Source organism: Strigops habroptila, chromosome Z, assembly GCF_004027225.2.
Source record: "Strigops habroptila isolate Jane chromosome Z, bStrHab1.2.pri, whole genome shotgun sequence".
NCBI lineage: Eukaryota > Metazoa > Chordata > Aves > Psittaciformes > Psittacidae > Strigops > Strigops habroptila.
Genome location: NC_044302.2, coordinates 62,430,181 through 62,673,973, shown reverse-complemented (window position 1 = coordinate 62,673,973; position 243,793 = coordinate 62,430,181). Strand labels below are relative to the sequence as shown.

The following is a 243,793-nucleotide window of genomic DNA, read 5'->3' as shown; positions in this document are numbered from 1 at the left end:
ACACTTAAGTTTTGGAAAAGTGCAAACCCTTTGCCACTGGCGAGTCTTGCATGGGAAGTACATAACCTCTAGGATCTGCTAAGTGCTTGTTTGTTTTTACAGTATTTACTGTGACAGTGTTTGCTTTGCTAGAACATGGATGATGAAAAAAGAGTCTTATTTCTTTGGCAGATAAATAATTCCCACCCTATTAACATTTTTCTAGGAACACAAATGCAACTTTGTAGTAAATGCTAATAAATTTAGTTGAAGTTGCTTAAAAAATAATTGATCAATTAGTTCCAAATTCATTCAGTATAGTTCCTAAAAATTAAAAGCCAAAAATCAATACATATCATATTAACATCAAAGACATTGAGAAGGACATCTGAAACTTTTAATATCCCAAATGGTGAGGTTTAAATGATGAAATATACAACAAGATTTGAGAAAAATATATGTTCCAACTGTTTCTGTTTTCAGACATTCACAAGGTACTTCTGGTCTCTTGACCCCATGCTACTTTAACATCCAGGATTTTATCATCATCATTGTAGTCTGTGAAAACCCGATATCCTTCAGCCACTAGAACAACCATCACTGCACTTAAGACATAAGATATGAAGAAACTCAGGCTCTTGTAGAAAACACTTTTAAAATAAACTTCGGTTTAATTTAAAGAAAAACAAAAACAACAAACAAAACACAACTTCTACTTTTCATTAAAATCTATGAAATTACAACAGTTTTACAATACCTTTCTGGAAATTCTTTAAATAGGTAAGCATTATATGTAAAACTTTGGCACTCTCAGGCATCATAAAATGTCTGATATGCTTGCTATGCCATAGAAATGTGCATGTACATACGGAAAAATGACTTACAAGTGTTTGTACCTGTCTGTGATGAAAGATGTAAAATTGTGTAACCTGGCATCAGCTTGTGTTAAATTTTTTATATATGCCATTTCCTAAGCGTCACAGCTCCTGCCTTTACAGATAGGTAGTATATGGTTTTACAGATACATTTGGAACTTGTGTTTTAATGACAGCCTCAAAATCTTGGAAAAATGCCTCAGATTTTACTTTTTTGTATTTTTGAAAGATTTTTTATGAAGTGGTATGATGATTTCCACATTGCTATTTTCTCAGTGTAGTTTTGGCACAAGCATTAAGTAGTTACTGAATTAGTAATTAGTATTCCACAAAAAGAAACTCCTCTTCTCCCACATCAGTAACTTTAGTGTGTGGATACTTCACAGTCTAGTGTCCTGCTTGTTCTCCCTGTAAATCTTAGTACATTGTTAATGGCAGTCTATCATCAATTACTTCTTTGCTGGCTACTTGAGAAGTCGTAAACTTGAAACCAACTTTTACAGTATCAGTAAAGGCATCTTCCTTAAGTACAAGGGCTATCTACATATTGAATCCCACCACACATTACAGGCTTGATGTTTTAATTACAGGCTCAAAATTAAAACCAGTGATCATACTCATAAACCTATCGCCCTTTTGAGGGCTCAAAGACTACTGAAAACTGTTGTCTGGAGTGAGGGTGTAGGATGTTGCTTGCCTTCCTGGTTCCCTTGGAAGCTGTTTCTTTAAATAAAAACGAGAGAGAGGGAGAGGGAAAAACCAGAAAGTGGGTAAGGTGTATCTGTGGTAGAGAAACTCTATTCCAGTAAAGGAACAGCAGAATTGCTCTTGCTTCGAATGCTGACACATCAGACACTAAACTGTTCTGATAAAATTTGCACCCTTTGGGACCCTGGGTTCATAGGTGGCACAGCGATAGCGGTGTACCATGTGGGAATTTCCATCTATTCCCATTTTGAAATAATGCCACATTGGCCTGAGTCAGTCTGCTCCAGACTGCTGTTGGTGATGGCAATGCACTTTCTTTACACTAATGCTTTTACCTCTGTTACTTACAGATCTTAAACTAGCAAATTTATGGGGAATGGGAAATATCAGTGACCAACTCTAACAGAAGCCTCCTCTAAGAAGTAGCTTTCTTTTTCACAGATCTCCATGGAGTCAAATTTTTACTTCAACACCTCCAAGCAGACAAGTGAATCTATTTTGCTTCTGCTAACATGTATTTAGCACAGAATTACTGAAAGCGAAGATTAAAATAGTGTGAAGAGATTGCAGAAAATGAAGTTTTGCAGCAGCTAAACTTGTCTGCCATTTCATTAATTTCTGGTGGCAGAGACCTGTCTTTTTGCTTGCTGTGCACAGAAGACTAAATAAAGGTCACACTTAATGGCTCGCTAAAGTAGCAAACCAGGGCATACAGTGCTGAAGAGCTGGGGAAAGGAATTCACCTTCTCGTTTTGTAGCCTAGTGTAAGCCAATTGTTCTTTCATATTTCCATCAGAACGATTGAAGAGTGAAGAATTAAAATGATCATCTGCTAGGCTACTCAAGTCAGAATAATATTTTCTAATGCTAAGACATATTATAGTGATATTACTGATTTATGTGTTGAAAGATCATTATGCAAGGGAAGTATCCAGTTTGATTATGTTTATATCTGGCCTTTTGCCTCTCAGTTACACTCAGGTTGCTTGACTTCAGTAAAGTCAGATAAAATGTTTATGTTCTAAAGTACCTGAAGAAAAACCTTAATGATACATGGTGGTCAATGTCTTAAGGTAAAATAAATCAGGTCCTATCAGTAACTGTGAAGGTTCTCTAAGACATGCTAAGAAAGGCAGCAATCAACATAGTGATACAAAACATTCTTCTGCTTCCAAAATCAGCTTTTAGAATAAACCTAATATTCTACAGCCTGTGATAAAAGATTGTAGTAGTATACACTTGTGCACAGTTAACTGACAGTTGTTAAGAGACTCCGGTACTTCATCTTGAGATAACTGGAATTTTATTTTTAGGGAGAGAGTGATTCCTCTTTATAATAACATATAAAAGTGCAGTGTCTTAACTACTTACTGCATGTGTCTTTGTTAGCATCATATAGTCTTATGCAATAACTTATCTCTGCAAGAATACATTTGAACTCATCGTTCAGTTAATACCTCTCCTTAGTTGAGTGCCAGCCTGATCACTGCATTAACCACCTGATACAGGACTGTAGGATAAAATTTTCAGTAATTTCTTGGCAAACAAGTTCTCTATTGACAAGCCAAATTAACTTATTAAGACAGGTACTTTGGCCCAACTTGGTGCATGTTAGCCTACTATATCCTTCAGTTGACTGTATCACAACTATAGTGTTAGTTTTGTTTTCCGAAATGTGTGTCTACAAGACTAACTGGATCTGCCCCTGATTACAGGAACTTTTGAAAGTTATTCTTATTCACAATTTGTCTTCAGCCAGTATAATCAATTCAGTAATGATAACCAGAACTGAATCTGATGTGTCAAACAACCTTCTCTTTATGGCAAACAGGATAAAGGAAAGATACAGAAAAACAGTCAGAACAAAATCGCAGAAGGAACATGAAGTAAGATTAAGCAAAAAGTGCAGCTTTCTTCAGCTGTATTACACTTCATAAATTGTTCAATTTTAGCAGACCAATTTACATTTAATTCACAAGGATCAGAAAGTATTTCAGAGTGTACACACATAAAGCAGTACTGTAAAAATATTTCCTTTCAATGGCAGGAAGCAATTAATCAGTGTGATAAGACAAGTGTGAATGGAGAAGGAAAGAGTGCCTTGGACAAGGACACAGTAAACCTTTAATGTCATGCACAGTGACATGGCATTTTAAGCATCTAAAAAAGAAGACCATTTCCTCCATCCCTCCTCCCTCCTTTTTAAGATCTTACTGGAAACAAACAAGAACTATTTATTTGTTTTTCTGTGAGATGAAAGCCCAATTCTTGTACTTCTCCACCCCTAACACCAAGCCGAATTGCCTGAAACTTCTTAAGATTAGACCAAACGAGCCAAGCAAGAGCAAAAATGAGTGGGGTTTTTCACCCAGTTTATTGGCTGGACAAGTGGCAGGGCTGACATAAATGAAAGGGAAAACCCAGTGCAGCTGAGAACTGGAAACTGAGAACTGAGGAGGTCTTTGAGGCTAGTTCTTTTTGTAGCAATGAGATATAAAAGGAGATTACTTGCCTTGATACCAGGTACTGACAACAGATGTGTTCCTGAGGAGCTGGCAACTGTGTGATTTATGGCAGCCTAAAAGTACTCTGGAACTCCCAGGGTTTTGGGACAGTATCCTACAAAGCGGGTGGCAATCGGGTGATACAATCACAGTATGTGATGTAAGGTTTTATCACAACTACACACAATTTATCACACAGATACAATTTCTACATCTATTTCACATACCTAAAGATCACCACTTACACTGTATTTTTGTTGACATTATCTTCACTGAGACATAAAGATAAAATAAGTCCTTCCCCACTGACCCTTCTCCTTTACCCTCTGCAACAGCAAAGAAAAATCAGGAACCATTCACTCAAGTCCTTGCTTAGGCAAACTGTTTGGACTTCAGCAATCTTACTTAAAACTGTTGCGATCACGTAACAAAGAACAAACTAATTTTTGCAACTGGCCTGAAATTCTATTTCTTCAATAATGAAGATTTGAGATCCACTGACTGCTGATCAGATACAAGACATGAAAAGCAACATGCAGGCATCTTTCCATTATTCCTATCGTGGCATAGGTGAACATATAGATCAAAAAAAGTTGCTCCTGCAGTACTACTGCAAACAGCCAAAATGCTCAAGAAATTCACCTTGCCACCTACAAATTCTGAAAGTTTTCTATTAGTGAGATACAAGTAGTATTTCTTTCCCCTCATGCTTCCAAGTTTCCATTGTAAACAAATCAAAACCCCCCTTTATTAATACTGTCTCCACTGTAACAAACCTTACATATTTTGAACATTCTGGCTGTAATCTTCTGGAAATTTTAATATTTAGACAATGATGACAGAGCATGTGTAATTAAAAAGTAATAATGGAATAATACATCTATCCAACATTTATCATAAAGCAGCATTATGGGAGAACAATAAGCCCAAATAATATTTTGGAAAAGCTAAACTTCAAAGAATGAAGATACTATAGTACGAAGTTATGGCCAAAAATATTGTATTTTTAACCAGCAACATTTTTGAGGGGCAGTAACTGTACAATATTAGTTTTTTTTGTCAAAACCCCTATTTCTGTCCCTCAAACACCACACAATACATGCATTTAAATGACACTTTAAGAACAGCAAATATGATCTTTATTTTTAAATACTGTTTAAAAACATATCTGACACTCCACCCTGAAGAAAAAAGGAATTGGTCAAATAAGGATTTCCTGCAGCACAGTAAATGAGGAATCCAGCAACAGACTTCACCTTAGACTATTTTGAGAGAAAAAACCCAAACCAACAGATTTACAGAAAGATTGACCTGGCTGACTTTCCATTTTTCACACTATCTTCAAAATCTCCCTTTACTCCATTCCCTGCAGCATGGCTACTGTGAAAAAGCTTAAGTGAAACTTACAATAAAATCCCTTTAACTAGCTAAAAAGTGACCCTCAATGTATTGTTGACTACACAGAAATGTTTCTAGTTTGACTGATGAAACTCAAAATGTTATGGGTAACCAAGAGTCAAGAAAGAGGAAATATCAGTAGCTCCTCTTAAAACTAAACATATGGTTTTGCAAGATCCCCACTAAACTCACAAACTGGACAGGGACAGATGGCTTTACATGTTTAATGCATTTTAAATTTTAGAATTTATGGTTTATGTCAGAAGAGGGACTGTATTTACAAAAGTGTGAACTTCTAAAAGCCATAGTTAATTACCTACACATGACATTTTAATTTCCTAACTTATGACGGTCTCTCCAGAACATATTTACTCTCCTGGTCTCTTAGCTAGAGGTAGGTCACTTTTAGGCCTTGTTAATATGCTGTGCACACTTCATTAGTTCACTAATGTATTAGTCTGCAGGACAACCATGCAGAGAGCTCCAAGAACAGCAGCACATATAATAAATTAATTGGCTAAATTTTATTTTTTCATGTGGGTTAACATGTCTTTATTTTCTCCTAATATTTCATTCTTCTGTGAAGAATGTGTAACAAAGAAAGGGTCATGAGGTTGAGTAATCTGAAAGTCTTCTGAACCTTACAAACAAATGCTGGGAGTCCAGCAATGTCTTCATATGCAGCCCTTTCTCCCCATTTAGAGTTTTTGCAAATCATGCAGTCAGTTCTGACTGATATCCAGCATAAAGAGTCTCTTCTCCACTTCAAACTTTAAAAAGTGATTCACAATCATGTGGCAATATGATTAAAAACTACAGTCCATACACCTTGACAATCAAAAGAGTCTGAATTATAAAAAGTAAACTGCCCTTATAGCTGCGTCATCCTATATATGCAAGGACAGTGCCAGTTAATTTGTGAAAAAGGCAAGTTTAAGGTTTCTGTAAAACACGTATTACAGCTTTCTTGTGCTAGTGAACATCTAGAATACACAGGTTCCCAAGACGTTTTCCTTCTCCCCCATATATGACATTCAAAGAAATCACGTAATTTTGGCAAAGTTAAAAGGGTTTCTGTCTTGATATTTCTGCCTTAGCTTCATATTAGAGGCACAAACTTCTGGACTCAAGCACTGTAAGGCATAGTAGAAACCACCAATTAAAACAACAGCACCACTACTACAACTGAATACACTGCAGGTGGGAACAGCTGCGTCATTTAAAAAGTAAATGTCTTTGTAAACTGTCACACTGCAATGCTGTGTTAGGTGATTCATGTAAAGCTTGCCTATTTTTTGTGTGTTTTTTTTTTTTTCTTCCAGAACATGCTCAAATGATCTAAACATTGCTACAAGTTCGACTTATCTAAAACATACCATAAGTAGCCCAGTGGCACACACTCTTGAAAACTTTTGCAATCACAATGTAACTATAAAGCATGAGTAAACTTCTGTTTTGTTTTTATACAAAACTTAGAACCACGTTTCCTTCTCCCTCACCCAATATCCCATAACAAAACAAAACAAACTAAAAATCCCCAAACAAACCCAAACCTTTGTTAGACACCACTGTCTGGGGTTTTTTTGTTTGTTTGGGTTGGGTGTTTTTTGTGTGTGTGTGTGGTGGTTTTTTTTGCTACAGTTCCATTTGTAGCACTAATCCCACATGGGCAATGTATTCCTAAGTTAAAAGAAGGGGTATTATCAACAGTGGAACTGTGTGAACAGAAACTCTATTGCATTTATAGCAAGAATAGGACCAATTTTGTTATGCTGTATGTAAGAGTCACTGCTCTGATCCCCTATTCAGAATGTCAGTGTCACTTTTTATAACCTAGATATACCTGCTTTAGCTTTATTAAATAAAATGCTTTAACTCCTTAAAATCATTAACAATAGTGACTTTTTGGATGTTGTTGTTGTATTTAAGTTTTCCGCAGTTTCTGAAAAGCCTGTTTGATTGATATGATGTTTTGTATTTTTTCATGGTATTTTAGGGTAACAGCATACACTCATTAGTACTTATGTACAATGATTTGAAATGCCTCTAAATTTACTTTTCTAATAAAGCTGATTAGAAAAGTAAAAGTAACCTAATGTGAATCTGCCAAATATAAATTAAATTTGTATTTAAAGCTTATGCTCCAATCCTAGACACAACAGCATAAATTCTAGTAAGACTGGTTTCTACACCTATATAAAGCCCTGACAAGATTTAAGCATTATTCTGAATGCGAATGGCCTCTGACTGGGTGTCTCAAATTTACTTCTATTCAGGAATGTGCAAATGATTTTATACAGCACGATGCTAGTACCGCTCTGTACTATAGTAATTTTTTTTGTTTTGTAAATAAAAAACAACAACAAATCCCTAGTCAGAAATAAACTGACAAAATTTACATTCTTCTCTCTTAAAAAAGTAAATAAAATAACATTATTTAAAATGTGAATTAGCTATAAGACATACAATACAATTACATAGATACATATCAATACAGCACATTCAATTTGCCAAAAATTAATGATTACAAAGCCAATATGGATGCTGCCATATATATATATAGATGTATGTACAATGATTATAGCATTCATAATTGCACTATACCTACAACCAGTTTTAAATTACAAGGTGTTTTAAGACGGAGCAAAAAATAGCAACTGTTATTATTGTTGTTTTGGATTTGGGAGGATTAAGGATTAAAAAAGGTCTTATTAGTATTTATTGTTCAACTTTGGTGATTAATTAATAAGCCATTCTTTTTTCCACCTCCCATCTGCTGCTATGAGCAGCAACTTCTGTGTTAAGTGCACTCTAGTGCTACTTGGCATTGCAGATAATCAACCCAATTATATGTCTGAGCTCTGAGTTTTCTATTGCTTGCTAGCAATCATGCACCTGGTCAAAAAACACCTTTCAATCTAAGCTGCAGAATAAAGGATCATCACTGTGTGCTGCATTTTTGTTGTTAAGAAAATTGCACATTTAAATTTCAAGAATGATTTTGTTTCATTTACATTAATAAATCTTTTCTAAAGAATGTTGAGAGAGGCTATTTTGCATGAAAGCCTATCAAATGTCTGCAAATCAGTTAGTTAACACGCAACCTTATCAAGAAAGGTTCCTGAACATGATTTCTCATCAATGATTTCTTGTTATACAACTAAAGGTGCCTTGATATTGTTACAGAAAACAAACTCATGCCATATCTGACATAAGGACTTGAACTGTCTTTAAACTAGTAGACCACATGCGTGTGCATGGGGCACCTTGTAGCATATTCATTCACACTGTTGGTTTTGGCATTAGAAAATAGAACAATTTCTAAAAAAGGGAACATGAGAGCTGAAACTATGTTTGTTTATCATTTGGCAGTTGACTCAATCAGGTCAGTTCCCAACCCATCAGTTTGGCATTTCAATCCGTATCTTATGTTTCAAGAGTATTGTTTTTATAAAAAGCCAGATTTGGCAACATTAATCTTATATAATAAAAATAATTTTTCTATTGTGGAAAAAGAACACTTAAAAAAGCTCTGACTTAAGGAAAAAACCCCACACAACTGAAAAAAAAAACCAAAACCAAACCACCCCACTGTTTCAGGCTGTAGCCACTGGGGAAGATGTAGTGTCTATGACATTTCTATTTGGCATTTTTGAATCAAAGAAGAAAAAGAAATGGCACATGGCAAATAAAAAGAGATTCTAACATACTCCACATATACATCCCAGGTTGTGTCTTAATTTCATTACTGTCTTCTGTGCACCTTAATGAACTGTGAAAATATGGTTAAATTTAATATCTTAGACAACTGTAATTCCATTTCACAATCCAAATATTCTAGTCTCAAAAGAGAAGACAGAATTAAGACACCTGTGTCAAGAATTTAAAAATCACAGTATCAATACTTTTAATCCTTCAGAGAAAGTACATACTATAAAATTAGAATGAATGATGATTTGAATTCGTATGATAGTATTTTCCTGACCAAATCACTCAACAGAAAATATTTCAGCCAGGAATGCAGGGGGAAAAAAAAAAAAAGGCCATTGTACCTCGTAAAAGACAAGAAGGAGAGGAAAGAGGGAGAGAGAAACGGTCAGGGAAAGAAGAAACCAGCTTGATTTTGCTTCAATAGCAAAACTTGCTATCCTTTGTAATGTACGACTGAGAATTTAAAACACATTGAGTTACAAGGTTTTGCCTAAAAAATGAGGAATGTGCTGTGAATGTATTTCAGCATCCTTTTTTTTTCCCTCCATATAGTTTAAATAAAATCATAATATTAACTACAAACTCTGTGGACATTCACAGAGTCCAGGCCGGCAATAAATTAGTATTATGCAAATTGTTTTCACAGATAATACAGTCCCTCTTGTATATCTTCAATCACACAAGCGTAGTTTTGGAGGGCCTCCTAGACACAGTTAGACCAAGTTGTACTCCTTCAGGTTTAACTGTAGGATTGTGTCCTTGACAGCAGCAAAGACGAAGCGGATATTCTCTGTGTCTGTAGCGCATGTGAAGTGGGAGTAGATAATTTTGTCACTGTCTGGATTCAGATCTACAAACATCTTCAGGATGAACTCTCGTGCCGCTTGTGCATCCCGTTGTGGTCCTGATAATTAAGAAGAGGAGGTCAGTTTTCTTAAAACCAATTCAGTACTTGAACTTCTTTTAACAGAAAACAAGAAAGGCTCAGTCTATAGTCCTCATGTAAAAGGGTTAATCAATAGCATCATACGCTGGCTACTTTCTTCCTGGCAGGAACTATGAAAAATAAAGATGGAAGGAAATTCCATAAATTCCATCAAGTTAGAGTTATCATGTCAAAGCTGCTCTTTCGCTGATGACTATCCTCTTTCTTTGACAAGATAATGTTTAAAACAGGGAACTCAGAACTGCACAGAATGAAAACAGAGAAATTAGCTACACTAGTAAATCTTTAAAGAAAACGTTAAGAGAATTGACTGAATGTTCAGTCTACATGTACTGTATTTAAATTATATTTCAGTTGTTTTAGTATGGTAACACTAGTTTTATGAGTATTTTAGTAGGTAGTGTAATGAAGTTAGATCCTGAACTAGACTGACATCGTTACCAACAGAACCTCATTTACTTTAGTGATAATAAAATACACATGCTCTCCAGCTGAAGCTGTTTGACTGCAGAAGGTTCATGTTCTAACAAATCACTTGTTATCTAAATTATGTATAATAATGATCCTATCAGATCTAAATTAAGGTTGTAATTCTCAGAGGGACAGAGCTAAACCACATGTTCAGCTTTACAGAAGAGAGAAGGTAAAGTAATGACTTCCAAGCTGGAACAGTGAGGATTCATTTACATTTACAGCCAAAAGAGCAGTGCAGAAGCACGAACGTAAGTCACAAGCTGTTAAATTCTGTTGCATTATTCCAGGCTACCTCCGAAGGCCATTACTGCCTTGCTCTCCTGTTTCTGAAATTTGCATTTCTACAGAACATGCATGTTTTCTGTGTTGCCTCCTACTGTTCTCCTCCTTAGGCCTGTCATTACATGGTAATATAAATATCAGCACTCAGCTGCTATATCTAGCTCTGTCCTTCAGTACTTATGAAATCTGTACTCTGGGGGTTAGCACATGCCCACATATTTTTCAGCTGGATGATAACCTTATCTTTAGTACTTCAAGCTTACAATTGATAACATTTCCAATTTGGGTAACTATAAAATTTATGTAGGGAATGCATGGAAGAGAAATAATGTACCTTCTGGTGTGCTGCAAATCCATGTGGAGGGGGAATTAAGATTCTGCAATATATGTATGCACATGAACACATATACACATATATGTACGTACATACACATACACAGATAACATAGTTCCTGAGATTTGGGGATGTAAGCAGATCATATGCTCTCTAGAAGACTGTTCAATGCTTCTACAGCTTCTAACACACAACAAACTCTAACCTTTGGCTTGGTCACCCAGGCTCTATATAAACAGCAGCAATGATAAGTCTCACACTACCATGAGTAAATTTGCAGTATTTGTGAAGGAAACTCTAAGACTATGAAAGACACTGATTTCTTCAAAGTAAACCACTTACTATTTTAAACAACCTGCTAGAATTTTCAGTTTCATAGTAGCTAGACACAGCACTCTCTCAAAATCTACTGCACTATTCAAAGACTATACCCAAACTTATTTATCTAATCAGATCTCTACTGACCATCATGTAATTTAAATTTTTGTTTGCCTGAAATTCAAGAATGGAAAATTGAGGTTTGAAAGAACATTTAATATCTCAGGAATTCAGAAAAAATTGAAAGAGTTAATGTTGAATTTAGACTGCGAAGTGGTTGTGATCTGCAGACTGTTCACCCTCTCTTCCCCTTAAACAGGAAACAAAATGTACATTTTCCCTATTATTACTTTCCATATTTGAACATAAGAGATTTACTCTTTTATTCAGCTTTGAAATATGCTACTCACTCGTTGGTGGGACAAAAGATGTTTATTTATTTTTTTTAAATAGGAGCATTTAGTTCTTTAGACCTCTAATTATACGAGTTTTTCTGTTACCAAGGCTACCACCCAGTTACCTCAAAATACTTAGCTTTTTACCTCAGGAGAACTTTCTGAAAGTACAGGTTTAGTAGAAACAGCTGTATGATCCACACAACTTTTTATGGACAAGCATATTAAGCTTCACATAAATAATGTAAAATCAAAATACAGGAAAAAAAGAGGTACAATAAAAGGGTGGAAAGAGTGGTACTGGTTTTTCTGAGTGGCACAAGGAATGCATTTTTTTTCTTTTTAGCTTTTGTACTTCAGTCTAAACCTCCACCCCAATTTATAAAATGAAATCCTAGCAGTCTACAAAATCCCACAAGAATTCAATCACATTTTAAAAATTTAGATTATTAAAAATTGCAAAGCACCTTTTTTTTTAAGTGCAAAATATATCAAATTATCTATCTGTCTAGTATTTGCACAAGCCTATTACGATTTCTCATTACTGCAGTGTAAATAGGGCATGAGCTCTGATGTCTTTATACTTACCATCATACTCTGGAAAATAATCAACTAGATGGGAGTACATAATTTTCTCCTCTAAGAGATCTTTTTTATTTAAGAACAGAATGACTGAAGAGTTCTGGAACCATGGATATGTGATAATTGTCCTAAAGAGTGCTTTGCTTTCTTCCATTCGATTCTGGAATAGAAAAGAGAGTGGAATTTTGGTGGACATGAAAATACTTTTTTAAAAAATAAATCAGTGCAATTTCACTTTATTTGGTAAATTTATCCATTTCATGTTTTGCATCTTCCTACCAGTATGTTAGGTTCAAGTAATTGAATTACAATTAAAAGGCAAGAAGTTAATTAAATATGCAGGCGTATTTTTGCAAATTCAACTGCTCAAGCATAAGTGTTCTTTAAAACACAGGCCACGTGCATGAAAGCTCTAACAGGTGCATTTCAAAAGTCTCAGTATGGACAGTTATGACCAGATCAGCTTTAAAATAGCTGCAAGTAAATATGAAACCTGAGAACTTTTCATCAACAGTGAAGACTTGTGACATCATATCTTTAAAATCTGTGAATTGCTACATTTTTTTCTATCATTGGGTTAGCCTTTAATTACTTAACTGCTCCTAAAAATACTTTGCATTATAGCTGAAATGTTAAGTGAAGCTACAGTTCTACTTGTAACACTTTTTTGTGGTCGTAAAACTAAGTTACAATTTGATAACAGTTCTGAAGAACTGTTACGCTGACATGATGTGGTTAATACAGAGAACAAACTGAGTTCAAAACAAAGGAATTACCTTATTCTTTTTATTGTTATTATTTAAGGCTGCAGCCCCCTGAAAAATACTGCTTCGCCACCACGCTGTGCTGCAGAGAACAGCAAGGAGGTGAACCACAGAATCATAGATAACTGAATTTGTCAGATAACTGTAAATGTATCTTTACTTGCACTGATTTGCATTTTAAAGAGACCAACATAAACATGAACTTCAAACCAAACCAACAAAAAAAAAAAAAAACCACCCCACAACCAAAGAAAAAAAAAACCAACAAAAAAAGTAACAACCCAAAATAACAACCCCAAAAGAAACCAACAAACCCAAACCAATCACCAACAAAAGACTCAAAAAACAAATCCTAAAAAAATTCTGTTTTGTAACAGAGGATTGTTTGGTCTCTTATGTCACCAGAAAATCTTCAGCAATTTGTTAAACTTTAGTTCATGCTGGTGTCCAAATGGACACCATCTCAGGTGTCCAAATATATTGATAGGTTTGAGAAACTAATGCAAAGGAGTAAAACCTTTGCTTTCTTGCAGTGAGTAATAACTCACATTGATTTCAATGGTGCCAGGACTTTATTCAGAAAAGAGAAAAACTTAAATGTCAAGAAAGCTGAGCATAAAACCTAAGTCCTGAGACTAATTGTTAATCAGACTGTTTTCTTCTCAACATTCTAGATAAACTTCTTTCTCTAAACAAAGCCTTACAGAACAGCAACGGGAACTACACAGGATACCTTTCACTTTCACAGCTTGATGAAAAAGAGAAGGCAATGTAAACTTACAAACTACCGTTTAAATTATAAATATTTACCTAAACTAATTAACACTTGTTTCTTCTAATGTGACACTTAGAAGGTAAAAAAGCAATAGCAGCATTCTTTCACAGTAAATTTATAAGCTCATGAAAACCTCTCAGTAAGAAAAGTGCACACCAAACACAAAGAAATTATTTATCTAAAGTAAGTGTTTCTGTTTTTCACAAAAATCCTTCAATACAACCGCCTTATTTTCATCTATAACACTGTTGGGTGGGGTTTTTTTCCTTATATGTAACACAGAATTGCAAAGACAAAATAAATAAATCTATTCAGACACATTTATGACCCTTCCTCTAGGAAAGCTCAAGAAAATTGTGATCCCAAACATTGTTACTAGACCCAGAATACATTTTGTTTTTCTGTTTTAAAGGTATACCAACAAGATGAAGCAGAAAAGGTGTGCAGACAAAAGCTACACTGATATCATGCTTAACATTTCTGTCATCCCATCAGCTAAAAATTTAAAATTGTGCTGCGTATCATAAAAATACCAAGAGGCCTACAAAATAAAGAAAAAAAAATATTGTCTTCAAAGTAAGAAGAGTATGTCTTGCATTATATATTAATGATGAATTCCATATGATATGAATTGCATTCCAGAGAGTCACTTTTTTACAAATTTATATACGTCTCTCAAGTCCCTTCAGACTTGAATTGAGGAATCTGACTTAAACCTCTCCTTGATGACAAATCTCCTATGGATTCCACTCAGACAGATCAGAGATAAAGCAGGTTTTCATGACTTAAAAGAATAGTTCAAGTAATTAAAAACCAATCTGGGATGCCGAAAAAGGATACTGTTAAGAAGGCAGTGTAAAAGAGCAGAAAAAATTAATGTTATATCAAAGGAAATAATTACAACCTTCAGGAATTTTCACGAACGGTCAATATATGCAGTCTAACACAACTGAAAGAAACTCAACTGCTTTGGAAAAAATACATAGTTCAGGATGTCAGTAACTGAAGTCAATAGAACACTACCAGATTATTTCACCCTCATTCACTTCACTGTATTCTTTAGTATAATCGAAGTGTAATTTCATACAAAAGCCACTTGCCTCCAAGTGTCATCCAGTTAACTATATTTCCAGAAAGACCCAGGCTAAATCTGAATCTATTCCTGATTCTGAGAGAATAGGCTTTGAAGAGGCAACAGCAGTAGACTGTTGCCCATGCTGATTTTGTATTAAATTAGGCAGTCATAAACAAAATTAACTGGAATTCAGAGACTTGTGTGAAATTATAAAAAATGAACATTGTATTGCCAGAGCCCACTGAAGTAGAATTATTTCTTATGGTATGAGGATCTTGCCCTGTATTGTCATATCAGATGAGGCTATCGGGAAGGTAAGATGGTAAGGTCTGTGCACGAAATGGTAGCTCTGAGGAACACTATCTTGGCACAGGGATTATCTCAGAGTGGAACCACTACAGAATGGCCCTTATGCAGCTCCATTTGAGGAATGAAGCGAACAGCAGGGATTAAGACATCAAGAAGGCTGCATACACATTTTCTAAGGAGCTGGCAAAGGATGGCAAGCTGTCAAAAACAGTTAAGTAAAAGGTCACTCTCCTTAAAATCCATAATTGACAGGTCTATGAATTTTCATGATCCTTCTCAAGGAAAAAAACACAGAATGCTATGTTCCGTCCCTGTAACAGAAGCATGGAAAAAAGACTTAGGATATCACTGTTTACCTCCTCTGAACGTATGTCACATTGCAATGCTCCACAGACAAATGTACCTTCAGAGAAGACGCAGGTAATAAGATCAGTTAATTCAAGGGATTCAATACAAATTTCATATAATTTGTATATTTAACAAGTGTCTTGCAAAGCTTTGTAAAGATATTAATCAAGAACTTGACACCTGCCTTTAACAGGATGCACTGCTTATGTATGAAACAGTTTCACATTACAGTGTTTTTACTGGATAGGGATGACAATGAGCATAGAAAAAGTTCAGCATTGGGGATCTGACCTTCTGTCAGATGCAATGCGAAGAAAGCCTTGCCAAACCAAGTAAGACAGTGTGGCTCTTTAAAACGAGGACAAGAACAGTGGGGAGCAGGCAGTATTTAACAGTTTGTTCAAGCACTTGATCTGACTTTATGAGCCAGCTCTACTTCACCAAATTGCTTCCAGGAAAACCTTACTTAAACTTCAATGGAAAAGGCTGCAGAAAGAAACTTGTGAATTACTAATGTACAGAAATGTACAGCTGGAGCTGGCTCAAGGCTCTCTCAAGTAGCTGACAGCCATTCTCAGAAGCGATGCCAACCTTCTCAGCAACTCCCCTCTGACAGCAGCAACAAGCTCACCATGGCACCCCTGGCTTTGCAGGCAGCTGGCACAAGGAAAATGAGCACAGGATCATTGTTTTCACCATCCCTCAAAATCTGCTCACCTCAGAAACTTCCCTCCTCTGCTTGTCTGCAGTCAGTCCTAAATTTCATACTGGTGTTGCCAGCCATTACTCCATTTTCCTCCTTATGACATAGAGATGCCAGCATAAAATTCTCCCATCCTCCACACAACCTGACACAAATATAACTAGACATAAAAACCACCTTTTGTCACATTTTATATCCAAACGCAAACTTCTCCTCTTCCTCATTTAAAAAAGAGTATACTTCTTTCTACCTTTTTTTTTTCTTTTTAATCCCATACTTCCAGTTTTCATGTTAAAATTATGGATTTCTAGTGGAGTTTAGGTATTGAAATTCTCTTCGCTATCTGTTGCTCTGAAAAAAATATGTGATTACTCCCACAATTATAGAAGTAATAATTTGTAAGTGCTTGACACTAATTTGCCAAATTCTGAAAAATACCTGAAAATAGGATTTAAAAGCTACATCAGTTGGTACGCAGTGAAGGGAAAGCTAACACAGTGCTTTAACAAACAGAACAAATACAATATTAATCGGAAAAATACAAAAGTAGTAGTGGAGTTTCACCCATTACTGTCTTTATGATTGTCTAGAGTGGCATCTAGCGGGCATATTATAACTAACATATCAAATAAAAAATGTAGTAATTAATTTTCATCTTAAAACTTGTTAGTAACTTACATAGTGTCTGTTAACTATATTGGGATTTCACAGACTTTGAGGGACTGAATTTTAAAATGATGTGAGGGAAGGCAGTGAGGAGGCAAACAAAAGGCAATTTTTAGTCAACAATTTGCACTGTGTGTATAACTACACTTATGCTGTTAACAAACGTTTATTTGAGTGAGAGGGCTTTCAGAGATGATAATTCTAGAAGAGGAGGTACTGACGCAAGAAAGCTTTAGGAAAAAAAAGCAGAGGTTAATACTTCGGAAGTTCTTTAGTATCACAGTGATGGACTCTACTACTTTACCTGACAAAATCTTGTGCGTGTGAATGGTTTTTGTGCAAAAGTCTGATTAATTAGGAATGTCTCCATTCTCCAAATAAGACTTCCATCAATTATTTAAGTAGGAGCACAGAAAAGTAGCTACACAGTGGCTGCACAGAAAGACCTACAGTGTATTCCTTGGCTATAAATTTAACAGAGCTGCTACATAAAAGCTGGGAAATAACAGAGGAAATCAGGAAGTAGGAGGTAAGTACTGAGTCCTCCAGTATGTGAAAAAGTAGCTACAGTAACAAAATTGGAAATGCTTCAGATTTTTGCCACTAGTACAAAGTATAATCTTGCAGCTACACTGCCGTAACTAGCCATCTAAGAAAAAATCTGCAATGGTTGTGCAAATATTTTGATGAGTAACTCAAATGCAGTAAGAGACACTTCAAACACAGAACTCAGGAATAATCCATCAAAGCAACATGTTCAACAACCGTCAAAGCACAAAATCACTGTCCAGACAAAGTGGCCGAAAAAGTCGCTCCAAAAAACATGGTCAAACATTGCTATAAAATATCCTTAAAAAAAAAAAAAAAAAAAAAAAAAAAAGGTTGTTTTTATGAAATAACATGAATGCCAGAATAATCAGTTTTTCATGAATATCTTCAGATTATTTAAAAAAAAAAAAAAGGTGAAAACATTTTAAAATTGAATTGACATTGAAAAAAGTCCTTTTCTGGACAGTTTTGATACTGATTATTGAAAAAAAAAAGAAATAGAAAAAAAAAAATAGAAGCGGTTATCTTTGCCAGCAATTGCTGCCAATAGCAACATTTACCAGCAGTGTTTCTGGCAGCCTCTGCAACCATGTTCACAATCATTCAACCTCCCATTTCCATTATGAACCACCCACTTAAACAAAAGACAGAGAGGCTCTGACTCTTCCTTATGCGAATACTTCCCAGTACTGATACTTCACATTCAAAAGGTTCTTTATCCACAAACCAAAAAGGAAATACATGCGCATATATGTGTGAACAGGTATGAGCAGATAAAATACATATAGCAACAAGGTTTGGCACAGATGGTTAATGTGTTATTTTCTCTAGTTTCAAAATAAACAGTGAGTTCTGGAGATTTTATTCCCATGGAAATAACATTGTTAAATAATTCTGAAGACCATTTGAGGATTTTAATTCTATCTGAGAGTTCATATTATGCTGCTGACCTATGCTCAATTGTTCTGGATTGCTGAATGTTGATGAAAAAAAGAGACAACTAAAGTATTACGTTTATTCATGATGCATAAAAAGAGAAGTGCTCTGATCTCAACATTGTTTTCTTTCAGCCCTCATGCTAAGCCATATAGGACTAGGCTGTGAATAAGGAACACAAAGTGCTGGAAGAGAAGTGGAAGCATGCCCAGATGTGAACAGCAAGATAGTTCCAATGAAAAAATGAAATACATGCTTGAGATAATTGCCTCCACAAAGACTGAAAGTATACTGAACTTTGTGGCCTCATGCCATTTCTTATTTTTGTCCCATATAAAAAGAAAGTGTGATTGGAACACTGTACCAATTTGCCACCCATTAACAGATTGCACTGATGAATGGTACAGAAGTTCCATCTATCTATTCTGCAGATGCACTTCATCCAGATTCAAAACATGAGTATGTATGCCTACATTAATAAACCTGCATACACAAACAAATGCAAACACAGTAAAAATACCTATCCTAGGTTTCATTTAACTATTTTAATGTAATTTTAAATATTCTTTTAATAATTTTTAAAAAACCAAGCAGCATCGATCCTTTCTACGTGGAACAACCTAAGAATATAAAAAGTTTCCACCAATTAAAAGAACTGACATCCTTGCACAGTGCCTTTATACAGTGCTTGAAACACAGAAACGTCACAGAAAACCACCCTACAAAGTTCCTTCAGTTTCAATTTGCAGTTACAGCTGAGGTACTGAGCCACAATTTTCTAAACAGCCTGTTTTGACTTCATGCAAATGTTATGATAAAATCACAAGACAGTTCTTCAGTGTAAACTGAGTACTGTGAAAGTAACTACAGTAATTCTGATATCCACCATGAAATAAAGCTTGATTCTTCAGGGTTTTAAAGCTTATGACATGACCACAAAGATGCTCCCCAAAGAAACAAAAAAATCTCCTTTCATTTGTGAAACAATTTTTCTTCTACTTAGAATCAGAGAAGAATTTATAGGGGAAAGGACCTGTGGAAGTCATCTGGTCCAACTCCCTGCTCCCAGCAGCACTAACTCTGTCATTAGATCAAGTTGCTCATGGCCATGTCTAGTCAAGCTTTGTACATTCTCTCTCTGGGATGGAGACCCTATCCCTCTACGCAACCAATTCTACTTCACTCCTATGTAGCTATCATCTTTCAGCCTTTATGACCTATGAACACCAAGCTAAACACGATCTTACTGAGGGGCACTGTAATTACAGACCATTAAGTCACTAGACAGTTTTAATGATTCCTTGGTGGTAATGTTTTGGACAAGCATTTAAGAACAGCTTTCTTCCCAGATTATTTAGCTCTACACTACTTCCAAAAGGGACTCCGCCAGTCACATGTCCCTTCTACCTTCCATCCCTCCTGTTCCACTTGTCTGAGAACCCCCTGAATTCCTGCAAGGTTTGTGCAATGGCTTTCGGAACCATTGCTTGAATCACTTCCTGATCTACTGGTTCTGTTCACATCTCAAAATAAAAACATTATGTTTTCCTACTGCTAGTGCCATGCAAACATCTGCTACTGGCAAATGAACCTGCTACTCTACATTTCAGAAACCTAGAAGACTTAATGGGGATCACAGCTGCACTTTAATCCTAAGTAACAGCCACTACTTTGAAAGTTTATAAATGCAGGAGAAATCTGTAAGACAATGGATGCTGAACACAGAATGAGAGAGCGTCAAGTCATAGCAGCAGGATTCTGAACAGTGCAAGCACCAGTCTTCACACAACTCTGGCTGCTGCACCACCACACATTACACAGCAGCAATGGAGCAGGTTCAGACAAGCTTGTGGGGAACTCTTTCTGTTCAGAATGAGAGTGATGACACATGCAGAAGTATTTGAATATTTTAAAAATTACTGGTCAAGACTGGCACAAAAAAAAATTAAACCTGGTTATCATATCAAGTTAGATGACACAGGTCTTAAAGCAGACCAAGGGTTACATGTGGTAAGGAAGTGAAAGCCAGTGGACTGATGAACACAAGGCAAAAGCAAGAAGCTAGGAAAATTATCTTCATGACATAATTTCTGTGGATATCCATTGAGCAATATTGTTGTCAAGATCACAGGAAAGATTGATCCTAGATAATAGTGTAATGTGTGAAAGGACAACACACAACACACACAAAATTAACAGCAATATTAGGCATAGCTTGAAGGTGTGTATCTAGGATTTCTTAATCCAAGGGATGAATTTTGCTATTACTTTAAAAACTCAGAATCGTTAAGCCATTCCAGCCTGCTCCATATATTACAAACATTTTCAGAAAGAACTGCAATCTGAGATCAAACCAGTAAATACCTGAATTATGAGGAAGGGAATAAATCAGTGCTCCGGAACACCAACAAAATCCAGATAGACTGGCTACCGCTTGCTGAAAGCCGAAACTAAGCTGCCCAGATGAGTGCTTAGCTCTAGGACAATCTGGATCCATTCCAGAGCTAGAGTAACACAGGCCTAAGGCTGCTGGAAAGTGCTACTAGGGTACGCGCATATGACTCGAAAACAAGAACTGGTCTGAATTAAAGTTATGAATACATTTTAAACTGAAGGTTCAAAAAGGTTCAGAAGTTTTCCACTGTTAATGTTAATAAGAAACATTAATACTTTAGCAGTGAGGTGGAAGAAGCATCTGCAAGACAATGAGGAGTTTTACAACTTTTGCCTCCACGAAGTGTTTCAGAAGGTGAAATCTTGAAAAATCGAAACAGCTTTATATGTAGGTACCTTTTTCATAATCATTTAAAAATAGTCGTATAATATATAGTAGTTATATAACATGAACATCCAGGAATACCTGTTTTGCCTTGTTATTTCAACCATTCTCTTAAACAGAGAGATCAACATGTATGCAGCCATAAAGAACATTCAAATGTTTCGGTTTTTTGACCTAGTTTTTACAAGCATGTGTTAAAAGATGTGCACAGGACGGTGCCAGTGAGTAACCCACAGAAGTTTAGTGAGTAATTCACAATATCCCTCAGGAAAGGCAAAAAATCTAAATATTAAATAATTTCCCTACTCTGTAAACTGCCTTCAAAATATTGGATACAAGTGTGCTTTGCCCCCTCAGCTCACTTTCTTACCTCTGCTACTTTTTGAAATAAAAATACAATACACATCCTATGATTTAAGTGTAAGGAATGAAGTTTACTGCTTCACGGTCCATTCTAGCATAGAATCATGAAATGGTTGGGGTTGGAAAGGACCTTAAGGATCATCTAGTTCCAAATCCCCCTACCATGGGCAGGGACACCTCATGCTAGACTATGTCAGCCAAGGCTCTGTCCAACCTGGCCTTGAACACCACCAGGGATGGAGCATTTACCACTTCTTTGGGCAACCCGTTCCAGTGCTTCACCACCCTCACAGTAAAGAACTTCTTCCTCATATCTAATCTAAACTTCCCCTCTTTACGTTTAAACCCATTACCCCTTGTCCTACCACTACAGTCCCTAACGAAGAGTCCCTCTCCAGCATCCTTGTAGGTCCCCTTCAGATACTGGAAGGCTGCTATGGGCTGAACAGCCCCAGCTTCCTCAGCCTGTCTTCATAAGGGTGGTGCTCCAGCCCCCTGATCATCCTCGTGGCCCTCCTCTGGACTTGCTCCAACAGCGCCATGTCCTTTTTATGTTGAGGACACCAGAACTCCACAGTACTCCAGGTGGGCCCTCATGAGAGCAGAGCAGAGGGGCAGGATCACCTCCTTCAACCTGCTGGTCACACTCCATTTGATGCAGCCCAGGATAAGGTTGGATTTCCGGGCTGCAGGCACACACTGAAGCTGGCTCATGTTGAGCTTCTCATCAACCAACATCCCCAAGTCCTTCTCCTCAGGGCTGCTCCGAATCTCTTCTCTGCCCAACCTGTAGCTGTGCCTGGGATTGTCCTGACCCAGGTGTAGGACCTTGCACTTTGCATTGTTGAACTCCATCACATTGGCGCTGGCCACCTCTCAAGCGTGTCAAGGTCCCTCTGAATGGCATCCCTTCCTTCCAGGGTATCACCTGAACCACATAGCTTGGTGTCATCAGCAAACTTGCTGAGGGCAAGGAATCTGTAAATTTTGTCTTTATTTCCACTGCCTATTTTTGTGGCTCTGCTACTTAGCTACACTAAGAACATTTCTCTATATTCAGCTGTATTCCCCTTCAACACAAAAGAGATAGGTTTCTCTGAATCCTATAGTGGAGCTGATCAGGTCTGCCATATTTGAAGACTGATCCTCTTCTCCCCTCTTGATCCCTGTAGTGCTTCTCACTCCATTAGGTGCAGTTGTACATGACTGCTTGTAGACGCATTTGGAAAACACCCGGGACTAGACAAGTGAAGTTATTTTTTCATTAAAATTGGTGCTTTTTGCTGATGCTTGCTTACCTCATTATCTGACTCCACAAGCACTTGATCATATTCACTAAGAGCTACTAGGAACATGATAGATGTGACGTTTTCAAAGCAATGTATCCATTTTCTTCTTTCTGATCGTTGGCCTCCTACATCCACCATTCTGCAAAATTAACATCCATATCAACTCCATGAATACCTTAACAGATAAACACACAAGCACACACACAGTGACAAAATTCAAGAATTTAGTTGAAAACAAAGTTCGGTTTGTTTTTCTAAATGTTTTTTTTATTGATATTTAACGGAATCTGTCCTAGGCAGACAGTTTGCTGAAGAATATGCTGCTTTGAAGTCTGATGTGTTTTCTGTATTTAGATTACTGTGGGTCTCAAAACCCTCAGACTTCTGAGATACAAAGGTTTCACGAGCCATGATTTGGCAGTGTATGCCCTGTGTACTCAGCAAAAACATATGTGAACAGAACAGACTCGGTGGCCTGCCTTTTCCTCTGCCAAATTACCAGAGTAAAACTTCCCAACTTGTTAAAGCTGCCCATTTTAAGAGGACAAATAGAATACAACATGTACCTACTAAAATTTTTAATAGACCAAATTAAAACTCAAATTTGCTCACATTGTATTCCCACCCCACCCTGTATCTCAGAGTAACTAAACACAGGTGTCTCACTTGCAATTGCAACTCCATAGATATTTTTCAAACAACTGCACTTGCACTCAAGCAGGGTTATTTATCTGTAGAGAAGAACAATTTCTCTCTAAAAATCAGCTGCACAAGTGGAAGCGTTGTATTCCATAATTTACATGAATTAAGAGGATAGCGTGACTGTATTTTCATATTGTTATTCACAGTCAAACTTTGGTACCTACTACTGAAAAGATGAATTGCAAGTTTTCAGAAGACAAATATGATTGCCTTTCATCCTTTTGACATCTTTAGCATCAACTCCTTGTTATACGTGGACAATTACATGAAAAAATAATGACAAAACTCAAATTTTAAAAACATAGACTAATTTCTTTTTATGCACTTTTAACCAATATCCTATATACGGTATTACTAATGTAAAATGAAACAGAATAAACTACCTGAAAATGACGCTTTGTAAGTCGAATGGATATTCAATGATCCCTGTCGTTGGGACTCGAACTCTCAGCACATCTTGCTGAGTTGGCAGGTAGGTGGAATCTGCTATGCGGTCCAAGTCATTAAGATAGCTATAGACAGGGAGAAACAAAAGGAATGCAAGACAGTGACACCATCATCCGACTGAGGAAAAGAGAAAGGAAGACTTGGGAAGGGAAATGGGCTGTGGGGTAGGAAGAAGTGCAACAGAAAAAAGAGTATTATCGGCATAAAAGAGGGGACAAAGTATAAAAATGTGCTCCACCCCCCTCTTCCTGTACACGCCCATAGCTTCAAGTAAATTCTATAGAAGGGTAGTGTAATTATTATGTTTTACTTTCAAACAAGTTTGAAAATAGCTTTCACATGTATATTCACCAAAGATTCAAAGTTTGCAATTATATAAGTCTAAGCAATGTAGAGACAAAGAATATTATAAGATGTGTGAGAAATATAAAATTGCGGTTTTATTTGAATATGCAACATACTTCTTACTCATTCTGCAATGTCTACACAGATACATGGATAGACAACCATGAATCTCCCAAGAACAGTGACCTGCTGTAGCATAGATCTCTGGCACCTTGAAGTCATGCATTCACAGTCAAACTTCTGATTAAGTTAATAAGCCTGTACTACATGAAATACATGCCAGTTGGTTAGTAAGAAACCCCGAATTGCTTAAAATTGCTTGTAAATTTTCATTAACTACAACACCAAAATCTTCTGCTACTGCTTAATGATAGGTTTCAGTCATAAAGCAACAGAGTATGGGAGTTTTTAATTAATTCTCATAAAAGAGATGCTTCAACAAATAAGTGTACCAATGTGTGTTATAGTCTGTCTGGGTCCAGGAGCTGGACAAGCAGGGCTTGTTCAGTCTGGAGAAGATAAGGCTCAGGGGAGACCCTGTAGCAGTGTTCCAGTACCTAAAGAGGGCCTACAAGAAATCTGGAGAGGGACTTTTTACAAGGGTCTGTAATGGCAGGACAAGGGGGAATGGATTTAAACTGAAAGAGGGGAGATTTAGATTAGACATTAGGAAGAAATTCTTCACTATGAGGGTGGTGAGACACTGGAACAGGTTGTTCAGGGAAGCTGTGGATGCTCCATCCCTGGCAGTGTTCAAGGCCAGGTTGGACGGGGCTTTGAGCAACATGGTGTAGTGGAAGGTGTCCCTGCCCATGGCAGGGGGGTTGGAACTAGATGATCTGTAAGGTCCCTTCCAACCCAAACTGTCCTATGGTTCTATGATAGCTCATGAAATTAGTGTACCAGGAAGCTTGGGCTCTCCCCGTGGTAGATATCTGAGAGAGACTGCTGCGGGACATGAAGTTCTTGGGCATTTGGTTACTTCCCAGCCCAAGAATGACCTACAGTTAGCCACTGAGAAGATAAATTAACCTATAGATAACCATTTACACAACCATTTTATTGCATTCCTTTGGCAAGCTTCATTTTTGTTCTCCAATGTGAGCCTGGTGACTGCACCTCTGCACAGCGGACATGTTACTAAGATATCCTAAAATGCACATCTGACTGATTTTAGAAAGGCAATAAAACAAAGGGATAATAGTACACAGTTAAATCTCACTTGTGTTACTGGAAACCATTAAATGGGCAGATGAGTATTTTTTTGTCCTAACACAAATCACTGATGTCATTAAGTTCCAGATGCATTAATTTATCCTTAAAAATACTTACCTTTTCCTCACCTTCATTCAGTTCTGCTCAAGTTAGCTCATTCAATTACTGAACAGCAACCTTCCCCCTCATTTCATAGTTTGTATTTTACAGAGCCTACACAGTCCATAGAAGACTCCTTATGCGTCCTGATGGAGTCCTACTTCTTTCTCTAGATTTCTTCACTTAGAAATCAAAGAATGTTGGGCTCTCTAAGAATTAATGTCCTAAATTATACACTCAAAGCCAAAATCAAGAAACCAGTATCAAAACCACTAATAGTACCTTACAGAAAAAATCCCCAAACCAAAACAAAATCAGATAGCATGCAGGAAATCCTTTAAAGGATCATATGACAAATCATAACCAGAATCTATAGTCCAACAAAAGCAATTTAGAATAATCCTGCATTTTTTATTTTCAAATAATGACATTTAACCCCTACTACTTTCCCTTCTAACTTAAAACTTAATAAAAAAAACTTCTGTATCCATTTATTTAAATAAAAATGTCCCAGTTCTTTGTTGTGCAACCTTACTTTTACATCTTTTATGATTGCTATTTTCATGCTGTGAGTATAGAGCAGTCAATGAAATTCTTTTTAAGTAGAAAAAAAAAATTTCTTTTAAGTTTTGATTTGTTGTGGTTTGGTTTTTGTTTTTTAAACAAAAAAAGCGAAGACATTTCTGTTGAAAATTACTTGCGCTGGAATTCAGGTTTTAATGAAGTTTGTGCATTGTTGCTTTGAAGCAAAAGAGTAGATATTTTCTGCTACTGACTTTAACAGTTCTGCAGATCAGATACACTTTCTGTTACTGTAACAGGATATGTAACTTCACGTTCTGCTATCAACTTCAGTGGGATTAAACATGTTTCTGAAAATCAGACTGAAGGCTTTGACTGCATCAGTAACACAAAGCTCCCTTCAAGATACTCTAAAATCACTAAAAATGCTAACACATTTCTATTAAAATTATTTGGAATAGCGAAGAAAGACTACTGAAATTGCTCAAATTAATCTAGTTTATTTGATGGATACAGCCTGGGGTGTGGGAAGTCCATAAGCTCCCACAGGAAAGCAGGGTGGAGTTACTTCCTCCACTGACTTATCTGCAAGCAGATAAGAGAACTTTATGAACAGAACTTTATGAAGCCAGGGCTATGTGCAATGTCTCGAGTCTCTGAATTCAGATGGGTGAGAAGTGAATGAAAATGAAGATTTTCACCGATTTTTTCGTACATCTGCCTATTAAAAAACTGATTCACCACGGCTTTAAAGCAAGTACTGACAAACATATCGCTTGCCTGGGCAAATAAGTCCTGTGCATGTGCAAAAAATTTAAGCACGTAAAAGATACGCACTAGGTACTTTAGGATCAGTGCCTAACTCAAAATGTATGCCCAAATACTGCAATGCCACTAAATTTTCAGTTCATACCAGAAAATGGCTGCATGTGCACTCTTGCTAACAAACCACAAGACTTGTCATAAACATGAACTTCCACAAAGAGTGCGGCCAACAACTGCCCAAAGCAGATGTTTCCTCAGCTTAACAACTTCAAAATTTAAAATCATAATAACAATATAAGTATTATATTAGAAATACTCTGGCATTGGTCCTGAGGGCCAGTGCAAAAGCAGGTAACCACCACCAGCATTACCTCGGGGAGTTCAGCTGTGTAGGTAGCAGCAACCGTGGAAGTTGTAAAGGTTTCAACTAAATATCATGCTGAGCACCTGCTAAAAACTGTCTTAACTTTGAGGAGACACACTGTAGCTATACGGCCTCTCACCCAAACATTACTTACTCAGCTAGGCATTATATAAAGGAACAAAAAAGGGAAAATCACATAAAACTACTCAAAAAAAAAAAAAAGCCAAAAAAAAACCCCCAAAGCCCCCGAAAACCCAAAAACAACAACAAAAAAAACCCCCTCAAATCCCCAGGGGAAAAAAAACCCTCAACAACAAAAAGCAAAAACAACACCCACTGTCCCCCCCAGAAAAAAAGAAACCACACAAAAAAAACCCAACTCAAACCACACAGGTCTGAGCAAATTTTTGTATGGTGCAGACTAAGTTTAAAAGCTTAATTTTGTAAATTAGTTATAAAAATGAGTTTTAGTGGCCGCTGAGGTAATTTTCCCGGAGGCTGCTATAGCGACAGGTAGGCAGTGCATTACCGAGGCGATGTGTGTGTAAGCAGCTGCTGGCACGACCCTCTCCCCATGCCAGGGGAACTGCCACTGCCTGCCTCGCAGCATGCTTGTGATCTGCACGCTGACCAGAAGCAGAGGAAGCCTTTTGTTTCCCAGTCAGCACTGAGAGAGAAGCACTTACTTTTAAGGCATTTCACATCACCTATGACAAGATCCAAGCCGGCAGCCAGCTCCAGGGAAGCTGCCAGGCTATGGAGGTGCTAACAAGGTCCTTGAAAGAGAGCGCGTCTCAAAGGAGCTGTTCGTCCACATTTCAAATTAAATAGCAGGAGTGGAATCATGGGAGTAGACTGACTGGCTCTGTACTTCCCTACTTGCCTTTCTCATAGAGAAATCAAGCAGAGAGGTAAGACTCCTAGCCTTAACAAACAGACTGGAATTGTTTTAACCAATAACCTCCTTCAAGAGGTTAAATATAACTCCATCACCATGAACAGGTTACTCAACATTCAGCCTTAACTCACTTCAAAAAGCTACATCACCTGACCAAAAATGACGATCAAAACTTACTTGAATTTACTTTCAGGGAATGAGGTCTTGAAGCACCTTCAATGTGAAAAAACATAGGGCAGGCACTTCAAACACCCTCCTCCAGCCATGAGCTACTATTTCCCCAGCATCTTTGAGGCCAGATTTTTGTGGCAAGTAATCAGGTGATAAAGTAGGATTTTCTCAGGAATGATTCCATAAGAGGGATTTCTGTAACTTTAAACTGTTTAGTGTAGAGCCTAATTAATCAAGAGAAGGCAGTATGGCATGGGCAGACAAAGGTAGAAAAGTACAACCCTCATCCATCTAACACTTGTTTCCCTTTCCAAGGTTAAAAATTAGATTGTTCTATTCATCAGTGTTGCCCAACAACTCTTCCCATACTCAGCAGGCAAAACTGATGTACCAAGATGCTGAATTACTATTCACTAGGACCTTAACAAACCCTGTGCTTAGAGGCAGTCTGCCTATGAGACCCTGTGAGCACAGAAGTCCCTGGGGAGCAGATTATCTCTGAAACTCCTTGCTGAAGAGAAGGGATCTGCCTGGCACCACACTGAGAAATACTAACAGAGAAATCACTAAAACAAAACCAAACATTGCAGGGGGGTTGGAACTAGATTATCTTAAGGTCCTTTCCAACCCTAACTATTCTATGATTCTATGTGGAGATAGAGGTAATTACTTGGCACTGATAAAAGGGTCAGTCAGTCTAAAACCAGACAAGATGACTTGTTACCAGCCAGTCAGCAAAAAACATGACAGCTTCTTGATCTGTATGGGGAGAATGAGAAAAGGGAAAGGACAAACCTCAAGAAACTACAAAGTTTGCTATTTAACATACAGCTTGTTGAACGATTTCAGTGTAACCACAGTTATAAAAGCAAGGCTTACCAGCAACTTCGTATGCAAATGTTTTCACTGTATTCAACCATGTATAAGACAGATATCACGTGGCTTTTTCCAGGTATGATAGTAGCCACAAACATTTACATCTTTTCAACCCTAAAGCTTATAGGTTTAATGCAAAAAGAAAAAAAAAAATCCTCGAAGTTAGGACAGTTTGTAAGCAGCATGACCCTCTACAAAATGCTCTCGTACACATACAGAGACTCTGCAAGTGAAAATAAAACCCTACCCAAAGCCTATGACTATGGCTAATGACGCAAGCAAATAGTATTTGGCATATCTCAGTCCTTTGCAGCCTCGCTGTTCTGGAATTGGTTTGGGCTACTCTCCATACTGTTGTGGGGTCTGGTGTGTTTTTGGGGAGGCTGGTTGGTTGTTTTGCAAAACTCTTAACTGGCTGATGAGACTACCCCAAAATTTGGCCATGTGCTGGAAAACCTTTGAAAAGGAAAAGCCTTTTTCTGCATTTCTGAAAATGCATACTACTTGATTGTCTTTCAACTCCACATTTGCAAAACGTTAAAGTTGCTGTAGCATGATTTTTCCTACCTCACAAAACTGCCAGAGTAACTGACACAAGTGGCCTCTTTGCTAACATGCAGCAGCAGCACAGTAAACAGAAACAATTTTCAGCGTACAAACACGAGCTGTAAACCAAACAAAGTGTAAACAAGTACTGGCCCCACTTTCAGAACTTCTCTGTAGGTTTGCATTTCTGAGCCTGTACACCATTGGTGAAAAGTTGAGGCACGTTTACCAGTTTCCAGAACCATCTAATCTTAATGTAAAGTAAACAGAGCAAACCTAAGATCTCTGCAGTGAGTTAGGAAGAAGTATGCACTGTATTCTTTTTAACCTTATCCCACCCAAATCCTACCTAGCTGTCTCTCTCGATTTCCTACATGGCTAAAAGCCAACCTTCGCAAATGCTAGAAACGAGTAAGTCATCAAATAAAAAAATGCTTGTGCAATCTTTTCTTAATAGGAAATGTGGTTTAAGAATTACACAAATATTAAAAATATGTTCAGTACTGCATGAAAAAAAAAAAACCTGGAAGAAATGCATAGTGTATACTCCTTTATATAACCCCACTTCTCTTTCTGAATTTCCCTTGTTCTGTTGCATAATCTTCAGTATTTCTGTAAGATGCATAGCTTTTGTATGCAGCAGATCTCATGTCCTATTTTCTTCAGACATTTATTTTATGTTTGGGAACTATATCTAAGACATAAGATAGGGTTAGCATGGTTCTGCTGTTAGTACTTCATCTTAATATTCAGACTCTTTATTTGCTGTTTTATCTTACCGCAAAGCTACATAAAAGCAGAATCTACCATTTTGCAACACAAACTGCCCCCAAATGTAGCTTTAGAACCTTCAAGTACGTTTTTACAAATGAAGAAAAATATCAATGAACAGTATTAAAATGTTTATTAAATAATGATGTTCTTATGTATCTTAGAGTATATTTATTCTTGCCCCAAACAAATGACTATTACAAAGATATCATATAGGCAGTTGTTCATAATTTGCTATACCAGTGACAGCCACAGAGCAGGTCTCAATTTAGAACAGTATTAGTCCTCCAGAAAGGACTCACAGAGACCCATGATATTCTAAGAATTCCCTACAGCTTTATGAAGTGAAAGAATGAATGTTCTGATCACTAGAGGCAATACCACCAAATGGAGTAAACTGCTATAGTATAAAAACTTAAAGATTCATACAGTGATTTTTCCTCTTGTGTGCCCCTAAGCACATCCTATTTAGCACACAGTAATTCCACTGAAATGCACCTGTTTCAGAAGTGGAACATGGAAGCAAAATGCCATTTTTTTTTTAAGGTATGAAGGAATTAATTGTTCATTTGAAGTTACAAAAAACTTCAAACTCTGACGGAATACCGTTATGTAAAATTACTTACTGACCAAAGCATTACAATTCATGCAACGGTTTCATGAAAGGTGGAACATGAACTTTGATGAGCAGACATCGTTAGGATTCATCTCTGTCTTCCATGTAAAAAATTAGTGATACTCTGAAGACATAAATGTGAAATCTTACTTATGACAACAGTAAGGCTGTTGACTCCCTCTTCCTCAGGTTTTGAAAAGCCATGATATAATCAGACTGTTGACTGGTAACCTGTTTATATTTGGGTTAAGGTCTTGACACCCTGTACAGTACATACTGAATGATCTCATCTCACACAGCTATTACTTAAGGCAATCAGCAGTTTGGTGTTGGTTTATAGTGGTCTCACACAGTGAATAGTATCTTAGAGGGAAGTGGTTTAGTGGGAAGTAGGTGGCTTAGTCATCCTGTAATTTACATGGGAAGTGAATAATCTCTGCTTACCTGATGTGTTCTTGACTCTACCACAGAGAAATCTAGAAATTGCTTTTAAAAACAACATTAACATCTAAACTTTGGAGCATTCAATTGTAAGGGAAGAGAATGGAATGCATTTGCTGAGCTACTAAGAGGTTCAAATCAACCTCTAGGCTGCAGGAAGTTTTCTTTCTTAGACCCTACCCTAACCTCTTGTGCTAAACACACATCTGATGTATTCTTCCAGGGTACTAGCAGTGGGTGTAAAAACATCAAAAGCGTAGCTAACAATGACAAAGCAGGTCAACAGATGACAGAAAGTATAGAAACATACAGGGTATATTAAAAACCAGAGTTTAGAAACCATAAAAAAACCCCAGAAAATACAGAGGAAGAGATTTAGGAAGACAACGTGGAGAAAAAAAAGCAATACAGGGAACAGACTGAAAATACTACTACTATAAAAAAACAGAGGAAATCTGCTGGGAAGACGAGAGGCCCATGCAAGAGATGCATGAAGGACATGTGTGATATTGACACATACGTTTAAAAATACTGACGCATTCTCACAAAGCATATAGACACGTGCTTACAAGAGATCTGGCGGACAACAAACCACTTTGGTTTATCCATCAGGTCAGAAGAAATTATCAAGACTCACCGCATCAGTGGCCACCAGGGCGCTTATTTCTAGTTTACTGCCTTGTGAATCTCAGCAGTAACTTTTAAGCATTTTGTTTTCTTGCTTTGTGACAGGAATTAAAGCTAGAAAATTCTCTTTTGGTGTCTTCTTGCTAAACATACATACTGTGTTTTTGAAACAACATTCCTTTGGTTTCTGCTAATTGCTTTTACTGGAAAAAACTCTACCTGCAAGCATAAATGTAAGAGAGGCCCTTCTAAAGACTTATATACAGTGATTCACAATTCTCATTTAAAACAGATTTTGCAGAAATCCATATTATGAACTATAACAGATTAAAGTTACCAAATCTGCAAAAACTCATCTTGAATTGCCAAACAAGTTGAGCTTGAAAAGTAACCAATTAACTAGTACATTTGCCTTTTGCAAGATAATGTACTGGCAATTTGCTTCTACAGCTTAGTGAATTATTTCCTACTATTTTTAATAAAAAAGATACACATGGTGACAATTTCATTAGAACTAGGTCAAAACTATGGTATTCAGCACAATCTGATCTGAAGTAGCATCAGATGAGTATTTGCTACTTTGGAGAGTAAGTAATTCTATTTTTATCCTATCACACAAAATACCTATGTGTATTTCAACTTTAAAAACAGCATCACATCTGTTGTGGAAACAAAGCTAGGACCTACAAATCTGAGAAATTCAAAGCATAAGACAAGCTCTGTTTCACCTTCCACTTATGCTTGCTGCTCATTTCAGTATGGAAACAAGAGTACACTTGAAACTGAATGTACACTGTCAGTAACTTGTTCCTTAAATTTCTTTTCACTTTTTATGCACCTTAGGGTTTTTCACTTTATGTAATATTTTATTTGTTTTCTTACCACTAAAGAACAAAACACAGTATGGTACTTTTACATGGAAAGTGAGAATCCAAACAACTAAGAGAGATCCCACTGTGCTTTGCACCACTCTGCACCAAAACACGCATACAGAAATGATAAAAGTGATAAGCTGAGAAGGTAACCAGCTCCACAGGACAGCAATCTGCATAGGATAACAGGAACCTATGCACAGGGCAAATGTAGCAGAAGAACATGGTGTGGTGACAGCACTGGAGCAAATCAGAGAAGACCTACGTCATGTACCTGTTGATCTTCAGCTGCCTAAATCGCATCAGCAAGGTACAAATGAATTCGTCTTGACTAAATCACATATAAAGTCTTGTGCTAGGCCAGAACCCTCAGACTACTCTGCAGATGTCATCCCAGACCTCTCATTTCCAGCTTGCATTTGCACGTGTATGTAAAAAGACAGCAAGGGCTTGAACATGTGTAACAAAACAAAACAAAACCATCAGTGACTAACCATTCCTAGTTAGAATCTTAAGACTTCAGATGATCACAGACTGACATCCTGTAAAACAAACACGTACATAACCCTGAACTAGATGTACTCCACTCCTTGAAGTGTCCTTTGAATTCAATTCACAGCTACAGGTTGGGCAGAGAAGTGATTCAGAGCAGCCCTCCAGAGAAGGACTTGTGGGTGTTGGCTGATGAGAAGCTCAACATGAGCCGGCTTCAGTGTGCGCTTGCAGCCCAGAAACCAACCGTAGCCTAGGCTGCATCAAAAGAAGCGTGACCAGCAGGTCAAAGGAGGTGATCCTGCCCCTCTACTCTGCTCTTGTGAGACCTCACTTGAGTATTGTGTGCAGTTCTGCTGCCCTCAACATAAGAAGGACATGGAGCTGCTGGAGCGAGTCCAGAGGAGGGCCACGAGCATGATAAGAGGGCTGGAGCACCTCCCGTATGAAGCCAGGCTGAGAGAGTTGGGGCTGTTCAGCCTGGAGAAGAGAAGGCTGCGTGGAGACCTCACAGCAGCCTTCCAGTATCTGAAGGGGGTCTATAAGGATGCTGGGGAGGGACTCTTCCTTAGGGACTGTAGTGGTAGGACAAGGGGTAATGGGTTCAAACTTAAACAGGGGAAGTTTAGATTAGATATAAGGAAGAAGTTCTTTACTGTGAGGGTGGTGAAGTGCTGGAATGGGTTGCCCAAGGAAGTTGCGAATGCTCCATCCCTGGCGGTGTTCAAGGCCAGGTTAGATAGAGCCTTGGGCGACATGGTTTAGCGTGAGATGTCCTTGCTCATGGCAGGGGTCTGGAACTAGATGATCTTAAGGTCCTTTCCAACCCTAACTGTTCTACGATTCTATATTCAGGTATGTTTGTGCTGCATATGCATACAAACATGTACACAGATACACAGTATAAGAACTTAAAAAGTAAAAATTACTTTGTCAGAAAGAGAGAATGATACACAGTTTTTTGTAGCCACCATGTACTTACTATTTAGTTGAATCTGACAACTGATACTCCCGTCGTCTATCATAACACTCCTGAATTCCAGGGTCATTCCATAAGCTTCTTATTGCATCTACATAAGGGTTCTCAAAAGTTGACACCTTCTCTACATCGACTTCTCGAACTAACTGTGCATGAGCCTAATTCAAAGCAAACAAAACAATAAAATTTATTTCATTTTCTACGTTTGCAGATAGCTCATATACAGTGAATGTGATTAATAGGACAAATTTTTCATACTGGCAATAGCACCAACATGTATATGCAATCTGAAAAAACAAGTACCACAAAGAAGGTTATGAAAACAGAAAAAAGAGACAACCTCAGTTCCTGAAATAAGCTAAAACAGAAAAAAACCTGACTTTTTAATGTAAAGTATATAGATCTCAACATGCATCAGCATATTATTTACTTTTCATGCTAAAAGACACTGTTAAACAAAATACCTAACATCTATTCTACCAATGAAACCACTTATTAGTGACAGAACCTGGGACACTTGAACAACATATATATAGAACAGACAGTAAACCTCCAAAATATTCAAAGATGGGTATTTTAACAAAATCTGTATCCATGTGAATGAACTTAGTGATGCTGTAGGAAGAAAACATTAATGTTGATTTATTGGGGAAGACTTTGAAGATAATAGTGAATGAATGAGAATAAATGAGAGTACTGAGTAAATTACAAATAAGTGACGATACAGTGTGCTGAAAGACAAACAGTGCTTAATATGGTATTTTGACAGAAAATTAAGTAATAAACTTAGGTTTTAAATAAAATATGGGTCCTGATTTCACACTATGCTTACCCCAATGCAATATTATTTAGATGAGGTAGATGACACTTTCACATTAAAATTTGTATTTAATTAGGATCATTTTGAAGAAAGGTTTAATTTTTAAATTTTCAGGTACAATCTTAGAGTATATAAAACATGCTTTTTAAATGATGACTAGTTAACCAACATGACAGATTTAGAATCTGATGGTAGATAAGAGAAAGCGAAGGAGGGACGGAATTTGCTTTTCAGAGAAATTGATAAAAAGTTCTTAATGTTACCAGAAGTGTAACAAAAGTTACCACTGAAGAAGAAAGGCAAGATTATTAGAAATTGTCTCTAGTTTCAATATGTACTATAAATTATGGAGCTTCTTAAAAAGTAAAGTCTAAAATTGGGAGTTGCTAATAGGAAATAATCCCTAACAAATCCATCACCCTTCTACTTAGAATGTAAGTAAAGCCTATGGAGTCAGAACTACCAAAAAATACAGCAACATTATTTCCAATTTGTCCTGGCAGTACTATATACAAAATTTGGTAACAAATACATGAACATATATATCTGTGTAGAGATATATACGTATGCAAATATACACGCACATGCAGAGAAGACAGCAGATGAAAACTTGGTCAAGGAAATAAACCTGAGGGATTGAAGTCTCATATCCAGTCTTTGAGGTGAGGACACAAACCTCCTTCTGTTTTAATTTAGGTGAAAATATACTGAAAGGACTGTTGTCATTTTTTAATAAACTAATCCTCTGTTTACACACATACAATCCTCACCCCTTTTTTGACAATCTAGGAGAATGATGCTACTGGTCATTACTTACCAAAATATTATACTGCAGTAGTTGTTTACTCAAGAAGAAATAAAACCCTCCAAGTTCAACATGAAAAATGTGTGTCTTAGAGGTGAGGAGAACATATGTTCTCCAGTATCAGAACCCAAATCTCCAAAGCCCTAACAAAGCATACTTTCTTCCAGATGATGTCCATGCATACCCAAAATGTCTGACAAATCATGAAGAGTCACTACCTTCTCACAGCAAATAACAAGAAATGGTACTCTACTAAACACAAGCGAACGTTCTTGTGAAACAGGGTAATTTTTTATAGTTATCTTCTATCTTATCAAGCTTAGTTCTGTATTCTGTTACCCTTATGTACTTCCAAAAGAATGATGCCCTGAATATTTTCCCACAGCTTGTGACAAACTGATAAAATAATATATTCAGGCATTTGTTTTCGTACTGAACTCTGAAATTACAGCCAAGTGATATCAAAATGCTAACAGAGCCAAAAGACTAACTTATTATTCAAAAGCTTTCATTTTGAATCTGTCATAACTTAAGTATTTCTCCAACGGTTCCCTAAACATTCTCTAATAGGTGCTCAAGTATTCTACATTGGTAGATGACAAGATCTTAACAGGTAATTGCTTTATTCAGTTACTTATCTAGACTTAATACTACATAGTTGTCCCAGATCTTGCATTGGTTTATCAGTTCTGTATGTTCTGCCATACAATTAATATGACTTTGCACTATGTGACAAGACTCACAAAATAAACTACGATATATGCCAAGAAGCTGCATCCATCAAAAAATTGATTAACCTTTTCAAAAACAAACAGCATTTGCTCAGTGCTTCTGCTTCCCTGGAGTTTTCTTGGACAGACTCAATGACCACTTGCACCCTAACAATATACTCCCCTTCATACCAGTGCTGCTTCTCTTAAGAAAGTAACAGCCCTTCATACACATTTCAAATCTTTATTAATATTCAGCTATGCCTTCTTGTTCCCAGAGGTACTATACTTTCCTGTAGACAACAATTTTTCTTTCTTTGCCAGTCTTTGCCAGGCAACATCTTTTGCTGACTTTCAATTTCTGGTGACAGACACAAAGATGAAAATACAGGAACTCATCTATTGGCTTAATTTTTCTCTCCATTTGCACTGGTACAAATCAAAAGTTAATTCTACTGAAACCTTTTGAGATGGAGAAGCATAAATTTAAAGCAGAAGAAGAATCAATTATGCACAATGTGTGGTGTTGCTATTGCTAATTACTGGCGTTAGTTTCCTTCCACTAATATAAATAGCAAATTTGGAACTTTTGATACTAGCACTCAAACAAAAAAATAAATCTAAAGACTCACCATTAATCCAGTTTATGCAACTACAAATGCTATTGAGTACTTCTTAGTCTTTACTAATCCTTTGACTTTACCCAAAAATTGACATTGGGGGGGGGGGGGGGGGGGGAGGTGACAGGGGATGGGACAAAACGAAAAAAAGTCAAGCTTATTCTCCCTGGGAAAATTGTACCTTCTTAAGAGTTCTCTCTTTTGGGACACCAGTAATTGTTATCAAAGCATTAAAACAAACTAACAAAACCAAAACAAAACTCTCAAACAGACAAAACTGAAGGAGTCTGTAAGTACCACCAAATTCAAACTGGTCATTAAAATGTAACTCCTAGTGCAGATGTAATGTTCCACAAACAAAATCTAGATGGTGAAGATGGCTTTCCAGTCTCAATACACTTTTTACATCAGCAGCCAACATTTTCCATGGGCCTTCTGGGAATAAGACTACTTGCAACAATTTCAATATTATTTGCCAGAAATCTTACAAACACACATTCAATTCTTTTTAGCAAATCACATCTCTCCCAAATATAAGAGATTCTTCACTGATTTCTACAAGTATTTTAAATACTTGCAGAATAACAAAAATGGAATGTTGGGGAATAATACTGGATTCTGAAACCAGGAAGTCTGAGAAGATATCAAAATAGCTATAATTCTTCCTTTTTCATTCACCTCATAAAACTACTGACAGTGTTAAAAACTAATTCTGAGTTTTGATTGCATTATAGTTTTATGCTGGTCTTTCTGGCAATATTTTTCTGGTCGCAACCCATTAATATAAGTACACTTTTTTTAACCTCTAGGCTTCATCACGTCAGTCTTCTTACTATCCTCGTAACAAAACACAGCTTTCTTGACAGCTCTGATGCTTCTTAAGGACTAACTAGGCCAGCCAATGGGACTGAGCCTGTATTCTCTCTATGTGCACATGAACCATTTTGAGCCTTGCCACCATGGCTACCATCAATGTAGCAAGCACGGGGAAAGGTTTGAGTTTTTATATTCTTTTTGATATAGCCTCTGTAATTTTCCCAAATTAGCAGTCCAACCTACCAGAATGATATATATGAGGGAGATCAGGCACAAATACACGGTCTATTTCAAAACAAATTCCTCTGGGATCTTAAATCTACAGGAGAAAACAATATGCTTGAGACACAGCAAGCAAGGTTGCTTTGTATCAATGTTTTCTCTAGATGATTTTAAGATGCCTTTTTTTGTTGTTGTTTTTGGTTTTTGTTTAGTAGGACTCAGAGAAAGCTTGGGAAGTAGCTAAATAAATAAGAAATTTATTTGTACGCTGCCATCAAAACCATTAATTTTCTTGCTATCTTGTTTACTTTTTAAGCTGCACCAGACATGGAAGACAAACACTGAAAGTCACTCCTATAGGGCTGTGACCAGGACATTCAAGCAAATTTTTATTGAGAATTCGATCAGAATTTCTATGTAGATAATAAATGTAATGGCCTGAATTACCACTTTTATCACTATTCACCCCATACCTATTGTAATAGTGGCATCAACTGAAACAACTTCTTCAGCCAACATTTCTGGCAATGAACATTTACAAAACTATCCAAGTTTTCAAAACAAAGGAGAAAATAGAGAAACATGGAAAAAACAGAAATGAAGCATCCATAAGCCACTCCCTCTCTACCAAAAGGACAAAGAGGCAGATGAAGTAAGACAAATCAGTCCTTCAGTGATCTCAGGTAACTTCAACTGTTAAAATCTTCACAATTTTTCCCTCTACGAAGAAAGCTAGGTTTTGGATAGTCATCCTAATTTTCTTTGTTGTTATTCTAAGCAGAGTAATTTACAAAAACTCTGGTAAAGAATTGATAAATCCAGATTTAATATGACAAAAATCTTCATTAATTCGTATCTCTGAGAAAACAATACTGACTTTTAGATTTTTGCGTTATATAACATGCTATTTTAATCTGAAGATCTCAAAACTGGGTTACATCAACAAGGGCATCACCAGCAGACATAAAGAACTCATTATCCCACCTACCACTTGTCAGGCCACACGTGGAATACGGTGTTCAGCTTTGCTCCCCACTATACAAAAGAAGCGTGGATAGGCTGGGGAGGATCCAGAGAAAGGCCACAAAGATGATCACAAGACTGGGCAGCCTGCTATATGAGGAAAGCCTGAAGAACTGGGTTTGTTTAGCTTAGAGAAAAGAAAGGTCAGGCAGACCTCATCACCATGTTCCAGTATTAAAAAGGTGGCTACAAAGAAAGACGGAGACTCCCTTTTTACAAGGAGTCACATGGAAAACACAAGGGGAAATGGGCGCAAGCTAGCCCCCGTGAGATGCCCGTTGGACACAAGAGGGAAGTTTTTCACAAAGAGAACAATGAGCCATTGGAATAATTTCCCCAGGGAAGTGTTGCAGGATTGGACAGTTAAGATTCAGCTGGACAGGGTGCTGGAACATCTAGTCTTGGTCATGCCTTGCCAAGAATGGCTGGACTAAATGATCCTTGACGTCCCTTCCAACCTGCTATTCTATGATTCTATAAAAACACTTCACAAAGGTAAGTACCACCAGGTGCAGCTGCATAAGATTGTCACAACACACAGGTTAGTAATTTCCAATGGTGAAAGTGTAATCATATTAGTATTCAATTAACAGCAATTACCACTAGATTATTATTATTACATTTGAGACTAAGATTCAGTCCTGTAGGAAAACTGTTCCCTTCAAATGGTAACACCTCTTCTAAAAGTGTTTCTAATAAGGTTACTGAGAAACTAGAAAACCTGAAGTGTCTACACCACAACAAATGGCTCTGCTCTCCGGCTCCCTAGGACTATATTAATTGTGGTTAGGATTTGCACAAGACTTCCTTTCTTTCAATGATTTGATATTACACTACTACAAAGTACTTGCTTGCTTGTTTAGCTATTTTTGTACATTTAAATTAAGCTAGGTTTTACAAATTTACTGAAAGTAGAAATTCACTGAATCACCACATGATTAACTATGGAACTCAGGAAAAAAACCACTTAATGCCGAATACCCATTTCATCTTTCCAGTTATAGGAGAAACTAAATCAGCCATCTTTTTTCTATAAAGCAGTATCAGTCTTCAGAATGAAACACTAGCCAGATCTCTGAGGAAAAGATCAATCAAAAAGGCATAAAATAGTAACACTGCTTTCTCTCTTCTACAGCCTTTGTCCAGAGCAAGAATGTCCACAGCGCGTCCCAAAAACTTGGAATGCAGAAGACTGGCCTGTCATCTTCTCCTGGACAATTCATGATCCCATAGAAAACAGAAGGATAAAACAGTCAAAAAGCACAGCATATTTTGCAATTGCCTAATTCATGATAAACATGCAAGGTCAGGAAAACCTGTGGATCCACTACAAACTGGATACATAAGGATGTTACAAGAAAAGACACAGACCTTCTTTTCTCTTTGTTTTGTTAGCTTATTTATTTACATGTCCCTCTCCTGTGAAGAGTGGGTACCTCCTCTGGAATGGGGGGGATAAACACCCCAAAAGTCTGATGTTGCCAAAGGCTCCTGTTGTCCCATTACTGAATTGAATTGAGTCAGAAATTGCTAGTAAGTCTGAAATTTCTCTCAGAAAAGCTCTGCAAAAGGTCTAGCAGACTGTCTAGCTGACAGTCAGAAAATTAAAAAACAGATTAAATAGCAGAAACTTTAAGAAATAAGTCATCTGCTTGCTGCCAAATACCTGAAATGGTGGTTCTTTTGTGAAGCACCCAAAAGATTGAACTTTGTCCTGGTTTCGGCTGGGACAAAGTCAATTTTCTTCCTAGTAGCTGGTGCAGTGCTGTGTTTTGGCTTTAGTCTGAGAACTATGCTGATAACACACCGATGTTTTAGTTGTTGCTCAGCAGTGCTTACCCTGGTCAAGGACTTTTCAGTCTCTCACGCTCTGCTGGTGAGGAGGGGCATGAGAAGCAAGAGGAAGCAGAGACAAAACACCTGACCCGAACTAGGCAAAGGGGTATTCCATACCACAGCACATCATGCCCAGTATATAAACTGGCGGGAGTCACCCAGAAGGACAGATCGCTGCTCTGGTCAGGCTGGGTATCAGTCAGTGGGTGGTGAGCAATTGTACTGTGCATGTGTTTATTGTTTCTTTCCTTTCCCCTTTTAGTTTTGTATTCTCTCCCCTTGTTATTTCCCTTATCATTATTATTATTACTTCTAGTAGTAATAATATTTACATATTATTACTTACAATGTAATAATTACATTGTACTTTAGTTATTGGACTGTTCTTATCTCAACCCATAGGATTTACATTCTCTTGATTCTCCCCCCCATCCTGCTCAGGGGGAAGGGGATGACTAAGTGAGTGGCTGCGTGGTTCTGAGTTACCAGCTGGGTCTAAACCACACCAGAATTTTAATGGACTGATGGACAATGAAGGCAAAGTAGAGTGAAAAACTACTTATTGTTTTGTTATACTATTATTTATTTTTATTGCTAAAAAAACACACACTGCCTAGCTTTGTCTAAGATCAGGTCACAAGACAAAGTAGGAAAAAGAGAACCTTACCAATACATTTAAAATGGAAAAGTTAATAAAATAAATCTAATAATATCACTTTTCTTTAGCAATTTATTTACATGTCTTCAGTCTCTGGATCACACTAGGTAATATAAAAAAGATGAATGAAACTAAATTTTCAGTCTCATGCATGAAGAAGGTTCAATTTTTCTGTGGCAGTTATTTTTAAAAAGCTGGGACCTAGCTGCAGAGCATATTTACTGAGTTCATTTCCAAGAACTGTATATGCAAATGTCCAAAATTAAAACATCCAAAAAATTACGGAAAGACTCAGAGATTTGAAATTGCTCTTGATCCAAACACTTATAATTTAACTGATAGCTAAATGGCTCCCTGCCTATTATACCATGCAATTTTCCTATACTTATATTATATTAAAATGCAGATGCAACTCTATGTGTTCATAAACACAAGCCTTATATGCTCCTGCCTAAAAATCATGGCACAATTTACATTAAACGTCTCTAATTTAGAATGCTTTACGTTTTGTTAAAACATATTAAGACATATTTATTTCATCTATGTATTCCAGATCTCAACTGCAGACAAATAATGCCACAGCAACTTTCAATAATCCCAATGGTTTCTGGTGGGTTGGAACTAGATGATCTTTAAGGTCCCTTCCAACCCAAACCATCCTATGATTCTGGGAAAATATTTTCAAATTTAATTCTAATCTGCAGTGACAGAAACTAACAAAATCATTTCAGATTTGAATCAGCATAAGCAAGAACTGGCAACAAGATCTCTCACAACAGTTTTTGTAGCTCACATGAATTATGCAAATTACTGCTCTATCTATGCAAAGATAGTATTACCAACATATTGTTTTCAAAAACACATTCAAGCATGTATACACAATTGAGTTTTCAGAAAAATATCCATGTCCGACGTTGTTGGGGTTTTTTTTTCTTCTTTTTCCTGAGGACCAGTTTTAATCTGAGATCTTCAAATATTCTGTATTAATCCTACAAATAATGATCGTACACACACATAAGAAAAGATACCACTATTTCTATTTCTTGAACTAGCTAAATGAGTTCATACACACAGAGCTTCTCAGTGCTACTTCAGTTGAAACTGCAGGTAAGTGTCCCTAAACTACTGCATTAAGCTTACATGCAGTAAATACATAGGTGGCAGGGGGTATACTTGCATCTGGTAAACTCCAAGAACTCTATAAACTGTAAGCTCACACAAAATACAGTCTGAACCTTAAACCTGAAGTCATCAAAATACACTGAGATATCTAAACTGGGTGAATTGATCTAGTTGAAGATGTCCCTGCTCATTGCATTCATGTCCTAGTGCCTTTTTTTTAAGAATGATATTCAATAACAGTATTGCAAATAATAAATTTTTCTTTAGCAGTATTTTTGTATAGTGGTACAGCTGAATTTACGGAAGATGATGTTATGCAAACATGGACATGCTGAAATTTTCATTCCATTTTCAAGCAAATAACTGGCTGTTCTTCATTGTCCTGCAAGAATCTGCTGCCTCAGTCAACCACTGCAATACGACAGTATGTGCTTTAAAAAAATAAACAGATAATGTTTCAGTATCTCACTGAAGCAGTGTACAGATGCACAGAACTCCTTCTGAGCCTTACTCCCGTACAAAGCCTGAATGAGTCTTGCACGACAGATGTTTTCAAGGATCAGAGGAATCAGCTTTGCTTGGCTTCAGGGATTCAAACAGCTAGAACTTAGACTGTATGCCTCTTTACAGAGTTAGAGGTTATGGCCAGTTGATTCAGGCAGTTCAGAAATTCACTCACCCATCCATTTGCTACATAAAGGAACTGCAGAAGTTTCACTGCATTTCCCATCTAGAGAAGAACCTGTGGTGAACATAGGACAGGCACAAGGTAACAAACAGGAAGGAAAGGGAAAAGAAAAAAAAAAAGGAAGCAAAAGCACTGCAAAGAAAAGCATTTTGCCTCTGTATAGTAAGCCGTCCATTTCTCTTATTTTTAAAGGAGGAGAGTGCCCTCTGCTGACTAAGACATAACAGCAAAGGCAGGTTTTTTCAAACTGGTATTTCTACAAATACCAAACAACTGATATTTCGAAAGGGAGGGTCCCTTTCAAAATAATGAATAATTCCAGCAGGAATTTTCCACTGCAAAAATTGCAACTAACTTAAATGTTTGCATTTGTGTATTGTCCAACCAATGAAGATTACCTCATTTCCTGGAAGTAAACTCTGAAAATCAGCTTCAGATTTACCCGAGGCATGCAAAGCTACAAGATACCCAATCACCTACTTCCTTCGGGTGCTTTTGTTAATCCCTTTATGTCTAAAGTAGTGAATTGGCAGCACTGAAGTAAGGGGTAAAACATAATCACAGATGAAAAGCTGTTGTTTAGAAGTGGGTCACACAAGAATGAATTTAGCCCCTAAGATGTTAAAGAGAGCAACCCAACATTATTTTCTCTAGAGAAACCACAGACATATTATACCACCGTGATGAGTAACTATCTGAAACATGCCTTGAGGGAGAATTAAGAAAAGTTTTATGCCATGTCTGACCTCAAAAAGTGATAGCTTCTTTATAGAATCATAGAATCGTAAGGGTTGGAAAGGACCTTAAGATCATCTAGTTCCAACCCCCCTGCCATGGGCAGGGACACCTTGCCCTAAACCACGTGGCTCAAGGCTCTGTCCAACCTGGCCTTGAACACCGCCAGGGATGGAGCATCCACAACCTCCCTGGGCAACCCATTCCAGTGCTTCACCACCCTCACTGTAAAGAACTTCTTCCTTATATCTAGTCTAAACTTCCTCTGTTTAAGTTTGAACCCATTACCCCTTGTCCTACCACTACAGTCCTTAAGGAAGAGTCCCTCCCAGCATCCTTGTAGACCCCCTTCAGATACTGGAAGGCTGCTATGAGGTCTCCACGCAGCCTTCTCTTCTCCAGGCTGAACAGCCCCAACTCTCTCAGCCTGGCTTCATACGGGAGGTGCTCCAACCCTCTTATCATCCTCGTGGCCCTCCTCTGGACTCGCTCCAACAGCTCCATGTCCTTTTTATGTTGAGGACACCAGAACCGTACGCAGTACTCCAAGTGGGGTCTCACAAGAGCAGAGTAGAGGGGCAGGATCACCTCCTTCAACCTGCTGGTCACGCTGCTTTTGATGCAGCCCAGGATGCTGTTGGCTTTCTGGGCTGCAAGCGCACACTGCTGGCTCATGTTAAGCTTCTCGTCAACCAACACCCCCAAGTCCTTTTCTGCAGGGCTGCTCTGAATCTCTTCTCTGCCCAGCCTGTAGCAGTGCCTGGGATTGCCCCGACCCAGGTGTAGGACCTTGCACTTGGCTTGGTTAAACTTCATAAGGTTGGCATCGGCCCACCTCACAAGCATGTCAAGGTCCCTCTGGATGGCATCCCTTCCCTCCAGTGTATCAACCGAACCACACAGCTTGGTGTCGTCGGCAAACTGGCTGAGGGTGCACTCAATCCCACTGTCCATGTCACCGACAGAGATGTTGAACAGGACCGGTCCCAACACCGATCCCTGAGGGACACCACTCATTACATGTTTCCAACTGGACATCGAGCCATTTACCACAACTCTTTGCGTGCGGCCATCAAGCCAGTTTTTTATCCACTGAGTGGTCCATCTATCAAATTGATGTCTCTCCAATTTAGAGACAAGGATGTCATGTGGGACAGTGTCGAATGCTTTGCACAAGTCCAGGTAGATGACATCAACTGCTCTGCCCCTGTCCATCAGTTTCGTGGCTTCATCATAGAAGGCCACCAAATTGGTCAGGCAGGATTTCCCCTTAGTGAAGCCATGTTGGCTGTCACCAACCACCTCGTTGTTTTTCATGTGCCTTAGCATGTTTTCCAGGAGAAACTGTTCCAAGATTTTGCCAGGCAGAGAGGTGAGACTGACTGGTCTGTAGTTCCCCGGGTCTTCCACCTTCCCCTTCTTGAAAATGGGGGTTATATTACCCTTCTTCCAGTCATCGGGAACTTCACCTGACTGCCAGGATTTTTTCGAATATGATGGACAGTGGCTTAGCAACTTCATTCGCCAGCTCCTTCAGGACCCGTGGATGGATTTCATCAGGTCCCATGGACTTGTGCACGTTCAGGTTCTTAAGATGGTCTCGAACCTGATCCTCTCCTACAGTGGGCCTAAGGTCTTCATTCTCACAGTCCCTGCATTTGCTTTCCAAGACTTTCGTGGTGTGGTCAGAGCATTTGCTGGTGAAGACTGAGGCAAAGAAGTCATTAAGAACCTCAGTCTTCTCCAAATCCATGGTAGCCAGTTCTCCTGGCTATATAAATCAGGTACAATCTTCTCATTCTTAGAAATACACTGTATTTCTGCTGGCTCCAATCAGGTGCCAAGAAGAGCTTATTAAAGCACTGCTGACTCCTCTTTCAAGGCTTCAGGCAAAATACCAGTCTCCAGAAACAGGCTGCCAAATTCAATCATTAGGAAGGAGGAAGAAAAATCAATAAAACATAGCATTTTTCCTACACATAAATCATGGAATCAAGTTTCATACAAACAAGAGCCTGAAAGTCATCTTTGCTGCCTGGTGTGCGTAAAATTGATTAATAGTCTGACAACCTAATTAATATGTATTCTAAATGATTAATTTTGCTTACTAACTATTCAGTATTTACAGAGAGAGGTCACAGTGGGCTTTTTAACAACCATTTGGAAAGGCTTATTTATCTGCCAAAGCACAAATAGATTATCTTCCTAAGACACTGGCCGAAATAAGGCATGGTCTTTGTAAATGTGCCATTAGTCATCAAATGAGGGGAAATAGGTTTCTGAAGGGTTTTGTTTGTTTGCTTGTAGCATGTTTTTACCCATCTAAATGGCTTCTAAAATGTTCTCAGTAAGAGTTAAATCTATGTGAAAGAAAGCAAAGCTGAGAGCTTTTCTGAATTAATTTTGATTAGATTGCATCTGGAAGAAAATTCGGGCAACTGAATACGACAGGTAAAAAAGTGACAACACAGCCTATTGAGAAGAACTATGCATCCTCATTATTAGTACAGCAAGCTTTCCATACTTGGTCACCTAATCCTGCTGTCCCACACACTCTGAAGATTCTCCAGGAAACAGCAAGGAGACAAAGATCTCAGGACAAAGTCAACAGCTGCATACTGACATATCGCATCAAGTCTCCTAGAGTCAACAGGTTCTACTTAGCCACAAATTTCTAAATCTACTCCCTCCCCTAAGTCTTTTTTTTTTTTTCCCCCCAGAAATGTCCAAGACAGTTTCCCAAAAAATCTTCAAGAAAAATTTATCACGTTGTATTAGGGAAGCTGTTGGTGTAGACAAAACAGGCTGTCTGTGTTACACTCTGCTATCCAGAAAATGTGCTTATTAACGAGCTGTATCTACCCTGTTCATAAGTACTATCAGAGACAAGCAACTACTTTGGAAATCAGCATGCAGCTGTAACGCACACATAGACAAACACTTTGCATTGGAATTACAGTATTTATGCAAATGCTGGTATTAAGACTGAACTAGCTAGTTAACAACAACAGTCTGTAATAGGTCTTTAAAACAGAAAATATCATTAATTCACCTTAAGAAACAACAAAGGATTTTGCTGATTAAGCCAGAAAAGCACTATTGCCCTGACCAAGTACCAGCTGATGTTATCATCAAGATTTCTGTTTTCTTCACTGCGCTTTAACCTCCCTCTCAATACAAAAATGACCGTAATTCCTTTTTGGGCAGGGTACCTAAGTATTTTAATTCAGACTTCTGGCCTAAAATTAACCACAAATTGGATTAAACATGAATGAAATTTAGCTTCACTGGATAACTGTAGTACTTAGATTTCATGTAATCACCCAGGATTACATGAACACGTCTCAGACCAGGAACACTTCTGCATGTTTGCAGGTAGGCCTGGACATTATTAAAAAAAATAAAGAGAGCACAGCTGGAGAGGATGGAACTAGAAGAAGCTTTATGCTGGTTTTGCAGCCACCTAACACTTTCTTTGGAAGTGCTGCTCACTATATCTTCTGCAAATCACTGCAGCCTCAGTGTCACCCCAATCTGAGACAATGTTTAGTGAACTGACAGAAGCAGTAAGCACCTGGCAGTCTGTGCATTTAGGTACGTGACCACTGCTCTCCGCAGTCTAACATACAAAGCAGCAGGAAATCTGTGCACGAAGAGACATCTTCCTTAACTGGCATGATCACAAACCCTTCTGGGAAATGTTATGAGGCTAAAATTTTAAAAGGCTGGAAGTTGGAGAGTAGGTAGTAAGGACATGGCTCTGCCACCTCCTCTATATGTTGGTGAACTTTACGTCACACTATTATATTGATACTAATATGTATTTTCAAATGGCTTACTTAAATTGACAGATTTAATTAAAAAGACTAACGCTGAGCATATAGAGGAGATTCTTAATGATGCATACTAATCATGTAGTTACAGGATGCAGCATGGAATGTCCTTTACAATAAAAGCTGAATTTCATGATCAAAATACAATCACATTTTGGTTCAGACATCAACACAGTGATGTCAGAGCACCTCCTGTCAGAGCATCACTCTACAGAAGTACTTCGTCCTGGGTTCAGCTGTAACAGTTGTTTTTCTCCTTCCTAGTAGCTGGTGCAGTGCTGTGTTTCAGCTTTAGTCTGAGAACTACGCTGGTAACACACCAATGTTTTAGTTGTTGCTCAGCAGTGCTTACCCTGGTCAAGGACTTTTCAGTCTCTCACGCTCTGCTGGTGAGGAGGGGCATGAGAAGGCAAGAGGAAGCAGACACAAGACACTTGACCCAAACTAGGCAAAGGGGTATTCCATACCGCAGCACGTTATGCCCAGTATATAAAGTCACCCAGAAGGGCAGATCGCTGCTCGGGTCAGGCTGGGTATCAGTCAGTGGGTGGTGAGCAACTGTATTGTGCATCACTTGTGTTTACTGGGGTCTTTTTTTCCTTTTCCTTTCTAGTTTTATATTCTCTGCCCTTATTTCCCTTATCATTATTATTAGTAGTTTTATATTACACTTTAGTTATTGGACTGTTCTCTCAACCCGTGGGGTTTACATCTGTCGTGGTTTATCCCTCCGGGAGCAGGTGGAAAAATAGGGAGTGAGCGAGCTGCTACATGGTTCTGAGTTACCGGCTGGGCTTAAACCATGACATACTCTCCGTTGCAATCTCTGTCATGCTGCCAAAATTGTTTTAAACAAAATCCAGTGGCTGTGGATTATAATGGATTTATAGTAGCAAAGTAATTCACTGCACTGGTGTCACACTGGTGAATTATTTTTACCTGTATAATAAAATAATAAAGATGACTTAATGGAAAGCTAGGAAATTCACAGTACAGTTTAAATAAAATATTAAGCTTTCTCTTACTGGTAGCACAGAACAAAGGAACCCCAGAATTCACAATTTCCAGAAGATTTCAGCATTGTTTCCCCTGCATCTCTTTCCTTTTATAGCACACTAGTTGCTATAACTGTTAAACTGCTGCCTATTAAACTTCATATTTTAGAAAACAGCTTTAATTAAAAAAAAAAAAAAAAGAAAAAAATCTTAGAAAATTGAATATTCAATTCTGCTATGAGATTTTTCCACCAGTCCTTTTCTTACTTGGTGATAAACTGCAAACAGTCTTAATAGTTTTCAAAATTCAGCTTTTTACAATACAGAAAAATCTTCTTTCGTTAGGTAGTCTTTAATGGAGAACACTACCAGTACACCCATAGGCCCCTGCAATTCACTACCAGGAGAAGTATTTATCAGCAATCACATTTACCTTTCACAAGTTGCTAATCACAGAGTAGGAAAATCATTCCATTCTTTAGGGGAAAAAAGTAAGACACCAGTTTGAGGTCAGCAAGACTTTTGCTCTTTGTAGGTCACCCTCTTTTCAATTTAAGCAACAAAAAGCCAGAAATGTTTGCAATGTTTCCTCCTGAGAGTCAGCACATGTATAATAGTATAATAAACGCAAATCACGAACAAAACAGTTTGGATAAGAGTAGGAGGGCCTCAGCCTCCCACATCACAGCATCACATGTACTGTATAGCGCTAAGGTCACAAATACTGCTTAGAGGTCACAAATACAGCTTCAGCTCTGACAAGCAGGTATGTGCATGCCATTTGGAAAACATGTTAGTGGGTAAAAAAGTTAACTAAGTTTCTAAAATGCAGACTTTCCAAGAGGAATAAAAGTTTAATTAAAAATCATATTCCAATCGCATAGAGACTAAAAGTTTGACTAGCAGAGCCACGAAATTAAGGCAATCACACCCTTGCAGTTGGTGTCTCAATGCTTTCAGAGATGTCACTGTTTGTTCTTCTCCCATATAATTTCTTATTTTAATGGGAATCCACAAATTCTGACACATCATACATACTATACCTCCCTGCAACTCCACTGCTCAAGTTGTAAGCAAAGCCTTTGATTAATTAATTAAAAAAAAAAAAAAGTAAAAAAAAAAAAAGAAAAAAAGTAAAAAAAAAAAATTGGTTGATTGTTATCAACCTCAGAATGTACCCACTCTTCATCTCTATGACTGTCAGGATCAATGGCAATGTCTTTGGTCTGACACTAACACTTTCATGTAAAGAAAGAAATGGAAGAGATGGGAAAGGAAACAACATCTTTAAAGACTATATCCTGTGGGCACTGCCATCTCCTACTGCCCTAGGATTACAATCACAACAGAAGGGGTATATACCCTCAAGTCAAGGAAAGTACTTAAAACATCCCTAGAACAGTATTTTAGAAGCATAATTAAACTTATGCTGCTATACCAGGCTCTCCACTTTTATGCAGAGATTCAGTGGGCAAGGTAAAGAATTTATTATTTAATAAGAGTAACTGTGAAACACAGCTGTAACCATATGGCTATAATTTTATTATTATTTTTCATGGTAAAGGCACCACCATATTGATTGTTTTCATCTACAACCCTCTTAGCACCTTATTACAGGTAAGACCAGTAATGTTTAATTAATGTACCAACAGTACCCACACCAACACAAAAACTTGACTGCTGAACCTTGAAGACTGCTAGTTGCTCATATCCAAAAAAACCCTTGAAGATAGATGCATAAGTACCTCCTTTCTCTTCATCAAGAGGCCTTGCCCAAACTAATGCTGGTTCTTCCTCCCAACATAAGAAACATGTTGAAAAAAGCAACAAACAGAACAAGTACTCTGGGAGTAACAAAATTACTCATCCAAGTGTCATAGTGGCAGCTTGCCATAAGCTTGTGAGCCATACACAAATGGCATCAAACAAAGCAGGAGACACCTGCCCCTTATAACCTGCATAACAATGTGACCTGAAAGTAATTTCAGAAACAGTTTAAAAGAAAATTACTAACAGAATATATTTTACTGAAAGGTGATTCAGATCTACACCAATCTAACAACAAACGGTGCTAGGTATATACTGCAGGTAACAAAATAGTTTTTACTCTCTGTTCAAGCTACAATATTGTGGACTGTTCTTCAAATTTAAAACAGACTGATCTTTCTGAGTTTGTACAAATCTTCATTTTTCATTTTCAGAAGTTGTCATGGAAATCACTTATTCTGGACACCATTTATCTGAATGAGAATTGCTAGGGTTTTTTTGATACAATCTGTATCACCAGCAAAGTCAGTACTGCACCATTGGCTCTGAGAGAGAAAACAAGGCTTTGGAAACTGCTGAACATAGAGGAAGACAATGGACGTAAGGAAAAGCAGAAGAGCAAGACTCAATACTCAGAATAAATGCCAGATAGAGCAGATGTGCTTCGCTACTTTAAAAGGGTGTAGCTGGAAATACTTCAAAACGTAGTGCAAATGACACTATGGAGCTATGTTAGACAGCAAATAGAGGAAATGGTGTGGTAGAGGACCTGAAACACTTGTGAAGAACATCACATCTCAATACGTGCACTAGAGTGTCCCCAAGACGGCAAAAAGCAGCAAGCAAGCAGCTTCAGTAACTTGAAGTAGGACCTTAAAATGAACTGTGTTTGATTTATCAGAAATATGCACATTTATAGCTTGAAGAGGATGATTAGGGGGGGAAAAAAAAAAAAGGCAAAAAACAAAGACTCCAGCAAAAACCTTTAAGAACTGCTTTCCTTGATATCATATAAAATGAAAGGTAAAAGGGCATTCTCCATCTTATAACTAGACTCCATGATTTCACTATTTTGATCTGTACAGAAAAAAAATCCTGTGTTTAATTAAGAACTGAAATTAGTGATCATGCATTCAAAATAGATCACCTTGTCTCTAACACAGTTACCCTGGAGATTAACATCTAAGATACCATTGATAGTGCTCAGCTGGTGAAAAGAAGACTTAGGCATGAAAAATTACCAAGAAAGCATATATAATTGTGTAAATGCAATGGAAGGCTGCTGGAGAAAGACAGCCTTCTGGCTACTTTGGAGCCAGACAGCAATCTTCTGAAATTGGAACTATTCCACAGACAAACCACCAAAACTGAAAGCTGTTCAGAAACAGCCCCCCCTCCCAAAAAAAAACCCCAAAAAAACCAAACAAAAAACCCCAACAAACCCCCCCCCCAAAAAAAAAAACCCAACAAAAAAACCAAACAAAAAAAAACCCACAAAAAAAAACCACACCAAACCACCACCACATGAACTCATCATTCATGTACCTTTCACCACTGAATCCTTATCAGTATTGTTCATATTTTTCACTCACACCATGCTCCTGGTACTCTTCTTCCCTCAGGACAACCTTCTACTAGCCATTACTTCTTTATTTTTATCCCAAATAAAGCACTTAAAACTAATCCAGATACACACAAATAACCATATATGAGTAGCTCTGATTAACACTGTAATTTTTAACTGCTTTATTTGCTGAAGGCCTTGTGGATAGGTTGATAAATTTGCCGTTTCAGAAAACAAAACAAAAACTAAAATGAGCAAGTAAAACTTTACTTTTTACTACACTGCGAAATCAACACTCTTTCACTTTCTGTTACAACACGGTTTAAGAGCCAGACATTTAAGCCTTTACTTCCTTTCAAGATGTTAAGCTGTTCTGGGTTCTTTCAGAAAGCTTGGAAGCCAGCTAGTTTTTATTGTCCTGAACATAGGTTTATCATATTAAAAGAGAAAAAAAAAACCAAAACAAAACCCTGACTTACATGGGAATAGACACTTTCTTCTCTAGACATACAAAACAGAGATTTAAACCGAGCTCATTCTTTGGCAGTATGAGAGCTTTTACTGGCTCACAAGCTTTGATGAATTCCAAAGCTGCATGCATTTATCATGCAGTTCCTGAGGAACTGGCTTTGAAATAATTGCTTGGAGTTTCTCTCTGATACACTATACAGGCTGTTTCATATCACAGCTATAGCTCCAATTAAGCACTATGCTTGTGGCAGTTACAGTCACTGATTAATTTTTATATGAATTTAGGCTACTGCTTATGGATCATATATTATTTTTATATTAACTTTTTTCTTTCTGTGCACACTTTTGTGAACAGTTAAGTAGAGCACTGGACCATAATTTCTAATTAATCTAGTTTAAGAATAAACTAAGTGGTTCCTATATTTTGATTCTACTTTAGAAAAATCTTCTTCTATATTACAGCACATTTTAGGTGCCATCCACTACTGAAACCAATGGTTTCTCCATATGTAAACACACGAACACTCAGAAGAATTAACTGGAATTAACTGATGCACAGACACATACTCATTCAGTAAATTGCCCTTCATTCAGATCAGCCTAATTCACTTTTGAAACTAGGTCTGCTCTTAAAAGCTGCCACAAAAGAAAAAAAAAAAAAAAAAAAAAAAAGGCAGGGGCGAGGTGGGGAGAGAGGGAAGTCTGTATTAGAATGGGTATTTGGATTGTATCTGGACCTCCCACCCCCAAGCTCATCTGTGAGCTATGCCCTAGTTTGAACCCTGACTGTGGGGCATTTGTGATGTTCACAGATGACATGCGTTAATGGAGACTGTTAGTTATCATTTTCTCAATTACTTGGCCCAGGAATGAGAAATTGCAGAAGACTTCTGGGTGATTTTTGTCTCTAGAGAATAAGGTGGATTACTGCCATTTTCAAGGTGCTAGATTGATTTCTCTAGAGAAGCACATTTCAATAAATGTTCTTGAATTTGTAGCTAAATTAGGTCATTTAGACTTACCACTCATGGGACTATACATACTCCTAAGTTAGATTCTCTGCAAGGAGAATCAACCAGACAGGAGGCCACAGGTACACAGTTTTCAAGTGGAGGTGGCCAACCACACAAAGCACCCTAAAAACTGTTCCACTGTGGAAAATTATGGGAGGTACAGGTAAACAGGAATATTTGGTCTACTGCGAGTCCCCACAGCCACCTTCAGTGCAGCAATCCTTGCCCACCCAATGACAATAAAGAAAGAAAGATGCAAAAAATGACTGGAACATTAATGAGCCAAACACTAAGAAACCTCTGTGGTGTCCATATCCTTCATTTGGTTTTGCCCACGAGATATCTGCTAGAAATGCTGCCTTCAAATGGCAGCAGAAAAACCCCATAGATTTCTTCTAAGAAGCGTAATTGGGCTGGTTATGTTGTGAAATATTTTACAGAATTTTAGTACAGACTGAAATGTATTAAAAATGTGCAATCCTTAGCCGAATTCCATAGGTGTTCTGATTTCCAACATCTGAACTACAATAATATCTGAATGAAGAGATATACCACACATCCTTTTTTGTGTGCATAATATAAACTCTCTAAAGCTGATCAAGGCTAAAGACCTGCTGCATAGATCAATCTCAGTTATTGTGCTTGCCATTTTTAAGTGAGATTGCAGAGTGAGTATGAGCAATATTATTATGCCAATATTGCTCATACTTCGCTTAACAAAGAACAAGTTTATTTATTCCACTTCTAAAACCTGAACATTTGTTTTTGAAAACCGCAAATCTTTAAACGGAACTTTATTGCCTTTGTTCTATTAGAAGTTATAGGTCAACAGAACAGTCCTGGTTAGGATTGGAAAAGACCTTAAGATCACCTAGTTCCAGCCCCCCTGCCATGGGCAGGGACACCTCGCACTAGACCATGTCGCCCAAGGCTCTGTCCAACTTGGCCTTGAACGCTGCCACGGATGGAGCATTCACAACTTCCTTGCGCAGCCCATTCCAGTGCCACACCACCCTCACTGTAAAGAACTTCTTCCTTGTATCTAATCTGAACTTCCCATTTAAGCTTAAACCCATTGCCCCTTGTCCTACCACTACAGCCCCTGGTGAAGAGTTCCTCCCCAGCATCCTTATAGGCCCCCTTCAGATACTGGGCGGCTGCTCTGAGGTCTCCACACAGCCTTCTCTTCTCTCTTAAGAGAAACTTCTTCCCTTTTTTTTTTTTTTTTTTTTTTTTTAAATCAGGAGGAGTCTTAAGAATTCTAAATGCTAGATCTCTCTTCCAGACACAATTTATTGAAGGAAATTGAGGTGTTCATTGTAGTTACTGGGATCTCCTAAAAAATCTGGAACCTGCCTTATACAGGCCATAAACACCTTTAGTAGTACGCAATAAAGAAATGGGGAGATGTAGTCATTTGTGGCTTTCCACAACCATTAAGCAGTAGATTTGACCATGTATGTGTATCTTACTAAAATACTACTGAAAAACATCTCCAAAATGTAGACACTGCTGAATGAGCTGAGGACTGTCTCCAACCTAGTCTAATTTTCCTGACACTGTTTCTCTTCCTATCACATAGCCCTATTTTGTGAGTTCTGAATATATTGGAAAATTTCAAGACACGGCATACTAGCCCCATAATAAAATGGCAAAATGAAAGTGAAATTAGCTTTGGAACTATCTTCCTAGAAAGCAAAACTCTGATTTCTTCCATCACATTATCAGTTATATGAGACACTTAAGACATTGCTGCCTGGTTTGGGCTGGAAGAAATAGTGTTATACTGTTTATTTGCATTACAACATCTGTTATGTAGGAAACATTACTGCAACATATATTCTGACAATCGAAGTAAAATGCAAGTAGAAAAACGTGTTTTAAAATAAAAAGGTTTCTCTTCATAGAGATGCTGTAATTCTATTCAAATTTATTTGGGCAATAAAAATATTTTCACTTGTGCTGAAGTACAGTATTTCAGTACAGAAAATAAAAATACATTACTTCCAAAACTTGCTAAAGTACTAAGTTATCTTATGAACAGCAACCTGTAATTGTTGAATGCAGAGTCTAACCGATACATATCAGCACAGACCACTGAAACCACTGGGGATTTGTCAGGATCTTCCAACCTTCACTAGCCTCATACCTGAAACCTTTTCTTACATTATCAAATAAGCACCACCTTTTGATCAGTATTACTCCAGGCCAAAAAACGGCAGACATATGAATGGTATGAATTCAGAATCTCTTCTGTCAAACAGATTTTAAGTGCTCACAGTCATTCTGTAGGGATGAATAAAGACAGGTCATTATTTATCAAGTAAATTTTTCCAATTAAGGGGATCTACTCTGCTATTGATCCATCCGAATTCTGCTGCATCTGAAATGCATGCTGATTAAGAGGTTGCATCTTCAACACAGTATTTATGCTTGATTCCATATTAGATCACCAAATGGTATATACTGCAATCCATGAAAACAGATTCTCGGTAACTTTATGAAGTAGTTAAATCAGAGTGAGATGTAAAGTTATACTGGAAAACAAATTTTTAGCCTCATCATGAATGGAATACTAAGGAAAAAAAACCCTAAGAAAATATAAAAAGGGTGTACTCTTTTGACATGACTTCAGCAGAATATTGCACCACAGAGCCAAAAAATTTTCAAGATATAAGAAGGATTTATTTTCCTAGGGAAAACATGGAACATGTAGGAAGGAGTAAAATATATGAAAAACTAATTCCTTGAATAGAAGTTATATTAACTTCCTAAAGAGTAAGGAAAGTATAATTTGAATTGTAAACATGAAAATACACCTGATTTGTTATAAAATATGATACTTATTTTTGGAGCTAAAGAGAGTAAGCACACTGTAGTGTGGATTTTGCTTCTCAGCATATATCTAAAGCAAGAGGAAGTAAAAAGTGTTGACAATGGAAATCATCACTACTGTTGGATCCATAAATTAAAAGGCCAACAGCCACTGGGCTCCAGAATAGGAAATCAACAGAGATAAGCATTATATGCAAATAAGGATAAAATCATCTTGTTAGGGAAAAAAAAACCCAGGAAATGAACATGCTTTGTTCATGTATATTGACTGCAATGACCTTAGTACAGCTATGAGGATCAGATGTAAATTCAGCCTCCAGCTTATTGGAACTGTAAATGCTGAAGTAAATTCATTCAAATTACACATCAGTTATCTTTTTCTTATGGCTGCAATATGGTAGTAAGAATTTAAAACCATTTAAAAAAATCATGGCTGCATGGATGGCATCATCTTAAAAGAATACCGAACTCAAAGTTTTTCACATATCTCCCATATCAAATTTTTTAAAACACTATTTGACTGCAAGCTTATGGACAAGAGTCATTCTACAATCTCAAATCTTTAGTCATATGTAAACACTGGCAGAATGCATATACAGTGCTCTGAGATAATTACATCTAAGCTTCAATTTTCAGGATCATTAACAGTTGAATTTAAGTTATGAATTTAAGTTAATGAATTCAGTGATCTACCCCTTTTATTACGAATTTTAAGTTATTTCACTAAGCAGAACAGTAAGAAACAGCACGCATAGGGAATTTCCTTCATTGTGGTCTGTGTCAATTACATACTGTCCCTCAAAAAAAAGGCAGATTTCCAAAGGCCAACAACTCCCAGAGCTACACATAATTTTCTGGTTTAATGGAAACCAAAAATTAAGTAACTTGGAATTATTATACAGTCACTAGTACAGTAAGGCTTTACAATAGTGCCGATGCAACGCATTTGGAGAAATATCAAATATAGGCAGAAAGAAAGAGACAGAAAGGTGCTTCACTACTTCAGAAGACAAAACTGCAAGTGGATAAAGAAAAATTTGCAGAATGAAGTTTTTGAACTGCCACAACTTCTTCATACATAATAAGCAAGGACACACATTCCCAGAGGGCAGCTTAAGGAAATAACATCAATTTGGACTTCCCCACGTAACTCCTTGCACACTTCTAAGTTTATTCCACCAGCAGTTTTGTGCTCATATATAACTCATCTACTCACTTTGAAGAACTCTTACACAGGAGATACCATTAGAATGAGAAAAAAACCCAAACAAACCAGTTTTGCTATCCTAGACTATATAACATTACGAACATTATTAAGAAGCTCCATTAAAAGGTCCCATTCAAGAAACTGAACTCTTCCCTACCTCCCTGCAACCCAGAAGGAGAAGTGCTCCCAATGAACTACTTTTTAGTTCCAAGCTAGATAATCAGCAAGCTTATCAGAAGAGAAAAATAATTTTCAGAGAACAAGTTGTATTTTGTCTTCTAGTTTGGATGTTCTTACAAGCATGTCAAGTCTGGTCTTTGCAACAATACAACTCTGAAGTAAGGACACAACAAGTTTGGCAAAAGGTTTACATTTTTAGGAAAGTGGGGGGAAAAAAAGGCAAAAAGGAGATGGCTTGAAAAGTGCTACTTGAGAATTTCAAGCACAAAAAGGTGCCAGTTCAGGCTAGCATTATATATAGTTAGGTGCATTTCCATTTGAATTCCTTTTGGATTCATCTGTGGCTGGCAAAGGTTTCCCCCTCACACACACACTCCCTCCAAACTCATTTGCAAACAAAATAAGTTTACTAGCCTGGGCAAAGGGCAGGAAACAACTCAAACTACAAACCTAACTAAAACTACCAGGAAAGGTGGAGAACAGACTAAATAAAGAACCAAAGACAGTGAGTTTATCATCGTCAGGGCTGAAATAAACTTTCCACTAGCTTCATCAAACCATATGAAAAGTAGCACAAAATGTCTTCTTTTTTCCTCCCCCTAACTGTAATCTGACAGATGATCAGATCTGGAAGATCCTGAAGGTTTCAGAAGAAATGATCTAATTATATCAACATTTCTTTTTTTGTAAACATTCAGTTAACAGTTGATACAACTTAGGGTTAATAAGTTTTATTCTGTTCTCCTCTGTCAAAAACATACTTAGCTAGTTTATGCAACTAGAATACAAAACTTCTTGTGAAAAACAGGAAAAGAAATAACTAAAATTTCCTAGGATTCCCATGGGTTGCCTTCTTGCTTCTGCTCACTAAGAAAAACAAAACCATTTCAACTCCAGTCCCTCCTGTCTAAAAGAGTTAGGACAATCCATTCAGGAATGCACACCCCAAGAATTTGCAGGCATAAAACTCAAAATGCATTAGGCAAGATTGTGGAGGGAAGATTTCTTTTCCTGAAATAAAGAGTTTCCATATAAATTATGAGTCTCATAGAGTTCTCGGCAGGATAGGGGTCCTGTGGCTGACATTATATTGCCCGAACAGCTCCACAGAGGACCTTGTGAATTCCACGCAGGCCCAGTGGGAAGGCTCAAATGGACAAACTGCAATCACATGTGAACCAAAAAACGGGAAAACAAAGCAAAGTGTAACTGTGAAGCATTAGAGACCTTCAGGAAGGAAAGGCAACCAGGAATTCATTTGCGGCAGGAGGGTAAATAGAGCTGTTCTGAGAATTAATCACATGACAGTCTCAAATTGGTCTCATGATCCACGAGGGCTGTTAAAGAACATTTCTTAATAAATTAAGGAAGGGGGGCTCTGCAGGATTCAAAGGCATGGAGCTTTTTTTAAAAAAAAAATGTTTGGGTTTTTTTTTCAGTATCTGCAAATTATCTAAAGGAAGAAATACCTAGGATGTAAGTGATTTTTCCGGAGCCACACAGAACTTGGGAATTCAAATCCATTCTTCTCTGTGTTAAAACATGTATTTTAAAAGCAGCATTAAAAATTTGATCCAGACACAGAGTGATAATGAAATATGATACAATGGTACCACTGCCCCAAGTAAAGGCAGCAAACACAAAGCTATCTTTATGCCATCAGGATTCTGAAATTATATAAACGATCTAAGCAAAATTAAGTTTGTTAATGGTCTGTAACACAGTAACACTACATGAAAGTAACCTGATCCTACAACAAATCACTCCAAAAGGACCATCCAACCGGAAAAAGAGGGTATCTAAATGTTTTCATCATGTTCTTATCGAACAGCCAATAGATCCATTTTCCCAAATCTATGAAGTTGCTTAAGCATTGTTTATCCACTGCAAATCTTCAAAAACAGAAGTAACTAGAACTAACAGTATCAAGGATGTGTACTGCACAATTTTAAGAACATGTTCAGCACAATGTCACCATTTTGTAAGCACTGCTGCCACAGAATTATCTAGCAGGAAAAAATACTGTAAATTTTAAACTTTGCTAGTGATGTTAACTTCCTCAAATGGAAGAGGATAAAGTTCCATCATGTAGTATCTTGGTCAATAGTTCTGTTTAATGAGAAAGTAACAACAAAACCAGCATGCAGTTTCTCTATTTATGGCTCTTACTTTAAGCACTTAGAACTTAACTAAAGCTCAGCAAAAAGGGGTGCACGTGCATATTTACAAAATTTGCATAAATGGACAAGATTCACTGGCACATACATTGCTGCTTTTCGTTTCCTGCATTAAATTTCTTGACTGAATATGCTCTGTTGCTAAAACTGAAAATGTTTGTTGTCTCTTTATTACTGGATTTAGATTCTCCAGAACAGATAAAAGGTTTTTTTCTTCTCCATGCAGTGAATAGTTAATGTTTTATTTCAAATAATCTTCATAATACTTGATTCAAATACTTCCCTGTTTTCAGATTCATGATGAAAATTGCAGGGTTTTGCATTTGGAAATTCATAGCCACTATGATGCAGTAATTAAAATTAAGTTAAATTTAAAGTGAAAAACAAGAGAATATGTAACAGAATATCACAGCTTTAGTGTTAGATGCATTGTACTGCAATTTCAGAAATTGGAAAAAAAAATGCTATGCATCTTAGCACTTGACACAGTTACTAGACGTCGATAACAAATCTATCAGCCTTTCTGTACAGTAAGCAGGTGAATTTCCAGACTGGACAAATAAACTATGAATAATTTTTTTTTTACAGTTCCAGTTACTTGTTAATGATACTGAAGGAAACCTGAAGAGCTGAACATAACAGTACAAATACAGGCTTATTTAGCATATTAGTTATTATCTAAGCAACATCAAAAAACTGCAAGCTTTACAATCCTAAATTAAATTCTATGAAATGCTGTAGGTTTTCTTCCTGAGATTTAGTCTTCTGAAACGTCACTGAAGAATAAAAGCAGGTATACGTTAAAAAAAAAAAAGGGGGGGGGGGGGAGTGGGGGGGGGGGGACTAAAGCAATTTTTACTTGACTTTTGGTAATTCAGCAGATGAAATGAGAAAGAGGAACCTGATATAATAACCCAGTTTGGGATCAACTAACTCTGGAGGCAGGTGTAGAATTATCTCTTAACAGAATCCTTCCTTACTGTGGAAGGGTATCTTCTGGTAGCATGGGAAAAATGAGAGAAATGTCATTACTAAACTCTGTACAGGGCAACTGTTCTTGGTTTAAAGACTCTGGAGATACGGGAAGTAAGTCTGCTGTCAACAAAAAAGAAACAAACAATACCAAGACCTTGACATATGGAAAGCAGATCATTAAAAGGTCTTGCAGAAGAACTTGGAGGCCCTGAATGCTGAAGCAAAACAAAACAAAATGTTTGAGGAAAGCTAAAAACTATATTCTGTATCTGATAATAGTTCCCTTTTTTTTTATTTTGTTGAGAACACTACTGGGAATAAATGGCTACTGAGCGTATAATTGACGTAAACAAACTCTAAACAACTCTACAACTGAAGCACATGAACTCTACGGAAATACTGATGAAGTTAGTGTGATCACCTTTCCGATCTATTTACAAAAAGAAACAGTTTTAATACAAAGGTCTTTAAAACAGCAACGAGAAAAACCTAAGTAGCATTGTATACTGGATCACATGCAGCTGTAACACAATTTGTCATTATTGTGTTTTTGCTACCTCTAATTTTTCCTTTTATTATTCGTTTCCATTGTTTCACATATTTTCCATTGCTCCATGAATTTCCTCTTGCATTCTCACCTTCTGCCCCTGCTGCCTGCCAAGATATTGCGTAGTGCTGCTCAAACTTGTTGAACAGTTTGTGTTAGTCCCCATACTACCTATGAACACTCCGGCTTCCAAGGGTGTGTCCTGGAAATTGGATGCAGGGGACAACTTATAGTTATATGACTGTATGAAGTTACAGTATCATATAGTACAACCCACAAATACCTATGAGACTTTTATTTACACCCTCCACCTTCTTTTTTTCTTCTTTTTAGTTAGCATTTCAAAACACACAATAATACACACTATGCTAATTTTCATGAGACTCTGAACGGAAAGAATGATTTCAGTGCATATGTCTGAATTATGTAAAAGTTAGCAAATTCTGTCATTCTGAATTTTATTTCTGAATTTATACGAAGTAATAGTTTTTTCTCTTACTTCCTGAACATTTACTCGTAAACTCCCTAAACAAATCATGCATGCATGATGCAAGCATATCTGAAGATTTGGTATGTAATTCTCCTGTGCAGCCCAACATACTTTTTTTTTTAATCAACTGGAATTTGGCCCTATTTTCCTTATTTTCTCATACAGCATACAGTGTGAAAGCTTTCTCTATGCTTTTAACAGATATCATCCAAGATGCTGGATTTATTATAATAGTGACACTTTTAGAAACAAGTCAACATAAAATTATTTTAGCACAGATAATTTAGGATTAGCATGGTTTTATCCAGTCTGTTCCAAAATTACTTTAACCACAAATATTTAAAGCAATATGGAAAAAAAAATATATTTCCACAAAAACATTTGTCAGAAGACACACTGATGCATACTTTCAAGATAGGTTTTCAAAATAGCTTGTAACTTTTTTATGAAAGTACTGAAACATTGCAGTATCACATTTTCTTTTAAAATGCACATGAATGTCTATACTAATAAACTTCATAAAACTTCCCAAGACCACTATTAATCAGTGTTAGCAAAACAGGATAATCAAGGAACAGTACAGCTATCCGGACCCACTGAGACAGACCTTACCCTAATTAAAATCCATCTCAGTCATGAAAACAGCTATGTTATTACAGCCTAATGGCTGCTTGGCCACCTGTATAGAGAGTTTCTGACCTCTGCCTGACTGTTCGCAATGATTCACTACACTGTTGTTGTCAGGCTAAGAAGTAAACAATTACTGACTGCTGCAGTGAATCCCTTCAGTGCTGTGCCACACCTAATGCTCACACAGGTCACTGACTTCCCCACATTACAGCCTCCCTCACCAGCATCACAAATACCAGAGCCCAGATTCACAACACTCTGCTTTTGATTTCTTTAGGGCTCCTTGACGCTCACTGAAATGATGTCTAAAGGCTTATTTGAACCTAAAACACAGAGAAAGCAGAGCTTACAGAATGGCAGATGGAGTTTGTGAACTAAGGAAGTAATTCACGAGGCATCCTTCTTGAAACATCTTCTTTGTACTGCAATTTCAGTAAGTGGAAAGTGGTCAAGAAGATAAGCAGCTTCTCTGACACGAGCAGTATTTTAGGCAGAGGCAGTTGCACTGACTACTTCTGTTGTAAAAGCCATTTAATCAGAGGAACAATGAACCACCATCCCCACCCCCCCATGACTGCATTAATTTACCAACATACATGTGCAAATTTATGAAACAGTGCCCATACATTACAGTGCTTGGTTTGTAACAAGGATCAGCCACTTTTGTAAGTCCCTTCAGCTACTTCTTTAGGTTCAGTTTTCGAGGCTATTTCATTAATAACTTGAGCTCTAACTGAAGTACTACTACTTTGCTTGCCTTCTCCTTTCATATTCACAAGATAACAAGCATGACTCGCATATTAAACCAGTGCTTTCTTCCTAAGTTAATAGAAAGCTGAGTTGCTTGTGCTGCTCTTCACAGCTCTGTCAAACACCAACAGAAGGAATTAACAAGTTTACAATCAGCTTCACCATTTTTTTTTCAGCAAGTCATACAATTAAAATACTGCGCTAACTGTATCCTGCTGCTAATGCTTAAGGGAAGTTATGAAATGCGGAACTGTTGTTCTTCTAGATTTGAGCTCTTAAGGAGGAGGAAAACCTAAAACATGGCCTGGCACAGCCATCAAGACACAGATGTACACAGAGGCTTTCAAAAATAAAGGCTCCTTCTACACCTACACTGAGCAGGACTGAAAAGGCCATCACCTTCTAATTAGAGCTTAATATAAAGGGAGTCCAAGAAATTCTAGTCTAGCCCCTCTAGGATATATAACAAATAATTAGAAGAATACCACCTTTCCTTCTCCAGCAGCTATTCACTAGGTATTGGCAAGATATTAAAATGTACCCCACTGTATATCTGTGGGGTATTTTTTTCCCTTGTAATTATTATTTTGTTTAATTCTGGCTCATTAGGTTTAGTCCCTGCTAAGTGGAATAGGTGTGAAGAGCCTCTGAAGATGAGAGTCAAAATGAACTGGTAGGTGAATGACTGTGACGCAAAGCTACATCAACCACCAGAAAGCAAGCACATGACTTTGCCAGGTAACCAGGAATCCCTCTCATTTACTTCACCTATTGGCTGCACAGATTCACCATTTACTTTGAGCCTCAGAAGCAACAACAGAAAATAAAGATACTAATATACTGAAATCATACAATTTACTCATCATTATAAGATTTAATTCAATCAAGATCTACAATAACTTTTCATTTCACACTTAGGAGACGGAGAAGTAATGAATGAAACAGACAAAAACCCCCACAATTAACTGGAAAATGACTCATCAACAACACAACTGTACATAAAGTAATATCAGTCATTCATAGTTTGCTTTCCATCAGGTATTCAAATCTCAATCCTTTTAAACATTTCTAATATACCGAGCCCATTACGCAACCTTCATTCATGCTCATAAATTCTTACATGAATAATCTGGTATTACTTTGAGCAAGCACTCATCAACATGATTAAGAGGACAACCACTGGACTCATCATATTAATGCTGAGTCATAAATGTCCTTGGGGAAGAAAGAGAAAAATAATTATGGTCCAGATCTCATTAAACTTATACTACAAAACTTAAAGATTACTTTGAATATTTGTTCACTGTAGTTTCCTTGAAAATGGTTTACATGAGGACTTCCATAAAGCATACCTGAAAAAATGCTTGGTATCAAAAGAGAGATGCCTGCAGAATGAATAAATGGAAAGAACACTTACATTTTTGGTTACAATTTCATAAAACCAGAGAAAGGTTTGGGTTGGAAGAGACCTTAAAGATCATCTAGTTCCAACGCCCCCTGCCATGGGCAGGGACACCTTCCACCAGACCAGGTTGCTCAAAGCCCCGTCTAACCTGGCCTTGAACACTGCCAGGGATGCGGCAGACATGACTTTTCTGGGAAACCTGTTCCACTATCTCACCACTCTCATAGTAAAGCAGCTTTTCTTAATATCTCACTTAAATTAACCATCTTTCAGTTTAAAGCTGTTGCCCCTTATCCTGTCACTACAAGCCCTTGTATAAAGCCCCTCTCCAGATTTCTTGTAGGCACTTTTTAGGTACTGGAAGCTGCTCTAAGGTCTCCCCAGAGCCTTCTCTTCTCCAGGCTGAACAAGCCCAACTCTCTCAGCCTGTCTTCACAGGAAAAGTGCTCCAGCCCTTTGATCTTAGTCATGGCCCTCCTCTGGACTTGCTTGAGCCAGTCCATATCCCTCCTGTGTTGGGGACACATCCCCAGAGCTGGATGCAGTTCTCCAGGTGAGGTCTTACCAGAGTGGAGTAAGGGGGAGAATCACCTGCCTCAAACTGCTGGTCATGCTCCTTTTGACGCAGCCCAGCATACAGTTGACTTTCTGGATTGCAAGTGCACACTACTGCCAAGTCATGTTGAGCTACTCATCAACCATTACCAAGTACTTCTCCTCAGGGCTGCTCTCAATCCATTCTCTTTTCTTATTGATTTGTTGAGGCAAATTAGTAGAAAAACCTTTTACCATCTCTGACTAATGTGAAATGCAGGTACTGCAGCTCCTGGACGAGTGGCTAACTACTACCTAACTGCCAAGAATAACTCCTATAGCAGATGATAGGTACAAAGTCAAAAGGTTTTCCATGGAACAGACAGCTCTGAGGTAAACCACCCATTCCTGTTAAATCACATGGTAGCTAAACCACAGGCTGCTTGTCTGGGGTGGTAGTGGGGTATTGTTTAAAGACCCATAAATGACAAGTAACTGCAAATTAAAGACAAAATATGCGTGCTTCCTGAGGCAAGCCTTTTTCATACCAGAAGCAGCTTAGCCTGCTTGCCTTGTGCACCCACTGTCAGTACAGCCAACTTAGATGACCTATGGACTACAGGTGATGTTTGTGCAAGCATACTATCTGTATGGAAGTCACATACCCTATTAATACATACAGCATACCAACACTGACAAGACAGAGGGGGTGGAGAAAAACACTAGTAAGCTGAGTCAAACTTTCTGGGGTGAGTCTGGCAGTGCAATTACAAAGAGGTATCTTCTCAGAAGTCTCACTGCACTTTCACTACTGGGCAGAAATACACTTCTGTTAACAGCATTCAATTAGAAGAGGTGGAACATGAGGAAAATAAGCTTTGCCTTTCTAACAGTTATGTCTGGTTTCTGTTCAGTTTCAAAAACCTATCCTCCTGTTTTCATATAACTGAAACAGTGGCAATGCAACATTAAAAACCAAGTAATTGAATTAAAAAGAGAAGAAGTGGTAATGCAGGGGAAATATAAGATGATAAGAGAAAGTATTAGCATTTATTTATTACAAATTGACTATGCACAATCCTGTGATTTCCAAAATTCGGACTCATTTGTTACAACTTCTCACAGAGGACAGATCTGCTAACACCATACACCCCCCCCCCAAAAAAAAAAAAGAGCAGGGGAGGGCAACAAGAAAGAGAGTCACTGGAAGTGAAATCAGCAGCCCAGGTATGTGTCCTCTTGTTGAATTGAGATTTAGGAATGAAAACATTGACATCAAAAAGCCCTTCCCTGTGTCTAGAAACAGCTAGTTCAATTAGCAACTCTATTAAAAGAAAGCTTTAAAATGGCATCATATTTCAGCAGAGTGGAGATTTTCTTTTTAAATATTAAAAAGAACTGATGCCAGAAAAGGCAGCATTAACTTCATCAAATTAAAGGAAATTTACTGCAGCTTGTCTTTTGGTTCTTCAGAGAAAAACTGCATTTGTTGAAGCTAGCATCTCTCTTCTGCTTTTTATACAGATAATATTAAAAGTATTTGCGAAGTAAAGTTCTTTATGAATTGCCTTACTTACAAGTTGAATTGTAGTTAAGTTACTGCTGTTTCATATCCAGAATAAAGAATTTCACTTCTTAAAAGTCACTTTGCCACCAGTAACATCAACCCCCTCTCTCAAAAAAAAAAAAAAAAAAAAAAAAAAGGGAAAAAAAAAAATCTCTGACATGCATGAAATTCCTGTTCAGTGACTAGTGAACAGAGAAAATTTCTGGACAGGCAACAGTTAATATCTTCAACTGCAAAACGAAGATAAAGAGGTACATTTTTTTTTTACCAGAACGAAACAAAGAAAGAAAGAAAGATTTTTCTACCCTGGTTTTGGTGATCATAGAATGGTTTGGGTTGGAAGGGTCCCTGCCAACCCTCTAGTTCCAACTCCCCTGCCATGGGCAAGGACACCTTCCACTACACCAGGTTACTCAAAGCCCTGTCCAACCTGGCCTTGAACACTGCCAGTGATGGGACAGGCACAGCTTCTCTGGGCAACCTGTGCCAGTGCCTCACCACCCTCATAGTGAAGAATTTTGTCCTAATATCTAATCTAAATCTCCCCTCTTTCAGCTTAAAGCCATTCCCCCATGCCCTGTCACTACATCCCCTTGTAAAAAATATTATACATGAGTAATATAAACCTCTATAAATTAAAGAGAAGTTTTCAACAAGCAAATCAGGGCTGAAAGAAATGAGACCTGGTAGCAAAACTTGAGTTGCTTACTTTAGCTTCAGGTAGACCACTTTCTGTTTAGCTTAGGGAAATAGTTAGTTCCTTATTTTAACCAGTGGAAGGCATATGTAATTACTTCCAATAGCCAAGGGGCCAATGAATAGATATACATTTAAAATCACCCCCCAAAAAGGTCTGATATTGACTTACTGACATTTTCTGTTATGTTTTATTGCTGCATCTGAGAACTGAGGTCAAACCCAGAAAGCTAGCCAAGCAATACATACTCAACACACTTAAAAGCTGAGGGAGTAGGGAGAAAAGAAAGAGTTAAGCATTAGGTAGTGATATATCACCTTTACACCCTCCTGATTGTTGGAGCTTTGAGTTTCAGGCGCTAGTCCAAATTAAGCTAGAACATCCTCTAGGCTGACCTAACTTTCATCAGCTGCTAATGGATCTGGCAGATACTGTTCTGCTCTCCCTGCTTCATCAAAGACCATGGTGGTCTAATCACATCTCTGTACAAAGTGATTGCACGGGATTGGAGCTAATGCGGATACCAAGGTTGGGCATGGATATTATATATACAAAAACTCCAAAGTTCCCATGTACGCAGAGCAGGTATGTCTGCATGCCTGCATACTGAGACAAGGCACTGAGCCACAAACACATGATTCCAGTATCCACTTCTGCAATCATACAGGATTTTAAGCAATGCGAAATTAGTATGATTAACACTTTGGTACAATGATGTTATAAAGGGAGGAAATAGCTATGTTTCATACAGAAGTCAAAAAAGGGGGGTAAGTGTGCTTATGTAAGACAACTAGCATACTCAATTTGCTTAAAGTTTTCTATCTGTAAAGTAAATAACATTAATGTTAATTTAAATGTTGTGGGATTCTATCCAAGATTCATATTTAGGTTCTTTGATATGCTGCTCCAATTTATCTACTGGCAGCTACGCTAGCTATTAAAATTAAGTAAATGAAGCAAGTAAAATAAATTAAGGCATTACTATAGGATATTTAGACCAAATTACCCAGACTTAGCAAGCATATTCAACAGTTCTAGCAAAACAGACTTTATTGTGGCCACATGAGCCAGTGCTCAAGTGTGAGGGATTTAAGAAGACAGGGTCCCTACAGCCTACTACAGCTCGCTCACAGAGACAAAAGAACATAGCTCAAAGAGACTATGTAGCTCACGCTGACCCACAGCAGCAGGTGCTGGACTTGCTACCATTCATGCTTGCTCTCCATTCACGACTCTCTGCTGTAAGTTGGATGAGGGGTCATTCGGAGACAGCTCGTGATAAGAGGGCTACTGCAAGCGTGGCAAAAGGGGTGCAAAAGCTGGGGCACTGGATGGAGCCACAGTCCAGCAGGCTAGAAAGGAGGAAGAAAAAGCTCCTCCTCTGAACAGTCTCCCAACAGCAGCTTTGAGCACTCTTCCAGCACTTTTCTTCATTTTAATGTCCAGTTACTAGAATTTCAGACCTACCCACCTGTCTCTTAACAGCACAGGTCTCTGCAGAGCAAGATGCTGCATGAAGATGAAAGGCAGGACAGACTAACACTCAGAATTGCAAGATTCCCTCAAAACAGACGAAACATTTCAAAGAGCACAGGCCTTTCCCTTATTCTGTAATTGGTTGTACTGAAGAAAATAATTTCTATGACGTTCAGAAGAAACTGCTTTGTCCAGTTACTGCCTTTATTTATAAACTGTAACAGTGCTGGCACCCAAACATATCATAACAGTGAAGATTTATCCTTGTTACTTTCACTACATTTATCTACTGATGCAGTGAGGCATAATTAGGAGATGGAGATGAATACAGATGTCTGAATTTTGGGTGCAGTAGGGTTCTGGTTAAGCACATTTTTATTCAGCCTTTTAAAGTATCTATGAACTTTATAAGACAAAATTACTTCATAGTAAAAGCATGCATTACATTTTTGCTCACTCTAAGGAAGATACAGTTACTGTCCTTTTTTTCATGTAGCTTATAAAAGGGATGTTTTGTATTTTGTGTAATGCTGCCAACTGTAGACCCAAAATTATGGCATTGTTTTCTGTTTGGTTCCTCAGACACTTGGAAATACTTAACTTTTAACAAGCACTGTAGCAAAAATCCCCGGAACTCTGTCTTTGCAAAGCAGGTCCTGGAAAACGCAACTGAATCAGAAAGTCTATATTCCACTGCCACCTTAACCACTTTGTCCAGCTGTATGAAGCTATGCCTAATAATGATCACTCCTGACTAATTCCAAGATCCATACTTCTAGCAGTGTCACAGTCTTGTGCAATTGTGTAAGAGAAGGATAATAAACAAGACTTCATAGGGGGAATATCCAAGGTGAAAGAAAAATAATAAAAGAAACAAACTTTAACACAAATAAAGAGATCTAATCACCAAAACCAGGACACCACCCCGCCCCAAAACAAAAAACAAACAAACAAAAAAAACAAACACCCCCACCAAAAAAAAAAAAAAAAAAACCACCCCAAAAAAACCAAACAAACAAACAAAAAAAAGGTGTTTAGGTAAAAAGCTTATCTGATACTCTATTGAGAAATAACTATGTCATGTTCAAAGAATAAAGACTTAGTGAGACCATCTGAACACTAGAGAAGCATTACTACACAAAACTCTCTTCAGGGACTAACACTTACTTTAAAAGTAGGTTCTTGACCACTCACCTACATATCAACTATATCTCTCCTTTCACGCACGTTTCTAATAAACCCCCTCCAAGCCATATTTATTTAAATTTCCTATCATTGTGGTAGCTTCATACGAGAAATCTAATTTTCATTCCTTTCCCAAGAGGAAAGAATTCTTAAAATCTAATTCTTATGTAGTTTGGAACAGTAATGCAGGACACAATGAAAAATTGCATTAAAATGTTGAACAGCCAGAATTTGATTGCATTTTATGTTGGCAAGGTTTCTGTAGATGGTGTCTGTTTCAGTACACCCAGACTGTTACAACATTTGCCTGAGATGTTCACAAAAGGCTGTTTTCTACTGCATATCCTAGTTGGTAGATGGTAAATCAAAAAATACCTACTGGGTCACAGGAATGCATCCCAATGTGAATTAAGAAAGTAACTCTGAATATTACTGACTTCAATGAAGAAGAATCAAAAATACTGGTGTTGCAGTTTTCTTATTTGTCGGAGGGGTAAAACAGCACCCACATTGCTGATTCATATGGTATCATCAGACAGCAGTGTGCAGGAAGCTCTACAGGAAGACCACAAAACATGACGAGTGTCCAAAAAGGGACAGATAGGCAGAAACATACCAGTAAGACCATACACAGGCCACTGGAATCAGGAAACGATGGAGCTAGCGAGTGAGCTACAGCTTCTCTCAATCATTAATACTAGATCCTCAAAAACTACTTCTTTAAAATGTACATTTCTTTTCTCAGACAGTGAGCAGTTAAAACTATCTAACTTTTTGCAAAAGAGAGTTGCTGTTTAAAACATTTTGCAATGCAGTGAATGAGAAGTCCACTATGGCAAGGGCAGCCCCTGCAAGTCATTGTTTATCACACAAGAAGGACATGAGCTACAAGGCTGTACTGCCATGCCCCTCTCTGATTAGGATGGTTTTATTTATAAACATTGCCCTGCAGAAGAACTTTTCGTATGAAATGAAGCCTTTCACAATGAGACTAATAATGAGGTTGCACAATTTTGTTTTCCTGGTCAGTGGCACCAGAACTACCCAGAAATGAAATTAAAAAAAATTTCAAGCCTCACCTTGGAAAAATGCTGACAGGTGTTTAGCTTCTTCTCAAAGAACAGGAAGACTTGGGCTGCAAGCAGTAAATGAACTATACACAACACATTATCACTACCCAAATTCTAACAGAACACACTTCTAAAAACTAGCAAGCCTACATAAATACCCCTCTAAACTGAAAAAAGATCCTTCAAAACTTCCTAAATGTAATTTAGAAACCACCTGCATGGCCTGTATTCTCCACTGCAGAAATGTATCACCTAATATCAGTGTGCAGGCTCCTTTGCAATCTCTGAGAAGATTTGTCCATTCATGCATTTCTCAGTTTCCTCATACATATCCTGAAACACCTTCCCTTATGAGCAAGATAGAACCAGAGAAGTAACCCCAACTTTAATAAAAATTCCTTTTATACTGCATACACCACAGTACATATGTGCACTAGTCAAATATTATTCACGTCATTAAGTGATAACTCAGTCCAAACCCAATGGCTCCTCCATCATCATCAAAGATGGACTATCAGCTTGATTAGTACCCTTAATAAAAATATACGGACAGTTCAAACCAAAAGCAGCAACAACAACAAAACCCCTCTTCCAATCTAAACTATATATTCTTTTCTATTACTGAAAAAGTGAATGTTTGCATCTACACTCAGTTCAGAAACTATGTTTTAGTAAACTACAGAAAATTGTATCGGAACTCTTAAAATTCTTACATGAGGAACAAATCCTGTTTCTGCACAACTACAAGTTGCCAGTGTAGTCTGAGAGAATACTTACTGAATCCTCAGGGTGTAAAAACTACTGTCTGTCTGTTTCATACTCAACAGATTTCTGCCTTAATTTATCCTTGCAAGAGCCATGAGTAATGGGTGCTACCATGCCACAATTCCAAGCACTGAGTTGAGCAGAACCAGCACTGAAGAAGAAACTACTGAGCTGACTCAAAAAATAATCATAATAAATTAAACAGGCACTAACACAAGGGCATACATAAAAATCTAATTTCACTTTGTTCTAAAGCCTCTTCACAAATACGACATAGGGTGGCCTTACACATAATACAGTTAGAAAAACAAGTCTGCAGTCAGACTTTCCAAAGTCAGGATGATGCTTTTCTTCCAAAACCCACAGAATCACAGAATCATAGAAAGGTCTGGGCTGGAAGGAACCTTAAAGATCATCTAGTTCCGACCCACAAGTTTGTCACATGATTGCACAAAAAGAACAAAGTAAGTCCCCCCAGGACTGGATCCCCTCAGCCTCCCTGGGGTGTAAATCTGTTGATTACAAATAGATATAGCCTAGATAATGACTCAACATTATATCCCATCCCTGTGTTTTTCTGTTCTTTGGATAAACAGAAACAAACATTTAAATAGCCACAAAGTGGTGTAATTAACCCCGAAGACCACAATATGATTTATACAGCTTGTGTAATGACTATGTCAATAGCTCCCCCTCTGTGGCACATCCCCACTGTTCCTCCACCCGGCATATGGCTGTGGTGGAGTCCAGAGAGAGGCAGGTGTGTCCAAGGCTTCTTTATGCTCCAGTAATAGGCAGCTACCTTTTTATCCATCCTGTACAACTGGCAGCATTTTGTTTATGGTTGGAAAAAAAAAAGAAGCTGGATAAAGACTGAAGACCAGATGCAAAGAACATCTTCACACACCAAAAGCACTCATCTACCTGCTTATACAACCAACAACATGTACATAAAGTTGAAGTTCTCAAACCAGCAGTTACAGTTTATCAAACAAAAAATACTTAAAAATAGAGAGCATCTCCAAACACAAAAATTATTCCGGACACAATCTGCCTTTTGGGAAATTTTCAAGAAGTAACACTCCAAACTAGCAAAACATGTACATGTTACCTATTACTTCACTGTATATACAAATTGGCTTAGAAGGTTAACAACTACACAATAAGCTAAATTTTAACTCTTGCCAATAGGTCACATTAAGAAAAATGGGAAGTTATTATTATGAAACAATTAACAAGAAAAAACCTTAATTGTAGCAGCTTTTCCACAGTACCACTTGCCCCAGCCAAGTGCCCAGAAACTCTTAAATATGATAGGGACTAAGGAAATGGAGAGACACATGAGAGCTAGAGAAATGGGATCTGGACTAGATGACCTCCATAGGTCCCTTCCAACCCTAACAATTATGTGATTCTGTGAAATGTTAAGAAGGATTAAAAGCAACTCCTGGTAGTTAGTACCCCTCTAATACAATATTAAGCTCTCTTTTGTCATGCTTGACACTGTTAAAGGAAGTGACTTGCTTATAATAAATTATTTTCCTACCTACCCAGTATCTTAGGTCCACCATAACATAAACCCACCTACAGTCAAGATTTGTACACTTTTTTGCCAAAGCTGAAGCATGCAACCACAGCCCTGTGTTTGATTTTTCTAAAAGCTATTAAAAAAAAATTAAAACATTACACGACTAATGTCATGCTCAGATTTCCCTTTGCCAACCTACTCTTCCAGGAGCAAAATGCTGGCCTCTTGCCTCCTACCTCACCTCTATGCAATCATTCAAACTGAATACGAAGTGTAAGAGTGGAGCTACATGGCCCTACAGTCTGAAACATACCTACAGTCTAGGCATGTGACTAGACTGGTGAAGCGTGAGTATGTAATCAACTCTTCACGTGCAGACTTTATACCTACTTTGATCAGGGAGGAAAAGAGCAAAATAATCTTTCAGAAAAAGTAGAGAATCAAAGGTATTATGTGAGTACCTCTCTCTGGCAATATATTCCACAATCTGAAACAAATAATACTTGAGAAAAAAAAGGGTGTGGAAGATGGTTGTGTTTTGTTGTCAGCTTTTTTTTTTTTGTTTCCAAACAACTCTTTTGCTTAACATGAGCCTATTTTCTAAGCCAAAGCTGAATTTCATTATAAGACAAAGTCTTCTTACGTCTCAGACATTTTAATTTTTACTGCACAGGAAGTACAATCTGAACAAGAGACTGACAACACCTGCAGAAAAATATGGTCCATTTCAGCTGAACATGTCTCAGTCCATTGAAGTAAACCTTATTTCAAGCAACTTCTGTGTGTTACTAGAAATTAACAATAAAGACATGAGATTTCAGTAATTTTTTGTCATTCTATGTTATATAACCAGAACACAACCAAAACAGAGTTCCCCAGAAAACTTTCCTGCCAGAGAGAAATGAAAAGAAAGTTTCAGAGGAAAACAGGACAACAAAATTTTAATCTGAAATTGCTTCAGAAATAAATGCTGGATAACCTTACTATGTCTTCTGTAGAAATGAATTAAAATAATTAGGAAGCTATTACTGTTAAGTATTTTCCTCTAGAAAATACTGAGATATGGTTATGTTTATATAGTTTCTGTATAAAATTATACTGTATAAATACCTATATTTACAAAACTGTTAATTATGGAGAAAGTCAGAACCATTCCAAGAGTATGAAATCTCATTACCTTAAAACAAACACCAAACTTCTTTTACATACAAAAATTGCTCTAAACATGTCACACCTTCATTGTCAGAGCACATGTTCACATGAGTATTTCCTAGCAGACACGTAATATCCTGTGCAAGCAAAATAACTAAGCAACAAACATATCTGAAATAAAATAGAAAGAAAGGAAACAAAAAAATTCTAGCAGCCTGTTCTGCTGTATTTGTGGTCCTTTATACAATGCATGAGTGGTCACAAAATTGACAATAATCTGCCAGCATTATTACCACCCATTTATTCTCCACAGTAGCTGAAACAGTAAAATGGTGGAACTAGAAAGATAAAACACAACCATCATGCCCCACACGAGTGTTTTTGTATGTTTATCACTTCCCGTTAGCAAAGGGCAGCTAATCACTTAAAATGTCCTATTTAGAAAAATAAAGAGTTTCACTTAAAGCAAAATATAAAAGGAGGAAGGAAGAAATCTTCTTGCTCTGCAAAAAGAGTTGCTAAAATTTATTTTTCAAATTTATGTTGAACTGGAGGCTAAGACAGTTTCCTCATTTCATATCAGTGAAATTACCTATTATTTTACTGCGGAAATGAAGAGTTCATTTATCTGCATGGTTATTTTAAATAAAGGTATTCTCAATTCTTCATGGGAACATTCAGCCCTGCTTGTCTAGCTCACTTTTTCAATCTCTTTTTCCCCCACACTTATAAAAAGTTATCTAAAACTTGCACTTCTGTTGTGGTGAAGTATGAAACAGTTAAGCAGAATCTAACAGAAGAAACGAGCAATTTACAAATCCATTGGAGCAATACAGACAAATGCAAGAGACCTCTGCTTTAAACAGGGAAAAAAAATCCTGTTAGGACAGAATGTAAACTACTACATGTTGGGATTTTTTATTATTACTATTATTTTATTCAAATATAAAGGAAGACAAAACAGCAGAGAGTAGGACAAAATGGTGAGGCCACAGGCAAGCAAATAAAGACCTGCTGAGGTCAAATGTAGGTAAGGCTGGAGAGGTGCCAAAGAGAAAGGCAGGGCATGAGAAGAGTAAATGACTCACAGAAGGAGACTGATAAAAAGACAGCTGGGGAGAGGCTGGGGTCTAGTTAGGACTATCAAAGTTCTCACGAAGGACTTGTTATGAAGCACTCAGAAGGAAACTGTTCATGGCTTTACTGATCACTGTCCTCACCAGAGGAAACACAGCTATCAGGGAGACAGGTATTACCTCACCTTCTGGCTCCTGAAAAAGCTATCTTCAGTTCCTGTATCTGAATACATGTTGTTAAAGGACCACAATATCTTAAATCAAACTATAGTGTCCCATGTTGGCTGGCTCTGCAGCAATCTGTTTCTTGCCAAAATAACGCATCTGGAGCTTCCTGGTATTAGAAGCATTTAACTCTTCTACAAGGCTCCTATTTATTGGGTAACTTTTGGTTTTGAGTACTTTCACATGTTCTTGTAACTGAGCACCATGATACATTAAATACTAACGCTATTAGTACAAATCTCTTTTTCTTGTAAGCTGCTTTAAGCCCTCTGTTCCAGGTTTGAGACTCTGCAGAATACTGTTTGTGCAGATGGCACCATTTGGGATTCTCCATGTGCTTGAAGAGCCACTTGATTATCCCTTCTCCAAACCAATAAGCATTTCATTCCATCAAACCAAGAACATCACTTTTCCTTTAAAAACCAACCAACAAAACAAAAACAAAAAACAAAAAAAACAAACAACAACAAAAAAAAAACCAACAAACAAAACCCACAAAAACACAACACACGAAACCACACCCCACCCCACCCAAAACATATTCCCCACAAAAGGCCAGGAATCCCACACATTCTGCATCATCTGACAGTAAATAACCCTCCCAATGATTACACACTCCTGCTCTGGGTTCAGTCCTTCACACTCTTTTTGTATCACGTGAGGTGTCTGCAGGAGGCCCTCTCCTCCAAACTAGGTTTGTTCAACATCAAATACATCAAATTTCACTGAAGAGATCTAGAACACTTAACACCCCTAACTGTTTACCCAAGAGAAAAATTTATGCAATCTGACTCCATAACCTACTTCTTTCTATCTGTATTTTTATTTGATTGCTCCAGTGGATTTGTCTGACTTAGAAGAAACAAGCTAACAAGGTAAACAGTGACTTGAAGATAATGCCAGTAAGGTTTTGGACTTTGAAAGCATTTCCCATATCTGCTTATTTTTTACTGTGAAACATTCCCCAAAGGAATAGGCATAAATACAGAAATGACTTCAGCATAAAACACTCTTAGAAACTTAACAGCAAATGTCTAGGTCTAAAATAAAATTTGCTTTTACATTTTCAGCCTCTTTAAAAACTTTCTTGTAGCCTGTTTGTTACCGTTACTCACATTAGTTATCTTGTAATGAATATTAAATAAGTCTCACAGGAAATTATGGGCATGGGATTCAAGTAAGATTTCCTGCCTGTTAATCACTAAGGGAGTGACACCTTCCTGATGCTGCCTGCTAGAGAGAGCTTACTTTTCTGAAAAGAAATAGTACAGGGTAACAGTGGTAGTCAGTGTTTAGCATAATAATAGATTTATTTGTTTAGTATAGTAATAGATTTGGTAGAGACAAGAGAGAGCGAGGGGGGAAGAAAGGCACCATCTCTGGTAATAGTAGACATAGTAAAAAAAAAAAAAAATTAAAAAAAAAAAAAAAAAAAAAAAGGGAAGAAAAACCCTAAAAAACACCACCACCACCAAATCCACACAACCAAAACCAAAAAAACCCAAAAAACCCCACAACCAAAAAACCAAACCAAAGAAAAAATCCCAAATAACCAAAAAAAAAAAAAAAAAACCACCCCAAAAAATCGACCCCCAAAACCCCAAAAAAAAAGCCACAAGAAAGACCCAAACCGGGGGGGGGGGGGAGAAAAAATGGACACTACATTATCTGAAGGAAAGGCTTCTAAAGCCATTTAGAAGAACACAAGGAATGTGAGAATGTAGAAGATTAAAATGAATGATCTTCTTATTTAAGTATTTGAAAGGAATGTCAAGCACGGATACACAGTTCAACTTTCTAAAAGTACAAATTGTAAAAAACCACAAACCTGTATTTTAATTTTTAAAAGATGTGCATGTGATTGTACGAGTTAGTACTGTACACTCCCAAAATTTTTGAAAGACAGGCAATTTCGAGAATTGCTTGTGAACATTTCTATGAGAAAACTCAGGCTTTCCCATATTTCATACAATATTTCTTACTCTAAATCCAGAGCCATCTGAAAACTTCACAACTTCACAATAACATTTACCCAAAAGGAAACTCGAAAAAATTCTATAAGCCACCATTTCCTACAACAGACAAATTCCTAACAGGAAAGATCAGCCTTGTCCATTACATTAAACCTCAGTAAAGCTCATCTTCTGAAGTTTAACAAGAAAAATAAATGTCTTTCAAGTTTTAATGCTCTACCATCAGTTCTGAGATACTCGTTCTGAACACTAATAGTTACCCTGGTAATAAATCTTTCAAAACAGCCTCAATTATTACAATATAGGACAATACATTTCACTCTGTCTCTTTAGTTATATTGGTGACTATGAAGCCAACGCAACTCCACAAGAACTAACTTGCTGGAAATAAACCTGCCTCTTGCTACATTGATCATATTAAAATAATCCAACCTAAATGTTGTGACATTGTATACCACACAAAGATCACAACTAACTTTTTGATATGAGAGCACTTCAAATTCCAACAGCATTCTGAGAGTTGAAAGGCTCTTAATTTTAATAATTACCTTTAATAATTAAAGGTAAAGAATTTGGTACAGTAAGAGAAAAACATTTCTACTGTAGTCCCAAAGTGTATCACAGAACATAAAGAATTTGACCAAAAAAAAAAAAAAAAAGGGGGTCACCTTTCTTTAGGCCAAACCAACATCTATACCAGCCTGAGATGCGGTTTTCTAAACCATTGTGCAAAACAACTACTGTGCTAAAAATATGTTCTTACTCAAACTTTGAGATATTCTCTCCAGAGATAGGACTTCCTGATAGGAGATTCAAATTAATAGGAAGTGCCCTTCCTGTGTTTTCTAGACTGCTAGGCTAATGAGTTTGTTTTCAACTGCTTTTAAAAAAAAAAAAAAAAGAGAGAAAAAAAGAGCAGATTGATTGGTGTTCACTGCTTTAAAGTGAAGTGATCTTCTATACAAAGTGTAAGTGTACTAGACTGCTATCTTCTCTATTCTGACATGATATTGTAACAAGTTTGGTTTTCCCTGTATTTCTGAAGGAATTAGTACAGGAATTGTCTTGAGACCCTGTCTGTTGGTGACTTCTATTTTACTCTGCATGTAGCCCTGTTAGAAACTGATGGGAATGTCTGAGAAGTAGCTGAGCACAGAAATGGACTCCCGCTTTTAGGAAAGTTATTTTTATACAAAGTGAACAGCTCTGGCCACGCATATACAACTATGCCGAACTTAACTGGCTCACTCCAACTATATAAATACATCTTATGAATTCAGCACTCTTAATTTGAATGGTATCTACAGAACATATATTCCATAGCATAATCCAAGGGGAAAAAAAAAAAAAAAAAAAAAAAAGGAATTTCCTCATTTATAATTAGGACTTCCAGATATTAAGGCATAGTGATGAAATAACAATGATTGCGGTCAGTATGTTGTATGCTTTGCACACAGCAAAAACATGGAGACAAAAGGCTGAAACAGACATAGAAATGCATTCTCTTTTTCATATTAATTACACATTTGATTTTGATTCATGAGGGATGAGAGGAAACTAGACAGCTTCAGCACAGACTAGGAAGTTCAACAGTCTCCTACACATTAGGACAAACTTTTCAATCTTTTTCAAGCGCACAAAAAGCCCCACCCACCATTAAAAAAGGTTAACAATACGGATTTTGACAGCCAGGATCCTCCTGACTTCCCACTGCATAAATCTAAGCCCCTGCAAAACTCTGGTTATTGCAACATTATGTCCGCAACGAAGTGATGACCTCTGCAGTGACTTTGGCAGATGGAAATCATGAACACTTCTTTAACCCAGTAATAAGCTTTATCTTTTCTACTTCTAGAATATATACAGCAGTTGAATTCTAGTAATTAAACTTCATCTATGTAGACACAAAAGATTTTCATCTTAACACAAGTTCATTTCATCCTGTCTTCCCCAGTTAACAGAAGCTTACTTCTTTATCATAAATGTTCCTGCTCTTTGATAGTTTCTGATGACTAAAAAAAAAGTACTAGAATAAAAGAACTTTTCAGTAATTTATCAGAGAAAGTATTATTTTCATCCAGGACTACTAAACTATTATTTTCATCCAGGATTATTAAACTATCATTAAATAGTCTTTCACAAGATTGAAAGAAAGGTGAGCCCTCCACTTTTGAGGGATCTTAACTCTCCACCTGACAACATTGCTGATAATGGCTCAAAAGTAAAAATCAGAACAAGTTCTCAGGAACTGTTGTCAAAGTCATACCACTCCTGTGACAAGAAGCGGGAGATACAGCCGTGTAATTCTGTGTCTTACTATGTACTCAAGTAAATATTAAGCATTTCACTCTCTTTCATGGAATGCTTCAATTATTTTTACTTATCTTTCTTTTAAAATGTAAAAAGAAACAAAAATTGGGAATAAGGCTAGTCAGAGACGAACCTTTCAAACATTTCAAATGCATTTTATCCTTTTAAATTTCAGTAACAGCATCAACCTCAAAAGGATCTGACTGTTCCCTTGTCTTGTATAGAAAATTTTATTTCACAGTTTTCACAGGATGTTCACACAAAACCAGGTATCCCCACCTACTTTGCCAATAATTTGAATTTTTTCCACATGTAATGTTAATGGCAAACCTTAAGCCATAATGATCTGCTATAGATCAGAAGAATGGCTTAACTGTGCTCTGGCCACAGCATGACCTGGGAGGAAAAGACAAGGGGTAACTAAAGATACAAGTCAAAAAGCAGCCTGCCATTAAACCTCTGCCCTGTGCCAAACCCCCCAGGCATCTTGTTAAGAGCAGTTCTCTTGATAAAAGCAGCACCTCTGTGTTGTTAAAGTAACTAGAAGAGCAGAGAACTAAAGGCAGGACTGGGAAATGCCCTTTTCTTGAGAGCTTTGAGAATAATTGGGAGATACGTAATTCTTTTGAGACCTTCAGTATATTTCCTAAAATAAAAAGACAAAAAACTTCAGCTACAGAAATAAACAAATACCTCACCTTGTTATGTTCATGCTTGTACGGGATTTTGAGGGTATCCATGGCTCTGATCATGGCCTGCATCGCTGTAAATATATTCTGGTACACCAGTTTCGTAAAGCCCCTTTTGTCTTCATCAGAGTAACCTGATCCATGAATGATTCTCATCTGCTTGATAAACGTGCTTTTGCCACTCTCTCCTGTGCCTGCAAGACAAATAAGGAGGATATGCTTTAGCCGCTGGACACAAACGTGACTTTTTATGCACAATGCTGACAGCTGGTTTAGTGCAGGGCTGAGCAGTGCCAAGTGGCTCTTGCAAGTAACTACTAGGACTAGTTCAGAGTCAAATAGTAGCATCAGTATCAACTGAAGTACCACTGAATTAGAACTTGCATGTTAATATAACAGCTAAACCAATGAGTAAAAAAATCCACTCCAAAACACACACAACTGCGTTCAGTTCTTGAAGATACAATTGTCCAAAACATCTAACTTCAGGTGGTTATTATGGGACATTTTTACAAAAATTCAGAAAGTAAAAAAAAAAAAAAAAGTTATCTTCCTTGGCCAACTTTCAGGACATTATGGTAGGGAGTGTACAACCAATACGTACCTTTGTGTTTTGGTGCTGCGGTTTCTGGTGTGTTTTGGTTTTTGGGGGGTTTCGTTTTGTTTTTAAAGCAAGTATTGTAACAATTACAGCCCTGCAAACTTTAACCTCAGAAACATGCAATATCAGTGCTAATTAAAATTTGGCTCATATTCATTAATGGGAAGTCATTCCTTCCTTCCTTTAAATTTCTTTGAATCTTTGTACTTTGTACTAAAAGTAGTTTGTTACTGAACATTTCTGACTATTTGTTAATTTAAAGTTAAGATCTGCTTGTTGGAAATTTCATGCATGATACATCAGTTTTCCTTTGCTCCAATTCAGTGATCTCATCCTCCTTGACAAGAAGAGCTTATCTGTATTATTCCTGTGTTTGCCTACGAGGAGGAGCTGAAATTCAGAATGAGCAGTTGCACAGCCACATAAATCCTGCATTCACCCAGCTACTCAGCCCTGCAGGAAACTAAATGCAGGTACCAGGGTGCACTGCTCAGCACTGTGCTTTTCAGCCTTTCAGCCTGGGTTTTATTCTAATAATTTCTGTTAAGCTTTAATGCCTCACACCATGATACTCTTGTCCCAGGACAAAGGCAGCCTTATACCCCTCGATTTAGGCATCTTGTCAGAGAAGTGTGTTTCACAGCACTGCAGTGCAAGGTTAAAGGAGCAACCCGTAAGCATTTCTGAAATAGCACACACTGCAGAAATCTAAGCTGGAAGCCTTTAAAAGCTTTTCCCTTTACCAAGACCATCATTTTAAAGCCTTCAGTTCCACTTCCCACATGTGCAGAACAAACTTCCAACACAAGTATTACTTACACACACAATCAAGCACTGTGTTACATACTGACCAATTTCACTTTCTCCGGGGGTGGGAGGGAAGCAGTCATTGCTGTGATGAACAAGAACTTGCTCTGAAGCTGAAAATTGGGAACCAAGCCTGGTTCCACCCTCAGCCCTCACTGGGATCCTCAGCCTGTACTGCGGTTAGGAGCACGCAGGCCACCTCTGCAGAGGGTGTCCTAGCCACGAGGAAGAACCTGCCCCACACAACCCGACAAATTCACACTAACCAGGCATGGGTCTCTGCAGAAAGTCATGCTCTATGAGACATCCTGGGTCAATGATACCTGCCTGACTTTCAGCTCCTCAGAATCAGAGGTGAGATCTTTACAATTCTGCAATCTACCAGTCTGCAGAAATCATTACTTAACACTGTACAAATTACAAACCTATACAATACAGAACTATTAAACAGTAAAAAATACCTTAGGCTACCCTTGAAACCACCACAGTTTTTCTCTTTTTTTCTGAAACCTATGACACCAAGTCATACGTCTACTTATATAAGAAGTGCCCTACCACATGTTTTTCAGTAATTCTGTAATACTGTCCAGCTTTTCTAAAGATAAGTCACACATTTAGTACAAAAAAATTTATTCAACATGAACCTTTAAAGCACAGAAAGATACATGAGGTGCCTTTTAGACATGATTATTCGTTTACTGAAGATTCTGCTTTAACTCATGCCTAAGAAAATAATTTCCACCAAACACCTCTGAATCATTACAATACAAACTGACTTCCAGTTTTGGTCCTAACACTTCTACCTACAGGGAATCCAGATTCCTTCAAAATCCCCAAATGCAAATTTAGCATAGAGATAGGAAGAACATACTTGTATTATCTACTCTGTTCTAAAACCTGAAGCTTCTCATTCTTTCAATTCTTTATTGGGAGCTTAGGTACCCACATGATAACCACACAGAAGAAAATATGGTGGTAAACCAATCTGTTATGTTAGAGAAGACTGGATTTCAGACTATTTACACCTTGAAAGTGATGTCTACAAAACTACAATATATAGAAAAATGAAATTAAAATCCAAAGAAGAATCTAAAACTTAAGTCTGTGTCTTATTCAGCTTTGTGGTTCTGTAACTGGGTGTCACTGTACTAAGATTTTGTCAGCCAAAGACCACTATTTCCAAATTATATCTGGAGATCTAAAGACACAGATGCATACATACTCTATGTATTTTTGAATTTTTTCCATATACATACATATATGAAAAAATATCTATTGTATATAATGAATGCATAACTACCCATACATATACAAAAATGGTATCTGTCTCTCTTTTTGAAGGCCATCTCAGTTTCCTCAAGTCTGTCCCTCCCAGGTCAACGCTTAAAAGTACTTTCTTGTGCCCACTGATAAGACAAATTTTGTTTCAGCCAGAAGCAATGATGACAACAATTCTAGTCCCCCTTCACTGCATGGAGCGACACACGTGCAGCAGTCTGAAAGTGTCCTGGCAAAAAAGGAAATAATGGAAAATTTCCAGCACAGAATGCACAAAAAGAGGGTAAAAGAATATGAATGACAGAATAATAAAATTTACAGGGGTGACCAGAAATTACTAAGAAGTGAAGATGTTTCATTTTCAGCACAATATAAAACTCACAGAAACTTCACACTGATAGCTCCTCTTAAGATTGTTACGATCAAGGGTAGTAAGTATTTTTATATTGTTGCTGACAAAAAAGCATACAAAGAAATTTCAAGTATGATTTTAATATATATAACAAAAAAGAAAAACCAACCACAAAAAACCCCAAAAAACCACCACCACCCAAAACCAACAAAAACAAACCAACAAACAACAGCGCATCAAACCTTTAAAAACATCCTGTTCACGTGAAAACTTTAATAGTGATAGAACACCATTTGAAAGCATGTCACAAGAGATCTGCTCACATACTTCTCCCCAAACCAAAATAATTGGAAAGAAAAAAAAGCACTGTTATTTAGTATCAGAGAAACAGGGAAAGAAAATGCATAATTAATTACCAAGGTTAGTTAAGAAAAGCTGCACTCATTATAGCATTATTCCTGTTGGGGACTGGGATTTTAACTCAGTGTTACAGTACTGAGTCAAACCTACGTGTGATTATTTTTATATATTTTTTGCCTTTTAAAATCTCATGACTGGCATTGTAAGAAGATCAAGACATTAATTGATACACCACCAACTGTACTTTCTATAGCCTCATCTATTACAGAGCAGGTTAAGAAATACAGCTTAGGAATACATGACTAAAATCTTATTTATCACATAAGAAACAAAAACAGCACTGGGTAACAGGACTCTTGAGTGGGCCTGTTTCACCTGGTGAAAAGAAGATGACTTGAAAGTGGATTAAAAAAACCATAAAGCTATCTGTCCTAAGAAGATGTGAATGCCCTATGGCATCTACTATGGCTTTGCTGCTTCTATGACCATCACCCCAGCAATATCTCTAGCTTATATAAGGAGAAAGCAAACGTGAAACGGCAATGGAGATCAGAAGAATGGACCGACGAGGGACAAAGCTATAATGAGATCAATCTTCTGCTGGCTGGCACTGCACACTTAAATTAGTTGAGACTTGGATCAGTTCTCTGAAGCCAGATGAGTAATAGCTTCCTGTCTGTCAGAAGACAGTTGAAGGCCACACAACATACCTTAATCTTTAATAATAACAATCATACCACCCACTCCTTCCTCATCTTTTAAGAACAGTGACGTACAAACCAAACCAAACCAAGTAACCCACCATGATCCTAATAAAGCCCTTGGGTGGTACTTTGGAGTCAATGCTGTGACTGGAAAAAAAAAAAAAAAAAAACAACAAACAAAAAAACCCAACCCAATCCCCCTCTCTCCCCTCCCCCTCCCAAAAAAGCCCCACAACACAAAAAACCCAAACCAAAACAAACAAAACCAAAGAACTTCCTGATTCAAGGAGACAGTATGGTTGGACCTTCAACTTATTTTTTTTCTTTCCAGATTAAAAAACCCCAACCCAGCTGATGAATGAAAAGAATTAACTGTCTTCTAAAAACAGCAAAGAAATCGCTCAGTGATGAATTTCCATTTGAGCATGGCACAGAGGATTATCAACAGGTGTAAGAGCTTTGCATCTTACAAGCTGTCAAATATCTGAAGACCCCCCCAGAAGTTTGATCTTCAAACGGTAATAGCAACAATTGTTACTGCATCATCAGTAATTTTACAACCACAGATTTAGAAGTCCCCACAGCAGTATTGCCTCCAATATGAGAACCAGGAAGGAAGTCAATTGCTTATATGCAGCAGTAATCCTTTACAGGTGTGCTACCACACGCATACATACATATCATGCACAATTTACTGTATTATTACTATGACTCCTGGTGCACATCCTGCAAAAATGCAACTACAAAATGTTGAAACACACCATTCTTTGTCCTGTGATACTTACGGAAAAACTTAAAACATGGCTAATTTTAAGTAGGTGACAACACAGCTACTGGTAGTGTGGCTTCAAAACTCATATGGTGGCTAACGAGGAAGACATAAGAGACTAATTTAAAAATAATACAAGACTAGAAGCCTAGGCTAACAAGCTTCTCTTTCACATGGGTGTGCAATGCATACTTGTACTTGTTTTCACAATTCTCTGCATTATAACTTAGATAAATATGAAGTATAGTGTCTTCAGTGATCAAACACAAGGCTGTTTTTAAACTAAAACAACAAAGATGTCCTTTTCTAAGTAAAATGCACACTGGCATCTGTTAAGAAAAGAAATGCTGCGAAACTATGCCTGGCTTTCTATGTTTATTCCCAAGTTTAACCTATGAAAAGGCAACGGAAAAAAAGGTTATATTGTATTGTTTGAAATTTCCTATTTAAATTAGATAGAAAAGGACATTCTTAATATGTAAGGAAAAAAACAATCCACAAAAGCCATGGAAATCCACTACCCTGTCAGTCACTATTTACATACATTTACTAAGAACCATTAAATCAACAGTGTATACATTTGCAGAAGACTGGCTTTTAGCCTGGGACTTGGTGCAGGAGGAAGCCTAGAGGTACCTGGAAAGTCAAGACTCATGGGTCAGAGTGGACTCAACATCCTGTGCAGAATGCGTACAGCCTGACACTTTATCTGCTGAACATTCTTCTACCTGCAGTATTACTATGCCTACATTGTTTCATCAAGCATTTATTTACTCAGAAAAAGCAGTCTGTTGAGCACTGCCTAACAAATTTTAAAAACAAGTGCAGAAATCAATCTTATCAGGAATTAACTAGCAGAGTAACTCCTATGAAGAGTAAGAGCTAAAAAGTAATAGAGAGGTGACACATAAGAAAAAAAAATATTTGATTTTAACTATAAACTTATATTTCACTTGGAAGAGTTTTATATGTCCTCTTGGCTACTACTAATTCAGCTATAGAGAAAACAAAATTACAGTTTCTTTTGTTGCTTTTTGTATGCTGTTTTGTTGCAGTGGTGGAATGCAGCAAGATCACATTTCTGCTGCACTTAAGTATGGCCCTATATGAAAACAAAAAGACTGAGCAGAATCAGGGCCTTGGACAGGCCTTGCTTTGTAGGTGCCAAAATGTCCAAAACAGATATGACAGAATGCATGTGATCATCCCAGGAGCGGAAGCAAAGCAGGCAGTCTGTCCTACCACTTGGAACAGCAGCTTTCAGCCTTGCCACTGAAGGCCACTGTCAGGAGGGACATCGAGCTGGTACAGTCTGCAGCAAACTCCCTGAGGTGGACGCAGAGCTCCCCAGCTCACCCTGTAACATCTCCCTGCAAGTTCTGGAGCAGAATTAGAGTATCTCTTCTCCATTAAAAGGCAGTGGCAAGGCTAGTGAAACAAGCAGGCTCCTATCCATTTGATGTGGTCGAGCACTCATGCAGACAGGTTCCTCATCTTGACACCTTACAAATGGATCCTTACCTCTGCAGCCTTGCCCACTGCCTCTGTCAGCAGTGGCCACAACTAGAGAGCAGTCCATCAGCTTCAACCTGGTACATCTATTGCCTAGCACTCCTTTCTAACCAAGGACTCCTAGTACTCTATGCAACTTTTTCTCCATTGCTTAAAAAAATATTATCTCCGTGACAAAAATATCTCCATAACACATGAACTTGGAGAAAAGAAGGCTCAGGGGAGACCTTAGAACAAGTCACCCAATACCTAAAGGGTGTCTACAAGAAAGCTGGAGAGGGACCTTTTACAAGGGCATGTAGTGATAGGACAAGGGGGAATGGCTTCAAACTGAAAGAGGGTAGACTCAGATTGGACAGCAGGAAGAAATTCTTTAATTGGCACAGGTTACTCAGAGAAGCTGTGGCTTCCTCATCCCTGACAGTGTTCAAGGCCAGGCTGGATGGGGCTTTCAGCAACCTGGTCTAGTGGAAGGCGTCCCTGTCCATGGCAGGGGGGTTGGAACTAGACGAGGTCACTTCCAACTCCAACCATTCTATGATTCTATGATACTATATCTCTTTATCATACCTCTTGACAGTTATTAAGTACCAATCTATACCTTCAACCCTTTTATATAATTATTTTTAGAATTGACCGTTTTCATCTTGGTCATAAAAACTGGGATACAACACCAAAGAATTTAAATGACAACTCATCCAGAGTTGAATGAGTAGAATTTCTATGTGGAAATATTATGAGCCCTGATAATGAATATAGCAGGCATATGTATATTTTCCATCAAATTAACAGTACTACTGCAGAAGCTTCCTTCTGTGATTATCCAACTCCTTAATTAACATCAAGAGATTACGCCTCACAAGAGTCACTTGATGTTAAGAAAGATTTTTGATGGTGACTCAGTTAAACTAATGGAAAAGACTGTGGCATAGAAAAGCATCTGAAGTTTCAAGCAAGGCAACAAAACAGCCAGAAAGGAAGCTAAGGTCTCCTGATGTCTGTTCCTACACCAGTAGTACATTGGTTTGTATTTATGTTAAAATGGAATAACTGCAAAAAGCTAAGTTAGGAGAGGACTCAAGTGGTGGCCTTTGAGATTTAACAAAGCACAGGTTTAAATTTTAAGAGCCATTAATAAAAACCTGGGAGAAGTGTACATGTTGGTCTTTTGCCAAGTGTTTGCTCCATTGAGAGAATCTCTCTAATTTAAAATCTCTACATAATCATCATCTTAATTATTTTGTTCACAATCCACATCTGCATATTCCACCTGTTTTCGAAAAAGGGAGCATATAATCATTTTGCCATTCACTAAATTATCTGCTCTGTATCATTTTCGTAATTTATAAACATTTCGTTAAGATGACTATTAATATTGTATGAAAGAAACCAAAATACAATTTCATGAGTGACTTGTAACAACAAAAAAGATCTTGGCAAGGTAAGTAAGTATTCCTTCCAAAGAAAGGAATTTTATGAACATAGCTCAGGAAGTGGAGAATTACATCAAGTAAGTGAGGTGAAACTTCTGCATCAACCTACAAAGAATGGTTTCAAGAATAGTTTTGTATGTCTTAGATGTTAATGAAAAGCTAAGCAGATGTTGCCCATTACAAAATATCACTAAAGCTGTTGCATGTTTTCCTTATCTAGACTATAAAAACTGTATCAACCATCTTTAAGAACAATTTTTTTTCCCTCTCACTGATTATTATATGCATAAATATTGTAGTAATGAACTTCTCCATAGCTGAGTATGGAAGCTGAATTTTCTCACTTCCTTAAAAAAGGGAAAGACCTCCCATTATGTCAACAGTCTGAATGCTTTCTAAGAGAAATCCTCTTACAAATTTAATCTCATTGTGTTCGAGCAGACAGTAGATTTTCTTGTCACCCTAGTGCAGTCACTAAACTCAAAGGAATACAACTAATACTCATCCTTATTGTATGAGTGACGCAATTAAAATCAGTCCAAGTGATTACTACAATATAGCTTAAGACACTGAACTGCTGACAATTGGGAGATGGAATTAAAATTTAAAACTGATGTTCTACAGCTTCTTAAGTGAGTATCAATTTAAGCTTTTTACTGAAACAGAACATCTCAAACTCCTCTACCAGAAATCCAGTTAATCAAATTAAGCTTTGTCCAGATAATCAAAACCACGCTGTACTACTACGCAGCCAGGCACAATCCATTACTGGAAGTCAGTAGCTTCCTCCCTCCACCTTCAATTCGGGAAAACAAAACACCAAACAACAGAAAAATACCGCCACCACAACCTCCCTCACCTCCCTCCCCCCCAAAAAGACCCCACTCAGCAAAATAGAACCATCTCCTTATCTTTTTAAGCTATAATCAGATAGTTTTCAGAATTCTGGAGCTATCTTCTTATGGTTTGGGTATAATTAAAGAGTCAAGAAAGGAAAAGAAGAGATAAATTGGCTGCTTCACAGAGGAAAAATAACTCCTCAAGATTTCACAGAGCTTTGTAAATGGGTTCAGGATCCCACCCTGTGTGACTTTCTCCCTCCTCTTGAAAGGATCCCCCTGAAAAGCTAGGGGCTCCCTGAAGAGAAACAACTCTCTACCGTCTGTGCTTAGCTTTCCATTTCATATGGTTTGGAGCAACTGCCTGAAGAGCTCATCCATGCAGGACAAATGCCACAAATGAAGCTTCGCCCCCAAAACTATTTTCCTTATGCTACTCATAACCCTATCTCACAGTAAATTGGTGAGAATCAGTCCACTGCATGCTGTTCTTCCATGGCAAAAACACGAACAAAACCTGAAGCAAACACCAGCATTAGTGAGAGACAGCACAATGCAAATTCTTACCTTCCTTGCACAGAGAAAAGGCCAAATCTCTTTAGAAACTTCTGTATAGTTAATTTCAAATCGATTTTTATACCCACTAAGGGCAAAATATAGCACTGGAAAGCAGACTCACGTAAGTAGACTCCAAGGCACAAACACGACAGACTTCATCACTGAACTATGCACAAAGGTGCATAGTTTTCACCCAAGTGACAAGCCTGATATAAAAATCCAAGTAGATAAACCAATATCCTCTCCACCCAACCTTTTATTTTCTCTTATTAACATGTATCTTCTTTGAGAAGATCAGTATCATATACAACTACTGTAAAGCAACATGTATGTTTTTTGTAAGCAATTTACTGATAGAAAATAGTAGCAATATGCTGACCGCCACCTGATTTCCTGTGAAAACTAACTTAACTACTCTTTGGATAAAGACTGCGATAGGGCTAAGCTTCTTAACTTTCTTTTATATTCTACCTATGGTCCTTCACCTATGCACATGAATTGAACTGAAAATGCTGGGGGCTACAATGGACCATATAACCCTAGAAGTCCTGAAGTTCAGGTCTCTAGGAGCTGAACTTCACTTTGTGACCTTAGTTTCCCTGCATCACAAGATAAGTTGAGTTTGCTCTAAACTTTGTTAAGGAAGATAGTTATATAAAATGTAGGAGAAAAGGTACTCTTGCCTTTAAACCTATCTAATAAAAGGTTTTAAAATAAAGTTGGGAAAAAAATGTAACCATGTTTAACAAAAAAGTTTACAATTTGGTTAATAATATCTCAAATAAGATCTTCCGCGGGGGAGCAAAAAAGGGAATAAAAACTTATCAAAAGCATCAGAATGGTTTGATGGTAGATAATATAGATATTGTTGATGTATTTAAAAAATCTGTAATTACGTATTTTAATACTGTTGCATTTCCTATTGCTACATACATTTGTAAAATGTAAAAATACTCTTCAAGTTGATGTTTCAAAAGGCTTCCATATGCGGAAGTTCATTGTTTAAATTCTTTTCAAGTTTCTTCAATTTTTTGTTAGAGGGACTATGGACAGACATAATTCGTATTCCTGGCAACAATAAGACACACCATTTCAGGGATAGTATAGACCATTTTTCTTTGATTAATCAAAAGCAAGGACAAATACGGTTAGCATCCAAAATCGTAACATTCTTCCTTTATTTTTACCACGGAGAGAATAAGATAACTTTATACTTTAAAAAATACATACATTTTTACAATAAGTATCTTCACATCTAAAGACACAGCATTAGAGATTTTGTTGGGTCCTGCCTCTGCTCCCCTGTGTGGGCTAACATTCTTCTACCTGAATGGAATTGCCACTATTGTAACTGGAAAAGGAAAATCTGTATCTCCTGACATTTCCTATTATCCTTTTTTTATATGTATTTTTAATTTTTAGTAACAATTTAATATTTAAAATTTAAATATTTAATAAAATATTTAGCCTATTTTATGTTTCTGAGCTTTATTTTGAGAGTCTCACAAACTTCTGACCTGCTACTCATACAAAGGGGCTCCATCCAGGATCTGAATGGATGCAGTAGAGCATTTTGCTTTTTAGAATGTGAAAACGCTTGAAAATTAATTGTTTTGCTATACCAAAACCACTATAGATATATCTTCACTGAAAACAGAGATCACAGGAATTGTAGCACTTTTCTTATGATGCAATATTTACATCAAGCAGCATTTCTGATACTACTAAATATCATAATCTTACATCAAAGATTAGGAACAGCAAATGCTTCTTAGCATTTTGGTACATTTTTTCCTCAACAATGGTTGGCCACTGCTTCCAGAAAAGATATTCACCCAAATTCTGGACTTTAGCCTAAGTATCATTTGGGGGAGAGGGAAACCAAACCAAACAACAACCAACAAATGAACAAACAAAACAAACCCCTTTGATTTTCAACCTTCCTGCGGATCCTTCGTTCTTGCCAAAGAAAGAACATTTTCATCAGGATTTAGATTACTAAAGCAGATCGTGCTGGCTCTTCTAACAGATGAAGAGTTAAGAATATTTTCTCCACTAAGCTATCTGAGATCTCACTCTCTTAGGTTATGTACTCCTGAGGAAGACACTCAAGCTGTCCCCTTGGCCGCTTCTGCTCGTGCTTTCTTGTTCATGCTTCAGAGCACTCCGCGTCCTCTGTGATAAAAGATTACATGTTCAGAAACAGCTTGTCATAGAGTCACAAAATGGTTGGGGTTGGAAAGCACCTTAAGATCATCATCTAGTTACAACCCCCCTGCCATAGGCAGGGAAACCTCACACTAGCCCGTGTCACGCAAGGCTTTGTCCAATCTGGCCTTGAACACCGCCAGGGATGGAACGTTTACCACTTCTTTGGGCAACCCGTTCCAGTGCCTCACCACCCTCACAGTAAAGAACTTCTTCCTTATACCCAACCCGAACTTCCCCTGTTTAAGTTTAAACCCATTACCCCTTATCCTATCACTACAATCCCTGATGAAGAGTCCCTCCCCAGCATCCTTGTAGACCCCTTCAGATACTGGAAGGCTGCTATGAGGTCTCCACGCAGCCTTCTCTTCTCTCAGCCTGTCTTCATACAGGAGGGGCTCCAGCCCTCTTATCATCCTTGTGGCCCTCCTCTGGACTCGCTCCAACAGCTCCATGTCCTTTTTATGTTGAGGACACCAGAACTGTACGCAGTACTCCAAGTGAGGTCTCACAAGAGCAGAGTAGAGGGGCAGGATCACCTCCTTCGATCTGCTGGTCACGCTTCTTTTGATGCAGCCCAGGATACGGCTGGCTTTCTGGGCTGCAAGCGCACACTGAAGCCAGCTCATGTTAAGCTTTTCATCAACCAACACCCCCAAGTCCTCCTCTGCAGGGCTGCTCTGAATCTCTTCTCTGCACAACCTGTAGCAGTGCCTGGGATTGCCCCGACCCAGGTGTAGGACCTTACACTTGGCTTGGTTAAACTTCATAAGGTTGGCATCTGTCCACCTCACAAGCATGTCAGGGGTCCCTCTGGATGGCATCCCTTCCCTCCAGCGTACCAACCGAACCACACAGCTTGGTGTCGTCAGCAAACTTGCTGAAGGCACACTCAATCCCACCGCCCATGTCGCCGACAAAGATATAAGAATCGAAGAAGAAATCAGAATGGGGCAGGGAACTTTGGCAGACATAACCACTGCTGGGGGAGCAAAAAGAAGGTGATTTCGGGGTGGAAGGGCAAGGCCAATGCAGATACCACTTTCCAGTCAGCAGCCATGAAAAGGCTGGGAAAGTGCTTTAACCTTCCCCTGCCTACTGGGGAAAGGCTCCTCCTGCCCAGCCTTCACCCCACGGCCACGCAGGACTGCACAGAGCCAGACTTCATCATGGAAGTTTCCCAGAGGGTATTAAAAAATGCCAGGAGAAGCTCTGTCCCTCAAAGACCTGTCCCTTTCAAAAAGCAGTGTTCCTACATCCCCGCTCCCCCAGGACACATGGGGAGCCCAGTGTAGCTGACAGCTCACTGTAAGGAGCTCTGGCAAGGTGGCAATACAATAAAAATACACTAATCCATTATTTTCATCCCTCAAATAACCCGAGAGATTCAAGCGTTGGATTTCTGTTCCCCTTGTTTCTGCGTTTACAGCGTCGCTCACAGTTTTATGTGTTCTTCAGCGCACATAGAGTGAAACGCAGGCTGGCCCCAAGGCCGAGAGCGTTACAAATCTGCCCAGAGGGAAGCACAGTTCCAGATATTGTGGCACATTTCCTGCAGCTTACGGCAGATCATCCTTAACTTGAGAGTGCTTTTTAACTGCTACTTCCCCTGGAGGGAATCACTAGCTACTTATTTTTTGCCGTCCTCTTGCAACTTATGTCTTCTCAGCCACTGCAAGGAGCCATATACTAATTAAGCAGCTTCTTCAAAACGAAGCTAGGCCCTCTGCACACCTTCTTCCCCCACAAGGTGAGGGAACCAGGGCCAGCTAGCTCATTAGGAGGACAGGAGCGACACAACTATTGTATTACTGTATCTCAGGAGAGACAGCCCAAGCCTAATTTCAACCATTTCAAGTCTAGCAAGATCTGAATAATACTAATAAAACAAAGACTCTACATTTTATTCATATTCCTAGCTTATTTTAATGTAAAAATTCCTATGTGCATACTTGCATATGCATGCACCTACACACACAGTGACAAAGATTCTACAGACATAAATATGCCACTGGCACTCTCAGAGTTTAAGAAATCAGGTCAAGGGTAATATTACCAAAGAACAATTTTATAATTAAAAAAATTATAATTAGACTCTCCACACAAAAAAAAAAAAAGGAAAAAAAAAATCCCTAGTTTTTATTGAGAAAAAAATAGAAAGTAAATTGAATACCTAAGTTCTGAGAGGACATCCTTGCTAGCTTTAAACAACACACCATATAGGTATTTTTGTGCCAAGTACACAATTACAGAAGTGCAATGTTCTTTTCAGCATTTGTTCATGAAAAAAAAAGAAAAGGTTAAAAAATGTTAAGCTTGGGGGAAGTGAAAGATGGAAGCTACTACTGGGTCACTAAGAACACAGTATGAGAAGATAGCAGGGGCAAGCAATCAGATTTTACAGGTCAAAGCACCCAGTCACATCATTTTGCATTTGCATTTCTAAGAGCATACCATGCCACTTTAAAGCATCCCTTTCCTACAACAGAAGAGAGTAACATTTTAATGTTCTGCTTTTCCAACAGAGAAGTCAAGAGGCACATTGTGGGCAGACAGCAGCAGCGCTCACGCCCCTTCAGGCTGACCAGCCCAAGCCCAGTTCGGACACCACAGACCCACTCAGCTGAGCTACCTCAGCAGCTCAAAGGAAAACTGTTTCCAGCTGCACCTCCAACAAGCCAACCAAGAATGGCTAGATTAATAAATGCTTTCTATGTCTAAAGATAATAAAAAATGTAAGATAATGTGAATCAGAATACAATGGAAATTGTGGATAAGCACTGTGCCTTCCTGCCTCTAAGAAAATATTTGCTAGATACTTTTACAGTATTAAAAGAAGTCTTAAGAAATGGATGAACTAAATGCATTTTGAATTACAGCTACTGTTTCACTCAAAAAACATCAACTCCAGCCAATGACATGTACTAGCAAGATGCAGCTATGTACCTTAGAAAAAGCCACCTCCTTTCTCTCTTAGGGTTTCTTCACAGCTGCGACCTCTCCTGAAATGACATATGGCTTCCTGTTTAATTAAAAGTCCATATGCAGTTCATTCGCATGTAAGTAAGTTACTAGCATTACAAATCTTGGTTCACCTCCACATCTGAGAGAAAGTTCTGAACTCCCTTAAGTCCCTAGGTAATTAAGTTTTCTACACTGCTGGGTTTTTGCTTTATTAGCATTCACATAGTTCTGATTTTCACTAGTTAAACTTGCAGCTAGTTTCATGGACATTGCATTGAATACATTTCTAGTCATCTTCAGGGCTATGTAGCAAGATACTCTAGAACATGCTTATGCTGAGGATCTGTTCCTATTCTGACCTTGCACACCAAATCACATACAAATTTAACTGTCAGGGCAAAGCACCATAACACAACTGCAGCTCACACAGGGGTGGGGGGTGGGGGGGAGGACTTCCATTTTCTGTTAGCTGGATTGTTTTTTCTTTCTATACAAAACTTTTACTTCCAGGAAGTAAACATTTATTTTATGTGTCATTCCTCTACACAATACTCAAATTAAAAGTATTCCAGTCCAAACTTTTAGTTCATGTTTTAGGCTATTAAAACGTTACCCACACAAGTCAACTTTTTTTTTTTTTTTGTATTATAATTTCAGTTCAGCTAAAAAAAAAAAAAAAAAAAACCAAAAACAAACCAAAACAAAAACACCCCACACAAAACCCAACAGAACAACCCGGTGCACATCCAGCTGTCAGCACAAACCACAGAGTTAACCATCCAAAGCTAAACAAGGGTTTACTTCCAACAACCACAATGGCACAAATGCTGAAAGGTGATTATATTTGGCACCTCTGTATTCGCTTCTACTTTTGCATTGCTCTTCTTATACCCTTACAGTAAAAACACAGAAACAAACAAAAAAAAGCTTATTTAGAGTTACATCAGGCCTGCAACTGTAAGGAGGCCCCTGTGCATGAACATGTGGAGGAAACGTCTGATCTGAAATTCCATCAATTTTAAAATTAAAAATTAAAATTTTTTTTTTTTTAAATAAACTGTAGTCTCTAATTCCCTTTTATATAGGATTGGACTGTCTACCCTATATTATACTGATCCTGTACCATGAAAAACTCAGGGAAGTGCAACCAAAATTATTAGAAACATTTTTTTTGTTCTCAGTTGAAGGGGGGGGGGAAGGCAGGAAAGGAACCCGAACAACAGTGGAAGCCTCTGCACACTAGTAAAAAAGTAACCACAGGTAAGTACACAGAAGCTGCTGGATCACGCATGCATATCCAGTATAATCAACACCTCACGCTAATTAGCAGTGACCTCCTAAAAAAAAAAATTTTTGCCATGAAGAAGCTGCAGCTCATCTTCTCTTTTACCACGATCTACAAAAACATGTAAGTGTTCTGACTCTCACAGACAGAGGTTGGTCCTCTAATCGCGGACACATGGGAATAGTCCTGTAAAAGACAACTGAAGTGTTTTGGGGATGGTCTTCAGTTTGAAGTAGTTCAGAAAAAACATTACCTAGTAAACAACAGTAGGTTTGTCAACTCCAGTAAAGCAACTTAGTTGACCAAACTATGCAGTAAAAAGACTATTTTTTACACTAGTACTAGTGTAAAAAAACTTCACTAGTTTTTACTAGTACTACAGTGACAAGTGGCATCCCTCAGGGTTTTGCACTAGGACCAGTACTGTTTAATACCTTCATCAGTGACATAGACAATGGAATTGAGTGCGCCGTCAGCAAGTTTGCAGGTGACACCAAGGTGAGTGGTGCAGCTGACAAACCCAAGGGCAGGAATGTCATCCAGAGAGACCCTGACTGGCTTGAGAGATGGGCCCATGAGAACCACTTGAGGTTCAACAGGGCCAAGTGCATGGTCCTGCACCTGGGTTGGGGCAACACCCAGTATCAATACTGGCTGGGGGATGAAGGGATTGAGAGTACCCCTTAGGAGAAGGATGTGGAGGTACTGGTGGATGAAAGATTGAATATGTATGACCTGGCAGTGTGCGCTTGCAGCCCAGAAGGCCAGTTTTATCTTGGGCTGCACCCAAAGGAGCATGGCCAGCAGGCTGAGGGAGGTGATTCTGCCCCTCTACTCTGCTCTAGTAAGACTCCACCTGTAGTACTGCATCCAGTTCTGGGGTCCTCAGTATAGGAAAGATACAGACTTGTTAGAAAGGGTCCAGGGAAGGGCCACAAAAATTATCAGAGAGATGGAGCACCTCCCCTGTAAGGAAAGGCTGTGAGAGTTGGGGTTGTTCAGCCTGGAGAAGACTCGAGGGAGACCTTATTGTGGCCTTTCAGTTCTTAAAGGGGCCTATAAGAAAGATAGGGAGAGATTTTTTTAGCAGGGCCTGTTGCGATAGGACGAGGGGTGATGGTTTTAAACTAAAAGAGGGGAGATTCAGGCTGGACATGCAGAAAAAGTTCTTTACAATGAGGGTGGTAAAATACTGGTGCAGGTTGCCTACAGAGGTGGTGGATGTGCCATCCCTGCAGACATTCAGGGCTGAGTTGGATGTGGTTCTCGGCAACCTCTAGTTGAAGATGTCTCTGCTCACTGCAGGGGCGTTGGACTAGATGACCTTTGAAGGTCCCTTCCAACCCAACCTGTTCTACTATTCTATTCTATGATTCTAGTTTCTCACTGTGGCAGAAACAAAGCTATAGAAATGTGCCAAAAGAATAAAACAGATGAGTGAATCCCAGAGGCTCTGTGTTATTTCCTAATATAAAATTTAAAATGAATGTTTCTATTGAGATAAATATCAATCCTTTTTGATTGTCTTCTGAGATCAGCTTTAAAATCTGATGATCAAGTTTTCTTGTGCCGTCTTAACAGCTTTCTATACTTCAGTTTTATCTTTTTTCTGAAGATGGCAGAAAAAACACATTTTAAAGGCTTCTGCACAAGTTTTCAGAGACTAGCACTTTTGTCAGGTATCATACAGCTTTACTTTAACCTGCCAAGTACTTTTTTTTTTTCCTTTTTTCTGCAACAAAACAAATTGTAAAGTCAGAAAACGAATACATTTCCTACACTTTAGTAAGAAACTTCCAAAATGTGAAAATCCTGAAAAGATAATTTCAGAGTCTTCAGTGCAAAGTTATTTCTGAGTTTGCAAGACAAAACAAGAGAAAACTCATACTGTATTTGCATAAAAATATTGATGTTGATATTGACTATGCAGCTTAGGGTCAAAATACTAACATTCCCCTACCAGAACTACAATAAATAGTAAACCCTTCTGCAGCTAAGCACACCCAAGATATGTTCAGGCCATTTTCAGAGGGAAGGAAAAAAAAAAAAAAAAAAAGAACCCCAAACTCCACCTTTGTAACTGTTAACTTCTTCTATACTGATTGTATTGATAGCGATGGTAAAGAAAAGACATAGTCACACTTCCAAAAAACAACTTAAGTTACTGAACAGCTTGGAAAAAGAAATTAAAGACAGTGGTAATGACCTCAGGAAAGGTTTTCTGCGATCCTTATTAAGAATTTTATTCTGCCATCCTTACTCTTTAAATAGTCCCAACAGATTACTGCAAACTATGGCCTTGTTAATATGCAGACAGTAAAAAAATTAGAGTAGACATAGAGTATACTGCAATTCTTGAAGAATAAGGCACATTAGAGGTTTTCAAAAATTCTCTGTCCATGACTTAGTAACCCAAGTACCTAAACAGTTCTTAACGTGGGAGACAGTTCTTAACATGGGAGCCCAACAACAGAGTTACCATGGTGTGAGCAGTTACCACACATTAGCTGCTCCACTGCGGTTTTTGCACAGGTAGCTTAAGTTATGTTCAAATGTTGAGCTTTATCAAACTGATTTGTTAGTCCTCTTGTTTCAGTAGATCCTGCTGGACTCAGTAGTTAATGAGAAGGTTAAACATGTTAAAAACACTGTCCTAAAAAGTGACTTCATCTACGTTATATTATACTAACAAATGAAGACAAACTTATTTAAATAGCTGGCTCTGTAATTTTCTAGTAACCACTATGTTTTTAAACTGAACTATCAAATGAAAGCAGCAGAACACTTCATTTTCTGCTAATCCTCTGCATTTTCTCTAGTGCAGCTCTATTGTAAAAAGTTTATCATTAACCTGTTTTAGTGCTTTTTAACTTCTATTTGAGAAACAATTCTTTGCAAGGTATTTTGTTCCATCACAAAACTAGGTGTACGGGTCATGATCCCATTCCTTCTCAATGCAAAGGTGAAACATACATTTGCCTGGATGAGTACACATGTGAGCCCAGTGTGGTTACACCTGTTGTATGTGATGTACCAGTCCTCAGAAAAGCTTCTCGCCAATGTGATTATGTTATTTTTGTTGATTTTCGTTACAGAAAACCATTTACTTATTTCTAAACAATCAAAAAACCCAAATATCAATGACATTTTCTTGCATTCCTTTTAAAGGCTATTGGTACTTAATCGCTAAGTAAGGTTACTTAATTATCAATCTTGCAATCTGAAGCCTGTTTTTCTTCCCTGCTCTCCCCTCATAAATCTCAGCTGCATGCTAGATTTTACTGAGATTTTTTTAAAAACAAATTCCACCCATTTTTCTACACAACCTGTCAGTTACAAACCATTTAATGCTACCTACACCGCTGGCTTTGCATCTTTATGATTTTTTAAAAACAAAAGTCACATCAGGCTCTGGGCAGACAAGCTACTCCATTCAAACTAGATCTCCACAGAGTGCCATTTGGGTTTATTTAAAACTCTGATTCCTGGCACTCCACGACCACATACACTCCCTTCTGAACATACGCCCTCCACTAGAAGGCGTATTAGCGGTCTTCAGTCAAACACAGATGCTGTGACGGCGACCTGGGACAAAGTAAGTGCAGATGCAGTGATTCATACTCTATACTGTACACCAGCCTCCAATTACACAAACACTTTGTCTCTCCAACAATACATGACTGCAGGCAATCTAGTAATTTATTAACTCTGGAAAGTATGTGAAATTTGAAAGAAGTTCTAGATTTTTATAGCCCTGAATACTGTGACTTAAAGCCTAAGTAAGGTGTCTTAGACTCTTCTGTTCCCTTGCACAGGTATTTTCTGAATTAGCAAGACTGAAATGCAGCCATCCCTATTTCTGTAGGTGAACAGAAGGCAAACTTTATGTTGAAACAGCATCTGCTATCTGGTCCTACACAGCTGCTGGCCATCACATTTCCCTGGTGCAGGGAAGGACCTATGGCAAATTAGGAGTTAAAGCAGAACTTCCCAGAGGCTGTCATTTACCAAGTCTGCATAGAGTTCACATGCCCAACACATTTATAAGATCACTAGGCTTTCTCCACAACCACAATACAACCACACTGCTGCTGGCACGCATGCAGTAAGCCTGGCACTCCCAGAAAGCGCTGGCTTTACCATGCATGTGCACAGTGACTACAGCATGTGTGTATATTACTTTTACTCTGAGCATGTGAGTGGGGCCTGTAAGAACATTCATAGGCTGCAATTGTTTGTACGGCAATTAACTGGCCCACCAACCATTCCAGGACTGCCTCTGCAAGAGTTGAGATTAATATGCCCTAAAATGTTGATGTATTTACACTTTGAAAAGGACAAAATTATATCCAGCACACACTGAGTATCTACAAGAACTATCCTAAGCTATGTTCACTTTGGACTAATACAGGCAGAACTATTGTGAATTGCCAGTGAGAAAATAGAAGGTTTCTTTGTGGCACTGGCCTTCACCCAAGGGCCTTTTACAGACATAACCCTAGGCTGAATCATACCACTGCTGATATGTATTCATATTTTCAGTAAGTGTAACAGACGAGTACAAACACCAACTGCTACTGAAGCTCTGCAGGTTAAAGCAAGCAGAAGGGACAATGGCTTCCTAAGTTTTTGCTTGTGGACTACTAAACAGTGATGTGTCACTCATGCTGAGAAATGCCATTCAGATCAAGTATGCAGGGAAGGAGATGCGCTGGAGCTTTGCTGTAACCAGGGATTGTGCCACCTAGAGCTAGGATGAAGCACCTGCAATTCACTAACTAGCCATAAATCATTTTCTTTGATTTGTGAACCACTAAGGCTCACTGGAAAAGGCACTGGACTGGGATCCAGGTAATTTACTGCTGGCACTTTTTTTGACTTGATAAGTAGGTTTTGGCAAATACAATCTTCATTTCAGTTTACCGCCTTTATTAATTGCATTATTTTATGTAATAAAAGCCTTGTGTAAGGCGTTTTAAAAGCTACTAACCCACTGCTTTGCAGAAAAGCAAATGGTTTAACCACTTAACCACCCTGGTAGGAATCTGGTAAGAACCTCGGCATCAATGAACCTAAGTACACAACACACTGATACATTGTGAAGAGCTTATTTTTATGTCAAACCACAGAGATCCTGTCTGAAGCACCTACAGCACTGGGTATTTTCAAACTGCAGCAGCAGTTCATTACTGACAGCTACTAAATCACCAACGTGACCTCCTAGGGCAAAGAGGCAATTTCTTTATGTCAACTACCGGTGTGAGGCTGTTAGTTAACACGCATCCTACAGCAACACTGTATACATAATTTGACTTGAGACTGTACAGATTCTTCTTATAGAAAAACATTCTTATATGAAAATAGATCCATCTTTTTATGCACTTTATCAGCAATCTTAGTTAGAAGGTAATGCATCATACAATTACACTACGATTTCTTTAATGAACTGATCATCCTTCTAATCAATTTTATGAGACACTAATTTTCTGCAAGGCTGTGAGAGACAGTCTGTGATTCTGTCTGTGAAGCTGGACAATGAAGTTAATGTTTTATATTTCCATTTCCTGTGAATTTAGCTTGCAAGCTATCTAGCTCGAAGTCCAAACCTGTCTCAAGAGTTTTTACATGTTTTGGTTTCTCATCTTCATTTTACTTAATGAACAACTATTTTTCTTCTTAAAAATTAATACAAGATACACGATGGTGAACTATATAACCTAAAGAAGGTTGGGAGCTTTTTGCTTTCAGTATCATTAAGATTGCAATTAGGGCAGTATCCAACTCCTGTAATATCGTGTAATATCTGTAATATCAGTGTCATAGCTTGCCCCCTTACAAACTCAAGTGATGGACTAAGATTCATTCTTTCCTCCTCCTTGGTGTAGGATAATTTCTGTGACTTACTTCTCCAACATTTTAAACATACTCTATCATCAGCTGATCAAAAGCTTCACTAAATCTCTTCTATTAAATTCAAATTTTCTTTACTGGTGGCAAAAAAACCTTCCAAGAAATGTGTAAAACATGATTATGTATCAAATTAACGGCATCTGGCTCACTGTAAGGATGAAAAAAATTCCTGTCAGGGTCATTTTGGTAGATACACAACTTACACACCGGAAAGCCAGCATCAAACCTCTCATTGTAACACCACTGTTGTGCAGCTACACATACTGTGTAGGTCAAAGTTACGCCAAAGGCTGTATAAATATACTTGTACATGTGAGAAGAGACAGGAGAGCTATCTTTCCTTTCTTCCTAACAAAAGAACAGCCTGAAAGGTTGTGTGTATTTGTCCCAACTCAAATCCTTATTTTTAAGATCAGAAGCATTTAGTATCATTTTCTCCTGGTTTTCTGATGCTTCCTGAAGAAAACTGATGCTGTAACCATCAACTGAAAGAAAAAGTCAAATCAAACAAGAAACACTGATAATGATGTTAAAGACTAATAATAACCAAAGAGTTTTGACAACGTCTCAAAGAATAAACACTTCCCTAATCAATTAATTATGTTGCAATATAAATTTTCTGCTGGGTCTAACACGGAAAGTGAAGCAAAGGCCAAGCAAAACAGTATTACTGTTTCAGATGATTTAAAATTTAAAAAAAAAAATAATACCATAAAGAAGATATTCAAAGTTTTTTCACGTAATGGACTAATGACTCTAAATTACTACTGGCACTGATATACAGAAAGTAGCTCATTTTCTTCATAAAAATTGACTTAACTGAAAGATGTTTTTAAATCTAAATCAGTCTATTTCAAAGAATTAATATTTCATCATCTTTCAGCACTAACAGGGAAGGAAAATTCCTGAGGTGAACTGCTAGTTCCACAACTTTTGTGCAAAGTAGTAGCCAACTACCAGGGCCAATTTTTTGTTCCATGTATATAAAATGCTATTTGGAAATGCCTGCAAAACATCAGCCTTTTTCCAGTTTAGCTGTCCTTAACAGCTCTGAAACTTGTAGAATTAGAGAATCATTTAGGTTGGAAAGGAGCTTTAAGATCATTGAGCCCAATCATTAACCTATCACTACCAAGTCCACCACTAAACCATGCCCCTAAGCACCACATCTACATGTCTTTTAAGTACCTCCAGCGATGGAGATTCAACAGCTTCCTGGGCAGCCTGTTCCAATGCTTCACAACCCTTTTGGTGAAAACATTTTTCCTAATACCCAACTTAAACCTCCCCTGACTCAACTCGAGGCCATTTCCTATCCTCCTATCACTTACTACTTGGAAGAAAAGACTGTACAACCTTTTACCTTGCTACAACGTCCTTTCAAATAGTTGTAGAGAGTGATAAGGTCACCCCTGAGCCTTCTCCAGGCTGAACAAGTAGCCTGTAGGCACAACAAAACTACCACCTGAAACGAGAGTATTCCCCTGGATAGACATAAACTAGTCTTTAAGTTAGGTTCAGGAGAACACTTTTTAAATTAACCTTCTAATCTCTGTTGCTCACTGTGCTCTCCTCTCCTTCATTATCACCAAAATGCCTCCAAGTTAGAAGCCGGAATCCTCTACAATGAAACCAGTAAAAATGTAAGTTAACAACCACACCTAATAATGCATTGTAGCCACAGCCAACCATTTAGTCCCTGGGATCAGACCAGACCTGATTTAAAAGGTGGGGGGAACCCACACCACACCCCACCAAAAAAAAAAAAAAAAAAAAATCCCACAAAAAAACCCCCGCCACACCAAAAAAAAAAAAAACCCACCAAAAAAACCAACCCCACAAGAACAAAAACAAACAAACAAACAAAAAAACCCTCAAAAAAACCAAACCACCCACAAATAAAACAAAACAAAAAAAAAAAAGGGCAACAACAAGAAGACACCCCAACACTGTAACACGGACATCAGGTTCTCGGCACCTACTGTTTTGCCCTCCAGGCCCACTGTTTGCTAACTTAGACATAGCCTTTGTCTCCACTCCCCCACCTACAATCACAGGGATAATAATAATGAACTGCTTCCTCCCTCATGGAGGTGACAGCGTGACTGATTAGCTAGTGGATGTGCGGTACTCTGAAAATGTTCAGTGCTACTTAACTATTCCCTCTCATTACAAACATTCTTTTACTGTTATCATCTAAAAAGAGAGCAGTGTGAAAACAAGAATCAACCCGGAACACATCCTTGGTTTCTCTATGTTAAAATTTTGCTCCAGTTGATCACACCACTCTGATCATAGCAGGTTTATTTCATTAAAGTTAGTAATAATCTGACATGCTCCTCAAAGAACATGCATTGATTTTAGTTAGGATGCTGTTCTGTTAAGTGGAAATCTGCCTTTTTATACAGTAAAAGCTTCTCTGGGCCTTAAAAGGTTATTCAATATTTATCAAATAGGATCAAAAAAAATTAACTGCATCCTCAATGCCATTACTACACACAATAGAAGCACCAAGTACCCAGCACTTATTTATTCTTGCTTAATAGAACCGAAGATAATGTAAGGAATTCATGGATATTTACTTATGACACAGCCATTTTGCTAATTACTATCTTTTGTGTATCTCTTTGGCACTGTATTTAAGCTTCAGCGTTCTTTACCTTTCAGGCTTGGCAGTACAGCAATAGCCTATTGGGAACTTTAATTTGTGGACTCCTGAAGCTGAGGCAGAAGATGACAGGGCAATGCACATGCTATTACAAAACTCATCTGTTACATATGTGATGAGAACATACTTTTACCTGGAAGCTAGGGCTCTGAGCTATGGCTTTGACTTAGGCCGCCGACATGTATTCCATTGCTCCCTGTGGGAACTTCACAAATCATCCTTAGTGGGGCTTTTGTGGATGGCTGTGAGACATTTTCTTCACATCAACAAGAAAAGAATTACTTGGAATTTAGGCCCATCTCCACAACTGCAAAGATTTTACATCTGTGCTCTGCTGCTCTATAATTCTACTGAGCAAAATTTGTACTTCCTCAGCTTCTGACATTTAAGTTCCCTAGCTGTTTAGGATTTTGCTTCTGGCTTACTCAAAAGCACCCTGCTGTTAGCAAAACCAAGGAGTGGTTGCCACAGTTTGTAAGAGTCAATGGACTCTGTAAACTAAACATCTCCTTACCTTCCACAGGGGCTCATCTGACAAGTTAGTCAATCAGAGCAGGCCTGGCACAAACTGTGAGGACATTTTCTCTGCTTCAAAACACAACCAGAAGAAGAAAATAACCCCTTCTACTTAAAACACCTACTGTTCAGCAATGTTAAGCAGGACATGGAAAAATTTTAATTAATTTCTCATTTTGCCAATTGAGTTCAGACTCCCAACCCTAACCTCTCAAGAAAGGTAACTCACTGTCAGCTTACACTGCCATGTATCTTCCACCCATGCAGAAAAGCAGGAAGCATTGTAAGATAAAGGGAATAAAAATGATCATGTTCTCACCTTTGATCAAAAGGCAGTCTCTGCTTCCCATCCTGACAGTTCTGCCCATGTAACACACATGCTTATTTACTTACCCTATTTTGCCTAGGCTTCTAAATCAGGTCAATGAGCAAGTAAGTTAGGCACTGAAGTACTTGAGGAGAACTCAGTTCTCTCCAGAAATCCTGCAATCTCTCAGACAGATTCTCCATCTACACAGTGTGGCATGATGAGGATGAATGCATGCAGTTAAGTGTGCAAGCTTGCTGAGAAGCCAGTAACTGAAGCAGCTAGATGAACTGCAAATAAATTATTGAATATCAGTGTCTTTAAACAGACATTTAGAGGGAAAAGTGACATGATCTTTCATATATGCATTCAAAAATACAAATCAAAATAACTTCCAAATACCAGTATGATTGCACAGTTTAGACCAAATACAACAGCACACTCAAATACATCTCACAGTAAGGTTTTTCAGAAAAAATTAACTACTGATGCCACCAAAACCATCAGTACCTGACAGGACTCAACAGAAAAGAATGAAAAGGAACTTCTATAAATAGTCACTTTTTATGGAATTGTAACAAGAACATGTTCCCAAGATATTTAAATGTGAAGCTTAGTTCAGACATTTAGTGAAGTATTGGATAAAACACAGAAAATCTTACTACTCCTAGGCAAGCATTTCCAGCCCAACGTAAACTAAAACTTGCCTCTTTGGTAGCTTTGGTACCTCAGACTCTTTTCCATCTCAGTCTATAAACTGGGTGACTTGCTAGAGGGTGAAAGCATCATCTATAAGAGTAACATCTCCGGCCTCTCTCCTTCCCCTACTTGAAAAATTCAGTTTCAGTATGACACTTTTCCAAATAGAAAGTTATTGTGTGAAGGTAAGTCCTCAGCTGAAGGCAGACTCCTTATCATTTAGAAACAGAAACATGCAGCAATAACGATTATCTGAAATGGCTAACACAAATCGCTAAGTTTGCAAGACGCAGTCACATCCTGGTAATTTACAGCATCAGAAGCACTAAAAAGCAAATGAAAAAAACACAACCCAAAACCTACATCAGCCTAAACCATGATTTTGTTTGAGAAATGATGGTGAGTGTGGATTCATTAATTGATGTAGGAATAAAGTCTGGTATCATTTCCAGAATTCTTCTGAAATGTAACTCGTAGAACTGTAATTACAGTGAGATTTGTGAGATGCCTTCTCATCCCAGTATACTTACTGTTACGGACATACCATTAGCTTAAGAGAAAGATGCAGTATTCCTAGGTGACATTTATGTCATCACACAGAATTGCAGTAACGTGCATTATCAGAAACACAATCTACCTTGCTTGCTGGTGGATTTAATGGGCTTCCTGAAATTCAGAACAAGGTTACTGTGAAAACAATGAACTTTGGAATTTGCCTTATCAACTGGTCAAGGAGCTCTTCTGCTTCAAAAAGACTCGGGGACAGAATAATCTTCCCCCTCTGTGAAAAGTGATTCATTAGTAAGGCAACTGAATCAGAAGTATCTATCCCTTCTGGCAAGAAGGCAGAAACCTTCATTTACAACTGCAAACCTAAATATAAAAATTAAATTCAGATGTCCTCATTACAGCCTTCTCAACGAAGGAAACCTGAGATATTCCAAGGTACTTCATAACAGAGCAAGATACACTGGAAAATTAACAAGCTCACTATACTTCCTCCCAAGGAAGAGTGTGCACCAAAAGCTCCAAGATTTTCTCTGCTTCTATTCCATAACATGGAAGGGTTTTGTTTGTTACAGTTTTGGGGGTTCATTTTGTTAATATGCCTTTTTCTGCAGGAGGGGTAAGACTGAAAGACCCATTAGTGGAATCACCTAAGGACAGCCTGGAAAACAATGTCATCATTTGCTTTTTCAGGTCAAGATGCAAAGAAATTCTACAGGTTGAGGACTCAGAAGACTACTTAAAAAACCCAAGCCAAAAAAAAAAACCCAAAAAAAAAAAAACCCCAAAAAAAACCACCACCAAAAAAAACCACCCACAAGACTCACATAGGGTTATATAAAAAGGGAAAAAAAAAAAAAAAAAAGTCCAGTTTTAGAAAACAGCAAAGAGTTAAGCATAACCACCTGATGGCTCTCACTTGCTGAGGTACAGCCCTCCTCAAGGATTTCACTACCTAGTTACAATAGAAGCACTGAGCAGCAGTTTTACATTAAGAGACCTACTGATGGGCCATGGCTGCCATTCCAGTGCAGCCTGACAAATGTCCCATCTCTCGAAAACTGAACGGCATGCGATGTTTTACCACAAGACCACACCAATACCTTCATTCTTCCCTGCTGCAGAGCAAATGCAGACAGAGCTAAGGTGTGCATCACAGCCTCACACTTCACTCTCCCAGATACCACAGTCATCAGTGGACACCAAGGCAGCAGATGCTTTTGGGTATTGGAGGTGGGACACTGGAGACAAGGTGCGCCACACCAGTCACCAACCGGCTACAAGCTTACCCTGAAACATGAGCTAGGAGAGGGGTTCCTAAAGAAAGCAACAAAGCAGTGACAGTAGGACTACCGGCTGCTTTGAAAGGGGGTGCCTTGTCTGCACCTGAGCCTGTGTCCCTCCACACCACTCCCACAAGTCCTCTAATAGAAGCCACCAGCCCCTCTAGCAGACATTTTCTTACACGAGAGTAAAGTCCTGCCAGCTTTGGCCTCTCCCAGGAGCCAAGGCAAGAGCTGGCTGCTCTGCCACTCCAGCACTTGGCCTGAGCACAGCAGGGCTACAGACCAGCAGCACAGGCACTTCTTCCTCACTTCCCAGCCTTTTCACCTGACCTCAGAGTAACCTCGACTGGAAAGACTGGCTGTTTTAAAACATTATTTGTATGTATTTTAGAATACACATATTCAGTGCACAGTAACTCTGGCAGAAAGCCATCTTTTTTTCATGCATGTGCACAGTGAGAGCTAACCCTCATTTTTTGCGATTTATTCCCGATTTTGCAGCACACTTCTGTTAGTGATCAATGTTGAGAGGGGAAGAGAGTATTTTTCTTCTGTTACTTTTTTTTAAAATCTATAAATAATTTGTCTCGTGCAACAGGAATTTGTTGGCACTCAGGGCATCTCAGAGCATCTCAGAGCACAGGGCATCTCAGAGCACTGTGCAAAACAATGGAGTCTGTGACCACACCCAAGTGTCACTTATCAGGATGTTTTGGTACTGGTCTAGGTTTACATGCTACCTAACACAGCGCACAACCCAAGGGTACAAGCTGCCCTGCTGTCTTCCCCATCAGACAGACTTAAGCAGCAAAGGCAGCTACTCCCCGAGAAGCATGCTGCATACTGTCTGCTACTGGAAGACCTCTGAACTGCAGAACTAAGGTTTTCACTGGTTTCCCCTCACGTACCGGGTCACAGTGGCCCAGCGGTGTCCACAGAACAATTCTTTGTACACCTGTAAGCAACTGATAAGTGAATGGCAGCATAGCAATATGTGAATTCCATGGGATCTCATACACACACTAATTAAAGGGCTGGATAACCCAGTGACACAGCTGACCTATATCTGCAAGATTATGCTGCAGCACAAATACTGTATTTCACAGAATAGTTGAAGTTGGAAGGGATTTCTGGAGGTCATCTGGTCCAAACCCCTGTTCAAGCAGGGCCACCTACAACAAGCTGCCCAGGACCATATTTAGATGTTTCATTAATATCTCTAAGGAGGGAGACTCCACAACCCCCCTGAGCAACGTGCGCCAGTGCTCAGTCACCCTCACAGTAAAAGTGCATCCTGAGGTTCAGGAGAAACCTCCTATGTTTCAGTTTGTGCCTATTGCATCCTTGCCCTGCCACTGGGCACTAATGAAAGAGCCTGGCTCTGTCCTCTTTTGCACCCTACCTTCAGAGATTTATGTAAATCGGTAAGATCCCTCCCTACACCGCCCCTTCTCAATGCTGAACAGTCTCAGCTCTCTTGGCCTTTACTAACAGAAGAGATGTTCAAATTCTTTCATCACCTTAGGCACCTTTTGCTGATGCCTCCCTCTCTCGTACTGGGAAGCCTAACGTCAAACTCACTGCCCCCCACAGTGAGTTTGAATTACACAGGCAATATGAGAAGACGCCTAAGTGCTCTACTGCATAAAGAAACTTTCTTGCCAGGGCATACAGGAGCTCAGGCTTCACCTGCATTAGTGCAGAGTCAAATCCCAATCACGCTTTGGCTGTGTTAGTGCATGTCTGAAAATTATGCAAAAACCTGCTGGTCTCCACAGTTATGCAAGTCAACGCGGTCCCACAAGTAAGTAGTAGCCCCATGGGCCTCAAATCCTCATCCTGGTAAGATTAAGTCTGTCCACAGAAGTCTGAAAGCTAGATGACTGGCAAGTGGGAGCAGGGATCCTGTAAGCACGCCAGACTTCCAACTGCAGTTAGGTCCTGGAACATCCACCTCCTCCTTGACAACAAGGAGCATGCGGCTTCCAAGGATAGACCTGGTCCCCTGCAGAGGATGCAGAACTCCCTTGCAGCACGCCTCTAAAGCCAGTGTTTCTCAAGGTGCAACCTGAAGCTGTTTTCATATTTCACAGACATACTAAGCAGCTGCTGCCAGCATTTACTGAGCATTGACCCTTACACAAAACCACTGGCATATATTCATACAGTGCTCATCAGGTGGATGAGCCATGACCACTGTGCATGCACTACACAGGAGAAGCCTGCAGTAGGTACCCTGAGGCATAGGCACAGACACCTGGGATAGTTGTTCCATTAGAGTTCACTCTATTTGGATGCAACCAAATCCCTGCAAACAGATCAAGAGACTCACTTAACTGCATTTAACAGAAATAACGAGAGCAAAATTGTACATGTGCCTAAAGTACACTCTACGAGACAAATTTGTCTGAATCTCTCAAACTATAAATACCTGAATATCCCACACTTACTAGCCTGACACCCAGTTTGAACATTTCTGTTCCACACCAGAAGAAAACAGAACAACCAGAATACATGACAAGGGTTTTGTTCTGGGGACTAGTCACTGGATTTTGGTGGAAGAAGGAGCTGCAGAGTCTGGACAGTTTTCAATGTTAGAAAGGGAGGAAAAACAGTCAGGAAGGCAGGCTGGTCAGAGAGGTCAGATTATCGTTGCACTATTGAAAGTGAAGAATGGGGGAGGTGAGGGTGTCAGAATGAATAAATAAAATCAGAAAAGTCAAAATATGATTAGGATTAAATTAATAATTAAATGGAGAAATTAAACTGTACAAATGTTCTAGACACCTAGATAAATGCAAAAAATTGGTAATATACAGATGAAGATTTGAAGGCATTATAACTGAAGCCAAGATTTACACAGGTGAAAGTTCAGTGATTAGCTTTTTTGTAGCCTTCAGAACTGACTTGCAGTTAGGGATCTTCAGTATTTTTGGTTTAAATTCTAGCAGAGAAAAACTGACACAACTGGTGCCATGGCAGATATTACAGCTAATGTGACAGACAACTGAGTGGGGCTCTTTAAACTGTTTAATGAAAAGGGAAGGAGGTATAATCTCCTAGGGCCATGTAACCGATGCTAAAGGTCTTAAGCAAATTACCTTTGTATTTCTGCAAGTTTAAATTCTAAACCAGAAAAGCACCACATAGAAATACTTCTTAAGAAAAAGAACACGTGGCAGAACTACAGTCAAAAGTAACTGCAGAAGCATGTGATTACAACTCTGTACCACTCGCTATGTGTAAACAAAAGAAGTCCAACATCAGTAGCAGAGGTATGTTACAGGTATGCTGTGTTTTGTGAGAGCTACTTAGCAAAAGCTGACAGAATTACAAGTGTAAATAACTGGATTTAGATTTAAAATAGGAAAAACTGGGAGTCATTTCAGCAGATTTTATGAAACAGCCTAGACAGCCTCAATTCCACAAAACAAAGAAAAGCAAAAAATAATAAAAGCAGCCTGAATAGGAGGGTATGTAAAAGGAGGAAATTGGAATAGGTAAGCCAAAAATTTGGGAAACTTCACAAGTTGTTCAAGAGAAAGACTCAAATGAAGAACTGTAGGGCTCCACATGAGACCTAAACTGCTCACCAAAGTGCTACTGTAGAACATAAGCATTTATTAACACAGGAAAAACATACATAATTTGCAAATATTTCTGGTTTAGTTTTAGTGAAACAGAGACCACATTTGCAATGACAATTTCTTTCCACTGTAGCACCCAAAGATAAACATTACAGCAGATTTACTAGAATTAGAACATTGTCACTCAGCAGGACCAGACACCCCTTATCAAAGAGCTTTAGAAGGACTGGCTAGGAAGTCCTCCTGCTTTGTAACTCTTGAAATACCACCCAAAAAACCTCCAAAGGATGGGAAAGGTGAGGGAAAAGAATGCATACCAACAGCTATGCAGTTACAACATTTCAGATGGTTTGCCGTACAAAGTCAGTGGTTTTGAGGAACTAGGCATCTGCCAAGCAACCCATACAACAAACCAAGACAGCATGCACGAAGTAACGGTTGTTTAAACAGTAAGTAGTATTAAATTACACAGGCAAAAGCCCTCAACAGACAGCTGTCCTCCAAACAGGATGCCAGCGTTACTAAAATTGCGGTAAGAAACTTAAGTATCTTCACCCACAAGAAGGAATAAAAATACAAAATTATTACTAACACTACTTGTAGGTGACCCAAAAGCTTTGAACTAGTAAATTACAAAGAGAATATAATGCTGAAGAGTAATCAGAATAACCTGTAAAACAGAAACAGGCAAAGACTGTGCATCTCAACACTGTTAAATATAAGCTTGTCAAACAACAAATGAACCCACCCTGAAAAGAAATTATTTGGAAGATCATTTGAGTTACAGCAGATAATTGCCTAAACATGAGTAGTTTAATGTTGTGGCTCAGAAGGCTGTTGCACTCTGTGAACACACCTCAAAAGTGGTATCCCAACTAGCAGAAGAGAAATTTTACTCCTGTATTTGTAATAAGAAAGTATATACAACCCACTGTTCAATTATCATCATCTGTACTTCAAGTAATGATGTTGAAGAGTTGGAAAGGAGTCAAAAGACAGCTACAGGAATGACTAAAAGACTAGAAAATCCACCCTACAGTTACAGGGTTAGGATTGAACTACAAACCATCCTGACTGTGCCACAAACAGAGGACATTGGAACATTTTCTTTTTGTCCCTTGTTTCTTATTCATCTAATGTCAGAAAATAAATTCCACAATAAGCAAACAGCTTATCAGACAGGTTGTTGACATTTTGTGGAATAGCCATGTATTTTTGTTCAAAAACCACCCCACCTCACCTTCCCAAAAAAAGAGACCAACCAAAACAACAAACAAACAAACCACACACACAAAAACCAACACCAAAGAACAAGCCTGAGGTCTACTGAGAAGCAATATACCAAACTAATGTCGCCATACCCAAACTACAGTCTGGATTGGTAGGCTGAAATATTGTTTTGAAGAAAACAGGTATACCAAATCAACAAATAAACATTTGTCTTGCTTATAGCTCTGTTCTGACCACTTTCCAGAGTTTTGGCTTTCTTGCAAAGAAATGAGAAGGTATAAGAGAACTGCGTGTCACTATGCAGAAGTACCTTGGTATCATGTAAACATACAAACAAATAAAACACAGATGCATGGAAGGTGACAACCTGCTTCCCCAGAGATGGATTATTCCAGAATATATCATCACTCCTCGCAGATATGAACAACTAAAACAAAGCAAAGGCATTACAAAGTACCGTAATGGTGGGTTTTGGTTGGTTGCTGGTGGTTTTTTTTTCTCTTTTTTTAAGCTATTCTAACATAAGAATGTGCACTATGGCTTGACAAGTCAAATCTACAATAACTTTGCATAATTAGCAAAAAAAACCACCTTATTTTGCCTTTTGAAACAACAAAAGCTATGTACCTCCTCCTGCTCTACTGGCTGTATACTATTTAATGGGAAAACTCCACAGACCAAAAAAATGCAATGTAAAAAGTATTATGCTCCTCACTTTACTACATGAAATTGTAGGCCAAGAAAGTCTGTAAATCAAAAGATTCAGACAAAGTATTTTCTGAAAATAACAAAATGAAAACTGCACTAGTAAAACTAACATGATTGTAAATTTAAAAAAAAAAAAAAAAAGAAAAAAAAAATACAGGCACAAGAATACCATTACCCAGGGAATGCTTGTGCCAGAAATTTCTCCAAGTGAAACAACTTAAAAGGCATACATACTAACTGTTTTATGTCAGAGGTTTGCACTTGTCATTCAGGGTACAGCCACAATTAAGCTAGTAGCAAATTCTGTCCACACTGTTTATCTGGTTTTGGTTCAAAGGCTAAAATCTTCAGAGACTATCTTAAGTCTAATTCTTAACCCTAACTAGATTTAATAATTAATAGTAGTATATCACTCTGTTGTACAGCCAAACACAGAACAAAACCAAGTGAATCGGAATTCATTATTATCATGTCTTGCAGATAAGATGCAAGAATGAATGGAATTAAGTAAATAAACACCAAGAGAACAAAAATTACTCTGGACAAAGAATGCTTCTAGGTTCCTATGATTACAGATAGTATTAAAAGCCAAGCTTAAATGACTACAAGCCAAGCCAGTTTTAAAAATAAAGTATTACTGGTGCTAATAGTCAATTTACTCAAATAGTCAATTTACTCACATACAAGTTGATGTGAGGGATTGCCAGAACCCAGGGTCAAGGAACCCAGGACACTGCACTTGGTTTTGCTGGACTTCATGAGGTTTACATGGGCACACCTCTCAGGCGCGTCAAGGTCCCCATGGATGGCATCCTTTCCCTCTAGCATACCAGCTGCACCCCTCAGTTTGGTGTCATCTGGAAATCTGCTCAGAGTGCAACTCAATCCCACTGTCCATGTCATAATGAAATTACTGATCAGTACAATCCTTTGAGGGACAACACTCATTACTGTCTCCACTTGTACACTGAGCCATTGACTAACTCTGTGCATGAAGCTACCAAGCCAATTCCTTATCCAGCTAACAGTCCATCCATCAAACCCATATGTCTCCAATTTAGCACTAAGAATATTGTGGGGGACAGTATCAAAGGCCTTACAGAAGGCCTAGATGACACTGTAGCTCTTCCTTTGTCCACTGATGCCGTTACTCCATCATGGAAGGCCACTAGATTAGTCGGGCACAATTTGGCCTTTGTGATCCAAGAGGATCTGTTCCATGCTCTTAAGGCTAAGTGATAGTCTGATTTTGGCTTGAGCTTTAGCATTGCCAAAGATGTTTCTCTATCTTGGGTGGTTAAAAAAAGCTTCACACATCAGAAGTGTTTCTCATGGGGGATTTACACTAAATCCTTTTGGCATGACATGCAATACCTGTAACTTACCAAATGAAAACCCCCCACAGAAATTCACTTAAAAGGAGATCTGATGGATTAAGGGAATGGTAATGAGATAAAGGGACTTTGATCTCTAAATCTCTCTCAATAATGAGCCAGATCAGCAGTGTTCAAAAGTCAGTCAGACACCTGCTTGGTGGCTGCACTCTGAGATAAGCTACCGATCTCATCTTTGTTAATGATGACCAGATGCATACATCATAACCACTCCTAGTAAAAACTGGCAGCCTCAGGACAGGACAGATTAAATTGGTATGAAGATTGCCAGCCTTTTTGAGAGTACTTCTAAGTCAGGTACCACCAACACACAAACTTGGAATGAAAAGGACCAAAAGAGAATTTAACCAGAGCTATTCAAATATGTGTTAAGACTATGCATTTTACTCTCTGGGCTTTTTTCCCCCAGCACAGTGCCTCTGTTTCCAGGCTACTATTATTTCTTTCTATAATCAAACAAACAAGCAAAAAAAAAGGAAGTATAAGTATTGTAAAAATCATTGTTTTCCCTCCTAAAAGATCAACTGAGTTCAAGCAAACTATGCTTGTAATAAAGGAGTATTTTGGGGTTTGGTTTTTGGTTTTATTTTTGGGTGGGGGGGTTTGGGTTTTCTTTTTGGGGGGGGGTGTTGTTTGGTTTAGGGTTTGGTGGTTTTTTTCTTTTCCAATTGTTCCTTTTTGCAAACCACCTTTGAAAGGTTTTCGCTATGAACATAAATGTTGATTTCAACAGCACCTAGATAACACACTCTAAAAGGGCAAATATCAAATCACTGAAGTACCTGGATGGCTATATAAGAACCTGAAGATACATGAACAACGCCTTCAGCTTTCAGCATTTAATATCCATTGCTTTGACTGTTCTGGTGTATGAAACAAAGTAGCACATATAGTGTTTAGTACTTCCAGAATCAAACTAAAATAAATGTTCCACACTTGATCCTCAGCTAAGCCTCATCAGTTCCTAAAAGCACAATGAATAATGGCATCTTTTCTAACTTCCGTGAGTTTTTCTGGCCTTGTAAGTTAGCAATTGCTGCTACAGAAACCTTCTGTTTGACTTTCTGGCTCACTCTATTCACCCAGAAGTGTGGGCTGGAATAGCTTTCGGCATTCTTTTCCAACATTCTCTAATACGAGCACGAAAATTAACATTAACATTGAAGACCTAAAGAGTTAAAAACTCTCCTGTGACGAATTTATAGAAAAAGGAGAGAAAAGCAACTTTCCTTAACTTACAGAATGTTCTCACTCAACACAAGGATTCTTGCCAAAGATTACCTTGTTTCTCTTGAGTTTGCAGCTGTTGGAGCAATGAACCAAGCCAAGGCCCAAGAAGCAGGATGCTAGCAGCTAGTGAGCATATAACTCAGGTACAGTGACAAGCATACTAACAAGACTAGGCAGTTAATGCATATTCTCTGCCAAAAGAGCAAATACTGTGACATCTAAAATATTTTTTCCTAATGGAGATTTTCAGAACATACCCAAAATGCTCATTACATAGCAACTCAGTTTATAAAACTATGACCAAGAGGGGATTTCTTCTGGTTGATTTCATGGGTATATCATAACTAAACCAGTAATTTCCAAACTCTCAATTCCTGCTTACTGAACGAATCTCTTAACAGGTTGGGTTTCCACATCAAACAGTCATACCAAATTCCTACAGAATAGTAAACCTGAGCTCTTACCTTGGATTTGATTTGAAGGCAGTCAACCTCATCTGAAAAAAAAAAATCCCTTCTTATCCACATTTGATACTTCCAAGATTAGAGCTGTATTTTCTGTTAACTTCAAAAAAATGAAGGACCTAACTGCATTTATCTCTTCACAGAAGATAAGGCTGGGAGCTGGTAGAATATAATGTATTTCAAACGTTAACTGCCCTTTCCACTATTTCCCTCAGGGAAACCAAATCCTCCTTCAACAGACTTTTGATAGCTGGGGCTGAGTCCCAAAGTATTTTGACAAGGAACACATGGCATTCTACCGACACAAAACAAAAGGCATAGATAATCTATGAGGACAGGACCTTGGGTAGACATTTAATACCTCTATTTGCTCTGAGATCAAACCAGACCCAGGCACTAGACAACACTGCGTAGTCCCGTTCTTAACAGATGCTTTTTCCACACACACAGCAGGTCAATGTAATTTACAAATAACACAGCTCTGAGATGAAGGTGTTGATACACAGCTCAGCTGTGCTGAGGCTACAGTGATATAGCCTCTATCTTTAATTTACTGAATCACTAGGGGTTTCCACTTTCAGAAACTTCAGTTTATTCAAGCTACACACGTACTGCACACCACCTCCTCTTCAGAGAAAGTCTAGCTGCACCACCACAGTGGAGCTCACTAAACCATATCATTCATACCAGTGCTTTGCTGGATGATTTTGCTTGTATGGATTGACAAAGCAGCAAACTTGTTTGGTGAGGTTTTTTTTTTTGCTTCTGGACTACCCACACCATCTTCTCAAATGCAGAATGAAATAAACTTTTCTGTGGGCTACTGCATCTGCCATGGGGTTCTGGGATGAAACGCTACAGTACTATTAAACACTCAGCATAGTGCACAAATTAAGTAGTTTGACTATTCCATGCCATTTGTCCTTTGAAAAATCCACAAAGGACAAAAATCTGTAGACAATCACCCTTCAGTTTAGTCTCTGTATCAACGCTGCTTATTTGGAGAACAACGTTCTTCCAGAACATTTAAGATTTAATCTTCAATTTAGCTTAAAAAAACCCCAGCATTTGTGCTGTTCCTGGAACTCTCCCAGTAACCTTCAAAACTTTTAGCTTCTAAACCTGTGGTGACTCTTAAACTCCTGCCTTCCAGTGTTAATGCATCTAACTTCTTTACACAAAGTTAACAATAACTAAAGCCCACTGTACGCTTCCTTTTTTTGATGCTAAGAACACTGCAGGTATGGCTTCCTAGTATTTCCTACATTCTAACTCTTCCTTGGCTTTGTACTGCTTTCCTGCTCTTTCTTGACAGTCAGAGGTTTTATAATTAGAGTAAATAAAAGGTGAATGCTGAAAAACTTCCATAATTTTATTATTAACAGCTGTGCATACATAGCAGCATTCAACTGCAAGAATCCTGAGTCTTATATCATTCAGTAGGGCAAGGAAACACACTGGATGTTTACAGCATTCTATTACTGCAACAAAGCTAATTACCATTAATCACACATCTACCTTATAATATTTTTTCACAGCTTCCTGGGATTAATTTTGCAGAGGTTATCATATTATTTCCAAAGAAATGTTCTCCCATATGAACACCAACAAAAATAATTTGAAGCAGCTAAAAAAGCAGAATTATTCCTTAACTTTGAGCATGCACTCAAATGTCCATTCTCAAGAGATTCTTCTGCACAGCATATGCTTTTCCCTCCCGCACTAATTCAATATTGTTCATCAATGTAAGATATAAATTTGGGGTGACTTGGCTCTTTGACATACAAATTAAATTAGTTACAATTCTCTGACTATTCAGGCCCCCAGCTAGCTCCTGCTACCTTCTGTGGGTGTACACCACTTTTAAAAATGTAAAGCCAAAACAGCAACAACCCCTTTTTAATGGCTGCAAACAAAATATCCCTCTAATAACCCTTCAAATATGTTCTCAAATATATGTTCTTCATACGTTATCACACCAGTATCCAGATGATGATTTTATATGATACTTTTATAGATGTATGTCTATGTGAGAATACACCAAGGTGTTCTTCATCCAGAATAAAATTATATTTCCTTAGAAACAGCTTCTTCTAAATAAGATATATTTACCTATCAAGATGTATGTTATTTGTTCATTTTACAGTTACGTACTGTCCTAACTACCTAAAATTATTTGAACGTATTCAGTGTGAGTAGGACAGATCGATACAAACACAAGCTACCAGAAAACTAAGGAAGCTTTTTTGTTTCTCTAGCTGAAGAAAAAGTTATATAAAACCAATGTATTCCATTGTTGGCTTAAGGGACCCACTTCCTTTTCAACTTCTCTACAGAAAATCTTAAGTCTTTGATAATTCACCAAGTTCTGCATTTAAATCATTAATTCAACTGACACAGGTATAAGAAACACATACATATCCTGCATGCTTGCTGGAATCTCCCTTATTTTCAAGGGCATCCTTCCACATAAGACTGGTTGCTATTCATGCTAAATCAAATAGCTTATCTTCCACCTGTTTCCTTTGGTAATGCATAGAGGAAAAAAAGGACACTCGCATCAGGCAACTTTCTTTACTGACACATCTGCTATCTCAAACGTTAAGAAACACCTGCCCCTTAAAAAAACTCCATGTTTTGCACGTGACACCACACTAGCACACAGACCACAAAACAGCAAACACTATCACACACCTCCAGCACTGAATTTGGCCAAGGTACATACATACATAGGCACAGCTAGCCAGCTAGCATCATACTGCCAGATTATTTTCTTAAATACTCAAGGCATTTCCCACTGAGAAGATAGTACATAATAATATAGAGTCTCCATGCAGAGGATATCCAGGATTGAAGGTTTATGGCTACAATCTTTCACACAGGCTTAAATACTGCTTCCTGAGACCATGCAAAATTTCCATGAATGACAAGCAAAATGACATATGTTAAGAACTAGAGGACACGGCTCTTGCTACTTAACAATAAGTACGTACATACATGCTTAAAATGCACGCAAGCATGCAGAACACTGTACATTTTGTTTTGCATATACCAATATAAACCATTAAAACACCTCTTTTTTTTTTTTCTTTTCCCAGTTATAAAAACAATGCAAGTGTTTTTACAGCTAACAGCAAACAATGGATGGATATTAACAACCGTAAGCTCTGGAGAACAATCACAGGGTTTTTACAAATTGTTCAGCCATAACAAAATCCAGAAGAGTTTGGCAAACACACAAGGTTAAAACCAAATTCAGTGAAAGACTGCATTTGTTCCGGAGCACCTTAAAACATTACAGCAAAGTTGTGGTAGCCAAACTACTACTATGTAATATGCTTCAGTGCGTATTGCTGGATTCTGGCTTTTCAGAATTACAATAGTAAAAAAATACTTTGTCCTGGTGTAATCTGTTTCAAAAATTAAGCAATGATGTACAAAAAAGTACCTAAAAGTGGCATTTTAATGTTTAATCACAGAGAGGGTTTACTTCAAAACTAATACTTAAAAATAATCTTTACATGCAGTAAAAGTTTTCCATAAATGACTTAGCATTTTCAACAATTTGATCCCATGAAAAGTAAAAATCAACATTAATACACAAATAGGGTGTACCAAGCAGGGTCTGTGTGTGTCGCACAGTAACAGTCAGGAGAAAACTAACCCACTTTGCAAGAAAGCACTGTATCTTCCACAGGTTAAGGAGGAAAAAACCTCCTGATGCACTTTTTTTCTTTTTCCTATTTGCTACATTTGTGCATTTGTATGTACGTATGTCTGATTTCTAAACAAGTATAAGAAAACAATCTGGCACAGAAAAGCTTCTTTGTGCCTTAAAATCTTTTGAGTTATTACCTTTCACTCTGTACTTGCAACAAGAACATGCATGGTTCAGTTAACATGGCTCAGCTTAAACTGTACTAGTACTCTCTTTATAAGCCTCAGTCCCATATTCAAAAGCCTTTAACCCACTTAGGCTTTTAAGTATCACAATACTTTTTACAAAGCGGGACTGAGAAGTTGGCACTTCCAGGGAGAAAAAAAAAACAAACCTAACCCACAAACCAAAACCACGTTCACCTATGCTTACGTACAATAAAATTAAATAACACAAGTAATTTAAGCTTGAGGGGGAAACACATGTAATGGGACAGTAGAGGCCTGTTCAATTTTTAAAAAAGAAAACTTTAAGTGATTTCAGGATGTTTTCATGTTACCAGCCTCACTATTTCTAACGACTACTTTTGTATTCTAAAATGGTTCTGTCTCATAACCATGTGAATGACCCACACAAACAAGACAAACTTAACAGTCGAACAACTGCCCATGCTGGGGAAGCAGTGAGAGTAACTGAAGAAAAAAAAAAAAAAAATGCTGTCAGATACTTAAAATAAACCCACTACTACAAAAAGTTTTCCTCAAAATTTGTTTATAAATTGAAACTTGAATTTCTACCCAATCCCATGACTCCAACAGTAGTTCACCACTATACTGCATTTTATAAGATGAGATCATCAAGTGTTAATCCAAACAGCTGCACATGCACACACACTTTCAGACCGATGACAGAGCCTGAGAAAGCAAAGGACCAAAAGTGTGTGCACAGTAACAATTTCTGCACGAGTTTCTGCACTGCACAGACACACAGATAAGTACGAGCAACCAAACATTCACCCGACTTGGTCTCTAGCACATCACTCTTATGCCTTCGGAAGCGTGTCAGAACTCTTGGTTTGCACTGATAAGAATGCAAAAACCTTTCATACAGGCACTCAAGAGAGTTCTACCCAATGCTTTCTGCAGGTTGGCTTCTCCCCTGTTCTCCCTGAAGTCACTACATGCCATTTGGATGCCACAGCTGGACCCCAACCTACTACCACCTATACCTACACCTCACATTACAGGTGAGAGAACCTTGCAAAGCTCTGCATTACTGAGTGCAGAAGGGGATCTCCAAATTCCCTCTCTGGTTAATATACATTGATCTGATTCAGTAAATTTCATGCATTTTTGAAAAACTGGGAGAAACCATTAGCACTACTGCAAGAAAAATCAGGAAAATACAGAAACAATTTGGACCTGAGTAGCAAGTCAAATATGCCAACTACCTCTCCTGAAGCAAATGTGTATCGTTAGGTAATTCTATCTCCTGTTTTATCTTCTTTGTGAATCCTGAAACAGTCACAACATGCACTTCCATAAATGAAATCTATGATACGAAATGAAAACCAGGCCAAAATGAGACAGAACATTATTCCTGGGAGTACTGCATCTGTCTCCACCACTTGCTTCCTACACCAGTTAAAGATCCCAACACCTTTCTCCATTTACAGAAGACAAGCTGCAAGAAGCAGCATATTCATATGGAAGCACCAAAACGTACATTGACTTTTCCTTTCAACTCTCCTTACCTCACTGAAAAGGCAGTTTACTCCCCCTCCCTATAAATCATGACTTTCATATACATAACCCAAGACAAAAATCTTCAGCATAAATATCCCCCATCCACTTGGAACATCCTCACTCATCCACACACCAGACAGTGGTGCAGACATACTTCAAGGCCTACGAGTCCCAGGCAGAAGCTGTATTACCACGGGAACTATACGGCATAGTAGAGCTAAGTGGATGCAGGCAGGCGTATTTTAATTCAAAAGGCTTATTTTAACACAAGCCAAATTTCTATTAGATAAACACTGCCTCGGCATACTTGCGGCTCTAAAATAACAACCTATGTTTCAAATAAAGAGAAATGATACAATAGACTTTATTTCCTAACCAGTGGGTGTATTCTGAAGGTATTAAAGATCCTGTCATCTTCCTGCATACTTCAGGTTACTCCTCGGCTTCGTGTGTGTATGTGGGGCTTTGCGGTTCCCTACTCTTTCTAAAACCCAGCCTACAATCTGAGCATAAGCCCCTTATCCCAGTTTACCTCACTAAACAAGAATCACAATAAAAAATACGACCGTCGAGCCAACAACCTTCCCGAGGCTCACAGAACAATGCAGACACTAAACCCGCCACCATCGATCTGTACGGCGACTCCCCCTACGACTCTCTTCGCTAACCCGCTTCCCTGCCACCGCTCCTCCACACACCAACACCGAACATTTGCCCCCTGCTCCCCCCCACTCACGCGCCATCCTTCCCCGCTCCATTTTGGAAGGCCGTTCCCCGCGCACACCAAGCCCACCGGCCGCAGCCGGTCGCCCCGCCGCCAGCGATGTCCGCGGGCGGGCACACACGCCCCGCCGCGGCGGGGGCACGGCCTGCGGCTCCCCGCGGCGGAGGCGGCGAGCGCCCGGAGCTGCCCAGCCAGACCCGCCGCAGGCACGGCCCCGCCACGGAACGCGCCGGCTGCAGGGAGCCCGGGGCGGCGGCGGCGGCGATGCCGGGGCTGCAGCCCCAGCGGCACCCGGGGCGTGCCTGCCAGCGGCGGCCCCGGCCGAGCCGAGGCGGCCGGGCCGGGCCGGACCGATCCGGGTGGCGGCAGCCCGTACTCACCCAGCAGCAGCAGCTTCAGCTCCCGGCGGGCGTCCCGCTTGTCCCGGCGCAGCTGCCGCTCGATCTCGTCGTTGATCCGCCGGGCTTCCTTGGCTTCCTCACTCAGGCAGCACGCCATGATGGACTCCAGAGTCATTCTTCCTAACTGGTTCAGACACAACCCCCACCCCCCCTAAAATCGCACGCACACTCTCACACACGCACCCCGCCGCCGCACCAGCCCCGGGGGCACAGGCACTCTCTGCCCGGGAGTCCCGCCGGGCGCCGCAGGGCAGGCGTAGGCAGCTGCCTCGGTGCTACACAGCGGCGAGGAGAAAGGTAGGGCCGCTAGCGGCGCGGATCCCCGCTCCCTGCCGCTGACACCCGCCGCTGCCAACTCCTCCTCTCCTCTAAATCATGCACCAAACAACATGGAAACATCCACCGCGGCGGCAGCAGCGCTACCCAGCCGAGCCGAGCCGCTCGCCACCACCACCCCTCGCTCTCCTGATCCCCTTCCCCCGCCGCCCGCAGCCGCCGCGCTCCCAGCGCGTTCCCCGGCGGCCGATACCCCCACCGCCTTCCGACGAGACCACCCCACCCCCGTGCAAACGCTACCGCCCGCCGATCCCGCCCCCGACCCGCACACGCATCTCCCTGCCGCTCCCCGTGCCCCGGGGCGGGAGCACAGCTCCTGCCGGCTGCGCGAGCCCGCCGCTGCCCGCTGGGAAGCGCTTCCTCACGGCTGACGCTCCTTCCCGGCGGGGCGGGCGCTTCGCCCTGTGGCTGGGAGAGCTGCTGCCGGGGAGCTGCCGGGGAGTTGCCGCGGCTCGCCCCAGCCCTGCCAGTAAGGACGGGAACTGCCGAAAGTGCTGCTAACCCGCCTGGGAGGAAGACAGGACTCCGGCAGAAGCTGGGCGCGCCCGGCTTTTGAAGGGTTCGGCTCAGCGGGCGTGGTGAGGCAGGAACATGGCGGACCGCCTCTCCCGCCGCCTCGCCCGCTCTGCTCCCGCACGCCGGGGGGGGCGAAGCGGGGGGAGCCAGGCCCCCCAGCAGCGCCCCCTCCGCGCCCGGCGACCGAGAGCCGCCCTCGCCCGCCCGCTGCGGGGGGGGCAGGAGGAGGGGCGGGAGGAGAGACCCGGCGGCTCCTCATACTAAATGGCCGCGAGGAAGGCGGACGCGTCCGGCTCGAGCTGCGGGGCAGTGTCTTCCCGAGAGCCCGTGTGCGCGCTCACTCGGTTTCAGGCGCGGGAACACGGTTTTATTCCGTGCCAGTCCCAGAGAGCTGGCTGGGGTTAGCAGCGACGGGGGGAAACGGGACAATGGAGAGGAGGGAAGGGAGAAGGAGGGAGAAGTCCCTTCCGCACGGTTTCACGCCGCAGCCCCGACGCCCTGCCCGAGGGGCGCTGCCGCACGGCGGGGAAGCGAAGGCGCTGGCCGCAGAAGCGGCAGGACGCGGCAGAGGCTGCCCGAGAGGCACCGACCAGCGCGGCGCCGACTGCGCTCCGGTTGCGCTGCAGCCGCTGTTCAGCGGGCGCTGATCGCGGCCACCCGTTGTCCCGGTCCCGCTCGCCCCGGTCCCAGAAAAGCTGTGGTTTTTGTTCAGAAAAAAACCCAAACACACCAAGCAAAACCTGATTAGGATGGCATACAGGAAAGATAACTTGCCTCCCGCTGCTCCCCGGATGGCACGCGCGCAGTCGGACGGGATGTATTGACAGACGCAGCTTCCAGTTTCTGTGCCTTCACAAACTCCGTGCAAAATTCACACACCTGCCCTTCCTTTGCCCACCTCCATATTAAACCATTTGTATCTGGGAATGTTGCAGAATGTGAACTAGCTTCTCCAGCAGCTAGAGGGGCATACCGTTCTCCATCTAACATCTTGGAGCGTGATGTCCTTCCCAGCACCTGTTGACACCTGTTTCGAAATTCACCAGCGCTTTCCTAAAACTCTCCGTGTGTACTGACAATGGGAATTATGTAAAGAGTAAGACTAGGAGGGAATTAAAAATTGAGAATAAAATAATCAGGAAAATAATACGTTCAATTTTTAGAGGCTAAAAAAAAAAATAGCCAAGATTTCCGTGTAGGTCTATACTGTATTAATTAGCGTGTATAGTGTATAAAACCGGTTAGTACATCTTTGAATCTTTTTTATAATTATGTTTCTTCATTCCAGTAAATTAATACATGAGTTTTTGTTAAAATTGCACAAGTCTAGGTAATATTAATAAATTATATTTAGATTCAAAGCATCTTCTCTATGAAGAATCACATCTCCATATATGTGTAGGTATACCTATGTATTTATTTGTCTACCTTGAGGTCCCACATGAATGCATTATTGTTAAATCCAATGAAGATTTCTAAAGATTGAATTAGAAAACCCTATGTAAAAAGTAACAAAAGGAGGGGAGAGGGTATTTCTTCATGAAATTAGTTCTCAGTATACCAGAGTTTTCTTCTAAAGCCGGAGCTTTAGAAGAAAGCCTCACCAAAAGCCTCACCAAAAGGGTGAGGATGGGTGAATGGTACAGGTCACAAGAGACATTCAATGGATGTTTTGTGCCCAGAACCATGGTACAGGACTTCAAGTCTGCAGAAACCATCTTCAGGCATCGTGTCTGAAGAAAGGGTCCGAATGGATCAGTGAGTTTGCAACCTTTGGGTGAACTGTATCAAAATCCACACCCAAACTGAGGGCATACGTTTCTATTAAAGACTGCATACCTCACACAATACTGTAGCATTCCCCAGTAGATGAGGTGTGACTTGACTTCCTTAACCCTTTGATATGTTCAGTGTAGGAATCACGAACACAGTGTGTACCACAAATGCAGAACTGCCATTTAATTTTGCATTTTTAATAAGAAAAGACACCCCAGGGACCATAAATTTAACCCATGTGTGCCACTCCCGTTGACATAATTGGATTTTAAATCTCCAGTGTCTCCAGATTTTTAATGGATCAGCCAACTAGTCCTGAGTCTGGCATCAGCAGAGAGCCATTACACACTGCTTTAGCCATTTGCTTTGTGACTTGGTGGAACTCAGAAGAACCTCATTATGAAAAAATTACATTTGATGTAATTTGTTTGTTTGATAACAAACCTACAAGGAAATTTCTTTCCAGCCTTCAACTCCATAATGGTTGGCTTTTGTTTTGAAAAAAAAAATGGAACATCCTTCATAAATATTTTATCCTGGTGAGAACAACCAGTAAATGACAGACCCCATTATTGCCCATACAGATAATTATTATCCATGAATACTATCCATGCTGCCACCTAATCCTGGACAAATATTTCCTGGTAAGCCTCTCCTGTAGCACTAATAATCTCATATTCTTCTATCCAAGTAGTCTCCAGCGGCTCAGAGCAACCCGTTGCCTGTGAGACATTTTAACGTTGCTTACCAGCACAGAAAATTGAAAGTGGGGCTGACAGAGAGAGCAGATTATGGTATTAAACACCCTGCATCTTTGGTGTTCTTGCTCAGAGCCAGCAGAGATTGGGAAACCGCTGTTTGTTCTTATTGTCTCCATATCACTCTTTGCATTGATCTATCCCAGTTTTTAATTTCTTCCTTCCACATGCCTGAAGATACTTATCATCACTCTCCTCTGCCTCTTCTGCTTAAGATAAGTTTTCTGTGATGCTCTGACAGGTTCCAAACAGAATCTGATGAACTTGGCAGTTGCGTGACAGTAAAAGAGCAGTCTGCGTATGGCCACATTGCGGGATTTTCAGTCAGCATCCCATCTAGAGCAATGGAATATCTTGTAAGTGCTTTTCAGTTGCCATTCTGCACTGGGAAGATGTTTTCACAGAGCCCAAGTACACCTCAGTCTTGTTCATGTGTACTTACAGTTAATTTAGAGGTCACCAGTATGCCTGAGCAAAGCAAATTATCCGTCCAGTATGCCATACTAATTGGGTTTTTGTTTGGTGATGGGGTTTTTTTGAACAGCAGACAAACTGTATCTGCTGGTTCTCTACTGTTAAATGAATAGCATCCAGTATTTGCAATTTCTTTCAGATGATATAATCAGTTTGATCAAGTGTGTGTTGCTTTGACAAATCACCTTCTGAAAGTTATTTGTTTAAAAGTGAAAGCAGTCTGCCTGAGGTACAGAGTATTCACTAGGGGAAGGGTTAAGAAACCTGTCTGTTTGCTTAATTGATGAGAAATTTGAAAAGGGCATTGCCTTTTTCCTACCGGCATGTCAAGGTTTTATTGATTACTTATTTCCGAGAGAGCGCAATAATTTTCCGATATACTTTTGTTCCTCAAAGGCTCCCTGAATGCCGCTGATACGTCCTGTGAAGCCAGCGGAGAGGTGTTGTGAGGCGCGGGACGCGCGGCAGCGCACCGCACGCAGAGCACCTCAGCGCACCGCACGCAGAGCACCTCAGCGCACCGCACCGCACCGCACCGCACGCAGCGTAGCGCGGCCGTCTTCCCGCTGCTCTCACACCTGCCGGCAGGTGCTGGCCACGGCCGGGGGTTCGCGCCCCCTGGCGGCCCGAACGCGCGCTGCCTGGCTGCCGGCGAGCCCGCGCAGCCGCGGCCGGCCCGGGGGACACGGCGGGCCGGGGGGCGGTGTTGCCTGTTCCTGCCCCTTCGTGCTGCGGGGCGGAAATGGTCGTTTCCCTCCATCCCTCAGCCGGGGACCCCGGTGATGTCAGTATCGTTGCGCCTCGGCACCTGTCCCAGGCGCGGCGAGGGCCGCAAGTCCCGGCCGCGGCGCGGGGAGCGGCTCCTCTTGGGCTGCCCGGCCCGGCCCGGCCGTGGCACTGGGTCTGTCCCGCCGCCCTCCCGTGCCACACAGCGCTTCTAGAGCCACCACTCGGGGCGGGAGACGTTTATCCGCGAAGTAACACCTCGTGGCCTGCTGTTCGTCTGCGGGTATCTGTGCTGAGGAGTGGCGGGTTGAGCTCGGGGCTGGATGAAGTCTTGACCAGAGCTTACTCTTCGTGGCTGGAGAGGGCAGGAAAGGGCAGAAGGAGGGGGGAGGTGCCATGGCAGGTGCAGGGACAGGAGTGACACCGAGGCCCCCTGCTGGGGGCTGTGTGTGCGATGGCTCCTGTCCGCAGCGCACCTTGTCGGTGAGATGTCCGCTGTGCGCAGCAGGCCCTGGTGCTCAGAGCACAGGCAAGCGGGACAGAAGAGGCAGAGGAAGACTTCTGCCCTCCGTCACCCCCTAGTTCCCTCCCGTGCGATGCACTGTCTTCTGCTCAGACCTCTCTTCTGGCAGCCCTGGCCCTCACACGCTGATGTAACTGCTTAACTCTACATGGAACCGTTCCTGTTTTATTGTTTGGGGTTTTTTTTGCCCCCAGAGTTAGTGTGTTGTTAGGAATTGCATCGGCTTCCCAGCGCTTCAGATGACCCTTCGAGCCTGCTCAAGGGAAACGGCCAGCAAACCAGGGTGGCGCAAGCCACTCTTTCCATGGCAATAAGCCATGATCAGCTGCATCAGCCAACTGTTGCCCTACGGTCTGCACAGCTCTAGTGGGACAGGATCAAAAATTCCAGCTCTGAAAAGAACCACTTGGCATAGCTATATGAGACAAATTACATTATTAGATTAGTAAAGTATGAGTTAATATCACAGTACTACAGCGGCTCACTAAAGAGATATTTAAGTGGTCAATATTAACGCTTGCTATTGCTGCGATGATGTTCGTCCTATTGTTGCTCTACTGTTTTTATCATTAAATGGATGTGATTTATATCCAGGCTATCGTATTTGTATTTTTATTTTTTTGTTAGCTACATAGATTAAAATCTCCTCCCAAAAGTTTGAGCAAAGTCTGTGACAAAGTATTCCTCCCAGTATCTATAGTCTGTGGGACAGTAGTCCTCCGCCTCTGTGACCTAAATTATAAATACATATTTTGGAAGCACAGGAATACTGCCATTTCTGTCAAGATACCTTTTATGCTTACTTTTACACGTTTTTATTTCAGCTGTTTGAATTGGTATTGTTTACAAAGCAGCTTTTAATCTTTATGGGGTTTCTATTTTTGTGCAACTCTGAACTAAGTTACTCTTAGCTATTTCATCAAAGAATGTCTAGTTCTTTTGCAGTCAGTAGGACATCTGATGCTTTGCTGGGTTATAGGTGTTAATGATATTAGATGTCTGGATTATTTATCTGAGACCTCAAGCATTCTCTTCTAACTTTTAGTCTTCTCCTACAGGCTCTTCTTGGGCATATGCTACTTAGTTCTGATTTCATTCAATCATGGTATTGTAACTCTGTCATCTTCAATGGAATTCCACTGTTCTTCATGACCACACACTTCACTATCAGGCCCTGAGCTCCCTTTAAGATATTTAACATACACACTGTAATGATGTGAATCCTCCAGTTTGTTCAGTGAATATTTCATCGCACATCCTCAGAAGTAGTCTAACCATTAGACTATTGTAGTAGGTAGGCCATCATTCCCACCTTATTTCTTTCTATGTCACAAGAGAGGGAGACAAGTTACACAAGTACCTGTACAGAAGTAGTTCTTTTAGTATCTTTTTGGAAACTATTATCATAATTCCTTCCATCATCCAAAGAGTTTATCAGCTGATAAACTTTTTTTGCAATCCAAAGTATGTCACTAGAAGAACTGTAGAAAACTATCTCATTGGCTATAATTTTACAATGGAAATTGACTCCAAAATCAAAGAGAGGCAGCTATTAGGAAAAGATTTAAAGGGAAAATGCATTTTGGTTCTCCCACATTTATATATGTATTTTCACCTGGTAGTGAATCTTAAAAAGTAGCAAACATAGAAACATTCATAAATGAAGAAAATTCAATGTAAAAATTAGTTTGTATGTGAATGCAAACTGACAGTTCACAGCTAGGAAACTGCAAATACCTCTTTCCACAGAACTTCTGTACATAGAGTATGGAAAAACATGAGTCAATGTGACATTTTTCTAGTGAATGTCAACAGAAAACAATTACTCCCTTAAAATTGCCTTTTTGGTAATGCAATTGAAATAAAAATTCACTGCAAGAATTTGGAAGCTTCAGTAATGAATTCTGTACTTTGTCTATGCTTGTATTAATACATCTTGTACTAATAGGAGCATCAGTATCTTTTGTACGTTACTACCAGATCTCTTAATGAAAAACAAAAGGAAATATCTGAGTGGTAAGTGACATTAAGGATAAAAATTATAACCTGGTCAATTTAATTTTCAGATGGGCGATTAAGTGACTCTTACTGCCATATATAATTTTATAAAATGCTAACAGAAGTATTTTCAGGAGACTGTTTTCAGTCTACTATTTTCAAGTGAATGCAGAGAAGGATCTCAAAACAATGAGTAATCGATGTCCTTTAAGTGGCAGTAGAGTAACAATGGAGTTATTTTCTACCTTCATGTGAAAATCCATTAGAAAAGCTTGTAGTACTAAGAAAAAATTATCCTCTTTAAGTCTTACGTAAAGCCATCACAAATACTTGAGGAAAGTAAGATTCCTGCAGAAGTATTTGAAATAGTGGAGAAAACTGAATTAGAAGATAGCAAATAATTGACTTCCATTTAATACTTCAGCAGGAATTGAGCCATTCAGTTACATACTGAGGTAAAAATGTGGGTTGTATTGTAAGCCTCAGTTTATAACCATAGTTATAACTCTAGTTATAGTCTAGTTACAACTATAACCTCAGTTTTTCATAAGATAGCCAGATAATATGTTGCCTAAACCCTTATAAGCTCATTTGTGAACCTGAATTTAGGCAGAAAGGGTAAAAAATCTCATGCCTGAGATGTACAGCTAATGTTGGTAGAACAATGATTCCTATGTAGTAGAACAATGATATTAATCAAATTCCCCTGCACTTAACAGTGAATTTAGATAGTGCTCTATTCTCTTAAGGAAGATTGGTCAATCTATAATAATATTTGAAGGAACTTTCAGTAGGGAGAAGAAAAGGATAGGACTGGTTTAATTTGTCTGAAGAGATAGAGAAAAGAGACTACTTAACACTTACAAAATGCTGCTTTGAACCTAAACACAGAGTTGTATAGGGTGCTAATGTTGCTTAAATACATGTTTGTATAAAAACAATCTATTACCCTGTTGTGGATATAATAACAAAGCAGGGTTTCAGGGTGCTTCATTTCTATTAGCCTTACATAGAATTTTACATAGAATTACCTTACATAGAATCTAAATTAAAAGACTCTGAATTACAGATTTTGTTTTGATGGTTGTACATTCAAAGAGATTTCAAGAAGTTTATTTTTTTACTCCAAAGTAAAGAATGTTCTATGGATCTACAACTTTGAAGAGACTGGAAATTTTCAGGATAGTCAGTGGTTATATTTTAGGTTGGATACTGAGAACAAACTTTGAATTGCATTGCATATTCAAACTTGAGGCAAAACTTTTGTCATTAATACTTGCTTATGCTAAGAAACTAGTCATGATTCCGTGAGATTTACTCACAGAATGACTTGAGCTCCCTCTACTGTTCCATTGCATACAAACAACTGGAAAACCTGGATTTTGTTCTCATAGGTAAAATGTCCGTCAGGTAAAGAGAAAAATTAACAATAAAGAAGTAACATTTTTCAGTTTCTGGTAACATGCTACTAACAGGGGAGAGGACTAAAGTACTTAATTTGCTTTGAAGTACTTTAATTTGCTTAATTTGCTTTACTTAATTTGCTGAAGTACTTAATTGGAAAATATTTAGTATTCTGAAGTTTTTTGGCATTTATCGCGTAATGTGCACGAGTGTGTGTACTTTCACATGTAACAGTTTTCCATGTTCACTGGGCAGAGATAGGATTTAATGTTTGTGCTTGCATACAGTTAATCTTGTTCCACTTACACGTCCATGAAAAGACTCCTAGATGCTAAAGAAAAAAGGTACATTTTATGATGATTTCTTTTTGCTATAAGGGATTAATTCTAAGAGTTAATAACGTGCTGATATTTGTAATTTCTGAAGCTTATAATAATCTGTGTTTTGCGATAGTTATCTGACAACATACATGTGCACATGGATGCCTGAATGACACTGATTATAATCCAGTAATGCTGTTCTCTCTACAGATGATTTGGATAGAAATCAAATCAATTAGACTGGGCCATTGGGCTGCACTCAGAACAAGGTAGAGTTTATTCCTCCAAAAGGAATGCTCTGCCATGTCACATAGCTAAACAGTCAACAAGAAATTAATGGGTATAGTTTTGGTATTGCAAAGTGGAAAATCAGAGAAAGAAAAAATAAATTTAAACAATAAACATTGATAGCTACTTTCTTTGCCTTCATGCAAGCCAGTATTTCTCTCTACATGCAGCACTGATACTTTTTTTCACAGATACATTGAAGAGCCAAAAAGACATAAAGACAAGTGACAAAAAGCTGCAGCTGAGTCATGTGTCTGGAATTGTACCTGTTGCACTGGATGTGGCAAACCAGGGACTCTCTCCACTCTTCATTGTATATTTTTATGCAGATGCACACTCACACGAAATCAACTCAGAAGCCTTGTGACAGCAGTATTGTATTACAGGGGTACGATGGGTTCTTCCGAAGAAATTCTTAATGTGAATTGCATTTTCCTAGAATTGCTTGTCTACATTAGTATTTCCAGAAATAGCTTGTTCTTTGGCACTAACAGGCATTGTCAGAAATATGCCATTTTTTTATTTGAATCCTGATGAGCTGTTGGCCTTAGGCAGAGTTCCAGATAGGGCATTTTCCCATTTTAATTTTCTGGCATTATTTAAATTCTAGTTTTCTTAGCAATATTTCTTAAATTTGGCAAAGTTCCTGTCCACCCTCCTGGCTTTTGTTTTGTCAGTTAATTACCAAGGTCAGGGTTGAATACCCAGTCTCAGTGGTTCAAGGAGATTTTATGGGTGGAGGCATAAGACACGTGTTCAAAATAGTTTTAAATCCAGGCTAGAAGTAGAACATAATGTTGAAACAAAGAAAAGTTAGCCAGTGATGTACTGCTAGAGTGTCAAATGCATTTTATTTAGCTGTAATGCAATTGCACTTTGTAAAGGGTATACTAGAATGTTGTTGTGCTTCTGTTCATATGACAGGCCCTACAAATTCAGGACCCACACATGTGTATCAAAAGGAATATGAGCACACAGGTATCAGATGGAAGCTGGTGATTCTATGTCAGTGATACTGTTGTCTCTACAGGTATTGTGGATGAAAAGACAACCAAAATGAGACTTGAGGTTCCATTCAGGGTAAAATACAGTTTATTTCTCCAAAAGCTCTAGGAGGTAACTGAGGCAGGTGTCATGTTTGAACACCTGTCTACTTAGAAAATGCATGAAATGTTATTTGATTGCATCTACATCTTTTCCTACATATAAAACCTTACTTTCTTTTCTTGGCTGTTTGGTGACCACTAAAGTTTGCAAGTATTTATTTAGGACTCATTTTAACCTTGAATACAAATAGTTAGCTAAAACTGGTGAGAGAAAAGCCCTGTGGATATACTGAAAACCAGAATTTGTCTCCTCATGTGATTTCTTGCACAATGCACCAAGAAACATTTTAATGGGAAAAATATCCCTTAGGAGCCTCGAAATCTAAATGCATCAGACCATATTCCTCTTTTAAAGCTTAATTCAAAAGTGTACTCCACACCATTTGTGTTGTAGTTTCACAGTAGCTTGGAAAAAGCTTAAGGCATACTCTTAAGAATGAATTCAGTGCATACAAGAAACATTGTAATTCATTTCTTTGCACAGAAGTAGCAATGCCGCTATTATCCTATTTCAGGTAATTATAAATGGCTGCTCTCCCCCTTCGCTTCCTGATGTTCTTGAGTCAAATATGTGTTCTATTTTTAATGACCTCAAAAGAGCTGGTACATGGAAAAAGGGCCTAAGCAAAAATTTAATGAGTCAAAATTATAGTAAATAGCAATAAGTCAAAATTATAGTAAATATGTTCTGACATTCATACCAATGATACCAATTCAAGATGTTATGTATCATGACTAGGCTTTGGGATGGATTTTTTTTTTGTTAGAAGTAACCAAACTGGGTGGAGGAACATGAAAATACAAACATACCATCTTACCAAATAACATGCAAGTGTATTTAAATTTAGAATTTTTAAGAGGAGGAAAAACCCCAATATAGCACTCTTCCTTAACACTACAGCAGTCTTCCCTTAAGACACTGACTTCTGTTCCATTTTCTCTGTTTTACTAATTCCTTTACAGTTTATCTTTTTAGTATTTGAACACTGTGTAAATTAAGAGTAAAGACAAAGTAGTGCAGGCAGTAGTGAAGTTGCTGTGTCAGCTTTATTGGTCTTTATGCCAAAGAAGATCACAGTGTGCTTGCTTTACTGAACCAACTACTAACAACTTTATTTAACATAAGTTAAGCTCTGTATTACATTGTCTTTAAAAAAGCAGTATAATCTGCAGCATGCTCACACTGAAAATCTAAGTCTAAAATTTACACGTATCAGATGTTCTAATGAAAGGTATTATCTCTTCCTACAGACTATGCCTTTCTGAAGATGCAGACAGTATAATGTGCAGAAGTCATGCCATTGTTCCTTTTCTTTCAGCCACACCAGATTCTGAGAAAACCATCGGTTCTCAGGTACAGTGAAATAACAAGCTTAATTGGGGTTTTTGAATCTGAAACATCACTGTTGCCATTAGAAATTATTTATGAAATATAAAGCCAGATGAAATTAATCAAAATAAACCAGTATAAATCTTTTGTAATGAGTTCTCAGTGACTCATTACAAAAACTCTAGGTTTTGTTTTAATTTGACAAATAAAAAATGCCATCCAATGTGTTAAGCAAGCAGTGTACAAAGCTTAGTAGATCACTAGCATTCAGAAAAAAAAAAATCTTAATTTCAAAGAGAAAATCCTGAAGCCAAAACTTGTATAATTTTCCATTTTTTTACTTAATACTAGGCACTTATAGTCAGACCCAGATGAGCCTTCTTGTAAAATGCCACACTTTATTTTCTTTACCAAAACAACAACTTTAACTAAATAAATGATTTAATGGTTAGACTCTAAATATAATGAAATCAAAACAAAACAAGGATTCAAAGAGATGAGTGACTGGCATTCTATATATATGTTGGATGATATTAGAAAAAGAGATAGAGACAAACAGCAGAAGAAGGCTTCTTATCTGTCTGTTCTCACACATGATACGAGCATAGACACTGTCTGGATCAAATCAGCTTGAATAAAGATTCAGTAGTCACTGAATAAGAAAAGCAGGATTTAATATTTTTATATGAAATATACTGAAAATTTTTAATTGCCATGACCTAGACTCACAGTTTTGTGTTGTTTTGGGGGGCGGTTTAGGTGGGTTTTTTTTTTTTCTCTGAAAGACTATTTGTTTCATCAGAACCTTCTAGGAATATGTCATAATCTTAGGCTCAAATTTAGCTAAAAATTCCACCTGACTAGAAACATTTGTCTCCATAGAAAATTCTTTCAGAACCTGAGCTCTAAACAGATGCATTTGTCACCGGTCAACATCAAATGAAATGAAAATCTATGTTGAGACAATTCAAATACTGCCAGGAGTTCTGGAGATGAAGAAATAATTAAACTGTCCACTTAGGCATTTAACATAATTATGGTGCAATATTACAGGAAGTTGCAAAGATTAAAACCAGAAGATTACAAATGAGTTAGGGACTTCCCTTTAAAATATGTGAGTTCACTTTTGTGATGTGCCATAAAGATGTAGAGATCTACCCACTAGTAAGTTCTTTGCATCTAACCCAGCAATGAAGAAATTACATTGTAGAATCAAACAGGGAGTCAGAGGTAGAAAACACTTCATGCAATTAGGGATTTTTCAAAAGGTTACAAAATTTTCCTTTTATTTGAGACTAAAAATGCTAATGTGCTAATTTTGAGTGGGTTTTGTAGTACATAGTTCAATCATTTTTCATCAGTCCTTAGAATCAGTTCTCTGAAAGTAACTTAAATGTTCTCAAGACAATTCCTTGCCTCACTGTTAGATCAGGGCATGGCCACACGGGAGGCGTCATTGTGGTGCCAAGCAGGACCTGCCTGCAGGCTCCTGCGGCACCATGCACAGGCTGCATCTGCCCTGTGGCGAAGAGGGTCATGCGGCGTGGCATGCCACTGCACAGCCTTAAAGCCGTGCTGGTTAGTTGTGGTGTACAGCGGTTTCCCAGTCAGGATCAATACATTCCACCCCTTGATCCACATACAGTTTCCCTTTCCCAAATATATATTATAATTTACTGATTATATTAATAACATATGGGCTTCTCAATTGCAAGTTCCAGTAGAGCAGACACAGTAGAGCCTGTTCAAGATCACCAGCTCCTCAAGTTTAATGTCTTCTGCAAGGCTCAAAATACAGCATCTTCTTGCACTCTTTACAAAGCGATCATGTTGCTCATTTAGGCATTTGTGATAGTTAATGAAAAAAATAAGCCAACTAAACCAAAATGGCTGATTTTTGTTCCCACTTTGTGGCTTTATTAGTGAGATAGCTCTTCAAGATTCATAAAGACAGTTGTTTTTAACCTCAGACGATTCACAATTTTTCTGTCCCCTAGATCACATAAAGTACAATTTAATTGCAGTTTTAATTCAATTTTCCTGCTGCTGAAGTGCCAGTTAATCTTTTTCTGTTATCTTTACGATTGGTATCCCTCTCTATTCCTTTTATGAATGGAAAAAAGCAGCTCTACAGTCAACATAAAAGCTTTATCAAGCCCTTCCTTGAAGCTTACATCTGATACAATACTTAAATAGCTGACCAGCTAGTTCTAGCAGTGAGCTGAGACTACTGTTTATTACTGGAATTCTGTGTTACAAACTGTAGACCCTAGTTACTACCATTTCCTTACTCTCTGTTACATTCCATTTTTGTTTCCTTTGCCCCATTTGGCCAGATCGTTCATGTTGCTTATTTTCATGCGTTATTACCAGATCTGCTTTGTAACCTATGTGGATAGACATGAATTGACAGTTTAAGAGTGCATTTCCTTTTTTTCTGTAATTATATTTTTTTTATAGAACATTGAGATCTCAGTCCTAATTGATAGTAGTTGTAAGAGAAATACATGTGAAATCCTGTGTCCTAAGATAAGTGTTTCAACAATACAAGTTCTCTCAAGGGGTACATTTCCTTCTCTTTGCCATGGCAAAGTCCTCTCTGTATTCATGTGTACCACCTCAACAGGAGTAGAACTGAAGTCAGAGAAAACTTCAGCCATGCTGCAGATAACTCATTTAGCAGTTACATGCATCATTATCAATAAGATGTCACCATCAGTTAGCAGCTCCCTTATTACAAAGCGAATACGACTTATTTGATTCTGGACATTGTATCCTTGATCCACATTTGGGATCTGTTTTGCTTTGGGCTGTCCATTTTTGGATTTCTTTTTAGCACCTACTGCCTTCACAATCTCTAACAAGCTCTCTCCTTTGGGGGAGCATATTCAGTAGACACATTCTCTGTGTACTAATCTCCATGAGGACTTTTAAAAAGCATTTCTAGAGACTTCATTCAAGTTTGTTATTCAAGAATTACAATAAAGGTCATACAGATGAGTATACTTTTACACACAGACTTTTGTGGCCACATGCCACCAGATGAATTTTGTGTGAACTTTGACTAGTCATTGTGATAATTATATATAAAATTCAACAAAATTACAAAGGTGTTGTGGTTTAAGCACAGCTGGTAACTCAGCACCACACAGCCACTCGCTCACTGCCCCCTTTCCTTCTGCCTGCTCTGGGCAGGACGGGGAGAAGAACCAAAGAATTTAAACCCCACGGGTTGAGATAAGAACAGTCAAATAACTAAAGTGTAATACAAAACTACTACTACTAGTAATAAGAATGATGATAAGGGAAATAACAAGGGGAGAGAATATAAAACTAAAAGGGGAAAAGGAAAAGAAAACAATAAACCAAGCGATGCACAATACAGTTGCTCACCACCCGCTCACCAATACACAGCCTGACCCAAGCAGTGATCTGGGGCTTCTGGGTGACTCTCCCCAGTTTATATACTGGGCATGACGTGCTGTGGTATGGAATACCCCTTTGGCCAGTTTGGGTCAGGTGTCCTGTCTCTGGTCCCACTGGCTTCTTGTGCCCCTCTTCACTGGCAGAACGTGAAACTGAAAAGTCCTTGATCAGAGTAAGCACTACTGAGCAACAACTAAAACATTGGTGTGTTATCAGCATTGTTCTCAGACTAAAGCCAAAACACAGCACTGCACCAGCTACTAGGAAGGAAATTGACTATCCCAGCTGAAACCTGGATGAATTAGTTTGATCTTTTGGGGGTTTCATAAAAATTAGAAACATGAAATGGGTATTCGGCATTAAGTGTTTTTTCCCTGAGTTCCATAGTTAACCATGTGGTAATTCAGTGAATTATTACTTTCAGTAAATTTGTAAACCCCAGCTTAATTTAAATGTACAAAAATAGCTAAAGCAAGCAAGTACTTTGTAATAGTGTAATGTCAACTCATTAAGGAAAGGAAGTCTTGTGCAAATCCTAACTAATTAATGTAGTCCTACAGAGCCGGAGAGCAGAGCCATTTATTGTGATGCAGACACTTCAGGTTTTGTACTTTCTCAGTAACCTTGTTAGAAACACTTATAGAAGAGGTGTTACCATTTGAAGGGAACAATTAGTTTCTCCCACAGGACTGAATCTTAGTCTCAAGTGTAATAATAACTTAGCAGTAATTGCTGTTAATTGAATACTAAGATGATTACACTTTCACCATTGGAAATTACTAACCTGTGTGTTGTGACAATCTTATGCAACTGCACCTGGTGGTACTTACCATTGTGAACTGTTTTCACAGAATCATAGAATAGCAGGTTGGAAGGGACGTCAAGGATCATTTAGTCCAGCCATTCTTGGCAAGGCATGACCAAGACTAGATGTTCCAGCACCCTGTCCAGCTGAATCCTAAGTGTCCAATGCTGCAACACTTCCCTGGGGACACTATTCCAATGGCTCATTGTTCTCTTTGTGAAAAACTTCCCTCTTGTGTCCAACGGGCATCTTACCAGGACCAACTTGCACCCATTTCCCCTTGTCTTTTCCATGTGACTCCTTGTAAAAAAGTAGTCCCTTTTTTGTAGCCACCTTTTTAATACTGGAACATGGTGATAAGGTCTGCCTGACCTTTCTTTTCTCTAAGTTAAACAAACCCAGTTCTTCAGGCTTTCCTCATATAGCAGGCTGCCCAGTCTTGTGATCATCTTTGTGGCCTTTCTCTGGATCCTCCCCAGCCTATCCACGCTTCTTTTGTATAGTGGGGAGCAAAGCTGAACACCGTATTCCACGTGTGGCCTGACAAGTGGTAGGTGGGATAATGAGTTCTTTATGTCTGCTGGTGATGCCCTTGTTGATGTAACCCAGTTTTGAGATCTTCAGATTAAAATAGCATGTTATATAAAGCAAAAATCTAAAAGTCAGTATTGTTTTCTCAGAGATACGAATTAATGAAGATTTTTATCGTATTAAATCTGGATTTATCAATCCTTTTACCAGGGTTTTTGTAAATCACTCTGCTTATTTCTTAGAATAAGAAAGTTAGGATGACTGTCGAAAACCTAGCTTCCCTTTGCTTAGTTTGGGTGAGGTGTCCTGTCTCTGCTTCCTCCCAGCTTCTTGTGCCCTTCCTCACTGGCAGAGCATGAGAAACTGAAAAGTCCTTGATCAGAGTTAAGCGCTACTGAGCAACAACTAAAGCTTTGGTGTGTTATCAGCATAGCTCTCAGACTAAATCCAAAACACAGCATTCATTCAAAGGTATTCAACTGTGCGGAATTATCATCTGATTAAAGCTGCACAGAGACTTAATAGAGGTTTTGTTTCATGAGACAACATTTGAAATCAAGGTTACCTTTCCAATAAAAACATTATTTTATTTATATCCTGTTATCTGTATTAGCATGAACAGTTTAATATTTCAGAATTTAAGAAATGTTCATAACATGTTCTCTACCCAAAAATATTCAGCCTTTAATTGATAAACTACATTAATGCAGGCCATAACGTGAATTTGTTTTTTCTCCCACTAAGAGCAAAGTATAATCAATATCTGTTTAGAAGACCTATCTACTTGTTAAACAAATAATGAAAACCAGTTTTAAAATATTAATATGTAAGTATGTGTGAGGAGTTCAATATTAAAAAATTGTATTTTATTGCACATGATACAGCAACAAGCTGCTATTCTTAATCTCACTCAATTTTTTGTGTCTCTTCATAAAAATAAGTATCAGCTATGACGTGAAAATTGTAAGGCACTTAGCTATAGATTCCTCTTGGCTCAAGCAGATGTACCTACCTGAATAAAAGTGAAATGATTTTTTATGTGTTCTGCTAAGTACAGGCTGCAAAGCTAAAAGCCGAAAGAAAAGGCATTGTCTTGTCTTCCTAACAGTATCTTATGTCTAGATACTGGAGAACTGGAATACCTGACTGCTGGTCTGAAAACTAGCTGCATTGTGGGGAAAAAAAGGGAAAAAAAAAAGAGCCTACATATAGAAAACACCAGTCAGATAGTTTAAAAAGCAGACAGTCAAGGTTCATTTGAAAATACCTTTCTTTCCTTAGGATAATTCTGAATATAAAGAAACAGAGATGGTGATGTGTTGCAAGAGAGAAGTCAAGAGATCACTCAGACAGAGCTATCTAGTAATTAGTTTATTGAGTTCTGATCAGTAAATTTAGGCATGTAAAATACGTAATAAGTACAGATGATTGGCAGTCAATATTATTTACTAAGTGTGGGATAGAAAGATTATTGCATAAACTTACTATATGTATCTGAAATGTTACATGCAAGGAAAAAATGTCATCTACTAACCCATCCATGTCTGGTGATCAGGTGAGGGATCTCTCAGGCCGTCTTGGTGAGGGGTAACCCCAGGAGGTGTCCCTACTGAAGGGGAGATCACCACCCACATCGGCTGCTATGGAGGGAGAGCTCCATCAGCCCTGTTGACTGCAGATGTTTATAGTGTGAAGCGGTTCATTTGTAGTCAGATTTTTTGCTGTGTTCATGCAGTTTTGGCTGCTTATTAGTCCAGTCTCCAGCCAAACCATTTTTTGGTTGGGTTTGTTGCTGAGTTCTCACTGATAGCCTTACACAGTAGCATTAACTTTGGTTAGGCCTACTTGCTGAGCACCTGTCTGGACCAAAGTTCAGTTAGTTCAAACAGGAGGAGCGCATCTGTCAGACAATACAGATTTGGGTTATTTCACAGGATTGTGACTCACTGGATCACAATGTAGTCTCCTATCGCTGTTGGAGAGCCAGCATAACCCCTTTCATAAATACATGGAGCTCCAATTCTTAAGAAATAATCTTTGCCTCCACTGGTGGAAGCAGATTCCAGTATCTGGCCAGGGGCTTCCTTTGAGATGTGTCTGTTTATGGGCTGCTTACTAGTCATGTAGGGGATGCAGGGATTCGTCAGGACTCTGCTGCAGGCCTCTGTTCAAAACCTTCTTTTAGATCCATTTCTAAGGTACTTTCTCATAACTTCTAATTGTATTTGTATTCTTCTAACATATTTTCTCAATTGAAAGATAGTTATTTGGATTAATAGCTGTCCAATTTTGGCCAAATATTGGCTAAATCCCCAATTCTGGCCAAATATTGGCTAAATCCCCAATTCTGCAGCTTTCTCCTGTTCAGGAAAATGTGTGAACACACTGATTTCAATAGTGCTTGCATTCTTTTTTCAGTAGTACAGGAAGTCATTCTTTTTTTATAACAAATCACAGTATCAGCATTAAAATGAATAATAATTTTGATCAATTTGAGTAAAAAAAGGAGTATCTCTCATTACCAGACCTGAGGGAAGGAATCTTGAACATTTACTACACCTGCCTAATGAATAGGCATTGCCAGCATGTTAAAGCTGTTGATTTTCCACAAAATTAAATGCTAGTCTCTCAATTAACTTGATGAATAAAACCTAAGGTTAGAAAGAAAATGTAACAGTAAAGGAAGATTGAAATATGATGGAAGACTGATTATATTGAGCAAACACAGTTCCAAATAGGCATGTCTTTTCTTGGGTTTTCTTAGCAGTTTTTGAAACATGTCAGAGCACTTGGGTCAGTGAGCATCAAGGGTAGTCTTCACAAGAAATCGTGCTGTGACAGTGGAAGAAGCCATGTTAGCTACATGTTCAGGAGAACAGTGGAAAAATATGTGAGAAAAGAACAATCTGCTTCCAGATGGAGACATGACGACAGTGAAATCCAGGGGAAAAATAAATATTTACCTGTTGATCAAAAATATTTCTATAGGCAATTCTTAGGTACCATCAAACCAATACCAGCTCAGAATTAGGCCAGTATACTCTATACTCCTACTCCTATACTTCTATAGTCCTAGACTCATACTTCCACTCCTTCATTCCACCCCTTCCTACTTCCATATGCACTAATTGTGATACTGGATTTTGTCCTTTAACATTTTTCAGACAATGAGCCCACAATTGGCTGCCTGCCAGACTACTTCTTTTTCTGAGCTGGGCAAATGGTACTGTGTCTTTATAGGTCACTGTTGTGAAAATATGTTTGTCTTTGGCTACAATTCTGAAAAATATTACTAGGTTTGGAAAATGGGATGTTTCTCTTAGTGGTTTTTTTATGCCATCAACCATATACACATTGTAGTTAATGGCTGAAGTCCCAGTCTTTTAATTTCCTATACAACTGTCACCTCGAGAAAGTTCAAGCAGTATTGCAGAATCCTTAGTGAGTTATGTGAGTTTTCTTACTGTAACAGATGAAGCCTCCTTACATATTTTGTGTTCAGTTTTTACATTTGGATTGTATAGAATACATGTAAAGTACTAGCTTTTGTTTCTGAAAAACTTCACTCCTCTGAGGGTCTTGAAAAATAACAATATTAAAATTCTTCCTTAATTTTTCACTTCATCCCAACCTCTTCACTTACCCAAGTGAAGCCAAAACTGTTGCTTCAGGCTCTTTTAAATAGTTATACATATTACATGGATGTCCTAGGTAGTGCTGTATGGCCTTTGAAGCAGCATCCAGCATAACGTCAAAGACTCATGGTAAATAAAAAGAAGGCAAATCTTCCCTGGAGGAGAGGCAATAAGGGGAAAATTAATTTTTATAGGAAAAAACCTGATTCTATATTATATTAAAAAGCTTTTCTGCTGAGATTGTCTTTTTTCCTTCTGCAAAACCAGTACCACTGAACTCGTACAAATACCTTTCCATGAAGTGTAGGTCAGAGATGAAGACTACCACTGAAGAGGCATTTCCTGCCTTGAAATACATACTCTTTGGGGTTTATTCTTTTTGACTCTGTGGATAAAGAACTGGCTCGATGGCCGCACGCAAAGAGTTGTGGTAAATGGCTCGATGTCCAGTTGGAAACCTGTAACAAGTGGTGTCCCTCAGGGATCGGTGTTGGGACCATTCCTGTTCAACATCTTTGTCGGTGACATGGACAGTGGGATTGAGTGCGCCCTCAGCAAGTTTGCCGACGACACCAAGCTGTGTGGTTCGGTTGATACGCTGGAGGGAAGGGATGCCATCCAGAGGGACCTGGACACGCTTGTGAGGTGGGCTGATGCCAACCTTATGAAGTTTAACCAAGCCAAGTGTAAGGTCCTACACCTGGGTCGGGGCAATCCCAGGCACTGCTACAGGCTGGGCAGAGAAGAGATTCAGAGCAGCCCTGCAGAGAAGGACTTGGGGGTGTTGGTTGTCGAGAAACTTAACATGAGCCAGCTTAAGTGTGTGCCTGCAGCCCAGAAAGCCAGCCGTATCCTGGGCTGCATCAAAAGAAGCGTGACCAGCAGGTCAAAGGAGGTGATCCTGCCCCTCTACTCTGCTCTTGTGAGACCTCACTTGGAGTACTGCGTACAGTTCTGGTGTCCTCAACATAAAAAGGACATGGAGCTGTTGGAGCGAGTCCAGAGGAGGGCCACGAGGATGATAAGAGGGCTGGAGCACCTCCCGTATGAAGACAGGCTGAGAGAGTTGGGGCTGTTCAGCCTGGAGAAGAGAAGGCTGCGTGGAGACCTCAGAGCAGCCTTTCAGTATCTGAAGGGGGCCTACAAGGATGATGGAGAGGGACTCTTCCTTAGGGACTGTAGTGGTAGGACAAGGGGTAATGGGTTCAAACTTAAACAGGGGAAGTTTAGATTAGATATAAGGAAGAAGTTCTTTACAGTGAGGGTGGTGAGGCACTGGAACAGGTTGCCCAAGGAAGTTGTGAATGCTCCGTCCCTGGTGGTATTCAAGGCCAGGTTGGACAGAGCCTTGGGCCACATGGTTTAGGGCGAGGTGTCACTGCCCATGGCAGGTGGGTTGGAACTAGATGATCTTAAGGTCCTTTCCAGCCCTTACTATTCTATGATTCTATTCTATGATTCTATGACTGGGGAAGAATATAAAAATTCAGCACTGAAAACAGTCTACTCAGGATAAGAGATACTCTAAGCACACAATTAGATGCTTTTATAATGCTTAACTCCAACTCGCAACTCAGGAGGGAGTTCTGGGAGTCATCACTGATGTCTCTTTGAAATCATCATCCCAGCATGCATTAGCAGCTCAAAATACAACAGGATGATGGCCACCAACAAAAGGGTGCTGAAAACAGGTCAGAGGCATTGCCTTGTGGTCTAAAGCTCAGTGAGCCCATGGGCTGTGGGTACCTTGTCCAGTTCTGTTTTCTGGACCTCAAGAAGTATGTACGGAGTTACCAGAAAGCTCAGAGAAGGGTAACTGTAACAGTCATGCAATGGAACTGCTGATTTGCAAGAACAACTTAGAGGGACTAGGACTCCAGTTTGATGCCCAAGTGCATGCAGAACTGTTACATGCTAAATCCCACATTTACAGAACTAAGGTGCATTTTATGAAACAACCTGAAGATTTTGTGTAAAAAAATAGTAAGTCATACATAGTCTTACATAGCAGATGTTGAACTTAAGGAACTTCCTGCCCAGAAGCTTCTAAAGGCAGACAAAATGAGCAACTTCAGAAATGGATTCCACAACATCCTGGGTGACAGGTCAGTAATGAACAGTAAAAACACCTCCTCAACATGCCTAGTAAAACAGCTGTGGATGCACAAAAGGAGCAGACCACAGGAAAGTGTCAGGTTTCCATGCCACTGCAGGAGGAGGAATACTGGGCTAGAGGCACAACTGCTCCGAACAAGAACATTTATCATCTCAGTTTGAGGGATGAATATTTGTGGATTCTTACAGATTTCTGAATAGAAATTTTCTTTAATAAGTAATAAGATACTTGATCTGTGATAGTTCTGAAAACTCAGTTTGGGTAGACTGTATGAACCAGGTTTTGATTTCTATGTGCTTCATTATTCTTGAAATTCTGTTCTTAAAATGCTATACTTCCATTATTTATCCAACCTTACCTAGTTCTGAAAATGGAGTTTAATTTTTTGAAAAATTGAATCTAGTTCTAAGTTATATAGCCTTGCTATGATTTGTTAGCAAAAAATACTGTTCTTGACAGCAGTGATGTTGCTGATTCTTTTAAACTGGTCTCAAGTATACTGAAATTTCATAGTATCATAGTTCTAATTTTTGTAAAGCATGAAATCTTTTCTTGTGCAACAATTTTTGCATTGTTCTGTAAGTGCTTTTCAGTAGAGAATCAAATGTATTTGGAAGTAATACTGTCTTTGTCATTACAGTATAGTCTGTAATTTAGTAAGTTTGCGTTAAAAGTATGTAAGTTCGTTCTTTTATTGCTTGTATTTCATACATGTCATAAAAGTCAAACAATTGTTATACTGAGATATAAAACTGGCTTTGTAAAACATAAGAAGTTCTTTGGTGTACTTTTTTTTTTTTTTTGACATTACAAAATTACCAGTCCAATGTGTGCTAGCATTCAGAGGTAGTACCTGTTCAGTAGCAGTGCCGAAGTACAGTGGTGACCTGGGTGTCTATCTCCTGTGCATCATGGGAGATACTCTGTCTGGAAATTTCTGTGTTTTTCAGGCATTAGGATCCCCTTGCGATATCATATATTAATATTACAAAGCTGGAATGATGATAGACAACATTCCTCCTTTCAACCATTTGAATGCTACATGATTGAGTCTGTTGTAATCATATGTTTAATCACCAGATAGAAAGCGTTTCTGAAGCTACCCTAGTGTTTTCCATCCTTCTTCATCACTGATACTCAAAATTACTATATATTTCAAAATTAGCATGTGGTAATTACTGCTGTTACTCTAACCAACTCTGTCAGCTCAGGCTGTGCAGGTCTGTGTAATGAATCAAAACAGCATGAGTAACTGTGCAATGAAGCCTGGGAAATGGCTCCTGAACTAGGAAAGGAATTAAGGTCAGGAACAGTTAGCTAAAAGTGTGCTGTTTTCTTAGACATTCATTATATCATAAGTTTTTCCTACTTAGTTCTCTGTTTCAGCAGAAAATAGATGTTATTTCACATATATTATCTTACATATTTAATTTATATTCTTATATATACAATTACATATAATTATACATATATGTTATATATTTTATCCTATATACAATATAATATATATAGACTATCTCTTCTTTAGTATATTATCTATCCACACACAGTAAATGATGTTTCTATTTTTGTTCATACTTACTTTCTATATCCTCCACACTCCTCACTTAGTAATTTCCTGACCTTGGGGCATTTAATTTTTTGTTTGATTTTGGTTTTGGTTTGGGTTTTGGGTTTTTTTCCCCACTGTGGCCTCTTCTAAAAGTTATAACAATATATTACGTTCAGAATTGATCTTAGATAGTTTTCAGTACAACTTCTGGGGGAATAATGACTTATTTTTGAAGACTTCTGTACTTAGATGGCAGACTTTGTTTAACAGCAATTGTAAAAAATAGAAAGGTAAAAAACAAAATTAAAAGAGAGAAGGAAGGACAGAAAGAAAGAAAAGGTTTTCTCTACATATATGACAGTGAGACAGAAAGAAACAATAAAATTATACTGCAGGCTAGCTTTTGAGAACAAAAAGCAAGCAGTGGTAGAGAAAAGAAAAAAAAGTCCTATTTCCACCGAACAACTTCTGCTTTGCATTCAGGCTTCATTACATGGACTTGGAGCTCCCAAGTCCACTGAAATGAGTGCTAATCCATGGAACGGGCAGCATGGCTGGCTATTGCAGAGAGAAAAGAAGTGAATCTATTTGGCCTATACTCAACTCAAGATATTTAAATCAAAGAATATTTACCCTGGCACTCTCACCATTTTTCTTTACCTCCTTAATCCATAAATCCGTAAGTGTTTTATACTTCCATCTTCGCCAGCTTTCTCCCTCTCCTTTCCTTTCAGGCTGTACAAAGCGTATCTCCTCACCACTGCTTCCATCCCCAGTGCCCACTCCATGTTTCAAGAATTTTTGTGCAGCCGCTTATCATCAGAAGGCCTTCTTTCTTTGTACCAAGTTTCATACCTCTTTGGATCTCTCAGTGTGCCTTGCTATGGAAATTCACAAACAATGTTTTTTTTTATTTTTTTAACTTGGCATGCCTTTGGACTGCCCTGAGTTAGACAGTGAGATTTTGTGATTTGGTTTATGTGTGTTGAAGTGCCATGTCCGGGTACAGTATAATGCAAACGGTAAATTACACTGTGCACTTGTGATTATGCAATCATGAGCTTCCAAGAAAAATATGATAAAGCTGTCTAATGATGACACAATGAAATAATTATTTCCTCCTTGCTTGAAGCAAAAGATTTACAGGCTCTAGCAGTACATCTTTGCTTGAGGAACACTGCCACATAGCAACAAAACATCCTCTCAGGCCTCACCTCTGGCTTCTAGACATAACTGCTCTAGCAGCAGTTCTGAAAACTTTTTCAAATAGTTTTTTGGGAGTTTTGGTTTTGTCCTTTTGCCACTCAGCATTCAATCCCAGCTGGAATTCTGCAAAACAGAGGAAAATTGCTAGCTATTTAGTCTTGGCTAAATAGCTTTAAAAGGCTAGATACAGCAGGGTTACTTAAAAAAAGGGCAAAATGTTAAGTTATTCCTTTAACACATTATGCAGTGACAGATAATTGGAAGAACACCAATAAAGCAGGATACCTTCCAGACGTCCTCATAAAGCCAAGAGAAAATACCTGCTGCGCACCCACTGACAGGGTAGAGTGCACAGCCCTTTTTTTTTTCTCCCTGATGCCTCTAACAAAGCTAACACTAAGGCACAAGACTGACAAAAGCTTGTAGTGCTAAATTAGATAAAAAATGAGAATTCCTATACATTAAACAAACAAACGAAATTCAACAAGCATATGGCTTAGAAAGACACAGGAAGAAAACAGTAAGAACTATAATTAGTTCAACAAATTCAGTAAATTATGACTGTTGCCAAAGTGACAGAACTGGATCCGGTTTGAGACTGTCCTCTAGAGCAGAGACATCTGGTATCTCACCAAAACATTTTGTATTTTTGAGGATCTGAAACTGTAATGAGAACTGACTCTGACTGTTGAAGCAAGTAATGGTTATTGTCACAAAATACAGGACATTCTACATAAAAAAGAGAAATCTAGCCAAAGAGAAAATATAAAAAAACTACAGTACTGCAGTACTGCTGTACTACAGTACAGCAATGATTGAACATGAAAAAAAGAAATGCAGCAAAATTACTTACTCTAAGGCTTTGGTACCCTAAAATACAGGTTTTAACAAGCATGTCATATATATTATGTGCTTAAAAATATTCAAGTACTACTTTGACTATAGGGATAGTGAGTTGGGCTTCTGTACACAGCAACGAATAAATGAAAGGAATGAAGAAAAGCTATTAAAAATGCATTCTGTTAGTATCTTTACAATCACTAATAGTGTAAGTCAGCCTGTTATCTAGTGTCCTGAATAAGTATTGTGAACTGTCAACTGTGGCAAACATTGATGCTCTAACACATTTATCTTCTGTCTTCTCTCCTTTCTACATTGAATATATGAGACTAGTGTAACTACCTGGAAGCCTGTGACTACAGGAGACTATGGAATACTTTGGAATGACAGGAATATGGCTTTTTTATCTAGTGCAAAGCAAGAGAGAGTGTACTACATACCACATTCTCATAATACTGTGGTTCAGGTTGAAGTGGTCATTGCTTGCCTGTATGTTGGTTTGGGTTTTTGTTTGGTTTTCTGTTTTTTTGCTTGTTTCGTTGTTTTTGTTTTTCCCTGCAAATGCAGAATAGTTCTTGAATGACAATATCTTACTAAATTTTTTTGGCAACTGATCAATGATGCAGACCTTGATGTTATTTTCAAAGAACACTGTGGCCATAAAAGATTTTTATGCGAGGCTGTGAAAACCCTAAAAATGAAAATAGACTGGGATGCAGAATGGGACATGAACTGTACATTCATCATTACACATAATACAGATGTCTACTGCACAAAGCCTGCATTTAGAGCCTTCACAAAGATTCATAGACATAGAACACTTTTGACACTTCTGCAGCACCCAGCACTTTTGGCAGATCTGTGTCATGTGTACCAAAATTTGATTAAAAAAACCCCAACAAAAAACCCCAACAAACTTTAGAGGAGTAAATAGAATGCAAAGCAAAACCAATGAGCCAAGTGCTGAGGAACAGGATGCTCAGCATTATTTTTTAAAGAAAACCAAGGGAGCAACTTAGAGCAGGTTCTCTGCCATATTATGAATTCAGCTTTGGAGATATCTATTTACTGACAAGACAAATTCCCTTTTAATGATAACTTAGTTGTGATCTATGCAGCCTGCAGTTTTAGAGATCTAGTGTGATTGTTTCAAAGCTGTAGCCCATAAAGGGTGTGGATAATAGTTTTGACATGCCACAGAATAACAAGAGCTATATTAACAGTCTAATCACTTTTCAGGCTTGTTCTTGGTGCACAACACATGACTAATCAATTGCATACAGATAAGCTTCTTGCCTCATTTGCATGGCAGTGACAGTGCTGCTGTGATTCAGAATTCATCTTGAAATCACAGTTTCTACAGTGGACAGCATAATTGACACTGAAACTGGCAACAAGATGCAAGGCCAGAGAATCTCCCATATATAAAGCTGCAAACACCACGTCTGTCCCTTCTGGAATTTTCACAGATGTGTTCTATTTCTTATAGCCTAAAACCCATAGAATTCCAGGTTACTAGTTCTGAAATATCATATCCAGCACATTAGATTAATTTTCCGAAGAAAATAGGGACATGCCTATAAGTTCCACCCCTAAGTGATTTTAGAAAAAGTGGTTGTCATCTTACACCTATGATCTGTAGATAAAAGATGGTTTGTACATGCCACCCTATACAAGAGCAAAATCCTGACTGAGTGAAAAGACTGTGCAGAGAAATGAGTAAAGGAATTTTTAAAAAGTATGAAAGTGATTATGGACATGTTACTCAAAGAGAAAATTTCAAATGTATGTGGACTAGCAGTGAAGCAGTCCTTACCCCTTAACTCCCTACCCGTTAAAAAGTGATTTAACTTTGTAGCACAAACAGCAGATCTTTAAAGGTAAAGATTCTGAGAATATTTAAGTCTCATTTTGCTCGAGTTTCGTCTGTGGCACCCAGAGGTACATCAAACACCAGAAATATTTTGTCATGCAATCACGAAAAGGAAAACCGCTGTTACCATTGGACTGATGGTGGCCCGGTCTTTTTATGTTCAATTCACAAAATGTCATGGTGAAACAACCTGTATGGACAGTGACCTTAGACTTACTGCAATAAGGAAGTTCTGACACACTTCACTACAGCACTCGGGCTACTCCGGTTGTTTCTGATGTCTGCTAAAGGCAGTGTGTAACATTACATCTGTGTGCACATACAGTGTTCAGAACTCAGTGTTATGGAGGCCTTTGCCTGCCCGACTTCTCTGGAGTTTGCTTGCCTTTACAGTTTAAATCCTGCTGCCTACGAGCAGACTAGAAGCGTAACTTTAAATAACCAAATCACTTTTAGCCATCAATTTACAGTAATAATCCTCTTAGTTAGTTGGTGTCCCTACTCATGAACGAACCGCAAATTCTAGGGTCCGTGCACGGTCCACATTTGAGTCATTTTGCCTTAGATGGTGCTCCTTGCAATGCTCTGCACTGAATGTTAACGAGAACTCTCTGACCCGAAGTCTGTGGAACTAACCTAGCCAACTAACGAAAGAGGAATTTGCTTGCTCTCACGGCTCTGAGTGTGGCTACTGCTGTAAATCAAGTGTTTTGGATCCATACAGCTCCGTACGCGCACGCTTTGCTGACCGCAAAGTCACACGGTGTGTGTAAAGAATGCTGAAGGACACGCTGCTTGCTTCTGGCCGTTCCTTCACTCGGTACAGCCGCTGGGGTGTCGGCCAGCCGCGGGCCGGGGACAGGGCTGCCCGGGCTGGGGAAGCGCCGCTCCCGCCGCCGAGGCCCGACCTCCCGCCCTGGCCAATGAGCGTGCGCCGCCCCAGAGCGGGGCTGGCCGGGTGGCCGCGGCGGCGGAGGGAGGGTGCGCGCTGCTGGCGCGGCGCGGCGCGGCCATTTTGAATGTCTGAAGGCCGGGGGGGCCGCAGCCAATCGGGGCAGCGACGCCGCGCGCCACGTGGCGGCGGTTGGGATCCCAGGGAAGCGGCGGCGCCCGCGTGAGGCGGCTCGGGGCCGGGCGGCGGCGGCGGGAGCGGGAGGAGGTGTGAGGGGGGCGGCCCGGGCCGCAGGGGGAAGGGGCGGCTTGTGCGCCGCCGGGCCCGGGCCGCCATGGAGGAGCCCGCAGGGGCTGGCGGCCCCGCCGGCAGAGCGCAGGGGCTGGCGGGAGTCCGCCGGGAAGGGGCGAGCCGCGGGGCCGAGGTGAGGCGCGTATGGGGATTGGGGGAGCAACTGCCGCGGCCCCTGCTCCCCGGGGCGCTCCTCACGTCCCTGCGGGGGACGGCGGGTAGCGCGGTCCCCCGTTCATGGTGGTTTAGTGGTGTGCTGTGTTGGGGAAGCGGAGCACTGAAGTAGTTATGGCAATACTGAGTGGGTGAAACATAAAACCCCTTGTTGTACCGCAGTTGTAACCAGAGTTGGTTATCTGTGTATGTTAAGTGGATGCTGTGTTACATATTTAAATAAGGTGGCCCAACAGGTCAAATAAAGTGTGATTAGCCCCAGCAGACTGCTAGGCCATGCTGGAGAAAGTGCATCAGCAGAGAGTAGTGTGTAGTTCAGCTTCCTCTGTGTGTGTCTCACAGTTTGAGACGTCGGGCATGGTCGCTGTTTCTGTGGTCAGTGGCCTTGTCTGGAATTGTTTTGGCCCCCCTCTATAAATTTTCGCAGCTGTTTTTTGAATCGCTATAAACTCACAGCTTCCTAAAAAACTCTCGGCATGGAACTGGATTTCTCAGTGTTAACTGTGTGTTTTATTTTGTTACTTTTAATTTGTCACCAGCTAGTATCATCTGATGCCATCTTGCTTCCGTACTGAAAGAGGTAGTTAGCAGTTGTCCCCTGTGCACATTCTCAGAGCCAGTCGAGGTACTCTACAGTTGTGTCAGGTCACTAACTTCGATGCAGAAGAGTTCTAGTTTACATACTTGTTTCTTAGTTGAGCGTTAATGAGTGTCTGATTTTTTTGGCCCTTTCCTTTCTACCTGCAAGTGGGTTAAATTCCAGGGCTAGGGCCAGGAGCTCCTTTCTTTGCTTCAGTTACAGGTGTGGTGTTCAGGTGTTGCTTTGAAAACCACCGTTAAAGAATATTGCATAAGCTCTGGAGGTAAAAGGCTAATATGTTGTGCATTGATACATCACCTGAAATCAGTAGCGCATTACAATTGATGGTCGTATTGTAATTTAGTCATTTGTTCCTGTTGACAGGGTGGTGATTAAGTAGTGCTGTAAATCAGAGCTAAAATGAAAGAAACAAAAGGGCATAGAGGAACTATTGTTAGAGTTTCTATTACTATTACAAGTTCAGTCATCCAAATACTAATAATGTGATTATTTGTTTTCTAAATTATATCCTTACAAATGGCTTTCCTCACGTGCTTGTACCTACCCAGTAATTCTTGTCCCATGTTGACCTATAGAGTGTTTCAGAAGGCTGTGTCTGAAGCTTTCTAGTCCTCAACAATATGAGAAAATGATTGTTCTGTGAAAAATATTTGCTGTCCCATGTGGGATACTTAATGCTGTCTTGAGAAATGAATACACAGATAACTAAATGGGTCTTCTAAATATGGTGACAAATATTAATTCCTTTTGAGACTGTGGAATTAGTTAATAGCTGTGCAATATTCAGAAATTCTACTTAGGAGTTAGTACTGTTTTGCTACATGGGTGCTCACGTATAAGAAAAACTAATGCCTGAAAACCGCTTTCCTAGATTTACTGGGGTAAGTATATAGGGTATGCAACAGTAAAAATATTTAGGAGAACACATGTTTTATTCTGTTTTATGATAATTTAGACTTTTGGTTGAAGTAGCAGAGAAACCCACTAGTTCTCTGTGGAAGAGTCATTTGTGTTCCTTGACGCTGGGTCAGGGAGTGTCAGAGGTGTTCAGGAGTCTGTAGACTGACACTACAAAATTAAATTTGAAGAGGAAAACAAGAACTTCAAAGCAGTTAGTGCCTGAACATTAGGCCTTTTGTGTTTTGGCTACACCTATTTGTATGGGAGAATAAAAATGCAGGTTTGGTTGCTGTTTTCATAGAATCACAGAATGGTTTGGGTTGGAAAGGACCTTAAAGATTATCTAGTTCCAATCCCCTGTGATAGGAAGGTCGCCTCACATTTGGCCAGGTTGTAAATCTCTCTCCGGATTTCTTGTAGGCCCCCTTTAGGTACTGGAAGACTGTTACAAGATCTGTCTGGAGCCTTATCTTCTCCAGGCTGAAATTTTAAAATCAAACCCCTAGAGCAGCAGAGTGTGTTTTTCACTGGCACAGGAGCGTGCTGCACTGAAGGTGACTGTTCAATACGCTTGTGTGTGCACAAACCCAGAAGTCTACGAATTACTTTGTGTATATTTTTAGTTTAAAATTTGGAGATTTTCAATCTTATTTCTATCCAAATAGTTTTGATTGTGTGTCTGGGTGTGTGTGTATCTGCAGCAGGGAGTAATTCACTATCTGTGCATTTTTAGGGAGAGGTGGATTCTGTTTAGACTTAAAAAAGACAAAAGACTAAACAAACCGGAAGTTACAGAAGACCTCTGTGTTTAATTTTTGGTTGTCCTTTTTTTTTTTTTTTCCCTTTTGCTTTTCAAAAGTTGCAGCTTTTGAATACGAAAGTAGCAGTGTTTACAAACAGTTCTAAGGAGCATAGAAGTCCAGGAAAAATGCTTTATAGCTGTGGTTTGTTTGCTTGGATAGTTTGAAATGAGTAGTGAATAAAGGATGGCTGTTAACAGAGAAAATGTGTGCAGGAGGATTATGCACACAGGCAGCTGATGGCAGTTAGAATTTAAAGAAAAAAACAATCCTGAATGGTGATTCAGATTACCATTTTCAAGTAAAAGGCAAAAGTCAAGAGCAAAAAAACCCTGTGAGTTTTGATAAGGAGAAAAATAGAGCGAGTGGAAGCAGATGAAGGAGGTTTTCACCCCCTTATTCATTCAGCTGTACTCGCACAGGTAGTGAGCATCACAAGACATCAGTGCTCTAGCAGCCACATCAAAGACGTGTAAATGCTGTACAGTAGACATGAACATGTTCGTGTTTAGGGTGTGCATGTTGAATTGAGACTGTGTTGCAAAATCGATTATACATTGGATAAAGTTGTTTTTTTTTCTCCTTACATTTTAGAGAGACGTTTATGACATAGGAGAAATGATCGAGTCAGTCAAAGTAAGAAGACAGTGCATGCTGGATTTCTACTCACATTATGAACATCTTTGTGCTCTTCAAGGCTCTGTCCCACTGAAAGCTGTGAAGGCTAACCTGAGTCAGGGTGCTCTTGATCTGATTGTAGATCGCATCAAAGCTGCTGATTGGACACCACTTCTCAATGCTATCAGGCATAATAAGACTCTGACTTCTATTGGAATAAGAACTTTTCATCAACAGGGTCTTGAAGAATCAGGTTTGTATTGATAACTGTCAAAGATAAATATGTTGATGTAGAATGTTGGAATTTGCTGCATAAAATTTTTCTGTGATTTGGGTACATGGTAGAGAAATTGTTACACGTAAGGAAGTATTTTTGTTCCAGAAAAGCATCAAAAAAGCAAGGTGTGGTTATGGTTGCTTCTAAGACAGTAGGGACTGGATTTTACTGATGTGTAATTTTTGTTGTTTACTAGGTGTTGAAAGATACAAAACTTACTTTAGAAGGAGAATTCCAGCAATTCGATCAAAAGACTTGACTGGCCAACTATGCAAAGCTGTCAAATGCTGTCTCAGTATATCAGATGTACTAAAAAATTTAGAACTGCAGGGTTTGCTTCTGAGGGAGAGAGATCTAATACTTTTAACAAAGGTGAGACTATGTTACTATACAAATAAATGGAAAACATGATTAGAACATAGAGAAGTAGCAACTTAAATTTTGTAAATATTTGTCACAGATGAGGTTGTTCATCTTCTAAGGCATCTTCGTGTTATCTTTTATGTGAATGATTCTGCTGAGGTATTTTGTATAAACTAGTCTTTCTAAACCTGTGTAAATGACATAACATTCCCTTGCCCTGATTCGTCAAGGCTTATTAGAACGTTCTTAGCAACACCTTTGCGATGTGTTTGAGGCATGTAGCTTATTCTTGTGACTGAAACTACTGTGCATGTACATGACAGAAGGAAAGTTGAGGGACACAAAGGAGATGAAAGCAGGTCTTCAGGGTGTGTTATTGGAACACAAGTAGCTTCTAGGAAAGGAGGTTGCTGCTGTTACCCATAGGCTGTGGCTCCTGCAGTGCTAAAGAAACGAACCAGCTTAAAACAAGCTTTAAGGTTCACTTGTTTTGACCTTCCTCTGAACCCCCTGTTGTTTCTTGTAGGGAGCACAAAGTGTTGTGAGCGTTTTGGGTGACTCAGTCTTTTCTCCGTAGTTTTGCTTTTCAAGCCAGTTAACAAATACTGTTTTTATTCTGAAGGGCTTGGCCACAGCATCATCTCTGGAGAGTGTCTCTTTTGCCCACTGTCCAATTGGAGATGGAGGATTAGAAAGTAAGTTTAGAATCAAAAACGTTAAATATACTTCTCTTTTAGTTGTTTAAATAGGTAAGTTTTTCAGTGTTTCCATTCTGTTTTAAATTGGTGTATAGTGATTAAATAACAATCTTCACATTATTCAACATGATTTAACAACGTTTAAAAATTTGAATTTCTTCATGCTAGAAAATAGCTATGGTACTTTACAATGGTGTTTATACTTCTATTTAAAACAACAGTCATAATGCTTGTTTGATGTTAGCTTTTTATTATTTGTTCACATTTACATAAGTAAACAAAATATGTTCTAGTTTGTTCATATAGCCTTTGCTAAACACTTGCGCTAGAAATATAGAATCTTAGAACACTTTAAATGTATTTAAAATATACTTCTTATTTCAACACTTGTTTTTTGTCAAGGCTTTTTACTGTTAAAGCTGATTCAGCTTCTTAATATGGTAGTGAAAAAGTATGTTCTGATAATCCAGCTGTGGTGCATGTAGATAACATGCATGTTTTTGTTTTCTTCAGCAATCTGTCAGAGTGTAAAGAATTCAGCTAATATCAGATATGTAAACTTCACAGGATGTAGCCTCACATGGCGAGGGGCAGAACATATAGCAAATATATTGAAGGTAATTTAATCACCTTTCTTAAAACCAAATGGTCACAAGAACTTAAATACATTTGATTTTTTTTTTTTCCCCAAGCTATAAATCCATCAAAGCACTTTGTAGGCAGTCTGTATGCAAATTATTATTATGCAAATACTGAAGTATGGGAATAGTCCTGAAATTTGTGACTTTGTATTTCAAAAGTAGCTTAGTTTACTGGTATGGGATTTAAATGTGGTATTTCTTAATAAACATCAGGTAAACGAGTTCAGACTGATGTATTTTTTTTAAATGAGGATTAGGGCTATAAATATGTGACGCCTGTTCAGGGAGTGCTTCTGTAACTGTCACAGATTTTGAAAATGTCTTCAGCGTTGGGTAAGGATTATTGAGTTTACAGTTTGGAGGTTACTAATTAACTCATTAGTAAGCCTGTGGCTAGTAGAATATTCTAATTAATGTTAGCAGTGGTTTACATGAAAGCACGTAATTTCCTAGAGTATATTCCAAGATGCCTTGAAAGTGTCTGTCTGCCAAAAAGAAGGTAATAAGATGTTTTGTCACCATATTTAGCAATTTGCATTGCAAATTGGATGATCAGAATACATATGACTTTAATGTTTAAAAATTACTTGTATTTCTTGAACTCAGAAATGGTGTATCTCTGATTCTTATATGAGCATTCAAATGCCGATATATTACCTTAAACATAAGGTAACTTGTGATTGTGTCATCAATAATGGCTTTGCCTTTGCACTTCGTAACAGCTTTTTTGTTTGCAAAGCACCAGGCAATGAAAAGACATGGAGAAGCTTGGGCTGAAAGCCTGCGATATAGGAGACCTGACCTGGACTATATGACCGGCTTGAGGCGTGTTACTTTCAACTGCAACATGCTTGTTGGAGATAAAGGAGCAAGTGCCTTTGCAGATTGTCTAGGAGAGGACCTCTGGCTAAAAGGTATTGTAAAATATTGACTCTTAAGATGCAGTACTGGCAGGCAGAAGACTTAAAATTGTCAGTTAACAGCAAATGTAGCCGGAAGAGTAGCTCCCTGTTTAGCTTGAAAAGAGTAATCTGTTTTCAAAAGAAATCTTTTTTGCTCTTTTGAATTGTCAAAGTATCCAAATACTATTGTCATCTAGTTTTGTCCTCTAGTCTTTTTGAGAAGTTATTTGTTCTACAGTGTATCTGTACAAAATGACTAATGGTGGTGGTGTAAGTCATAGTATTTTGTACATGGAATCAAGAACTTACTGTTGAAATTGTTTTATAGTTTGAGCCAGGTGTGCAGATCAGAATAGAGAATACTTAAGCAAACTGGACATACAGAAGTCCATAGGGATGAATCCACAAGTGCTGAGGCAGCTGGGACTGTTTAACCAGGAGAAGGCTCAGGGTGGGGTTCATCAAGGCCTACAAATATCTGAAGGGAGGCTGTAAAGAAGATGGAGCCAGGCTCCTCCCAGTGGTGTGTGGTGACAGGACAAGCAGAAGTGGGCACAGACTGAAACACGAGGTTCCTCCTGAGCATCAGGAAACGCTTGCTTTCTGTGATGGTGTCTGAATACTGGCACAGGTTGCCGGCAGTGGTTGTAGAGTCTTCATCCCTGGAGGTCTTTAAGAGCTGACCAGACATTGTACGGGGCAACTGATTTTAAGCAAGCCTGCTCCTCAGCGAGGAGGTTCAGCAGGATGACCTTCAGAGGTCCCTTCCAGCCTCAGCCATTCTATGATACTGTGCATGCACAACATGAAATGAATGCCAAAGCCATAACAGTGTTATTTATTAATGACCACGTAATTTACTTTGCAAGCAAAGAATGTGTAGAAGCATTGACTCAGACTGTCCAGATGTAAGTTGTGTATTTGTTACTTTGGGCAGTTGAATTAATTGATGCCTGGAAATATTATATTTACTAGGAATTGTCAAAAGCAGTTACTTAACTGTGATTTTTATCCTCCTTCCTTTGCAGTTGTTTAGCAGTTATTCATGTAACACTGATCTAAATTTCTAGTTTTCTTCTCTGAAAGTAATATTCTTTCTTTTACACATGCCTGTTATCATAATGTTGGTTTTTTTTGTTTTTTGGTGTTTTTTGTTTTGTTTTGTTTGTTTTGGTTTTTTTGGTTTTTTTGTTTTGTTTTGTTTGTTTTGGTTTTTGTATGTTTTTTTACCTCCATAAACATTTTAGCTCTTGATTTGCAACAGTGTGGAATATCTAATGAAGGAGCAAGGTCATTATTAGATGCTCTTCAAACTAATACAACATTAGTGGTACTTGACATAAGAAAAAATCCATTAATTGGTATGTATCTGTATCTACCTTAGTCCTTTTTGTGGGGTTTTTTTTGGTTTTTTTTTCTTTTTTTGGGGGGGGTGGTGGTGGTGTTTGGTGGGTTTTTTTGGTTTTTTGTCTTTTTTTTTTTTGTTTGTGTGATGTTTTTTCAGTGATCTGTTTGCTTAAGTACTTGTCTCATACAGGAAACTCTTAATAAGATATTTTCATTCTAGATCACGTTATGATGAAAAGCATTATTGAGAAAGTTCTTATGAATGGAAATAGTGCTAATTCGGAGGTATGTGTTAGGCATTTTGGGTTGGATTTGAGGCTTTCTTTTTAACTGCTGTTGCATTTTTTTTTTTTAAATACTTTTTTTTAAAGGAAAACTTCGTTTGGGATGAATCTAAACCAGCTATTCTAGTTATAAAGAGCAGTCTGACTTCTAAGCAGTTTAAAAAACAATTAAAAAAACATTAGAAAGGGAGAAAACTAAAAACGCTAGCAGCAACATGATACTTTGGTCATTTTGTATGATTTGTTATGTAATTTAAGATATAATATGTAATAAAACCTGGTATCAATTTAACAGAAAGAAAAATGGAAATGTGTGTGTATACTTGGGTGTTACTGTAGACTGTCAGGTAAATATATCTGCTGGACTGCTGGTAGGCTTTCTTGTCTTGTTAACATGGTGGTAGTAAGTTTTCATTAAAAAGTAAAGAAAATCACAATTTAAACTTTAAAACTTATTTTGAAACATGTTTTCTGCCAATAGTTTACATAGTTAGGATTTTTCTAAGTTATTCATTACTATTCTTTCTGATGCTAACCATATAAGAAAACAGAGTTGAGTTAAAGTACAGTACCTCTTGCCATCTTTATCTAAGAGTCCACAGAGAGTTTACAATGGCATGCATAAACTGAGTATGTGGACCATTTATGGTTAGATATACTATTTAAATACTGAGTTTTATTTTTTAGTAACATAAAAATTAGATTCAGTTCCCAAAGGAGACAGCAAACAAATGAGTGTATTCTTGCTATTGGTTTCACAGAGCTGCAACAATCCCAGTTCTTGTTCTGGAACTTACTCTTCTTTCTGGTTTTGAAAAAGCTTAAAAGTCAGAGCTGCAGATCTGTGTAGGGAGTATCTAATAAACTGAGAAGTTTGCGTGTAGGATCCTTGGGGATTGAAGTTCCCATTTCAAATGTCTTAAAGACTTCTTTTGGAGAAATTGAGGCTGGTTGTGAAGGAGTACTCATTCTGCTTGGCAGATGCAAGCAACACTTTTAAAATGTTGCAGGGATCACATGAAAATAGCATCTGCCTGGAGAGGCTCAGGATGATTGGAAAATTGAACTTTGAAAAGAAGTAACTCTTTAGGTAATCTCCCATATACTAAGAGATCACCCACGACATTTGTTTTATATTCACCTAGGTACTGCAGTGTCTTAAGTCTTATTGGCGATGCTAGTGATTGTTCATACCTCATTAACAATATGAATGAAGAAGGACTGACCAATAGCTTGCTAAATAACTTTTCTTCTTCCACAAATAAAACCAGCCTAGATACTTTATTTCATAAGGTCTGTGAGTAGGCTGTTGTACTAACATTTGCCGTTTCTCCTGGGAATGGTGCAGACACTCAAGAAAGGGATGATCCACCTGGTTAACAAGATGGATGCTAACATTCGGTGTTGAGGTTGATAGACTTTTGAAAGGGAAACGTTTACTACCATAATCTAGGATTTACAGTGGACTTTCATCTTAGTTGCAGCAGTCTGGATATTATGAAGGGAAAAACAGTTAGTTTCTTTGAGGCAGTGTCTTCATGTGCTCTATATTGAAACTCAGTAATGTGGGGTTTGGTTTTGTTGTGTGGGGGGTGTTAGTGGTGTTCTGTGGGTTTATTGATTTTTTTTTTTAATTTTTTTTTTTTAAGTCAAAACTGAGGGAATAAATTAGTAAACGGTCAGAGGTGTTAATGAAAAGAAACAGTTGCTCTCTAAGCTGTGTTACAGAAAGAACTGCAAGGACAGTTCATTCTGTCAATAGTCAAAATTCAGCTGTTTGATTTAAAAAACTCCAGTGCACAAGTAAAAACAATTTAAAAGTGCATTTGTGAGAGTCCTAATGGCTTATTCTAAATTCTGTATCTAACTAACACTTTGGTTCTTTCTATTTTTTGACATAAATTTCAGTTATTTTTCAGATTTTCCATGATTTTTTTATAGACTACATTTACGGATTTAAAGAAGCAATGTTGTTCCTTGTAGCTTAAGCTTGTCAAACAGAATACACTCAGTTAGCATCTACATTGCTTCCTTTTGTCATCTATGTACTGCCTCCAAATCTGTGAGGTTTTAAAAGGATGTGCTTGTCCATTTTTTTGTAGTGGAGAAAACATTCGTCTCTATCTTTGAAATGATTTAATTTAGTAGGGAGTTTTGTTTTTTTTTAATTTTACCTATTGTAGTTGCTACAGATCTGGATTTCATATTGGTAGAAAATGAAGAATCAATTGGACTGACATTAGCCTATGTGTAGACACTTGTTGACCATAAGGTGTAAGACGTAATTCTCTGTGAAACTAATATGATGTCTACTCTTGCAGCAAGTGGCCCAACTCAGACTGTATCTTGCCCACAGAGACCTAAAGCTGCATAGATGATCATCCCTAGTACTGCCTCCAATTTAATCTATTTCTAGTTTCAGCTTTTTATTGTGCCAAAGGCTAACTGTCATCATTCTCATGAGTAGAACTCAGAAAAGTGGTGTTTATATCTGAGAAGTGGCAGAGCTCTGTTCTCTGCCATCTCGTCAACTCCGTGGTTTTGCTTATGCAGAAAATATATTAAGGTGCTACTGTCTTGCATTACAAAGAGAAGTTCAGTGGGCTTTTGACTAGACTCACGGCAATAAGCCATCATAACTACAAAAAATTATGTCTTGGCTGCCATAAATAGTCTGTAATGTACTGTCACCACTTGCTTTCTGGATACAAGTCTCAACAGTCCTTCCATCCAGTTCTGGTTGTTCTCTTTGCTTTTCAGTAGCATGCAGGTGCTTAGCTTTTTAGTTGGGTTTTCAAGTTTGGAGGAAGAGATGCCTATTGATGCTTGATGCTTTTAGATTTGATGGGCAGCTAAAACAGAGGAAAGTTGTATTATCTTAGCAGCATTATGTTGCTAGTATAGTGGATTGTAATCGTAGATTGATTGTAGTAAGTGGTGAAAGTTTGTGTAGATTCTGAGAAAGACTGAATAACTTAAAGGAAAAATTCACTGAAGGTGTGTGTAAAACAAGTTGCTTTCATAGTCTCAACTCAAGGACTTAGTAATTTTTCAACACTGTCTTAACATGTTCACTGTCTTTATTACTTGCATGTTTTACAGCAGCCACAGGTACCCAGACAAAAGACAGGCTACTGGGCTAGATAAACTTTGGGCTTAGCCTAGTATAGGTGCTCTTTCATATGGGTAGTAAAACAAAATGAAGATACTCTTGCTCTTAGAAGTTTACAGTTTAGTTTTACTCTTTCTGTCTATTTTTTAATTTAAAATGAACAATTCACTTGTCTCAGGAGCCAGATCTAGTTGTAGACTTAGCAAAACTTACATGACTTCAAAGCTGTTTTGGTTTTTTTTCCTTACGTTTGGGGTTTCTTTCTTTTTTCTTTTTTTCTTTTTTCTTTTTTCTTTCTCTCTTTTTTTTTTTTTTTAATAAAAGGGTTATCTTGCCAATGATGAATTTGGATTTAACTCAGAGTACAGTCGTGGCATTTTAATCTTGCCTATGCATTGGATGCGAATAACTTTGGTGTACTGTTCCTAGTATTATGATGAGGGGTTTAGAGCTCTCTTGAGGTAAGCTTTGTGTTAATATCAGCTGCATTTCCTTCGACAGCTGCTTCAGTGCTAGACTGTGTACTAACTATAGCTATATGCACAGTGAAAAATAAGTGACAGTGTAACTTAATATCTGCCTGGAATAATTAAATAATAGAGCTGTTGCTATAAAAGAAATGAAGTTTGAAGTACATCAACTGCCTTTGATTATCACTATGTATTTATTTTAGTGTGGAGGGTTTTTTATTATAGGAAGTGAAAATTAAACTTCATATTTTTAAAAATACTGACTTCACTGGTAATATAAAATCATGTTAAGAAAGCTTTTATTACTCTGGAGAACTTTGGCCTGAGTCAGTCATTCCTAGCAAGCCAGCTTTCTGAGAATGAAATGCAAAAGCCAGAGTTTCCTTTTTATAGGGTTGATGCCATTTTTTTTTTTCTATAAAAGGAGAAGTGTTTTGCAGAGGGGAGAGGAAAATACTGGATGGGATATTATAGTGGTGTTCTGGGAACACTTTCTGATAATGTAGCACTCAGACTTGCATTGAATCTGTGTTTGAATTTGAGCTTTGTGGGATTTTTGTTTTCCATAATTTTACGGTTTGTTAAGTTTTCTGTAACTAGCAGTGTTCTCCATATATCTGACAAAACCCCCTCTAATCTTAAATGGGCACCTCTTTAAATATCAGTTACTAAACCAATTTGTCTTTCTGTTTCAAAAAAAAAAAAAAAATCCAGTATAAGTGGCTGATGTCTCCATCTTCCAAGGATGTTTTGAAAACTAGACCAAAGAAAAGAACTATTGTCCTAGGAAGTGGTCGAAAAGGAAAAGCTACTATTCGTATTGGTAATACTGTCTTTATTTTCTCTGACTGTGGTAATTTTTGTCTACAGAATAATCTTTAAAAGCTTTAATTATAAAATAGTCAATGTATCTAAATGTCAGTGTTTTGCAGAATACTTTTCTTCAAAAAAGAAAAATCCATTTATTCCTAATTCAGTAACATTTCTTCTACCATCAGTGTTTTCTGTACAAAACTTGCTCTTGTTTTGAGCGTTACTAGATATGTGGCTGGAAAAATGGTAGGAAATGCTGACTTAGATATGTGAAAGCATTGCATGTATTTATTCTGAGTGCATCCTCACCATGAGCTTTCACTTGTAGGGAGCTTGTCAGTTGTAAGTTGCCTACTTCTGATGATGATAATAACCTTTCTGTAGCAGACTGTCCTCTGCCAGAACAAACAAGTATGCATTTTTTACTGATGTACAGAATGTTCTAACTTTTTTTTATTTCTATTATAAATCTACTGTAAATAGTATGTTTAAAATAACATAGGTATCTTGAATATATTTAAATATTGAATGTAATTAAGTACTGATAGCTGTAACACACTCAATATGTTTCAGTGAGTTACTAATATTTCCACTGTAATACATTTGGCTGTCTTTCCTCTTTGCTCTAGTTGTCTGGAAGCAGAGAGGTAAGCGTAAATCATATTGAAGTCTTTGTACAAGTAAACTGTGGGGATCCGGGGTGATGGAAGAAGAAAATGCCTGAAATTAAATATAATTGTGTGGGGTTTGGTTTTTAGTGGTTTCTTCTTTTTTGGTATTTTTGAAGAGTGAACGTTAGGAGGTGAAAATCACTCATGCTGTTTGAACTGAGATTTGGAACCCCATTACCATAGTTATGCATTTCTATACTATTAAAAAATTAGTCTTTTTATTGATGTCAGAGAAACAATAACCTGAGCTCTTACGAGATTATCTGTATTGAAATACTAGGTGAACAGTTTTCTGACTTATACAGAACCTGGGGGAGAGTGATCATCTATACTAGATTATCTAATTTTACTTTGAGTGAGAAGAGTATGATTTAAAGAACAACAGAAGACTGGACTGGTGAACACAACATTTCATTATTCCTCTTAAGTGAAGATATTGCTGGTGTTCTGCAGAATTGATCAACATGAGAAGCTATATGCATATATAGCATTTATATAGCATATGCTATATAAAGCATATGATCAACATGCTTTAGCTATAAGCATCTTGCCAGTTACAAAACCAGCGTTCTTCACACTAAAGCCACTAGAGGGCAATTTGAAACATAGTTAGCCCTGTTATCTATGTGGACTGTACATGCTCCCACTGGAGGCAGTGCAGTTAGGTATCTGAAATCACTAATGTGAATAAAACTCCTTAGCTCCAAAAAATTTGCTTCTTTTTTGAATAATAGCATGTCTTTCTCACATCAACCTAAGACAGCAGTTAAGTACACTAGCTTATAATTGCAAGCAGATAAGCTGTCCACCCCTCTTTCTGAGAAGCAAACAGAAAGTTTTTGAGCACTTCAGCAAAATTAGACTGAGAGGTAGATTTCCTACAGTCCCTTTTATTACATAGGAGACTTTACTTAGAAGGAGTAAGCTGTGAATGTAAATGTAAGTAATTAAGTATAATGAATTCACTTCTGTTGCTGTTCAATACAGGGTTACCATCTAAAAAGTCTGTAAGTCCTGGGAAAAAAAGTGTGTCTGTGAAAGACATTTACTCACCAAAACCACTACCACCGGGCACAAAAGGCTTCCTTCCTTGGCGGACTGCAGAACGTGCAAAGAGATGCAGGTGAGGTTTTCATAGTACGAGGGAAAACACTAAAGCATAAAACCTGAATGATAAACACAGTAGAGAACAATGTTAGTTTTTTAAAAATACGTTTTTAAAAGTTATACACAGAATTACATATTGCATCCATAGTTTTTTCTGCTTACATAATTTTTGAGGATGTTACATAAATTCTATTTCAGTATCTTTTTAAAATACCCAGAGAGATATAATTTGATGGCCATATTCAGGTGTAGTAAAAAAACCAAACCCGTCTTGCTTGCTTGTTCCCATGTTAACTGATTATTTATCAAACTTACTGTAGCTGAAGATGCAATTTAGTTTTCTGATCTTGTTGTATAGTTTGATTTGGCATCCAATTCAAGTTGCCTAGGTATTTTTTCCACCTCTTTCTGCTCTGTCTTCCCCAATACCACCTTAATTATTGTGATCATTTCAGTCCTGTGAAGTAAAAAAAAAAAAAAAAAAAAAGTTGCACATGGAAACCACAATATTCTTATCATGCTCCCTTTTGAAACAGTTTTTGGTTGGAATTTTATGAATTTATTCCCTTGACCTTGGCCTCTCAAAATAGGAGCTTTATAAACAAAATATTACTTAATGCTCTATCATAACTATAGAACAAAATGGGGATGTAATGAGAGTTACAGAGATACAGTGCAGTGTCTGTTGCTGGTTTTGCTCTTACTGCTTCACCTGTCCTACAATCTTGAGTTTGGAAATGGAATGGCAATGGTGACATTATAAACAATTTTCTCAAAAGTGTTATTTTTTTAACTTTAGAGGAGGGCCAGTGGATACTACTGAAGAATTACCAGTGAAGATTGAGGTACACTCTCTCTCTCATATGATGGTTTATTTAGCAGATGAATGCCTGAAAAAAAGATGAGAGTGTTCTCAAGAGAATATTACTGTCTAAAAGTTAAGACTGGAACTCTCTGAGAAGTGTAAAATAACAGTTTACATCAGCATTTGGTTGAAACTTCTTTGATACTTAGTTTACTCCCATTTCTGTCACCACTATCTCGGTTTGTTAGAGCACCTCCTCCTCCTCTGAGCCTGGTGTTCCCTCTCCTCTTTCTCACTCTTTTGGTTCCCTCCTCTTCTGCATGTCTGGCTTTTTTTTTTTTTCCCTTTCTTAGATACGCTTTCCCTAAGGCACTGCCATCTTGCTGCTGGGCACAGCTGTGGGTTGGGTACAGCTGGAATGAGCTGTGTCCAGCATGGGGCAGCCCTGGCCGCTCCTCATAGGGGCCACCTTTGCTAGTAAATCCTTGCTGCATGTACCCAATATATGCACACAGGTTATTTTGTTTTTTTCCTAAATACTGTTTAATGCAAATTTATTTCAAAATTGCATAGCTGGGCAATGTATATGGATTGTAAGGAGTTCTGGGAAACTGTTGCATTTAAATTAAGCTCTTGGTACTAACTTTGATTTTTATTGTGCAGTGTAATGAATGCTGTGAGTGGGTGTGGTTTTCTTTTCTGATGTAATTAGACAGATATTCCTGTGAAAGTGACAGTGGAAAGTGCTTCTACATCTGAAACCGAAGATACAGAAGATTTAGATGTTGTTATCCACTACCCTGATTTGGCAAAATCATTAGATAAGATTAACGTAACAAAGTATCAACAGCTACAGGTAAGAGGCATGTTCTGTGCCTTAAAATCCATGAAGGCAAATTACATCAATTAAACCATGTTTTATTCAGAAAATTATGGTGAAGCTAATAACCAGTCATGGAGCAGGATTTCTGAATAACTTAATTATCCTTCATTATGTCAGGCAGGCTTCATTTTCAAAAGATGTGCATCAAATATGCACTGGATTTCCAATCTCTGAATAGTTCTAATGAAGATGTGTACACTTTTGACAATAAGCATATTGTCAAAACAGGCCATAATGAGGAAGAACCCCACTTAATACACACAGCTGCAACATGCATAATTTCTCTGTCTGGATTCATGGTTAACGATCTTTTGAGGAGTGTTACTGCTTGTAGTATTTCCTTCCAACTGTTTCCTTTGTAAATGTAATTCAATGTTATTTCTAATTATAGAAATAAAAATAGCTAATATATGGTAATGATTGTTGTCTAAAAATATTTATGAAAATAACTGACAATGTGTAAAAGCTCCATTTTGTAATAGAGCTTGGTATAAACTTTTTTAAATTTCCTTTTTATTATTCCCTCTGCTTCTTTGACAGTTCTATAAAACTAGCACTAGTGAGACTGACTATTGCTGCAAATATCTTGACAGGGAATGTTCTTATGAAAGGAAGGGAAAACAAAGGGTGTGTTTCAGTGACTCAGTAACACTGCTGAGGTAATCTAGGACTATTATGAAGTAGCACCCTCAGGCAGAATAACTGTGTTGTTTCTGAAGTGTTAGGATATGAATTTTGTTTGGAGAATCTGCACTGCCTCCAAATAAATACTGCTAAAAATAAGGCCTGTAGTCAGTTTGGTTTTGGTGGTGATTGTCATGGAGTACCACACTGGGTGAATGAACTGTTCATGTGTATAAATAGGAAGACTCTCTTTATGTAAGTGAAGTGAAGTTGAAACTTGGTGTTGCAGATCTGTATGTAATGGGAGGGTTAGGGTGGCTTAGAGTTACGGTAGAAGGCAAAAGAACTGTATAAATACTGCATAAATAAACTGCCTGCTTTCTTTTTTAGCTGATGTACACTTTTTCTTTAGGCCTGCCCTTTTTCTCTCTAGAGCTTCTGTTCAGAAAGATTTTCAAGGTTTTCACATGTTGCTGGGACTTAAAGTTGTATAGCAGCTTTCTTCTTTGTAGGTGATTTTATATTACTGTGTGTGTGCAACATGTTGAGATTGTGCTGTGCAGTGGCTTCAACATTCTCATGAAGAGCGTTCTGTCTGGAATCACGGAATTCCATGTCATGTGCATATTGCACCAAAAACTGTATTTGGTGCTTATTGCACCAAAGAACTGTCATGGTTTAAGCCCAGCCGGTAACTCAGAACCACGCAGCTGCTGGCTCGCTCCCCTCCCCTTCTTCCTCCCCCTGCACCCGGAGGGATGAAGAGTAGAGTCGGAAGAATGTAACTCCCACAGGTTGAGATAAGAGCAGTCCAGTAACTAAGGTATAATACAAAACCACTGCTGCTACCACCAATAATAATAATGATAAGGGAAATAACAAGGGGAGAGGATACAATTGCTCACCACCCACCAACCGATACCCAGCCCGACCCGAGCAGTGATCTGCGCCTTCTGGGTGACTCCACCCAGTTTATATACTGGGCATGACGTGCTGTGGTATGGAATACCCCTTTGGCTGGTTTGGGTCAGGTGTCCTGTCACTGCTTCCTCTCGGCTTCCCCTCCTCCCTGACAGAGCATGAGACTATTGCACCAAAGACATGAAATACAATGCTTTCAGAAAACCATGTATTTTTGATGTATTTATTCTTGGTGTTCGAAGAGGTAGGAATATTACTTTCAGGACACACTGCAGAGGAATACAGTGTTTTGTGCTTTTTGAAAGGGTTGTCGCATCGACCTGTGTTGTCAGTGTTACCTGTAGTATTACGTATAGAGCAAGTGTAAGGAAGGGATAACTTATGCTTAATGTTAGCTTCCAGGGAGGTAAAACTAGAAATTTTAGGAACCTACCCCAGAATGAGTTCTGATTTTCCTGTGCTTGTAAAGGTCCAGACTCTCCTGATTTTCTGAATTTGAAAACTAAAATACTTCTTTAGGCCATGTCTCGAACTGTTTCTGTGCCTCACCCATCCTTTATGTTATGTTGGTTTGTTATGCAAAGCACAGTTTCATATTATGGCAGAACGGAACTAACAACTTGTCACTATTGAATTGTGAGGTCTATTTTTCTTGCCTCCCTTAGTGCTTTTCCATTTCTTACTTCAGTCTTTTTCTCTTTTGTGTCTTTTTTTTGTGTTTACCTGATCATAAGGTGAGTTGATTCAACTTGTTTATGTGGAGAAGACTCATTCAGTTGAATAGAGAAGTGTGAAGGTGTGCACCTGGGGAAGAACAACCCTGTGCACAAATACATGCGGAGGGCAGACTGTCTAAAAAGCAGCATTTCAGAAAAGGCCCTGGGGGTTCTGATGGACACCTATTGAACACAAGTCAGCAGTACGCCCTTAGGGCAGAGAAAATGATGTCATCCTGGACTACATTTGGAAGAGTGCTGTCAGCTGATGGAGGTGATCTTTTTCCTGTATTCACTCAGCACTGGTGAGGCTGCACCTGAAGAACCATGTCCAGTTCTGAGCTCCCCAGTACGAGAGAGGCATGGGATACTAGTGAGAGTCCAATGAAGAGGCATGAGGATGATGAAGGGATTGGAGCATCTCTGCTGTAAGGAAAGGCTGAGAGAGCTGGGACTGTTCAGCCTGGAGAAGAGAAGGCTCATATTAATGTATGGGGTCATATTAATGTAGGTAAATACCCGAAGGGAGGGTGAAAAGAGGACAGAGCGCATCTCTCCTCTGGTGCACAGTGACAGGGCAAGAGGCAATGGTTGCAAGCTGAAACATGGGAGTTTTTTCCTGAAAACCAGGATGCACTTTTACTATGAGGGTGACTGAGCACTGGCACAGGTTGCTCGGGGGGAGAGGGTTGTGTGTGTGGAGTCTCCCTCCTTAGAGATATTTAAAAAAAAAAAAGCTATCTAAATGTGGTCCTGGGCAGCTTGCTGTAGGTGGTCCTGCTTGAGAAGCGGGTTGTGTCAGATGATTTCCAGAGGTCCCTTCCGGCCTTGACCATTCAGTGATTGTGATACTTTTCCAGATTCGTTTTCTGCCATTTTAATGACTCACCTTGGCGTATGGGATTGTGTTGTAGAACTGGAGCACAGTAAGTGGTGGAAGTCTGTGGTAGTGTGTGAGGGGAACTGGAGGACTCTTTGCATTAATGGGGCTTAGGTGCTGTTACTAAAATAGCTCTTACTGCAGAGCAGCTTGTGGGGGGGAGCTGACTTGAGGGACTGATCTAGTTAGAAAGTAAGCCAGTGTATTTATCTGTAGCAGGGTTTGCCACAGCCTTTCAGTAAAGTAGGACAACCAGCTGTGCTAGAACAATGATGGGATGCAGAGACGGAATAAACAGTAAGGAGCAGGAACTCCTTAAAGTGCCACTGTGCCAAAAAAAGTTCTTCAGACATTCCGTGATTCCATTCATTGACTAAATGACCAGACTTTCACTTTAGTATGCAAGTCCTTACGAACTTCCCTGCATCCTTCTGTTCAAAAAGGGGCTTTAAGGGTACTATTTAGTGACACAGTGTTAGTTGTGCTTTCATTTGAAAAAAAAACCAAAACCAAAAACCCTTCGCTAATAGAAAGCTGAATTTCTGCTTAAATGAAAAATAAGAACTGGTAAGTATTCTTTCCTTCCACTACATGGAATCTGAAATGTCAGAATTCCCTCTGATGAAGAATGTAGTTCAAAAACTCCCAGATTTTTCTTAAATCCTTAAATAAGAAGAAGTTATGAACTTCACCCTTAATATAGTTAGCAGTGTAATTCTTTGTACACATTAATACGTGAATTATGTAGACGTAGAGATAACACCATAACCTCTTGTCAAAAATAAGGACAATTGTGTAATTAAGAAGAAAAACATGGCAAACTGGTTCCAAAAGTTTTTTCATATTTGTATGTTTTTAGTTTTTAAACTTCAGTTTTTTACCTGTGTCTAGTGTGAGTTGTCATATTCCATACAGTAATTCTGAGGGCTACAAATAGCCTTGAAGATGAATAGCAGATGTATCGGTTCTGTCTTTCTGGACTACACTCCTAGAGGACTGAATCTCATAACTTGGATCTACATTTGCCTCTCTCTGAGCTTTTTTCTGCAAAAGGCTAGAGGCCTGTGTAAGCTAGTGAATTTCTCAAAAGGAAATTGAAGAATAAGGTATGCAAAAGACTTGTAATTCAGTGATGACAAATGTTTGCAGAGGTACAAGGCGTCTCTGTTTAAATGTAGGTTTCTGATACTGCTTATGAGGAGATGTAGCTGCTCTGTTTGTAAATTTTTTCATGAAGTCAGCCCGTAATCATTAAATATTGTGTACATCTGCAGGGTGATACTACAAAACCTCCAAGTTTCTTCTGAAAATCTTAATTTAATCATTTTCTGAGCTTTTGCCTTTTGAAAATACAATGTGAAGAAAAAGGTCAGTGCTGTTGCATTTAGAATTGTCTAAAATCTGTCCAGAACAAAATTACTATAGAAGTATGGTTTCTAAAGTTGGGTTGCTTGTCAAAACCCCCTACACACTAGAAACTTTGAAATACATACATATATGCATATGTGCACACACTATAAATGGAACTGTAAGAACTCTTCAAGTCTGTGGTACCTGTGACTGATCTTCAGAGCCTAGGTTACAGGATTCTAGCTTACATGTGAACTTGTGAATGTAGAACATTATGGGCGCTACTTTCTGTGCTGTGCTTCTGTATCTGTAACAGGATTCCTAGCTCCTATTATTTCCACATGTTCTGAGGTAGATTGCAGTAAGATTGTGGTTTTTGTTGAGGGCTCTCCTTAGAGATTTCCCCCCCTACCCCATTCCTAAAGGCAATTTTATTATATCATGGCAGTTAGATACTGTTAAATCTCTTCCCAAATACTCTTTGAAATGTGGTTTTCCCATATGTTCTGACCTCTGAGAATCTTTCTTGTGTTAAGATGATAACGATATGACAAGCTTTCTAGTTACAGGGTTAGCTTTGATGATGCTAATTGAGGGATCTTGGGAGCGGGCTTCACTGGACAGTAGTGACAGACCCATAATCTTCCTTCTGAGTGGTTGTCACTGGGTGGGCTATATCTAGAACCTTTTAGAAACTTATCTTTGAATTAGATGCTAAAGTTCCTCTCATCCTACAAGACCTGTGAGGACCTCTTTGCATTTGCAGAAGGATTATTTTCGCTATGCATTCTGTTGCACACCAGTCTTCCCAATTGATTGCTTTTATGAAGTGCAGTAGTCTGCTCCTGAATAAGCTTTTGATTATAAAAAAAGGAATTCAGTACTGTTTGGATCATTGCTCCTCTGTAGATCTGATTGATAAGGTGCGTACAAAAAGCAGTGTCCTATGTAACATATGTGCTGGTATACAAGGTATATAGAGAAGTGAAGAAGCTTTGTGTACTGTTCATTCATCTAGGTTACCCTCTGAAAAATAGAGCAGCTTGATAATTTTAGCAGTTTTTACCTTTGGAAGCAGAAGGCTGTGATAAGGCATGCAAGAAGAAAAAATCCTATTCCACTTCAGATGCTGTAATTAAAGATGTTAATGCTCTGACATGGTACAAGAAAACATGGTGTTGCTTATTAAATCCTGACTACTGTTCACTGAAGCAGAGAGATTCACTTCTTGGAACTAGAAGTTAAAATACAAGTGTAGGCACCTCATGAGTAAGGCTAGAATATGTTTGTTAGACGTTAAAGTTTGGTATTGGTTTTGTTAATTCAACACTAAAATGCTTAACTCAGGCAGCTTGGGATTATGAAAAGCTTACTTTTTCTGCTGAAGAACTAAGTGAGACCAATCAGACAGAGTACCGTTCTTACAGTTCAGAATTTTGTATTCCTACTGCTGTAATAAGGAATACAGTCCTGGATGAAGAATACCTTCTGAAAATCTAGGTATGGCTACTAAGGACTTTTTTAGAGCTCAATTTGAGCATTTGATGAGGTTAAAAATAAGGTTTGAAAAGGTGAAGTGGAAGAAGAAGATGTAGAGAAGAACATATGTATCTGATGGTAATGTCGTAGGCCCAAGAGACTTGTCCATAATTATATACCTGTTGCTATATTGCAAATCTGTTAAGTAAATCACGATTATTTCTGCTTGCCCGTGTTAATTTTTTTCATCCTAGAGTTACATACTGGTGGACCTCTGTCGTGTATTTTTGTACAAGATAAATTATTGCTTGGAATCCCACGTGCTAGTTGTTAATTGGACATGCTAAGTTTTTGTATAATGCATGTTGATCTGACATTTTGAAATAAATCTCGTGACAGTTTATATCTGTGTTCTGATAGGTGGAGCTGGAGCAATGCATGGAAAAACTAAAGGAAGAACAGAGTGCCAGAGTAAAGGCTGAGGAGCGGATAACGGAGGTAATTATTTTAAACTGTTACTCATCTTTACTTTTAAAGGAGGCACTAATCAAACTATCTACTTGCTTAATTAGGAGTAATTATCAATGACCTCTAATGTGGTAGGTTCCAGAGTTTCAGTTCAAAGTCGTATGGATCATTTACTAGCCTGAGGGCAATGATGAAATCTGCATTTAGTAACGTGTGCTTGTTCTCCAGATCCTATTCCAAAGCCTTGAACTCTGGGTCAAGCTACTCTTCCAATGTGTTTTATTCATTTGGTGTGTTACTTAGGATCTGGAGCATTCTGATATTTGTTTTTCTCAAGAAAGTGATTAAAACTGTTTGCAATTTGTAGCAAATGAGTAGTTCTTTGAGGTTTCCCACCTTCTTTATCATGATGTGCTGAAAAGCTGTTTGTTGCAAATGTTGTTTAATTTGGCTTACTCTGTCTCTTTGATTTTTAAGTTTTGTTTCTGCAGGCAACAAAAGTGTTGGCTGGTTTTATACATTGGCCATACTTGTCAGTTGTTGTGAAGCAGTTTTGCTTCATGATAGAACCAAACTAACAACTTGTCACAGTTGAATTGTAAGGTCTACTTCCTCTCTGTCTGTTGTTGCTGAGCTAAAAAGATTCTTTTGCAACAGTTGGCAGAATTTCTTGCAATAGATTTGAGTGTAAGATAATGTAAACAAATGGATTTGGTTTTTAGATGTGATCTGGAGTGGAATGAAAGTGCTGGTACACTTTGGAACTGAGCAACAAATGGTACTCCACATATCACAGTACAGGGAGCAAATACCCACAAATGATTGCAGTCTACAAGGTTCCTTGTAGTTCTCCAGTGTGGCCGTCCCCATCCTTCAGTAATGTGGAGTGCACTTCTGGATCTTGGTTGTTTGAATACTGAAATACTTTTTAGGCTAAATACCCAGTGCAAGAAATATTTATCTGTTGTGCTAGACTGCTTACACCTAGCACCTTGTCTCAGGAGAAGGGGTAAACTAAGTAGCAGTAATATTTGAACTTACTTATTTTGATGCTAGTTTAACAGCTACAGTGCACTACGCAGATTTATAATTTTTGTCCTCACATAAAAGATGGAAGAAGGAAAACCTGTGGTGGAAGTGATTGCATAGCTGATCTTAAACGAGTGTCTGAGTTAATGTTTCCCTCAAACACAAAACCTTGTATATCCTTAGAGTTATCATTCAACTTTCAGCTTGTTTGATTAATATTCAGTGTGGAGAAAAATTGGATCATCTTAAACTTTCAGTTTTGGAATGCACAGTGCAGGGGAGAGATGCAGTCATATCCAGTCCCTCTGATACAGAGGGATGAATATAAGGGAGAGCATTGGCCTTCATTAAGGTTTTTATTAGTAAAATGATTTCTTTGGTGTTAATATGTCATATAATAGATGCAAAACAACATGATAGGAAGACAAATCTTTTTGCTTGCACTTGCTCTCAACATTCTGTGTGTACTGAAGACAGTGCTGAGCCAGCAGTTTTGAGTGCCTGCAGCAATTTCACTATGGTAGCATAGAACTGCAGCTGTGGATAAACAAACCTGCACAGAGCTCAGTTTAACAGTGCCCTGAATATTTCTGGTACAGGAAGCTCTGTATCAGTTGCAAAAGTTACTTTGGGTATTTCTCTTTGTGATACTGCTCTATAGGCTTGCAAAGGTGGGGTTGGGTATTTTGTGGGGATTAAACTGACAATGGTAGAAAATACTTTACCTTTTTCCCTTTTTGTTTTTTTTTTTTTTTTTCTTTGCCCTCAATAGCTGGAAATTGAAAATGCAAGATTAAGGAATTTAAATGTCTCCCTGTCTGAGGTTCTTCATGCGCAGTCAGTAACCAACATGATTTTGGAAGATGAAGGTGTTCTAGGCAGCATTGAGAGCTCTTTCCAAAAGTTTCACGCTTTTTTAGACCTCCTTAAAGATGCTGGGTAGGTCATCACTTAAGTCTTAACTGTTTCTGCTGAGGTCTCTTCTTCTTTTCCCTTACGTAAAGAATAATTTTTTCGGATGGACCCTCCATCTATTCATGATAATAGGAAGCTGATCAGAAAGTTACAGAATACCAGTCACAAAGACTGCTCTTCTCAGTAAGGTTCTATATGTAATATGCTATGCTGTTGACTGATGGCTGCAACTTCTCACTTATTATTGAGGCTTAAAATGCACAAGTACAAGTTTGGCCAACTTGTAAGCTGGCAGGTGGAACAACATGACTGTATTTGTGAAGCATGTAATTGTGTTTGGCTGTTAGAGGTTGTGCTAGTTAGGGAGATCTGCACCAATCTTCTGCTTGAATTACAGAGTTCTAATCTTTGTTCTACATGAGAGGCAATCTGCTTGCCAACATCCTGGTTTGAGATCAGTGCTAACTAGGAGAACTTCATTCTTAACCTCGTAAAACTGAATGAAGACTGACAGTTGACAGTTTTGAACCTTCAGCCTATTGTGCAAAGATCTGAAAATACCTTTAGCTACTTGTTTTCATCTTTATTAAACTATTTTGGGCTTCTTGGAAAACAATGGAGAAAGCTATCCTCAAAGCTTCAAACAGTTTCTGTTTCTTCTTCTGGTTTTGAATGTTTAGGTCTTTCACGATAGAATTTTTGTGTCATTTCCTATTAAACTATATTTTACAGACTTGGACAACTTGCTGTGTTGGCTGGGATAAACCAGTCAGATTTTGGTCTTTTGGGGCATCCGCAAATGAATTCTACTCTCAGTAACCCTGCTAACATGCTAGAGGAGAAGTCTTTTGAAGAAGAAAGACATGAACATATCCAGAATAGCAAAGTAAGTCTATAAAGGGAATACTGATGGCAATGTACCTGATATTATAACGCTTTTCTGCTGTTAACCCCATCTGACTGAAAGTAATGATTACCAAATGATCCATGAAGTTAACGCAATCTTTTGTTCTAGCTATATTTATACAGATCACAGTAATTCAATGGTTAATGTACATTTTTTAAGTGATTACCATTTGGAATATATTTTGTAATGTACTAAATAAAATGTTGGTGATAATGATGATATTTCTTATTCCAAAATACAAAGTTCCTATAGTGGTATGCATCTGTTAAAAATGGAAAATACCATGACTAGGTTTTTTAGAAACACTTAATAGTGATGTATAGTGGTTTTAAAATCTTAGTCTGATAGTAGAGGGTACAATAAGCTTGCTGAAAACCGCAAATCTTCTGTTAGGTAATTGCAGTGCATATGTCCACTTCAGTTAGATTTCTGTGTGGGCCATTTTTCGCCAAATTTCAGGCAACTACAAATTTGGAACATTAACAGCAGAAGGTTTTAGTTTCTACTCTAAAGTCAATAAATAGAATGCCTTGCAGATGTTTCAAAGGAGATACTAAAGTTCCCATAAAAAACCAAAAAAACCCAAACCAAAACAAACCAAAACAAAAACAACCAAACAGGCTTAAGTTTTTAAGGGAATTAAAAATTGAGATACTGGCAGCCTGCCAACTTGTCCAAGTTGGATAAAACTGTCATGATAAGATTCAGTTACCCAATGTCTTCCCCATTAAGTGTTCCAGATTCCTCAAGAACACCATGAAGCTTCTAAATCATGATGGTAAAAAGCACTGGGTTTTTTACTGGTGTGGAATGCAATTTCCAGTTTTGCAGTTTGAATCTGCTGAAATTATTTGGAATAATAAAGCAGAATTATAGGCTTTTTGACATTTGTTTGGCTTGCCACAGTGTTTTCAGCTGATGGACTCTTCTGCACTGTGACATAAGCTTGTTCATGCAGTTTGAATAATTGTTTATCTAATTCAGCTACATTTAGAAGCCTGAGATTTTTTTTTTTTTTTTTTTTTAAGTATACAAAGCACACATGGCAAAGGATGATTACAGAAAGCTTCAACTAACACTTACGCTACTCTCATACTTATCTCCTAGTATTGGTTAGTTTGGATTCTTGTAGCAGCTAGGTATTGTGGGCTAGACTATTGGGACCACCCTACTGCGAACTGTGAAGTATTTCAGAATGATAGATGTGACTAGGCTTTGTCTGCTTCAGTGTAACTGACACATTTCTGTAGTATAAAGTTCAAGCTAGATGTGAAACTCTGTCGTTATCACGCTGTGAATCTCCTAAAACTTGCTTGCTTTGAAAGGTAATAAAGGTTGTGTGATTGCTGTTATCTCTGGATCTTTCCTATATTGTGTGATGACTTTATTTTGCTGTGCAGATTTTAGTATGTGGCAGTTGCAATACCGGATTATTTTTTTTTCCTCTAGTTGCATCAGTATCTTTATTAGAATCTCTTATTTCAGAACAGAGCTGGGGACATCCAAGCTTCTCTTCCTGTCACATTTCAATCCCAGATGGCTGTGAACAGTGCCTTCTCTGCTCTTAGGGAAATAGAAGAAATTCAGACTTCTGGGCAGCAGTACCAGCCCAGCTTACAGAACGAAAATGAAGCTCAAATAATTCACCAAAACAGAGAGTATAAACTTCAAAATAGTACTCCAGCATCCCCTGAGAGGAGAGTCAAGCAAAATGAACAAGCAAAAGGACATCAATCAGCAAGGCAATTGGTTACCAGTTGGCATTCATTTTCTGAGTCCAGTGTACATATTAAAAGTAATAGTAGCAAAATACCCAGTGATGCTTCTGGTAAAAAAACCAAAAATTGTTCCTCAAATAAATACATCCCCAGAGCGAATGAAATGGCAATTCCAAATGATGGTTCAAGTGGAGACCAAAGCAGACAGCAGACAGTAAACCGCTCTGGAACTGACACTGTTGGATCTGATTCTGAAATACAAGGAAGTATCAAAGGTCTTACCAGTATTTGAAATGGTTCTAAAATGTTTGGACTGTTTTTCACACTTGCAAGATTAAAAACAAATTTTGGATGCCTCAGTATAGTTTGTGAGTTTTTTGTAAAGTAATGTAGACTTTGTAACCTTTTAAAGCGTTGCATGCTATTTAGTATTCCTGTTCCATGTTTGCATCACTTGTTACTAGATTTTTGTTTTTGGGAACGTGATACACTGGTAGAATGGTACCCTTCAGTTTGTACTACATACAAAGGATTCCTGGCATATGGATTTTATTGTGTATCACAGATCTCATTATAGAGTGTAAACTGTCTTGAGCTAATAAAATTAATTTGATTACATTTTTCTTCCCCCAGCATTAATTTCCAGTGTATTGCAATGGAAGTGGAAAAAATGGGTTTAGGGCAGACAGCAAGTTACGCTTAACACTTGTGTTGGTATGACATTTCCAAAGGCAGTGGAAGTTTTGGATTAAAAAATAAGCCTAGAAACATGTCTACCAGAAATATTTAAATACAGTCCTTAATGCTATGGCTGTAGATCATAGAATAATACATGTTGGAAGGGACCTCTAGAGGATGTCTAGTCCAATTCAGTTAGGTTGTTCTCAGGACCTAGAGAAATGTGAGAACATTAAAACTAAAAGCATATTATTCTTTTAAAACTACTGGGGTTTGCCCCCAGCTTCTTATTTCTGTCCTTTTTCACAGGCAGCTGATTTGCTTCTGAACTAAGGCACAGACTAATGTAGACTTTGATTTGCCTCATGAGGCATAGAAAATCATTTTGTTTTGCACCAGGAATAATAATAAGATGCACTTCAGTACAGCCTTGAAAAAGAAAGCGGTATCTTTCTTTATGTTTGTACACTTGCCAGAGTGCCATGAGAAGGCAGTCAGTCAAGAGCCGAATATAATAATTACATCTTTCCTTCACTAACTACTGTTTCGTATATAAATGGGAGTACTGTAAAATTCAACTTGTTAGGAAGGGTTGTAGAGATGAGGAAGATGTTAAGTATTGAAGGAAATTTTAGGAAAGGTGTTTTAAGCAACATAAAATTTGCATTTGGAAGAATGAAACAACTTAAACTGTAGTTCAGGGTTTAAGCTTAAGTCATTTGGTTCAACAATGGATGTGAATTCTGTTTTTGAATGAACCAGTCAATTTTATTTCCTTAAAATAACTTTTTTTTGACTTTTTTTTCACATGCATGTGGTTTTGTCAGTCCTGATTTGTAAAAGAAATTTCTGAAATTGCAGTAGTGAGCTCTGACATACAATGTTTATCTTCATGAGAGATTCAGATGTTGAAAACGCATTACATTGTGCAGTGGTCATGAACAGATGCCTTTTTAAAAACCATAAAATTTAAATATTTTGCTTTTATTTCAATATTTACAGTGTTGGCTTAGATTTTGAAAGATCATAATATTTTAGTCTGTTTGGTGTGGACTTTTCTTGGCATCGTGTATTCCATTTGCAGAATGAAGGGGACAGAGGGTGATAGAGCAGGGGAAGGTATTTTTCAGATAGGGAAACTAGGCACGATAATTTGGGCTGAGCTGGGGAGGGGAAAGAATACTGCTTAACTTTCTTTTCTACGCTGTCATGAGAGTTCTAGAACAGATTGATCTGTAGAAACACCTGACTCCAGTTGCTTGACAATGATGAAGAAATTAATGAACTCTCCCAATAGAAATTTTCTGCTGAGCAAATAGCATGAGATTGCCTTAGCTATTGCAATATTGCACAAATAATTGCACATGAAAGTACATTATTTATGCAGACTTTGATACTTCAGAATAATAGCAGGTAATATATTTACACAATTTTTTAGATATTCTCCCAATCATTTGAGAGCTGTTGCTTCAGTCATGATTCTTTGCTTGTGAGTTTGATTTGATAGAATAATTACATGCAATCAGGTTCTTCAGCATTAAAATGCTGTGTGTTCCCTTTTTAAAGTTAAAACTCTAAATCTAGTCACTATGAAATAGTAGATAAAATTATAAATTCAAAAGTGTTAGGATTTGTGAGGTTAGGAATTACAAATCTGCTATTTGTACCTAAAAATACCATAAAGAACTTAAATCGGTTTTTATATAGTATGCCTATAAGCAGGTGGCATAAATACCTTTTATGTTATACTACATAACATATGTATTTGCTTTTAAAGTATGAACTATGTCAAAAATTGTAATTTAAAGCAAAATTGACCAGACAGTATATAATTTAAATGGGCATGTTTTTTTTCAACGGGTGCTTTTTTCATTAAGTACTAACGTACTTAACCGTGTTTCTTTTTTTCTCCCCCCCCCCCCCCCCCCTTTTTTTTTCTCTTAATCAGAAATATGAAGGATTCACCATCTCGTCACTGGTGCTGTTGTGTTGCACTCTTACTGTGAGAACCTGGAGTGCATACTTTATATGTAGTTGAGTGTTGGATCTGAAGTCTGTAGAGATAATGGATGTAAGTCACCTATGGAAAAGTTTTTTAAGGCTATCATTAATATCTCAGAAGTTTCAAGGTTAAAGCATTTTAATAAAAAGTGAGGAAAAAAATGTATAATACATACATTTTAAGTGATTATGAAACCATTTTACCCTGAGGTTAGATATAAACTGTTTCAACCTCTTGCTATTAGTTAATGTTTTACACATTTGTCTCTGTTCTTGTTTAACAAAAAAAAGCCTGAAATCAATATGCCACATTTGCTAGAGAACATTACTTAAAAAAAATCAAGCATTTTTTTTTCTGCCTTTATTTGGGCTTTCCAAAAGTTACTTTTCACACTTAACAATTGCAGTTTTGGAGCCAGATAATAATTTGGAGACAGATCTCTGAAAAACAGAATAACCCCCAAACCCTTGTCTGAACTACCTCCATCTGTTTAAAGTCCCACTAAAATCTGCAGGTCTTGCTAGTTTGCTGGACCAGACATCTCAGCTGCCTACTGACACAGATGCCAGGTTGCTATGTAGTCAGCATTGTTTGACTTTTAATAGTGACGTCAGTTTGTCGGTTATTGTACCGAACAGGTAACTTGTGCACTTGCTCTCCTTGAGTGAGCTGATTCTGTTCCAGCAGCAGTTGATGTTTTTTGTGTCCAGCATAAGTCACGATGAACCACATAAAAATCCACTGAAAACTCAGAAACTATTTAGATATTACACTGTTTTTTTGCTTGTTCTGTTTTATTTTTCCAGTTGCATCATAGTAAATACAGCACTCTCCACTGTTGTATTAATTATGCAAATTAATGTTAACCTGCAGAGATTTGTGGCACTTGAAGGATCCGGTGCTCTGTCCAGTGCTAGAAGCCAGAAGCATACTTGGAAGTCACGGTTTACAAAAGCTTGTATTTTATATTGGGTGACTGTGAATATTGACATAATGGATTTCTGATTTTTTTTTTTTGATATAACAAAAATATTAAATCAGAATTGCTGTCAGCAAAATACTAAAATAGGAGAAATCTCAGTTCAATAGAAACAGTACTCTAACATGGCCTTTACCATTTATCTTCATTCTCTGCAACTTGGGTTGGAGAATAATAATAATCCCTTGCATGTAGTAAAAATGGACTATTTTCTTTCAGGAAACTTTCTGGTTTATACATCTGTATCGATTTTTATTTACTCACCATCATGGAGAATGTGAAATGAATTTTCTAAAGGTCTGGGTGGCCACGCTTCCAGCACAGTTGTCCTCTGTTCTCATGGGAGCTGTCATTTTTCACTCTTCTGGCCAGGATGGGATTTTCCTGAGTGAAAAAATCACAATACCATGTATTTACTCCCTGTGCTCTGAGCCTATACTAGCACTAGCATGCCTGGTTTGTGGTTTTGTGTTCCAGCTCTTTGTGCTACACTTTTAATTCCAAATTTTTAATTTACCTTGTGGTTTGTGCCACACAGTTAAGATTCGAGACTAATTCTGCTAGCATGTTGAATTACTTCCCCGTAGCAATGGCCAGGCTGCCTGACCTGAATCACCAACCTAAGCTATTTCTGACTGTTTCCACTGTGCCTTCCTACTTTCCCACAACAGATTGGAGTTCAAAGCTGCCCCTCTGGGCAGATGTAGGTGGTCTGGGTTTAATACTGGGAAAAGCCCATACGAGGCGCTTTAACCCTGTTTCTGTCTGAGACTCGAGTAGAAATAACCATATTATAGTTACATCTGTGTTGTTGCTGAACATTTTAGTAGATGCTTCTATTTAATTAGAACTAATTTTAATAATTAGAATGAATGTAGTCATTTTAGGTGGTGTGGCTTGAGACCTACTTTAAAAATACCTTAGCGTTTTGAAGAGAATGTATCGAGCCTGTAATGTCTGTGAAGTTTGCTATTACCGCTTTAGAACTGAGGTAATTTCTGGTGTCTGAAAGCAAGTTTGGTAGGTTTTTCTTAAGCTAAAGCCATTATTGAAATGACAGTTATCTTTGCTCTAAAACCACTATCTCTGTTTACAATCTTTAAAAACAGCAGAAAACTTGCATTAAGTTGAAAGTCTGTTAACTAGACACCAGATCAGGCTGTACTCTGTAAATTCTTTTTATCATTCTAGGTATGGCCTGGCTTGACAGGAAAAGGAATAAATTCAAGTAGCCAGTATTTATTCAGTGGAATAATTAGTAATGAAAAATGACGTTTTATCTAAATCTCAGTATTCACAAAATAATGCACATAAAACCTTTGGGGGGGGGGGGGGGAGCTGATTTTGTATGCAGCCTGTTAATGTTGATGATAACTGGGTGAACACACATGGGACTAAAGTAGGGCCAGCATTATGGGTTACACTGGGCAGACCGAAGTGTCCGAGAGCTGTGCTTTATACCCCTATGTATGAGAATCTCATCCAAGATAGTAGAAAATTATGGGACTCTGTAAAGCCCATCTGTTTTCAATCATACTTAATGGCTTGTTTTGTCAAAAGTTATTTACTGCTACTGCCTTTAAAATAACTTCTGAAAACTGATTGTAAGGCAGTATGTCTCTCACTAGAACAGTTAGAAGAAATTGAATGAGCTAAATCTTTCCTTCAGTTACAACAGTTTAGTTGTATTAACCCTATGTTTTCAATGAACTTAGATCAAGGCATCTGTGGAAAGAATGGTTTAGTATTTAGGGATATTAGCCAAGGATTTGGCAGACCTCAAGGCAAGTCCCAGCTCTGCTATCCATTATGTGACATGAAGTTTCACAGCTCTCTTGTTTTTATTCCCTAAGAAATCCAAATAGCAATTTGCTGGCAGTGGGCTGTTTGGGGAAAGAGCGTACAACATGCAGGTACTTCTTGGATTAGTGAGGGTAAGGATACTGCTCCTCTGCCAAGAAAGAATTTCATACAATCATAGGTTTGGGTTGGAAGGGACCTTAAAGTCATCCAGTTCCAACCCCCTGCCAGGGGCAGGGACACCTCACACTAGACCAGGTTGCTCAGAGCCCCATAAAACCTGGCCTTAAGCGCTGCCAGGAATGGGGCAGCCACAGCTTCTCTGGGCACCTCTTTCAAGATGAAATGCCACCTGAAATTCATTGTAACTATGGATTGCTGGTTTTACTTTCTTGTGCATTCATACACATCGCTTTTGGAACAAGTGTCCAGCTCTGCAACAGCAGCAACTCCATGGGGGAAAACCACAAGAGAGTTACTGTAGGATACGCTGTCTGTCTGTCTACCCATCCACCCAGTGAAACCCTGGCGAGGTTCGCTGAGGCTTTCCAGGCGCAAGGCGCATTTAAACCCCTCTCCTCGCTTTGAGTCCTTGTCCGCAACCCGCCCCTTCTGCCGCCTTGGGCTGAGCGCAGCCGGGCGACGGGTCAGGGACCGCGGCGAGGGGAGGCGGTGGCCCCGCGCCCCGCCCCGCCGGCCTCATCACGCTGCCAATAGGCGGCCGGGGGGTGCCCGCCCCTGGGGTGTGTGCGGCAGCAGCCAATCGGCGCGCCGGCCGCGGGGGGTTTATACCGGCGGGGCAGCCGGGGCGGCTGCTGGGCGGTGGCAGCAGCGGCGGCGGGTGCGGCATCATGGAGAGCGGGCGGCAGGTGGCGAACTTCGGGGCCGGGCCGGCCAAGCTGCCGCGCTCCGTGAGTAGGGGCCGGGGCCGGGGCCGGGGCCGGGGCCGGGCCCTTCCCGGCGCGGGCCGGGGCGTGGCGGTGGATGTCCGGCCGTGTCGTGCCGGCGCTGCGCGCTGAGGGGGCTCTCACCGGGAGGAGGCGGTGGGTGCCTGCCGGCCGGCGGGCGCCGGGTGCACAGCAAGGGCTGAGGAGGCTCTAGTGAGTAGTAATAAAACAGAATTACCCGCAGAGCGGGGAAATTTCGTTTCTTCGGCCCGTCCCTACCCAGTTAAATGCCCTGTTAGTGGGTGTTTTGGAAACTCGCCCTAATGTGGCTTTAGAATTGCTCGCCCCGAGTTGTTTATCTGATCACATGGTCGTTCGTGAAGAGTTTCGGGTCTTTTGTATCAGCTTCGGGATGAGGAGTAAGTCCTCGGATGCACACGGGTAGCTGTGTTGAGTGTGTTACTTGTCAGCTGATAAACAACATGGTAATTCCCTGAGAAGTCTTTATTTAACAAATGTTAATGAGTGCAGTGTAGGCTCAACCCTCCGGAAAGTTGCATCAGCAGCTATGGATTATCCAGTCACATATGGAGAGGGGGTGGTTTATGCCAGATTTTGTGCATCTGACTTTCAATTTAAGAGTTATGGATTGTGGAGATCTTTCATTGTTTTCTTAGTTTCCTTCATAGCTTTCTTCATTATTTTATGTGCTATTTGTTTAACAGTTTTCATTAGGTAAACAGAGGTGCTGCGCAGCAGCGCTTTTTTTGGTTTGTTTTTCTTCTCTCTTCTCGTTCTCCTGGGAATGTCCTTTGTAGGTTATGCTGACAAGAAATTCGTTGTTCTGTCTTGAACTTTGGTTCCAAGAGGGCTCTTTGAAGAACTGCTGCAGTATCCAGCTCTCTGCCACAGAGTACTGAAAGCTGGGCACAGGGAGGGAGGAGAGCACAGCTAACTCCGTAGTATTAATCTGGTTTTCCCTATGGAAAACGCAGTACTCTTACATGGACTTCTGTATCACCTCGATTGTTTCACTTTGATTCTGGGCTGAAGTGCTCGGGCTTACCGAAGAAAGTGGACGGAGCTCTTTGTGGCTATTATAAGGCATATCATAAACGTCTTTTGCAACGCATGTGCCGAAGAATATTACTGACAGAATTGGATTTTATCAAGTGGTTCAACAAGCACTTTCTTCTAATAAACTGTGTGCCCCCATTGACTTTTTTTGCCTCCTCTGACATGAATACGCTTGCATGTGAAACATGATGGTTAAAACTGCACAATCTCTAACATCAAAAGCAGCATAGTTGTTTCTAGTTGACCTCTTGGTGTCCAGCTGCTACAGTTGACAGGCCATGCAGATGCCCTGTCAGCAAGGTAGATCTCTTGTTCCTGCAACTCTTGGGAGCACTTCTGTGGCTTTTCGGCAGGTCCTGGGGTGCATGCGCACAGTGCTTGTTTAGGCGGCTTTTCTACTGGGGCTCCCTCTCCTACTACTGAGAATGTTCCAACTCACACAGTAACTTGCTGAAATTGGAAGCTGCCAATCTAATGGACAGAATGTAATTCCATTTTGTTGATACTCGGGCTATGGGAGAAGACAGAATAACAGAAGACTGAAACAGCAGATTACATGGCTAGGGCTTTTAGGAGTCCCCTGTGTTTCCTGGTCGTCTCAAAACTTTGCTTGATTTCTTTCTTAACTTTCAATGGCATAGAGAAGGCTCATCTTCAGAAAGTGTGGGACTTCATTCTTGTCCTGTGGGGTCAGTTTGAGGTATCCAGTTCCCCATGGTAACTGTTTTCTTTTATGCTTTCCTCATCACCTTGGTTGTTCTATTTGCACAAGTCAAGTGAAAGACACAGGGTGGAGGGGTGGATATTTAAGATGGTTGCTTAGAAAGAGTACACATGGAAGTACTAAGTGTTCTGTAAGAGGCTGGAAGTTCCATCTAACTCCTAGAAATCATCCTCAAATCTGGAAATATGGCCGTTGAAATCATAATTTAAAATACAGTCTCCACAACAAGCATTTGATTTAATTATGCTATCTTACGAAAAGCCTTCGGCTACTAAACACAAGAAAATTATATTGGTGACTATACTTCTGTTAATCTCACTTAAGTGTCAGGTTATTGCAATATGGAGCAGCTGGCATATGCAGGATGCACTGGGGTCTCCAGATAGTGGAAAATTCCCTTCATTTATTTGTGGATTTTTTTCTTTTGTCAGGTATTACTAGAAGCACAGAAGGAATTGGTGGACTACAAAGGACTTGGTATAAGTGTTCTTGGTAAGACTGAAAAATATAGATTTTTTTTTTTGTTGTTGTTAGAATTTAGATGTTTAACAAATTGTTTAATAAAACTTTTTCATCTTGGTATGTCAACTCTTTTTCTTTACTAATACCTTATTCTGCTACTATGTATATTCAGAGAATACTTTTTCACACTGCTTTTCTACCATTCATCAGACCATAAAGTGATACATAGCCAGATGTTTAGTGATCCAAACAAAGGACTAAAGAAAAAGAAAGACAACTAATCATATTGAGGACATTAGTACTTTTGGACTGCTAGGCAGGGATATCAATGTGTATATATGTATAAGCAATATATATAAAAATATATCTATAAAATACTATATGTGTATACACATATTATCCACAGATATACACATGCTATATGTATGTCTATATGTAGATACCATACATAGGATCTTATATACTGTGTGGCAGAACACTTCAGATACACTTGATGTATAGCATCCTTCCCATTAGGAAGGCAATGCTGTCGTGTCATAAGGAGGAAGTGTCTTCTGCACCATATGGATACCTGACTGGCTTTTCAGCTCCAGTTGCACAAAAACTTTACGCAAGAAGGTGGTCAGCATTTTACTAGTTCTGCCAAACTGTTCATTTGCTAGAAATAGAATGTGCACCAGTCTGCAGGATTTGGATTCATGTTTAAGTTGTACGCTCTTACTGATAGAAGGAAGCATATGGATTTAATAAAAGGAATTAGTAGTAAGTGTGCTTAATATTTAATTAGGATTGCGGTGTGAAGAAGCCTTGCTAAGAATAAAAGAACAAAACAAACCACTACACCTTACTATATATTTGCTACAGCATAACTAGCAGAAAAATTCTTAGAGTGAGGAAAAACTGCACCTTCCTAGGGAGTATTTTTTTTCTCACAAATGTAGTTGTTCCTGGGGGTAGTAAGGTGGATGCCAAATGTGAATGGGCTGGGTTTGCCTGGGTCTGGGCAAGATTGGAGGTATAAGCCTTCTGTAGGTGTTTAGGAAGGCTCAGCAATAAGAGTAATATGACTTGAAACTGGGAATGGGACTTTCAGGAATTTTAGGTCTATAGCATAAAAGTTTTAAAGCTTAACACAATTTTTAAATAACATTAATGTATTATCTTTTTGTTTCATGTTATTTCTTCTTTCTTTTCCACCAAAGAAATGAGCCATCGGACCTCAGACTTCACAAAAATTTTAAATACAGCTGAAAATCTCATTCGTGAATTGCTGTAAGTCAGTTACTTCATGCTTATTTTTGTGCTAGTTGCACCAGTAATGACGAATGTGGAGACCATTCCTTGAAAGCACTCGTTTACGGGGGATGGATTGCCTTTTGTTTTAGATGCTGTGTCTGATAGAGTAATGTTGGAGAGGACACTGGTCTTCTGTTTGTCTGATGCTGATTCATTTGGATGTGGCAAAGGGCTTTTATTAGGTTAAGATGCTTTTTGTATGTCTGCTACACACTGATTAGTTGCCTTTCTTCTGAAACTTTAATTTTTGTCACCTTCATAGAATTAATGAAGGGCATCAACTTTCTTCAAGAAATAAGTGGAAACAATGGAAATCAGTTCTCTAGTGGTATAGAGGTGATCTGTACATTACATATTTTAGAATCACTGAGCAGGAGCCCTTTTCCTATTTGTAGTGTGACATGTTTTTCAAAGTTTGAAAGAAATATATTGTATATTAGAATTAATGTTCTCATAGTAGCTTACAATATTGGTCACCTCATATAAAAGCTTGACTGTCAATCACAGGCAGAATTATTGGCAGAGGGGTTTTAATAATTAGTTTGAAAAAGTAATTTTTGTTACTGTGTGGTCAACTCCTTATGGCACTTACTCTACACGTATGGTTTACTATAGTTGCACTTGCACCTAAAGGGCCTCAAAGCTGAGTTCTACTGTGAGCACTTCTGTCTGAAGTTCATGGCCTGACAGAAAAGCCATGAAGTGAGCAGTAGACAAAATTACAACTGAGCATTAATTCCACTGCAATATCTTCTAAGTTTGTGTGTACTATGATAGTAGGGCTATTCAGGAGCAAATTTATTTGATGATATCCAAGGGGGGGGAAACTCGTTTTCATCAAATTTTTATCAGTAAAATGTATAGCATTACTCTTAATACTGAAGTTGTTAGTGAAGACCAGTGCTGAGGTAAGTTAATGGGATTTGTTCTAACCTCTTGGCAGACTCTTCTAAAATGACAGTGTTTTTCCTCTGTTGCTGTATGCTGTAAATGCGTAATATCAAGTAGTATGCATCCTGTGTCTTCTGGGAATAATGTAGATGGTTATTTCTTGCGTGCAGAAATGTACCAGAAAACTACAAAGTCCTTTTCCTCCAAGGAGGTGGATCTGCTCAGTTCAGTGCAGTCCCACTTAACCTTATTGGTTTAAAGGAGGGAAGACATGCAGATTATGTGGTTACTGGAGCTTGGTCAGCAAAAGCAGCTAAAGAAGCAGAGAAGTATGCCAAAGTGAATATCGTTCATCCAAAACTAGGAGCCTATACAAGTAAGTTGATGATTACATCTGTTCATATGAATGCTTAGCTTTTTGAATCACTCTAAAAAACAGTCCAACTCGGCTATTAGGTTATTCAGTGTTAACTAGTTAGAGTTGACTGTCCAGCACTCAAAAGATTGCCTGCCACATCTCCCTATGTTCATCACTGGGAGATCTGTTAGATGTCTTAACATTCTCCACCAGAAAAGAATTGTGAAACTAGGCTGATCAGATTGCAGAAAATAAGTTGCAAGAAGCAAATGTTTATTGGTAGGGAAGTGGTCTGTGCTGTCTGATTTTCTTTTTTTCTTTTTATATTTTTTGTTTGTTTGTTTGTTTGACTGAGTTCTTAAGCTATTTGCAGGGATATTGCAAAATATTTCAGTTTTACAAGTACACTCAATGAGATTGCTGTGAAATTCAGAAGCATGTCTGGTATCTTTACCTTGTTGGCCCAGGAGATGGGAGACCTGTATTCTGTTACCTACTTTCAGGGGTTCCCAAATACTTGTCTTCCCCACCCATGTGTCGTGGCAGTCAGTTAGCTCTGAAATAGAAGAGGCATTTCAGCTCTTCCTCTGGAAGCTTGTTACTGGACATAACATAAGCTGAATGAACACAGTGTAGAAGGAAGAAAAAGGTTAACTGTAACTGAGGCGTTAGGAGTTTTTATGAGACAGTCTGTGTCAAGAACTTAAGTGCATAATTTGTATATACGTAAATAATTCTTGGGGAAGGGACACCTGAATTCTGGTTTCTACTCCTCCTAGTCATGCTCACTTGTCTTCCCTTTGGACCTAATTATAGCATTTGAACTGGGAAGAGTGGCAACAGGAAAGACAAAGAATATCCACATGAGTTAGTATATTAACAGGTGATTCGGGCACAAACTTGGAAGATCATTTTATATCCTTTGAGGCACAGGAAGGAATTCAACCTACAACTTCCAGTTGAGGGAGTGTATCCACCATTTGGCAGCTGTAGATAAGGGGAGAGGCAGTAAGTGATGATGGAGGCCATAACAGCACTTCTTCCCTGTGTGTTTTGGAGGAGAGAAGAAAGAAAGAGCAACCATTTGTTCTTTGCAAAACCTGTTCCGTGCTGTCAGGGCATGCCTGTATTTTGCCTGTTGACAGAGGAAATACTAGTTTTGCAAATCAGTTGCAAAGCTTACGTGGGAGGTAGGTAGATAAACTTGTGTTCAGCTTGGGCAAGACTGAAATGCTGCTGGGGATCCTCAGAAATGCAGCTTTGGAGAACTTTGCCAGTGAGAATCTGAAGGATACTTGGACCCAGTGCCTCAATTCTCTGAAATGCTGTTTTGGACCCTGCGGCAGTAGTTTTCAGTCTGGGATTGCAAACCTGATTAAAATCCCTTGAGGAATAAGGGCTGGAAATTAGAAGGGCATTTGCAAGTTTAATGGTGGCTCATCATAGAATTTTTGGAATGCACTGATGTATTTCATTTGCAGATAAATTATGTCTTCCTAGTAACAAGATAATTAATGCTTTATACTGCAAAATTGTTCTAGGTTTGCACTTAAGTCTTGTGTTAAAGTAAAATTACATGCCAGGAAAAAACCTTATCTCCAGTGACCTTTGGTTTTCTTTTTTGTCTGTCTCAGACATTCCTGACCCAAACACTTGGAATCTTAATCCAGATGCATCCTATGTCTATTACTGTGCTAATGAGACTGTTCATGGTGTGGAGTTTGACTTTGTACCCGATGTCAAAGGAGCAGTCTTGGTTTGTGATATGTCATCAAACTTCTTGTCCAGACCTGTGGATGTTTCCAAGGTACAGTGTTGGACACAGTGGCTGCACAAAGCATTTTCAAACTTGAAAGCATATAATTAGACAGTCTGGGTGGCTGGAAATGCTGAGCAGTGTAATTCAGGACCTCATGTTTTGTTGATTTTTGTATCTGATAGTGAATACAAATTTCAAAATTTAAAATTCAAAGTTTGAGATTTCAATGCCTACCTGTTCTTTTCATTTTTTCTAGTAAAACCAGGTTGAACTATGTTGAAATTGTTCATGTTAGTAGCTGTCCAAGTTTGTCTACTGTGTGGTCTTCACTGATGGCTGTAGCTGGAAAAGATACCTTCTGAATCATATTTAGTCTGTAGATAGTGTATATGTATGGATGTAGCAGGGTACTGTGAATCAGAGTTTTTGATCCTGCCCCTTACATGGAAAATCTGTAACCCCTTTTAAGCTTATAAAGCTCCCTATGCCTCACAACTGCTGTATCTGTTTTATAGACAATACAGAGGCAGAACACAGTACTTACGTTTGTGAAGTGTGTTAGGAGTGGGAACTGTTACTGACCACTGAGGTATCATGTTTTACCTTTCTTATCTGTGTGTAGCAAAAAGAAGGGGCAATTGTTAGTGCATTCGTCTTGGTCTTTCCTGATCTGCCTTTTCAAACAGGTAGATTATATGATGCTCTGAAATACCAAATTGGTTGAAAATACCATGATCTATGTATGAATTTATTTTAGTAAATTTGCTTGGAGTACTGTGAAATTGGGACAGGCTGCCTTGAGAATTATTTGTGGCTACTAAATAAACATTTAGCAAATCTTTGGGAAATTTATTGTTCCTCAGTTGAAAGAAGATAGATGACTCTAATAACAGACATGCATGGGATAACAACTGTAGCTGTAACCGCACTTTGAAATCAGAACTTCTAACTCTTCTTTGACTCACAAGTTGCATATTTTCAACACATTCTCCAAGCTATTCAGCTGACTTGTACCCTGTTGTGTAATGTATTAATCAGTTGCAAGATCTACTAGTGGCTGTATGTAGCAAGTCCTTCTTTTCTTCTGTTAGTTTGGAGTGATTTTCGCTGGTGCTCAGAAGAATGTTGGCTGTGCTGGAGTTACTGTTGTAATAGTACGTGAGGACTTGTTGGGATTTGCACTGAAAGAATGCCCTATAGTACTGGATTACAAAACGCAAGCAGTGAACGGCTCTTTGTACAACACTCCACCGTGCTACAGGTAACTTACCCTGCTATTTAAGATCCCCTGTTTGGCAAGCAACTGCACTGCCATCTGCTGCTCTTATTGAGATAAGTTTCACAAACTGAGTACTGCCTTACCGTGTTTCACAGGAAACCTGTGAAAACATGGGAAGTGTCCAGCCACATGACTGTGGCTTGAGCCACATGTAGCAGGCTTTGAGGTAGCCTAGTGGGACTCAGCCATAAAGGACATAGTATTTTTAGAAGTAAATATTATAAGTCCTAATTCCATTGTGAAAGATTCAGGATCCAATTTTGGCTTTTATGAACTTGTCAATTCAGTGGTAGTGCTTCTGTCACTTGCAAGTGGGTAATTTGGCACTTAGTCTTGCTTCTTGAACGCTCAGTACAGATTTGATTTAATTTGTTCCTGATGTTTTTCTCGGTGTTTGAACCTCCAGATCCCTATCTTTGCTATAAATAATAGTAAATGTTATTTTTAAAAAATATTTCTTGTTCTAGCTACACCATTTATTACTGTTGGTTTTGAAATTAAACTGCAAAAGGTTGTTTGTTTGTGATACTAATTGTATTTCTGAATCTGCTGATTCTTACTACGTAAGTAACAGAGGCAGTTATTTTAATTTATCAGAACAGTAAATCTCATAAGCATACGTTTATGCCAGATTTTACAATGCACAACTCATTTTCCCAGGCAGCATGCATAGTGTAAAGCATGTAGTGCTGTAATGGTGTACTCTGGCTGTCAGTCTGTCTGCACTTGTCAGCTGGGTACACACAGTGTCCTTAGGGCTGCTGTTAGGACAAGAATTTACCTTAAAATGTTTCCAGATTTTTGTAGTTTTTCTGCATGTTGCCTTAACACGGGCTGTGTGTCTCTCTTCCCAGTGATTGAAAAGCCTATATTCTGTGATTGATTATTTTCCTGGCTGCCAAGTCACACATTCTGGTTTGGACACTGTGTACTTGCACATGCTAGGCTTTAAATCCAGCCATTCATGTTCTCCAAGTACAAAGCTATTTCCATTTGAAAAGTTCTACTTAATCTCAGCACTTAGACCAGAGGAGCAACACTGTGTTCAAGAAGCAAACCAAATGAAATTCTGCAGCTTTATTTCAGCCACTGCAAAGAACTTCTGAGAAGAACGTGCTGCTTTAGCTGTAACTCAGCGTGTCAGTAGCATCGACAAGGTAGTGGGAGATTAAGGAAGCTGAAAATAAAGTTAAACTAGCAGTCTTTCTCCCTTTGGATCACTGCCTTGCCAGATTTCACTCCATGCTACAGACCCACATCGAAGTACACTCCAGGATCCAGAATGTAACACAGACTGAAATGTTGGCAGGGTGCACATCTGTTTGGCTTGGCTCAAAATGCCTGTTCCAGTTCCTGCAAGGAACTGGCAAAGGTTCTTGCTTCTTTTTTTTCCTCAGCTCTTTTCCTTGCACTCTCTAATGGCCTGCTGGCAAACAGGCAGGAAATATTAACTGAATTTGCAAAAGCTACTTCAGCAGGATGTTAAATTAAATTAAGGTGATGCTAATGGCTTTAACCTCTTGGCACTCCAGAGCTTGACTCTTTGACCCTGATCTGCTTTGCTAAAATTAACAATAAATTTGCTATAAAAATCTCATTTCCAACCTCCAGAGTGCATTTTGCATTTAAAATTGCTCCAGAAACATTACTTCAACATGAAAGAAGGATAAAAGATTTCAGCTGGCTGGGTTTTGTGGATGACTCTAAGGCTGACTTTAAACTTTGCTTATCCAAGAAGCTTCACTTAAGGAAGTGAGGGCAAGAGGTGAATGTGGCCCTTATTTTTGGCAAGGGCATAGGCTTTGCTTATAGGGTAGTCGATAGTGTACTATCATAAATGTATCGGGATTCTGCTCTTAAAGCTACAAGGTGCTTTCTGTAAAAGTCAGTCTACAGTGTTTCTGCAGTGTTCAAACATTTGATGCTGGCATCCCCATAGAAATTAAAAGTAGCAAAGTTTAAACCAGCCTCCTGCTATGTTTGTGTTAGGGAAATGTGTAGGGTAATGTTCTCTGAGCACTCCATTGGAATGTGTAATGAAGGGATTAATGGAAGCAAACTTGTTGGGAATATGCCATAAAAACTTGTGAACAGGTTTTTTTTTTTGATGTAAAGTGTTGTAGTCGTGGGAAATGCCTGACCTTGAACAAGCTGAGTTTTGTAGCTAAAGCACAAGGGCAAAAGGCCTCAGGGATTTTTTTGTGCGGTGCTTTGTAACTAGCATTGAAACACTAATACACCCAAGCCACCTGATGCCAGTAGGCTTCCAGATCTCTGCTTAGAACTTGAATGGTAATGAATAATCAAGTGTGATATAGCATTATTTGTTTCACCAAACTTCAGTGTTCATGTGCAAAAGGTCTTTTTAGACAGAAATGGGATTATAATTTTTATTTTTAATGTTTAAAAATATGATTAGATTTCTGGTATTATTAATGTACATACATTTGAGGTTCACTGCTGTATCTTTGCTAATGTAACTGTGCAGGGTGGATGCTACTTGCTTTTGCATTACCTCTGCCTCTTTCTAGGACTTGACAGGCAGTTGTGTGGTCATGGAACTGGCAGTCCATGCAGCATCTCTGGGGATGTCCTGGCGAGCCTAGCAGGGCTGCAGGAAACCTGCAGGACTTGTCCTTCTGTGGTGCAAAGGAGGAGGTTTGGTACGACAGATTTGTGTAGCATTTGAATTTCAGGATACTTTATCTGTGTCCAAAAAATATCGCCTGCTTCAAATTGTCATTATTTGTAAAATACTCCAGATTCTGGCTTGTTAAGCACTCTAAAACCAAAAATATCGTTTTGTTACTGAAACCTTTTGTGCACTATTAAACAGGACTGTGTTTTGGGGTTTTTTTTGTTTGTTTTTTTTTTTTTTTTAAATTTGTTTTTTAATAATCTAACTGAAAAAGTGTTCTTTCCTCTTGTAGTATTTATATCATGGGACTGGTGCTGGAATGGATAAAGAATAACGGTGGAGCTGCAGCTATGGATAAACTTAGTTTAATCAAATCACAAATGATTTATGATATTATAGACAAATCTAATGGATTCTATGTGTAAGTTGCTATGCTTTCCACCTTGTTTTCAACATTTGTTGCAGAACCAAGCATTCATAACTTTTAAGACTCTGGTTGCAGCATATTTTTAAAGTTACCTTCTCAGTATATAGAAATTCCTGTAGGATTACTTGTGCAAAACATTCACTTGGTCACTATTTGTTCAAACTATTCACTCAACAAGGATGAGTCTCATTCCAGTAGGAAGCTATTTCAAGTTATACTGTACAGGTCAGCTGTGAAGCATATTAATAATCTATGTTCTAAAGTTAATAAAATGCAGGAGCCTAGGAGAGGACTATACAAAAACCAGATATAGAGCTTGTGGTTAGTATGCTTACTGAATCTCTTGCAGGCCAAAACAGAGAAAGTGGCTTGTAAGAAACTGCAGTGGCCACTTTTGCATCACATCCTTCCTACTGTCTCTTTCAGTAGTCAGACTCTGCTTTTTCTCTGTCAAGCAGAGAATTTCAATTAGCTAATTATGCTGTGTTCTCAAACAGTTCTGAAATAGAAAGAGGAAGATCAGACCTAGATGTAGTAAAAATGTAATACAGTTTATTTTCCTCAGTTATTTTTTATGTTTTTCCAAAGCAGACTTAACTCTCCAATTTTTACATGTTGTTGCAAGGTACTTTTAAGCTCATAGGACCCAATATATGTGTAGTTAAAAGCAGATGTTGTAATTTGGAATAACTGTAATGCTTGCCAAGCTCAAACTAATAACTGACTGTGAAACTGCAAAATATTTCCCTTCGCTTTCAGTATAAAATCCACATTTTTGGGACATAGTAACTTTCAAGCCAAAGTTCGGATAGGGCAAATTAAATTTGGATTTTAAATTAAAGCTGACTGTAACCTTAATTGGCAGGGATATAGTTTCATGGTAATATTTAATACATTTTGCTTATTCATTTAATGAGAACGGCTTTGCCTTTAGCATTATCATGATCAGGACTGTGATCCTACTCTACTGAAATCCTGAGGGTTTTTCATAAACCTCAGTAAGCAAATGAAGCCTTGAAAAAACATTTTGTGACAAATAGAAATCTGTTTCTGGCAGGTTGGTCTGTGAGGGGGAAATGCAATGCAGATGGGATGGTAAACATTGGGAAGGCAAAATGGAGCAGTAAATGTCTTGCTAAGCAATACCTTTAAGACTGGAATTTTTTTTGTTCTATCTGTGACTAAAAGGAGGATTTACCTGAAGCTGCTTTCTCAGCTGTAATGTGCCACCTAATCTGTGGTATGCCTCACTGGTTAAGCAGTGTGACAAGCCATTTAGCAAATGGAGACTTTCTTCCACAAAGTGCTGTGTGCCATTTGCAGTTTGCTTTCCAAATTCCGTGCACTGACTGAGTTACACAGGATTGCCTTATAGTAACTGGATCTTCTGAAAGCTATAGCATAGCTACAGTTTTGCAAATATGGGAATGCTTATATGCATAGCCCTTTTTGAAAAGTATTTTCCTGGTTGCATCTCAAGTAGAAAACTTGCAAAGGCAAATAGTATGATTGATCTTTTTTCTCATGAAAATGGATATATCTGTACAAAGGAACCAAGGGAGGAGCTGAAAAATAATGATACCCATTCTTTGTCAAATAGAATAATAATAGGTATGAAACTTGCATGCAGTTTATGAGAACTAATTCCTAATGAGTCCTTGTAAGAAACTGCATCACAGCCTTAGGAAAGAATAAATCTGGAGGCTTCATCTCTGCTTTGTAACTAGACGCACTAAAGAAAAATATTTAAATCACCCCCCCCCCCCCACCCTGTTCTTACCTTCATAAAATAATTGAAGAGAAATTCTGCTTTAAATGTATCTTAAATTATCTAGTTTAGATTAAAGGGAATTTTAAGAGATTAAAGAGCTGTGATGCAACTTATATGTTGTGGCCATGTATGCAATACAGTGCAATCTCTATTTGAGATGTTCATGATTCTGAATACTGATGTAGAAGGTGGACTGAAACCACTAACAGAAGTCTCTAATGTCCTTATACTTCCTTTAGCTCTGAGGAAGCTGCTTGAGAGTTAGTCAAAGTTCACTGTAACTAATCTCACTTACCCTAGGGAATGTAACTGAGACTCCTGTGGGTGGGGTGGTGGTTTTTAGTATGCCTCCTGTGCATTCTTCTGGGGCAATTTTGAGTATGCCAGGAGGGGTTAATAAGCCTTCCACTTACTGTTTCTGTTAGTATACTTGGTTAAAGGAAGGTTGCTTTCTTTCACAGAAAGTAATGACTTTTCGGCTATGGAGGAATGACTTTGGTGATAAACAGATGAAATTTCACTTTCTGAAAGTATATATAGCTGAAAATGTAAAATTAGCACAAAACGGATTAATCATCACATTCTACAACTTCTCTAGGTGCCCCGTGGAGAAGAAGAACCGAAGCAGAATGAATGTCCCTTTCCGTATTGGCAGTACCAAGGGTGATGAAGCACTGGAAAAGAAATTTCTTGAGAAAGCTGTGGAGCTCAACATGATATCTCTGAAAGGGCATCGGTAAGCATTAGTCAGATGAATCCCTTTCCTGTGCAGAATAAACTGTTACTACAGTGATGTAGCAGCAGGCTTGTGCATTGACTTACCAGCCTTTCTTGCCCACAAACTGTTCCTTATACTGGTTTGGCATCGCTTGGGAATAGCAGTCTGAGAGAGTAGTAGAGACTGTAACCAGAGACTGCTAGTGGCTCAGCTACTGCTGAGGTGTGGTGGGCTTCAGAGAGCTTTCTCCTCAATTCTGCTGTCTTCTCCAGTTTGGTAAACCTGGCTTTGTGCAAATGCCAAAGAAGGTGACTCTTGAGGTCAGATTCTGTTGTTGTATAAAGCTTTTCATTGCGTACCTTGTCTGCCTGGTTGCAAGAGTTCCTTCCCATGTTCAGTGGTGTTTATGGGATTAAAATGGATAGCTTTTTGATGTCATAGGGCTACAGTGTTAGAGCTATAAATAACTAAAAAACACTGAGTTTCTCTAGATTGCAAGCTTGCCATAAAGACTTAAATGTTGCTTCTTATTCACATAAAACGTGAATTTTTACCCCTTTCGAGGAGGGGTAGGTAAAAATATCTGTGAATGTTATTAATGTCTCTTTTTAGAATATGCAAAACCTTTCTATTTTTTTCCTCTTTTCAATTCAGATCTGTGGGAGGAATCCGTGCCTCTTTATACAATGCAGTGACTGTAGAAGATGTTCAGAAGCTTGCAGCATTCATGAGAAGCTTCCTGCAGATGCATCAATCATAAATGCTGATGGGTTAGAACCATGCTGCACATCTATGGAATAAAAGCTAAAGGGTTTGAGAGTTACTGTGGTACCACACAGCTATAGCGCACAAGTTATATTTTCTTTCAGTTCCTGTAGCTATTTTAGTTAACTTTAGGGGATTGAAGCTCAATCTTGCAATGACTTTGTAGCCTTGGCTTCACTGAAGGTGAGGATCCCCAAACTGATCAATATCGGTTCCAAAATTTGCAAAACAGTTTTCTAATGTGTAGTTAAAACATGAATAGCATTGTGAAATGCTATGGATCTGAGTCTGATTCTTGCTTCTAGTCACAAATGACTTCTTCAGCAATGCCTTGTTCTCAGTAAATGTCAGGAGACAAAATCTGTCATAGGCTTTCTGCAAAGCTTTACAAATACCCTGTGACTGCACAGTGGAGCTAGAACTAATGTTAAGTGTTCTCTAAGGACATCTAGTTGGTTTATCAGATATAATCTACCAGCAGGAATATAGTTTAGAAGTTAGTGTCTGTGTTCCTAACTTGAGGACCTTGCCTTCAGACTTCTGCTCCCATGCTTGAAGTACTATCTTAATAGTTCCACGTAGCGATACCAATTGTGGTTAAAGTCTGTAAGACTGAGCCTTTTTTCATGTTATCATTTATAGGTTTAAAGCTAAGATGCATGAGTCTGTAATTACATAAATTTATATGTTGTTTATTTCTCTGTGCATTTTGTATGTTAAACTTCTGTAGGTCAATTAATTTTATATTCTTATTTTGGGGTGTGCGTATCTGCTTCTGCCAAAAACTTGGTTTTAATTTGTTAACCTACTGCCAAACTAGATGGCTGTATTCCGCTTGGTGGATCTGCGACTTTCTCTGTACTGACTTCCTAGCCCAAAGTACAGCAGTCTTTCTTGTTTGGTGCTTATAAAATGTCTTCCCTCTAATTGCTCCAGTATTTTCTCTGCCTTTTCATTGCTTCAGTTCTTTACCTTTTTGTGTGTGGGTATTTGCCTAGCTGCAGTAAATACAACTCTTGACTTCTCTGCCTTTTCCTGACACTTCATCCCACTTTTGGCACACCTTTCTCACTCGATCCTTCCAGACTTTGATAGTCTGGGCTAGAGAAGGAACTATGGTTTTATGAAAAGATCTGTTATACTATCCTTAAGTTACTTTTCTTTCTCAGCTTGTGACTTTATTGCCGTTTACCATATAGAGACACTAGCCTCCTACTTTAACTTATGTAGAAGCTATCTGCTAGTGTCATAGTGTTTAGCATTACTGCAGCTGCTTACAGACTGTAAACTCTTTGGTACAGGACTGGAGTTTTCTTATTTTTATGTAACACCAATACAGTAGTAACCATTTAATAATGATAATGATGGACTGTCCCTTTCTTAGTGGAACCTCATAGCAGGTCAGTGGAGTTGTGCTAGGGTTACGTTACACTCCTAGCTGAAAAGTCATTATTTTAACTACTGTTTTGAGATTTTTGTCAACTTAGTGTAATTCAAAGTAATTAAACAAATCAGGCAAAGAAAATAAAACTTAATCACAGCGTGCTGTGAAGTAGCAGTGTGTCTGAAGCTTTTGTTTTTGCCACTTTCTGAAGGATGAGAAGTCGTGCATGATGTGTTAGAGTTTTAGATTCCAGTATCATCCTTTTCCCTAGAAGGCAAGCTTCCCTCATCTATGTTTTATTTCTTTCTGAAAATAACCTTTTCTGTAACTAGCATGGAAACAAGACTATTACTACAAGAAGGCTTCGAGAACTATTTGTACCCTGCCAATGATGAAGATATATTTCAGGTTCCATATTAAGCTTTTTAGCTTTCTTATATTCCACTCTCTCCGAATTTTGTATACTTGCTTTCAACAATATCTGTGGCTTATATCTCTTTTTAAAAGCTACTAAACCTTTCTTTTTTTATAGTAGCTTTGCATTCCTTGTAGCAAGCACACTTTCACGTGTGATTGCAAAAAAGCTTGCACTGCTGTGTGCAGCTGATTCATGACCCAACGGGGGACTTCTTTGTTGCTTCTTAATTATGCCTAGCATCCTGTCAATTAAAGACTTTTTTTCTACCCAGAAAGGCAAAAATCCTGTAAAAGCAACGTGCAGAATGACTAATGTAGTAAGACTAGGCTGAATATTATGTGAGGGGGATGCAAAAAGGCTGGGAAGACTGGAGCATGTGCTGAATGACCTAGTTACCCGAGATTTGTTTGACCCATATGTGCAATACTTCTACCCTTCCAAGCTGTATCCCTGAAAGGTGTAATTAGGGTATTGAGCCATGGTGGACAGAGAAACGCCACTTCCACTCATCAGATTAGTAGGAGGAATTTCAGCAAGGGGTTGCTGAGAGTCCTGGTCTATTTCCCTTAGGTCAGCACTTCCAAGGGGGGTCAATAATTGCAGCGTTTGAAAGTAGGGCTTTTCTTGGTGTGTTACGAATTCTCCTGAGGCATTTAAAGATGCTGTAAAATGGAAGTAGTGGTCTCATCTGAGTTTGTGCATGTAGGGAGAGAATTGTAAGATAAAGTCTTTTCAATGAACACTGCTTTCAATTCCTCTTCTAGTGAGTTGTCTCTATTGCATCTCCTGGCATTTGTGTTTAATTTAATAAAAGCAGTTGCTAGAGTACTCTTTAGTTTGTAGTTTAAAAGTCCCTAGCCACCATCTTAACCAGGCCTGGCCTAAAAAGAGAAAGCTGCTGAGGAGGTTTTGTGCTCCGCCTGTTCCTGCTTGGCACAGTAAGGAGTGCTTTACCCCAGGTGAGAAAACTGTAGATCAGGAAGGTACCCTGTCCCAGGGAACTCCTGTCTGTTGTCAGTGATAGGGTCTTTCCATAGCAAAACCATTTCTAAGCCTGGCATGAAGGAATTAAATAAGTCAGGATTGCCACATCCTTATTTAACTAGTAATTCTAGTGGAGATAAATTATTTGTGTGGACAGTCTTATCCCTATGTCAGCTGACACTCTATTTTCATATTTTTCCTGTTTCTGTTTAGATTAATCCTGGCTTTTTTTCAACTTGTAACTAGTTTAATATTTTTAGATGAGGCCAGGGATGTTTGGATCTAAAAAGTTTAAGCCTATTTTTGATGTTCAAGTAACTGTTTGGAATGAAACAGGAATAAAAGACATCATACACTGATGGATTAGAAGTTGTCAAAGTATGCTGAAAGTGTTATTAGGTCTGGCACTACATTGGTGTATGATTAATGTTTGCTGTATTTCATTCTCTGGATAGAAAATAAAATGAGGGTGAACCTCTTTGTATTTGATAAGGATGTACCTAATTAAAAAGGAACTGTTACAAGGTTTTACATGAAATCAATCACTTGGAAGGAGATATACCCCTTCCTGTGGGTAATTGGACTCTTGATAATTTAAAACCAGGATTCATGACAGTCTGTGATAAATTGGTCCCTTTTAGGCTACAGAAGCTAAGAAGTTATAATTACTGATGGATTACTGAGTGGTTGGAGGAGCATGATCAAAGAGATGCAAAGAGATATACAGAAGAGATGGTGGCTTGTGAAAATGTATTTTGTTTTTTTTGGAGGTTAAAGAATAGATGTGTATCTGACATGACAAAAACAAAAGCTGTGCAGTTTCTGAAATCCAGAAAATCTGAATTCGCTATGCGTAAAAAGCAAAAATGGAGTGTTTGTGCAAATAGATTAATTGCAAAAAAGATATGAAGGAATCATGTAAGAAAAGTTGAAAGTTTGCTAAACTATTATAAGAGAAACTGCCATTAAACGGCTTAGAATTTATAACGCAATGAACAAACCTGAGTATGATTCTTTGTTTTGGTTCCGTGATGTAAACTGAAGATATTTGAGAGATATACTGCTAAAACTAGGGATGGTAGTAATGAACTCTTATTGCTGTATAACCGAATAAATATTCTTCCATAGTGAACACTGTTTTTTTTAACTTGAAACAAACTCTATGAAACTTTCAGATCCTGGTGCTGGGTTTAGTAGCTTGGCAAACCAGAAATAAAGAATTATAAAAGTCAGAAAACTTAGTCCTGGACTTGCACTGCCCTACCACCATAGGGTCACACTGGCTTATGGCTTTTCTTCCGTATCAGGGCAGCCCCAATCACTGCTTTTGGACACATTTTTGTTGTGAAAACAGTCTTAGTGCTGGGCAGGTTTTAATGCTTGTCTCAGTTGTGATTGTGCTTCACCAGATGTCCCTGTACTCAGTATTGCATGTCAGGTCTGGTCCCTCTATCAAGACTGAAATTAAAGGTTTTGTCTGTGGAGGTTTTTCAGTCAGCCACCAGTACTGTAGCTCCTCCTTCCTGGTATGGGATGGTAGCTTGTCTTCAATTCTATAAATCTGGCTGGTAATGTGAAGTAGCTTGAGTTAAGACAGGACATTGCTCTGGTGGTGTGAGGGGTCCTGTGATCATATGGCAAGAGAAAGGGTAATAGACATTGACAGCAGAGCTATGTGCTCTGTGACTTCTGGAGGAAGCATTACGCCAAGTTAATGGTGAAGTATGTGGAAGGTAAATGCTGGGTGACAGCTGGCGAGTAGGTATAGATATATTGGAAGGCTTTGGAATTAAGTTGTGTAAAACTAAAGGAGAGAAACAGAAGAAAAACATTAAGAGGGCAATACAAGATAAAGTTGTTATTTTGGAGTGGCTGTTTTACCTATTGGTGTATGAGTTAGAATCATTTTAAGAGGTAGGCTTCCACCTTGCTTCTCTGCCCTCCTCATCTCGGAGGGGTACTGCTTGTTTTCGTGGCTCCACGACTACTAATATCACAGAAAGGGATGTAGCAAAACGGGGCTAGAGTGGCAAGCATGGCAGAACACACCTACATATGTCAGTTAAATGCGAGGGTAGAACTCTCACTTTGCATGCACAGCCACACAATGTCCCCCCAATGTGTAATTTAATTGATCCATATTGTAACAATAACTGCAGATGAACAAAATTCTCCATTCAATTACTTTTTTACATCTCTGTTACAATCGGAGAAACAGTCTCATCATGTTTCGAATGCCCTCTAGCACTAGTTTTAATTACAGCATTACTTTGAAAGCAAACTGCTTGTTTGACAGCACTAGCCAGAACCTTTAACTGGTGGTTGAGTGTACCTTTTAGTAAGTAAAATATAATCCACTGTATTGCCAGCAAACCTTTAGCCTTTTTGTGCAGAATAAACAAATGTACGTATGTCATACAATGAACCAGATACTACTTCTGTCCCTACCACATTTGGTACAGAGATGGCAACCAAGTCTGTGATTCTGACGCTAGCTCTCTGCCAAGTTTTGCTTGGTTTGATCTCTCTCTACTGATTGGCAGGTGATCTGAACCGTGCCTGAATGAAAAAAAAAAACCCAAAACCCAACCTATTTTCTTCACATGTGGTGCAATGCATCCCAAAAATCATCCACAAATATTCAAGTTTTAAAAGTTATCATGTAAGGTCAATATTGGGTACACTTCTTTTTATGAAGTTTTGTGTTCTGATCATGTTGATTCCTGTGGCTTTACATAGACACTGAAATGTTGACTGACTTACACAATATGAAACCAGTTCTATAGTTCTTCCATGAGTATTGCTTTCAAGATGTTAAACTGACAAAAAAAAAAATCTCTGTATTCGTTGTGTGCGAAATGATGCTCTTGTGTGACCACACCTGGAGTACTGCTTGCAAATCTGGATTCCCCAGCACAAGAAAGACATGGACCTGTTGAACCAGGTCCAGAGGAGGGCCACAACAGTGATCAGAGGGCTGGAGCACCTCTCCTGTGGAGAAAAGCTGAGACAGTTTGTGTTGCTCATCCTGGAGGAGAGAAGGCTCCGGGGATACCTTACTGTGGTGTTTTAATATACAAAGGGAACTTTAAGAGAGACAGAGATATTTTTTTATCAGGACTTGTACTGACAGGACAAGGGGCAACAGCTTTAAACTCAAAAAGGTAGGTTTAGAATTGATGTAAGGGAGATATTTTTTATGGTGAGGGTAGTGAGACACTGGCAGTGTTGAAGGCCAGGCTTTCTGGGGCTTTAAGCAACCTGGTCTAGTGGGAGGTGCCCATGGCAAGGGGGTTGGAACTAGATGATCTTTAAGGCACCTTCTAACCCAAACCATTCTGTGATTCTGTGATAAACCAAATCTTTTATTTTGGAGTAAGGCTGGTGTAAATCTCAGTACAAGATTTGCACTACCAGTGAATCAGTTCTGCACTTTGTAAAACGGTAGAAGTTTAGCAGGATTGACAATCTATGCTGAGAAAGGGATAAATGAGTAACAGTTGCAGTTCACAGATCACAATAGCCTTGGCTCAACATGGCTCAACAATACTAAAATAACACCTGCAAATATTGAGCCAAAATGCTGCTGAGCATTACTAAATCCTGACTGAAGCAAAATGAACAGCATCAGAAGACTGTTTAGTCTGGTATATTTGCTTCCAGTTCACACTTTCATAAAAATTATGTTTATTTAGACCATTTATTTAAGATTCTCATTCCTGATTGTAGAAAATGTGGAGCTTGCTTTATTAAGAATGCTCATGCAGAATGAAAGGCACTGAGGAATTTACTTACAGGATCAGGTGTCTGGGAATGCAATATGAGGCAGCACACACTTTGTATGGCTCTCCCCATCCCTGTGAAAGGGAGGACATTTTGCACAAAGGGATCTTGTTAAGAAGTTTAGCTCTGGAATAAGGCTGCGTCAGAAATAGGCAGGAAGTATGTGTCTTTGTAGAATAATAAAAGTATATTCACAGAAGAAGATGCTCCAAAGAGAGCATAAACAATCTGGAGTGCTGATACGCATTATCCTCTCTCTTAACCCCCCGAGAATGTGAAAGGCTCCTTGTTATGTCTTTGACACACAAAGAATAACCTTGTATTTCAGTCAGACGTCTTTTATTTCAGATTAAGGCAAACAAACAGACTAGCCATTTAGAAAATGTGAAAGGCTGGAAAGCCCTCTGCGTCTCAGGAGATATTGATGGGAAAGACCCACAAGGGCAGAAGGGGATCAACGGTTCACAGTATTGTGCTTCTCACTCCGTGCTTAATTGTTTCACAGTGCTTGCTAGCACTCTGTGTGCCCCTGCATGCAAAAGACATTGTGACAGGGCCTTATTCAGTGTAAAAGCAAATGATCAGTGCTTAGGTGTGAGTAAAAGTTCAACTCCAAGCAAAGGTCAATAAATGCATTAGCATGTTACAAGGCTTAACAAACTTTCACTTTGCAGGGCAAATTGTAGTTCAGGTCAGGGAAAAATATATTTGGTAGACTATCAATAGCTTAGCATAGTTCAGCTCCATGTACAGATGAGGTCCAAGAATGCAAAACAGAAACCATTTTTAAGTTGCGCAAGGGTGAAAAGCCAGATGAGCAGTATTTCACTTGAACCAGAGCATCATCAGGGATGGCTGTAGCTCTGATGTGACATGCAAAGCCTAAACCTCCTGCCTCAATTTACCATTCTGACTCACAAATGGGAAAGTTTCCAGTCCCCATGGGCAACCGGGGACAAGTTGCAGTACATCTCTGCGAAATCATGACTCTTTATACTGCAGCATGGAACTGTGAAAGAGAAATTGATTTCATTTAAGGATTTAAAGAGCAGTGAATAGGCTGTTACATATCTGACTGACTATGTTCAGAGCACCTTTTCACAGATTATATACATCATGCAACCCACCTGAAAAAACTGTGATCTAACGGAGCTTATGGCTTGAAATATCCCAGGCTCCTGAGTGTGCAGGCTGATTCAAGTTTATCCTTAAAGTGATGCTCACCTTATGATTTTTTTATCTATAAGGGGTATTCTGTAGTCTAAAATGAAGTCTCAAAAATTCCAGTCCCCAGACTAAAATCTATTTAATACTTAAATAGTATTAAAAGTTCAGTTCTATAAAGTAGTGATTATCCTCTGAAGATAATATAATTTCTATAAAAATATAGGCTAAAAGGGCATTTTATGGCCCTCATTCCATTTTTTATGGCCCTCATTCCATTTTTTATGACCCTCATTCCATTACTGCTGCTCTTTTAAATGATTTGAATTACTTCCAGTTTACACTGTTATTAAGGGGAACTGATGTCACATTGTTGGTTGTAGCAACAAGATGTACAGTTGTAGTAGCTAAGCCAGAGACCTCACTGGGAGTGGACTTTAGGCGTACTACTACTCCAGGCTTATTCTGAGTCGTGGAAGTAGGCTGTCTTCCCACGAGAAACTTGGTCTGCAGAAGTCTGTAGCCCCACAGCCTTAGTGGTGGGACTTTTGGCAAGAGGTGTGGAGCAAAAGCCGTGATTGTTCTTTTGCTTTTAAAAGGGGCCGCATTTTTCCTTTTGCTTTGCTCTTTCTTTGTTAATCTGTGACAATTATGGATAAACTGGCAGACGGCTCAGCTTGCCAGCTGAGGGCTATATAGCTGAGGCTGCCACTGTTTTGTGGAGAGGTGGATGAGCCTCTGTGTCCTACATCTAAAGTGTGATGTCCATCTTGTGCCCTTTCATCTTCACAATACGAGACAATATACCCTGGAATCACCCAAACTCTCAGGACTAAGCATATGGGCATAGGTGTTAAGTGATATCCATAATTATGAAGTGAAGCAAGGCTTTGGAAAAAGCAGTGTCTTTTGTTGCACTCACTGAAAGTTATTTCAGTTCCTTCCTTATAACAGATAGCCCCCTCAGCAGCTGGCACTGTGACACCCCTGTTACCCACAGCTTGAAGTGTAACTGAGTGAATGGTTGTGGACTTTACTGTCTTGTTATTGCTACTGGCACAGATCTTTCTGCAGCACAATATTCTCCAATGTGCTACAGATAACTCAGTTTTCTAAAATATGGTTTAAAAGGTTAACTCTATCAGCAAACGAGCTAGTACAGGGGATTCTTGAATTGGTCATTAATGCACTATTTAGTGATAGAAAGTAAAGGCTGTTTGCCACACAGTTATGCTATGCCTCTGTTAATAGCCCATTAAAGCATACTTTGTAATATTTTTTAAACTGTACACCTCCTTTTGGTTTGGGAATAAGGTGATATAGATTTTATTTATCTGGCTTTTAGAGCTCAAACCCAGTTATCTCCTCATCCAACACATGGTACCTATGGGGCTGAGAGATCAGCTCAATCTGTTTTAAACTTCTTTCACTTGAAAAATAAAGATCCCATAACAAGTATGTGCAAAGTAACTACAAACTAGGGCTTTTGGCATATAGTTTGCTTTTCTAAATCCTGTGAATAGAGCTATAGGCTCCTGAGTGTCCTGCTTAACAGGCAGGGTACTCAACAAAATGACCACACATTAGCAGTGTAACATGCAAAGTTTATTAAAAAGGCACACTAAAGTAAACAAGCACACTAACGCAAATCAGGTGTTTATCTATCTGTATATATATAGTAAATAAGCACAATAAAGCGAGTCATATATATACATGTATAGCACAGAGGAAAATTAACAATGCATCAAATCATTGCTGCATAGAGGGGACAGAGATTAAGAAATACATCACTAATTACTACTGAATCATCATCCAGGCCCACATTTCAAGCTGGGAAGCCCTGTTGCAGCCGATGCCAGGAGTCTGAGGTAATTGGGAAAATTCGCATGCAGTGTGTACACCCATAGGCGAGGCTTCGGATTCGGCTACAAGGAGGTCCTGCTTTTATACCCTTAGAAAAACAACCAACTTTATGCCAGCTCGGTAATTGTTTACTTGTGAGCAGTGCCGTTTCTCATGATCTCACTGTTGTCTGCGCTGAGACCGTTGGCCAGGAGCCCTGGTGCGGCCAAGTATGAAGGTCATAGAAGAGCTGCACACCTATGTTTTCCTGCCTCTTTCTGACAAACAGTCATGATGAACACAAGCATACATACTCTACTGAATACACTGTGGCAAAAAACATGCTTTGTTATGTTTCTCAGACATGAGTTGGAATCAATTCTCAGCTAGGTTCCCCTCCATTACACTGAGTTTACGATAATGCCATTTGTTAATGCCAGGTACCAGAGCAGGTAGCAGGGCACTGGGCTGCTCTAGGGGATGTCTCCCATTAAGCAGAATCAAACCCCCAATCTCAGGTTACCTTTCTCATGTTTTGCAGGCTTGTGCCATGAGAGAATTATCAGATATGTGCATTGCAGGTGCATGCAGTGTCGGTATGTTTTGTTGGGAGTAGGGGAGGCATAACATGGGGTTGAATGAGCAAGTGTTATGCTCAGACAGTAGGATCTGAAAAACTGGGGTGCAGTTCTGTCCTAAAGTGTGTCCTTGCAGGTGTCCACTTCGAATAATGCTCCTTCCCATGTTAGGCTCTGATTTCCAAGTCATCCTATCATTCTGTCACTTGGAGAAGGCACTCAGGATTTAGTCATGCTGAAAAAAAGATTGAAGTTGACAAATTAAGATGACAGTAGGAGTAAGAATGCTGAAGCAGCTGTTCTGTAGTTGTTGTAATGCTCTGGTTCAGGCTCAGAGTCCCATTTTTTCTTTCCCACTGCTGGAATTGTTGAAGCAGCTGCTGCAGACAACGACCCAGGCCTCAATTTTACTTTCACATACTACTCAAAGGATGTCTGTTTGATTTTCTTTAAAGAGGCTACTAACCCCTTTCTCTGCTGTCAATGTGAAATGATGGCACTTCATTGCAGAAGACACAAGCAACAAATTTCTTGTCTGATGGCTTTTATTAGAAGCAGAGCTCCCTAGAAAGTGGTGCTACTCAGCAAGGCTAATTTAAAGTGTTTTTTTTTTCTCACAGATTGATGTAACTGTTGTAAGATGTTTCGGGTACAGCTGTCCCAGATATTGTGGAAGATCTTCCAATTCCCAGGCAGAAACTGGGGGGTGAGGTGGCTCTTCTAGAGAACCTGTGGGTGTTCTATGGTCCCCAAAGACTTTGGTACCTGACTTTGGAAAATCACCTGTTATATATCATAGTAATAACATGAAATAAAAAAGTTAAGGGATTTGTCATCAGCGGCAGCATTTTGCATTATTATTTAGTATCTCACCCTGTAAGAAATGAGTTTCTGAGCTGAACAGAATACTGGCTTACTGAGTAAGGTGAGAATAAACTTAGGCTGAAACTGGACTTAAAAAAAATTCTGTACTTCAAAGCACCATATGCATTTTAGAAATATTATATTTATTTTTAACATCTCTACTCATCATAATAGTTAAAAATAAGCAACCACTGGAAGACTCCTCTTTTAGCCCCTGGTTATTCATAGAATCATAGAATAGTAAGGGTTCCAAAGGACCTTAAGATCATCTAGTTCCAAGCCCCCTGCCATGAGCAGGGACACCTCGCACTAAACCATGTGGCTCCAGGCTCCGTCCAACCTGGCCTTGAGCGCTGCCAGTGATGGAGCATCCACAACCTCCCTGGGCAACCCATTCCAGTGCTTCACCACCCTCACTGTAAAGAACTTCTTCCTTATATCTAATCTAAACTTCCCCTGTTTAAGTTTGAAGCCATTACCCCTTGTGCTACCACTACAGTCCCTAAGGAAGAGTCCCTCCCCAGCATCCTTATAGACCCCTTCAGATACTGGAAGGCTGCTCTACGGTCTCCATGCAGCCTTCTCTTCTCCAGGCTGAACAGCCCCAACTCTCTCAGCCTGTCTTCATACAGGAGGTGCTCCAGCCCTCTTATCATCCTCGTGGCCCTCCTCTGGACTTGCTGCAACAGCTCCATGTCCTTTTTATGTTGAGGACAGCAGAACTGTACGCAGTACTCCAGGTGAGGTCTCACAAGAGCAGAGTAGAGGGGCAGGATCACCTCCTTCGACCTGCTGGTCACGCTTCTTTTGATGCAGCCCAGGATACAGTTGGCTTTCTGGGCTGCAAGTGCACGCTGCCGGCTCATGTTAAGCTTCTCATCAACCAACACCCCCAAGTCCTCTGTTACTTGCTACTGTCAATTTCTAATTGTCTCCTGCAGCATGCTGTAGCCAATGATATTGAAATGCTCTCTAAATATTAATTAAACATTCCAATAAATTGTCCTGTTGATTCACAATGTTTTTATTGCACCTATTGCAACACCTTTTATAAAGACATGGATACTTGCATGTATATGTACACTCCTGTGTGAATCCTTAACCATAACCAAACTAGAGGTTACCTCCAAGCCAAGTATTTTTATTTCTTCCTTCAATACCCAAATGCTTTTCAGAAGCATCATTATGTTCAAGGAGCAATTAAAAGACACAGTATCTCACTTGTTATTTGTATTTAGAGTATAAAAATATCAACATGAAATGTAAAAATCTTAATGCAGCAATAGCAAATGTTTTCAGAGTTGCAATACTCATGCTTATACAATACTCTTGCTATACAATACTCCTAAATTTAAAAGACCACCAGTCTGAATTACTGAATACAGCATCAGGGAAGTAGCCTGACAGAACTGGAAGTATTCAGATGCTACAGAGTCTTAGGGAATGGGTTGTGCATTTAAAAAGAATTGCTGTATTCTCCCACTTCCAATAAATTTAAGATAATTTTCTGCATATCCTGGCTTTATAAAAAATGATGCAAAATTTTGGAGGTGTGTTGAATACAAAGGCAATAATGGCATTTGGAATTCACAGCAACACTTGGTCACATTTCAATCCGGTGATTTTGGTAGAGTTTTGTTACTGCTGACCATCTATGACAATATAAATTATTGGCTGAGTTTATACAGTGTTTATATTGATTTCTTTGTCCTGCTAAGAATGTGGCTTTTACAATTTTTGCTGCTGTACTTTACTCTGTGTTAGTGCCTGCTTCATATCTATCTGTTCAGAAAATATGGGACCTAACTATGAAATGTAAAAATAAAGAAAGTCTCAAGTATGTAGTGTCAAAATCTTCCTTCCTGAAATCTCCACTTCAAAGAAACCTAATTCTTAATTTTTGTTTTGTGTAACTGTTCTCTTTCTTCTAAAGTAAATAGAAATGGATTTATTTTTTTTCCTAAATAATTAGAGAAAATCCAACTTAAAACTTTAAGTCTCCTCATTTCATGGTGTCTTCCAACCATAATACCAGCTACACATGGTCCTTATATTAGACTTCTTCTTTTGTGCTACAAAGCAGGGGTTTTAGTTTTTTATACCAAATCTCTCTGTGCATCTATGAGGTCATAGGAAGAATGATTATCACACAGACAGAACTGTATTCATTTTTCTACCTTAAAAAATCTGTAAGTATGTGTGAACACAATTATATTTTCTATACATATGCCTCAATAATAACACTTCGACATTACAGTGAGAGGAACAACATGAGGGCAGAAGAGGAACTAGTTGGTTGTGTGTATGTGAACATAAGTTTAGCTGCACACCAAAAAATCACCTTTGCTTAACTTTGACTGGTGTCATGAAGTTAATAAATACACATATCACAAATGTTTTTCAGAATTTGCAGCAATATCCTGTGAATAATATCTATATATATTTTTGTATATATTGATACAAAACCCCCCAAACCCAATCACCCCATTAAATCTTTAAATATCAGAGAACTGTCTTTGTGAACCAAAATACCAGGAGGGCAATCTGAACAGGGAAGGCTGGTTAAGAACTGGATTATAATTTGGACAATAAACCCTGTTTATGATAGACTCCCAGTCATTAACTGTCTCTGCTGCCAGAGGAAACTGGGACTATTAACTTCCTCTGACTGAACCAGAGGGGGAAAGCAATAATTTCTTTTACAAGCAGAAGGAAAGGTTCTGCTCAATAAAGAGCAATTAAACATTTCCTATAAAAATGAATGCTCAGGAGCTCATGCTGCTGTAAATAGACATGTGGCCATCAAAACCTTTCCTTTGGCTCTTCGAAGGATGTTCCATGTTATTTGTGTATTTATTACAACTCTGCGGTCACAAACTTGATAGAAGCCAAATTTTGCTGGGGTGAGTAATTCCACTGGATGACTAGTGATCTAATCAATTTTGTTCTCATCCCAAGCAGGTAACCTTTGATATGCTTTCAGAGATGAGGGCTAAAGATGTGCTTTTGTAAGCTAATGTTGCTTCAAATAACTAAGGATAACTCTTTAATGATTCAGATAACTCTCTCTTTCTACCTCTCTAATTAATTTAGATTTTTTTTTTCTCTATAAGATTACTGTCTCGGATCAGTGACCTGTCAGGAAACTATACTGTATCATTATGCACTGTATAAAGAAATGTTTCCTTTCAATTTCTTTTGGTTACAAAAATATTTTTGTGCTAATTTTTCATTTAGATTAAAATCTTGTGTTCCTTGTCTGGATCATAGCATTCTGTGTGCCACAAAAAGAAGAGAAAAAACAGTCCTTTTTGCATGGAGTTCAGAATTGGACAGCAGTTAAAGATGCAAAAATAGCAGACATGGCTTCTAGCTCTAAGAAGAATGGCCCAGGAAGAGAATGACTTCATTTTCATAGTATACGTAACATTCTGCCAGATGAGTAATTTGCTTTCAAGGAAAAGGGAATAAATTATTGCCAATTACTCCTTCAATTTATCATTATCAGCATATAACAGACACAGCAATTCAGCAGTTCATAAAAATGTGGTATTTCACAGGGTTTTATTAGTATCTGGATTGCTTTACAAAACAGCTTTCACACAAGGAAGGCTGCATCATTCCACTGCTTCCCATCCATCACCAGCTGGCTATGAAAGAATACAGGAGTAAAACAAACAATGAAAATTACTGCCCACATGCTAGCCTTCTTTCCACTATGGTGTCTGCAGTAATTGAAAGCTTGGCTTGTGTAACTGCAGCTAAATTTATGCAGCATCTAATGCCAAACAAAGCACCAATATTACTGCCATTTCAAAACTCATTTTCAGTAATGTTCCTGCTGAAGACTATTGAGTTGTGGGTTATGTACTTCAATACTTAGGCCAAAACCTCTCTGAAGGTCGAAGAGAATTTGACTCGACTGTACATTTTGGCCCAAAATCAGTCTGTCAGCTTGCACTAGAAAACTTATGTGACACAAGCGTGGGAGCTCTTCCTCATCCCACAGACAAATCACTGCATCAATATCTGCCTTCTTGTGACCTGCCTATCATTCAGACACGTCAGGATGGATTACAGATCCTACTTATATCTCATTGTGGTTGCATTTGATGTCTGAATACATCAAGATGGAGAAGAAGGAAAGCAAAGAGTTAGGGAGACAGAAAATACTCAAATGCAGGTATGGCAAAGTGGATAACTGCTGAAGAATCTGTATGAAGCAGCTTCATTCTAGCTCTACTATACTGCCTACCTCTTTAGCTAGATAAGAAAAGGTTATTGTGAGAAATGCTTCAATGTTCTCTCAATTACCGTGTTGAAGGGATTCTCAAAGCCATGAAACTAACAACGCTATCTCATTTCTCCTATAAATAGAAATGGTGAGAGCACAACAGGGTGATGGTTTACAACTTTAGAGAGCTGTGCGCCATCCTGCTGAAGTCAATGGAGGTAGAGGTTTATGGAAAATAAGAATACAGACTGCTCAACATGGGAAAATTCCTGTAACTGAAGGCATGGAAGAGTTCGAGAACTGTTATTATTTTCTATTAGAAAAACAGAGTTAGACAAAGAAGAAAAATTTTGACCCTTTCATTAGGCCAAAAACATAAGAATCAGGTAGCATTTAAGGGTACAATCCTCAAAATTTTAATAATGGTTTTAGGTCCTTCAAGTTACTCAAAATAATAATAAGGGTGTGTAAATTGTTTTAGATGATTACTGGCTATGCAGTATCTCATTATTTGCAGATGGGTGGCTAAATTAAAAGATTATTTGCTTACAGATCTTTTTGTTCAATTCTTACTTATTTTATCAAACCAAAGCAATAATTTGCTGGAAATTCTTGTGCCCTTCTTGGGAGGCAGGAAATGAAAAAAGCAAGGATAGCAAATATATCCAAGATCTAAGAAAGGTCTACAAAACACATTATTTTCTTTAAAAAAGGGTCTTTTAAAATGTTTTAAATACTTCTAGGATTGGATCATCTACCTCAGTTTATTGAAAGGTATCTATGAGGCCTTACTTCGAGGTGTATATGGCTAAAGCATATATGAGAAAAGGATTTGGTCCAAGGTCTTTGTTTTCCTGTGGGAAAGGTACACAGAGCTAACAGCAAAGACAAATGGAAAATTACAAGCCATTGCAGATGGATGGGCTTATAGTAAGTAAAAGGCATGTAACTCAACAGCTGAAGTTTTGTGGGTTTATTCCAAACTTCCATTTCATTAAAATAGTGGCCATTGTTTTTTATTGTTGTTGTTGTTATTATTACTACTATTATTATTATTGTTATTATTGTTATTAATGTTATCATCATCATCATAATCATTATTATCATCATTATTTCCCCCAAATGATTGCATGGTGGCTGTCTATGTGTGTCATTTTTTTTTTGTCGTTGTTGGAAATATTTAGAACATTCTTTACAAATTTCTAAGAATTGATACAAAAAGGCACATACACTTTGGAAACACTTTTTCTCCTACCCAGGAGGTTCAAATGTTTATGTGTCAAATGTTGTTCCTTCCAAGGAACGTGACTTGGTTTAAACAGGAAATTTGTTCCCTTACAGAGAAAAAGAAAGGCTGTGCTCTACAAGTTCCCTTAAAAAGGAGAACACATTCAGCGTTATAAAACTTAACAAACCGCATACTAGATGTTCACCATGACAGTTGTCTCGGCCATTGCAAATATGAGAAAAGGGAAAATAAATGAAAAATAAAAAAGCAGATTTTATATGATGTGTTCAAGGGTCTTTCCCGTGTAGTAATATCTTTCTTTTAATGGAGTTTCACGCTACATAATGAGTTGAGGCATAGATGTATATGTGCACCAAAAATGCATAAAATATCCACCTTAGCTCTATATATTCCCTTTGGAAATAAAACCAGGCAACTTTACTAAGATATTGCAAAATTTAATAATTGATCAGTTTTAAGATTTAATGGTATGTTTCATCTGTGCTTTAATCATTTTTCTCCCTTCTGAGATTAATGTTTTTGAAAGCCATTGTTTTCAATGGCTTGATGAGATCAGGTAAATTCAGCAGTCTGGCAGATAAAACAAAGGTTTAGAGGTCTTGGATAAGTTATTGCAAAATACTGTATTGCAGGTTACCAAGAAATGTTAGACGCAGTATTTTAGCAGGGGATAAAATCAATCATGAATCATGAAGTGACTGCATCAATATCATTCAGTCTAGTTTGCAGGTTTTTTCTGACCCGCTTTTATCAAATATGAACTACTTTTTATCTAGGAAGTATTTACTTTCTATTAGAAATATTCCTGTTGCTTTGCGTATTAGAAAAAAGAGTTTAAAGCAGTGCCTGTAAATATTTGAGAGATCTTCATTCACATTTCTCGAATTCATGTTAACTATAGTCTGCGAACACAAGAGGGAGACAAAGACTTGGTTAAATAGGACAGAGTTAGCAGCAGAGAATAAGCTTCAGAAAAGAAACACATAGAAGGAATATAGCTAGTGATTTATAATATTATGTCTCTTTAAATATAATATGTTATGCCATGTCATATTGCTTTCTAGATTGCTACCTAGTGTTACTCAGTGAGAAACAGTTTCTCCTTTTTCTAAATACTGATAGTGCAGCATTTTCTTGGCCTATTTCTGGAAGCAGTATCACGGTCAGACTTCCCTTGCTGCCTGTGCCCGCAGCTGACATTGAGGTATTTTTGCTAGTAGAAAAATTACATTCAATCATGTGAAGGTTGTGTTGTCTCTTACTCCAGATTGCACCACCGATGTTTGGAGTAAGATGCATTTATTTTTTATTATCTTGTTTTTTAATTATAACACCACTTGGCACATGCTTATGGTATTTTGCAGTGCCTTCCCTCGTTTGAGAACTCTTAACAGACAGGCATGATAGAGACTGATTTTTAAAACTTTCTTGGTTTCTTCCAAAATTTCTTGGCATAAACAATACCGAACCGTGACTGCACCATCTTTACAGTCTTTTGTAGTTTGCAGTGAAAGTAGAGCTGAGAAAACCTAATGGCTGGTTGATATCTGGGAGGCTGAAGCCCTCTTTCTCTATGGTAGAAGTACAACAATGTGCTTGCCCTTGCCAGTGTGAGACAATCACAGCTCTGAAGAAGCCTCTCCAGAATTCATTTTTCTTGTACACTTGGTGTCTGTCTCCTGAGATTGAAAATCTGCTCATATTTCTGATTGCTGATACAGTTTCCTGCTTGCTGAGAGGTGAACTGAAGCTACTTACATTGACCATCAGAGCCAGAAGATGGACTTTGTGTTGTAACCATACAGTAAAAAATAGAAATCCATCTAAAAATGCATCCTGTCATCTGACTTAAAGATGGTGGAAAAGAGCTGGATATGATAAGGCAGCAAAGTGATAATGTGGATAAACTGCTGAGAAATAAGAGTAGTTAGCCATGTGGGTTTTACCAAGTTGGCTACTCTGTCATTGTCACACTGCTTTTGTGTTTTATACATGCTTACAACATTTTAAAATGAAAACACCAATTAATCCTTAAGTTTTGGTAGACTAAAAATGTGCAAAAGTAATTCCATGTGATTAGGAAGTAATTCTTTAAAGTGCAACCAAGTTCAGGGAATGATGTGTCAATTGATCAATACTACTCTGTAGTGTAGGTAATCGATCCAGAGTTGGATTAGTGGATAGTTCTATATCCTTTCCTCAGACCCAGAATCACCCAGCCCTCTTCATCTTGTTATGAATTGTAACTACCTAAACAACATATTCAGACTGCATCAAAGAGCTCTGTTACTTCCACATGTAATTCATTGTAACAAGAAATCTTCAGAAACTAAACAGAAGATTACTGTATTGGACATTTAAAACCTCATGAAATATAGCTAACTTCCACGCTATTAAAAAGAACATGCAAACCAGATATTTAATGGAAGCATGCGTTTAGGCTGCACAGACACAGCATCTGTGTTACTTCTAGACTGGCAGAACAACCTGAAAGAAATTTCTTTTAGTTTAGAGAAATCCATTGTATTCTAGCAGCACGTGGAAGTTCCTTAAATAAGAACATAAAAATAACAATTTTGATTGCAAATTGATTGGCACAAATCAGGTGAGTCTGTAGATCTATTTAATAACTATTTTTACTGGAACAGTGGATAGGCAGAGCTTTAAAATAGGTTCCAAAAGGAGCTCTCAGGCAGTCTGGGAAAAGCCACCTGGGCTGTGTGGCAGAGGCAGTGCTCTCCTCTCTACTTTTCTAAAATGATGAGACTGCTGTGCCAGCTCTCCAGTAGATCTTTGCTGGTAACAGCGATTGGCACAGTATAAGCCGTTAGAGTTACAGTCAGTAGGGTAGTTCTGAGCAGCACATAAAACCTAGCCATAGCCAAGAGGCAGAGCTAGAGGAAGACCATTGCACCAGTGAGAGATTTTAAGAAAATACAGTTGTAGACACAACTAGTGGCTATTGGTAGGCTCTTCACTGCAACTCTCATAACTATGACAAAGTGAACTTCCTTCCTAACTCTGTGTTTCTGTGGCCACTAATCCCATAGCCCTGAAGCAGAAAAGAAGGTTTCACTAAAACAGGCTAACTTTGTTTCAGGAGCATGAACTTCTCAGAGAATGGAAGAGGAATGTACTGAGGTTCATTTCTAGGTTCTGTGTTCTGGGTGTACAATGTGCCTTAGAAGTCTGCAGAGAATTCTGCTTCTAAACTAATCTTAATTTGTTCTAAAGCTCAGTTAAGTACATGCATTTGTAATTTATTTTTTGATCGGGGATGCTGGGAATGGAGTGCAGCAGCTTATTCACTTGCAGTAACTTTAAAACATAGCTTAAAAACTTGGCATTGAAATGGTATTTGCAATCTCAGGGTCAGCCATGAGGCTAGTAGCCTGATTTATTGTAGCTTCTTGTGCAGGAACTGTGTGTATGGCATAGTTCGTCATCTTTGGAAGCTGGCAAGAATGGACTCAGACTCTTTCTTTTTGTTCTTTAAGCAGTTGTCCAGACAGTTGTGGGGATTCCAGCTGCATAAGTCTCTTAAGAATTTCATCTTATTCCCACACCCAAAGAAATGACTAGTATTCAAAGGCCAAGATTACAGAAGTGAAAGTATTAAATGAAGAGTAGTGCTGTTGGAGGAAATGGAGACTAGATGTCTCAAAAGATGGATAAAAGGATGCAGAACTCTACTCCGGGCTATTAGTGCAGTGCCTGTCACTCCTCTCCTGGTTTGCAACCGCTGCCTTCGTATGCTCTTTCCTGGGCAGGAGGGCTGTTGCACAGGGGTCAGGATCAGAACTGCTTCCAAAAGACAGCTGTACTACTCCCAGAGGATCAGACCTATGACAGAAGGACATTCCTCTGGCTAGATGTGACAGCTCTGAGCTGTAGCTGAGATACAGAACCTGAGAAATGTTAAGAAGATTCACTTTGGATAACACTAGCACTTCAGTTTGCAGTGCTTTCTCCATTTACTGATGCTTAAGTCTCTGTTTCTCATCCCTCCTGTTATCCGCTGGTGCCTCGTGGAGGCATGCTCACTCTGTGCTGCTGGTGTATCCTGGCTGCCTGCAGCTCATCTGGGTGACGAATGATTCAAGTGAGTGCTGGAGGTATCCACCTGGACAGGATTATTGCCTCATAAAAATGGGAATGAAAGGAAGAGTCTGTGAATGGATTTCACACTGAGGATGAGTGTTAATGATTGTCAAGATCACTGTCACTATTCAGAGTGAATTAAGATTTTGTTTTAGGGCAGCACAACTAATCACGTAGAGTGAAGAGGGGATCAAGAATACTGTTTTCTGCATCACAGCAGACATACTTCATAATAATAAGCAGAGAGACATCAAGGCTGTCACATCAATATCAATGATTCTGTCATGCAAACCCTGTCAGCAGTATTGCATTATTTAAAAAATATAATACTCCACACAGAGGCTGCAACACTAAATAAGCTCGAGAAAATAATCAAAACAAATGCACAGAGAGATAAAAGAAAAAGAGCAGCTCAGGATCACATGTGTTAGCATTGATTCAGTAGTTTTTAGGTTTCAGCTCCCTGGGAAATGAACAAAAATTTTCTGGTGTAAAGATTCAGACAGATAGAGACTTAAAGAGAAAGACATGTGAAGACCACAAATTGCAACAAGAAATGAAAATGGGGACTGTTATGGGAAGATGATAGAAAAAGCTGAGGCTCATTTACAGTTTCTAGCTGGCAAAATGGTGTGGCTACAGGTCTGCTTTCTCATCTATGCCTGATCTCACTCCCTGTTATGATAAAGGCTGAACTTCTGTGGACTTTAAGTGAGCCACTCACAGCCCTTGATTCTGCAATGTTTGATGGGCAAAACAACACAAAAGATGACAGAAAGGTCACGTCTCTCAGAAGGGCAAGAGTATCAGAGCCAGATAGTTCTTCTCCCTCATCTGAGGGAGATATGTTATGTATTTACCTTATTTCATTACTACATTGTTCATGTTTTCTCTGTATCACCTTCTGCATATATTTTTGTTTCAACCTCAATAGGAGAAGGCAAATTCAAATGAAGACAAGAAAGCTATGCATATACTTTTTAAAAAGGAGCTTTGTGTACTTGTGCACAGAGAAGCAATTTTGCAAGTATTGAATGTGTCCTGATGTTCCTCAGAAGTACTTATTCTCCTCTGCACGCGGCAGAGCTGCACTGTGAGCCCATTTTAACAGACTGACACACCTTTAGCAGAACAGAATGTGAATTTACTTAAAACTTGAAGTTATCTATTACTGATGTGTTAGAACTATCCACATAACACAGTGGCCTATACACTACTCTGTAAGTGGAGGACTTTTATTACGCTTCTGCAGATCTAACTTTTAAGATAATTACTATGAAAATCTTTGAAATATTAATTAAATTTCTGTATGAATTGCAATTTTTATTTCATAAACTTTTTGGCTTTTTTTTTTTTTACTTTTTTGTTTCAATCCTTAATATCCTGCATTTCCATTAGACTAAAAATGACTGAAATAAGGGAAAAAGGAGCTCTGCAGTTACGACAGACAAGTTGGTTTAATATCCAGTGAAAGAAGAATATAGTTCTAAGTATCTGGATTAATTAAGTAATATGGCAAAACAAAGCATGTGTTATTATCATTTTCAGTATGCTTTAGGATTTAGGGAGGCCTGAGGGCTTAAAGTTCAACTTCTCTCCACGCAAAAAGTGCTGATATCTATAATTTTCCTGGGTGTCAAGATATAAAATGTATCTTATACACATAAGTGTACTCACATCTTATAAAAATCTAAATAAGATACATTTTGTTTAATATAGTATTTATCTTATTATATTTTAATATCTTTTATATATGTATCTCTATATAGAATACATAGATATATAGACATTTAAATTGCTGTCATTATAGAACACAGGCTTAAAAAAGGGGGGGGGGAAAAATCTCAACCTCTAACATGACCAGAAACAAAACAATCTGAGGAAAGAAACCAGTAAGTGCTCCTGAGGAAGTGAGTGAAATAAATGATGTGACCCAGTTTGCTTTTACTGAAAATCTTCTGTTGCCTGGGGCATTGCAAAAATCAATCAGACAGGTGAAAATAGAAAGTGAACGACCACTGGATGGTTTAACAAATTTGTAAAACTTTCATAGGAAACCTGGAGACCCAGAAAATGATTCTGAATAAGTTCACACACCAACTGCAATAAGACACACAGATCACATCCCAGAAAATGACACTTGCATAAGTTACCCTTACATACATTGAGTAGACCAACAGACCATTTTAAAAAAAGCCTGCACCCCTGGATGTACAAGGGAAGATTTCTCATTGCAGCACAGCATGGGGAATGGCACAAAAGACACAGAATAGTGACATTCTGTGGAAGATGTGCAGAACTCACTTGTTGTCACTGTGGAAATTAGGTATTGTGAAGCTTTGTTAACTACAGGGATTAATTCCTTCCCTGACTAGAGGTAGAAAACAGTGGTTGGTCTTGCTCGATCTATTGGGTCTGATCTGAACGACCGATGAAGGATTGCCAGTACATGGAAGACCAGGGATTGGCAATAATTTCTGTTGACTGATGACTGGGGTAGAGCAACACGGGTTTGAGAAGGATGCAGCTGTTGACATGATGGAATTCTGCTGGTGAGCATCTGGGAAGCACTCACACTGCAAAAGTCTTGAGACAAACCTGTAGGCAATGTTTGCCTGTGTATGAAGACTTGGGTACAAGCGCCAATTTTGTTCTTCCTGTCCTGACCAGGGACCATGCAACATTGTCTTGTGTTGCCCAATGAACTGTGGATCTATTTGGACTTTAGACCCATCTGGGAGCAGGTGGGTTATAAGTGAGGGATGAGTCCCAAAGGAGAGTGAATAGAGAAGAAGGCCAATCACTACCACTTTGGAAATAAGCTCCTTGACAGAAAGTGTAAAGGTGAGGACAGAACAGACCTGTGGCAAGGTAAATTCAGCTAAACTGATAAGTGACAATAACAAAACCTTTCATCAAAACATAGACAAAAGTGTTCGGAGACCAAGATTTCAACCACTGACTTTTTGTACGGCCAGGCTAAAAACAAACCTGAAAAAAAAAATAAAATAACTGGGCAGCATGAAATAAAGTCTAATAGCAGCAACCGACAGATGATGTGAGCAAAACTGGCAAAACCATGTATTTCCTTTCAGAACAATGAAAACAAATAAACCAGTGATTACCAATAAAGATAGGAACCTGTGTGAAATGTTGACATTTATCAAATATTCTGCAATAGAAAATGAGCTTAGCTTGAGAAGTATCATGTTCCAGACCTAAAAGTGCATGAAGTAAATAGAGACATAGAGACAATTATTGTATTTTGAGAAAAAAGTTGTACTGAACAATGAAGAAGGTAATCAGTCAAAGCAATAAAGGAAGACATCAGAGAAAGCCGTATCAGGTTATGCTTAAAAGCCAGTGAACAAAAACCAGCTAAAATCAGAAATGAGGTTATCACGGAAGACTAAAATAGTAATTCTGCTGATATATATGGCACAAATTATAAAACAAACAGTAATTGTTCCATGTTTGTTCCATACGGTAGTGAAAGAAGTTGTTTACTGCTTTAGTAGGCTAAACTAATGTAATTTTGTTCTAAATTACCACCTGAGTCCAGTCCTGATGTCATGAAAATTAGTAGAAGAGCTGTGAGAGAAGGTTATTTAGAAATAAATTTGAATTTCTGAAAGGAAGCACTAAATCTCAGAGAACCACCCAGACCTGTGGATTCTGACACAAGCAACAAATAATCAAAAAATTGTACCTGACAAGAGGCAAATACAAACAACATTCCAGTCAGTACACTGTAATAGGGAAACACAAATAGTATATCTGTACCTCATAATAGGAATTGTAGTCTGTAATGAAGTTACATTCTTCAAGTAACTTATATATTCAGTGCCAGTTTGATATATGTAACCACTCAACATATAGGAAAAAATGCTTGCAAATTCGAGTCAAACAACATACTGCAAATTCCATTTTCAAATCTAGAAACTCACACACCTGCACATTTTAAGCATTTTAAGCTTTTAATTCTCAAAATAAATGTGCCGACATAGCGGTGTAAAACCTGTATGAAGATGGCAGTAGTTTTCTTGTGGATATTAAATGCTGAAAACGCCAAATGTTCATAGATGTTGGCAGAATGCTTTATTATGCTGGTGCTTATCAATAGAAAACAATTTAAAATGACCTTTGAGGGCAAGTGTTCTTGGACAAGAGTGGGATAGTTGCTAGAAGAATAAATTCAACAATTTCACTGTTACTCTCTTCCACTTAAGGAAGTCTTGCTGAGCAAGTATCTAAGAGCAACTGTAAAGATAATATTATCACACTCTTTTCTAAAGCAGTCTCAGAGCACTGCATGGCTACTGCTCTGTCAGGGACAAATTAACGCTAAGGTGTTCACTTAAATGTCTGTCTTTGGCTATTGCAACCTTAACTTCTTTTTAATATTTTGTATCACTTAAAATTGATAATTACCATTAGGAACAGCAACAATAATATGCATGCACTTCCTTATTTAAAACACAGTTGTACACTGTGATCTCTAGCTTCTGTATGGTGCCAAGTGCGTATGAAAAGTTATTTATTTGCCTCATGAAATACTTTATCTCTCGACCTGCTTAATACTTTGCTAATAGAATCCAATGTACTTATGCCTTTGTGCAGTTTATCTTCTACATGGAGTTCACCCAGGGAATTACTCCCACATATATTGGTCAAAATACTAAGTAGCATTTAACCAGTTACCAGAAAAGGAGAATACCTTACTATAAGTTTGTGTTTTAAATATCATGTCAGACTGCAAGCAGTACCATAGGCCAAGAGGAATTTAGACAAATTTCCGAATGGTTGTAATTGCTATCTCCATATGTCTTATTTAGGCATTTTTATAGAGGTATTTAATTACAACGCCAAGTTTATCTTGTTCTAACCCAGAACAAGAGCTCTTTTTGTCAGATTCCCCTATTTGACTTTTTCTGAAAAATACAACTGAAAAAGTGATGAACAGTTACAAAACCCTAGTATGCATTGACATGGTGGGTCTTGACAAATAAATGCATTTACTGTTAATGGATGGCTGCTTCAAAGTTAGCACAATTTCAGAATTGGCACTAGAAAACAGCCAAATGTCAGAAAGCATACAATATAGAACTAACAGTGGTTTTGATTACCTGCATCTGTCCCATCCTTTACAGTGCAGGTATAAATTTATGCAATTTATACACATAGAATATATTGCTGATTTGCCACAATACTTCTAGACTTAGAGAAAAGCTAAGACGTTAGTTGAATATCAACCCAAATCAGAAGCCATCCAACACTTCAACAATGAAGAAAGTAGTATACAGCTTACCTGTGGTCTCTGGTGTCTGGAAGTTTTTGAAGAGCTTCATATTCCAGAGCTCTAGGAGCACCTTGGAAAAAAAAGAAATTATAGCTGTGTCATTATAGCTGTGCCATTATAGTTGTATCAATATGGACAGTGGGAACAAACACATCCGCAAATCCATACAGTTGTGTCTGAAACATCATGTTTGTCAAAAATTAAAACAAAATGAAGAAGATTTTGAGCTGTCATGTCATGCCTGGCTTCCATTTTCCTAACCTGAAAATTTTTGCGCCCATAGAAATAGCTGTCCTCTACCTGAAAGGTGGGGATAGGGATGAAGTATACCCATTGGGCCAAATTTCCAGTACACCTGAGATAATATGAAGAGAGAGAGGCAAAATGAACTGAAAGTCATTAGAAAACCTGTGTCATTAACACTGCTTTATGATCTACAGTCTTAAGGTCTTTCTTATATCTCCAGCTGCCTGTCACAGGCACAGTCACAGAAATAGTAGAAGAGTTTATTATTTCATATTATTCCTGCTTCCTCTAAATGTGGAAATCTGACAGTGGTGAGCAGGATGTTTGTTCTAGTACTTCCTATTTTTCAGTGTGGATGGCTGAGGAAGACCTAGTGTTTTGGGGCTCTGGGACTTGTTATCCCTCCAAGAGGCTGGGTTATAGTTTGCTCACCTGTAGGTGACAGATAAGCTCATCGAGTCTCAGACTTTCAGTGGTGACAGAAGTGGTGACTATATTGTCTGTGGGGGTAGAGATCAATTTGAAAAGTTCAACCAATATGTTTAGATAACAGACTGGATTGAGAAACTTTGGCAGGAGTTTGATCATGGCAGCTGGTCAAAAATAGATCTGGTCAACTGACTGTATGTAGCATATATTGGGCATATTTAAGTTGCAGTATACAAAACTGATGTATGCTCACAGATCTGCTCCACTATTTCATGAATGTTTTCATCTTAACATAAGGCCCAGGAAAAAGGTCACTGCTTTCCAAAAATCAAATTTGCTATCAGACGAGATTGATTTTCTTTGCTTTTATTACACAAGTTAACACATCATTAAAATTAAAAGCCCAGCTTCTCCACAGGAAAATACCTATATTAAAGATTTTGTCTAAAGGATTTAATGAAGTCATTCTAGTAGGTGTTCTTTCAGGGAGAAGAGGAATGTTTACCATGGATGAAAGAACTTTGTGATAAGAAAATTTTATCAGATTTATTAATTAATAAAGGCTTTCAGAGACTTCAGCAGAGGACATGAGATCAGCGTGTATATGAAAAAAGTTCCTTTCTAACATGGCGACTCATGTTTGCATACTTACCCCAGTTTAGTATTTTTCTCCATCTTCTGTCACCACCCAAATTTTGAACAAGTGTTTTTAGAGACATTCTTGAAGTAAGCTGTATTAAATTATTCAGGCTGTTTTCTAAACCTCTTTAGGAAATTCATAGGACATTGCACAATTTCTGGCCACCCCATCCCTATTAGAGGGGAGAAGCCATTAGAGAGGAGAAATGTGCTAAAAGTGACAGGAAAGACCAGTGTGCGTGCAAACACTTGTCTTCAATAATTAGCAAGTAATAGGAAAGAAATCATCACATATGTACAAATGGCAAATGAACTCGTGCCTCAACAATATGCTACTTTGCTATGATTGAGCATGCAAGTTCATTTTTAAAGTGGTAATTCAAATGGTGTAAAGGGAGATCCATTTGTTTGCTTCCTCCCCCCACCTCCAAGACAGAGCGTTAGTTAAAAAAACAAATGAAGGAAAATTCCCCAAAGAACCTTAGCAGGGAACAAGAAAAACATCCATTGTAAACAGTGGGAGGGTCTTCTGACAGGCTTTGTTTGTAAATGATAACAATTACAGGTAATTTTTCATTTCAATTGGAAGAACAGGTATTAAAAAAAAAAAACAGAGAATGAGAGAAACAGAGTGAGTGAGATTTCCCAAGTGTCTTATTCCCTCCCAGGTCTACAACCTAACAGGAGTGTAGAGAGCTCGGTAGTTTCTTCTCATTCCATTAAGTGAGATCTAATTGTGTCTCTTCTGTCTGTTGGCAGATGCGGTTTCTACGTAACAACAGCCCAGAGACAGAGCTGCCTGATTAATGCCTCCAGCTGTCATATGCCCCATTATCTGTGCATTTGCATAACTTAATGGTTTAGGACAGGGGAGAGAGGATGCTTAATTTAATGTTTAGCAGGCCCTTGATAGCTGAATAATTTAAGAACTGTCAAGGGAGGTCAGTCCTACAGCAATTCAGCAAGACAGCTATGATTTCTGAATATCATTAAATTCCTTACTTAGGATAATTTGAAAAAAAAAGGAAGAACAACAATGCCTGAAAGGAGGCCCTGCTTTTCTGTCAACTATTCCTTCCCTGAGGACTAGCAGAAAGACTTGGGGAAAAAACATCAATTTATAACATGGCCAAGAGAGAAAGGGTTGACTGTATGCCTTCTCTCTCCCATCCCCCCTATGAGTTCCTCCCATCCCCCCTACGTGTATCTCCCCCCACCCCCGCCATGACTCTTCTTCTCATAGCTAAAGGTTGGAAATACAGAATTTGGTTAAATTGAACTAACAGCCCAACATGCTTTGAACAGGAAACACTCTCAGTTTCATTAGATGCTAATGAATATTATTAAGCTAATCTGCCATTTGTTTTCTAATTATGTGTCAGAAAGCACCACAGTGGCAGCTGAGGCAACTGCCAGGGTGCATTTACTTATCTTCCAATCCTGTGTTTACTGACCGACTATAGAACAGAGTGATTAGGATCAAATAAAAAGAGATAAAAAAAAAATTTTTTTTTGCAGGTTGATTACTGCTGTTCTTTTCCAAGTTCATTAACTTCCGCATGACATTTGACTGTTTTTGAAGAACCAATAAAATGTACTTATTTAGGTCTGCTTGGGAGGCATTCTGCCATGATATGAAAATGTATGAAAGAAGTGTTTCATGGCTGGACTGACCCTAGGTATTGGGTCTGGCTGAGATGGAGTTAATTTTCCCCAGAACAGCCTTCCTAGGGCTGTGCTGTCTATTGGCAGCTAGGAAGGTGTTGGTAGCACATCAGTGTTTTGGCTACTGCTGAGCAGTGCTTGCACAGCATCAAGGCTGACTCTCCAACATTCCCCTTCACCAGTAGGCTGGAGTGGGCAAGATCTGGGATAGGACACAGCAAAGACAGCTGACCCAAACTGACCAGAGGGATATTCAATACCATATTACAGCAGATGTAATAAATCTAAGAGGAAGGTGGCGGGGAGATATTCATTATTATGAAGTTTGTCTTCTGGAGCAAAAGCTGCACGCAGTGAAGCCCTGCTTACTGGGAAGTGGCTGGACATTGCCTGCTGATGGGAAATAGAGAATAACTCTTTTGTTTTCCTTTGCTTCTGCATGCAGCCTTTGCTTTTGCTTTATTAAACTGCCTTTACCTTGACCCATGAGGGGTTTTTTTCCATCTTATTTTCTCCCTGCCTACCCTGCTAAGGAGGGGAGTGATAGAGAAGTTTGGTGGACATCTGGCATCCAGCCAGGGTCAAGCCATCACACTCTACCTATTTGGTAGCCAAATCAAGGACTCATTCAGTGAGTCATGGAGCTGTGCTCTGCTATTTCTGTTGAGTTCATTGCATTCATCTGGCCCTGTCTTCCACTCTCCCAAAACAGAGCTTTGTGCTTCCTGAGATCTGACACTTCGAAGACCATATGGTTAAGATTTGACTTTCAAAATGCAACTAATTAATGTTTCTGATAAAAGCAGTAGTTGGTAGGTTCAATGTTACTCACTGGAATGACATTATTTACATGGAAGGCATATGAAATTACTTCACTGGATGAGGTGAGTCTGTTTCTTTGCTTGTGACAAGAAGGATGTCAGTGCTTTGCCCCTAAAGCCAGAGCTTTGCCCCTAAACATTTATTCTTGCATACCTTCCCGGGCAACCAGTTCTTTTCTAGCTTTATCCCCTTTCTTCAACTGCTGTCCTGCTTTGCCCAGCTTCAGTTCATGTGGTTCTAACAGAAACCCCTGTGATTTTCCTTGGGTTCATTGTGTGGCCCTCTTTGCAGTTGGCTTTTAGGCAAATACTTCTGTTGCTTTAGCTATCCAATTTTATAAAAGATGCAAACATCTTATTTAATTTATGATTTAATTTCTGTTGTGGATGGGCAATCGCAAAATGTGCTGATGATAAAGAAATAATCTGTGAAACTACCAGTACCTGACGTATGTTATATCAATGTGTGTACACACACTGACCATATACACCTATACACTCAAGTATATGTACACAACTGGGTGAGTTATCTCGAAAATATCTTTTTTCATGTTCTAGATCAATAGCTTAGAATATCACCTGACGTGGGAGCACCTAGTACTCCTCTGAGACTCAGAAAAAGGGTAGGAAAAACACTATCCTGTGTTGAAGGATAGTGATTGCTGTGGCTGATTGGCAGTTGCCCAAGATTTTATAAGGGATTGAGAACTTCCTGTCTTTGTGCTGTAAAAATCTCCTTCTACGTCATTTTTTCTTTACATTTTAGAAATATGGCAACTCATAAATTTTCTGCTGAATTAATTATTTGTCTGGTTTATTCTGTAAATAATGAGCTGCGTCCTCACCTTACAGTTCTTACACTTGACAAAGGCTTTTGGTGGGATGGGGTAGTACAGCTGTAACTCTCAATTTACTCTGCTCACATAGAGCATGGAGAGGAAAAAGAAATCTTCTCTGTTGCTGGGTTGTTTTGTCCTTTTTAAGATCTTTCCCTGAAGTATGCAGCACACACTAGAAAAGGATATAGGACTCAATGGCACATTGGTCAGGTGTTGCGTGGCGATTTTTACACACAGAACTGATCTATGATCGCAAAGTCATGGATAGCTCTGGTTTGTACTCCTGAAATGAGAGGAAATGAGAGATGATGCGGGGGGTTTTTGTTTAGATACATTACTGTTACTTGCTTGCAGAAAGCAAGGTTTTTTACTCACTGATACAATTTTAGTGTTTGTTTGATATTCTTTTCACTTGCTTTGTTTTAAAACAGGAAACTGAGAAACAAATGTGCATTGTGAAGCTCAGTTTCTTAGAGGTAGATTTCCACCAGGTTCATTTTTGGTCATTGCCTTTTTGTTGCTTCCTAGCAGGGAACTGATTAGAAGCAGTGTGAAGTCATAGTAGAAACCGGGATCATTTATTTGCTGGAAACATGTAGTTCCAGTATAGAGACTTCACTTTTAAGCATGTATTTCTGCACTGTTGGCTTTAGAATAATTTTGCTCTTTTTTTTTTTTTTCTGAGGCAAATATAGTATTGCTGGAAACCTGTAATGACAAGGTTGTCCATTCTTAGGCTTCTACTAACAGAACAAGAATAAGAAAATGGGAAGGGAAAGAAATACTTACGCGTGCTAATATAAATCATCACAGTTGTTCCAATCAGCACATATGGTACGATAACATTGCCCACTGCTTTGAGACCCTCTAATGGAAGACCATATGGGCTGCTGCTGCATCAAAACACAATAGGCCTGTGTTTAGGACTCCACAGTGACCTGGATTCAGAACTTCCTCTCTTTTGTTGGTTTGTATGTCTGCATCAACATTTTTTCTTCCAGCATAGTGGTGGTGGTTTTCTCCTGATTCCTTCGTTCAGTGACAGATTCATATGGATAGAGCAAGACAAACGTGTGCCTGTGTTTTTTGTATTTTATGTGGTTGCTTTTGCATATTCTGGGACATTCAAGATTTCAGGAATAGCAAGAGAGCTTTGCAACTGGATCACTTTGTCAGAATAAATTCACAGAGAGAAAAATTATTTTCCTTTCTCTGGTGCATATTTTTCGAATCACAAAAATGATTGTTCGGAATCATGGAAATTATGGTGCCATCCTAGGAGCTTCCAATGGTTCACAGTCAGTGCCTTGCCAAAGTCGCTCTGTCCTATGGCTACACTGGAAGAGCTGGAATGCAAAATGTTGTTAAAACTGTGGTACTAGGGTGCTATAAATTTTGTTTACCTAAATGTTTATACACTATTGCCGAAGTGGGCACAATTAATATCCCTGGATTTAAACACTCCAGCATGCTGATACTTGGTCCTAAGGATATTTTCTGTAGCTAGAACATACTTCCTGGTTGTTAACTCACTCACTGATCCTTAAAAATAATCAGTCACAACCTCTTTTTTTGCATGTAAACCACGTATATCCTCCATTGATTCCATACTGGTTTCCTTCAAAAGATTCTCTTTGTTTTCCATCATGTGTTTTGGCCAGCTTTTTTTACCATTTTAGTGTACCCCTTGGCTGACTTTAGGGCTCCTGAAATCCATTGGACTTCAGCAAGTTATGGCTCTTTAGCCCAACGCTCAGCTGGAGGAGAGTGGGTGAGATCCTCTGTTTCCTGCTGACTCCTAAAAACAGACCAGACACATAGTGGTCTCTCATGGACTGTACTATGGTGTGCAGGCAGCCAACGGCTTTGTATGATACTCCTTCTTCTCCTTGTAAATTGTCTGTCATGCATGGATCAAGGATAATGTTCTTGATCTACTCAGCTTTTCTGAAGTATAACAAAATTATAGTTGCCAAGGGTTATACACTCACCAAGGACCTTCCAAGCGCTGTGTAAGACAGAAGACAGCAGATGGATATGGAGGACAGATGGGGACATGGTTATTAACACAATGATAAAGAGTGGCTGGCTGAAGAATGGTTTCCCTTCTTGTTCCCAAAGTGGACAGGTTTTCTCTGGCAGCTGGCAGATGTCTTCACATTGGTGAGCAGGCAAATAGGGCATAAAATTCCCCTCAAGTGATAGTTCTTCCACATCCTAGATGAGTTTAATTGATGGATTTTGAGAAGTAACGGGCTCAAATGGCAGTGGACTTATACGGAAGCATAAGGGGCTTAAATGGATTATGAAAGGGCTCAGACCATGGCAAAGAATGCATGGATGCAGTGAGGCAGAAAGTTGGGTATAACTTACTTACAGTATAAACATATTTCTGTCAGTTTTTTGTAACCAGTATGGCTGAGCAAGGGTGCAAGTTTAGCAATCCAGCTGTGCAGTAAAATCATCATCATTCCAGCACTGGGTAACTGTTTATTTTGTAACTGCTTCTGTCAGTACTATTGCTTTGATGCTCATGCAGCATAACTTGAAATGAATTATATTACTTGACAGTACTTTACAGCATAATAAGTAGCAAGTTAAGTAGCTAACGTAGCCCTGAGCTCTTCATTATTTTTATGTAGAGAAAAGGCAGGGATAAGTATTTTTGGTAAATACCATTAATTGCTCCAGCTCTCTCCCCTATCCAACAATTTATTTTTTTGTTTTACTTTCCTTTTAAGACTTCTTTCTTCAGTGCTCTGCCACATTTATCAAGCTCCCCTAGAATATGTGTATTTTAAGCTTTGAACCAATTCAAATAAGCCCCATAACTACATGAAATTCTTGATTCTGAAACATGGGCCTGAAAATTCTGTGAAAGCTGGCAAAATGGAAAGTAATTGCTGATACAGACCAATTCAGGTGCTGAAAGGAGCAGGGAATCTTCTGGTTTCTTCTCTATCCTGAAGTAGTCAGGATTCTTTGAAACCTCAAAATCAAGTTTGGTTTTAAGGAAAGGTTCCAGTCAGCGCTTGTTCTTCTAAATAATTTTCAAATCATAAGTCCTATGATAAATGCCAGATCTCCTACATACAGATTCAAATCCTACTTTTTCATTCTGTCTTTTTCTGTCACACAGAAAACACCAAGAAATCTCACATTCATATTCTCCCACTCACACAGTTAGCAGAAAACAATGCAAATGTTCTTCTCCTGCACTAGATGTCACCTAGATGAAAATTTAAAAATAAAATATCCTCTTTCCTCTGTTTCCAGAGGCGATTAGGATGACAAGTTAATCAAGACTTCATCTGAGCCCTGCATTTTTCTATTCATCATATTACAGCTCTTCTAATGTAGCTGTCCAGTCCACTCTAAGCAGGCTTTTTAAAAGGACTGGATACGTTGCAGATATACTTCACTGAAAAATCCCTTAGCCTTTTTCTTAACTAGCCACATACGAAACAAAACCTAGAAAGACCGCAGGTGTCCCAGAGAGGTGGCTATTAGGAGGATAGCTGGAACGACCTTAGTGCCCTGAACTGAAACCTAAGGAGACTCAGAGAGGGGTCTTGACAGAGTGTCATGCATCCCTGTGACCTGAGGAAATCACTTGTGCTCCCTTCTGCTTAAGGGCCCTCATTTGCAAAAGAAGAATAATTTCTCTTTGCTTTAAGGGTCCTGCACCACTAATGACAGTGAGCATTCAGCTTCTGAGCTGATGAAAGGCAGTTGGATTTATGCTGGTCATCTTTAACCTGCTTTGTGCCTTTTGGAGTCCAGTGTGTAAAGAATACAATTTTCCTGTACCACCTACCATGCTGCATATAATTTACAGAATCTAAATAAGCATCTGGAGAATCATATGACGTGATGAGGCTGACAGTCACAAAGAACAGAGGTAGTTAAAGACAGTCTTTCAAGAGAGAGAACAATTGGGTTCAAAGCCCTGGGTAATTGAAAGCTACCCAGGAGTTCAGAAAAGAGGCCAGTTACAATCTCCTGCTGGTTTGGCCATATCCTGGGATGCTCTGTAGTCTGAATGTGGGAAGTGAATGGTGTTTTGTATGCATCCAACTGTTGTTTTTCTTTTGTTACCACCTTCTGTAGCTGGTATAGAACAAAAGGACATTTATTTAAAAGCATTGTTTCCCTTCTGAAGTTTCTTGAGAAATGCACAGATTACGGCAAATTTCCTACTCTCTGTAATATGATATTTTACTTTTAAATGGACTGTAATGTTAATAAAGTCTTTACAAACCGTAGCAGTATAACAGTAGCGATAGAGCCTGTCTTTTTGCTCAGCCATCAAAATAAAGAAAATGTGCTCAAAATATTTTTTTCTAAGAAGCTCTATCAGAAATCTCTTACAAATGTTACACGAAAGGGATGCTATGAAAACTGGGCTAACATAAGCACTGCTCAACTCAGCCTGGGGTGGAAGTCTCTCTCTGATCAAGTCACTGTTTCTCTGTCTTTGGTTTTGTGGGTTAAAGCTCATCAGGAATACAATTATGTCAAAAACTTCTAACCTGTGTATTAGTAGTGAGTATATATTTTCAGTTCCCAAGAGATAATTGAATGTATTAAAACTTAACTTTTGATACCTATTTTTATTATTGAATTCAGAGTTTCTTTTAAGTGGCATTTGTGGGAATCTAAAAGGATGGAAATGGAAGCCAAGAAAATCCCTGTATGGACTAAAGGTCCAGTGACCTGTGAAGTGACCTGATTTCTCTGTTCTGGTCAACAGCCTACGAGAAGAGGTCTTAAAAAAATAATAATAAAAAAAAAATCCTAGTTTTCATCTTTACAGAAACAAATATTGTGATAAAACTCTGTGAGCTGTGAAGGGTCCAAATACTTGTATTTACTGACCATACACAAAGCTAGCTACATATCTGCATTCCTGTGCTGGCAGGTTCTGATAACTTGTAATAAAGGTGCAAATGATTTCTTCAGCGGTATCCACTTGAATGTTATTTCATTTAATATCTATGTGAAATGATCTAGCAAACATGAGGATGTATTCACACTTGGCACGGACTGGATAGAAGGTTTTCTAGAGCAAAAAGTAGGCATCAACATCAGTTGTGGACAGGGAGAATCATAAGTTTACAACAGGAAGAAGATCACTTCAGAAGTGCTGCTGTCTTCCACATCAGATTTCTTAAAACTTCAACAGTGGAAGTTCAGGTTGGATATAGGGAATAAGTTCTTTACTGTGAGGGTGGTGAGGCACTGGAACAGATTGCCCAAAGAAGAGGTAAATGCTCCATCCCTGGCAGTGTTCTAGGCCAGTTTGGACAGACCCTTGGGCGACATGATCTAGTGTGAGGTGTCCCTGCCCATGGCAGGGGGTTTGGAACTAGATGATCTTAAGGTCCTTTCCAACCCAAACTGTTCTATGATTCTATGATTCTATGTTCTGCTCCCTACAAAAATGACGCTGTCAGAAAAGACAATAGTTTGCAGCATGATCATGGGTGCTGATTCACACCAGCAATGTGTGAATAAGCAGAGACTGAATATTAGTTTGGTGCTAGAGCTGGTCTCACTTTGCCAGGCTGATGCAGGGGGACAGTGGGCAGCTTGGGGAAGGCTGTATTTTTGTTTCATTTCATTTGTTGTCTGACCAGAGGTTAAAAAAATGCTGTAGACTCTTGACCTATGTCAAGCCAGCAATTTTCACCAGCACTGCTAGACACTAAAGACATGCTGGTGCTCAATGTCACCTGTAATATTTCATTTTTCTGCTGAGAAGAATGTGTTAGGTGCTAATTGTCCTGGAAACCTGGTGATCTATTTTTCACTGTGAATGTTTGTTTATCATTTGTGCCCTTACTGAATTTTTGAGTCACAGTTCAATAAAAAATGAAATTGTTGCTCTGTCACCTCTGTCAATGGAACACCCTGTCAACTATTGAAGTTCAGCCTAGGATCTTGCTTTGAAGACATTAAAAAATATTACTTCAGGCAGAGCTCTTTTGTTCAGTTGAAAAAAGTATCCTTCCATTTAGCTGCCTTCAAAATCAGGACTATGAATGCACTTCTGAAAGGGGGTGGAAAAATTAGCTTAAGCTAACAAGTCTGAATGAAATGTGCTGGGGTTAAGGAATCCAGTGTGGTACAGAAAAGAAGGACTTGCAAGTAATTGTACAATACCAAATAAAGGCCAAGATTGAAGCCAAATTATTTCATTGTGGGGATGCTTTACAGCTTCCCCCTACTATGTAGCTTTCCAAAGCACATGAAATGAAAAAGCATTGCAATTTTGCTTCATCTGCAGAATAAGAGGGTCTTGAGTGACCTATGCGTAGGTCTAACTGCAAGAAAAGGGTCTGAAAATGCTTCTGAAAAGACTGAAAATGCTTCTGACAGAAGGGATTTATGTTTTATGCTTTCCTAAATTGTGCTGCTTATTCCCATTTCTATTTGGCTAGCAGATTCAAGTGAAGATATGTTTCATGTGAAGATATGTAACGACAAGCAAAATGCAGCAGATCAGGACATAAGAACATGCTTGTCCTTTTCTTTCTCCTCCCTGCCTGTATGCTTATAGTCACCACTGGAAACGGGACACCAGGCTAGACAGACCCTTGGTTTAAACCAGTATTCACTTCTCTACAGGCATATGTATCTATTAAAAGGGTGAAACCCCACTAAGACTAGTGAATATATTTAGTGCTTCATTTACATTTTTCTGTGGCATTCATGCCAACTACTAATTAACACCAATTAGTGCTAACTCCCTTCAATCTCCTTCTAACAGGGCACTGTGCATCCATCAGCTCTGCTTTTTGTTTGTAAATAGCTTGTCTGAAACAAAGCAATTTAAAGTCTCTCCTCGCTTTTGTGAATAGAAGAGGTACGTGCTGGTATTCACTTTATCAGCTGGTCAAGCATTGTTGTTTCAGAGCCTGATCTAAAGTCCATCAAAATACTCCAGCTGGGTTAAATGTGTTTTAGATCAAGCTCTTAGCAAAAGCAGCGCTTTAATAAATCGCAGCCTGGCAACCTCTTCGACAAGCTGCATACCTTTGTGGTTTTCAATGGCCTGCTAGCTTTAGCATTTTCTTTGTCTTTTTAAGGATTTTATTCTACCCAAGCTACCCTGACTTATACTCTGTACAGCCCCACTGAACATAAATAGAGTTTTACAGGCTGTAAGTCAGAACTGACTCTGTTTCTTTGATGCTGTCTTTTTCTGATCTGAAGGTTCACTGTCGTGCTAGCTTGTCTCTTTCCCCACTCTTCCTTCAAATTTTCATTTCTCTGTTATTTCTGTGTTTCCAGAGCTCTGGCTCCATCACTCAGCTGCTAAATCTCTCTCTCTCTATTGGGCTGCCTTTTTCCTCTCAACTGCCAGACCTCTTCTTGCTCCCAGCAATCTTTTTTCCCTCCTCAAGAGCCACAATGTATTTGTGGCTATTTAATGAGATGCCCAAAATGGGTGAACTGACACTCTTATTCTGTCTCCCAGTGTCCTTAAATGGATAGCATGATAAATACAAGCAAAACAGCATTTTCTGCTGATGAATCGGAAACTTCTAATAGCCTTCCCAACTCTCCAAAATAGATAGGGCCATGTCCTCTGACAGTAACTTGACAAAACTCCACTGACTTCAACAAAGTTACTTTGACTTATGTTGACTGAAGTTTCACCCTATAATATATACAAATAGAGCTTGTGTTTCACATAAATTACGAGAAAGTAGTTAGATGTGTGGCAAATTAGATTAAATATCTGATATCAAATTACTACAAATTCCTGAATTAGTGCTTCTTAATATACAATCTTAAATTTGCATAAGAGGTCAAATTAAAATTGCCATTATCTAATGGGAATAGCTCTGTACTGTATCTTCAGTGACAATTGTGGGTTTAATAGTCTAACAAACCACTGGATGTCTCTATTGTGTCATGCAAGTTCAGTTGAAATATATATATGTGGCACAAAAGGCTACTTAAAAAGAAGACAATCTGAACATAGAAGTATTTGAAAAGATGGAAAAGAGACTGGAGGTGGATTCCTCACTGGGTATTTTATGAAATGCAAACATTAACTATATGGTACAGTAAAATTCATTCTTTTGAATAAGGAAGTTCCTTTTATTTTTATTAATTAGATCGTAAATGTTCTCCACAGATATATGAAACCACAAATCTCTAGTAGAATGAAATTTATTTGCTTTTATTTCTTTAACTCAGTCGAATGGCATTAATATTTAAATGTTAGTCTTCCTGCTTTGAACACCCTCCTAATGCTCTGTTCCTTTGCTGTCCCTCTCCATGGACTGGGGATGACAGAAATAGTCCTCTGGAAACTCTAAATGTTAATTAAGTAACAAAAGGCTACATGAGGACCAAAGCAATTTATAATAGGAAGGACAAAATCATAAGGACAGGAATACCTAGGGGTGTCAAGTGTATTACATGGACTATGTGCTTATATGTGTAGGGAGAAGGGGATGAGCCCTCTGATAGATACCAGCTGGATTTAGTCACCAAGGCTACACATGATTTGTTCTGGCTGTCCCTTCAAGCTGTTTTTCCAGTGAGAAAGATCACAGGGCTGTGAGGTTTCTATGGGGCAGGCATCACACTGCTCCTGAGACAGACTGGCAGCAACACATCCAGGCACCTGATGAGGACACTACAGGTGTTTCCCATTCAGACACCTCACAGGGTACAGCAAAAGCTGTGCTTGAAAATCAAGCTGGTTTTCTTTGCTTGGCATCCTGTGTCACCACCCTCTCTTTTGGGGGGCTGTTGTATTCTCTAGCAGGGTGTATTAGTTTATTAAGGGATTCCAAATGCATTTTGTGACTTGTGTTGTGTACACTGGGCAATTTATACATTCCTCTGGATTAAATACCTTCTGTATGACCTAAATTGGTCTTTCCAGTCCTATTCTGATTTGAAGTTAAAAAATGAAGAAGTAAAATTAGTAATGAACACCACCACCGCACAATTTTCAATTTGTCACAAAACTACCCACCTGTCAGAATAGTTATAAGTCCTTACCAGTATGGATGCTCTTGCTTGTTTGCAGTGCCTCACACAGTCACTTCCACTCCTGAAGAGGAATCAGGATATAAAAAGTGGATGCCTGCTTTGAGGACTGGGAGTTAATGACTCAGCCAAATGTTTATTTATTGTGCCAGTAATGACAATTCACTGCATCTCTAGAATGGCTGCTAGGTATTAATGCAGAAGAGATGCCATGTGTGATGCTAGAAGGTGGTGATAGCAAAATATTGTGTTAGGCTAGCAAAGAGGGAATTTAGACTGTTGCCAGATACCCAAATTAATCTGGGAAAAGGTAATAAATAGAGGCTAGATATTCTTAGCTCAGTCTTAAGGACTTTGGCTGTAGTTGGTACTTGGTTTGTCTTGTTTTGTTTTGGTTTGTTTGTTGGGTTGGTTTTTTTTAAGTCCAAATCCATTAAAAAAATCTTGAAATGGTAAAAACTAATGTCTATAACAACAGTGGATTCAAATTTACTTCATCCCAGAACTTTGGTCTGAGCAAACTAGTCAAGTTTTAAAAAGACTTCTCTATTCTCCTGTATCTATAATAAATTCTTGCCTAGCAAAGTTTAAATATGCAGCTTCAGGGAACAAAGGAAGCCACTTCAAGGTAGATAAATCATCAGCTTTTATTCAAAGGAACCTTTTCACCTATTCAGTAGCATGAATCTTGCAAGAAAAAAATAATATTTTGAATTTTATAGTGCCTTTCATCCAAAGCATTTTGCAAAAAAGTGAATAAATTAGTTTCCCCTCATGGTATGGTGTTTGCAAATGTTGGTGTTTCAGTTTAAAGGTGGAGTAGGTCAAGACAAAATGAGGGACAACGGTTTCTCCAAAATCTGACATAGGTAGCCTGTGTTAAGATTCAGGAATAGTATCCAGATTATTATAAGACAAATGTCCTGATTACTGTTTTTGGGAAATGAAATCATGCAGAGATAAATCTGTGAAGAACCCGGTCTGCTGGTCAAGGCAGAGGATGAAAAACCACCATCTGACTGCAGACATTTCTGCATTGAGAGTAGAATAAAGATAAACACATGTTAACTTTATTGGTAAGCACACTTTGCTTATAGCTTGAGCTAGGTCAGGTTTGTGACTATGAGTATGGCAATGCCAGGTCTTATTGAGGATATAGTCTCTGTGTCAGTTTGAGACCCATACAATGTGAATAAATGTGCCCTCTCACCTTGCAAGGCCTCTTCAAAGATGAGTATATGGATGTTAACAGATTTCAGGTGCTTAGCTGAATCTGCAGCAATAAGCACTCTATGTGTTTGGCCAGAGTTATCTTACCTACTTTATCCAGGTTCTCATATAGCTTGACTCATATGATGCGTATCAGACACAAAGATTTACTTTCTCCCACCTGTGGCATTTTCCTAAAGTACCTTTCTTAGGTTTAAATCTATACAATTTTTAATTTTCCAGAATAACCAACTTTGCAATTTCACGTGAGGACACTATTTGCTACCCCAGTATATTTTCTGACACTTAGTCTTCACATTTTCTTTCTTCTATTTTCGCATGTCATTCATTATACCTTACTCATTGCTCCACATAACTCCTTTTATTGCCTTTGGTTTTATACTTTCAAACATTTGACATCTTCTATTATGTCTCCCCACCATGCTCTGAGTTGTCACTTAGCCAAGCTCTCATGCAGAATTAGTTCTTGTAATCTTGCCTCATTATTCACCTGTGGACCCCTAGGTTTTTTGGGGCACTAGTGTAAACTCCCACCTGTTTATCGATATATTTTGGGCTGTGGGTTGCGTGAAACACACTGAATGCAAATATATGAGAATTGTTCAAGGGAATAATAGAATCATTTGGGTTTGAAGGCAACTCAAAGATTATCTAGCTCCAACCCCCCTGCCATGGGCAGGGACACCTTCCACTACACCAGGTTGCTCAAAGCCCCATCCAACCTGGCCTTGAACACTTCCAGGGATGGGGCAGCCACAGCTTCTCTGGGCAACCTGTTCCAGTGTCTCACCAACCTCATAATAAAGAACTTCTTCCTAATGTCTAATCTAAATCAACCCTCTTTCAGTTTAAATCCATTCCCCCTTGTGCTGTCGCTACATGGCCTTATAAATAACCCAGCTACAAGTTTAGGTACTGTAAGCTGCTTTAAGGTCTCCCTGGCGCCTTCTCTTCTCCAGGCTGAATAAGCCCAATTCTCTCAGCCTGTCTTCATAGGTGAGGTGCTCCAGCCCTTGAATCATCTTTGCAGCCCTCTTTTGAACTCGCTGCAACTGGTCCATATCCTTGATATGTTACGGGCCGCAGAGCTGGATGCAGTGCTCCATGAGAGCAGAGTAGAGGGGCAGGATCACCTCCTTAGACCTGCTGGTCATGCTCCTTTTGATGCAGCCCAGGATACGGTTGCATTTGTGGGCTGGCTCACGTTGAGCTTCTCATTGACCAACACCCTTAAGCCCTTCTCCTCAGGACTGCTCTCATCAATTCTCTGTCCAGCCTGAAAGGAGAGAAAGACAGGAAGAAACAAGGACAAGTCCATCCCAGTCTCCTTATGTGACACCCAAATCCAAGCACTTTGCTTCTTCTTGCTGCTTTATAACATAGTGAACTCTGCATTGCCACCTTCTACCCCTTCTCCATCCTGCCCAATGAACTCAGAGCATTTCTGCCTGTAGACTGTGTCTCCCACCATCCTAGCCGATGCTCATTTCTCTTTACTAGCATTCACCAAACCCACTGAACTATTCTCAGTAAACTACTAAAGAAACCTTCTTTCTCACCACCATATGGTTGCTGAGCTGTTGTTCGGCCTGAACAGCTTTTAAGCAGCTGTTTCAGACCATCCGTCCGACACTTCCTTTATTTAAATGTTGTGATCAGATTGTAACAATTCATACTGGTATTCCATCTAGGGAAGTATCTCCCCTATATGCCCATAGCTGCTTAATCCATCAGGCATGGCCTGGGCATATCTGTCTAGAAGAAACCTGTGCTCAGTCTACCAGGCTCTCCTGCTGTGGTGGGATGATTTTCTTCTGTTTTCCTCACATGCCTGCCGTTAACCCACAGTGCAACTAAGGGGCAAGTACAGGATGAAACGTACTGCACCTCTTCCTTTGCGCCAAGGGGTGCTCTGTACTGAGGCATAGTGGTTCTCATGCCTCCTGAACCATGCAGGCTTTCTGCATGGCCCCCTGTGCTGTGCAATTATCCTTCGCGGACCAGAGGGCAGGACACCTCCATTCAGGTTTGTCACAGGCACTAATGATCATGATAGTCTGCTTGGAGTCAATCTGGACTAATAGTATTGCCAGTGCCTTAAAAGAAAGGGGGAGAAGGAGGGGCCTGCCTGTGAGACAGGAGGCTGCAAGAGGAGTGTGATTCCTACAACTCTTCTGAAAGGCTTTTAATGTCTACTTCATGGCCTCATTAAGCGAACAATGTCAGAGCTTTAAAAAGAGCCCTCTGTGGTTCTTGCACTGGGTTGGTAATATATGTCACAACAGATATATATAGAAAAGCAAAGGAGCACAGAAATGTGCTGTATGGTTGGACTCGAAAGGAAAGAGCTAGAACATTTCTTCTTTCACCGTCTACTCTGAATCCTTGCAATAATTAGCCAAAGTAAAATGAGTATTAGCTTATGCTTAACTGCCTTTCCAGCATGTTACTCTGCATTGACCCAGTAGTGCTAAACCAATTATTTTTTGAACTTCATGGCTTTAAATAATCCTCTGCTCTAAAACTCCCTCTACCCCTCAGCTATTTAACCACAGGCCCGACTGCCCTAAATCCTTTTCTTATACTTTGTAGCTTTTTAAGCAAGCCACCTCTTTAAGCAGACATAATCCCTTCTCTGTAGAAAACAT

The 243,793-nt window shown here is 38.8% G+C and overlaps 3 protein-coding genes across 7 annotated transcripts; 2 read left to right on the top strand and 1 right to left on the bottom strand.

Annotated features, from left to right (window-relative positions):
* Positions 1–3,357: 3,357 nt before the first annotated feature.
* Positions 3,358–125,592, bottom strand: LOC115619403 (guanine nucleotide-binding protein G(q) subunit alpha). 3 transcript variants are annotated; one of them, XM_030511595.1, is made up of 8 exons: positions 89,477–89,508; positions 84,772–84,866; positions 81,961–82,145; positions 34,814–34,968; positions 24,148–24,276; positions 23,072–23,201; positions 12,513–12,666; positions 3,358–10,079 (listed from the first exon to the last, which is right to left on the bottom strand). In XM_030511595.1, the coding sequence occupies exons 1-8, from the start codon at positions 89,491–89,493 to the stop codon at positions 9,889–9,891; spliced, it is 1,056 nt and encodes a 351-aa protein (XP_030367455.1). In that variant the 5' UTR covers positions 89,494–89,508; the 3' UTR covers positions 3,358–9,888. The 3 variants fall into 3 exon arrangements, with proteins under 3 accessions (XP_030367455.1, XP_030367456.1, XP_030367454.1); XM_030511596.1 differs by lacking the exons at positions 84,772–84,866; positions 89,477–89,508 and adding an exon at positions 83,372–83,525; XM_030511594.1 differs by lacking the exons at positions 84,772–84,866; positions 89,477–89,508 and adding an exon at positions 124,635–125,592 and having other exon boundaries at positions 4,272–10,079.
* Positions 125,593–153,443: 27,851 nt separating this feature from the next.
* CEP78 (centrosomal protein 78) lies at positions 153,444–180,468 on the top strand. Of its 3 annotated transcripts, none has more exons than XM_030511592.1 (17): positions 153,444–153,510; positions 156,447–156,723; positions 156,944–157,119; positions 157,733–157,805; positions 158,322–158,425; positions 159,189–159,363; positions 160,599–160,712; positions 160,919–160,983; positions 165,279–165,387; positions 166,007–166,024; positions 167,036–167,171; positions 167,955–168,000; positions 168,673–168,816; positions 175,234–175,311; positions 177,083–177,249; positions 177,958–178,111; positions 179,618–180,468. In XM_030511592.1, exons 2-17 carry the CDS (start codon positions 156,471–156,473, stop codon positions 180,140–180,142), a joined length of 2,337 nt encoding a protein of 778 aa, XP_030367452.1. In that variant the 5' UTR covers positions 153,444–153,510; positions 156,447–156,470; the 3' UTR covers positions 180,143–180,468. The 3 variants fall into 3 exon arrangements, with proteins under 3 accessions (XP_030367452.1, XP_030367451.1, XP_030367453.1); XM_030511591.1 differs by lacking the exon at positions 153,444–153,510 and adding an exon at positions 153,528–155,606; XM_030511593.1 differs by lacking the exons at positions 153,444–153,510; positions 166,007–166,024 and adding an exon at positions 153,529–155,606.
* Positions 180,469–186,068: 5,600 nt separating this feature from the next.
* PSAT1 (phosphoserine aminotransferase 1) lies at positions 186,069–204,279 on the top strand. The gene is made up of 9 exons (XM_030512532.1): positions 186,069–186,220; positions 188,429–188,489; positions 189,662–189,731; positions 190,817–191,022; positions 192,639–192,811; positions 193,855–194,024; positions 196,973–197,101; positions 199,477–199,614; positions 200,251–204,279. The coding sequence occupies exons 1-9, from the start codon at positions 186,161–186,163 to the stop codon at positions 200,354–200,356; spliced, it is 1,113 nt and encodes a 370-aa protein (XP_030368392.1). The 5' UTR covers positions 186,069–186,160; the 3' UTR covers positions 200,357–204,279.
* Positions 204,280–243,793: the final 39,514 nt, after the last annotated feature.

Bases quoted from the DNA above. Each gene is read 5' to 3' on its own strand.
- LOC115619403 (XM_030511594.1), bottom strand. From the start codon at position 124,770: ATGACTCTGGAGTCCATCATGGCGTGCTGCCTGAGTGAGGAAGCCAAG. The intron at 34,969-81,960 runs GTGAGGTATTTG...GCTTTGAATTAG, and splicing joins ACAAGCATGAACATAACAAG to GCTCATGCACAGTTAGTTCG. The intron at 24,277-34,813 runs GTAAGTACATGG...CCCTGTCTATAG, and splicing joins TTGTCAGATTCAACTAAATA to CTATCTTAATGACTTGGACC.
- CEP78 (XM_030511592.1), top strand. From the start codon at position 156,471: ATGATCGAGTCAGTCAAAGTAAGAAGACAGTGCATGCTGGATTTCTAC. The intron at 156,724-156,943 runs GTTTGTATTGAT...GTTGTTTACTAG, and splicing joins ACAGGGTCTTGAAGAATCAG to GTGTTGAAAGATACAAAACT. The intron at 158,426-159,188 runs GTAATTTAATCA...TTGTTTGCAAAG, and splicing joins ATATAGCAAATATATTGAAG to CACCAGGCAATGAAAAGACA.
- PSAT1 (XM_030512532.1), top strand. From the start codon at position 186,161: ATGGAGAGCGGGCGGCAGGTGGCGAACTTCGGGGCCGGGCCGGCCAAG. The intron at 188,490-189,661 runs GTAAGACTGAAA...TTTCCACCAAAG, and splicing joins ACTTGGTATAAGTGTTCTTG to AAATGAGCCATCGGACCTCA. The intron at 194,025-196,972 runs GTAACTTACCCT...TTCCTCTTGTAG, and splicing joins AACACTCCACCGTGCTACAG to TATTTATATCATGGGACTGG.